Source organism: Leucoraja erinacea, chromosome 11 (genome assembly GCF_028641065.1).
Source record: "Leucoraja erinacea ecotype New England chromosome 11, Leri_hhj_1, whole genome shotgun sequence".
Lineage (NCBI taxonomy): Eukaryota > Metazoa > Chordata > Chondrichthyes > Rajiformes > Rajidae > Leucoraja > Leucoraja erinaceus.
In genome coordinates this window covers 35,445,496-35,733,853 of record NC_073387.1, presented here as the reverse complement: position 1 = coordinate 35,733,853, position 288,358 = coordinate 35,445,496, and the positions used below count along the sequence as shown (strand labels likewise).

The 288,358-nt window shown below is 41.6% G+C and overlaps 2 protein-coding genes across 5 annotated transcripts; both read left to right on the top strand.

Moving 5' to 3' along the window:
* The first annotated feature begins 15,146 nt into the window (after positions 1 to 15,146).
* slc26a2 (solute carrier family 26 member 2) lies at positions 15,147 to 45,283 on the top strand. 2 transcript variants are annotated; one of them, XM_055643019.1, is made up of 4 exons: positions 15,147 to 15,389; positions 16,790 to 16,933; positions 32,423 to 33,040; positions 37,926 to 45,283. In XM_055643019.1, the coding sequence occupies exons 3-4, from the start codon at positions 32,435 to 32,437 to the stop codon at positions 39,459 to 39,461; spliced, it is 2,142 nt and encodes a 713-aa protein (XP_055498994.1). In that variant the 5' UTR covers positions 15,147 to 15,389; positions 16,790 to 16,933; positions 32,423 to 32,434; the 3' UTR covers positions 39,462 to 45,283. The 2 variants fall into 2 exon arrangements, with proteins under 2 accessions (XP_055498994.1, XP_055498995.1); XM_055643020.1 differs by lacking the exon at positions 16,790 to 16,933 and having other exon boundaries at positions 15,148 to 15,389.
* Positions 45,284 to 124,271: 78,988 nt separating this feature from the next.
* htr4 (5-hydroxytryptamine receptor 4) lies at positions 124,272 to 267,028 on the top strand. 3 transcript variants are annotated; one of them, XM_055643018.1, is made up of 8 exons: positions 124,272 to 126,297; positions 158,721 to 158,802; positions 167,562 to 167,711; positions 171,301 to 171,501; positions 177,153 to 177,306; positions 178,712 to 179,274; positions 220,594 to 220,670; positions 265,987 to 267,028. In XM_055643018.1, exons 2-7 carry the CDS (start codon positions 158,777 to 158,779, stop codon positions 220,652 to 220,654), a joined length of 1,155 nt encoding a protein of 384 aa, XP_055498993.1. In that variant the 5' UTR covers positions 124,272 to 126,297; positions 158,721 to 158,776; the 3' UTR covers positions 220,655 to 220,670; positions 265,987 to 267,028. The 3 variants fall into 3 exon arrangements, with proteins under 3 accessions (XP_055498993.1, XP_055498992.1, XP_055498991.1); XM_055643017.1 differs by lacking the exon at positions 220,594 to 220,670 and having other exon boundaries at positions 265,987 to 267,027; XM_055643016.1 differs by lacking the exons at positions 220,594 to 220,670; positions 265,987 to 267,028 and adding an exon at positions 250,758 to 252,439.
* Positions 267,029 to 288,358: the final 21,330 nt, after the last annotated feature.

The window sequence follows — 288,358 nt, the reverse complement described above, 5'->3', positions numbered from 1 at the left end:
CTCCCTGTCCCTGGGATAGCAGGGGGGCGATCAAACAGCACAATACCCCCCTCCCCCTCCAACTCCAGATGAATTATCTCCCCGATGGGCCGCTACGGTGACAAGTGGCAGTTTGCCCACAGCCCGAGCTGCGCCACCCCAAGAACAAGACGTACCTTGCACAGCTTCTGCCGCTACGTGTTCCCCTGGAGTTGGAGCGGGGCTGGGCTGGAGTTGCTGCTGGCTGTGGGTCTCTGGGATCTCCGTGCTTGCAGTGGGCCTGGGGGGTCGCTGTCCCGTTGGTCCTGACGTCTCCGGCCACCCCCCTGGACTTGAGCTGAGACTGGGAACTGTACCGCCCTTGCCCCCTCCCTCTGCAACTGCAAACAACCCCACTCTCCTGCAAGGGCGGTACAGTTCCCGGAGGATAGCAGGTGGCCGGAGACGTCAGGACCAACAGGAACCCGCTCCCCGAGCTGCGCCCCGTCATCCGCAACCCAGGTTCCTCTGTAGTTGGAGCGGGGCTGGGCTGGGCTGCTGTTGGCTGTGGGTCTCTGGGTTCTCCGTGCTTGCGGTGGGCCTGGTGGTCGACGTCCAATTGGTCCTGACGTCTCTGGTGACTGCACTGCCCTGCAGCCATCGCCGACGTGAAGACAGTGCAAAGCCCCCGCGCCGGTGCAATGGGCGGGGAGCTGGAGAGGGGAGGGAAGGGGTCACACACATGGCCGGGAAGCAGAGGGGTGTAGGTGGGTTGAAACTGAAGGGAGCGACAATCTGCTGCTGCCTGCACGCTGAGTTAAAAAGTTCCCACGCAAGACTCACGATACACTGTGTATCGTGAGTCTACCGTGGGAACTTTTTAACTCAGCGGGAAGGTAGCAGCATATTGTCAATTATTAACCCTCCCGCGCAATATACCCTCACCTTCTCTTTTATGAATGGGGATTTAGTTCCCCTTTCTTCGAGGACCGACCCGAGGTTCCGCTGTCACCTCTGTGGGCCGCCCTCGGTGAACATTTTCAAGGACCTTTCTTCAAGTACCGAAAAAATGGCTGCTATTCGGAGGTTTTCGTTATTTGGATCTTCGGATAAAAGGTTGTGCACCTGTACTATATATTCAGTATAAAATGGGAACTGGTAATTGCTAAAGGACTGATTTCCAAAGGCTACTCCATGGCTAGCATCGACCTAAAAGATGCTTACTATTCAGTGCCTACACGGACTGATCACAAAACGTTATTTAAAAAAATTCAACTGGATGGGGCAGCTCTGGCAGTATAGAGCTCTACCAAATACATAATCATATGATCATACTAATTGTGGGCATAACTTTGGAGTTGGCCTAACTAGCTGTAACAGCCACCATACAATTGGGTGAAAACTGGGGTTATCATCCATCCAGTTAAATCTAAACTAACGCCTACCAACATAATGGATTATTTGGGGTTCACTATTGACAGCTCACATGTCGGTGACTTTACCAAAGGACAAGGCTACAGTCTTAACTGAGGCCTGCAAGAACCCTACTGACATCAGTGAACCGGCTATCAGATTGGTAGCAAGTATAATAGTAAGATTAAACGAGAACTTACCAGTTTGAAGTTTGATCTGTATTTTATGAGGAGTTACGATGAGGGATTACGTGAAGAAGCCCGTCCCAGGACGCGTTGCGGCATAACTTCAAAGCAGCGGTGTGGAATCACAGACAGACACGTATTTGAAGTAACATAGTAAAGAACAAAGAGACATCAATTATCAGTTTGATCCATGTAATGAGGGTGGGAGCGGAGGGCACGTAATCCCTCATCGTAACTCCTCATAAAATACAGATCAAACTTCAAACTGGTAAGTTCTCGTTTAATCTTACTATTTTACTTCGGAGTCACGTGAGTGATTCCGTGAAGATTTCAAAGCTCTGTGATTTCAAACCGTGTAACAGTTTATATCACTCGCTGCCGAAGCCTTTGAGGGAGGAAGCGTGTTATCATAATCAACCAATGATTCTGTTTATAGAAAAACCCATGGTATTTTACAATAACACTGAAGAATTTTAAAAAATGCTCCCCTTGGCTAATTTGAATATTTGCAGATTGGAATCTTCCTGCAAATAAAAACAGGTTTTGTCAACAGTTTATAATTTATTTCTCTCTGAACGTTTACCCCCACTATTCTGCTGCAGCCAGGATGTGGTTTACAGGCACGTCCATTCTTTTGCCGTTGACGTGGAAGCTTCTCCTGTGGGATGACAACTTTATACATGTTAGTTTTATTCCCAGGAGCTTTAACCTGCTTGAGCCATTTTAAAAAAGGCTTGTTACCCGACCACAAGGTGTTTTGTGACCAACCCACAAGGCTTTTCATCTCCCTCGCATAATTAGGTTGTGTCTATATAAGGTAATAGGGTCTTGGCACATACCGTGTTTTCTGGCGGGTAGCCCGGTTTTATGACTGGATAAGGTGTTCCTGGTCTGGTTTGACCATACCCTAAACAAATGATTGAGATCTGGTCTGAAGCTGTGAGCATGGTGTCCAGTTGAAATAGGAGTAGTGACTGGACCCTATGTGCTGCTCAGTGTGCCTTTAACATATGTTTTTAGTGCATAGAAGGTTCAGGTTTTGGACTCTGGCTGGTGGGATCCCCTGAAGTGTGGTTTACCACTGTGACATCCCATATATAGGTGTACCTTATCTAGGGGTTTAGAGTTTTAATACCCTTCAAATTACCACCAGCCAGTGACCCCATGGCCTGTTGTTCTGTAGCTGTTTTGAAAAAGAACAGGCAGGGCAATCCTAGCTGTGTTGATGGCACTGTAGCCGAATCCTTCATCATGATGAAGGTTCTCCAGGAATTCCAGTTCGTAGTACCTGTATCGGATGAGTAGGTTTTCCCCTTTATCCTTGCAGTACTTCTCTTGATGCTGGACAAGTGTTGTAGTCCAGTGGATGTTCAAAAGGATGCTGACATGGTGTCGATTATTCAGTATAACAATCCCAGTCCCAGAAGTTTGCGCAGAATCTGCAGCTCAGGAGCTTATTTCTCATGGCACAGTTGATTTGTGCCCGGCTCCGATATTAATAATTCTGGGTACTGGCAAAACACCATCCAAGTTCCAACAACCATGTCATGGCGTGAAGTGAAACAAGGCCTGCGTAAGTCCGTCAGGTAGTATCAAATACCTGAAGCAGAATCCTTTTGTACTGTGCGTTGTTCTCGATTGGTGAGGCAGAAGGGAAAATACATAAATTAATTCCCCAATGCAGCGTGAACGCATTTGTCTATCAATATAATAAATACATTCTTGAATGACAACATGACCTACAGGCCAAAAGTTAATATATATAGCTGACGATCTTTCTCCTGGAACTATCTGTCCCAGAGAAAATTTTTTAAAATGAGGATTCCACTGGCCCAGGGTCTGGTTTCTCCCCGCGACATAGATAGGACATCCCCAAACACCTGGTGATATAGCGTTAATGCAAATAATCGATATCAGTTTCACATTCCATTTTAATTGTCATTATCAGTGTACAGTACAGCGACAATGAAAAAATGCCTTAATATCTGTTGCATCATATAGCCTGATAGTTTTGTTAAACTTTATATGAAAACATCTAATTGATGTTGTCCTTAATGTTATGTGACCTGTGTCTGTCACTTTATTTTTCTCACCAGGCAGGTAAGTTGTTGATAGTCCAATACCTCTATGGATATACCATTGCCAAATTATTTTGACCAACTTGTCATATGATACCGACTTTATGCTGCCATATGGTTAATATAGGCCACCTCCATAGTGTAGTCTTATTTATACCCATACATGCAAGTGCTTAAACTCATAAATTTCACCCGAGCATTTTTTAGATACTTAATGCCCAGTATAAGAGGTAACCCCACCACTGTCTTTCTAATATTATTTCAGTGGGTAACTTCATGAGATGCTCAATGACAACCTATATGTTGATTTTGATACTAACATCTGAATCATGTAGACAGAAAAATGGTACCTTTTTACCCCCCAATTACTCTGTTATTTGTCGAGTAGTTGGTAGTTTGACCATTAATTTGTCGCTTGTTTGAGGCAATTCAACTATGTTGTCTCTTGGCAACATTGAAGTTACGTGGACTGAATTAATATGAAAGCCAAGATAGTCCAAGAAAACGCTCTATTTGCTGGTAGAAACCAGACCCACCTACCTCCATGGTTATTGGCGGGGTTGTGTTTTTTCTTTTTGAGTGTTCTTCCCTGTCGACGTGCTGGCGATGTTGGGGGGAGGCGCATTTTCCAGGGGGTCCGCTGCAGGCCCTGACCTAAAAAGGTTTCTGGGGATAGTGCGGCCCCAAGCTTTGACCAGTCGCATATTCGGGACGCCGACTGGTAGATACAGTGGTGTGCTGCCGCCTGGGTGGAAATGAAGAGCTTTGGTATGTTCGTTGCCGGAGGTGCCCTCATGAGGCTAAAGGTCTTAGACGCCTCTTCCATCTCTTTGAGCTGTTTGTTCAAGTCCTCCCCAAATAAAAAATGAGTCGTTCTCTACTGATGGAGTTTTGCATAATCCTGCAAATTTAGGATTGAGGGCCGGCCTGATGTTGTCTCTTCTCAGGATATTCAGCTCATATTGTGTCGTGCACATGAGTGCCAGGACATCCTGTTGGTGAGATGTCATCTACGGTCTCGACACCCCGCGCATAGGCTGTTATAGCCGCCGTGAGGAGGCGAAGTATGCGCTGGAGTTCGACCTCCTGTGTCCGAATCGGTCCCCCCACGTTGCCCCATATTTGAGGATTGAGGCTCTTGACCTTGAGAGCCTCACAATTATCCTGGGCTGTCTGCTCCTCAAGCACTTGGGCGAGCACCTTCTCCCGCAGTGGTTTGTTGGAGAGATGGTTTATGCTGTCAGCCATCCTTGGCTCCAGTGGTGCTCCAACCCGTGGGGTAGCGACGAATCGGCTTACGACCCCCAGCAGCTCTTCCTGCACACCCTGCTCTCTTTCGCTCCTTCCGCCTGCCCCATACTCAGACCAGCCTGCCCCTGGTCACCGATGCTAACCTCCCATTCCTGGTCCGAGGTCGCAAAGGGAGGTGCCGGACTCAGCACCATGGAGGGGGCGCCTGTCCTGTCTGTCCGAGAGCGCTGCTGCTCTCGGTAGACCATCCCCTCCAATAGCTGCTGGATGCAGCTTAGGCGGCTGTCTCTCCCCCGCTTTGGGGTGGACATTTCCCCCCCACCTCCGACAAGTCGGAGACGACCGGCCATTTTGCTTCCTGTCCGCTTTCCCAGTCCGCCGTGTAGGCTATGGCGAGACTGGCTTGGCTCGGTCTCAGGGATAGCGAAAAAACGCTCTACGAGCGACGCTGCCGCCGGTTGCTGCCCTGCTGGTAGAGTTGGAGCGGGGCAGTTCCTCTTTGCGAGTTCTGCGTTGTGTTCCTGAACTCTGTAATAAAACACAACTGCAAACTCACCTTTCCAATGCCCAAGAGTCGTTCCTGCAGCTCAGGCAGCTGTCTCTCCCCCTCCTGGGTGGAGAGACTTCCCAGTCCAATGTCGTTCCACTGCCGGGTTTTCCACACATCCAGCCCGCTCCCTTTTGCCGTTGACGTGGTCAGGTGCTAGCGGGCTGGCTCGGTCCCGGTGTCGGGTTTGTGGACCGCCCCACTAAGCGGTCCTACCGCCTGTTGCTGCCCAAAGACGTCGTTTCGTCGGGCAGGTGCAACATTTCCCTCCCAGCCCGCAGCTGATGCTGACGGGCTTGGTACAGAGTCGGGAGCGGGGCGCTGATTAGCGGTCCTCCCCCTCTCTATCTCTCTGTTCTCGGGCTGCTGTACTCGGGCTGCAGCGCACTCCACGCCAGCACTGCTCCGTGGGTCCCGTTAACGGCTCCGCAAAAGTCGGAAGCCTCCTCCCGCCCGCCTGCCTGCCTCACCTGGACAGTCTTTGAGGGCGAGCGAGGACTGAGGGGAACCCCCAGCGCAGTGCTAGCCCGCGCCGCTGTCCTGTGGACAGTTACCGGCAGCCGCACCATGGTCCGCCGGTGAGTCCTTGTTGCGTCTTCCTCCCCTTCCGACAACGGAAAAAACTCCTCCCGGAGTCCAAGGGGCCGCTTGCATGCCCTGCAGGGAAACAAGCAGACGCAAAGGCTGTAAAGTAAAGGTAAGTACTTACCTAAACTTTAGCTTTTCTCGTTTCTGCGGGAGCCCTGTCTCCCGCGCTGCCGCTTGGCCTGCTGAAACGTAATGCCGCAACGCGTCCTGGGACGGGCTTCTTCACGGAATCACTCACGTGACTCCGAAGTAAAATTGGCATATAGTGTCTGCCTTTCCAGCCACACAATTTGGACCTTTGTATTACCAAAAATCTACAAAGGGCAAAAATACAAACACTCAAAGTTAATACTGGTAATTTCGACAGACCAATAAGCCACCAATCAAAGCTTATGGAATTAAAATGGTGGAGGGATAACATTCGGCATTGTTCCAACCCTATCGTTATCAGCAAACCCTTAGTGGTGCTACAAACTGATGCCAGTGCGCTTGGTTGGGGTACTACCAATTTCCATCTCCATCTGTGGAGGTAGATGAAAGGCACAAGAGGCATCATTATCACAGACACTGGGCATAAACTACCTGGAAATGTGGGGTGTGTTCTATGGCCTAAAGTCATACTGCTCTGGGATAAATCACCAGCATGTTAGACTACAGAGTGACAATCTGACTGATACAATTTGGTAATGGTGTATCCAGAGAAATATTGGAATATCAGCTACTTACCTACCAGGAAATCCAAAATTCAGTGACAGACATCAGGTCACGCAAATTCAATAAAATAAGACTTAAATCACCAGTTATCAGACTGTGTTTCTTGGGAACCAGACCCTGGGACAGCAAGGACAGATGCCTTTCACTGCATTGAGGGGGCAATTGTTATTCTATGCATTCTCTCCTTTTCTGCATCATCAGTCGGGTATTACGAAAAATACAAGACTCAGCGTCTGTTAATTGGTAGTGCCGATTGGCCTACTTAACCATGGTTCCCTGTGATACTCAACATGGGTTTTAACCATGCATAACCATCCTGAAACAACCAGATTATTTGTTCATCCCGTAACAGGGGAACCCATCCATGTCAAAAACAACAAACCTATCAATTTGTAGAGTCTAAAGAAACCTCTACTGCAACTGGGACTGTCGGACCGAACATTGAACATTATCTCAGCGGGCCACAGACAGTCCATCAAAAACTATATCTGGTATACATCAGGAAATGGGAGATATATTGTCACAGAAACAATATCACCTACAGTTTGATGAACATAATGTCTGTTCTCGAATTCCTGGCAGGCCTCCATTATGATGAGGGGCTCAGTTACAGTGCCATTAACTGCGCCAGAAGTGCCCTTTCAACATATCTATGGTGAGGATCAGAGCGTCATTCTGTTGGGACTCACCCATGGTAACCAAACTTATGAGGGGAATTTTTAATATCAATCCCCCAAGAACCAGGTACTCACTAAATGGGATATGAATATTGCCCTAACGTTGCTAAGGAATTGGTCTCCAGCAACAGCCCTGTCCCTGCAAAGACTGACGCACAAAACAGTCATGCCGATGGCTTTGGTCACGGCACTAAGGGCACAGTCGTACATAAGTTAAGGCTAGACTATATGACTTCTTCAACAGGAATATAACGTTTCATATTACAAATTAGTCAAACAGAACAGACCGGGATCATCAGGCCTCAAAATAGAATTTACGGATTACCCTACAGATATCGTCTCTGTATAATAAGACAATTATTGTTCTATATGGAGAACACCAAAAACATCTGAGGCTATGAGATTGCACTACTAATCAGCCACAAACAACCAACAAAAAAGTGTCGGTTCAAACTATTTCCAGATGGCTGAAACAGGTTTTAACAACAACTGGGGTGGATACTAACATATTCAAATCTTATTCCACCAGGGCTGCAACTACATCGGCAGCTATGGAGTTGGATGTACCAATGAACCAAATCCTCGGGACAGCAGGATGGATCAGGGGAAAATGTTCCAACTATTCTACCACAAACCAGTAGTTAAACTGGAACTTTGCAGAGCCAATTTTAAGTTCTGTAATATAATTTCACCCCATAAATAGGGGCTATAATTTGTTGTTAACAATTTATCATGGATTTCAATGTTGGATTCATGTCTAAAAATGTTAACACAATTCCTCCCACAGTCAATTAAGGCAGATGTGATGCATCAGGTCACGCAAATTCAATAAAATAAGACTTAAATCACCAGTTATCAGACTGTGTTTCTTGGGAACCAGACCCTGGGACAGCAAGGACAGATGCCTTTCACTGCATTGAGGGGGCAATTGTTTATCTATGCATTCTCTCCTTTTCTGCATCATCAGTCGGGTATTACGAAAAATACAAGACTCAACGTCTGTTAATTGGGACCCGTTTCCACGGCATGAAATCACAGAGCTTTGAAATCTTCACGTAGTCACTCACGTTACTCCGAAGTAAAATAGTAAGATTAAACGAGAACTTACCAGTTCGAAGTTTGATCGTTATTTTATGAGGAGTACATTGAGGGAATACGTGCCCTCCACTCCCACCCTTGATCATATACTCCTGATATTTTCTTCTCTAATCTTACTATGTTCAGTCATTACAGTTATCTGTGATTTCACACTGCTGCTTTGAAGAATGACACGCATGCGTCCTGGCGGGGTTCTTCCCGTATTCCCTCAACGTACTCCGCATAAAATAACGACCAAACTTCGAACTGGTAAGTTCTTATTTAATCTTACTATTAAAATGTATTATGCATTATAAAATACAATGGAAACGAGCTGACAAATCCTGTTAGGTTTGGCGAATGTTTGCAACAGCTATAGCACACATCCTGGAGAAGCACAGTAACTTGGATATCAGGTTCCTGGCTAATGCACTTGGCTGCACAAGTATGCTCACTGGAAGTGATTATTTAAGCAGAAAACATTGGAGACACTCAACAATCGTTCAGCATCTGTGGGGAGAGATGACTCAACGTATCAGGTCAATGGCCTGTTATCAGAGACAGAAAGGTGAGAAAGCAAATGTACTCCAAAATTTAAAGATTTTACTCTGGAGCTTGTCAGGAAGACTTGCTCCACACATGATATGATATGATACGATAGAACTTTATTTATCCCAAGAGGGAAATTGATCTGCCAACAGTCTCAGTCTACCCCATGACAGAATGGGGAGGAGTTGTAAAGTTTGATAGCCCCAGGGATCTCCTGTCCTGCACCTTGGTGGACCCCGACTGTTGCTGAACTTACTCCTCAGGGTGACCAGTATGTCATGCAGGGGGTGCGCTGCATTGTCCAGGATCCTCCGCAGTTTGAGGAGCATCCTCCACTCCAAGACCACCTCCCATGAATCCAACTCTGCCCCCAGGACGGAGCCAGCCTTCCTGATGCATTTGTTGATCCTATTGGCAACCGCAGCCTTCGCTCTGCTGCCCCAGCACACGGCAGCAAAGAAGATGGCACTGGCCACTGATTTATGGAACATCTGCAGCATCTTTCTGCAGACATTGAAGGAGCGGAGCCTTCTCAAAAAGTACAGCCAACTCTGTCCCTTCTTGTACAGAGCCACAACCTTCCTGGGCCAGTCCCATTTACTGTCCATGTACACTCCAAGGTATTTGTACTCCCCGGTAAACTGCACATCCACACCATTGATGGAGACGGGGACAGGGGTGTTCCTCTTTTCATAAAGTTCACCACCATCTCCTTAGTCTTGTCGGTGTTGAACTGCAGGTGATTTAGCCCATATCATTCAACAAAGTCGTTGACTACACCTCTGTATTCAGTTTCCCTCCCCTCACTGATGCTCCCTCAACTGCAGATTCATCTGAAAACATCTGCAGGTGGAAGGAGATGGAGTTATATCTGAAGTCCAAGGTGTAGATGGTAATCAGGAAGGGTGAGAGGACCGTCCCCTGTGGATCTCCTGAGTTACTCACCACCATATCCGAGACATAGTTCTGTAGCCTGATATATTATGGTCGTCCAATCAGGTACTTGCTGATCCAGGACACCAACAGAGCATCCACCCCCGTCTTCATCATAGTTCTGGGTGTAACCTTTTATTGACATTATCGAAACAACCTGTTCTCCCAGTGGCACTTTTGTCCCGTGCTTACCATTAATTAACTTTGATCACCTACATGAAATGCATAAACATCCTCCACCTCACCATCTCCTGATGCTGTAACAAACACATTGATCCCTCTATCTCCTGGGGACCAGGGCCAAGATTCCCGTATTTAGTATCTATCCTGTAATCCACTGAAGCACCAGAAGAAGGCCTCATTTAATTTAGAGATGCAATGCGAAAACAGGTCCTTCGGCCCACCGAGTCTACTCCGACCAGCGATCCCCGCACATTAACACTATCCTACGTACATTTTAGGGACAATTTACACTTATACCAAGCCAATTAACCTAAACCTGTACGTCTTTGGAGTGTGGGACGAAACCGAAGATCTCGGAGGAAACCCACACGGGGTCAAGGGGAGAATGTACAAATTCAATACAGACAGCATCCATAGTCGGGATCAAACACAGGTCTCTGGCTCTGCAAACGGTGTAAGGCAGCAACTTTACTGTTCCACCACCGTGCCGCACAGTCTTCAACAGATCCACTCATTCTGCCATTTGTCCGCGTTGATGTATTCAAGAGAGTGTTAGATATAGCTCTTAGGGCTAACGGAATCAAGGTATATGGGGAGAAAGCAGGAACTGGGTACTGATTTTGGATGATCAGCCATGACCATATTGAATGGTGGTGCTGACTCGATGGGCCAAATAGCCTACCCCTGTACCTATTTTTTATGTTTCTGTGCTTCCCACCACATCAAAAGACTCTGTTGCCTTTTCCCCACAATCAGTGATGGCACAAGGCTCCAATAACTTAATTGCTATCCCAGCACACAAGTACCCAACTATTCCTCACGCATGATTGCATTTATAACTGCTTACCATCCTGATCCCTGAACCCAGCCTGGGGACCAACTACCGTGTGAAATGTTATTCTGAAAATGAGCAACACCTGTTCAGTTTCCAAGACGATGGATCCAAATATTCAGTACAAGAGCACAAACATGCCATTTTGTGGGTTATTGCTGGAATAAACATGAACAAAGGAATAATACGGTCAATCATCACTTACATGAACAAATGAAGTCAGCTGAAGCAGGTTTTGTTTGACATAGAATAGGTCACCTCCAATTTTTAGTGTCAACAGAGGAAATACTACACTCCCCCCATACAACCTTTAATTATATCAAAAAGTAAATGAATTGATAGCAGAAGTATTTTGATTACATTACTGTGAAATGCAAGACAGCTGACTGCCAATTTGTCAGACTTGACAAAGGAAATCAATTCTCATGCATTGAATGTTAAAAATTCAATGCCGATTGGAGTCCGATGTAATAGAATATTAATCTTTAGAACTTTAGTATGAAACTAACACCACAAAACTTCCTTACTTTCTCATTAAAAATGTTCCAATGGGAGGTCATTGACTTGAAAAAAAAATTCCCCCACAGATGCTGCCTGACGTGCTGAGTATTTCCAACATATATGTCAGGTTTCCAGCATCTGCTGAGGCTTCATATTTTGTTATTTGCTCAGTTAAAAAGTCTTAAGATAGAATTTCTCCACCTGATTCTTGTATAATGTTCAATACATACCTACACTGTGTGATTTGTGTCCTTGGACATTCAATTTGGAAGTTGTATTTAATATCCATCTTGCTCCATGTTCCAATTGTCCACTGAGAATGCAGTGATAATCTGCTTCATTTTAAAACAGAGCCTATGTACCTCACCACATTTAATAAATTAAATACAAAATATTGCTTCAGATGTAATGCATTAGCTTGCCTTCATCAGGTGAAAAGCCTATTCCAATTGTTTCTTTAAGACAGAACAACGGTTCAATTCTACTTTACTGTCACGTACCTAAGTAGAGCAAAATTCATTTTCTTTTGCATAGTTCAGTGCCAACCCTGTTATACATTAGGCATAATCACACTAAGTACAAAAGTGTAAATCAGTAAACTGCACAGAGCCAGTACACAAGAGTCGCAATGTTTCAGACACCATCTTGTACGTTCAAGTATGAAATGGTTAAAACATGTTAGAATCTTAACTTAGCCTCCAGGGCCCGTTGTCCAGATGGTGGCAGTGGGTCGGAGTTGCAGGGATCGTCCTAGCCAGGAGCTGTCTCGATGTCCTCCACCACCGCTCCACATCAGCACAGGTCACGTCCATTCCACATGCTCAGCCACTTGGGGCGGCGCCTAATCTCACAGAGCTCCATGCTTCAGGGTCTCCAGAGACCCACTCCGCCGACATGTTGTTTGGTAAGAAAGAACTGGAATGTATAACACCAAATGTGATTAAAGATAATGAAATTCTTCATGAAGTGCAGTCACTGTTGTAATATAGAGACACACAGCAGTCAATTTGTATGCAAGCACAATGAGGAATGAACACTCTACAAAATGCTACCTATTCCTTTTCTCCAGAGATGCTGACTGACCCGCTGAGTTACTCTAGCATTTTGTGTCTATCTGAGGAATGAACACTGACTGGAACGTTTCTTCTGTTCTTCAACAAAGACAATGCAAACATTACACACAGCTGAAAGGACAGGTGATGTCGCATCCGCATGCAAAATTTAACAGCTCCAATCGTAAAGCGATGCTGGACACTGAGAGAAGAATAGCATTGGAATGGCACAACAGCCTTGGTAGGTGATCAAAAATCTGTTAGATATAAACTTAATTAGGAGAAAGAGTAGGTCACTCAAACACTTAAGACTGCTCTTCGTTTTATTAAAATAGCAGCTTATCTTTTCATTCAGAGAGAAGCCAACTCGTGGCCAACTCGTACTAACACTTTATTTAAATATATGTGGCTCTGAATTCCATGTGCTTAAGAAAGACAGATTGATTTCTAAACACTAGGGATGTGGGGAGAGTTTGGGAATATGGTATTGAAATAGAGGATGCTCATTGATCACATTGTACAAGCCTGAATTCTCAAATAGCCCATAACTGCGTCTATTTTTCTATGTTTCTATCCTCCTCCTAGGGGCTATCTCTGTACATTTTTAGATCATGAGGATTTGAATGAATTCACTCCACTGTTTCTGTGCGATCGTTACAAAATGACCTTATTTCCACTGTGATAAGGACAGGACTGTTAAAACAAACAGGAGATGATTCAAATTTGCATTGTATTGTATACTCTCATTCTACTTGTTATCTAATGTTAAAACTGAGAATACACTCAGCAAATAATCTTGTTAGTCATTTTATGTAGAATTAATAAAATCACTGTGGAGAATTTGAGAAACAAATTAATTTTATCTCGGTTACAATGATTAGGTCTTTTTTCAGTTCAAAAAGTCCCCTGTTTCCTTTAACACTGTGGCATAAACAGGAAGTAAAGCAGAACATACTCAAAAACACTCAGCTGACGTGACAAAGGCAGGGCAAATTTAAATTTGTAGACTCCTACCTCCAAACCAGAAAACAAAATAAAAGAATGACAATTAATATCCATGGGACATCAGCAGGATACACACGTAGAGAAATCAAGTTGGGCGCATCCACATACTTTAATAATTTGATGCTCAACACTCATTTCCTTGACGATGAAAAACATCTCCTCTCTCTGATGTGAGTTCCGTGAGACCCTCTCTTACTGTGCTACCTGCTACTCTCCTCCTCTTCAACCATATTCTGAGTCAATCCACCTATCACTTGCCAGGACTTGCCCGACCCCAATCTCTCTTTTCTAGCATTCTCTCCTCCTACTCCATCAGTCTGAAGATGGGTCCCAACCCGAAACATCGTCTATTCCTTCTCTCGACAGATGCTGCCTGATCCATTGAGCACCTCCAGCACTTTGATTTTTGCCCAAGATTGCAACATCTTCAGTTTCTTGTGCCTCCGTGATTTCTTTCTTTAGTTTGAACTAAGGTGACTCCTTTGAAGTCATAGTAATCATGATCGTAAACTAGCTTCTGGTCAGGCTCATTTCCCATGAGGATAGTATCTAGCTGGAATTCTTACCACCATGAAGGAATTTGATGCAGCTGCAATGCAAGAGAAAATGTGGTAGTTCAATGATCTAATGGAATTCTAAAAAAGGAAATAGGATTCTAAGTTAAAATCATTCTAAGTTAAACTCATTTCAAAAGTTACTGAGTCGAAAACAACTCTAATCTACGTCGAAGGTAGACAAAAATGCTGAAGAAACTCAGCTGGTGAGGCAGCATCTATGGAGCGAAGGAATAGGTGACGTTTCAGGTCGTGACCCTTCTTCAGACTCGACCCGAAACGATACCTATTCCTTCGCTCCATAGATGCTGCCCTACCCGCTGAGTTTCTCCAGCATTTTTGTCTACCTTAGATTTTTCCAGCATCTGTAGTTCTTTCTTAAACACTAATCTACATCAAGACCATTTTTGTTTCTGAAAAATCAGTTGCGCGTTCATAAAAATCTAGATTTGTTATTTAACGTTTTTGCATAATAAATGATTTTGAATCCATGTGATGTTAAAACTTGGACATCTAACGTCGTCTATTCCTTCTCTCCATAGATGCTGCTTTGCCCGCTGAGTTTCTCCAGCATTTTGTGTCTAGCCAGTAAACGTGATGACTCGTAGTTAATGTTTCTGGCCAATGGCCTGTCGGCAGAAATAGGCACTGATCAAAAATGAGTGTGTTTTGAAACATCCACTACTCTTGCCTGTCTAGACACCACCAATATATGCAAAGTGAATTTCACTGTGCAGTTGCATATGTGACAAAGCAACATTGAGCCACTGAGCTGCTCCAGGTTTGGAGGGATATGGGCCAAATGCAGGCAGGTTGGATTAATGTAGCTGGGATATGATGACAAGGGCCTGTTTCCACATTGTATCACTCTTTTGACTATCATTCTAAGCAGTGCTGTCTTCACACAGTTCCACACTGTATCACTCTTTGATTATCATTCTAAGCAGCGCTGTCTTCCCACAGGTCCGCATGGAACGGTGGGAGTTGGCAACATATAATACTGACCAATCGGGGCCTTTCCCTTCTGGTGACGTTTCCTTCGCATCACGTGGCGGGGAGTTGACTCCGTCATCACGTGACCAATCACGGGCGCTGGGCAACGAGGCGGGCCACTGACGTTTGCAGCGACGTCCGGCGTTTCTGGCTCCGGCAGGCTACGTGGCCAATGGCAGACTGCTGCACTGGGAGAAATATTGCTACAATCTATCTGTATGTTTCACTTCACAGCTTCTATCCATCAGACTGCCGTTTTACTTACATTGTAGTCATTTCTCACAGGAATCCATCTGCAGGTGAGTGTTCTGCAGCTGAGATCAGTTCAATTAGGGGAAGTCAGGATGCCTCGGAGATTGTTTAATGGTTCAATGTTTCCACCTTATTAAAAGTTTTAATTGTTCTGACCTCTTTTAACCAACTATATTTTATGGGCTTTCTAACCTACAACTTCTGCAAAATAGATGGTGATTGCAGATAGACACAAAATGCTGGAGTAACTCAACGGGTCATTTACACATTGGTGATTGTAGGTATTGTCCCTCTGAAAGGAGAGGATCATTATTACGTGTAGGAAAGAACTGCAGATGTCGGTTTAAATCGAAGGTAGCCACAACATGCTGGAATAACTGCGGGTCAGGAGGCAGCATCTCTGGAGAGAAGGAATGGGTCGAGACCCTTCTTCAGACTGATGTCAGGTTGATGCTCTGACGAAATGACATTTAGCAATGTTAACATTAATCTTATCATTCATGGTGTCAGGTATGGTTAAATATTTTGGAAACGTTTGTCAAACATTAACGTTTCCTTCGGGAATCTGAACATGTTTTTGTAGTTGAATTTAAAGTTGCAACGGGACAAGCAGCGTCTGTGGAGAGCGGAACAGTTGACATGTTTTTTAGTGGATGAGTTTTCGAGTTGAGCGGTGGACGCATCCTTTCCGATTAGTTAAAACCAGTATTACCAGTTACGATTAATAACAACAGATTGTTGTATACACATACCATACATACTATTCATTAATTAATTGTTGAATTTAGAGCAGTATGGTCGCCCCAGACATAGAAATAAAAATGCTTTATATTCTTTATTTGATCCAATATATATGTTTGATGCAGTTGTGTTAACTATTTTTTTCAACAATGTAAACTGTTACAAGAGAAACACAGAAAGAAATCGTGTCCCTATTGTGAAAAAAATTCAGCTTCCAATTCCCTATCCTGCAAATTATTTTTTTTAGACTCACTTGCATTAACAGTACATTCCAGACCTCAAACAACTCGCTTAAAAAAAACGATTCCAGTCTATCGCCTAGTTCCAGATTGCCAATGTTTTCTCTTAAGTGGTAACACTCCTTCCTCATCGCTACAATTATCTCCTATAAGGTCTCTTTGTAAGATAATCTAGTTTTGTGTGAATACTTGTAAGTAATGGGGAATAATGGTCTACTGTTGTGCTACCCGTTTAAGTAATGTTAGTTACAGTTGTGGAGTATTGCTGCAAGCTGGGAGCAAGATTACATTTGCAAAAGGAATGGGCTTTCTATCCTTTACTTGATGGTAATATAAATGTTTTAAGCAATTGCGTTTTTTCAAAACAATGTAAACTGTTACAAGAGAAAAACAGTGGCCACAGCACAGAAAAAAAGGCATCAGGCACATCGTGTTTTTACTGTCCCTGTTATAAATGTGTTTGTTAGGCTTTTGTGTGTCGAAGGATATTGTTCCATATAATGGCTCAGATGTTGCTGCCAACATCAAAACGATGACACCCACTTGCACCAAAGAAAGATGTCCATAATGAAGTAACATTACGTACCTTCTGATGAGAACTTAATTCTGAGGTAAGTTCCATGAAATCTTTGTGGTCAGTAATAGTGACGACATTATGCACTCTGAGAATCCAATCACACGAAGACGTCTCATGCACTGGAATCCTGGAACTCTTTGAAAACAATTGCCTTTTGAGTGAGATTTTCATGATATTGCAGAAATCAAGCTAACATTTGGGATATTTGAGAATTCAGGATATAAACTAAATTGCCATCTTATTTTAAATTATACAACTTTGAAATAATTTATTCAGGGGAAATTATACTATCAGCTAATGGCTCTAGAGTGGTATTCTACGCATTAGGTTAGTGTTTTGTTTAAAGACTGTAATGGATCACTTGCAAAGGCTAGCATTTAGAAAATATGAGATGTGCAACCAAGAAATCCATGGAGCCACAGAAAGCCCAACAGGAAAATTGGTCTGGCCAAGGTTGGCAGGATAAATTAAAGTTAATTTAAAATCAAAGGGAGGTATTGTAAAGTTGCCAGAAAGATCTGAAGATTGGCACATTTCAGAGCTTAATGAAGGAAGTCAAAACATTTAATAAAGAAAAGGATATAAGTGCTGGAGTAACTCAGCAGGTCCGGCAGCATTCATGGAGAACATTGATTGGTGACTTTTCAGGTGATGACCCCTCTTCTGAATCCATGTTCTTCAAGGATGCTGCCTGACCCATTAAGTTACACCAGCACGTTGTTTTTTTTTGCATAAATTAGCATCTGCAGTCCCATATTTCTACATAAAATAAGGATGATGGACTATGAGAGTGGAGTAGCAACAAATATAACAACTGTAAGATCTAGAGATCTGTAAAAAGACAAAGAACAGTTGGAAAAAATGTGGGTCTGATATCAGACTTGAAATATTGTGTATTATGGGATAGTGGAAGGAAATGCAGAGAGGTTAAACAAATACTTGGTGTCTTAGAACATTCAGATCAGCACTAGGCCACCTGGAATCTACTCCGCCAGTCATGAAGATTATGGCTGTACTATCTTGGTTCTATTTCATTGCACCATTTGTCATATTTTTTGATTCTCAAAATGTCCTAGAATCTATGACTCACTTTTAAAAATACCCATGTCTTGGTTTCTTGGTTTCCTGGTCCTCCAAAATATTCCAAATGGAATTTAAACTGGATGTTTAATGTCTGAGCCGCTACAGTTCTTAAAATAGAGAATTCCAAAGATTCAACACCCTCTGAGTCTAGAAATGTACCCTCATCCCAGTCTTAGATAGCCTACAGTTATTCTGAATCTCTGGCCTTGTTCCTACATCCCTCCACCAGGACATCCTCCCTGCATTTAATCTGTCGGATCGTTTTAAGAATTTTGTAAATTTAAATGAGAGGCACCCTCTCCTAATGCTAAACTATTGAATTTAATGCCAGTCTACTCAATTTCCCCTTCGATTGCAAGTGTGTTGTCCATGGACTTGGGCTGGTGACTGTTTGCTGCCCTCGTAAGGTAAGTGCATTATATCTTGGATAAAGAGGCCAATAGTGTACTTCAATACTCCTGCACTGGTTCCCCACAGTCCCATACAATTGTTGTAGGACTTCCTTGCTTTTGTTTTTAAATCCTTTTGTGATAAACTGAATTTGTAGAAGAAAACACAAAACCCTACCAAAAATACTAGAGAATCTAATGTCTAGTGAGAAAGAAGCATTGAAAAAATATATATTAGTAGACGGGAAATAAAGTACTGTCAGAGTCGCTGAGACTAAAGGGCAATGGTTTGCCTGCTAGAATTTTGAAAATGTTGATGGATGTATTAGTTTTGTCTATCAAAATACCATGCATCCTGGAATGGTAAAGGAGATGGGAGATAGCTAACATGACCATACCATGTGAGAAAGGAGGAGAGAGTAAATGGGGAGCTATTAATCAGTTGGCCTGACATAAGTAGTTGGGAAAGTGCTGGAATTAGTTATTTGAACACCTCTCTGGCAGAAGGGATATGGAGTAACCAGTGGATGGATTGTAATTACATTTTGCGAAGGCTTTGATAAGGTCCTGCTCAGGAAGTTGTACAACAAAGTTTGTATGTGGAATGTGAGGTCATCGGCAGAACTAAATTGAACAATATTTTGTAGGCTGACGAGTTGGATACTGCAGGGATTGATGTTTTGGGTCCCTGTTCATAATCTGCTTCAGTATGGCTGAGGGGACCAAATATCAGCATTGGCATTTCTAATGATGCTAAATTAGATGCTAAACTCCCTACTTGCTATAGAAGGAGCTCAATGAAGCCAACTTGGTTCACCATTAGGGATGTTTGCTGTATGAGGAAGTTGTTAGTGGATTAGGGTTGTATTTGTGGAGTTTAGAAGATTGCTACAGGGTTTAACAGATTTGGTACAGGAAGAATGTTTTCCTTGGCGCAGATTTCTAGAAACAGGAGTCCCGCTAAGTTGAGTGTAAATCTTTAATATCAGAATGTGGTTGATTTTCGGAATTCTCCATCTTGGCACACTGCAGAGGCTCAATGGTTCACACTGGAGATCAATTAGACCTCTGTATGTTAAAGGAATGTTAAAGTATGGGAATTGTGCAGAAAAAAAAGGATCATGATCTCAATGAATCGCAGAGAAGGCTCAATGGATCAAATGGCCGATTCCAGTTGTTAATGTTAATGTTCAACACTTTTTTCAAGGAATTTTACGGTGTATAGATTAGAAGTTCTTGTCCATTTGGTATTTTCAAAAACATTTCCACCTGAAGTCTACAGATAGAAATATTTTTTTAAATAAATTGAAGCCTTCAATAACATACCACTTGGATGAGTGGTATACTATTGCAAGTAAATTCTAGATCAACCATTAACAACCTGTTCAAACACCACATTCTGACATTATATTTTTGCTATCATAACAAATGCAAGTTCCTGGCCCTAATGTTTAATGCATATCTTTAAGAAGTTACCATGTATACGCATTCACTCGTGTCATATCATTAGGCTATGGTGATGCCCAATTACCATTTCAATTATATGTGTGGTACCGAAAATCATAAACCTGTCAAACTAAGTGAGTGCAGTGCTTCCAATTATGGTTCAAAGCGGCTTTTGAAGTATCTAATTTATTTACCTAATTTAGGAAAAACTGAATTCTCAGCAGTTCGAGCAGAATCTATAGAGAGAGAGAAGCAATGTTAAAATTTCAGAGCTGATCACGTTTTATCAGATTTATGAACAGAATATATTGGTTCTGTGATCTCTTTGGTACCAACGGTGCATTCTAACCTAATGAGTGCTGTCTTTGCTTCAATTGCACATGTTAGGGAGATATTATCTGACTATATCATAACCTGGTTCAAATCTTGTAACATTTGCCTTTTCATGCTCTTTGCTATTGTTTTAAATTTGCTTGCATATCACCATTAATCACGCAAGCAATGATTGTTTTATTGCATCCATGGCAAGACATTTTCTAATATATTTTGATGAGATTTTTTACAATCTGAGCAATAATGTAAGTTATTGCCATGTTGTGGACCTGAATTGCAGTAGGTGGCAGTAACCTGTTTGGGTGCATTTTTCAGCTGCCCAATTGTACACTGGGAGGGTGATTCAGATTCAATTTTAATTGTCATTGTCAGTGTACAGTACAGAGACAATGAAATGCATTTAGCATCTCCCTGGAAGAGCGATGTGTGTGACTCTGAAGATGTGGGACCCATTTGAAACTGAATCTGCTATCTGTTTTTCTGGAAGTATCAGCATCATATCAGCATATTGATGAGGATACTGTTTGCTGATGGAAGGCATCGCCAGTAATACATTTCCCAGCTGCTGTCCCATCCAAAAGTTCCTAAAGCAGAAAGTAGTCAAAATTATTTTTCCGATACCGAGCAAATCTAGCTGCTTGTACTTGCATTAAAGGTGAAGTCGCATAGCCAGCACAGGCAACAGAGGCTGTTATGGATGCTGCAAAGTTTATTTCTGCAATGTGGGTAAATTATTATTTAATTACCAATGTAACCTTCCACAGAGGCAAACGGTTGGAACCGAGTAGCTGTGATCAATCATAGTTTATCCAATAATCGGGGTTTTAAGCAGTCCTTTTTATGTTAAAAGACGTTTGGTAAGTTGCTGTGTCAATACAACTGTCATAGCTTTGCTTTCAGTAAGTTACCTGATTAGTAATTCTATTGCTTGTGATCTAGAACTTTGATAGACAACTTGTGCCCATCAAAGTTCCTCGTCTTGCTGTCTAGAAAATGTGAGTTATCCGCGCATAGATTTCTGCCTTGGGGCTGGGTGAGGGACTGGCAGCTTGGCTTAGCTGGGAGAGAATTTGGTTTGAATCAGAAGATTGTGATCTCAAGATGGAGACATTGAATCTATATGTATTGAGGCTCTATTATACTGTCAAGTTCCATGACCTGAGCATCTGAAATGGCTGCTTGGATGGTTTAGGTACATTAGACCTTGTGACAGAGAACCCATTTGTTTGCCCCTTAACGTAAAATAACAAAAATTAATTAATTGTGCATCTAAAGAGTCGAGAATGTTTCATTTTCATATGCACAGAGAACGGAGCAATGAAATCCATGCTTGTCGCAGCTTCACGGGCACGTTAAAAAAACAACACAACAATAAATAAGTAAACAATAATACAATACATGATCAATTATACCAGATAACCAGACCATAACAGTGGAAGCCATAGTGCATAGTGCAACCCTGAAACAAAGTCCATAATAGTCCAGTGCTGAGGTAAGGTTGTGGTTAGGATTGTGCAGTGTGATTCAAATGCCTGATGGTTGATTTTGGAGGGCGGGGGTGGGCAATAAGAGCTGCTGCCTCACAGCGCTAGAGACCAGAGTTCGATCCCGACGCTGTCTGTGCAGAGTTTGTACGCTCTCCCATTGAATTACTCCAGCACTTTGTGTTCTACACAAGATTCCAGCATCTGCAGTTCCTCATGTCTGCATTGTGTTTCACACTTAACTAGCTTTGCAAACAATTCAACTGTATCATAACCAATGAGTTAAAACAGATGGGTGAGCTGACATGGATATTGTCATTGACATAGACACTAATATCTGACATGGCAAAGTTTTTTTTCCCCTCCCCTGTCCAGTTAACCTTCCAAATTCTCATAGATACATGGAGATTGGTGTCTAAATTGGGGGAAGTGGCCCATAGGCAAAACCAGTCTATCAGATTGTTGCTCAACATCAGAAACATACCTTTCAGGGAAAATCATACAGTCATAAGGGATAGGGGTTCAATTAGGCCATTCAGCCCATCAAGTCTACTCCTCCATTCAATTATGGCTGATCTAGCTCTCTCTCCTAACTCCATTCTCTTGCCTTCTCCCCATCACCTCTGACACCTGTACTAATCAAATATGCCAGCCCATTGCAATCATTGAGCGCATTCCGTCCCATTGGCTGGACTGATCCTTCAAAGATAGAAGTAGCCCACGGAGAGTTCAGTGATGATGCCAAATAGCCCTGGGAGAGTTCAGTGATGATGCCACGCCACGTGAAGTCTTGTGGCATTAGGTTAACTATGCACCTCCTGCCCTTCCTCAGCCAATTGATCACCTGCACAAAACACTTCCATACTTCCAAGTTATCAAAAATAGCCCAGAAGCAACACCATTGTTTGACCTGGTCAAGTCTTGAAGGACATGTTGCCACCATGTCAAGGCTCGCATTCAAAGACAAAAGTTGTAAACGTTCTGGCTCCCTTTGCTAGGCATTTGCATGGTTTGCATTGCATCACTTTTCCACCACTGGGTAAACTGCTCACTGACATTGCATCAAAAGTAGACCTGATACAGGAACAATATCAACTACATGACAAAATTTAGCAACATAATTCTTAATAGAGACAAGGACATCTGGATATGTAAGTTTGAATTTCACCAGTACAGCTGGTACTTAGTAATATACTTAGTAATTCAATATATAAAACGAACATCTAGAATCAATAAAGCGGACTTAAAACTACCAGATTATAATTGAAAACCTGTTTCATTAATGTCTTGAAGATTATAAAATCAGCTATCCTTGTGTGGTCTAGTCTTCAGGTGACCTTCAGACATTTGTTAAGAAACAGTTGGACAGGTGCATGGAATGGGGAGGTTTGGAGGGATATGGACCTGGCGCAGGCAGGTGGGACTAGTGTAGTTGACACACGTTGGCCGGTTTGGGCAAGTTAGGCCGAAGGCCTGTTTCCCCACTGTATCACTCTATGACTATTGCACTCCAGTGAAGTGCCAGAAACTATGTCAAGGGTGGTAGACAAGAATGAGGAAGAAAGAATCATTAAAAAAGGGAATCGTCAATTTACTGTGGGACTCACTCTGGCCATGGATGAGGCCCAGGACAGCAAGGTCGGATTCGGAATGGGAGGGGGGGTTGAAGTGCTGGGGATCAGGTTGGTTAGTGCGAACCGAGCGGAGGTATTGGGCGAAGTGATCGCAAGCCTATGTTTGGTCTCACCGATGTAGAGCAGCTGACGCCTAGAACAACGGATGCAATAGGTGAAGTTGGAGGAGGTGCAGGTGAACCTCTGTCTCACCAGGAAAGACTGCTTGGGTCCTTGGATGGTCAAGTGGGGAAGGTAAAGCGACACGTGTAGCATTTCCTGCAGTTGCAAGGGAAAGTACCAGGGGAGGGGGTTTGGGTAGGAAGGGACTAATTGACCAGGGAGTTTCGGAGGGAGCGGTCTCTGAGGATCGTCGAAAGGGGAGGAGATGGGAAGATGTGGCCAGTGGTGGGATCCCGTTGGAGGTGGCGAAAATGTTGGAGGATTAGCTGTTGTATGTGATGGCTGGTAGGGTGGAAGATGAGGACAAGGGGGACTCTGTCCTCGTTAGGAGTGGGAGGGATGGGGTTGAGAGTGGAGCTGCGGGATATAGAGGAGACCTTGGTGAAAGCCTCTTCTATAGTCGAAGAGGGGAACCCCTGTTCCCTAAAGAATGAGGACATCTCCGATGCCCTGGTTTGGACACCTCACCCTGGGCGCAGATGTGGCGTAGACGGAGGAATTGGGAGTAGGGGATAGATTCAGATTCAGATTCAGATTCAATTTAATTGTCATTGTCAGTGTACAGTACAGAGACAACGAAATGCATTTAGCATCTCCCTTGAAGAGCGACATAGCAAACGATTTGAATAAATAATAATAAGTGTCCGGGGGGGCGGGTGGTGATTGGCAGTCACCGAGGTACGTTGTTGAGTAGAGTGACAGCCGCCGGAAAGAAGCTGTTCCTCGACCTGCTGGTTCGGCAACGGAGAGACCTGTAGCGCCTCCCGGATGGTAGGAGGGTAAACAGTCCATGGTTGGGGTGAGAGCAGTCCTTGGCGATGCTGAGCGCCCTCCGCAGACAGCGCTTGCTTTGGACAGACTCAATGGAGGGGTGCGAGGAACCGGTGATGCGTTGGGCAATTTTCACCACCCTCTGCAATGCCTTCCGGTCGGAGACAGAGCAGTTGCCATACCATACTGTGATGCAGTTGGTAAGGATGCTCTCGATAGTGCAGCGGTAGAAGTTCACCAGGATCTGAGGAGACAGATGGACCTTCTTCAGTCTCCTCAGGAAGAAGAGACGCTGATGAGCCTTCTTGATCAGAGTAGAGGTATTGTGGGTCCAAGAGAGGTCATCGGAGATGTTGACTCCCAGGAACCTGAAGCTAGAAACACGTTCCACCTCCGTCCCGTTAATGTGGATGGGGGTGTGCGTGCCGCCTCTGGACTTCCTGAAGTCTACAATGAGCTCCTTGGTCTTCTTGGAGTTAAGGGCCAGGTTGTTGTCAGCGCACCATGCTGCTAAGTGCTGGACCTCCTCCCTGTAGGCCAGCTCATCGTTGTTGCTGATGAAGCCAATCACCGTTGTATCATCTGCATACTTGATGATGGTGTTAGTACCATGTACAGGTGTGCAGTCATAGGTGAAGAGGGAGTAGAGGAGGGGGCTCAGCACACAGCCCTGAGGAACGCTGGTGTTCAGGGTGAGGGTTGAAGAGGTGTGCTTGTCTAACCTCACAGACTGGGGTCTGTTGGTTAGAAAGTCCAGTATCCAGTTGCAGAGGGAGGGGTCGATGCCCAGGTTACCGAGTTTGGTGATCAGTTTTGATGGAATAATGGTGGTGAATGCTGAGCTGTAATCGATGAACAGCATTCTTACGTAAGTGTCTCTGTTGTCGAGGTGGGAGAGGGCGGAGTGAAGTGCCGTTGAGATGGCATCCTCCGTACTCCTGTTCTTGCGGTAGGCAAACTGATAGGGATCCAGTGTGGGGGGTAGGCAGCTTTTGAGGTGTGCCAGGACCAGCCTCTCGAAGCACTTGGTGATGATGGGGGTAAGTGCAACTGGGCGGAAGTCGTTGAGGCTTGCCGCAGTGGAGTGTTTTGGCACTGGCACGATGGAGGTGGCTTTAAGGCAAGTGGGGACAACTGCTTGGGCAAGTGACAGGTTGAAGATGTCAGTCCAGACGTCTGTCAGCTGCGCAGCACAGGCCCTGAGCACGCGCCCGGGGATGCCGTCAGGGCCAGCAGCCTTACGTGCATTAGTCCTACTCAGTGCCACGTACACGTCGTAGGGGGTGAGTGTGAGGGGTTGGTGATCGGCAGGTAGCACAGCCTTGATGGCTGTCTCTAGATTGTCCCTGTCGAAGCGGCCATAGAAGTGATTAAGCTCCTCAAGGAAGGAGGCGTCGCTGGATGTGGGGGTGATGTTGGAGGGTCTGTAGTCCGTGATGGCCTGGATGCCTTGCCACATGCGTCGGGGGTCGGAGTTGTTGTTGAAGTGCTCCTCAATCCTGAGCTTATGGCAGTGCTTGGCCTTCCTGATGCCCCTCTTCAGGTTAGCCCTGGATGAACTGTAGGCTCGAGCATCGCCTGACCTGAAAGCGGGTGTCCCGTGCTTTCAGCAGTAGCCTGACCTCGCTGTTCATCCATGGCTTCTGATTCGGGTATATGGTCACCTGTTTGAGGGAGGTGACACTATTGATGGTGGAGTTTATAAAGTCCAGAACAGAGGATGTGTAGGAATCAATGTCCGTGTGAGAGTCAAGGGTGGCCTGGGCTGCAAACGCCTTCCAGTCAGTGTTTCCAAAACACTGCTGAAGTGTGAAGTCCGCTTCCTCTGACCAGACTTTAACTGCCCTCACAGTTGGTTTAACCCGTCTGATGAGTGGGGAGTACTTAGGGAGCAGGAACAATGAGACGTGATCAGACTGACCAAGGTGGGGGAGGGGGATGGCTTTGTAAGCTTCAGCCATGTTGGTGTAGACTTTGTCCAGTGTCTTGTCTACTCTAGTGGGGAAGGATACATGTTGGTGGAATTTGGGGAGTACAGTCTTCAGGTTGGAGTGATTGAAGTCACCCGCAACAATGAAGGCTGCCTCGGGGTTGTGCGTCTGTTGTTTGCTAATGGCAGTATGCAGCTCTTTCATTGCAAGCTTGGCATTAGCATCAGGAGGGATATAGGCTGCAGTCACAACAGTAGAGGTGAACTCTCTGGGCAGATAGAACGGTCTGCATCTAACCAAGAGGAACTCAAGGTTAGCTGAGCAGTGACTCTCGATGATGGTGGAGTCCGTGCACCATGCTTTGTTTACATAAATGCACAGACCCCCCCCCCCCCTCTGGTCTTACCAGAGTCTGATGTCCTGTCCGCTCGGAGTAAATGACGCCCCGATAGCTGGATGGCGCTGTCAGGAACGTCAGTGTTGAGCCAAGTTTCAGTGAAGATCAAGATGTTGCAGTCCTTGATCCGGTTGTGGGAGGTGATCCTTAGCCGGAGTTCATCCATTTTGTTTGCCAGTGAGCGCACATTGGCGAGGAAAAGGCTAGGAATAGCTGCCCTGTGTGGGGCTAGCTCTAATCTGGCCTTTAACCCACCTCTGCGTCCCCGGCGGTGTTTTCGTACCCGTCGCCGTCTATTGGTGCTTCTGGTGGGCCGAGCTGGCTTGGTGCGCGCTGGTGTTCTGCCGCTCCGTTGCTCCACGTCTGCGTTACTCCGCAGGCGGTCTTCAGCCCCGCGGCTCTGCTGATGGTCTCCAGCCCCGGGGCTTACCTGGCGTTCTCCAGCTCCACGGGTCGGGTGGCGTTCTCCAGCTCCGGGGTGTTCTCCAGCTCCACGGGTCGGGTGGCGTTCTCCAGCTCCACGGGTCGGGTGGCGTTCTCCAGCTCCATGGGTCGGGTGGCGTTCTCCAGCTCCGGGGTGTTCTCCAGCTCCACGTGTCGGGTGGCGTTCTCCAGCTCCACGGGTCGGGTGGCGTTCTCCAGCTCTGGGACTCACCTGGCGTTCTCCAGCTCCGCGGGACGGTTGGGCTCCGGGGGTCGGGTGAGGACTGGGAGTCGGGCGAGGACCGGGGATCGGGCGAGGGCCGGGGGTCGGGTGAGGGCCGGGGGTCGGGCGAGGGCCGGGGGTCGGGCGAGGGCCGGGAGTCGGGCGAGGGCCGGGAGTCGGGCGAGGGCCGGGAGTCGGGCGAGGGCCGGGAGTCGGGCGAGGGCCGGGGATCCGGTGAGGACCGGGAGTCCGAGGACCGGGGATCCGGTGAGGACCGAGGGTCGGTTGCGCTCCGCGGGTCGGATGGCGGTCTCCAACCCCGCGACTCACCTGGCGGTCTCCAGTCGGGTGCTCTGTTGCTCTGATGAGCTCAGACGGAAGAGGGAGATCGTCCAAAAAGTTGTTGCAGCCGCAGGAACCGAAGTCCAGAAGTTCCTGTCGGCTGTACGAGATGAATACAAGACTGCTCCGAGTGAGCAGCCTTGAAGCAGGTAAGGGGATCGTCGCTATTTTTCCCATTCTAGGGAGACACAGGGCGTCGCGGTGTGCCCGCGCCGCCGCCATTTTGCTCCAATAGAGTCCTTGCAGGAAGCAGGTTGGGAAGAAGTGTAGTCCAGATAGCCATGGGAGTCAGTGGGTTTCTTCCACTTGGCTCCACTGTTCTACCTGAGGATTTTTTCAAATATTAATTTTAATTTTGTGAGGAAATATGCTTCCTGGCACCTGTCCAGAAGTCGCATTTTTTAACTGTCATCTTCTGGTTCCAGCCATTGCCCCCTCCCACCCAAGTCTGACGGCTTATACATGGCACGGTGGTGCGGTGGTAGAGTTGTTGCGTAATAGTGCCCGAGATCTGGGTTCTTTCCTGATTATGGGTGCTGTCTGTACGGAGTGTGCATGTTCCCTCTGTGCCCATGTGGGTTTTCCCTGGGTGCTCCGGTTTCCTTCCACACTCCAAAGACATAGAGGTATGTAGGCTAATTGGCTTTGGTAAAGGTTGTAAATTGTTTAGGATAGTGCTAATGAGCGAGAATCGCTGGCTGGCGTGGACTCAGTGGGATGAATGACCTGCTTCTAAACTAAACTACACATGCAGGGCTAGTGGATTTACTTCAGAATCACACTGGCACTTTTCAGCAAGATGGAACAGGCAAGGGTAAATTTATATTTTAACTCAGCGGCAAGTGCAGATTGCTGATCGCTAGCGGAAAGTCTGATCCATTATATTTTGTATATACACACTATTGTCACTTAAAGTGCCCCCTCATAATTTGGAATGATATATGTCTGTAATTAATAGTAATTTCCATATTACTTTTATTGCTTATGCTCCTTAATTACTCTGCCTGTTTGATGAATCGTAAAATCTGCATGGAAATCGGGCATGCTAATTAGGTCGAAAGCATTATGCAAAGAAAGTGTTAGCGCTGGGTATAAAAGTTACAACTGCTCTGCAGTGTCTGACTGGGAATTTGGCATGCCGTTTTGTATGGATGGGCATTACTCAAGAAAATCACTGTTTCTTTAAATCAGTGATAATTGTACAACAATCAGGATGTAATAACAATGTAATGGGTTGCTATAAGTCCAACATTCAGTGAACGGTACTAAATGTTCTTGGCTCAAAGCATTACAAAGTATTATTGGACTGTATTGACATTTTATCTGCAACCACAAGCACTTGGTAATGTGGGTACATGTCAGTCTTTCTGGCCAATATTTTGGCCAATGTTTCTGGCAATGTTTTACATCCTTATTTGTTTTCTTTTGGAGATTTAACAAGAGCACAAGAAACACAAGCAAATGGGAGCTAGAGTAGGTTATCACTGCCATCAAGCCTGCCCCACTTCTAAAATATGGTCATGGCTCATCTATGCTGGCCTGAATTCATCTTCTGTGCCATATCGCCATAGGATCTTAACCTTGACCTATTAAATATTTATCCAACTGCACTTTAAATACTTCTAATGACTCAACTTCATTAGCTGCTGTGGCAGAGAATTCCAGACACACATTACCCTCTGTGAGAAGAAATTCTGTGCCTCAGTTTTACATGACATAACCCTGATTTGTAGCTACATTGATGATAGACACAAAATGTTGGAGTAAGTCAGCAGGTCGAGCAGCGTCGCTGGAGAACAGGAATAGGTGACGTTTCAGGTCAGAACTTTTCTTCAAAGTGATCTGAAGAAGGGTTCTGACCTGAAACGTCGCCCATTCCGTCTCTCCAGGTATGCTGTGTTACCCGCTGAGTTACTCCAGCATTTTGTGTCTGTCTTCGGTATAAAGAAGCATCTGCAGTTCCTTCCTACACACCTGTAGTTATGATTCCTTGACTGAGACTCTCCCAATATGTAAAACAAAGATCCCACCATTTATACTGTCAAGCTCCTTTGTAATCTTATACATGTGTACCTGAGCAAATCTCATTTGGCTGATATCCCCCTAAACCTTTTTATTTCCATATGCTTGTCCATATGTCTTTTAAATATTGTAATTGATCCTGAGTCTACAACATCCTTTGGCTGCTAATTTCATATACTCATTCTTGGCAATGGCCTAGAAAGCACACCAATGCGTCTCCTTCTTTAGAAGGCTTAGGAAGTTTGGCATGTCCCCAACAACACTCACCAACTTCTACAGATGCGCCGTAGAATGCATTTTATCGGCATGGTTTGGAAACGACTCCAAGAACACAATTAATTGCAAAGTTGTGGACATAGCCCAGACCATCACTTAATCCAATCTCCTTTCTATTGACTCCGTCTGCTCTTCACACTGCCTCGGCAAGGCCACTAGCATAATCAAGAACCAGTCTCAGCTTGGTTACCCCTCTTATCTCCTCTCAAGCCAGAGAGTACAGAAGTGTGAAAACGACTACCTTCATACCTCATGGGCAGCACAGTGGCATAGCGGTAGAGTTGCTACCTTACAGCGCCAGAGACCTAGGTTTGATCCTGGCTACAGATGCTGACAGAGTTTGCACATTATCCCTCTGACCATGTGGCTCTGGTTTCCTCCACATTGCGGGTTTATAAGTTAATTGGCTTCTGTAAATTGTCCCTAGTGTGTAGGATAGAACTAGGGTATGGGTTGGTCGGCGCAGATTTGTTGGGCCAAAGGGCCTGTTTCCACGCCGTATCTCTAAAACTAAAAAATGAAAGATTCTGGGACATTCTTCTCAGCTGATACCAGGCAACTCTCACCAGCTGAAGTGGTCCTGACCTCTTATCTACCTCAATGGAAACCTTTGAACTATCTTTAATTGGACTTTATTCGACTACATCTTGCATCTGTACACTGTGGATGACTTGATTGTAATCATGTGTAATCTTTTCGCTGACTGGATAGCAAGCAACAAAAGACTTTTCACTGTACCTCTCTACATGTAACAATAAACTAAACTACCCTTTGCATGGAAAACCTTGCCCCACAGCGCCCCTTTAAATATTTCCCCCTCACCTTAAACTTGGTTTCTAGGTTTCTAGGTGCGGACTCCCCCCTCCTTGGACAAACATTTTGACCATCCATCTTCTCAATGCCCCTTCTTGATTACACCTCAGCCTTCTTCATTCCAGGGAAAACACTCCAATCTTACCAAGTTGCTCTTTCTAACTTGAGCCCTCCAGTCCAGGCAATGTCCTTGTGAATGTTTTCTGCACCCTCTGGAGGCTAATTACATAATTTCTACCAAAGCTGCATACTCTACCCCAAGTACAGTCCAACCAATGTCACGTACAACTGCAACATGATATTCCAACTCTTGTACTCGATGCTCAATTGATGAAGGGTAATTTTGCCGCAGTTTTTCTTCAGCACCTTTTCTGCCTGTGTCGCCACTTTCACTTATGTTCATATCATTGGCAAAGTTGGAAACCTTGCATAATGTTTTCCTCCAGATAAAGAATGTAAATAGTGTGTTAATTTAAAATCTTGCCTTGATGGTAACTCGTCTCTCTCCGAGAATGAAAACTATCCATTTTGTGTACTAAACACGCACCTTGATATTTTTAATTTAAATTATTTCTTCCTGTTCATAAGCTCACATGAAAATCTTATTTTGAAGACCTGGTCTGTCTAGACCATTGCCAATTCAAGGCCAATGTGAAGATTATTTTTATTTCAATACTTCCAAACATGGTTGTCTCCTTTGGCCTTTCAGATAGCCAGCCTCCAATGCTTAGCATCCGAGGAACTCGACTGAAATTTCTGTTTTGTAATGATACAGTATTGCAAAAGAAACATCATCTCCAGGAATGGAGAAATGCAATATTTGAAGAAACCCTTAACCAGTCAATGCCAGGAAAGTGGGATTGCATTTTTATGGTGAAATGTCGTCAAATTAAATAACCATTATGCACAATGTATATCACAAATGTCACAAACTGGAAACTATTGCTTTTCTGTTGAAAATGTGAGACGTTTGGATAGCTTCCGAGCTAATAAGGGAGAGTGAATTGTATTAATTTACCTGATACTGGCAAATGCCAGATATTTAATTATTCTGAAATGACTTCATGAATTTTATGATTATTTCAGCCACTTGAGAGTAGAGGTATGATAAGGTGATTAATTAAGTCAAGGATTGTTAACTGTGGAAGTGGTAATGACCAAAGGATTTTAAGACATTTCAGATAAGTGGTTATATACTTTGTACCTGATGAACCTTGGGTAAAGGAAAAGAAATGCCAGCTTGTTATAAAACCAGTAATTTTATGTGACATGATTTATTGTTGTTCAAAGCGATTATTCATATTTTTGTATGATATGTTTAATATTTCTGTGAACGATATTTTTTCAATGATAAATTACTAAATAGTTTTATAAGAATTCACAGCAGAAATTGTATCTTCACTGATTATTTTAAAGGTGCAAGCTTTACCTTTAATTATTAAAAATAATAATAATACAAGTTTTAATATATTTTGCAAAATAGAGAATGATAATTGATTCTGACGCAAATTATAAATTTAATATGTATCATGATCATGCATATGTTTGCAGTTTTTTTTTGGGTTACAAGAATAAACAAACTAAATTAAGTAAATTATTTCCATAGACCAATTCTGCCTAAAAATAAAACTAAGGATGAATCTTCAGGTTGGAAATAATTCAAGACTCCAAGATGCTGAGTTACAGTATTGCTTATGATGCCACTCTGATTGTTATTCAACAGGTCTCAACATTTTGACAAACTACCATATGCTAAGATGAAACCAAAACTAACTCGTTTTCTTTCTTCTCCAGGCAACCTGCAAGATGACCTCAGCAGATGTGAATAACGCTGAAAGCATGTTAGTGCTCAATAACGTGGTCTTGTGTGACATGAAAAGCGATAAATATTCTCCAATTATTTTAGAAAGGCAAGAAAAGGAACCACTAGATGTGAAGGCGTGTGCAGTAAAAAAGCTGAAGAAGCATTTATCATGTACGCCAGCAAAAGCAAAAGACTTACTTGTTGACTTATTTCCTATAATACGATGGTTTCCAAAGTATAAATGGAAGAAATGGATTTTGGGGGATATTATGTCTGGGCTAGTTGTAGGTATCTTGATAGTTCCCCAATCAATAGCCTACTCATTGCTTGCTGGGCAGGATCCAGTATATGGGCTTTATACTTCATTCTTTGCCTGCATCATCTACTCTCTGATGGGAACATCAAAGCACATCTCCGTTGGCATCTTTGGTGTGCTTTGCTTAATGATTGGCCAGGTAGTGGAACGAGAGCTGCAGTTTGCTGGGTTTGACATTTCTGATGATATTAATACCACTGCTCTGCCCAACCAGGCCGCAAACGTTTGTGGAAGAAGCTGTTTTGCCATTCGTATTGGCTCAACTTTGACATTCATGGCTGGCATATACCAGGTAAGCTAACTCGCTCTTTGAGGACATGAACAAAAGGGCATGCAAGTGATATCCTGGATTTGAAGTTCTTCCCACACAACCAGGAAATTGAACCCAAATGTATTTATTCATTTCATCGTCATAAAAAAGGGCTGCAGATTAGGCTTAGAAATAAATGGTGAATAGGGAGGAGAAACATTTAGAAACATTTAGAGAGGGTGTGGTGAAAATAGGCAATAGCAAGAATAACAATAGCCAATGTTTCTCAGGAAAGAAATGAACGTGAACACCAAAGCATCAATTTGTGGTCTAAACAAGGAAAATAATGTAAAGTGGATGTTTAATTTGTGTTTATTGTATGTTTTGTGTTTATTGGTTCTGTGTATGACTGCAGGCAACATAATTTTGTTTAGACCAAAAGGTCTAAATGACAATAAAGGAATCTAATCTAATCTAATCAAACATTAGAAATCGCAAAGTTTAAATCAAACATTAGAAATCGCAAAGTTTAAAGCTAAGATTATTTCTGGTGTTATATTCTTAAATTTTCTTGCACGTATCATTAGGATAAGTTTGAATGTAATCCAGCCAATCATTGCCAGGGAATGTGTGGAATTCATCCTGTAAGCAAATCAAGAATACTAAAATTCAAATGTCTATTCGTTCAACCAACATTCCAAGACATCATTCAGGAAGCTAAGGGTTTAATACCCTAATGAGGCTACTTGTAGTCCAGTAACCTATCCCTTTGTTAAGCAGCAGTAACAAACTCAGAAATCAATGTCTTTATTATATCTTATTATATCTTGTATGCATAATATTACTTTATATGCCCTGGTTTGGCATTTCCCGTCCTTGAGTCAAGTAAAATTCTGGGTACTTCTTGGAGAATACATCTCTGGAGTGCAAATCATAGAATTATGTAATTTTTGGCTAAATCTTGGCATCGTGCCTGAGATTGCCGCTCACTGCCGCCCCACAACAGTAGCCATAACTAGTCGCAGAGTCTATCTTCATGACCTAAAGTATCTTGAGTTCTTGCATTGGGGTCTCTGGTTGTGTAAAGAAGCCCCTTTCCCCCTGTTTTGTCAGCTGTCCAAATCACAAAGATAAACTATTCAAATCAGAGAAATTTGAACCATTTCCGCTTTTAGAATACTTAAAAACATCCATTTAATGCTTGCAGGGCAATGTAATTTAAAAATGAGCTGTAGTACCTTTTCCTCCTAATCCGTGATCCTATTCACGGCCCAGCGGCGCAGCTGTAGAGTTGCAGCGCCAGAGACCCGGGTTTAATTCCAACTACGGGCGCTGCTGTCGGAGTTTGTTTGTTCTCCCCGTGACCGAATGGATTTCATCTGAGATCTTTGGTTTCTTCCCAAACTCCAAAGACGTCCAGGATTGTAGGTTAATTGGCTTGGGTTTGTATACGTGGTATAAGTGTAAATTGTCCCTAGTGGGTGTAGGAGTGTGTTAATGTGCGGGGGTCGCTGGTTGGTGCGGACTCGGTGGGCCAAAGGCCTGTTTCTGTGCTGTATCTCTAAACTAAACGCCATTAAAGTCAGTGAGTCTGCCCTGCCACAAGATCAAAGAGGTATTTTTGCAGCATAGTGCTGGGGATCTTAGCAGCTGAGATACATGGCTGTACTTCACATGGAGTGTTGAGGTAGAATGATCTGACAAATTCAATACTCCAGGATGTCGGTGATTGATCATGCATGGAACTTCCATACAGATTGCTCTCTGGCTACAACTAGCACTTAAGGCTAATGAGATCTAACCCGATTTATTCAAATTGGCTTTTATCCCCTTCTTGAGCCTAAATCAGAGAAGAAATTGAGCTGATTTGTTTGTGTAGTTCTAGTTTAGTTCTCCAGCTTTCATGGGTGAACTAAGATCATCTAAAGAGTTGTATCTGTTTTATAAGACAGAATAGCAAACTACCATATGTAAAGGATGTTATTTAAGGTGTTATATAGTTCAGAAGATGTGCATCCCCTCTGTACCCATACCTAAATTCTTCTTAAAATCATTCAGTCATGTGTTTGCTTACCTTGTTCTAGTTGTCTAACAATTTCAGGTCAGAAATAGATCAAATAATTAAATGAACTGTGCATTTTACTTTCACGTTATGATAAATGCTCCAAAACGTTAATGCTGATGGACATTTATTAAACACATTTTCTAGGAAGTTGTCTATTTTGAGTCAGCAGATGTACTATTTTACAACAGTTAGGGTGGTTATGCCAAGTAGGCAATTACATCAGAGTCTTTGTTTTATAAGGGCTCAATGCAAACTTTCAATGCATGACATTCCATAAATATATAGAGGTCTGTGAAATTACTATTTGCAAACTGTAAATGAACTGTTTTTAAAATCCTTTCCCTTTTGTATTTGAAACATATTCCTTGAGTATGTTAAGTATAAAACTTTATAAGATGAGCTGTTGGGTGTTTATGCATTACTAAATGCAGGGGGAGGGGGGGAAATTGCATTAAAGCTTGGATTTTACTTTTGATAACACTAAGAAATGACCCAGACTGAGATCATGTGGGTTCAGCCGATTTAAAGTGTCCACCGCCCAAAACTTCACACACACACGCACGCACACACACTGGACCATCCTCGGCTCATTTCCAACGTGATGACACTTCCATAATGATCTTCCTTTTTCTTTCAGCATTGTAAAGGGATAGTACCTTCCAGAACAGTTGGTGCAATGTCCTATCTCCAACAATACTCATTCTCCTTACAATGGTGGCTTCCTATATATCACCAGTATTTTACCACCTCTCCCCATCATCCAAGGACCATAACTTTTTTGCCCCAAAGCTATGATTTACCTATATCTCTTCCAATGTGGTCAATTGTGTTTTCTCCTCATGCTTGGTGTCCTCCACATTGCATTGGGTGGCTGCACTGCAGATGATTTCCATTCAGTTTGCAAATGCGCCTCATAATTTCCAGAGACCTGACACATTAATGCTTTGCCTCACTCCCAACATCATTTAATTGAACTTGGCACCCCATACTATTCCAACAATAAGCTTAAGGGACTGTAACTCTGTTTTTAAAACTGCCTCTTTATCGACTGTATCTTTTGCATTTTTCCTCTAGATCTCCATAATTCTTTTAGTTTTCGTTTAGTTTAGAGATACAGCGTGGAAACGGGCCTTTCAGCCCACCGAATCCGCACCGACCAGCAATCCCCGCACATTAACGCTATCCTACTCACTAGGGACAATTTACATGTATACCAAGTTAATTAGCCTATAAACCTGTACGTCTTTGTAGTGAGGGAGGAAACCGAAGATCTCAGTGAAAATCCATGCAGGTCCCAGGGAGCACATATATACTCCATACAGACAGGGTCCGTAGTCAGCATTGAACCTGGTCTCTGGCGCTGTAAGGCAGCGACTCTACTGCTGTGCCACCATGCTCCCCTCACTTCAGTAACTTCAGATCATTGCTCTGCATTTGCATCTGCTGCCATGAATAGAATAGAATAGTTTCTTTATTGTCATTATAACATGAACCATGTACAACAAAATTAAAAAATGTCAGCCAGTCAGTGCACCATTCAAACATTTCTAAAAGCTAACGATACATACAAGGTAAAATATTTAAAAACATAAACAACTAAAATAAATATCATGAAAATAGCACGCATAAACACCCAGCCCTACATCCTTCTGTCGATTTCACAGTGTACCACAGTCCCTTAGTATGTATCGCCCCTGCGTTCCTTGGCGGCTACATTTAGTGCCTTTATAGCAGTGGGGTAAAAACTGTTTTAAGTCTGTTTGTCCTTGTCCTCGTAGATCTGTACCGTCTGCCTGACGGCAACAGTTCAAACAGGGAGTGTCCGGGGTGGGAAATGTCCTTTATAATACTCTGGGATTTTTTGATGCAGCGGGAACTGTGTAGGTCCTCCAAGGTAAGGAGAGGGCAGCCGACAATCCTCTGGGTGTTGTCAATGGCCCTCTGGTGCGCTTTCCTCTGAGCCGCTGTGCAGCTGGTGTACCATACGCATACACAGTATGTTGGGATGCTCTCAATGGAGCACCGATAAAAGGACAGCAGCAGTCTCTGAGTGATGTTATTCTTCCTGAGCACCCTCAGGAAGTGCAGTCTCTGCTGGACCTTTTTCAGCAGCGCAGTGGTGTTCACGCTCCTTGACACCCCTTACCTTTTAATTTCCCCTGCATGGCCCAGTGGCCCTTTCGTCGACTTTATCTTTTGTTTTTTCGTCCTCTTCCCCACTTTCTCTGCATTTTGAAACCCGTCTATTTATGTATCCAGTTTTTAGACAAAAGGTCATTGATTAAATTTGTTTCTCACTCAACAGGAGCTGCCTGATTTCCAGCATTTTTCTTTTACATTTTCAGCGTCCAAATATTTAGCATTGATGTTATTTACAGAATCGGTGTTTATATATTTACTACTTCACTGCTGGACAAAATTAAGTGTTGCTTAGAATAGAAAGAGTGAAGCAATTGGATAAAAGTTTAATGAATGGTCTAATTACTTCCATGCTGCTTCAAAGGTTGAATATGTATGCAACTTTTATTAAGTAATACCCTTTGGCCACTATTAACAAACCAACGCACCATTAATTTTCTAATGAAAAGTATTTTCTTGAAATTTAAGGAAGTTCACTGCATGGTAACTTTGTCTTTGTTTCATTTGCCATATCTTTTTTTTGTTAGCCCATTATCTGAAAAACAAGTAAATGGGTTTTTAACAAATGATTGTATTTAATTATTTAATGCTTTGAAGCTTAGACTTGGAGCAGGCAATGTGTGCACAGTAAAGGATTTAAACATTATGCAAACATAGAAACCCGCACCTTTTCCTATTTCTGACTTTTGTGTTATTTACATTATTTTTTTAAACCATTTCCAGGTGGCCATGGGCATCTTCCAAGTCGGTTTTATATCGGTGTATCTGTCCGATTCTTTGCTAAGTGGATTTGCCACTGGAGCCTCGTTCACCATAATCACCTCACAAATTAAGTACATCCTTGGGATCCGTATTCCACGTGTCAATACTCCTGGTTCACTTGTGAAAACTTGGGTGCACATTTTTAAAAACATCCATGAGACTAATATCTGTGATCTTGTAACCAGCATATTGAGCCTTCTGTTTTTGGTACCGATAAAGGAAATAAATGAATGCTATAAACAAAAGTTGAAAATGCCAATTCCTGGTGAACTTCTGGTAGTAATTATTGCTACCTTAATCTCGCATTTTGGACAATTGAATGCAAAGTTTAATTCTACTATTGCTGGAGACATACCCACTGGATTCATAGCTCCCACCTCTCCAGACTGGAGCTTGATACCTCGAATTGCTATAGATGCCATTCCAATTGCCATCATTGGCTTTGCAATCACAGTTACTCTGTCGGAAATGTTTGCCAAAAAGCACGGATACACAGTGAAAGCAAATCAAGAAATGTTTGCTATTGGGGCTTGTAATGTGATCCCAGCATTTTTCCATTGCTTTACATCCAGTGCAGCCCTAGCAAAATCTCTTGTTAAAGAGTCCACAAGCTGCAAGACACAGTTATCTAGTTTGGTCACTGCATTGGTGCTTCTCCTTGTGCTGCTTGTGATTGCTCCTCTTTTCTATTCCCTTCAAAAATGTGTCTTGGCTGTCATAATAATTGTAAATCTCAGGGGAGCTCTAAGAAAATTTCTTGAGTTACCTAAAATGTGGAACACGAGCAAGGTGGATACTGTTGTGTGGTTTATTACAATGTTAGCGACAGCGCTCGTCAGCACAGAGTTGGGTCTGTTGATAGGGGTGTGTTTCTCTGTGATCTGTGTGATTGTACGGACACAAGTGCCAAGAACCACTGTACTTGGCCATTTGAAGGGGACAGAAATTTATGAAGACCTGAGGAAGTATAGAAATCTGCAAAGTTTACCCGGGATTAAAATTTTTAGATTTGAGGCTCCGTTATACTATGCAAACAAGGAATTGTTCAAGGAGGCTCTGTATAAACAGACAGGAATTAATCCCACTCTGGTAGTATTAGCAAGGAAAAAAGCAGAAAAGAAAAACATCCGAGAACTGAAGCAAAAACAGACAGCACATTCTCAAGCTGGGGTGAAACCTGAAGTTACACTGCAGTTGTCCTATGGATATCAAGAGTTTGATATCCATACAATTATCATTGATTGCTCAGTAATTCAATTCCTGGATACCGCAGGCATAGCTACAATGAAGGAAGCCTTCAAAGATTACAAGGAAATTGGAATTTTGGTTCTTCTCTCGAACTGCAATGCCTCTGTCATTGATAGTCTTCGCAATGGGAACTATTTTGATAATGGTTACATCAGTGGCTTGTTATTTTATAGTGTTCATGATGCTGTCAAGTTTGCTTCAAATGTACACCAAAAAAATGGTGACTGTGAAGCAAACACTCCATGTTAATGTTTACTTGTGATCCTTTAATTAAAATATTTTTAAAAACGCACATCATCATTTGAGCTTGAGAATTGAGTCGTTTGAAATGAATCTGGAATCATTTATATTGTATCAAATAGTTTTACATGCAATCATGGAATGTTTTTATGTGTACATTTGTAATCTTGGATATCTTTTTTAAAAGTTGAATTAAAATCATGAGGACATATCAGCATTATTGTTAGAACTGTGCTTAAATTAATCTAATTTTCTGTTGAATGATGAGCAATATTTTGAATACAGGTACTTTTAATTTTAGAAGTTTAATATTTTTAAATGTTTTCACACTAGGATGTTAAATAGAAGAACAGATTTTATGTAAGATGTTTAATCAGAAAATGCTTCACAGTAGATTTTACTGAACTGTCTTATTGGCGAAGTATAGTTAGAAACGTAATGATCTATTTTTCTTTTTAACTCAATGTCTTATTATATTGAGAAAGTTTTATTTGAGAGTGGGATCATTGGTTTAATGATATTCAGTCTTTCTGAAAATCAGTAAATTCTGAATTACAAAACTACAGCGCAGTGGTAGAGTTGCTCCTTACAGTGCCAGAGACCCGGGTTCGATCCTGACTATGGGTGCAGAGTTTGTACGGAGTTTGTATGTTCTCCCCATGACCACATGGGGTTTCTCCGGGATCTCCAGTTTCCTCCCACATTCCAAAGATGTACGGTTTTGTAGGTTAATTGACTCCGGTAAATTGTCCCTAGTGTGTAGGATAGTGTTGGCTTACAGGGATCACTCTTTGGCACAGATTAGGTGGGCCAAATGGTCTGTTTCCACACTGTATCTCTAAACTAAATTAAACTAAATGAGGAATTTTACTAATTCCAAAATAGTAACACCGAGAAAAATCTTTGAAAGTATAGATAATCTGTTTTAGCAGAAGTAACAAACCACCTTTAAAATAATGATTTTTTTTGAGTAAATAACTATAAATGTTTTGAAAATTAAAAATAAGCTAGAACACTTAACACAGTTAATTAAAAAAAAAAAGCCAGATTTTATTAGCAAATCGTCTTCCTCCTTCATTTTGCTAATGTGATCTTGGCTTACCTTCATTCCACCAATGAAAGACAAAACAGTATTTTTCCCCATAATTATATATTGTCTCTTGAAAGGAAGAGTCCAGCAGGGAACCGCAGTCAGTGAATGGGTGACTGAGTGTACCATGTAAATTTGGTACTGTTGTGTTTGGTAAGCCTCCCCCAAAGAGAGGGGCGGTTAAGTGGCGCAGCGGTAGAGTTGCTGCCTTACAGCACCAGCGACCGGGATTTGATCTTGACTATGAGTGCTTTCTGTGCGGAGTTTGTACGTACTCCCTGCAACTGTGTGGGTTTTCTCTGGGCGATCCGGTCTCCTCTCACATTCCAAACACCAACAGGTTTCTAGGTTAATTGTCTTTTGTAAGTTGTCCCTCGTATGTAGGATAGAACGACTGTACGGGTGATTGTTGGTCTGCATGGACTCAGTGGACCAAAGTGCCTGTTTCCAAGCGGAATCTCTAAACTAAAATTATCCCAAGGAATATGTTAATTATTGTATGAAAATCCTGACCTATATCATAGCATTAACAGCATATTTATAATTAGCCTTTAATAAAATCCTTCATTGTCCTCATTGCTTAAATTGGGAAATATGTCAATTTACAGTTAAATCAGTTGGTTGTTTACAGTATGTAGATGTACATTCCAGTGATAGTTGATGTGTATTGTCATCCAACAATTTAGAAAATTGCAGATTTATCACTACATGATTGCCTTGTTACTTTTCCTGCCATATTTTGAGGAGATTACAACATCCCAGCAGTATTACAGAAGACCAACATTCCAGAATTTTGTAGCTCTGATGAAGCTGTGCTGGGACAGTTACAATTATAGTTACACTCAACCTAACAATGTGAAACAAATACCCTGGGAAGATCTGCTCCTGAGTAGCAGGATGAATCCAATCTAAACTATTACATTGATCTCTACATTCTTGATTTAGTTTTTCCTGTTATTTATATTGGTGTCGTTTTTGTTTTTTTTTAATGCACTCTAAGTTGTTGTATTTTTCCCCCAAAAAAAGTCTGTAGCTCTACTGAACAATGAGAAATTGTAGTTCAGTTCTCAATTGCAGATGATTTTGAACAACGCAACTTGAATAATATGAAAGAATATTAAATTACTTGTATAACTATTTTAATATATTTTATTGAACAGCTGATTTGTCTGATTAGACGGGTGATTTAAATTTGAATATAGTTATGATAGCAGAAGTATTTATTTAGATCCATTGTTCTGATAATTCAATGAAGTGGATCCAAAATGATGGCACAAATTAATGAAATGTACATAGATATTTAAAAATCTTGATGATACTGCTGATTCTGAAAATAAAGATCAACTGTTTAATTTATTTTGGACAGAGAAATAAGTCGTATAAGCCTATAAGATTCTCTAAGTGGTTGAAATTAATTATTTCATAATGGAAATATTCTTATTAGACGTTCTATATATGTGTAAATGCATTTTTAAAATGACTAATTTCACCTTATGCCTTTCAACAAATTTGATTTTCTAAAAGGAATGGACATTTAACATTTATGTAATTGCAATTAAATGTAAAGCCTTGATTTTAAGATATTGACAAATTGGAAGTATTAATATGTGCTTTCAAAAAATGCTTATCCACTTTATAGAAGACAACTTCAAAAATAGACAAAGGAAAGTTGTAATATTTTCTACTTTTTTTAACATGTTATTTTGTTAACCTTTTATTGAAGGACCAAAACAATGACATTGTCTACCTTATTGATGGCATTTTAGTCATGTAACATGGCCTTTTTGTGGTATGTGGAAATAATATTTCATATTGACATACATTTTGATATAATTACAAAAGTGTTGAGCAACCTTTAACAATTATACTTTTCATCCCCAGAATTAAAATTCTGGTTGCAAAGTCTTGAGTTACAAAGTACTGGACCTAGTGAAAATTTGCAGTTTCAAATTTATGATATCATGCAAAATGTGGCTGCACATTTTAGGTACACAGAAAATGATATATTTCACAAAAGACCATTTAGCCAATCATGTCTGTGCAGAAGGTGGAGAAGAAATACCCATCTTAATTCCTATCAGTGCTATATCTTGTAGCCCAGAAATATATGGCTCTTCATGTACACTTCCATGTACTTAGATATTTTCGCCATACCACCCTTCTGTTCTTGGGTAGCGAGTTCCCAATCCCTATCACCTTCTGGGTGAAAAATAGTTTTCTTCATCTTTACTCCTACCAATTGTATTAAATCGTTATCATTAATGTTTTGAACCTTCTGCAGAGGTAATCTCATAATTTGGTACTCTTCAACTACTCTCCCTAGTTTTCAGTTCCAAAGAAAATGGCACTAACCCAAGTACCTTTCCTACCAGAATAAATCACCTGAGCACCTTCTCCTATGAAACATTTTTCCTATAGTATTCCTATCGTTCTTTGTCACAGCAGTAATTGTTGCTTTAACCAATTTTGTCTTTCCTTTCTTTATCTCACTTTCTGATCTGAGAAAGTTGTCCTAAAGAATATTAAACTGCCTTTCCTGTCCCTCTTTAAATCAAAATTCATGGCTAGAATATCACACTTGTATGTGTCATTGTCAGTTGGGCCTTTAATCCTCTTGCCAAGTTAATTTAAACCCGCCCCAGAAGCACTAGCCTGTAAGGATATTGGTCCTGATCCATCAGATCCCACCTTCCCCAGAATTGGCCGATCCTTTATCTCCTGAGCAAAAAAACAAAACTCTGAAGTCTATGGGTCTGATGAAGGATTCCGTCCCAAAACGTCGATTCTCCATTTCCTCCAGAGATGCTGCCAGACCTGCTGAGTTCCTCGTGCTTTTTTTTTTTTTGCTCAGGATTCCAGCACCTTCAGTTTCTTATCTCCATCCTCTATTTTGATCTCAGTAATATGGCACAGGGAGTAATCAAGACATTGCTACCTTTTCAATCCTTAAATTAACCTGAAGTACCTGCACCTTTTCTCCATTGATGCTGCTGCTACTGATAAAGATCATACATTCTGCTTGTTCATTTCTCCCATATTATGTGGCTTCTCAGTAATATTCTTGGTACCAAGGAGGCAACTATCAGTCCTGTTTTCCCACTGAATCCTTGTAAACTTGAGCCACTAATGATTTTACTGATGTTGAATTTCATGTGGTTAATTATATTTTCAAGTTTATCAACTGAATAATTAAACTTGGTAATGTTTTTGTCCGTTCCAAAGTTTTATACATTCAAATTTTTAAATATTTGCTTAATACATCTGGGTCTACAAAGTGTATTGTTACTCTTCAACTGTTAGTATGTATGTATCCTTCGAAGATTTTCTAATACAGCCATATTTTTAAATTTTGCTTAGTTGTTAACCTCTGAAATAACGTGATGTTCTTGTTTTCTTTTTATTCTTGCTATTAAACAATGTTTCCAGTGTATTTGATCTAAAAATAATGTATGTCCCATTGTCGGCTAAAGATTGCTGCATAACTGCACATCAGTTAGTTTAATGTTAATGTACCATAGGTTCAGAGAGCAAGGTTCATTCTCGACCTTATGCTCTGTGACGAGAATGCACTTTAATCCATGACGATATGAGTTTCTACTTGGTTCCTTTGTGTCATCCCACATCCCAAATACACGCTGTTTAGTTAATTGGCCCCTTGGTATAGTTAATGGTAAATTAGACATCAAAATGGACTTGATGGGCATGTATGGCCGAGAATATATTGCAGGATACAGAGAAATAAAAAGAGGGGAAGTGGGGCTGAAGGGATTGCTCTCCTGGGAGCTACTATGGACAAAATTGTGTTGATATAAAAATAATATTATTTTGCCCAATGCTATTTAGTTTGCCTTATGCTTAGTGCCCTTTGTTAGATTATGCAGGTGTCCTTGAGACTCTTGAAAGGCGCCCATAAATAAAATTAATTATTATTATTAAACTTATTCTGGCAGTTTCCAAGTTCAGTGAGAGCATTGTTTCTTTTATTTCTAGTAAACTGCTATAAAAATAAGCCTTATTGTACAACCGTATTAGTTCATCTGAAGATATAAGTACATAAGAAGCAAGAATAGGCTAGTCACACCCATACCCAAAAGCCCTGTCTGCTTTTTTTCATTAAAACATGCTTAATCCAGTCCTGAGCTAAACGTCCCTTCTTGCTCACTCCTCGTACCCCTTGACTCCATTGTAGTTTATATGGCTGTCATTTTCCACTTTGAATATATCCAATGATTCCATCTTCACAAACTCTCTGGGTTGGCGAGTTTTACAGATTTATATAACTCCTTTTCATCTCCATTGGAAATGGGCGAACCCGTATTATAAAATGTCGTGGCCTAGTTATTGATATCTCCACCACTTATTACTTCTTGCCAGTTGTCATGTAATAGCCTATGTGGTATAATAATGTTTGGAAAGCTGCCAAAATGTAAATCGAGATATCTACCAGTTTGAAAAGTTTATTTGAATGCTACTCAATTTAAACTGCCCTTGTGAAGCAGGATTTGTATAATTAAGGCATTCTGTCAATACTTTGTTTTGTATAATTTCTTGTAAAATCATACTGTTCTATGTGAGCCTTAACTTTTACATATACATTTTTAAAATAAGCTTAATTCTGTTACTTTGTCAAATTGTGCCATGTTTAGTGTACATAATAGTTCTATTATTGATGGTTGCTAAAACAAATTAAAAATAACTTGTTTGGAAACAGTTTTAATTTGTGTTATTGTTTTAAACACCTGAAATAAATTCTTAATTCTCAATTTTGATTATTACGTTACCTTGGGGTTTTGTTTCTCAAAGATTTATGGAACATTCAGTTAAAGGTGAAGCATTTTCATTCACTGGCATCCAACAAACTTTTGCAAGCCATCATCAGTTCAGGTACAAAGTACTAATTGCCTCATATCTTGGCTTAAAATCCTAATGGCTCTCTGTCAAATAATGTTTTGAACTTTAGCATTCAGCACGATACAATCTTAACTTGTCATTCAGCGCTTACACAAGGTTTAAAATCTACCGGTAAATCTTCTGTGGCATTGTTCAAAGGCGGAATAAACTTAATTGGGAACTCTCTTGCCCACTTTCTGCTTTTAGTTACAGATTTGATAATTATTAACAACATGATTATTAACCTGGATCAAACAGGCGTGGGGGTGGTGAGGAATGTTCTACAATGCTCCATGTTTGCTTGTTTTGACTGGACAGATAGGACTCGAACCAGTCAAATACAAACTCTCTTAGCTGAATGAAGGGGGAGAAGCATTTGAAGAGGGTGGTGCGGTCAACTGTTGTATCAAAGATTAAGGACAGGTTAAGAAGAACAAGGAGGGATAGATTATCTTTGCCACAATCACCATTGTGACAGTGGTCAGAGCTATTTCCTTAGTGGGCAGGTGTGAAAACCAGATCTGAGGGATTCAAACAGATTCTGGGAAAGATGAGCACAAATTTGAGAGCCAGTGGACACTGCGGGCTCTATTTCCAAGGATAACTTGGAATGGACATATCCTTGGAAGCCAATTTGTGAACGGTAGACTGGTCTGCAAATGAGGCAAGAGTTGGCTGATGGTCTTGAGCAGGGGGTGAGTCGGGTAGGGTGTGTATCTTCCACCACTATATTCTATGTTCTGCATTCGGTTTCCCGATGGATGGTCTTGACGATTCTCAGCACCATACTTAATGTACATCCAGACTTTCAACAATAATGGGCTAAGGATTCCCAGGAATTTCTCCAAGAAAGCCTTGGGCACATCCTTGAATCCTTTTCGCTCCTGTGACAGTTCCTAGGTTGGGGTGTGTGTCTATTTTGCAATATTGGTGTTGGGTGTGTAAAATACCTGGCCTGAACAACACTTAATTAAAAGTAACTAGAGCCTTGTTACGATGGGATGTTGCTCCGACAGAGGAATACTGACAATAAGCTGTTTTTCATTCAAGTACATCGGAACAATTTTGTTGAGGCAACAATGGCATCTTTGTTAATCTATCTCTATTCATACACACCCAGCTGCCTAGAAGCACCTGTGAAAAAATTCTTCAAACATCTTCAGGTCTTCGAAAAATCTAACTTGGGGAGAGTAACAAAACAGTAACAGACCCTTCAACCCACTAAGTCCATGTTAGAAATTTTCCAACAAAGACTATTACAAAAACAGAGGTAGAAACTGAACAAACTTTATTGTGAGAGAGAGAGAGTCACACAGAGCCCAAGTGTCTGTGGGAGTCCTCTCTGAGCTAATGCTGAAAACCATCTCTTTTATACATTGATTTAGACAAAAAGCATCCAGACAAATGGTAATGAACAAGGACACTCAGAATTCAAAGGTAATAACATTTAGCTATTGAAAGTTACACCGGAGCAAGATTAGCCGTTCTGCAAGTTCTGTGATAGACTCTTAATCTCTTGACTGAGACCTGTCAATTACTTGTGCCCTAGGCAGTTTTGGTAAACAATCTTGTGCAGACACAGATAGAATACACAAGGAAATAGTTACATAAATGTTTCCATCATTTTCCTCCTCTTTATACAAATTTACTGAATTATAATCTAAAACAAATTTATGTCCTTCGAGTTGAAGTCCCCAAGTTTCTTCACAGAACCACATGTTCTCTCGACTTTCTGTAGTTCGATCATTCGTGAGGGTTCAATCAGTCAGGAATGTTTCTCTCGTCAATTTCATAGCATTGTCTCTCTTCTGCTTTGGTTGGTATTAGTTCGTATAACATAGTCATTTTCTTAGTGAGGGCTGTTTCAATCAGTCGCTGGGCGAGTCCTCTCACACGGGATGATGCAGCAGCCCAGGCAGACCAGTACCCCTGCAATGACTGTGAAAGCGGTTAGTGCAGAAATAACAACATTTTTCCATTTCCCGAACCCTGTCCAGGAGGTGACGACTCCTGAATTCTCAGCCAATTCCTCTGCCAGTGAAGTGAGTCCAGCCAGGGCCCTGGAGACCGACCCATCAGGTGCAGTATTATTGGGAATAAAGGTACAACAAGATGATCCGAACATTACACATATTCCTCCCTTGTCTGCTAGTAGCATGTCCAAGGCCATTCTATTCTGCCAGGCCATTAGACTGGTCCGATCTAGTTGTTCGGCTAACCCTTTCACAGCATCTCTTGTATAATTGATAAGTCGCTGCTGATTATGATATAAGTAATTTATCCAATCTACATTTTTATTAATGGTTGACCACCAGAAGATTACAGACTCAAATCCTGCAGCTATCTGATTGCGTGCCTTAAATTAATCTGGAACCCCTCTGGGCACTCCAATTTCATCTATGTAAATGCGTGCATCAAAAGAACCGTTAGCAAGTTCCCTTTTCACTCTATTCCCTGTCTCGGATTTCTGCTTCACATCTTTCAGTGTTATGAGAGTAAACTGCATCATCAGCTGTAACTTCAGTGCCTGCTGGTTCGACTACTCTCACTTCCAACTGGCTACAGGGACCCTTCCAACTAACTTCGACACGCACGTAATTCTTCTTTCTTCTTTTCATCTTTCTTCTGGATGTTTCTCACGGTTATATACGTTTTCCAAGTAGGCTGTGTATTTCCCCATCTTTCCCAGTTACTCCAGCCAGGGTTCGTATGGGTGTAGGACTTGATTTTTAACAACCATTGGTCCTTTCTACTAACCCTGCAGACTGTGGGTGGTAAGAGCAGTGATGTTTTAATCGTATTTTTAGAGTCACCGTGAGCTTCTCTATTACCTCATTAACAAAATGGCTCCCATTGTCACTATATATTTTCTCTGGTATCCTGAACCTTGGTATGATGTCCCTGAGGAGAGCTTGTGCCACTGTCAATGCATCCGCATTGGCAGAGGGAAAAACTTCAACCCATCGGGAAAATACATCGATAATCACTAAACAATATTTCTTCCCTTGCGAGGGGGTTAATTTAATAAAGTCCATATTTAAATTTTGAAATGGGTACCTTGGTTGTGGGTACTTCCCTTGTTGTTTCTTTATGTTTCCTTGTGGATTGTACCTGGCACATACCTCGCACGTTTCGCAGTACTTCTTTGTATAACTCGTGAACCCATAGGTTTGGAACACCTTCTCAACTAGTTGCACCATTCCTCCTGTTGAGACATGGGTTACCCCATGGCTCATAACACAGGCAAATCTCCACAGTCCATCCTCCTGTTTTTCCGCTTCATCCATTTTCCATTAGGGTTTGCCTCAAAGTTCTTGCTAACAGTACTCTGACGTTTGGCACAGGATCGGATGCTAGCTGTAGCAAATGTGGCATCAAATGCTCAGAAAATTGTTCTATTGGGATATAATCATCTTCTATCACTGCCTGGCAGACCAAGACAAAGGCTTGACGACCTGATCACTTCACACTGTGGCAAAACTTATCAATAAGTTCACTGATCAAGTCCACCGCTAAAGCAGGAGTTGAAGCTGCATAACATTTTCTGATCATCTCACTCACCAGTCTGTAGGCAATCCATCGGATTGAAGATGCCTTATCCGCACAGAGGCTGAGAGATAAGGGGCGCAGATAGTTATACACATCTTTGGGGTTGTACAGTTCCAGCAGCAAAATAAGTTATTCGGAAAGATCAGCTCTGAAGCGCCAATTCCTGCTGTTATCTGTTACCATTGTAGAAAAGGGTGGTGCAATGTGTGATTGGTCGATGTGCACTGTATCATTAACACAGTCTTCCTCAACGGTGGCTGAAATGTCAGCAGTTAAAGACACATTGCTTTGCTAAACCCTTCTTGGATCAACTACAGCAGATTCCGTTTGCAACTGTGTTTGATTAAACAGTGACTCTACAGATTTTTCTTCCTCAAAGTCAAGATCCAAAGCTTGCAGTGCAGCAGTTAAAATATCCACTTGTGCTTTGACATCTGGGTCATCTATGTGTGGTGGATATTATACCAATCCACAATCCCATCATAATATCTCGGCCTAGCAAATTTACTGAACAAGTCGCTGAGACCAATACCTGTTCCTCGCAACACACATTAGATATTTGTCTTGGAACTTAAGTGGTTTTGTCAAGAACTCCATGTTAGTATGCTCGGTGGCGGACTTTACTGTTAATGAATTCTTGGAGTATAGTGTTCCCGGGGGCTCTTCGTCTTTTATTATGACAGTTTTACATGTTGTGCTATCGCATAAGAATGTCATCCTTTCCCCATTCACTATTAAACTTATCATAGGCTTTAGGTAAGGCGTAGAAGATTTCTTCTAGATCCAATATTTGCAGAGGCTCTTTGTCGGCTGGGGGAGTGGGAGTATCTCTGGTTGATTTGTCCCTCCCTTCAGCATCGGTCAGTCAGGATCGGTCATAGCTTCGGGACCTTGAACCCTCCTCGCCTTCTCTTAGTGTAATATGCTTAGCCTGGGGACAATCTCGAACCCAATGGTCGAGTTTTCCGCAGACAAAACATCCCTCCCCCCTTGGGGACCTACTCCCTCTACCTCTGCCTCTACCTCTTCCTCTGCCTCTCTGGCCTCCCCGCCCCTGATCTCCTTTTTACCCGGTAGAATACAGGGATGGTATTTTCGCTTATTTCCTCAACATCGGCCAGATAAGCGTTCTTTACAATCTTTTTCTGTTTGGTGTTTTCCTCCGCATGTACTGCCCAATCTTTTACATCATTGAGTGCCTTTGTTTTCCATCCCACCATGTGCATTTTTATATATAAACTAATCTCGGGTTTTAATCCGTTTAATAGTTCGATTTTAAACTGTTGGGCAAACGGTCCATCATCCACCCACGGGATCGGTACTTCTTGTCCACTATTTTCCTCAAAGACAACCCTAAGTCTGGAGAAATATTGTAGCACAGGCTCGTCTTTATTTTTTATATATTCCCCAATTTTATTGTAATCGACTCCTCTCTGGAAGTGTGCTCTTATTCGATTTTCAATAGCTATTCGTCTGTTATGATAATCATTCTGACCTGGTGCCCACTGAAGGGGTACTCCATTTACAATAGCATTCCAGTCTCCTTCAATTAAACACCAATCACACCCGATAAGACTTCGCAACACTTGTTCATATTCTACTGTATTTAAACGATAACTTACAACCAGGTTTCCAAAGTCCCTCTGCCGCTTTGCGAAATTATCTCGAGGATGTGGAATGCCCTCCAGTGCCTTTTTAATATCCTCCATATTCCATGGCCTGTACACGTACATTGGCCCCACTGCGCCGGCATCTGGATTAGGCATTGCAATCATAGGATACATTCCAGCCCTGCTTGGCCTTATTGACCGTGGAGATTTAGGCTCAAATATAGAACCTGCATGAAGATTATAAACGGTACCTGAGCGAGTGGTTTTCGGACTTTGCAAACCTGGGTGCAGCTGGCCGCTTTCCTTAATGGTTGGTTTTTGTTCCAGTACAGGGTTTGGAGCTCTTATTGAGTCCGAACCGACGGTTACTTCCACCGGTGGCAAGGCCACCCCCTTTTTCTCCGGTGTGTACAGAGGGGGGGGGGGGGGGGGGGGGCACTCGCCATACCCGGTGATCGGTGGGAGACCTCGATGTCCCCCTTCTGGAGGAAAGCGTTTGTCGATGGTTCGCTTTTGGTAAGTTGTTCCTTCTCTTTTTCCTTTCCGTCTCTGCGCGATCTGGCTTCCTGAAGCCACAGACGTGCTTCATGATAGCCCAACTTGTCTTTATCCTTCCTTCTTTTTGTTGCATCTTTGGCAATAGCAGTCATTAATTTACAACAATCATCAACAAGTAACTTACCACTAAAATCATACCTTTCTTTCCACTTGTTTAAGTACTTACAATTACGCTTACTTTGTATAAACATACATTTCTCATCACTTTCATAACCTTTTGAGTTTGTCGAGCCCATTCTGATTCCCTCCTCGAGAATTACGACTATACTTTTTCCCCGTCAAGTCCAACTTGACTGAAGTCCCAAATTTCTTACCTTGGACGACCCCGTTTGTCGCCCGAGTAGTCCAACCACTCTTCTCAATTGTCCCCGACAATTCTTTGGTAACCCCATTGCCCGAGTAGTCCAACTACTCTTCTCCTGTCAAGTCCAACTTGACTTCTGAAGTCCCAGACTTCTTTGGTGACCCAGTCGCCGGAGTGGTCCAACTACTCTCTTCAATTGTCCCCGACAATTCTGTATGCCGTCCCGGGTCTCTGAGGAAGGTAACAAAATACAACTCGGCAAAGTCAAAATTACTTAGCTGGGGCCCCACTATCTACGGAATGTTGAGCCCCGTCACTCTGCCCCGGTGTCCGTAAAGAACCTTAAAATGAGCGCAGGAAATAGGCAACGTTTCGGGCCGAAACCCTTCTTCAGACTGATCGGGGGCGGGGGTGGGTGGGGACAAGAAAGGGAAAAGGAGGAGTAGCCCGAAGGCTGGGGGATGGGAGGAGACAGCAGGGGGGCTGAGGAAGGGGAGGAGACAGCAAGGACGATCGCCCAACCTCCGCTTGGTCTCACCGATATAGATCTGCTGACATCTAGAGCAGCGGACGCAATAGATGAGGTTGGAAGAGATGCAGGTAAACCTCTGTCGCACCAAGCGGAGGTTGGGCGATCGTTTCGCCGAACACCTCCGCTCGGTCCGCAATAACCAAGCTGACCTCCCGGTGGCTCAGCACTTCAACTCCCCCTCCCACTCCGTCTCCGACCTCTCTGTCCTGGGTCTCCTCCACGGCCACAGCGAGCAGCACCGGAAATTGGAGGAACAGCACCTCATATTCCGTTTGGGGAGTCTGCACCCCGGGGGCATGAACATCGAATTCTGTTAGTCCTTGCTGTCTCCTCCCCTTCCTCAGCCACCCTGCTGTCTCCTCCCATCCCCCAGCCTTCGGGCTCCTCCTCCTTTTCCCTTTCTTGTCCCCACCCACCCCCGCCCCCGATCAGTCTGAAGAAGGGTTTCGGCCCGAAACGTTGCCTATTTCCTTCGCTCCATAGATGCTGCTGCACCCGCTGAGTTTCTCCAGCTTTTTTGTGTAACCTTCGATTCTCCAGCATCTGCAGTTCCCTCTTAAACACTTAAAATGAGCGCTCTTGGTTCCCCTGAAAACCGGCAACAGAGGTATTGGGGCCCCACGTTGGGCACCAATTATGTTAGAAATTTTCCAACAAAGACTATTACAAAAATGGAGGTAGAAACTGAACGAACTTTATTGTGAGAGAGAGAGTCACACAGAGCCCAAGTGGCTGTGGGAGTCCTCTCTGAGCTAATGCTGAAAACCATCTCTTTTATACATTGATTTAGACAAAAAGCATCCAGACAAATGGTAATGAACAAGGACACTCAGAATTCAAAGGAAATAACATTTAGCTATGGAAAGTTACACCGGAGCAAGATTAGCCCTTCTGCAAGTTCTGTGATAGACTCTTAATCTCTTGACAGACCTGTCAATTACTTGTGCCCTAGGCAGTTTCGGTAAACAATCTTGTGCAGACACAGATAGAATACACAAGCAAATAGTTACATACATTTTTCCATCAGTCCATACTGAGCATCAACCACCAATTTACACCAGTACTACATTAATCCCGCATTTTTTAAAATATTTGCCCCCACATTCTCACCAACTACCCCAAATCCTATCACACCTACGCACTAGGGCTAATTTACAAAGAACAAATAATCTACCCATTTGCACATCTTTGGAATCTGGGAGGAAACTGGCGTACCCAGAGGAACCTAACACAAACACAGGGAGAATATGCAAACATGACACGGGTAGGATTTAACCCAGATCTTGCTCACTAGCTGTACAACTCTGCATCTTACCCCTTTCACAATTAACACACCCTCTTTAAATAACACTTTATTATTGTCAAACACAACCTTCCTCAGCCTTGGGCTGAAAATAAACTTTACTTTGAAAAAACATTGGGCCCTTGTCCAAACTACTTGTATAACTGAGTGGAAACCTGACATTTAACAAAGGTTGAAATTAAAGTTCAAATAAAGCTTGTTACAGTTTCGCTATCCACTCATCAATGGCTTTGGATTGTCAATACTTCAGCCCTTGGAACTGTTGTGTTAAATTTATCTGCACAACAATGTAAGATCCTTATCAAATCAAATTAGGCTCTCTGTCAAATGTAACATTTTTAAATGTTCTATATTCAGCCTGCACTCAGTAAAGCTAACAATGTAGAGAAAACATTATCAATGCAAGCAAAGACTGGATGTGTCATCTTTAAAGCATGAATCAGTGAAGTGGGTGCTAAGTGGGATTCACCAGTAAAGAAGACCTCCAGGAAATTCATCCACAGTCCCTATCATGTTGAATGATTCATCCATACGCCATAGCCCCATCCAGTGGCCAAGCTCTGACTGCAGCCAAGCAGAAACTTTCTCACTCTGCATATTGTATGAGAGGGGCATATTTTCAGGGGCTTAAGCATTTCCTTTATTGGCAATTGGACATGTGCTCATTTGCCCGTCTTCTCCTGGTGCCTTCCTGTTGAATAAACAGAAGATTACGTAATGCCATTGAGCACTCCTTCTAGAATCTTCCAGCCCTTCCATCAGCATTAGGACCCAGTCAGTAATCCTGGTGATCCAGGCAGTGCTAATCTGAACTGGAGCACCTTGACTGTTGAAACCTCGATTTTATGAAGTTTGTTGACAATTTCACACAAGACCACATTTAATGGAGAAGATTTCTTAGGATATGGTCTATATTGTGCATCAGTCAGCTAATGCTCAGCCTTGAGGTGAAGCTTACGATATGGTCATGATTAACCAATGAAGCCAAGCTGTTGGAGCTCCTTTAAAATGACTTTGCTTTGTTGATGATCCTAGCAGCCTAGTAAAAAGTGCTTCCATGGAAGAGCAAAATGAAAACAAAGATAAACCAACCACTTTTTGCAAATAACAGCCAAATATAAAATACAAGAAGCCAGCGATACATGGCTGTGAAACATTAACATTACCGGTTGGGTATCCTTGGTTCTGAAAACTACTGTTAACCTTTTTTTTCCCAATGAACCAATGAAATTCATCGGTCCCCACCGGCGACAACCTATGTCAACCTATAACAACCTACGACCACCTGGCAACCCACTACCACTGCACTCACATCACGAGAATTTGCGCTACACTCCATGGTGTCAAAAACATTTTGAAAAATTAACGCCGACCAAAATGAATCCGCAACTAGTTACGAGAATGCGGGAACCACTCACCACCATGCAGGCGACACCCTGGCAACCTCCGGCAAACATGTGGTGACCTTGTGACGACCTCTTGGCTCCTGCAGTCACCTAAAAAGTCGTGTAAGTGGGACAGGCTCATTAGTCTCCAGCATTCCTGAGAATAAACACAGACCATCCAATCTCCCTTATAAATAAAGTCCTCCATTTCAGACAACGTCTCAATTAATCTCTTCAGCAATATTGCTACTGCTTTCTTCCTGTATTTCCTTAAAATCACTTTTACAGTATGTTCCTGATTTGATTTAATAGAAATACAAACCATCTGTTTGGAGCAGTACTTGTTCTACAAGAGGCCCCCATCCCAGTAAGATTCTGGTATTGAACCACTGGATGCTAGCTGCTTCTACCTCAGTAGCTGGGGATTTCCATTCATTGAGCTTCTGTGGGCTGTTTGCATAACTTCCTTGAAGAATGGGCTGTATCTTAAGAGAAAGAACAATATACCTGGCCATGGGGAGTTCTCTAGTCCTGAAGTTTAAGCATTTTAGTTTCTGTAGATGAAAGCCCAGTCGTCATTTAAAAATTTTAATCACTATAAATGCTTGCATAAATTAGGAAATATAAATGATTTTTGTAAGAATTTGTGTTCCCCATTCACCAACCACATCTTCTGTTTATATCTCACAGTTAACATAGCAAAATATAACAAAGCATTTCCCAAGAACATAATATAATCAAAGACTGTTTCAGCATTGAATCCCATAAAGAGACATTTGGACAGAAAACCAAAAATTCAGTCAAAGAAGTATATTTTAAGGTCTATTTTAAAAGAGAATAGGGAAGTGCATACCAGACCAAAGAGACCAGGCAGAGGAGGTGTTGGTTTAATATTGTTATGTGTACCGAGGTACAGTGAAACGCTTTGTTTTGTATGTTATCCAATCAAATCAGATATACTGTACATGAGTTCAATCAAGCCACACTCAAATACAATACATAGAGCAAACAGAAAGATACAGAGTGCAGAATATAGTTCTCAGTACTGGTTCCAGAGGCAAAGATCAATGTTCGCAATGGGGTAGAGGTGAATCAGGACTGTGCCCTGACTTATGGAAGAATCGTCCTGAAGCCTGATAACAGAGGGGAATAAGCTATTCCTGAGTCTGGTGCTGCATGATTTTAACCTTTTGTATCTTCTCCCTGACGGGGGAGAGGAAAAGAAGGAACGACTGGGATGACAAGGCCTTCAGCAATCCATTGCACAAAATTTCAAGATTCCAGAAATGGAGGAGTACAGATATCTCTTGTGGAAATAGGTCAAACATTATACAGACAGTGAGAAACAATTAGTGTGTGATAGAGGAGAGATAAGGTGGCACTATGCACAACGATATAGTTGCTGCCCTACAGCACAAGAAACTAGGTTTTGATCCTGACTACGAGTGCTGTCTGTACAGAGTTTCTGTGTTCTCCATGTGACCGCATGGGTTTTCTCCAGCTGTTCTGGTTCCGTTCCACGTTCCAAAGCTGTAAAGGTTTGAAGGTTATTTGGCCACTGTAAATTGCCCCTAGTGTGCAGGTTAGCAGTAGTGTATAGGTGATCAGCACGGACTCGATGGGCTGATGGGCCTGTTGCCTAATTTCTTGCAGACTTGGGCTGAGCTATTTCCAAACCAAGCTGTGATGCAACCCAACCATATGCTTTCTATGGTGCATCTGTTGAAGCTTGTAAAGTCAATTAAGTTGCTGACTCCTCAATCTCCTCAGGAATAGAGGCGTTGGTGTGTTTTCTTGGTTATCGCATCAATGTGGTTTGTCCATGATGGATCATTGGCAATATTAACGCTAATGGGCCTGTCCCACTTAGGTGACTTTTTAGGAGACTATGCAATCGTGACATGGTCGCCAATTGTTTGCGGGTGGTTGCGGGGGAGTCACCTTCATGGTCATGAGGAGTTCCTGCATGCCGGGAACTAGTCGCAGCCTCATTATGGTCGCTGTGAATTTTTCAACAATGAAACCACCATGGAGAGTAACGAGAATTCTCAAGCCGTAGGTGGGTCGCCAGGAGGTCCTAGTGGGTCGCCAGGAGGTCAAAGGTTCTCGAAGGTTCTTGTAGGTTGCAGCTGGTGCTGACCGGTGAATTTCATTGGGAGATTGGGGAAAAAAATGGTAAGCAGTAGTTTACAGAACCAAGGATAACCGACCGGTAATGTAAAATGTCCGCCGAGCTTCTCAGCCGTGTAACTCGGGTTTCTTAAAAGTTGTCTACATTCCTTCACCCCCCCTCTTTTAAAGGACTAACCGTACACTGTGCTTTACAGCTATCTTTTTACAGTGCCAACCTTCCTGTTCATTGCGGTGTGTATCTGTTTCACCTTGGCTTTGCACTGTGTGAATTTTTTAGACAGCACTCCCCCCGCTTGCCCTGTCCCCCGCCTGCATAACGGATTGGTGAAGGAAGCGATGTGTTTGTGTGTGTGTGTTCCACTCTGGCAGTCGACGTTCCAGTTGCCGGTTTTTCAGTCGGCTGAAAAATCGCCTAAGTGGGACAGGACCATCAGACACTTGAAGATCTCAACCTTTCCACCTTTGCACCATTGATACTAATTGAGTCATGCACTTCACCCTGCTACTCACCATTATATTTTGTGAATAATTCACTGGTTTTCAACTCTCTATGGAAAGTTGCACTCTTCCTTAAGGTAGAGAACAATTTGCAGAAACACTTAAAAACTGTCAGTCACACACCATGAAAGTTTTAAAGAAGTGTTTAAGCTCAATTATTTGTACTTCCTTGCTAAGGAGCCAAAAAAGCAGCAGGCCAGAAATTGAACCAGTGAAATTTTATATATATAGAAGACCAAGTGCAGACCCGCTGGGTCTGCTCCCCTAACGCACCGGTTCCCTACACATAGCCCCCACGGGAGGTGTGCTCCTCCAACTCAAGCTGTTCCTGAACGTAAGTTTCCAGCAGTCCCCTTGCCTCCCTCAGCAGTGCTCTCCAAATTCCAATTGCACTTGCCCTGCGTTTGCAATAGCAATTCGCCCTCCTCCTGCTAGTCAAGCCATTGTGCCATCGTCAGTTGAATCTGGTAGTTTTGAAAATCAAGGTATTTTGATTTTTTTAAACTTTAATAAATAAGTCAAGAAATAAAGCATAAAATGTTCAGTGAAAGTGTTCTCTGCCTAGTGGGGAAAAATGTGAATCAGAATATGTAAAGATCTTGTGAAAGTTGGCATTTTTAAAGCTTTAATCGGGAATAACGTGTTAAATATAGGATGAAATATTCATAGGCTGATCACTGCTGGCTGAGCCATTGTGACATCATCAATTTAAGCTGGACTTTTTAATTTCAAAGTCTTTTGACTTTTTTAGACTTTTAATCAGTAACAAGTCGTGAATAAGTCGAGAAATAAAATATAAAATGTTCAGATAAGGTGATCCGGCCTCGACGAGAAAAATGTCAATCGGAATATGTAACAATGTAATCGTTACCGCGTAGTGTTTTTGATAATATGTTAAGACAACCACACACACACACACACACACACACTCACTAACAAGATCAGACTTTTAATAAGTATATGATGAAACAAAATGAGCACAAAATACATTTCACTTTTTCAGATTTGTATAAATCACCAGTTAAATCTGCCAGGACATTGCACATGATGTGTTCTCACCAATGGCTTCTTTCAGGTATTTCTAGAGAAGTAACCAAAGGGATAATAAACTGGACCCAAGCACTTGAATATCAAAGTGACGATGGAATATCAAAGTGAATACATCAGAACAAGGTTACATGGGGGTAGCTGGGGCAATGGTCTAGGTTCAGTGGTATGGGGAGGAAAGGAGAGAGAAAACATAACTGGCCAGAGGGAGATATGGAAGGTGGACATAATTGAAGGATTTGTAGCCAGAGGAAGCAGCTATAGTGTTACAATGGGAAAAGCACACTGCATTAACGAGCCTGGTGAATTGTGGAGTTAATAGATGATAGGCAGGGAATGAAAATAACGGGAGGGCAACCAGGAGCAATTAGGAAACAATTATGGCTGAGGTTGAGGAGGGAGCAAGAATGGCGTTTACCAGAAGAGTTAGAGAAAGAGTTTTGTGTAAAGATGCAGGGTTATAAGGCAGGATAAGAAGATTAGAGTGTTGATTAAAGATCGAGAAGGATCAGATATATTTAGGCCTGAAATTCATTAGGATCAGGAGGAAACATCAATTCAAATGGTTTGTAGAGTGGGTTCAGGGGCATGAAGTCAGCAATGTTGTGAGAACCAATAAAAAAAGAACCAGATGCTGACCACAAAAAGAAGGAAACAGGCCAAGAGGTGGCATAAAAACAGCCTGTGGTTAACAGGGAACCACCGTTAGCAATACCGTTACCCATGGGAAGAAGAGGAAGGCTTGCATTTGGACAGGGCGATTTGCCAACAGCCAAAGAGTGTTGGGAGACCAGAGTGAGAACAGGTGACTGGGGGAAGTGCGACAGTGAATTTATTTTGAAAACTGCTCTTTTCAAAATTACATTTCTAAATGACCTAGAAGTGAATTTGGAAACCTAACGATGGAAAACTAAGCAAGTGATCGGCAGAACCATTTGAACATGCAATAGGTTCCAAATGAAAGTGATTAGAGGCACAAGACACCAATATCTCGGGTCATTGCTCAAGGTTAGTGGCGAGGGAGACAAAGTGCGATATTCTCACAAGATGAATCTAAGTCCAACCGCCAGCTGGGATCCCTCAACCTGCAATCTGCCAACATCAGGCATATGGGTGAAGATTCTCCCCAGGTTTTCTGAGAGAGGTCTGGGGGTCTCTGGGGGTTTCAGGCAACCCCGCAGCTAAAGGGTTTATTGGTAGTCGGGGAATAGACGAGTGCGGGCAGTCAAATGCGGGGCCTCGCCCTTGGAGAAAGCAAGCAGCTAGGAGCTAAATAATTATTAAAAACTGAGTGAGGGTTGGGTCCGTTTTCAGAACTGGGAAGGAGAGCAAGTGAGTGAATATTAAATTACAGGGAAGGTGGACAAGGGATGAATTATACAAAGGGAATATCTCTAGTAAAGTGAGTTCAGATTTGCAGTGGGATTAGCTGGAAATGAGGTAATCTGGTTGTGAGTTATGGAGAGAGAACACGGTCCTTTGCTTATAAAATCTATGAAGTGCGGGCAGTTAGAGGTTTTGAACACTGACAAAGAAATGTGAAAGCATCATCCCAATTTTTGTAAAAAATATTACATTTATATGTGCATTTCAAAATGAGTCATGCATATCTTTCAAAGAAAGAAACTGAAGTATCTTCCTAAAAAAAAGATAGTTAAAATATTTCCAATAGAAATATCAGTGCATGAATTTACTCTCTCACACTTCTGCCACTAGGTGGTGTTCATAGCACTTGCAGTTGAACCAGCAAAAATGAAACTCAGGAAAAATTACTCAACACAAAATGCTGGAATAACTCAGCGGGACAGGCAGCATTTCTGGAGAGAAGGAATGGGTGACATTTCGGGTCGAGACTGAAGAAGGGTCTTCTCTCCAGAGATGCTGCCTGTCCCACTGAGTTACTCCAGCTTTTTGTGTCTACCTTCATATTCCATCACATGGCTGATTTATAGTATACCTTGTAGAAGGTGCAAAGGTTTTGAGGCACTCACTAGAGGATACTCGGCCTCTGAACTGAGCTTACAACCATGGTATTTATGTGGCTGGTTTTGGTTCAGTATCTGGATGTGGTGACCTCCAAGACAGTAATAGCGGGGTCTCATCATTGTGGTGCTGTTAAATGTCAAGGCTAGGAGATCCTGATTAACTGAAAATAATGATAATTTATAACTCTCCACACTGAAATCAAGGATTGAACAAAGTCTGTATTTTCTGTTTTGAGCACCAATAGAAAGATTAAACGAGAACTTACCGTTTGAAGTTTGATCTTTATTTTATGAGAAGTTGAAGTGAGGGAATACATGAAGAGCCCACTGGTCCGCATGCGCGTCAATCCTTAGAGCGGCTGTATGAAACCTCAGAATAGTTGCTGACCTAAGCTATAGAAAGATTAACGACCTTAGAACTACCGAATGATCTTTATAAGAAATAGGATTGGGAGTGCAGGGCACGTATTCCCTCACTTCAACTTCTGATGAAAGTTGGTGACCTCCTAGACATTAATAGTGGGGTCTCATCATTGTGGTGTTGTTAAATGTCAAGGCTAGGAGATCAAACTTCAAATGGTAAGTTCTCGTTTCATCTTTCTATTTTATTTCAGTCGCGTGAGTGACTACGTGAAGACTTCAAAGCTCTGTGGTTTCATGCAGTAACCCAATCTGTGTGTGAAACACTTAAACAGATAAACCATTAGTGGTAGAAAAACATGGGTTATTAATACCATGATGCTAACTTGCATACATGGTCATTGTTCTTAACCGGACCATAGTCCCAATTGACTTTGAGTTAGACAATAACTCATTCATGCAACACTGCAGAATTCTATCTGCAAATATCCAGACATATTCAACCAAATTTTATAATTTATTAACACACACTATGTAAGCCTCTTGCTGTATGATGAAAGGGAAATATCTATTCTATTGGCTATATCTATTCTATTGACTATATCAGATAAAGAGGGAAGGTATACTATAGTCTCGGGTGAAATTTATGCAACCCCACTAACTTTGATAAATATTTATGCTCCGAATTTTGATAACCCCCAATTTTTTGATAAAATTATTGATATAATATCAGAGTTTAATTACCAAAATGTGATAATAGGGGGGGACTTTAACTGTGTTTTAGATTCATATCTAGATAAGTCATCAAAACAAAAGAAGAGTAATTTAAAATCTAAAACTAGCGAACTTCTAAATACATATGTAAAAAATACTAATATAATAGATGTATGGAGATCTGCTAATCCAGTTGGAAGGGAATACTCGTTTTACTCTCCGGTGCATAAAACTTATTCAAGAATTGATTATTTTTTAGTGGACATGAAATTAATGCCTTATACAAACAACCCAACATACCACATTAGTAGTATCTCAGATCATTCTCCGTTGACATTCTCAGTAAAATTTGAGGGAATGCCGGGGTAAAAAATTTTTTTGGAGGTTTAATACACATATTTTAAATGACGTGCAAGGATATCAATATTTAAAACAACAAATGAAACTTTTTTTCGATACAAATGATATACCAGGTACTTCGCCTTCTTTATTATGGGAAACTTTTAAGGCATTTATGAGAGGAATTATAATTTCATACCAAAGTTTTCAAAATAAAAAGAATAAGACAGAACAATTGTTGTTAGAACAAGAAATCAGACAGTTAGAGTTGGATAATGCCAAAGATTCCACGACAGATAAACACAATAAGATAGTATTACTGAAATTTAAACTTAATCGAATTTTATCGGCAAGAGTAATAAGACTATTCCCAATTACAAAACAGGAACATTTTGAGTTTGGTGACAAGCCACATAAACTTTTAGCTCGCCAATTGAAAAAACAAGAAAGGGAAAATACTATAACCAAAATTAAATCAGAGAAAGGCGAATTACTAATATTACCTAAAGATATTAATAATAGATTTGCCCAATTTTACCAAAACTTATATACATCTAAAATTAAAATAGAAGATAGTAAAATAAAAACATTTCTAGATAACTGTAATTTTCCAATACTGGACCCTTTGGAACAAGAGGAACTAGGAGCTCAAATTACAATCAAAGAAATAAGTGAAACAATAAAATCGCTGAAAAATGGTAAGACACCGGGACCAGATGGTTTTAATAATGAATTTTATAAAAAATTTCAGGAGATAACGGCCCCTTATTTATTTAATTTATACTCCCATGCTTTTAAAGAAAACAAACTACCTGAAACACTAACAGAATCAACTATTACGCTTATTCCAAAAAAAGATAAAGATTTAGAAGATCCGGGCTCGTACAGAGCTATATCACTTTTAAATACAGATCAGAAAATTTTAGCAAAGATTTTAGCAAGTAGATTAAGCAAATATATTAGTAAACTGATAAACCCTGATCAAACGGGGTTTATACCTAAAAGATACTCATTTAATAATCTGAGACGTCTGTTTAATATAATGTACTCGCATAAAGTAGAGGAAGAAGATATATCAATTATTTCTTTGGATGCAGAGAAAGCATTTGATCAGGTAGAGTGGCAATATTTTTATAAAGTACTACAAAAATTTAACATGGGAGAGAATTTTATAACATGGGTAAAATTATTATATGATAAACCGATGGCAAGAATTTTAACTAATAACATGTTATCTCAAAAATTTCAACTATCAAGGGGTAATAGGCAGGGATGTGCACTATCACCCCTGCTATTTGCCCTTATGATAGAACCTCTGGCTGAAAGTATAAGAATTCATCCGAATATTCAGGGCTATAATACCAGGGACTCAAAGAATAAAATCTCATTATATGCAGACGATATACTTTTATATATTACAAAGTCACAAACGAGCATACCAAATTTATTAAACTTAATAGAGGAATTTGGGTCTTTTTCTGGATATAGAATAAACTGGAACAAAAGCGAAATCATGACATTAAAACCTCAAGAACCTACACACTTACTGAAGTTCCCCTTTAAAATCGCAACAGAAAAATTTAAATATTTGGGTATTCAGATTACTAGAAAATATAAAGCATTATTCAATGCTAATTTCATACCTTTATTAAATAAACTTAATACACAGATTAAATTTTGGAAAACACTTCCATTATCATTATTAGGTAGAATAAATGCAATAAAAATGATCTTCCTACCACAATTACTATACCTATTTCAGTCTATACCGGTATATATACCAAAATATTTTTTTAAAAAATTAGACTCTAACATTACAAATTATATTTGGGACTATAAATCACATAGAATCACAAAAAAACACTTATGTAAACCAAAAGAGGTCGGGGGACTTTCACTTCCGAATTTTATGTATTATTACTGGGCAGTGCATATTAAGAATATGATTTATTGGTTGGATAGTTCTACACAACAGACAGAATGGATAAAAATGGAGAAGGAGGATTGTCATCCTTGTAATATAGGAACGATCCTCTTTTCCCCCAAAAAACTGAATAACACAATATATAAGAAGAACCCAATTATATATGGTACAATAAGAATTTGGAAACAAATAAAATTATCTTTAAAATTAAGAAATCTATCACTGTTAATGCCAATTGCGAATAACCCTTTATTTAAACCATCTCTTATTGATAAGACATATAACCAATGGGAAAGTCTCGGAATTAGAAGGATCAGGGATATGTACGAAACAGGAAACCTACTATCATTCCAACAACTACAATTAAAATTTAAATTGAAAAACAATCAATATTTTAAATATCTTCAGATTTGCGACTTTGTGAAAAAATATATACAAGGATATCAAAAAGTAACTCCTGACTTATTGGAAGAAGCAATGAATATTGAAGCTGACTCACAAAAATTAATATCCTATTTATATAATAGTATTCTAAATATAGACCTACCATTGACAGAGGTACTTAGAGAAGAGTGGGAACGGGAATTAATTATAAAAATTACGAAGGTTAAATGGGAAAAATACCTGATATATATTCACAAATGTTCAATTAATGTAAGACATAATCTAATACAATTTAAAATTGTACATAGATTATATTATTCAAAAACAAGATTGAACAAATTTTATCCAAATATATCCGCCACTTGTGATAAATGTCTAGCCCAAAAGGCAACTATAACACACTCCTTAGTTTCCTGCATAAAACTTTATAGATTTTGGAATGATATTTTTGAAATACTTACAAAATTATTCAAGACAAGAATGGAACCTAATACTGAAATGATTATATTTGGTGTAATGGAAGATGGGAATAAATTGAACACATCTCAAAATCTATTCCTTAATTATGGTTTAATAATAGCAAAAAAATTAATACTTAAATTTTGGAAGGGTACATCAATACCAACGCTTAAAATGTGGATTGCAAGTATGTTGGACACTGCTCATCTTGAGGAAATGCGATTCCTCCTAATGGATAAATCAGACCAATTCATAACGAGTTGGTCTCCATTCGTCGTTTTTTTGGAATCATATGGTGTAACACAATTGTAAAAAATAACTGTTTCAGGACTGGACGAGGGTTGGTCAAGACTATAAATAATGATCTCCTTTTCTTTTCACTATTTTCTCTCTCAACTTTCTTCATTTACTCGTTTTCTTTCTTCACACACTATATATTTCACATTTTTCTATCCTTTACTATCTAACCTCTTTTTCTTATTCTCATCTTTTTTCAATGTAACAAAAAAAAAAAAAAGAAGTTGTACATAAAATGTATTATGAAAATATATATTAGGCACTTTGGTGCCATATGACTGTGCTTACTTCTAATAAAAAAAAATATAAAAAAAAAAAAAAAAAATTAATACCATGATGCTAACTTGCATACATGGTCATTGTTCTTAACCGGACCATAGTCCCAATTGACTTTGAGTTAGACAATAACTCATTCATGCAACACTGCAGAATTCTATCTGCAAATATCCAGACATATTCAACCAAATTTTATAATTTATTAACACACACTATGTAAGCCTCTTGCTGTATGATGAAAGGGAAATATCTATTCTATTGGCTATTAATGAGCCATCAGCATTATCTTGAGACTATTGAATAACAATAAAGAAACTATAATTTATCTCAAAGGAACTAGCTCAGTGCACTTGTACACCTAATGATAATCCTAATCTCTGCTCTGGTGGGTATGCTGTCAACTTCAAATGTACGCAATCATGCCCATTTTGTTTATGAGATCATTCCCATAACAAGCTACCCTAATGTCAGTTATGACCCAGAGACCGGGCCAGAGATTGAGTAAAGACTGTGTTCTTTGTGCTGAGATCAGTTGCTGAAAGCATGATCATCTTAAAAATACGGCTCCCATTAGGAATACAGTAGAAGAATATTTGCATCATAATTTACTGATATACATCGCGCAGTACAATGAGTGTAGGCTTTTAGAGTGGTCATATAAAAGACACCCTGCATAACGTTAGTGAACAGCACGTGAATAACCAATCATTTATTGTCCCACTTATGGTACTATAGAGAATGACAAAGCAGCACAAGCTGTGTCAATTGTGCTATCACATAAATGCTTCTCGAGGCTCAAACTGAAAGCCACACAAACCTCTGTTACTTCAGTTTAAAAGTAACTCAGATATTTTGTTCACAAGCTTGCCATACAATCGTGCAGATCTAGCTGCCCGAGAGGACAGGCTGCCCCAGCCATCACTCGTGACCGAGTAAATAGTTGCTTCAGTCGCCTTACCATGGCCTGAAAGAATAGGCAAAATTGGCACTATTCAATTTCATGTTGCCTCATTCTTAATGTCGCAAGAGGTATTTACTGATAACCCCCTATGTTTTATCAGCTGCAAATTTTGCATATTATCTAAAACTTGATGACACAATGCCGCTGAGTAGGGCTGAATTAGCTTCCACCACTGGCATTGTTATCAAAACACCAGATAATCTGTGCATCTTGTGTATAGATATGGCAAAGTATGCATCTTCAAGATCGATTCTCTGAATCAGTTAAATTGCTGAAAGCCAATCATCCGTCTTAAACTGGGTAACTAAACACATGATCAGATTAGCCAAATGCTAACCTGATTCGGCATGCTCCATGTTTCTGTAATCTTGAGAAGTATCAGAAATATACCCCTTTTGTCCTTGGCCTGATCACTCATCCTCCGATGAAATGTCACTGATTCCACTCCGAACCCCCGTTCCTCTATTGACCATATGGATGGAAAATATTTTGCTTCTCTAGCCGCGGAAGATGCATTATCTAGTTATTCATATATTTCATTGATAACATATAATCAAAACCTTCTGACTAGAGCTGAATACACAGTCTCCCTTTGATGTGGGAATACGAGTTCCCTGTCAACTCTTGACTATAAAAGTCACCACGAATACTCAACGTTCTTCCTCAGAGTGGAATTTAGCATAATGCAAGCCTGAATCAGGAATTGCGTCGCAGTCCTGTGACTGAAGCCACTTGTCTGAGTCGCCAGAGTGCACAACAAAATCCCTTCGACCCACCACTCAATCAGGACTTCTGGTATTGAGAGCCTACGGATTATTATAAATACATTGTTGATTCACAACATTAACATGCAGGTCAGATAAAAAATATGATATGCCAGAGCAGCTTCCTGCTGGTAGCTACCTATCCCAGAGAGGGTGGCAATGATGAATTCCTACTTGGAACTCACAGAGGTTACTATGCAAGGCACCCTTCCAATGTCTCTGCATCAACCTGATCTATCCCAGAGACAGTGAAAAAATACTAGACAGCCCATGCTGCCAGTAAACCCAAACCTGGGCCGAAAGACTGCTCCATTTTGGAGTTTTACGGAGGTTAATAAAGAGACCTTTCCTGCCAGCGTCTCTGAACCCGGGTCAATTTGCTTGTTGGAGCTTCAGCGAAGTTCCATTTGCAGACCCTGTCTGTCATGCTTGTCATTTCTTCAGCTGGTGTGATGTTAGGTAGCTGATGCCGCTGGTCAACACCTCTTGTAGTGGCTTGCCCGTCCCCGAGGGATCAGCAAATTTAGAGGGAAAAGCAGGCAGCTCTTCCTTATGCAACTCTCGTACATCATGCCTTAAAGCATGGGATTCAGGCACATAGTCATGTTTGGCGTCATGTTCAGTGTCAGCTCCATACTGATCTCTGACACTCCCTTAGAGTGGGAGAAAATAGTGTACCCCGAACCAGGCATTGCCACATGCGTATGACTCGAACTGCCTGTGCATGCCTCCGTAACACGGAGCATATCCGATAGTATTCCGAGTGGGAAGAATATAGTAACCCTGAACCAGGAGTTGCTACAGGCATATGACTTGAACTGCCTGTTCATGCCTCCTTAACACGGAGAATATTATCTGGCACCATCTCCAACACTCCTTTCATCCGAGTAGGAGGAATATTGCAACCCTGAACCAGGAGCTGCCTCAGGCGTATGACTCGAACTGCCTGTGCATGCCTCCGTTAACACGGAGCATTTCTCGTGCCACCATCTGATTCACCAGATGTTCCAATTGTTCCAATCACATCTGCCATAGATGTGGGGACAGAATCCCCTTGACCCAAATCGTCCGACAGGACTTGTCCCACAGACTTGGCTTTGACTTTGCCCCGACTCGGGGTTGTCAAGCTGCTCCCTCTTGGAGCTGAATCGGGACTAGCTGTGCAGATCGGTGCTCTGTCGGTATAAATCATCATTATTTATTATACTTATCAGACAGGTTGCACCTGCTAGTGACTCCGAGTCCTTGCTCCCTTCTGGAGCCTCAACAGAGTATTTCAGGGAGGAAGTAGAGCGCAACCCTGTACCAGGTGTTGTTTTCACAGGCCTCTGGCCCCCATATGACTTGGATGAGCCGGCATTATAATCAAAGTCACCTCTTCCCGATAGTCCGCTAAACAGAGTGGGAGAAAATACTACAACCCTGCCAGGTGTTGTCACAGGCAAATTACTGGAGCCATCTGTAATGCCTCCGGTATGCGGAACACAGTTCATATGATTTAAACAGAAGCATAGCCCCATTGGATCAAAGATTCAACTGCTTTGTCAATATCCACATGGTTGGGGGTCTCTTATAAAAGATCTCCAACAGTTCCCTCTAATGAGCTGAGCTACCTAGCGTTTGCTGCCCTGGCCGCGGCTAACACCGGCTGCTGTTATCCTAGCAGCGATCGAAAACTAGCCGCGCCGGCAGCCCCAACTCCTAATGGAGTTTCCACGGTGGCCTAAAATCCGGCAGCCGCCATAGAAGCTCCATTAGGAGCTAGATTCAATTTGCGGCTGCCGCCGTTGGAGCTCCGAACGGGAGCAGGCGGCCGAATTGGAGGCTGCCGTGGAAGCTCCATAGGAGCTCGGTTTCATTATTGCCTGCCGGCTTTGGAGCCGGGTTTTAGGCCACTGTGGAAACTCCATTAGGAGTTGGGGCTGCCGGCCCCGTGGTTTTGAAATATTGGACAGCAAAGTCAATAATTTTCAAAAACTAACAAGCCAGATAAGCTTATGTCATTTCAAATTCACTAGTCAGGCCTATGCAAATGTGTACTAATTATGTTTGAAGCTATTGTTAAATGTGAAAACACTGATGTAGTTCACCATTTTCTTTCATTGATATTAATAAGCTGAGTGATTGTAGAAATACCACCTCATTTATCTTGTTAACATGTTTCCTGCTAACTTGTTTTAAAGCTGGATTTAGTTTCTCCATGTGTGAGATGGTGAGTTTATTTTGAAGATTCAGAATGCCTCTGATTACTTTTCTTTGAAGTCAATGAGGGATGATAAACATTGTCATAATTATGCTTCAAAAGCCAGTATTCTGGACACAACATGCTGGGGTAAGTCAGCGGATCAGGCAACATCCCTGGAGATCATGGATAGCTGACATTTCGGGTCACGACCGTTCATCAGACTGATTGTAACGTGGGGGAAGGGGGAAGAAAGCTGGGAGATGCAGGAGAAAGAGAAAGCATTGCAGGTGGACACAGGTGATTGTTGTTTTGACAGGCATATTGTTAGGCCAAGGGCCAGGATTAAAGCAAAAGGTATGAAACTGAAGGATTAAGGAGTTGCAAATTGTGAAGCCAGAGAAAAGAATATAGGTGGGGGAGGAGGGAGAAATAGGTGCAAGTCCTGGTCGGCATAGAGAAGGGGGGGGGGGGGGGGGGGGGGGGGGGGGATGGGGAGAAAGGGGAAGTGGGTGGAGAAGAAAGGACAGGGGAAATTTGGGGTTGATAGAGGTTACCTAATTTAGAATTGCTCACTGGGTGACCTGAGCACCTTAAATGGATCAGCATCGAGTGGGATAAGATTTCAAAATTAATCTTGAACCATTTTTGATCAGGTCTCAACTGCTGACTTTTCTTCACCTTGGTGGCTCCTTTGCTTTTTTTAAAAATTGAGATGAGCAATGAATAATCAGACATACAAGTATAATAATTCTAAGTAGAACATTAGCATTAATATAAATGAAAAAAAAATCCAACTGCTGAAAATGCAAAACACAGCATATGCCACTGCTTTGATGGACAAATATAGATCAATAACACTCAAGAAACTCAACACCATCCCTGATAAAGCAGCTCACTTGATTTATACCAGATCCACTGCCCTAACTATGCCGTCCTTCCTTCCTTCATCATCTAATCTGTGCTTACAAAAGACAGTGCTCATGGGAACCATGCCAGCTAGTTTTCATCCTGGTTGTACTGACCTGGAAAATATATATTATTACTCATTATAGACACAAAATACTGGTGTAGCTCAGCGGGACAGGCAGCATCTATGGAGAGAAGGAATGGGTGACGTTTCGGGTCGAGACCCTTCTTCGAACTATCATTGCTTATTCATTTTATGTATCTAAATTCTGCAACACCACTGTGAAAGTGCCTTCACCAGAAAGTCCACGGAGGTTCAACATCATCATTTAGGAATGGACAATTGTTGTCACTGGTCAACTGGACTCTGACAACTTGCATTCATTTTCCAGAGACACTTTATTAACTTGTGCACAAGGAGTGCAGCACAGTCCCAGTTACCGCACAATTCTGAAACTCCACGCAGAACTCTCAGGTTTTATACCGATTTTGACCCTTGAAATCGTCCCCAATAACACTAATATTTAATAAACCTACATTCTATTCAATCCTTTATTTGCATCTAATTTTAGTATAGTTGACTATCAAGAACTTTGTACTCTGGATTTTAGGTAGCTGTACATCAAATACCTTGTGCTGTATGTCAAAGGATGTCCAAGGTCCTTGTGCTCTTTTGCTGTATAGCTATCTTAACCCTTGTCATTCTGCAGTTTGCACACAAAGGACACTAGCCTTGTCACTGTTAACTGCATCCTAAAAAATTAAATATTTACTGCAATTCCGCTTGATATAGCTCATGCTAATTTTTTTTCAACCTAATCAGGAATACCTTTATTATCTCCAACATGGTATTAGACATTATTTACATGGAATTGAAGGAGTTCCTCAAATGTCCTGTTCTTTTTTATCCTTCTCCTGACTTGCTCCTTTCAATGATTTTGCTTTTGTCATCATTTTCAGACATCAGTTATGAACTTTGTTAATTGTTAAAATTATAGTTTTAATAGGTTTATTTCTGTTTTCAATATGTTCTTTTTATGAACAGCCTCATGAATACTCTTTACCAGTCCATAGTTTCTGATTCCAATGGGCACTGTTACAATGAATAACAGTTTTATATGTTTTTTAAAAGCAGTTATGGATATGGACAACAGCATGGATAACCATCCACTCCATAGAATATGTACAATTGTAGTAAAGATGATATGCTGGGGAATGTGAAATAATTTTTACAGAATAAATTCAGCATGCCAAAACAATAATTTTGACAAAAGATTAAGTTTCTGAATATCATCCAACCTTCCTGAACAAGTTGTGAAACTGTTTTTCGCCTTGTATTTGGAGGAAATGGGAGGAGTCAAACGTGAAGTTATTGAAGGTAAGGACCAGCTCCGCTAGGCGGAGGAGAGTGTCAGTGGCCGGGTATAGGTTGCTTCGGGTCCGCAATAACCAACCTGACCTCCCGGTGGTTCAGCTCTTCAACTCCCCCTCCCATTCCCCATCCGGCCTCTCTGTCCTGGGTCTCCTTCATGGCCAGAGCGAGCAACACCGGAAATTGGAGGAAAAGCACCTCATATTCCGCTTGGGGAGTTTGCATCCTGCGGGCATGAATATTGAATTCTCCCAATTTTGTAACCCTTGCGGTCTCCTCCCCTTCCTCAGCCCTCGGGCTCCTCCTCCTCCTTTTTCCTTTCTTCTCCCCGCCACCCCCCATCAGTCTGAAGAAGGGTTTCGGCCTGAAATATTGCCTATTTCCTTCGCTCCATAGATGCTGCTGCACCCGCTGAGATTCTCCAGCATTTTGTGTACCTTCCTGAAGAAGTATATTGCTCATAACTTTATAGGTTATGAATTATCTGGGAAGCAGCAATGGTACAATACCCACTGCAAATATCTATATTACTCAAAGTCTGATCTTGACCACTTCCTGTTCTGTATATTGATTTTAGAAAAAGCACTGCCACTTACGGCTGTGATTTTTGGACATCTTACTCAGAGTACCCCTCTGCTGCGCAAGAGAAGATAATTTTTCCCTTCGATGAAAAATTAAAGAATTATTAGTGTTTAAAAAATGCTGAGTTGTGAATAACACTGAACACATGTCTACTAAGCTGTGAGTGGTTTTGCTGACCTGTCAGTGCACAATGTGGTTTGAAAATATAGTTTGACAATGCTAAAGCTGTGTTGCCTTTGGTTTGGAAATGCTAAAGCTGTGTTGCCTTGCCTAATTAAAGTTCCCTTGCCTAATTAAAGTTGCCTTGCCTAATTAAAGTTGCCTTGTCTTCTCGATAATTAAAAGTCGAATCTTGACCACTTCCTATTTGCGTTTTATATTGATTTTAGAGATAATGCTACCACGTACGGCTGTGAATTTTGGCCATCTTACTCCAAATCCCCCTCTGCTCATCAGGTGCCAAGGATTTTTCCCATTGATGACGAATAAAAGAGTTATTAGTGTTTAAAAAATGTTGAGATTCTCTCTCCTGTCAATCACGCCATGAAGGCCACGCCCCTTCTGGTGGGAGAGGGAGGGACTATAAAACCCAGAAGTATGGGCGTGACTCAGTCTCTGCAAGATGGAGGCTGGGGAGGAAACGACTCGCTGTCTTTAGTGTCCTTGCACCCTGCTTGAAATGGTATGAAACTGAACTTGAATTTGGTGGCCTTGCACCCTGCACCCTGCTGCCAGCACAACAGGCTTGTGTGACTGAGCAGCTTGCTCAATAATCCATTCGGCCCACAATGTCCATACTAGCCTCTGGAAACCAGTCCCCCCCCCCCCCCCCCCCACAGGGGCCACCAATATTGGAATTGGTGGAGAGGTGGAATATTGCATTGGGGGACCAGCCCTCCCATGTGATGCAGGGACCCAATGGGTCCCAATTAGTCTAGTGTTATTTATAAACCTTAACTAGATTCTAGAATACCTGGGTAAGTCTTGATTTTTTTTTGTTTTAACTTCAATATGTAAATTGTACATCTGATAACTATGAATAGAGGTATAGATATATTATTGTCTAATTTTGTTTCCATTATATCTATGTGTTTATTTATCATGTTTGACAAATCTGTATTCAATAATATGAAACTTTCAGTGCACAAAGCAAAACATGTTGATAATGCCAAATAAGGCAACTACAGGCAATTTCTTGTAATATTTGATGATCTTATTAAATTCTGTACATCTGTTCAAAATATCAGTGAGCTAGGAATATATCGTTCCCATTAAATCAGCCAAGATCTTATTGTCTCCTTCAATATCATACTTAATCCTTTTAGGCAGTGGAAGAATAGAAAGCGTCTGTCCAAGGGCATTTTGTTTTGTATCATTGATTGTTTTATATTTTATTGTTTTCGCTGAAAATGTTCTCTGAAAATGAACTTAGAAAAAACGAAACTTTAGGATTTTAGGAACCTTTACAAATACAGGAGCATTTCAACATGCCTAAGATTTAAAAAAATCAGGCAATTGTTTGTTACACAAAGCATGGTAGGTGCCTGGAACACGCTGCCAGGGAAGGCAGGAAAGCAGACATGACATCAATGTTTAATAGGCACTGAGACAGGCCGGGAATAGATGGAAGATAGACACAAAAAGTTGGAGTAATTCAATGAGTCAGACAACATCTCTGGAGAAAAGGAATAGGTAACGTTTCGGGTCGAGCCCCTTCTTCAGGCTGAGAGTCAGGGGAAAAGGAAACGAGTGACATAGACGGTGATATAGAGAGATATGGAACGTGAATGAAAGATATGCAAAATAGTAATGATGATAAAGCCAACAGGCCATTGTTAGCTGTGGTCTGGGTGAAAACTAGTTACAGACAATGAGACTCAACAAGATTACTTTGAAGCTCGTACAATTAATTGGGTGGGGGATATGAGCCACGTGCACGCAGATGGAATTGGCTATATTGGCATCATGGCTGGTGCAGATAGAGAGGTGTGAAGGGTCTGTTTCTGTTCTGTACTGCTTGATGGTCTATGCTCCCCAAGTCCTAAAAAGAGATGATTTCCAGGAATAGTTAACTTTGTTAGCCAAAAAAATGAATAAACATCTGTCACACCAAACAACCACAATGTCAAACTTACAAGAACAGAAACAACTGTCAGAGTTCACCAGTGGGCTACTGTTTATCATTTGTGTTGATTTTTTTAATTTAGTCCCTGGTGACCAATTATTGTCAATTGTCAATGACATTATTGGATCGCTTTTGGAGAAATTGTCACTTTTACATCTACCATCTCTACCATCACACAACTGGATTATACTGTATCTCTGAGATTATCCTTATGGATTTTAGGTTAGTAGTTTCAAGTGTCTGGCTGTTGTTGAGGTGCTAGGCCAAAATTATACTGATGATAATTAAAAGATAACCTGGTGAACATTATTCATTCTATGGTTTTGTTTTGACTATGCAACCCAATCTTTAATCACAAAGTTAAAATGCTTACAACAGTTTGTAGCTTATTCTTTCAGACATGCACGGTAAACTTTCCGAAGGCGACCTTAGATGAGGTTATATTGGACATTAAGGTGGCAGACTTTCTTCCCTAAAGGATAATAGTAAACTGCATAGTACTCAGGATTATCTCATCATTTCCCGGTTACAATGATAGCTTTTAATACCTATTTTAAATTAATTGAACAAAACTTTAACTGAATTTCAATTTCCCAGCTGTGTTGATGGTCCATGTGATCATGTTTGTGAATCATTTGTATGAATCTCTGGGTTATTGATCCATAAATTATAGTTACAGCCCCGGAGAAAGTAATTCCGCCTTAAGTGTAAGTCCAGCCCAACACCAGAGGATCCCATTAGTCCCAAACTTCAGCCCCTTCTCTATGACCTTGCAAATGTTTACTCACTACCTAATTTTCCCACTTCATTCCTCCTGTAACTATTGTTTATCTTTCCTTTTATAGTCTTGGCCTCCCAGGTCTTGACCTTTCCATCAACAGGAATAGCCTTCCATGATCTATTCTGTCCAGACATCTCATCAGTAACTAATATGCTATTGTCCCTGCCAAAGGTTATTTTTGGAAGTAGAAAACTTTTGCACTATGGGGAAGCGCAGAAGAGTGATGTAATTGGTTGAAAGGTCTCTCTTTCTGTGATTTAATCTTTGATTCTCTGATTTCTCCTCTCACGTGACATAGCAAATAGAGCAAATAAAAAGCAAAGCAAAATTTCTAATGATACGGCTCAGGATATCCTTAAGTCTTTCACATTCAGCGACAAACTTCTGAAATATAGTCACGATTGTAATGATGCGAGGCATCAGCAATAAAAGCAGAAGATGCTGGAAACACTCAGCAGGTTTGGCACCGTCTGCGGAGAGAGAAATGGAAGTTAATGTTTCAGGTTGATTACCGTAATGGTAACACTTGGTCAATCAAGCCGAATCTCCATTTTATTTTGTAGAGAAAAGGCACAAGGTATGCTGTGATATATTTTTTCGTTACATTTTAAGTAATATTACACAAAGAAACACAATATTTTTATTATTACTGTATATTCAATCAATACTAAAAGATAAATCAGGAGGCTAAAAATACCATTTGGAAAGGGAAGAGCTAACAACTAGAAAAAAAAACTTCAATATAGTATGCAAATTATTCATAATGGGTTATGAATGGTTTGAATGCTTATAAAAATCATTTCATAGTTTTGCTGAAACACCAAACAGATGGATTTGATATAAACACAGAGGCTTTGCAACTGACATTTAAAATGTATTGCTGGTGGTTCAGCTCAAGTAGTTTTACAGCATCAAAATCATTGCTTCATTTTCAACAGTCTTGTGAAACAACTCTTAATTTCGAAGTGGCAGAGAAAATTATCTAGAAGAGAATAAAATCGACAGTGCAAAAAATTAACAAATCTGAGATTTGGAGATGCGGCATGGAAACAGGCCCTTCAGCCCACTGAGTCAACACTGGCCATTGATCACCTGTTCACACTAGTTTGATGTTATCCCCTTTTCTCACCCACTCCCTGCACACTAGGGGCAATTTACAGAGGCCAATTAACCTACAAACTCACGCGTCTTTGTGATGTGGAAGGAAACCTGAGCACTCAGAGGAGACATACGTGGTCACAGGAAGAACATGAAAACTCAACACAGACAGCACCCGAGGTCAGGATCAAACCTTAGGTGCTGTGAGGCTGCGGCTCTACCAACTGTGCTACTGTGCCACTCGTAAAACAACTCATACATTGTTTTCTATAATGCAAGTAAGAATGAATCAATTAAATACTTTAAAGAAAGTGATTAAATATTTGAAATGGGATTAAATGACAAGACTTTTGACAAATGACATAAGACATAAAACTATTGTATAAAATTCTGGTCGCCCCATTACACAAGACATAAAACTATTGTATAGAATTCTGGTCGCCCCATTACACAAAGGATGTGCAGACTTTGGAGAGGGTACAGAAGACTTTTGCCTGGATTAGAGAGTATTACCTACAGGGAGAGCTTGTTTTCTTTGGAACGTCAGAGGTTGACGGGAGTACTGATTTTTAAAAAGTGTATAAAATGATGATAGGCTATTGATGGGGTAGACATTTCCTCAGGCAGGAAAAGTCAAACACAAGAGGACATAATTTTAAGGTGAGAGGGGTTTAAAGGAGATGTGCAGGATTTTTTTTACGCAGTGGTGGATGCCTGGAACACGCTGTCAGTGGTGATGGTAAAGACAGGGACAATACTGGCATTTAAAAGGCTTTATATAGGCACATGGATATGCAGGGAATGCAGAGATATGGATCATGTGTAGACATTAATATACCTTGGCATCATGTTCAGCATTGACATTGTGGGACATAGGCCCTGTTCCTGTGCCTCATTACTCTATATTTGATGTTCTAAGACTTGGACTTGTTTGGTGCATCTCATTACAGTGGGGTGGCTGAAAGGGCTTTAGAGTGAAGTATGTACTATTCTGAAGTTCCCATCTGAAGAAGAGTTCTGACCCAAAACTTCGCCTTTCCGTTCTCCTGAGATGCTACCTGGTCCTCTGAGCTACTCCTGCACTCTGTTTTCTTTTGTAAACCAGCATTTGCAGTTCCTTGTTTCTACTAAGTATTGTTTAAGTGTAGTTGCTATTGTAGTATAGGCAATGAGGCAAAACTAAATAGTAATGTATGAACTAGATGCCGATATTTTAAAATGGTCAATTCGAGGATAAAGATTGGATCACTCCAATACATCTTCAAAATAGTACCATGATATCCTCTACCTTACAAAATCAACTGAGTCTTGGCTAATATAAAAAAAATAGACAACACATCTGACATTGCAGTCCTCCCTAGATGATGGACTAAATTGCCGTGTGGATTTGTGCAGTCAAAACTTGAGCATTCTGACACAGAGACAAGAATGTTACCAAATGCATCACCATTGACAACCGGTTTTAAGGAATCTATCAATGAGATAATAAATAATAAAGCAACAGGAAAACAGCATCTATTGAAGTCTGAAAAAAGAAACCCTGAGTAAGAAAATAAATGCTTTTATATAATTCCTTAGTGTTTGAACCAAAAATGTTTATAAATAAAGCTACGGGACATTTCAAATAGTTTGTGCAAATGTACAAATGTGCATGTACTTGTAATTATGGAAGAAAATGTATTACGATTCATGATTTAAAAAAATTAGAAATAATATGTGATAAGCAGGTAATTTCTAATCATGATCCAAATGGACACAAGCCATGATCAGTCCCAAATTCTTCTTGCATCTGATATCAACATCATAGCAATTTCAGACATTTATATCCAACATTTTCCACCATTTGCCGCTAATAATTTGTATGCATTTTGCTTTGAAGCTAAATTTATATGTGGCAAGTTGAAGCTTTAGAAATAAACATGGTCGTAGTGGTACACATACTGTAGTTGCTTCGATGACTAAAGATTAATTGAGGATAATACTTTACAATTGGCATCCTTAACAGTTGAAAATAAGCTTTCCTGTTCTTTCCAAGTGCTGGGTTTGATTAAAGGCCACCGAGATGAAAGGCGATTTTTAGGGTAGCTTGCTGTCTAATACATTACCATCGGCCTATCAATCAATTTTTGATATATTACGAAAAAAAGTTCAAAGTACTTTCCATTAGCATGAACACAAACTGGAGCAGACCATTCATTCCTTGTTGGCTGTGGCTGTGTTTGGATCAAAAGACTGGGTTCAAGTATCACTTAAGGGTGCTGAGGATAAAGGCCTGAGTTAACATTCTGCTTCAGCACTGAGGAATTGATACATTTTCAAAAGTCTCTTATTTTGTAGGCCTCTCTGCTTTCTTAAAGTCCTGTCCCATGGTACGAGTTCATTCCAAGAGCTCTCCCGAGTTTAAAAAAAATCAAACTCGTGGTAAGCACGGAGAATGAATGTAGCGGGTACTTCGGAGCTCGGGGACGTCACTTAGCGGCTCGTAACGCAAACGGCAGGTACTCGGGAAGACTCGCTAACGGCAGGTAAGCACGGGAAGATTTGTGAAGATTTTTCAACATGTTGAAAAATGTCCACGAAAGCCCCCAGTACCGACAAGTGGTCATTACCGTAAATCTCCGAGTTCGAATCAGAGCAAACTCGGGAGAACTCTTGGAATGGCTCGTACCGTGGGACAGGGCTATTAAATGGGTGTAAAAGATTCTGCAGTACCCACAGCCAGATTATACCTGGTCTGCTCAAACGGCACTAAAACAAGTTTGTTATTTATTATCATGTGGTTGCTTGTAGAAGCCTGCAATGTACAAAACTACATCTGCTTTCCCTGCAGTAAAATAATGATTTACTTCAAGAAATATTTAAATAGATAAAATTGAATACCCTGCTATTATAAAAAATGTAGAAACCAACTTTTATTTCCTTCCCATGAATTTGTTCCAGATTATGCTCTGAGCTGCCTCGGTTCAGGATTCTCCAACTGGACTCTGCACTCTGTTTCACCACTGGACCAGACTTGAACTCATTGTTAACATCTCACCCACAAATTGTCTCTAACATCTTGGCAGAACTGCCAGCCAGATGACCTAATGTTCCTCTCGTGACAACATTAACTCGTTTTCATTTCCTCTCCACAGATGCTGTGTGACTTTTTCAAGCATCTTCAGCCTTTATTTCAGATTTCTTGCGCTTCTTTCGAACATAGAACAATCAAGCACAATCAAGTTTCAAATTCCTGGGCGTGCATATTTCCAAAGATCACTCCTGGTCCGAGAACACTGATGCAATTATAAAAAAAGCACATAAGTGCCTATACTTCCTGAGAAGATTACGGAGATTACGGAGAGTCGGACTCTCTTGAATTTCTACAGGTGCACAGTAGAGAGCATGCTGACCGGTTGCATTGTGGCTTGTTTTGGAAACTTGTGTGCCCAGGAGCGGAAAAGACTGCAAAAAGTTGTAAACACTGCCCAGTCCATCATCGGCTCTGACCTCCCTACCATCGAGGGGATCTACAACAGTCGCTGCCTCAAAAAGGCTGGCAGCATCATCAAGGACCCACACCATCCTGGCCACATACTCATCTCTCCGCTGCCTTCAGGTAGAAGGTACAGGAGCCTGAAATCTGCAACATCCAGGTTCGGGAACAGCTTCTTCCCTACAGCCATCAGACTATTAAACTTAACTTAAACAAAAATCTGAACTTTAATAGCCGATTGCACTTTATATGCTTATTTATGTGTGTATATATTTATTCAATGGTATGTGGACACACTGATCTTTTCTGTATGTATTTATGCCTACAATATTCTGTTGTGCTGAAGCAAAGCAAAAATTTCATTGTCCTATCTGGGACACATGACAAGAAACTCTCTTGAATCGTGAATCTTGAATCTTGAGGCCCTTTGTCCCATGATGTCTGAACTAAACATGATGCCAAGACCAGTTCTTATCTGCCGGCACATGATCCATATCCCTCCATTCCCTGCATATCCATATACATATACAAAAGTCTCCTAAATGCCTCTATCATATCTGCCTAACACTACTAACAAAGCATTCCAGGCACTCGCCACCATCTGTGCAAAACAAATTACCCTGTGTAACGGCAGATTTTCAAATCTTTTAGGTAATTAGCACCCTAGCCGCTATTTGGATGAGAATGGTTGAAGGGGGTGTCTTCTAAATGCACGCGAGCTCACTCACAGAGACCTTCAGAGCTTCTTCTCATATGACTTAAAAACAGTCTTTTGATGATTAAATGCTTTATTGTTGATAGAAAACAGTAAGAAACATCCAAACTTCTTCCGACTCGTTACTACAATCTTCTTTGAACTCCAGCTTATTACTTTAGATATTAGTAAACTCCTCGTGTCTCCGTAACACTGGCAAGATCTGCATGATCCCGCATGATCTCACATGGTAGAAAGGTTAACCTTCCCCATGGTCTCTCCAAACTAATCTAAAAACTAAACCTCTGCGCAAGCATCTAAGCTCCAAACACGCCCAAAAACACGTCATAAATTCCACCCACAATATAATGGGCAGTCAAAAATTTAAAGGCACATGCCATCCTCAATGACCTGCAAATCAGGCCAAATGGCCACTACACCCTGGACATCTTTAAACTTTACCCTTCTCACCTTAAAGCTATTCCCTCTGCTATTTGATTAATCCATCCCGGGAAGATGGTTGAGATTGTCTACCCTATCTATTCCTCTCATAAGTTCATTTGTTTCTCTCGGGACCCCCTCCGGTGTCCCAGAGCAAAACACTCAAAGCTAACCTCACCTTGTAGCTAATAACCCCCTAATCTAGGCATCATTCTGGTAAACATTCTCTCCACCCTTTCCACAGCCTCCACTTCCTTCTTGTAATGGGGCAACCAAAACAGCACACAATACTCTAAATACGACCTAACCAAAGTTCTCTTAAGCTGCATCATAACTTCCTGATGCTTATACTCAGTGGCCCGACCTATAAAAACATGCCTTCTTTACCATTTACATATGTGCCACTTTCAGAGAGTAATGGATTTGGACCCCAAGTTTTCTTTTTACCTCAATGCTGTTAAGGGTCTTGCCATTAATTATATATTTTCCCCTTACATTCAACCTCCAAAAATGCAACACATCACACTTGCTTGGATTAAACTTTATCTGCCACATCTCCACCCATTTCTGTAGTTGATCTATATCCTGCTGTGTACTGTGACAGTCTTCCTCACAGCCCATGATCCCAGTCAACCGCAAACTTACTAACCAACCTGTCTATGCTTATATCCATTTATTTATGGAAATACTGAGAAAATATCAGCTCATCCATCACAGCTTTTTTTTGTGGATTCACATTCGTGCCTCATGCAGCAAAAGTGATTCCTGACATTTGTAATGAAATAGCCAAGCTCTCATTTTAATATGTTCAGTTCATTTGAATTATCTCCCAAACAATTATGGCCGTTTATGGAAAGTTATTTAACATTCAAAGCCATCTCATATATGCATTAGTAAATAATTCTAATAATGAGTCAGTGAGGTTTATGGCAGGAATACCAAAGCTTGGGCACTGGCTGTTTACAACATTACTGTAAATTGGTGAGCAATTAAAATCAGGTCCCCTCAACAGATTTGATGTGAAGAATTAGATGTTTCTTGGGGGCTGACAAAGATTGTATGGTTGGCCTGGGGCAGTGAAGGGGAGATGAGGCTGTAGAGGGATTTAAAAAAACAACAGGGTTGTTAATCTTAACAGAGCATTTGTTTTCATTTCTAGCTATGTTGTTCATTCTTTCATTAAAGATCTGGATTAAATAACCAAGATTATTTACACAATAATGTACACAACTCAAATTTAAGCAACATTTCTTCATAATTTATCCATTTTGTTTTGTGTATTATTTGATGAGACAATATGGTGTCCTTGAGATTTCCTTTTCACCAACTACCATAGATATATCTACGCAAATAACCGTGCTTATAAACAGTTCTAATCTCATTAAGTAATTATTCTGTTTCATCGTTCTTGGATTTGAATACTTGAACTCACTCCAACCTACTTTTAATTCTTTCTGCAATGAAAACAGTGTTCTGTTTATTTCAAATTTCCAGCCTCTTGTGATGTTTTTTTTTGTGTTATTATGCTATCAAAACATTCTTCTTGCTTTAAATGTATTTTGCACAATGAATTATTTTATTACAATAATTTAAATATTTTATTAATTTTGCAGTTGCCATTTTCTAATTCCTAAGCCTTTGGTGTGTCTACCACTGATTTTTTCATGTATATTAAGAACCATCTGTATTAAATTAGGACCATGAAGATACTAGCATTCATTTTGCAGAGAATGCACAGGAATTTTTTATTCATCATTGCAAAGGGCACTAATAAATATGTAGCAGCACTTCTTTTAAAATCAATGGCTTCTGTGCTAATATATTCTTTTTAATTTTTTCAGTAAGAAATATCCTTTGCATTTTTGAAAATGTGTTCATCTGTCTTGATCCATATTATAATCGGAATATTTGATCTCCTGCAGTTTGTTCAACTATTTTGTAAATAACACAACCTCAAAATATTTCTTAATTAATTTGAATCAATTGGTAAACAGAAACAGCATGTTAGTTTAAAAATGTGAATCATGTGACAGTTTTGCAATACAACGCGCACATAATTTTAAATACCTTCATGTATTCTCTCCATGATGGTAGACTTCATTGCATGCATGATAATCAACAAAAGTGTTAAGATTTCACTGTAAATGTAATTTACTTGAATTTATCATATCAAAATTTCGGGATTTACATTAGAAAATTATGGTTGTTAACTTGGCCTAACTGACCTTTTTGCATTCAAAGCACAATTTTAGTATTAGTGCAAAGTGATTTGCCATGAATTTGATACCTGACCTGACTCTGGAATGTTGGAGCAAGATTCCTTTTGAGAGTAGGGCATGTACCACTCCAATTTGCAGATTATAAATCATTGCATTGTCTAATCAGGATGAAACAAAAGTCTATTTTTAAGGCCACTTCCCATTAATGTAAATGTTTATATCATACTGACTACATTGCCTAAATATTTAAAAGGCAATTGCACAGGAATTCCTCCCATACATGAAAATGCATCCACAGAGCAGTACCCTTAGGAACAAAGTGAGTTTCACGAGGTAGCCCGTACAAAGTGGTACATAGTTGAAATTATTAACCTCAGCTGAAGAATTTTCTTTTATGTGTGCAAAACCAGTGGTTCTCAATTTTTTTTTGCTGAACACCATCTAAGAGTTGTTCCTTTAGGCCACACACACTTCCTTGCCCTAGTTATTCATTTCAACCAGCATCTGCTTCTAATGTGCTTGCGCACCTTCCAGTTCCGCCACTCCAAACCATTTGAAATTGTGTAAAAGATAAATATAGAATATAAAATGTGATCACCAAAAGCATAATAGTTTAGTTTCTTCAAATAACAAATGGCAGGTGAAAATTGGTCACAAATTATCACCCTAATTGTTTCCTTATTATGTTAATCAATTAGTGTTATATATGAACCTATGTCATCATTGAACGGATCTCACGGAAAATATAATTGAAAATATTCTCTTTGATGGTAAATAAAATGAAAGTATTTTCAGGGTGTAAACCATTTAATTTTGACTGAGATAGAATAGAAAGATTCAATGAGAACTTACCGTTTGAAGTTTGATCTTTATTTTATGAGGTTGAAGTGAGGGAATACGTGAAGAGCCCGCCAGCCGCATGCGCATCAATCTTCAAAGCAGCTGTATGAAACCACAGACTAGTTCCTGAACTTAAGCTATAGAAAGATTAATGACTTTAGAACTACCGAATGGTCTTTATAAGAAGTAGGGTTGGGAGTGGAGGGCACGTATTCCCTCACTTCAACTTCTCATAAAATAAAGATCAAACTTCAAACGGTAAGTTCTTGTTTAATCTTTCTATTTTATTTTGAAGTCATGTGACTGACTATGTGAAGACTTCAAAGCTCTGTGGTTTCATGCAGTAACCCAATCTGTGTGTGAAACACTTAAACTGACAAACCATTAATGGTAGAAAAACATGGGTTATTAATACCATGGGGCTAACTTGCATACAGGGCCATTGTTTTTAACTGGACCATAGTCCCAATTGACTTTGAGTTAGACAATAACTCCTGCAACACTGTGCAGAATTCTATATGCAAATATCCAGACATATTCAACCTAATTTTATAATTAATTTACACACACTATGTAAGCCTCTTGCTGTATGATGAAAAGGAACTATCCATTCTATTGGCTGCTAATGAGCCATCAGCAATATCTTGAGATTATTCAATAACAATAAAGAAACTATCTTTCATCTCATAACAAGCTCAGTGCGCTTGTATACCTAATGACACCCCCAATCTCTGCTCTGGTGGGTATGCTGTCAACTTCAAATGTACGCAATCATGCCCATTTTGTTTATGAGATCATTCCCATAACAAGCTACCCTGATGTCAGTTATGACCCAGAGACCGAGCCAGAGATTGAGTAAAAACTGTGTTCTTTGTGCTGAGATCAGTTGCTGAAAGCATGATCATCTTAAAAATACTGCTCCCATTAGGAATAAAGTAGAAGAATATTTGCATAATAATTTACTGATATACATCGCACACTACAATGAGTGTAGGCTATTAGAGTGGTCATATAAAAGACACCCTGCATAACGTTAGTGAACAGCGGGTAAATAACCAATCATTTATTGTCCCACTTATGGTACTATAGAGAATGACAAAGCAGCACAAGCAGTGTCAATTGTGCTTTCACAAAAACGCTTCTCTAGGCTCAAACTGAAAACCACACAAACCTGTTACTTCCGTTTAAAAGTAACTCACATATTTTGTTCACAAACTTCCCATAGAATCGTGCAGAGCTAGCTGCCCGAGAAGACAGGCTGCCCCCCCCACCATCACTTGTGACTGAGTAAATAGGAGTTGCTTCATTCGCCTTACCATGGCCTGAATGAATAGGCAAAATTGGCACTATTCAATTTCATGTTGCCACATTCTTAATATTGCAAGAGGTATCTACTGATAACCCCTAAGTTTTATCAGCTGCAAATGTTGCATATTATCTAAAACTTGATGACACAATGCCCTTTGATCTGAGTAGGGCAGAGTTGGCTTCCACCACTGGCATTGTTATCAAAAAAACAGATAATCGATGCCTCATGTGTATAGATATGGCAAAGTATGCATCTTCACGATCGATTCTCTGAATCAGTTAAATTGCTGAAAGCCAATCATCCATCTTAAACTGGGTAACTAAACACATGATCAGATTAGCCAAATCCTAACCTGATTCGGCATGCTCCATGTTTCTGTACTCTTGAGAAGTATCAGAAATATACCCGACAAAGGCAAAACCGTTATAATGGGTGACTTCAATCTACATATAGATTGGGTGAATCAAATTGGCAGGGGTGCTGAGGAAGAGGATTTCTTGGAATGTATGCGGGATAGTTATCTAAATCAACATGTAGAGGAACCAACGAGAGAGCAGGCTATTTTAGACTGGGTATTGAGTAATGAGGAAGGGTTAGTTAGCAATCTTGTTGTACGTGCCCCCTTGGGCAAGAGTGAGCATAATATGGTTGAGTTCTTCATTAGGATGGAGAGTGACATTGTTAATTCAGAAACAATGGATCTGAACTTAAAGAAAGGTAACTTTGAGGGTATGAGACGTGAATTGGCCAAGATTGACTGGCAATTAATTCTAAAAGGGTTGATGGTGGATATGCAATGGAAGACATTTAAAGGCTGCATGGATGAACTACAAAAATTGTTCATACCAGTTTGGCAAAAGAATAAATCAGGGAAGATAGTACATCCATGGATAACAAGGGAAATCATGGATAGTATCAAAGCGAAGGATGATGCGTACAAATTAGCCAGAAAAAGCAGCATACCGGAGGACTGGGAGAAATTCAAAGACCAGCAGAGGAGGACAAAGGGCTTAATTAGGAAAGGGAAAATAGATTATGAAAGAAAACTGGCAGGGAACATAAAAACTGACTGCAAAAGTTTTTATAGATATGTGAAAAGAAAGAGATTAGTTAAAACAAATGTAGGTCCCTTGCAGTCAGAAACAGGTGAGTTGATCATGGGGAACAAGGATATGGCGGACCAATTGAATAACTACTTTGGTTCCGTCTTCACTAAGGAAGACATAAATAATTTGCCGGAAATAGCAGGGGACCGCAGGTCAAAGGAGTTGGGGGAATTGAGTGAAATCCAGGTTAGCCGGGAAGTGGTGTTGGGTAAATTGAATGGATTAAAGGCCGATAAATCCCCAGGGCTAAATAGGCTGCATCCCAGAGTACTTAAGGAAGTAGCTCCAGAAATAGTGGATGCATTAGTAATAATCTTTCAAAACTCTTTAGATTCTGGAGTAGTTCCTGAAGATTGGCGGGTAGCAAACATAACCCCACTTTTTGAGAAGGGAGGGAGAGAAAAAATGGGGAATTACAGACCAGTTAGTCTAACATCGGTAGTGGGGAAACTGCTAGAGTCAGTTATTAAAGATGGGATAGCAGCACATTTGGAAAGTGGTGAAATCATTGGACAAAGTCAGCATGGATTTACGAAAGGTAAATCATGTCTGACGAATCTTATAGAATTTTTCGAGGATGTAACTAGTAGCGTGGATAGGGGGAGAGAACCAGTGGATGTGGTGTATCTGGACTTCCAGAAGGCTTTCGACAAGGTCCCACATAAGAGATTAGTATACAAACTTAAAGCACAAGGCATTGGGGGTTCAGTATTGATGTGGATAGAGAACTGGCTGGCAAACAGGAAACAAAGAGTAGGAGTAAACGGGTCCTTTTCACAATGGCAGGCAGTGACTAGTGGGGTACCGCAAGGCTCAGTGCTGAGACCCCAGCTATTTACAATATATATTAATGATCTGGATGAGGGAATTGAAGGCAATATCTCCAAGTTTGCGGATGACACTAAGCTGGGGGGCAGTGTTAGCTGTGAGGAGGATGCTAGGAGACTGCAAGGTGACTTGGATAGGCTGGGTGAGTGGGCAAATGTTTGGCAGATGCAGTATAATGTGGATAAATGTGAGGTTATCCATTTTGGTGGCAAAAACGGGAAAGCAGACTATTATCTAAATGGTGGCCGATTGGGAAAGGGGGAGATGCAGCGAGACCTGGGTGTCATGGTACACCAGTCATTGAAGGTAGGCATGCAGGTGCAGCAGGCAGTAAAGAAAGCGAATGGTATGTTAGCTTTCATTGCAAAAGGATTTGAGTATAGGAGCAGGGAGGTTCTACTGCAGTTGTACAGGGTCTTGGTGAGACCACACCTGGAGTATTGCGTACAGTTTTTGGTCTCCAAATCTGAGGAAGGACATTATTGCCATAGACGGAGTGCAGAGACGGATCACCAGACTGATTCCTGGGATGTCAGGACTGTCTTATGAAGAAAGACTGGATAGACTTGGTTTATACTCTCTAGAATTTAGGAGATTGAGAGGGGATCTTATAGAAACTTACAAAATTCTTAAGGGGTTGGACAGGCTAGATGCAGGAAGATTGTTCCCGATGTTAGGGAAGTCCAGGACAAGGGGGTCACAGCTTAAGGATAAGGGGGGGAAATCCTTTAAAACCGAGATGAGAAGAACTTTTTTCACACAGAGAGTGGTGAATCTCTGGAACTCTCTGCCACAGAGGGTAGTTGAGGCCAGTTCATTGGCTATATTTAAGAGGGAGTTAGATGTGGCCCTTGTGGCTAAGGGGATCAGGGGGTATGGAGAGAAGGCAGGTACGGGATACTGAGTTGGATGATCAGCCATGATCATATTGAATGGCGGTGTAGGCTCGAAGGGCCGAATGGCCTACTTCTGCACCTAATTTCTATGTTTCTACCCCTCTTGTTCTTGGGAAGACCACTCATCCTCCGTGAGATGTCACTGATTCCACTTGGAACCACCGTTCCTCTATTGAACATACGGACGGAAAATATTTGGCTTCTCTTGCCGCAGAAGATGCATAATCTAGTTATTCATACATTTCGCTCATAACCTGTAATCCCGCCGGCAGCCGCAATATCAAATCCTAGCTCCTTAAGGAGCCCCACGGCGGCCTCCAAATCTGGCCGCCTGCTCCCGTTCGGAGTTCCAACGGCGGCAGCCGGAATATTGTATCTAGCTCCTTATGAAGCCTCCACGGCGGCCCAAAACCGGCCGCCTCCGTCAGCTACTCCGGGCCCGCTGTACCGCAGCGGCCCGCTGAAAACATAATTAACTTACCTGCCAGAGCAGTTTCGAACTGCTCCAACCCACGCGCCATGAGTCGACCTATTGACGCACATGCGGCTGGCGGGCTCTTCATGTAGTCACTCACGTGACTTCGAAATAAAATTGATTTATCATTAACATTGTGAGCTGGTGATATTGATTAACTAATATTGGACTGATCGAGGTCATTTTAAAGTTGACTTTGGCTTTGAATTGCCATTTATTTTTATATTGTTGCCTTGTGATGCCATTTTTTTTTTTGCTGAGCTTAGCCATGGTAGGACTCTGCATATTTGGTTTCATCCGCTTGTGTACTATTAGGTTTTTTGGATGGTATTTTGACCCATGTGGTCTTACTCATGAACCACCTTTACCCCCCGTCCCCACAGCTCCCAGAGTCTTCCCACCCATTCCCCACACAACCTCAAGAGTCCCATACTCTCGGCCTTGGTAAAGATTTAGTTTAGTTTAGTTTAGTTTAGTTTAGTTGAGAGATACAGCGCAGAAACAGGCTATTCAACCCACTGAGTCCGCACTGACCAGCGATCCCTGCACATGAACACGATCCTACACACACTAGGGACAAGTTATATTTATGCCAAGCCAATTTACCTATAAACCTGTAGGAAGGAACTGCAGATGATGGTTTAAACCGAGGATAGACACAAAATGCTGGAGTGACTCAGTGGGACAGGCAACATCACCCATTCCTTCTATCCAGAAATGCTGGCTGTCCCGCTGAGTTACTCCAGCATTTTGTGTCAAACTACATATCTGCAAGCCTTTGGAGTGTGGGAGGAAACCAAAGATCTTGGAGAAAACCCACACAGGTCTCGATGAGAACATACAAACTTCATACAGTTAACACCCTTAGTCAGGATCGAACCCGGGCCTCTGGTGCTGTAAGACAGAAACTACCGCTGTATCACCATGCTGCCCCTGCTGGGGTTTCACTTAGAGCTTTGTCAGCTCAGCAATCTGGTTTGAGCTGAGACACCTCATCAGAGCTGGATCCCTAAAAGGGTGGGTGAAGAGGAAGTGGGCAGGCAAGGCCAGGACATTCCACCTCCCAGTGTGTGATGAGGAGTAGCGTGAGGCCAGTCAGTCAATGGAAACTCTGTTGCATTGTTTTGTATCAGACTGCTTGTGTCAGACAAACAAGTCATACCTTCCTGCAAATGAATATCCGTAAACACATTAATTGGAATATGACAAAATAGCTGAAGTCATTGCCGTGCATTTGTAGAGTCAGTAACTATGCAACAACCAAACATGTCAATCCATCATATTAGATGCCACAAACACTGATCTACTTCCATAGTAATCACAGAGCAAATAACTAGGGATGCTGGAAATCTGCAATAAAAACTGAGAAATTGGAATATGTGATAAATTAATTACTTTTAGCCCTCTTCCTCATCTTCATTTTGTCACCTTGCTTCCTCCCACTCTAATGTTAATTGCTGCTTTTTTACCCTACTCTCCCTTTCGTATGGTTTTGATGCTTCCCTTCTCCTCCTTGACTTTATCTCTCCATTTCAGAGAATAGGTTGGTGACCGAAGGCGCTCTTGTGCACGGCAATATATTGCAACCATGGGGCCCAACTTCCAACTGCAAATGGAGACTTTTATTCCTAACGCTGATTGCCTTACTGCCTCAGAATGCTCTCCAGACGCAACCCATGTTCCAAAGTGTACACCTGTATTCTGCTGTAAAAAGAGACAGTCGCATAGTCTATGTGCCTCTGATGCTGCTAAAAGCAATATTTTTCATTGTACCTGTACCTCACTGTACTCGTGCCTATGACAATAAACTCAATTTGAGATTGGGTTAAGACACCATTCCATTTGATCAGTTTTCCTGGCTCTGCTCTTGTGATGATACGTTCCACGCCAGGTACTACTGAGATGTCATACTTTTCGTCCACCATGGTTGACAGGGCTCTCAACCACATTTGTTCCATTTCCTGCATGCTCTGCACTCGCCCAGAGCGAAAATAAGATTCCTGCTCCTCGCCCTTCTGTCCACCAGTCTCCACTTTCAACTAACCATCTGTGATTTCTGTCACTTTTACCAAGATGCCTCCACCAGTTTCCCCCCAAACATTATCCTAAAGAATCATTTTTCAGACGATGACCAAGTCAGCCACGGAATAGAACCTGAAATCCTGCAGGAAGTCCAGGTCTAGGCTGGGAAACAGAGCACAGTTAAATCATTTTGAATATATGTTTTAATTAACCTATTTTAATATTTATTAACATTTGTTAATTTTAATTATACATTTTAATAACTCTACAGATATATCTCTGAATGCCAGAGGCATTTAAAATGTACTACATGTAATTGCAATTTGCTCTGGTGGCATAGCTCCACCTGCCCACCACCCTTCTGTCACTTTTCCCCCTATCTCTCCCACTTAATCAGCTTTCCCCTCTATACTTGCCCAGCTGCCCAGGTAAATGTAGGCATACCAGGTCTGTGGGGACGGTTGCATGCAATTGAGGCAACCCAGTCTCATCTGGGCCGACGCAGCAGCTATTTTGCCATCTAAGACTGCCTTTTAACATTATGCCTGGAAATTTAATGTTCAACATTTAATTAAATGGTCAAAATATTGACTGTTCTGCAATGACTAATGAAAGGTCAAATAAAACAACTACCAAATGGGTGGGAGGAGGTAAAGTGAAATACTTTGTAAGAACATTGAAACAACGGACTGCAGATGCTGGTTAATACACAAAAGGACAGAAGGTGCTGGAGTAACTCAGCAGGTTAGGCAACATCTCTGGAGAACATGGATAGGTGACTCTTCGGGTCAAGACCGTTTCTTCAGAATGAGGAAGGGTCTCGACCCGAAACCTCACCTATCCATTTTCTCCAAACTGGCTGCCTGATCTGCTGAGTTTATTTTAGTTTAGTTTAGAAATACAGCATGGAAACAGGCCCTTCAGTCCATCCAGTCCGTGCGACCAGCGATCCCCGTACACTAGCACTATCCTACACGCTAGGAACAATTTACAATTTTACCAAAGCCAACTAGCCAATTAACCTACAAACCTATATGTCTTTTGAATGTGGTAGGAAAGCGGAGCACCGAGGGAAAACCCATGCGGTCACGAGGAGAATGTTCAAGCTCCACACAGACAGGGCAGATATTCAGGATTGAACCTGGGTCTCTGGCATTGTAAGATAGCAGCTCTACCACTGAGCCACCAGTTACTCCAGCACTTTCAGTCCTTTTTTATGCTTTAACGTAAAATCAATGGAAATATTAACATTTGATATAGAACTTGTATATCAAATATACAACAGCATTTAATTCCAACATCATATATGGCATAAAAAATGAAAATGCATTCATCGATGTTGACCTTCTTTATGTAAACATTTCAGTAACTTATTGTGCATGTGTTATAACAGATATAATAAAACTACTACAATTAAGAAGCCAGTTTCTGGATCCATACTAAATAGTTAAATTATAAATAAGTATACTACCTTTTTTTAACAGAAGGCCATGTGTGTGCATTTGTGAAAACAAATTAAATTATTTTTAAGCTGATTTCCTTCTGGCTTCATTTCAAGCAATTATCATTACATGCTTGATCAATGAGATATTTCAGTACCATGTCAGATTACATTCTAATTTTCATCAGTTTTTATGGGAAATGAATGGTCTAGGAATTAAATTGCAGGGCATCTGTTTTACAGGCCAGATTTACAGGTGTAAAACCAGGCCTGTAACTTCAATTTGCAACCGGAATACACAAATTCTCTCCACAATAATTGGTACCCTGTTGTGTGTTGGTTGGGCTCCTCTGTCAACATTCAGGGCACATTAAAAGTGCATTGCAATATTAAGATAAGATCTTCTTTTATCATGTTTTTGAGCGCATTTATAAACATTGAAACACTCCACATCTAACTACTCACGTGGACTCTTCAATAGTGCTGTTTCAGACCTCATCTCTTTCACACAGATTGGTTGTAGGTTTGTTATTTTAAGTTGTTCTTTGGTTTCTGGTTGTTTTGCCGACACATCTTCTTTCTTCGACTAACTTCTGACCTTTAGTTGGAAGTTTTGCTGAGGATGGTAGCATGGACAGCAAACCTCGGGTGGCACAGTAATGCAGCTGGTAGAGCTGCAGCCTCGCTTTGCCAGAGACTTTCAGATTCAATCCTGACCTCGGGTGCTAGCTGTGCGGAGTTTGCATGTTTTCTCTGTGGCCGCTTGGGTTTCTTCTGGGTGCTCTGGTTTCCACCCACGTCTGTAGACTTGCGGATTTGTAAGTTAATTGGTCTCTGTAAATTGCCCCTAGGTGTAAGAAGTGGATGGGACAGTAAGATAACATAGAACTATTGTGAATGGGTGAACAATGATTGATGTGGACTTAGTTGGCCAAAATGCCTGTTTTCACGCTGTATCTCTAAACTAAATTAAACAATAATGAATTGGCAGCAGCAACTTAACAATGTGTCTCTGTCCTTATAAAGAACCATGAGAATTTCATGTCTGAGATCCTATATGTGCTTCTGCTGCATTTGACCTCAAAAATTAAGTTGTTGTACCTACATGTGGTCTTCTATGCTGCCAGCATTAGCTGACAAACTACATCTGTTTGGCATTGGTTTATTACTGTCACATGTAGCGAGATACAGTGCAAAGCTTTTTTTGTTTGCTTGCTAAAATAATAGTCACTTTAGGAGGCACTTTATACGATTGCAGAATCCCACAGGCCCACATCAAAAAGTGTTGAAAAAATTATATGTTCTGAGCAAGTAAATAACTGGATGTGCACAGTTAAATTTTACTCCATCATTTCTTTGAATAAAAGTTCTGGATTTGGTCTAGCTGATAAAGGAATATGTGCTCACCCCTTGGAATCTAATTGTGAGCAATTGAATGTACACAATGATACCCTAATGGGACTCAGAATTCCACTTCTATCATGGAATGAAAATGGTTATGAAATGAAATGATTCAATTTATTGTCATTGTCAGTGTACAGTACAGAGACAACGAAATGCATTTTTAGCATCTCCCTTGAAAGGGAGACACAGGGCGTCGCGGTGTGCCCGCGCCTGCCGCCGTAACATTCCATTACAGGCAAAGGTGGGTGAAGTGTCTTGCCCAAGGACACAACGACAGTATGCACTCCAAGCGGGATTTGAACCGGCTACCCTCCGGTCGCCAGCCGAACTCTTAGCCCATTGTGCTATCTGTCGTCCATCTATGACACAGAAGGTGATCATTTGCAATAGTTGTGTGAGCAAATTGAGTATGAGAGATGGTGAGGTAAATCATAATTCTGTTCTAATCTTTTTGAGACCAATGTAGACATTAGGAAAGAGGTATACATCACCTGCTAGTTTTAAAAATTATCTTTAAATTCATGTGTTAATTGCTAGTGCATGATCTTTTTCTTTTCCTATGTGAAGAAAATATAGATCATGTAATTCCTAAACCTCTGTTTGAACTTTCTTTATTTTGGGTTGAAGTCATCAATAACCCAGGTACCACGGTAGATAAGCGAAATGTATCTAGGACATATGAAGTCATACTTTGTTTATATCTATTTACAATGTTATAAAGGATTCAGTACTATCAGCAATGTTGTTGGAGGTGCAGCACCTCAGTTCCCTAGGATACCATTCTATGGTGAATAATGAAATCTGGTTGAGAAATGAAAGCCTGTAAGAGATCAACATCAAACAACAAGCTTTTGTTATTTTAAATGCCTTTTTTGTTTGCTTTGGAGCTCGAGTAAATAGGAAGGAAAGTCAAAGGATAATTATAAAACACTTCCTATTGTTTGTTATAATCTCATATTTCTCAGTTATTGACGTAAAGATTTCAGTGCCAGCATTATTAGACTTTTTCAGAAGAAGTGACGTACATCGTCTTTTGCAGAAATTGCTCCAAATGATGATTAATTAATTTGGAAATTGACAGTCATTAGATTTTTTAACTTGAATATTATAATTCCTCGCTTAGTTAGCGATAAACTTTGTTTATAATTTTGCAGTTTAGAAATAAATAATACCAATCAGATTATTCCTTTCTATTTATTTTCATTTCCTTTAAATTGGAAGTCTGCAGGATAGGATTTTAAAGTATACTAGACCAAGTGCAGACCCGTTGTGTCTGCTCCCCCAATGGTGTGATCTCCCAACCCAATATTCCACCATGCACCCGTCTCCTCCAATGGAACTGAAGCCGTTCCCAAATGTAAGATTCCAGCACTCCCCTGCCTCCCTCAGCAGTGGATTTAAAAAAAAATTCCAATTGCACCTCCCCTGCCTGCTGCAGCAGTGAAAAGTTCAAAGTGTTCCTGTCTTGCAACTTTGTTTTGAAGTGTGTTGGAAGCTGATAGGAAGGAGCAGCCGTCAACGAATCAAAAGGCAGAAGGCAGCCGGACGGCAGGCGGCAGCCACACAGTTTTAATATATAATAGAAGATTGCTAAAACCTGTGATTTACGTGTGACTTGAACTTGAGGATAAACATCAAGGTCAGGGTCCAAATGCCAAATTGGTTTCAATATGATAATCAAAATATATTTGTAGGTTTGTGCTGTGAGTGAAATTGGTGAGGCAGGGTGCAACAAATGTTCATCAGAAATAAATGGAATACGTCAAGTATGGTGATGTTATTCAGCAAATAACTGTGCCTTGCTGCCAGCAATCTCAAATCAGAGTTCAACAGTCCAGCTGATAACCCCTCTTCATCTATCACAGCAACTTCTTACACTTCATCCCTTCCAACAACTTCTGATAGGTTAGTCACCAAGTGTTGTTATTTCGAAGTCACGTGAGCGACTGCGTGAAGAACCCGCCAGTCCGTATGTGCGTCAATACGCAAGACGCAATGCAGCGAGTCGGAGAAGTTCGCAACTGCTCTGGCAGGTAAGTAATTTTTACTCTCAGCGGGCCACTGCGATAGCGGTCCCGGAGTAGCTGATGGAGGCGGCCGCTCTTGGTGACTGCCACCATTGGAGCTCCGAACAGGAGCAGGCGGTCGATTTCGGAGGCCACCATGGAAGTTCCATAGGAGCTCGGTTTTGGTATTGCCTGCCGGCTTTGGGCTCTATACAGGAGAAGGTGGCCGGATTTAAGCCACCGTGGAAACTCCATTAGGAGTTGGGGCTGCCGGCGTGGCTTGTGAGCTTGCTGCTAAAATTAGCAACAGACGGTGTTTAAATATAGCTAGGTTTCGAATCGCTGCTAAAAGTTAACATAACAGAAACATAGAAAACAGGTGCAGGCCATTCGGCCCTTCGAGCCTGCACCGCCATTCAATATGATCATGGCTGAACATGATCATGGCCGCAGCCAGGGCAGCGAACGTTAGGTAACCTCAGCTGCCGTAGCGCCTATAAATTTTTAAACATAGGAATGCTGCTGAGGCAGCATACGCTGGTACGAGCATATAGCGTGTGCTCTATTCGTAGGGCATTTCGATATATTACACATAGTTCTTTAATTTAAGTCAAAATCTGAAGAACTGATTAAGGTAGTTAAAAATAGAGCTGGCAGTTTTTAATAGCGGTTGCTGTTCGGTCACGTTTGTGACTATCGCAGCAGATAGGACATTTATTATAATACGCCTTATGGTGTAGAAAATTTTGACTTGCCATTACGGCACAGATTGGGTCTCCACTGGAGCGGGTGGTTGTTCAGAGGAACTCCATTGAAGCTCCAGAAAAGAGCTCCTGGCTTGGGAAGCCTTTTTTTCAGCTGTCTATTAGACACCTGTGGAACTATACCTAGTGTAGGGGTGCGTCATGATAATTTCCGCTCAGTTGAGGGGACTGTTGGAGATCCTTCATAAAAGACCCCAACCATGGGGATGAACAAAGAAGTCGAATCTTTGATCCAATAGGGCTATGGTTCTGCTTAAATCATATGAGCTGCGACAATGCCTGGCAGGGTTGCGGTATTTCTCCCACTCTGTCTAGTACAGGGTTGCGCTCTATTTCCTCCCTGAAATACTCCATTGAGGCTCCAGAAGAGAGTAAGGACTCGGAGTCACTAGCAGGTGCAACCTGTCTGGTAAGTATAATGATGATACTGACAGAGCATCGATCTACACAGCTAGTCCCGGTTCAGCTCCTAGAGGGAGCAGCTTGACAACCCCGAGTTGGGGCGTAGTCAAAGTCAAGTTTGTGGGACAAGTCCTGTCGGACAATTTGGGTCAAGGGGATGCTGTCCCCATATCTATGCCAGATATGATTGGCCGTTTGTCTCAATTGGAACATCTGATGAATCAGATGATGGCACGAGGAATGCTCCGTGTTAACGGAGGCATGTACAGGTAGTTTGAATCATACACCTGAGGCAGCTCCTATTTCAGGGTTGCAATATTCCTCCCACTCAGATGAAAGTAGTGGTGGAGATGGTGCTAAATAATATGCTCCGTATTACGGAAGCATGCACAGGCAGTTCAAGTCATATGCCTGTAGGTACTCCTGGTTCAGGGTTGGAATATTCCTCCCACTCGAAAGACTATCAAAGATGGTGTCACAAAATATGCTCCGTGTTACGGAAGCATGCACAGGCAGTCCAAGGAATACGCATGTGGCAATGCCTGGTTCGGGGTGCACTGTTTCTCCCACTCTAAGAGAGTGTCAGAGATCAGTATGGAACTGACTCTGAACATGACTCCAAACATGAATGTGTGCCTGAATCCCATGCTTTAATGCATGATGTACGAGAGTCGCATAAGGAAGAGCTGCCTGCTCTTGCCTCTAAATTTGCTTTTCCCTCGCGGACGGACAAGCCACTACAAGAGAAGTTGGCCAGCGACATCAGCTATCTAACATCTCACCAGTTGAAGAAATTACAAGCATGATTGACAGGGTCTGCAAATGGAACCTCGCTGAAGCTCCAACAAGCAAATCGACCCGGGTTCAGAGACGCTGGTAGGTAAGGTCTCTTTATTGTCCTCCGTAAAACTCAAAATGGAGCAGTCTGTTGGCCCAGGTTTAGGTTTACTGGCAGCATGGGCTGTCTAGTGTTTTTTCACTGTCTCTGGGATAGATCCGGTTGATGTTGAGACATTGGCAGGGTGCCTTGCATAGTAACCTCTGCAAGTTCCAAGTAGGAACAGTTTGGTTACCCTGGTTCAGGATAGACCATCATGGAACTGGCTGGCCATATGGGTCATATTGACCAGGGAAGCACTGCCATCATCATCATCTGTGATTGAGGTTATCAGACTGCTCAGTAGAATAAAGTAGTTGAAGTCTTCCTCAACACATGGTTTATTTTCTCCTCAGTTAGTAGAGTTGCCGGTTCATTGGAATCATCATTGCCACTGTATCTGGGATAGGTAGTTACCAGCAGGAAGCTGGTCTGGCATATAATATATATTTTTTGTCTGACCTGCAGGTTCATGTTGTGAATCATTTGGGTTCTAATTTGAGATTACAGTTGTAATTCTAGGTGGTGATACATTCAGGTGAAGATATCCTTACTTACAAGCCTACACTTCATGTTTCCTTGGCCAGATGTATGAATAGGATGTGTTTAGAAGGACATTGCCCTACTCAGACCTAAGGGCATTGTGGCATCAAGTTTAGATAACTATGCAAAATTTTGCAGCTGATAAAACTTGAGGGTTATCAGTAGATACCTCTTGCGATATTAAGTATGAGGCAACAATGAAATTTAATAGAGCCAATTTTGCTTATTCATTCAGGCCATGGTAAGGCGGCTGAAGCAACTCCTATTTACTCGCTCACGAGTAATGGCTGGGGTAGCCTGTCTTCTCGGGCAGCTAGCTCTGCACGATTGTATGGGAAATTTGTGAACAAAATATGTGAGGTTTCTTTTAAACGAAAGTAACAGAGGTTTGTGTGGTTTTCAGTTTGAGTCGAGAGAAGCGTTTATGTGATAGCACAATTGACACTGTTTGTGCTGCTTTGTCATTCTCTATAGTGCCATGTGGGACAATAAATGATTGGTTATTTACCCGCTAGGGTAGCTTGTTATGGAAATGATCTCAGAAGCAAAATGGGCATGATTGCGTACATTTGAAGTTGACAGCATACCCACCAGAGCAGAGATTGGGGGTGTCATTAGGTATACAAGTGCACTGAGCTTACTAGTATCTATGAGATGATAGTTTCTTTATTGTTATTGAATAATCTCAAGATATTGCTGATGGCTCATTAGCAGCCAATAGAATGGATATTTTCCCTTTCATCATACAGCAAGAGGCTTGCATAGTGTGTGTTAATAAATTATAATATTTGGTTGAATATGTCTGGATATTTGCAGATAGAATTCTTCTCAGTGTTGCATGAGTTACTGTCTAACTCAAAAGTCTATTGGGGCTATGGTCAGGTTAAGATCAATGGCCATGTATGCAAGTTAGCATCATGGTATTAATAATCCATGTTTTTTCTACCATTAATGTTTTATCTGTTTAAGAGTTTCACACACAGATTGGGTTACTGCATGAAACCACAGAGCTTTGAAGTCTTCACGTAGTCACTCACATGACTTCGAAATATAATAGAAAGATTAAACGAGAACTTATCGTTTGAAGTTTGATCTTTATTTTATGAGAAGTTGAAGTGAGGGAATACGTGCCCTCCACTCCCAACCCTACTTCTCATAAAGACCATTCGGTAGTTCTAAGCTTGTTAATCTTTCTATAGATTAGGTCAGCAACTATTCTGTGGTTTCATACAGCTGCTCTAAAGTTTGACGAGCATGTGGACTGGCGGGCTCTTCACATATTCCCTCACTTCAACCTCATAAAATAAAGATCAAACTCAAACGGTAAGTTCTCGTTTAATACTTCTATTTCTACTGACTTTTGTTATGATTCTACAAATGTTTGCTGCTGTCAAGATTTCTTTAAAATTGTTAAGATCTATGGGGAGTAATGAGTTAAAAGACTTCAAAGCTTCCATATAAATAAGTTGTCCACAATAATGTTCCCAATATAATAGAGCGTGATTAGGAGATGGGGTTGGTGGGCTACTGAACAGGGCAAGCTGCCAGAGGAGTGAGGAAGAGAAGAACTTTCAGAAAGAGAGCAATCTATCTACGGATACAGTCATATAGCATGGAAGTGTGTCTTTGTCCATGCCAATTAAATTGGCTTTGGGGGCTAGTCCTATTTGCCTGAATTTGGCAACTCGGTTGACATGGATGAGTTGGACCGAATGATTTGTTTCCATGCTGTATAGCTCTATGACTCTATGATACAAAGTATGGTTAATCTCATGTTTTGAGCTCAGTATCTGCTCAATGATAACAACATTCGAGAATATTTCCTCTCATTGCTGTTTCCTTGAGATGTGTTGAAGGTAGTTGTCACCTCATTTTTTACCTCAAGCTCGTTATTAATCAGACTACAGATTGTGGCGGTAATGGCAGTGATGATTGAGTGTGTGGCAGGAGGGCATCACACATTGCTGCCATCACTCCCTCTGGAGTCTATACATCTTCAAGAAGCCTTACACAGTCTGGTGAAGGGTCAACGTATACAATGTGCAGATGGAAGAGCTTTTGATTTCAATTTTTACAAGTATTTTTCTTTCAAGAATCATGTTAAAATTAAGCGATTAATTTGCATTTATACCAATCACATTTGTCGGCAGCTTTGACAGCTTTAATGAAAACATCAACTAATATGCATGTGCACTCCCTTCCAGCTAGACCTATAGAAAGCCCTGTCTACACCATGGTTTGGAACGGACTGAAGATAGTTATACAGGAAGACTTCTGGTAGCTCCTGGGCTGTTTCTTTCTCATCACCTTAGCATGAATAGCACTGAATGGAACAATCCAATTGACCAGGAATGGAGAACATCTTACATCCCATGGAGGCTGAATACATCCAGCCAACTTCTGTTTTCATTTAACAACAGTAGTGATTTCGATAGGCAGGCTGATGGGCCACAATAAAGGGAAAGGTTGTGTGATGGAATCATAGGTGCTGCCATTCTGATTGCTGTTTTGCAATGTTGTGCCCTAGCCAAATGAACATTTATATGCGCATAAAAAACTGCTATGCCTCTGAAAATGTGCTAGAAATAGACTAACAAACTGCTATGATACACTGCTATCTCCTTCCCCATTGGTATCTGCAACTTTGACAGTAGAAAACTGATAGAATGTTGACCTTGCAAGATGGCAGTCTACAAACTAGCACGGCAGCACGTTGAGCTTGTATAACACTCATTTCATGTTTCCTACAAGCAATGGGTGGTTCTGCTGGTGCTACATAGAATCATAACTCTATACAGTATGGAAACAGATCCTTCGGCCCACCTTCATAACTTATGCTGTGGATGCATAAGTGCTGACGGTAGAAACAAGGTCTTCCTGATTGGAATCCATTCCAAAATGGCTTCCCATGCTTTCTACACCACGTTTCACCTCTCCTTCAAGAGGTGCAAGCTTGCTAAAGATTCTGCCGACCTGGTCAAGAATTACCCCTTAGTTGCGATGTTAAGCTGGTTAACACCAATTAGTGCTGGCTGCATGCAGCGCTCAACTAAAACTTTAAGCTTAACATGTTGGCAAGCCTCCTGTATTGAAACCAATTGCTGCATAACCATACACAATGAGCACATTTTCATCTGTGTATGGTGCATTGTTTACCAGGGAGATGTGTAAACAGACTTGATCAAAAAATGATGCAGCACCAAGCTTGGGAAATATGAAATGCTGAAAATAAGTAATTTATACAAAGGCCGAGGAAAGGAATTGTGAGCAATCATTCAAATGCAAACATCAAAGCTGGTTAAAGGAGAGATCTGCTCATTATTTAAGGCCATTAAAATAATGTAGTGGATAGCAACATTCTACCAGGGCTCCTGAGGGGCAATAAACTGTTTTCTACGTGGTTGCGGATATTTTGCATTAAATGTTGAAAAATAGCAATACCAAATGAAATCTAAAATTATCATCTGGCTGATTGGGAGCTGTGTGGGTGCACACACAAATATATTCTAAAGAACATCACAGAAAGGTAATTAAGAATAAAAGTGACAACTTTCTCATTGGAGATGCTGCCTGATGAACATTTATATACACATATAAAATTGCATTTGATAGTTTGCCCTCTCTTGACACGTTAGGACCATGGAGATAAGGTAAACCAAAGATCTCCAACTATGTGAGGGAAGATCACTTCAAAGCCCTGGTGTATAAAATGATGAGAGGACTAAATCGGGTAGATGCACAGAATCTCTTGCCCAGAGTAGGGGAATCGAAGACCAGAGGACATAGGTTCAAGGTGAAGGGGAAAAGGTTTAATAGGAATCTGAGGGGTAACTTTTTCACACAATAGGTGGTGGTGGATGGAACAGGCTGCCAAAGGAGGTCGTTGAGGCTGGGAGTATCCCAACATTTAAGAAAAAGTTAGACAGGTACATGGATAGGACAGGTTTGGAGGGATATGGACCAAACACAGGCAGGTGGGACCAGTGAAGTAGCTGGGACATGTTGACCGGTGTGGACAAGTTGGGCTGGCCTGTTTCCACACTGTATCTGACTCTGACTTTATGATACCTGTATGGCCCAAAACTGGTGTGAGATGAATGTGATAATGCCTCATGAAGGATGAATGGCGGACATGGTGTTTACTTGACAACAACACAACGAGAAAGGGTGAAAGTGGGACAATCCGGCAGTATATGAATTTGTCAAGCCATTGGCGAGATCCATAAATAAATTAATCTGATTATATACCAATAGTGCACCAATTAGAACGATGTGGTATACACTAAAGTTAATGTTGAATTTGGATGTAGAGTTGAGTAGAAAGAGAATCAATTATAATTATCTATCAGATGAATAAAATAAAAAATGGAGTTCTGGCAAAATTTATGTGCTCAATAGAGAATGTATGTAAAACTGCAACATTCTGTATGTTGCAGTGTTGTTGTCTACTTTGATATAATATCTTATGTCATCCTTTGGAAGATGTATTTGCTCTCGCTGGATCAATGTGACGTTGGGTAATCAATTGTAAGATTAGATCTTTGACATCAAATTCTGGTCTCACCAAGATAAAAGATCAAGTGTAGTTTCATTAAAACTGGGTTTCTGAGCAACTGGAGCTTGGCAGTCGAGTTATTGATGGGAGTTTTACCAGGTGGAAAAAGTGCATAATTAGTCATGGAGTGTATACTCTCTTCTTGGATTAGTTAATAAAAAATATATCTAGTTCAATTACCTATTCATCAGTTATTTGGAATAGCAAAAAGTCTGAAACAACTGTAGGTCATAGACGCATTAAGCCATGTACAATGTATGTGACAAAATTAAGGTGCATTCAACAATGGGTTGGGCAGTGGCACATCTAGTAGAATAGAGTGTCAGAGATCCAGATTCATTCCTGCTGTATGGTGCTATCTCTATGGTTTATATACTCCTCCTGAGACCATGTGGATTTCTCCTTGGTACTCCTGTGGTGTGCCACATCTGAAAACATGCAGGCTAGTAGGTTAATTGTCCACTGTAAATTGTCCCTAGTGTCTAGATGAGGGATAGAATCTATTAGGGGATGATGAAAATGTAGGGTGACTACGCTACATGAAAAAAATAATATTGAATTGCAATTGCTCATAGGCGGCGTTGTGGCGCAACGGTAGAGATGCTGCATTGCCGAGTATTGACAGAATATCAAGAGGATTGAAATACAAAAACAGAGATGTAATGCTGAGGCTCTATAAGGCACTGGTCAGGCCGTATTTGGAGTACTGTGAGCAAATGTGGGCCCCATATCTGAGGAAGGATGTGCTACCTCTGGAGAGGGTCCAGAGGAGATTTACAAGAATGATTCCAGGAATGAGTGGGTTAGCATATGATGAGCGTGTGACAGCATTGGGCCTATACGTGCTGGAGTTTAGAAGGTTGAGGGGGGACCGCATTGAAACATACAGAATAATGAAAGGCATAGATGGAGTGGATGTGGAAAGAATGTTTCCACTGGTGGGAGAGTCTAGGACCTGAGGTCATAGCCCCAGAAATAAAGGGCGCTCTTTTGGAAAGGAGGTGAGGAGGAGCATCTTTAGTCAGAGGGTAGTTAATCTGTGGAACTCATTGCCACAGAGGGTTGTGGAGCCCAATTCAGTGGATATTTGTAAGGCAGAGATGGACAAGTTCTTGATTAGAATGTGTGTCGAGGGTTATGGGGAGAAGGCAGGAAAATAGGATTAGGTGGCAGAGATCAGCCATGATTGAATGGCGGAAAAGACTTAATGGGCTGAATGGCCAAATTCTATTCCTATACCTTGTGAATTGTGATACAGGTGCACAACCTTTTATCCGAAGATCCAAATAACGAAAACCTCCGAATAGCGGACATTTTTTAAGTCCTTGAAGAAAGGTCCTTGAAAACATTCACCGAGGGCGGCCCGCAGAGGTGGCAGCGGAACCTCCGGTCGGTCCTCGAAGAAAGGGGAACTAAATCCCCATTCATAAAAGAGAAGGTGAGGGTATATTGCGTGGGAGGGTTAATAATTGACAATATGCTGCTACCTGCCCGCTGAGTTAAAAAGTTCCCACGGTAGACTCACGATACACAGTCTTGGGTGGGAACATTTTTTTTTATTTTTTATTTTATTTTTATTAGCAGTACAGTAAATCACATTAATACATCGCATATATCTTATTACATTATGTTGTACCACTTCATTTTTTGAGCTTTAAAAAAGATAGAAATAAAAGAAGTAAGGAAAGTAAGCAAGAATCGTGAAGGTGCAGGAAAGTGTTGGGAGAAGGAATTAGAGAAGGAAGCAAAGAAAATAAATAAGACCCTAGAAAGAGAAGAAAAAAAAGAAGAAAGGAAAATCAATCGCTCTATTGTAACACAAAACTCCGCAAAAAAGGATATACCACCGTGTTTTTATTAAAAAATTATTTTATACCCCCCATTACCAGGTCCTGGTAGCCTTTATGTTTTAACTTATTATTGCACCTTATGCTTGTAAGTTCCATAAATGCAGACCATGTCTTTTGGAAGTGATCTGCTTTGCCTGCTAGGAGGAGTCCCATCTCTTCCAAGTGTAGTGTTTCGAACATGTTTGCAATCCACATTTTTGTTGTTGGTATTGGAGCATTTTTCCAAAATTTAAGTATAAGCTTTTTTCCGATTACGGGTGGGAACTTTTTAACTCAGCGGGCAGGGAGCAGCAGATTGTCGCTCCCTTCAGTTTCACCCCACCTACACCCCTCTGCTTCCCGGCCATGTGTGTGACCCCTTCCCTCCCATCTCCAGCTCCCCGCCCATTGCACTGGCGCGGAGGCTTTGCACTGTCTTCATGTTGGCAATGCCAGCATACAATGCCAGTCACCGGAGACGTCAGGACCAACGGGACACCGACCCCCAGGCCCACTGCAAGCACGGAGATCCCAGAGACCCACAGCCAGCAGCAGCCCAGCCCCGCTCCAACTCCAGAGGAACACGGTCTCCGTAGGGGCAGAAGCTGATGGTGTGCAAGGTACGTCTTGTTCTTGGGGTCGCGCAGCTCGGGCTGTGGGCGAACTGCCACTTGTCGCCGTAGCGGCCCATCGGGGAGCGGATTCCTCTGGAGTTGGAGGGGGAGGGGGGTATTGTGCTGTTTGATCGCCCCCTGCTATCCCAGGGACAGGGAGACAGGACGTTCACCGAGGGCGGCCCACAGAGGTGACAGCGGAACCTCCGGTCGGTCCTGGAAGAAAGGGGAACTAAATCCCCTTCATAAAAGAGAAGTGGAGGGTATATTGCCTGGGAGGGTATATCGCCTACCTGGAAGAAACCGGACATTTTTTCCAGGATGTCGTCTGCACACCAAAGCTCACGTTTGGCGCCAAACGCACGTCGCCTCTGCTGCACACAGATATAAGAGTGTGAAAATGTCGCCTTAGGCCGCCTAAGGGCATGTAGCCCCGCTAGGGTGACATGAGTGCGAGAGGTGATTCAATGCTGTGGTCACATTTACAAATTCAGGAATTCATTCAACACACTGCATTTCATACAGACATGTATTCTGCAAGAAAAAACTACATTGAAGACTAAAACTCGCCACCGACCGAGGAACTGCCGGGATCAAGGCGCAAACTCGCGACCTTGCAGATATGAGCCGAGCACTCTACCACCGAGCCAGCCATTAAAATCTACGCTAAAAAATTTCCATTCCGAAGGCCGACAAATTCCGAATTACGAAAAGTGTCTGGTCCCAAGGCTGTCGGATAAAAGGTTGTGCACCTGTATTGACTATGGGTGCTGGCTTTACAGAGTTTATACATTCACCCCATGACCACGTGGGTTCTCCCCGGGTGCTCTGGTTTCCTCCTGCACTCCAAAGACCTACTGGTATGTAGGTTAAATGACTTCAGTAAAGATTGTAAATTGTCTCTAATGTGTAGGACAGTGCTGGTGTACGGGGATCGCTGGTCGGCGCAGACTCGGTCGGCTGAAGGGCCTGTTTCTCTCTAAACTAAATTCTAAACTCTAGAAACTAGCATAGACTTGATAGGCCAACATGACCTACTATGTCAAGAGTCAGAATGTTTAATTGTCGTATGTACTGGCAAAGGAATGATGTAATTCATACCTGTGCAGCATCACAGGTTTATTAACACAAGAACACATAAATAAATATACAATAAACCAATAAAGCAATAAATTAATAATCAGTAATACTAGGTAACCAGACCATAATGGCACAACCAAAGTGCAACCAAAACAAAGTCCATAGTAAACATTGTTGCTGAGGTAGGGTTGTGGTTAGTATTGTGCAGTGTTGAAGAGTCAGATTGGTGCAAGGAAGAAGCAGTTCTCGAACCCGAGGGGATCACAGTTCTCAGGCTCCTGCACCTTTTTCCGTTTGCTGCCTTTTTGAGGGAGCGCCCCCTATAGACCCCTTTGGTGGAAGGGAGGTCAGTACATAATGGACCGGACAATGTCTACCACTTTCTGTCGGCTGCTTTGTTCCTGGGCGTTCGAGCTACCGAACCAGGTCATGATGCAGCCAGTGCTCTATAGTACACCTGTAAAAGTTTGATGGAGTATTCAGCTACATACCAAATCTGCGCAATCTTCTAAGGAAGTAGAAGCATTGATGAGCTTTCTTTGTGACTGCATCAATGTGCTGGGCCCAGGACACATCTTCAGAGATATGTATGCCCTCTTCACTGCTGCCATGATGTTCGTGGATCCTCAGCTTTCATTTCCTAAAGTCAGCAGTCAGCTCCTTTGTTTTGCTAATGTTGAGAGCAAGATTGTTGTTTTAGCACTATTCCATCAGATAATCACTGTCCAATCAGATTATCAATTTCTCTCCTAAACTCTCACTCATCTTTACCTATTATTCATCAACCATGGTAGTGTCATCAGTGAATTTAGTTTAGTTTAGTTTATTGTCATGTGTACCGAGGTACAATGAAAAGCTTTTGTTGCAAGCTAACCAGTCAGCAGAAAGTACATGATTTTATGATACATATTTACATGATGCATATTTAAATATGGCTTTGAAACTATATCTGTCTACACTGACATTGGCACCGGGAGAGTTGAGGAAATATGGAAATGATACTACTTGTTTGCATTTGAGATACCTATGGGCTTTTCAATGACCCGAATGGCTGGAAGGTTACATGATAATTTGACCTGGCATTTTGTTATGGATGTGGGAGTAAAACTAGTAAATTCGAAGGTAGACAAAAGTGCTGGAGAAACTCAGCGAAACTCCAGCACTTTTGTCTACCTTTGATTTTTCAGCATCTGCAGTTCCTTCTTAAACACTACTAAACTCAAAACTGTTGCAATTGGGCCTTTGAATGCGGTATTCTATAATTGTCACTATTTTTTGGCACCATATTTAGTATATTTATTGCTATTTATCATGTTCCTGTTACTATATTTGTACAAGTAACACATGTTTCACTCACAGATAAAGATTGAAGCATTGGATTTTACTCTGACTGTATCATTATCTTGTAATATTTGAGTTAGAGCCAAATACATAGGAATTTTTCTGCATATCTTTACAAATAAATCAGTGCAATGAAAATGTAGTGGTCTCAATAGTCTGCAACTTCTTCTTCTTATCGAGTCCACACACAAGATTAGAAGTTGTTCAGCCAGAGCTGAACACACTTTTTGGCATCTGCATACAATGGTGTCTGTATTGCGCTTCTTGTGCTTCCTGTGCGTGGTGGTGAAAATATTGGTGAAAACAGGGCCGTGACGTGAACGCTCTTTCCTTGACCCCAATCTGCAACTGGTCTAGAATGACAGCTTTGCACCTGGAAATGCAGCTGTTAATCCGTACACTTGGTTAGTTTAGTCTAGAGAAACAGTGTGGAAACAGGCCCACCAATTCCACGCCGACCAACGATCACCCGTACATCAGTTCTATCCTACACCATATAGACAATTTACAGAACCCAATTGACCTACAAACCTTCACATCTTTGGAATGAGGGAGGAAACCAGAGCACCTGGAGAAAACCAATGCTGTCTCAGGTAGAAGAGACAAACTCTGACAGCACCCATAGTTAGGATTGAACCCTGGCGCAGTAAGGCAACAACTCTACCGCTGCACCACCATTCCTAAGGCAGCGTTCACTATGTTGATTATTCCTGTGGGCCCAGAGGCAGACTCAATGAAAAAGATTTAGCTGTATTAAAGGACTCATTGCTATCTTTATTGTAAGCATACAATGGAAATAATGGATAGACACAAAAAGCTAGAGTAACTCAGCAGGACAGGCAGCATCTCTGGAGAGAAGTAATGGGAGACATTTCAGGTTGAGACACTTTTTCAGACCCATCTGAAGGAATGGAATATGGTTAAGAGGTATTACTGGAACGTAAATAATGGAATACTAAACTAAACTATATGGACAACTGGAAAAAAGTTAATTCTGCAGCTTCTTTTCCACTTTTAAACAAACAATAACAACATGTCATTGTGAATATGTTTTGATTTAAGCAACGTGGGGTTTATTTTAATGAATATATTCCAAATTCCCTGCTCTCTCAAAGTTTCAATACAGAGGAGTTTACATTGTCCATTCCACTCTTAAATCACTGCATGATAAATAGACAATAGACAGTTACTTGAAGGTTTGACAGCAAGAGGCATATTTAGAGGTAATGTCACTGGAAATAATGAATTCACAACATCAGAAAAAAGCTCTAAAGATGTATTATTTTACATTCTTGAAAATGTATTCTATTTATGCAAAAATATCCCATTGAATTAAAAATATGTTGATTATCACTAAAAGTCTGATCTTGACCACTTCCTGTTGTGCTGTATATTGATTTTAGAAAAAACGCTGCCACTTACCGCTGTGATTTTGGCCATCTTACTCAGAGCCCCCCCTTCCCCCTCCCTCCCCCTTCCTCTCCGCTGCGCAGAACAAAATTATTTTTCCCATTGATTAAAAACTTGTCAGTGCCCTTAATGTGGTTTTAAAATATAACATGGAAATTCTAACGCTGTGTTGCCTTTGGTTTGGAAATGCTAAGGCTGTGTTGCCTTTGGTTTGGAAATGCTAAAGCTGTGTTGTCTTTGGTTTGGAAATTCTAAAGCTGTGTTGCCTTTGGTTTTAAAATGCTAAAGCTGTGTTGCCTAATTAAAGCTGCGTTGCCTAATTAAAGTTGCCTTGCCTAATTAAAGTTGCCTTGTCTAATTAAAGTTGCCTTGCCTTCTATATAATTAAAAGTCTAATCTTGACCACTTCCTGTTTGTGCTTTATATTGATTTTAGAAAAAAAAAAACGCTACCATGTACAGCTATGATTTTTGGCTATCTTACTCAGAGTCCCCCTCCGCTCATCAGGTGTCGAGGAGTTTTCCCATCGATGAAAAATAAAAGAGTTATTAGTGTTTAAAAATGTTGAGATTCTCTCTCTTGTCAATCACGCCATGAAGGCCACACCCCTTCTGGTGGGTGGGGGGAAGGACTATAAAACCTAGAAGTGTGGGCGTGGCTCAGTCTCTGCAAGATGGAGGAGGGAGAGGTTACAACTCGCTGTCTTCAGTGGCCTTGCACCCTGTTTGAAATGGTATGAAACTGTACTTGAATTTGGTGGCCTTGCACCCTGCTTGATGTCCATACTAGCCCTTTGGAAACCAGATCCTTCAGATAACAACACCCAAACTAACACTCCAGAAAGCCCCCCCCCCCCCCCCCCCCCCCACTGGCCACCAATATTGGAATTGGTGGAGAGGTGGAATATTGCATTGGGGGACTAGCCCTCCCATGTGATGCATGGGACCCAACGGGTCCCACTTAGTCTAGTATAGAATATACACTCACGACTGCAGCCAAATTCAGTTCTATCTACAATTTTGCGGATGATTCCATTGTGGTAGGATGGATAATGAGATGGAGCATAGGAAGGACATAGAGAGATTAGTAACATGGTGTCAGGACAATAACCTCTTCTTCAATGTCAGCAATATGCAGGAGCTAATTATTGACTTCAGATTATTCTAGATGTGATCTCACTAATATTTTGTACAAACGGCAACATGACCTCCCATCTTCTATACTCAATACTCTGACTGATGAACGCCAATGCGGCAAACGTCTCTTTTTGACCACCTTATCTGCCTCGTTACTGTGACCACATGATAGAAAGTTATATTACTGCAGGTGGGGGTGTTGCACTACCAACTGAGAGACCATAAGTAATATTGGACTTTTTGTAAAGTGATACTGTGGCTTTAAAGTAAAATTATTATACAGTATACCCTCTTTATAACAGATCAAAGTGGGGGGAATGGTGTCCGTTATTGCTGATTGGCTGCTATAACCGAGTGAGGGATTACCATTGTATATGCAGTAGAAATAAACAACCGCAGCATTTCTGGAAAACACGGATAGGTGTTGATTCGGGTCGAGTCCCTTCTTCATACTCACAGTCTGGAGCTTGGCCTGGGATCCAGGTGAGTTGACGGCCCTGGCCTGCTGGCAACCGGCGGAGAGGCAAGGATCAGCAGAGTCATTGGTCGTGGCACGCGGATGCCAGAAGTGCAGGTGAGGATGAGTGGTGGTGGCGGCAGTGGAGGTCAGGAAGCAGCAGAGGGTGCTGTGTGGGGTGGCGGTGGCGGTAGTAGGTCCAGCCTGGAAGTGGCTGGGGTGGTGGTGCAGACCGGGGCTGGTGTTGGCAGCTCGGCCTGGCGGTGAAAGTCAGTAGGTCCATCCACTATAGCCAAAATCCATTATAAATTGGTCCATAAAGAAAAAAGCTTGGGAGTAAATGGACATAAATGTTCTCTCTTGTGGCTAAAATTTACAAATAGCCTAAGAGCCTGCTCCTCTCTTGTTCCCCTGTACTCTCTCTTAAAGCACATTCATGCCTCCTAGCATAATTCAGTTGTTTAGTTGTACCCTTGCTTCCTCAGAATATTACCGATGGATTTGGCTCCCACTTTCCCTTAAAGTGCAGCATTCCCAATCCTTGCAGCCTTCTGAGAGGAATACAATTTCTCTTTATTTCACCTAGATTGTTTACAATTATTTTGAATATCTGATCCCTTGTGATCGCCCATCACCAAAAGGACTTTTTCCCCCTAACTGTCCTATCAAAATCACTCTATAATATTTATGAACCTTTTGGTAATAGGAATAGGGGAATTCTAACTTTTCCACCTATCCATCACAATTTGAGACATCCTGTTAATATCCTTGTAAACTAATTCTGTGGCTATTACAACTTGGCTGAAATGTGATATCAGATCAAACTGAGGTCTAAGCAGTGAAATAAAGTTTTAACAGAATTTATGTTTTTTATAATATATTTTTCTATGGTATGTTTTATTTAAAAAGCTAAGAAATCCATAATATTTTATATTCATATCATCACTTCTTCACATAGATGCAATCACAAAGAAAGTATTTCAATGTCTCTGCTTCCTTAGAAGATGGTATGTTGACTAATAGTCTATCGAACTTCCACAGGCTTAGAGTTGAGAGCATACTGACTGGTTGCATCATGGCCTAATTCGGCAACTCGAATGCCCAGGAATAAAGAATACAACGGAGAACAGTAGACACTGCCCGGTCCATCATACATACCGACCTCCCCATCTGAGGGATCTATAGGAGGCGCTGTCTCAAAAAGGCAGCTAATATCACTAAAAACTCATGTCACACTAGTCGAGCTCTCATTTTGCTACTACAATCAGGGAGAAGGTACAGGGGCCTGAAAACTGTGACCATCAGGTTCAAGGACAGCTTCATCCCAGTAACAATCATGCTCTTAAACACAACACAACACTAACTTCAGCAATTATTACTTTTTATTGATTATGCCTTTGGTTGCATTCCAGACATTGTTTTTTATGTACCAGAATGGTTACCTAGCATTACAATTATCAATTCATTTTATTTCTGATTATTATATATTATCTCTCTGTTTAAGGGCCTGTTAAACCACAGTAAGAATTTCATTGGTCTGGTGTTGGTACATATATGACAATTAAACACTCTTAATTCCTCTTTTAATAAGCAAATGTATTTATGGGCCCAAAGTTTTCTCTACTAATCTATATTAATCTATTCTAATCTAATCTAAACTAATCTAATGGCATTTAAAACAAATTTGTGGCCCTCTCAAAATGTATCACCTCACACTTCTTTTTATTGAATTTTGCTAACAATGTTTCTGCTGATATGTGATACTGAAGGCATATTTTTAGAGCTTTCCATCATGTTGCCAGATTTTACCTTTTGCATTTTACATTTACCTGCTTCCATCACCTGTAGCCACAGCATTGATAGAGGTTTCAAGAGATAATTGATTCGTAACTGAGGAAATCAAGCATTGTCACAAACCATCTCTCGGTTTGGAAAACATCCTTTATAGAACAATTATTTAGCATTGTTTTGCTCACAGTCACAGAGTCATACAGTCACAGTCACAGAGTGTGTAAATGGGCTCTTTGGCCCAACTGCTCACACCGCCCAACATGTCCCATCTACACTAGTCCTACCTGCCTGCTTTTGGCTAATGTCCCTCTAAACCTGTCCTATTCATGTACCTTGATAATAAAATATCAAGTGTAATGCATAAGTAATTCAAGGTTTTAATATTCAGTTGAAGGCCTAGTATATCACACTGTATTGAAATGATTAAAGAAAACAGTTAATTGCTTGGGAAATATTGTCATTTAACATGTATCTTCAATTTTAGGAATATGAATTTAATCCACAAAAAGTGCTAAAGTGGAAGATATGGGTATAATATGTATAGACTTGTCAAGTTTGATTTTTAAATACAGAGAGAAGAACTTCAAGCTTTTAAGCTATTACCAGTCTGAGAACTTAAAATTGCTTTCCAGCCTTGGGGAATATCTTATTAACAAGTTCAATGATTCCTGAAGAATAAATTATTCTACTGCTCTAAAGTAACTATCTATGTAGTGTGGCAAAAGGATAAATCAGTCTAAGAAACGATTAAAAAAAACTATTAAGATAGATAAGGAATGGAAAATTGTGCCAAAATGTGAAATGAATGTGACCAATCAGACTACTATTTCCACTTTTGCTGAACTTAGCAAGTTCATTCTATTTGGGGAAGGAAACTTAACATTCATCAAAGTGAATTATTTCAGTATAACTTCTCTGTTATTATCCAGCAGAAACATATCACCACCCCACCCATTCCCATTTATTATGTTTAGGAACACCTTTTCTTTGTGCAACCTGTTGCAAATTAATTATCTTGGACAGCAAGAACCTTGTTACTCAACTTTGAGCAGGTAATAACAAGGGTGCTGCATAGTCCTACACTTGCATTTTATCCACCAGACACCACTTTTCCAAATTATAGTAAAGGAGGATCTTGAACCGAAACGTCATCCATTCCATCTCTCCAGAGTTACTCCAGCATTTTTGTCTATCTTCTGATGGTGATACATATGTATGCTTATTTCCCTGCACCACACGCTCACTTCCCAACTACCACATTTGCCTGGGTCCAAACACTGTCCACCCTTCCAATTTTCCCAATGATCCTTCCATTCTTTGAGACCGCCACTGAAGATGTAGATCTCTACCATTTCCACCCGATGCCTGGTTGAACCATTCTAATCACTGATTCTGATCACAGGCCTTCCCATCCACACCGAACATCACCCAAAGGGGTCTACAACTCTCTCTCCCCACTCCCTAACCACTGCACTGCTCCCGCACTCTCCCTCGCCCACATCGCCACCAACACTGCTGCTGCACCACCACACTCCCAGTCTCAAGCCTGGCCTTGAACCAAGCAGCACATTTTCATTCACAAAAATATACAATGTCTATTTGCAAACGGTGCAGCTGCATACACCCAAGCCAAACGCACATTCGGAATGTGTAACAGCAGTCCATGACCAAAACATGTCATACAATTATGTTGTAGTGTTCCCCAGGGCAATGTAGACTTTCTGATCATTAATATTTTGGTCCTGGCTCCTGCTTTTCAATTAAAATTTTTCTTTGTTCCTTGATAAGCCCAAATCTTTTCTTAGTAAGATGCTTTCATTTAATAAAATGGCTTTAAGTTTACTTTAATGTTGCCTGCTGGTCCTTGCCCATCACCTTTCCTTGCCTGCTATTAAGGACATTTGAATTTCCCTCCTGTATCTCCAGATCATTCAGTAAGTACTGAACCAGCCATGCTGTCATATAAAGCTACCACAGTGACATCCGTTTGGCAATTGGCCAAACATATCTGGTCCTTAAAAAACAGAATTATTTCATTTCATTTAGGTTATTGTCACGTGTACCGAGGTACAGTGAAAAGCCTTCGATGCGCGCTAACCAGTCAGCAGAAAGACAATGCATGATTAAAATTGAGCCGATTACAATTACAATAGTGTAATTCAGTTAATTATTGAATCATCATTCTGTGTTGAATGTAACAAAGGGATGGACGATTTAGCTGTTAATGCTTTAAAATAGAACTTACTCGCCAATAACCTTCTCATTTGACCAAGTCCTCGTAGATTGGTATCTCATTAAAACTTATTTCAACATAGATAGACAACTGTATTCTAGAGGCAAAGATGGAACATGGCTGCCTTTGACGTCAGGGCAAAGTTTGACTAAATGTAGTTTTAAGCATCCCAAATAAAACTCCACTCAATGACACTGAAGAGGTAACCTTCCACTAGCTAGAAACATACCTAACAGAGGGGGAGATGAGTGTGGTAAAGGAGGTAATACGATAGTATACGATAGAACTTTATTTATCCCAGGAGAAAATTGATCTGCCAACAGTCATAAAACACAAGATACATGAAACAAGATACATGTAGCAGTTACTCTGAGCCATATGGATAGCCCAGCCATCTTCAGCTGCTTCATCAATGACTTTCTCCCTATTGTAAGGTCAGAGTTGGAGATATTTGTTATTGATTCTTTAATGTTCATTTTCATTCATGACTGCAGATAATGAAGGAGATGATGTTCACTCATCACATGATCTGGAGTGCAATCAGCGGTGGACTAATGTGGTAAGTGTTAATCATGCTGCACTATTTGATAAAGTTGTGGAGTCATAAAACCTGGAAATAGGCCCTTTAGCCAAACTTGCATACGCCAACCAACATGCCCCATCTTCACTGGTCCCATCTGCCTCCTTTTTTGCCCATATCCCACTAAACCTACTCTATCCATGTACCTTTCTAAATGTTTCTTGTACGTTGCGATTCTACCTGCCTCAACTATCTCCTCCGGCAGCTTGTTCCATACACCCACCATCCTTTGTGTGCAAAAGTCACCCCTCATCTTTGCATTAAATCTTCAACAATGCACTACGTCAACAGTGAAGTTATTCGCCAAAAACCTAACCTCAACATGCAACTTCATCACTAAAACTCCCATCATGAATAGCCTTGGATCACTATTGACCTGATATTTAATTGGACTGGTCAGGCAAATACCTAGCTAGAATTGTAGGTCAAAGGCTGAGTATTCTGCAGTATGTGATTCACTAATCCAGATCCACATATGCTTTCCATTATCTACTCGGTATAAGTCAATACTTAGAAGGAGTACGCTTCACTTGTCCAGTGCAGATCCAACAAAATTCCAGAAGCTCCAAACCAAAGCCATCCAGTTGCCTGGCCCACCATCTACTCTACTAAATACTTATTTTCTCTACCACAGCTCCATTGTGACTGCAATGTGTGTCATCCATTACAGCATTGGATTTATTCCACCACAATTTCATTGTCAACACCATCCACCTAAAAAGCATCTTTAATCGGACTTTACTGGACTTTATCTTGCGCTAAAGATTATCCCCTTTATCCTGTATCTCTACACTGTGGATGGGTTGATTGTAATCAACCCATCCACAGTCTTGAATACAGTCTTTATGCTGGCTGGATGGCACCCTACAATAAGCTTTTCACTGTGCAAGTTACTCTACATGTGACAATAGTAGGCCCCCCTCGGTAATGACTGACCATGGGTGATGAAACTAGTTGTTGGCTGCTTGCACCAAATCTTGGCTAGAGCAGCGTCACTTGTGGCTGAAGAAACCAATGCGGGAATTACAGTCTCTGTCACAAAGGTCATATTTGTGTGTGGTCTCTGGTCTGTTGAAGTTGCTGCGCTCCTTTCTGCGTGCCCGCTTGTCTGCCACTGCTTTCATCCGTTTCTCTTCCCCCATTTTGAGATGTTGGTTCAGGGTACCTCTCCGCCTCTGGCGGTCAGCTGCAAGGCTCTCCCAGGACTCCACATCGATATCGAGTGCCTTCATATCTCTCTTGCAGACATCCTTGTAACGTAGCTGGCGGCGGCCGATGGTTCTCCTCCCAGAAGTCAGTTTTCCATAGAGGATGTCTTTTGGAATATGACCATCCTCCTTGTGGTGGACATGGCCCAGCCACTGCAGTCTGCTCTGCCTGAGTAGAGTACATACACCATTGTATATGTGATGTACATACAATGTGACAATAATGAGCTAAATTAAACTAAGGCTCCAATAATATGCAATAATTCTGCTTCCAAGTTCCTTTCCAAGTGACATTTGCCCTGACTTGAATGAACATGCCCATTCTTTCATTGTCACTGGCTCAGGCCACTGGAACTTAAGTCCCAAAGGTACTTTGTAAATCTCTTTAACATAATGATTACAGCACTTCAGAAAGGCTGCTGCCTTCTCCTGGTAATTAGAGGTGGACAAATCATTTTGGCTTTACTGGCATGCTCCATTCCCATGGGAGAATTTAAAAAAGTTTCAAACTAATAATGAACCCAATTAAGGAAGTAATTTTCACTTCAACATGAAAATTCAAGGTATCCACCATGGTAAATATGGTGCATTTCCTGTGCAGCACATATAATGCTTTCAATCCGTGACAATCAAATGTAATGCTGCATTGTAAAGGACAATGCAGAATGAAATACTGACATCGTGGAGATTTGAACTATGCACGACAATGACTAATGAGTAACTGCATAATTGTCTTGTAAATGGCAGAAGGAATAAAACCTGTAGTTAACTGAGGAACTTTGTTGAAGGTACATTTGGAGAGTAAAACTGAGAGTGCAAATAAAAATAAACAAAATGAAATAAATGTCATTATATATTTTTGATTGCGAGATGACATAGATTGCTACCTGGATTTTGAAGAGCCATGAAGACAGATAAATTAGGCTCAAGAAAGCAGAGCGTGGAATCAGTTTGGATAGAGATAAAAAATAATAAAGGCAAAATGTCATTTGTGAGAGTGGTGTATAAGACACCTAACAGTATCCATATTGTAGGAAAGATTTTAAAGAAATAAATTAATGAGACTTTGTCAGAAAGATATGGCCGTAATCCTGGAGGAATATTATTGGTATGTAAACTGCAAGAATTGGATAGGCAAAGGAAGCCTCTGAGGAATTTGTAGCATATTTTCAGAGCCGTTTCATGGAACAGAATATTCTGGAGCTATCAGAGACCAGGCGATAACAGACCTGGTATTGTGCAATGAAATGGGATGAATTAATTATCTCATATTTAATATGCCTCCAGGTAGCAGTGATCATATGACCATATTTTTGCATTGAGTTCAATAGAGAGGAGATCGGCTTCAAAACTAGAGTATTAAACTAAACATAAGGATAATAATATGCACAGGAATGCAGAGCAATTATCAAATTATGTTAAGGGATGAGTCAATTAAGCTGCAGCAGCAGCCTTTTAAAGAGATCTATCGCATTCCAGCAAGAAAGATAAATTCCAAATGTGGGGCAACTATCTGTTAATGAAAATATTTAATGATAACATCAAACATAAAGAAAAAAAGCATGCAAAGCATGCAATTACACAAATACTTATGGACTGGTCAGAAATGTAACGAATAGATAAAATAAAGAAAAAGCTTAAAAAAGAGAAAAAGCTTTAAAAAAAAAAGGCATTTTCCTCCAGTAAGTACATCTGGTAAGCAGGGGATGAGATAAGAATTAAACGTCTTTTTGCTTCAGTTTTCAATCTGGAAAAGACAAGTAGCATAAAAGGACGTAAGTGCTGGAGCAACTCAGCATGTCAGGCAGAATCTCTGGAGAACATGGATAGGCAACTTCTCCAGCCAAAACCATACCACAGCAGTGGATGTAATTTTAGGAATTGGAAGGATGGGAGGAATTACAATTACCAAGGAAGTGGCACTGAGAGAATTGATGGAGCCATGGAAATGTGCTTCTGGGTCCTGATGGAATTCATCCCAGAGTTTTACAAGAGGCTGGTTAAATCGTTGATACATTGACTTAAATAGTCAAAAATTCCTTGAGTTCTTGAAGGGTTCCTTCAGATCAGATGCAACAAATGCAACTCCTTTTATTCAAAAAGGGATTTTGAATAAACAGCGGAAAAAAAAGCAGAAAATAAACAATAAGCTTAACATCTGCTGTAGAGGAAATATTAAAAGTAAAATGTTAAAATGTATTAAAGATGTTTTTTTTTGTTCTGATGTACCACATGGATCAGTGCTGGGACCTCTTACAAATTTTCTCAATGACTTAGTTGAAGGTATGGTTTGTTCATGTTTCTAATAATACATAGACACGTAAGGTGCAAAGAGGATATAAAGAGGTTGCAAATGGTTAAAGATAGATTCTGCCAAATGATGTGGAAAAATATGAATTTGGCCATTTGGGAGGAGAAAATTTAAAAAGAAGTGTGAAGTATGAAGTAGTGGGAATCAGATACAAGATGATTGGCATGTCTGATTCATGATGAGCAAAAGGCTCATATGTACAAGAAGCAAGTAATTAGAAAAGCCACTAGAATATTATCATCTCTTATGAAATGGTTTGAATGCAAATGTAGGGAGATTATGGCTCAGTTATATAAGGCACTGGTGAGACCACATCTAGAATGTTTTGTACTGCGTTGATCTCCTTATTTAAGAAAGGATTTTAAAACATTATAAGCAATAAAAAAGGGATTTTAAACTAATGCTTGGAATGGGCAGGTAGAATAGGTAGTTTGTATTTACTGCAGTTTCGGAGTAAAAGGGGGCTTGATAGAATGGATATGAAGAGGATGAATCAGCGTGGGGGAATGTAGAACTGAGGGGTCTTCATTCCAGCCTGTAACTTGCAGGTACATTGGAAAATGATTTGAATGCAAAGGCTGGTCTGCTATTCCTTAAAAGAACCTTACAAATTATCTTGTCCTAAAGCTGTACATTGTTACCATGGGAATTGCCCTCATCATGAGTTTAGCTGAAATTCATCTCTGCAAAGCCTGAGAGATTCAAAATGCAGCTCATTGTGTGTGAGACAAGTGTCTAAGGATTTTATTATTTTGTTTTCAAGCAGGGCTCACTACTTGGAGAGCTATTGTGGATGCCCAGACATGAAAATAAACATCCTAATGACAGACTGAGATAAAGATTAGTATGGGTTCTGGTCTGGATAATTGACACATTCTTCCCTATACATAAAAAGAATGGTTGTGAAACAAAAGTGATGTATTTCTTAAGCTGCCATTAGTATTTTGCCATGGCAAATGGTGAAGGATGCTGATGATTATCCCTGTCAAATATAGCCAATGAACTGGCCTCAACTACCATCTGTGGCAGAGTTCCAGAGATTCACTACTCTCTGTGTGAAAAAAGTTTTACTCATCTTGGTTTTAAAGGACTTCCCCCTTATCCTTAAGCTGTGACCCCTTGTCCTGGACTTCCCCAACATTGGGAATAATCTTCCTGCATCTAGCCAGCCCAACCCCTTAAGAATTTTGTAAGTTTCTATAAGATCCCCTCTCAATCTCCTAAATTCTAGAGAGTATAAACCAAGTCTATCCAGTCTTTCTTCATAAGACAGTCCTGACATCCCAGGAATCAGTCTGGTGAACCTTCTCTGCACTCCCTCTATGGCAATAATGTCCTTCCTCAGATTTGGAGACTTAAACGTCTTTTTGCTTCAGTTTTCAATCTGGAAAAGACAAGTAGCATAAAAGGACGCAATTGCTGGAGCAACTCAGCATGTCAGGCAGAATCTCTGGAGAACATGGATAGGCAACCACTCCAGCCAAAACCAAACCACAGCAGTGGATGTAATTTTAGGAATTGGAAGGATGGGAGGAATTACAATTACCAAGGAAGTGGCACTGAGAGAATTGATGGAGCCATGGAAATGTGCTTCTGGGTCCTGATGGAATTCATCCCAGAGTTTTACAAGAGGCTGGTTAAATCGTTGATACATTGACTTAAATAGTCAAAAATTTCTTGAGTTCTTGAAGGGTTCCTTCAGATCAGATGCAACAAATGCAACTCCTTTTATTCAAAAAGGGATTTTGAATAAAGAGCGGAAAAAAAAGCAGAAAATAAACAATAAGCTTAACATCTCCTGTAGAGGAAATATTATCCAGTCTTTCTTCATAAGACAGTCCTGACATCCCAGGAATCAGTCTGGTGAACCTTCTCTGCCCTCCCTCTATGGCAATAATGTCCTTCCTCAGATTTGGAGACCAAAACTGTACGCAATACTCCAGGTGTGGTCTCACCAAGACCCTGTACAACTGCAGTACAAACTCCCTGCTCCTATACTCAAATCCTTTTGCTATGAAAGCTAACATACCATTTGCTTTCTTCACGGCCTGCTGCACCTGCATGCCTACTTTCAATGACTGGTGTACCATGACACCCAGGTCTCGCTGCATCTCCCCCTTTCCCAATCGGCCACCATTTAGATAATAGTCTGATTTCCTGTTTTTGTCACCAAAATGGATAACCTTGCATTTATCCACATTATACTGCATCTGCCATGCATTTGCCTACTCACCCAGCCTATCCATGCCTCCTTTCATCCTCCTCACAGCTAACACTGCCCCCCAGCTTTGTGTCATCCGCAAACTTGGAGATATTGCCTTCAATTCCCTCATCCAGATCATTAATATATATTGTAAATAGCTGGGGTCCCAGCACTGAGCCTTGCGGTACCCCACTAGTCACTGCCTGCCATTGTGAAAAGGACCCGTTTACTCCTACACTTTGCTTCCTGTTTGCCAGGCAGTTCTCTATCCACATCAATACTGAACCCCCAATGCCGTGTGCTTTAAGTTTGTATAATCTCTTATGTGGGACCTTTGCGAAAGCCTTCTGGAAGTCCAGATACACCACATCCACTGGTTCTCCCCTATCCACTCTATTAGTTACATCCTCGAAAAATTCTATAAGATTCGTCAGACATGATTTACCTTTCGTAAATCCAAGCTGACTTTGTCCAATGATTTCACCACTTTCCAAATGTGCTGCTATCCCATCTTTAATAACTGACTCTAGCAGTTTCCCCACTACCGATGTTAGACTAACTGGTCTGAAATTCCCCGTTTTCTCTCTCCCTCCCTTCTTAAAAAGTGGGGTTATGTTTGCTACCCGCCAATCGTCAGGAACTACTCCAGAATCTAAAGAGTTTTGAAAGATTATTACTAATGCATCCACTATTTCTGGAGCTAATTCCTTAAGTACTCTGGGATGCAGCCTATCTGGCCCTGGGGATTTATCGGCCTTTAATCCATTCAATTTACCCAACACCACTTCCCGACTAACCTGGATTTCACTCAATTCCTCCAACTCCTTTGACCCGCGGTCCCCTGCTATTTCCGGCAGATTATTTATGTCTTCCTTAGTGAAGACGGAACCAAAGTAGTTATTCAATTGGTCCGCCATATCCTTGTTCCCCATGATCAACTCACCTGTTTCTGACTGCAAGGGACCTACATTTGTTTTAACTAATATCTTTCTTTTCACATATCTATGAAAACTTTTGCAGTCAGTTTTTATGTTCCCTGCCAGTTTTCTTTCATAATCTATTTTTCCTTTCCTAATTAAGCCCTTTGTCCTCCTCTGCTGGTCTCTGAATTTCTCCCAGTCCTCTGGTATGCTGCTTTTTCTGGCTAATTTGTACGCATCATCCTTCGCTTTGATACTATCCCTGATTTCCCTTGTTATCCACGGATGCACCACCTTCCCTGATTTATTCTTTTGCCAAACTGGGATGAACAATTTTTGTAGTTCATCCATGCAGTCTTTAAATGTCTTCCATTGCATATCCACCGTCAACCCTTGTAGAATTAATTGCCAGTCAATCTTGGCCAATTCACGTCTCATACCCTCAAAGTTACCTTTCTTTAAGTTCAGAACCATTGTTTCTGAATTAACAATGTCACTCTCCATCCTAATGAAGAACTCAACCATATTATGGTCACTCTTGCTCAAGGGGGCACGTACATCAAGACTGCTAACTCACCCTTCCTCATTACTCAATACCCAGTCTAAAATAGCCGGCTCTCTCGTTGGTTCCTCTACATATTGATTTAGATAATTATCCCGCATACATTCCAAGAAATCCGCTTCCTCAGCACCCTGCCAATTTGATTCACCCAATCTATATGTAGATTGAAGTCACCCATTATAACTGTTTTGCCTTTGTCGCACGCATTTCTAATTTCCTGTTTGATACCATCTCCAACTTCACTACTACTGTTAGGTGGCCTGTACACAACACCCACCAGCGTTTTCTGCCCCTTAGTGTTTTGCAGCTCTACCCATACCGATTCCACATCCTCCAAACTAATGTCCTTCCTTTCCATTGCGTTAATCTCCTCTCTAACCAGCAACGCTACCCCACCTCCTTTTCCTTTCTCTCTATCCCTCCTGAATATTGAATATCCCTGGATGTTCAGCTCCCAGCCTTGGTCAACCTGGAGCCATGTCTCCGTGATCCCAACTATATCATAATCATTAATGGCTATCTGCACGTTCAGCTCATCCACCTTATTACGAATACCCCTTGCATTGAGACACAAAGCCTTCAGGCTTGTTTTTACAACGCTCTTACCCCTTATACAATTATGTGGCCCTTTTTGATTTTTGCCCTGGTTTTGTCTGCCTGCCACTTTTATTTTTCACCTTGCTACCTATTGCATCTGCAATATCCCCCTATTTCTACTCTGACTGGCGTGTGGTACTGGTAGTAATCCAGAGATTATTACCTTTGAGGTCCTACTTTTAAGTTTATCTCCTAGCTCCCTGAATTCATCTTGTAGGACCTCATCCCTTTTTCTACCTATATCGTTGGTGCCAATATGCACCACGACAACTGGCTGTTCACCCTCCCCCTCCAGAATGTTCTGCAACTGTTCAGTGACATCCCTGACCATTGCACCAGGGAGGCAACATAGAGGCAACATACCATCCTGGAGTCTCGTTTGCGGCCGCAGAAACGCCTATCTATTCCCCTGACAATTGAATCCCCAATTACTATTGCCCCTTCCCCCCCCCCCCCCCCCCCCCCCCCCCCCCCCCCCTCATGTGCCGCAGAGCCACCCATGGTGCCATGAACCTGGCTGCTGCTGTATTCCCCTGATGAGCCATCTCCCTCAACAGTATCCAAAATGGAATACCTGTTTAGGAGGGAGATGACCGCAGGGGACTCCTGCACTACCTGCCTACTGCTTTGCTGGCTATTGGCCACCCATTCCCTTTCTGTCCTCTTACCTCAAGAGAGTCAAGAGTCAATTTAATTGTCATTTGGACCCCTGGAGGTCCAAACGAAATGCCGTTTCTGCAGCCATACATTACACACAAATAGACCCCAGACACAACATAATTACATTTAACATAAACATCCATCACATAACTGTGATGGAGGCCAAAAAAAACTTATCTCTCCACTGCACTCTCCCCCCCCCCCGATGTCAGAGTCAAAGTCGAAGCCCCCGGCTGGCGATGGCGATTGTCCCGCGGCCATTGAAGCCACGCTGGGTGGTGCGAGGTCGCACACCGGGTCTTGGTGTTGGAACCCCCGGTGTGCGCTCGCAAAGTCCCGCAGCCGTTCCAGCCGCGCGGGGCAATGGTGTTAGGCCCCGCTCCAGGAGCTCTTCGACCCCGCAACTCGGGCGGGAGAAGTCGCCGTTGCAGGAGCCCCGAAAAGCGGTCTCTCTCCAGGGAGCCGCGGGCTCCCGGTTCCCGCCGTCCGCAGACCCGCAGCAGCAGCCTCCGACTCAGCAGCAGCAGCGGCATCGGCAGCAGCAGCAGCAGCAGCAGCAGCAGCGCTCCTCCACCGCTCCACCCGCTCCGGTCTCGGCCAGCTCCGCGACGGCAACGGTGAGTCGGCACCAGAGTCCCCGGCTTCTTCCTGTTGGAGGCCGCTCCTCGTTGCGGCCTCAACGACATCTGAGACCCGACGACGAGAAAAGGTCGGGTCTCCAGTGCAGGGAGAGATTTAAAAGTTTCCCCCCCCCCCTCCCACCCCACCCCCATCCCCCCCCCCCCCCCCCCCCACACACACACACCCCAACATAAAATAACAAAAACTACATAAAAACACAGACAAAAAATAATAAAAACGCGGACAGGCTGCAGAGGCCGCTGCTGGCCAGAGCCGCGCCGCCTACCGGAATACCTTTTACCTGCGGTGTGACCAACTCACTGTACGTGCTATCCACGACTTTCTCAGCATCGTGGATGCTCCGGTATGAATCCAGCCGCAGTTCCAATCGTTCAATGCGGTCTGCCAGGAGCTGCAGCTGTACACACTTCCTGCAAACGTAATCACCAGGGACACCGACCATATCCCTGATCTCCCACATATTGCAGGCTGAGCAAACCACGGGGCCAATCTCCACTGACATCTTACTCCCAAATTAACTATATCAAATATTAAAAAACACAAAACTTTATCCTTTAAACTTTACTAATAAATACTGTACACTTAACTCCCAGAATCCTTAACCTGAAGGCAGAAATGTAAAAATGTAAACCCGGTCCGCTTCCACCAATCAGAGGCTTCCACCAGACTCCTTCTCTGGAAGTTTGCTGATTTTTGTGTCAGGTCCCTGGGCCTCTGTGAAAGCAAGTCCCGCGATGTATTTTATACTTACAGCACAGGTACTCCTCCCCTCGCACCAACGGCTCCCTGGGCCTCTGTGAAAGCAAGCCCCGCGATGTAAATAGGGGGGAAATGATTTATATTTGTCAGTAAAACAGACCAAAATCACCATCTAAAGGGGTTTGAAGATTTTTGTCTGAAAACAGTCGTTTGACAGGATCTCAAACAAATTACCAGATACTGATGGAAGTGGAATCCACATAGGCTTTAAAAAGGATGTGAATAAACATTTGAGAAACACTTAAAGTGCAGAGAAATTGTTCCACATGGATGTTGGATGGGCCTTCCGTGCAATGATTCTTTAAGGGTTCATTTTAGAAGACGAACTTAAGTGCAACTCAACAGGGAACATTGTAAGTCCATTTTGGCCCTTTGAAAGATTTCGACACATGGTTCATTCATTGGTGTCTCGGGATCAATGTCTTTTCTAATCGCCCCCCCATTAGATGTAATGTTGTTTATTCCGTCGGTTATGTGTAAGCCCCGGTAAAGTCCCAAAACCAGAACTGTTTTGCATGGTGGAAAATAAAATGAACTAAAATACTTGTTAAAGCAGGAAAGCGAGGTGGATAAATCTAATGGCGCTTCTTCCAAAATTGAGAGCTTTGAGAGCAATGAGAGAAAATTGACTTTTCTATCGTTCAAGTGGGCACCATGCAGAGAGGAAAGTGTTGGACCTTGCAAATAAACTGTCTTCGCATAACTGAAGGGTGGAACGTTCTGTTTCTATGTTGAAGCATTCCAATGAAAAGTAATGATTAACTTTTATTTCATTGAACGTCACGTGATGGCTTCAATTCAGATTTTCTGTGTGGCCATACATTCCCTTGTAATGTTTGTTGACGGAGAGGCTGATGCAAAAATAAGGCTCGTGATGTCTTAACCCCTCCAACACCACGACCTTATTTATCTGCAAGATTATGCCTGAAGTTCACCACTCACAGTTGCCACTACTCCGCCCTGTTGCTGGTCACTGAAGGAGCATGGTGTTCAGATTCTCAAGAACACTTCAGACGGCTGCGGAACCCTGAACACAAACACAAAGGAACTCTAGTGTCAGGTCAAGCACCGTTTGTGGAGGGAGACGGACAGACAACGTTTTGGGTCAAGGATGGTTCTCCAGACTCCTGTTTTTAACACGTCCTTTCCCTGTTGACGGTTTGGTCCGTGAACTGATTTTTAAAAATTCTGCTTGCATCAGCTGGAGACTTCTTTCCGAGTAAGTGAACGGCTGGGGCTGAGACAGTGCAAAGCTGCTGTTGTTATCTTCTGAGAGATACCCCTCTCTGCTCCTTCCATTTCGTGGTATATCTCTCGCTATTCAAAAGCCAAGAGACGTTTATTATCAGCCATCCCTTCCTTCCTCACTGATCCACAGTTACAGCCAGACAGCATCATACAGCTGGAGTACGCAGGGAAGCTCAGCTCTTTCTGTGTTTGCTGTTTGGATTGTCATGTTCCACGGGATGTTTCCGATCCAGCAACAAGCCCAGCTGCAAACTGACATTGCATTTATAAAATGCACACTCTCTAATTGAAAAGGGATCCTAGTGCCTTGAAAGACAACCCGGTTGACGTCCTCGGCAGAACGAGGTTGACTGACATTATTCCTACTACATGATCCAAGCAACTCCGCTCTTTAGAAATCAGTTATTTTGGGAAGCAGGCGGCTCCACAAATGAAAGATTTTTCAATTGTAAAGCTTTCTCCCGATTCTACCAATCGTTCTGAGAACTACGGACGGTTGTCATGAAGACATCGAGCATCTTGCAACCATAGTATGTCACTTCGCCAGACTGAAATGGTAAGTACTTACTCAATTTGTTGTGTAAAAGAACGAAATTGTACCGATGAAAGTGAGATGATGTTTACAGGGATAGTCGCAAACGGGAAGTGAAGAATGCAATTCACCGTTTCCTACTTTGCACTGCATCTGATTAAACCAATTAGATTAAGATCATCGACACTCCTCGCTGGCTTGTAACTGAGCGCATATACTCTTGATTTAGGCTTTATGGCTATATCTACAATAGAAATATACACTGCAAATTGAATGCAATTTAATTCCATCTGGGATTTTTGGAAAGTAGTTTGTACGTATGAATGTATCGTGATCGGATCTCTCTACACGTGTGACTCCGATTGAATGGAAGGGGGAGAATGAATAGTTGTGGATAGTTGTTTCAGCAGTTCAGATCATTCAGCTTCAGTGCATTTGGTCCCATCTCGAAGACGCCGCTAGATTCAATGCACCGCGCAGCTGTCTGGAATGCCGGGCATTGAAACATCGGTGAACTGTGCTTTACAGATTACAAAAAAGCACTGCATACTGTCACACGTTGAACGCAGCAACATTTAAACCCTGTGGGAAATGACAAGGGAAATGTGTCCACTAAACTCACTTAATGATGTTTCTACCCCGACCCAAGTGGCTTAATAGTTATTTGTGAAATGACCATATGAGCAGTGGAAAGCTATCTTTCAAACGGTGAACCACGATGTTCAACGATTTGGTGTATTTTTTGATAACATCGGAATGGAGGGGGTTTAGTGAATTGCGTTGGAGAACAGGACATATCCATGAGATGTGGCCAACGTTTCTTTACAATTCCTTACTCGTTCACCGGCCCATTTAGATCAATCAATATATAATTTCAAAGGATTAAAAATGATTTCCTAGCAGATAATTAGTGCGATTGGACACAATTCGCCCCCAAGGAGACCTTACCACAATGTGAAGTACTGTACCCCATGCTGTAATCGTAGCCAACTGACTGGTCTCTGGACCGCTTTTATTTGATAACCCTTTGTATATCTGACACCCGGGGCATGACACGCATTTCCAAACCTTGAGCTCATGTGCGCTTTGTCATTGTGCACTGCGTTCAAATTACTTTATTTTTGCATTTAGCCTTGGAGAAAATCCAATCTTTTTTAAAGGCATCATCTTTAAAGAGCTAATGTGAAATGGACATTTGAGAGGAGGCCCATTCCATATTAGTTTGTGCAATTACCAGATTAAACCCATTTCGAACAAGCCAATTAGACTTTGAGGGATGTATCTCTGCATTACAAACTTACCCTGAAATGTTGGCGGCGTGTGCTCTCTACCAGTATATTCAAAAGTGCTGTATTTCCCAAACCCACCGTCCTCACCAGCTGAAAGGCGCTGAAATCGAGCGCAAATCCGTGCACAATCCGCTGTATCCTGACTTGGAAAAGTATCCAGCTTCTGCAGCGCGCCTATCCAGCAGAAACTCTCGAAACTCCACGTTGTATCTGGAAGGCGATGGAGCGATAAACACCGCCGACACTGCCGCAAGAAGTCTGCCACACAACATCGCCTTCTCAGTCAGGCTCGAACGTGCGAAGAAAAAAAAAAACCCACAATAAACAGTCATTAAATGCAAGGGCACCAACTTGTGTTCCCTCAGCAGAAATACCAAGCTCTCGAATTCACATCTTCATGCTTAAAGGGAGGCAAAACAAATTCATGAAAGAGCGCATGGATGCTGCCTCCGGGTTCATTCTATTGACTACGGTATGGGTATAGCAACTAACATCTTGGCCAACTTCTCTTACCCCACACCTTCCCCTTGCCTGTTTCCACCAGCTATCTCTCTACTCCAATCTTGAAGGATCCCGCCCGAAACGTCGTCTCTCCATTTACCTCCACAGATGCTGCCCGACCATCTGTGTTCCTCCAGCAAACTGTTTTGTTTTGCAGATACCAGTGTCTCTATTTCAAGATTACTGGGCTGCTTATATTTTTCGCTTGCTGTTAGTGAGTGTGGAGAGGGGCGGGGTGCAGAAAACATCTGCTCATCTCCTACTTTAAAACTTGCAACACCAAGTTAACACGATAGTCTAAGGTAACGACACGAGCAATAACGAAAGGTGGAACTCAGCGGGTCAGGCGTCATCTCTGGAAAAAATGAATAGGTGACGTTTCGGGTCCAGACCCTTTTCAGACAATGACTATTGATTGTTGAAAACTTCGGCACATTGGGCGAATGATCTTGATATTTCCACACCTCACTGATGTGTTCTGGTTTAGTAATTTATGTAATGTTATTGAAGCCACAGGCGATGACTTGTCGGGATACAATCTGCGGTATGAAATATGCCACAAGAGTTGGCATTAAGGTACTGAGTTGCCCACAGGTATATAGGATAGGAATGGAAGAGAATTATGGATGGTAATGTGCGGGCAAAGTAGTGTCAAAGTTATTAATGGATCATTATGCCTTTTAAATTGTGCAGTGTGTTTACCGAGATAGCGAATTGCTAAAGTGTAACCCATTCAAGGAACCTGGGGCATTATTAATTGCTTAATTTAAAACCATTGGACCAATAGGTTTATGTACTGGATTATAAAATTCCTCAAATCGTGTTAGGTTAAAACTATGAGCAAACCAATAAAGGTATAAGTATTTCATACTTTATGCCCAATGAACTGCCAATCCAAATTACCTTGCATAACATGTGAGGAGTCCATTCAGCCCATCAAGCCTATGCTGGCTCTCAGAGCATTCCCATTGGACCTATTCCCTCAAGGCATGGGGGGGGGGGGGGGGGGGAGAACAAAGGAGGACGAGGCATGGGATACTTTGTAACTTTGTCAGTGCCCTTTATGTGGCGACTCTTTGTATACCTTGGGTACGCAAAATAAAGAATTTCACTGTGACTTGTCACATGTGGCAATGAAGTATTCGTTCACTTTCCCTCCTGCATGTCCATCAACTCCACCCTGATTTTTCCTGCTACTTACATACACTAGATATAATTTGCAGGTGCTATTTAATTCACCAACCAACATGTCTTTAAATGTTGAAGGAATCCAAAGCACATGTGAGGCAGGGGAGAACTTACATGGTTTTGGGGGAGATTAGGTCACTAGAGATATTTGAGGAGGGAGTAGATCATTATTTGAAAGATTGGGGAACTAAGGGCTATGCAGAACTCGCACTGAAGAGGAGTTGAAGCCCATAGCAGACGAGCCATAGTATCTTGAATGGTAGGGACAGGTTTAAAAGGATGAATGGTCAACTCTAGCTTCTACTCTTTTGAGTCCGTCCTTGTGTGCTGAAATCAAATGTAAGGTAGGCAACATCTTTTATCGTTTTATTTGTGTTTGCAGTAATGGAAATAATGGCTAATATTTGTGTTGTTGTTTGATTTTCTGCCTCATGAAACTTCCCTCGATCTTGAATAATTCATGGCCAGCTCCACATCAGTGCCTTATGCATTTATAACCTTTGTCTTTCTATGAGGTTTATGCTAATGCCATTTTCTGTCGCATTCACAATTAGACGGTTGGCAAAATAGGGAGGGCCTGAAGGTTGTGATCTATATATAGCAATCATTTTATGATTCCCTTTAACAATGCATCTAGAAAAGGCATTTAAGGAGGAAGAGTAGCTTTTCACATTTGATGTGTTAGCCATTCAGTAACTTGAAGTTAGTTCTTTTCAGCAGCTGTCACAAAATAATATATGAAGTAACAAGGTGAAATGGAAATCAATATATTCCATCGCATGCCAGATATGTGCCCTTTTGTACAGCCGCGAATGAACCCAATCAGATCAGTACCCGGTGACTTAAAAAAGATCCATTACTTCAATTTTTCACTTGTGTGTAACTATAAATCCAAGTTAATAGAAGCAGCTTGCCAGAATGTGGACTGGTGTTGAAACTTTGAATTAACACGAGGGTAGGTTTCTTGTGAAGAATTTAATTGTGAGATTTAGATGGATTGGCAGTCCATTTGAAAGTTTCCATTGAAGTGCGTATATTAATTTAATCACAGCACAAACAAGAACATCTGCTGACATAATAATGACAGTTTCTACAAAAAAAAAGCAAAATAATTTTTCACAGATGGTAATTTATTTCCTTGTCTTTTTGGAGCTCATGTTGAAAGCAAGAGCACAGCACATGAATTACACCCTCATATAAATCAGATTGCGTCCAGGTCAAGCTGTACTTCAGATGTATCCCGATATGGGCATGGAGGTGTTTGTGTAAATGTCATCCTTTGGCATTATGGTGTTGGATGGGATTTGCTCAGTAAACAACAGTTAAAAGTTTTGTCCGTGAAAACTTTGCAGTTTTGAGATTTGTGAAATGTATGAAATGAACAGGCTTTAAATAGTCTGGCATTGCTTTTAAAAGCAGCTCTTCTGTTTTACCAAAGGCAATAAAAATTACAGAAACCAGATGACACACTGAAACATGAAGTGAAATGAAAGCAATTACAAAATCTGCAAGTTTATCCTGGCACTTGCACTTGTTCTCGTTAATATTTCAGTGGGAAATATCAATTTCAATTGATGAGCATACCTGCAGGTAAATAAAATCACCTTCAAAATGATCTTGGGTCTGTAGAGTTGCAACAAAGTTTTATTAACTCAGTGACATTTACCTCATGAATTCCTATTCCATCCTTGTCAACTGCACTTAGATAGATAAGGAAAAAAAATATCTGGAGAATGTAGATGTAAATTTTAATAAAAGAAAAAAATCCACACCAGTTCCAACTATATTTTGCAGTATATAAAACATTATAGTCTATATTTTTGCAGTCTATAAAAACATATAAAGTAATTGGTCTGAATTTTGCAGTTCTAATGACAGCAGAACAATAATTGCTTGCAATCGTTACTCCCAGAAACGGGTAAGGCTTTGGAATTTCTGTACATGTTCAGTTAAATGACGAAATCCAGAAGCTGTCACCCGTGTAACGTGCTCTTTCACAGGGTATAGTGTGTTTTAGGCTTTCCAGTATATTCACCAGAAACCTGTAAATTTATTAGCAATTAAAATAATTATGAAATATTTCCACTGCAACAATATTACATGTTTGAATGAGGGAATTTGTAATCCTAAGATATTACAATTCCTCATCAGCAAACTCATATAAAACATAACTTTATGTGAGTGGGTTGTCATAGAGGGATATGTCACAGAAACAGGATCTTCAGCCCACCAAGTAATTGTACATGATAGATATTTCAAAATACTGAGTTTTACAATGCCAATTACTTTTTTTAAAATTTGCTTTTAAAATTCCAGCTTTGACAATTAACATATGTGTATCCCCCTATCCTCATTGTGTGGTCTGTACAGTGCTTAAAAATACATTAAAATATTGTGCATTTTGCTTGATTGTGAAAATGATAGAAAGCTTTGCCAGCTTGATGGAATCTTGCTAATGATAGGGATCGTCAGAAAAGATCTTCAAGGATCCAACATTGGTACTAAATCGTTGTTGAAGATCAGTGGCAAATACCATCACTTTTCTGATAACTGCAAAATGCAGGAACCAGAAATCATTTAATATAGCCGTTTGCAAAACATTCTTAATTATTTCAAAAATAGTCCAGGAATTATATAAGTATATTGTACTTTAAATTCTCAGTTGCTAACTAGACTTTCAAACCAGGGAAGGACTTGCACAGTGAATGGCAGGGCTCTGGAGAGTGTTGTAAAGATTAGAGACCTACAGTAACCAGTACCCAGTTTCCTGAAACTGGTGACACAGGTAAATAGGGTGGTAAAGAAGCTGTTTGGCATCTTGCCTTCATCAGTGGAGGTATTGAGTACAGGATTGGATAAGTCATGCTGCAGCAGTCCATGATGTTGGTGAGTCCACATTTGGAGTATTCTGAATGCCCTGCTATAGGAAGGACAACATTAAGGTGTAGATAGAAGCATAGCACCATAAAAACATAGGAATTAGGTGCCAGGAGTAGGCCATTCGGCCCTGCGAGCCAGCACCGCCATTCAATATGATCATGGCTGATCATCAAAAAACAGTACCCCAATCCTGCTTTCTCCCCATATCCCTTGATTCCATTAGCCCTAACAGCTATATCTAACTCATTAGATAGTGCAAGAAAAAATCACCAGGATATTACACACTCTCAAGAGCTTGAGTTATAAGGAGAGACTGAATTGGCTGTGACTTTTTTCCTGGAGAACAGGAGGCCGAGTGTTAACTTTATAGCAGTTTATAAAATTATGAGGGACACAAATGGGATGACTGGTCACAGATTAAAGAAGTCCAGAACTGGAGGGCAGAGGTTTAAGTGAGAGAATAAAGATTTAAAAGTGACACGAGTGACAATTTCTTCATGCAGAAGGTGGTGCAGAGGCGTGTACAATGATGACATTTAAAAGACATTTAGACAGGTAAATGGAAAGGAAAAGTTTAGAACGAAACACGGGCAAATGGGATGAAATCAGTTATAAAATCTGGACGGCAGAGACAAGTTGACCAGTGGGAATAAAGCAAGGAGAAAGTGAACTGAAAGGTTATGGATGAATAGTGGTATTCAGGGATTGAATTTGATATATTTGGAGATGATTTCTTTAGAGATCTAGTGTGACAAATTTGAACGGGGACTTTCTTTTTCAATTTTACTCTGTGAAATATACTAAGAAAATATTTCCCTTTTTTAAAACACACAGAGTATCTTTGAATTACGTTCACTCAGTTCCAATTCACTAAATGCACGTGCCAACACAAAACCAGGAAACAAACCCTATATTTTCAGTGTTAGCATGCTTCATAAATTCACCAGTGTTTAAGCTAATTATATTAGTGCTGCGGTTGCAAAGTTTTTTAAAATCTCTTGTATATAAGCTATCAATGGATTTTTATATCATGGAAAAATAGGTGACTGAATGAGTGAAGGAAAGGTTGAAATTGTCTCTCTCTGTTGCTAAGTCTATTGATTTGCTGCTGATACAATGCAATGGTCTGATGGAAAGAGAAGCTTGATGCTCTGCAGATAAACCAAAGAATGTGGTGAGGTAGTAGGATTTGTGGCTTCTGTAACATTACATTCTTAATTTCATTTGAAGTATTGGGAATAGCCTGACAATAAATTATAATGTGAAGAAAATATCACTTCATTCCTTATGTCCAACTCAAAGTCATTCCATAACTGTAAACCCTATTCAATTAATATAAACTGCTTCCTCTGCAAAACTCATTCGGGAAAGGGATTTAGATAGATAGATAGATAATAGATAGATAGATAGCCTTTATTTAAGTTGTTTCCCTTCCTTTCCTTGCCAAGTAGAGTTGGTAAGAATAAGATATTAAGAAAAATGGGTTGTGGAGGGGTTCTATGAAATGCAAGGGGTGAGTCAGAAAACATAGATGCTTGCCAGAATAGATAAATAAAACTTGCAGACCAAATAATCATATTCTTTAAACCACTGGAAATCGGTGACAGCATGCAGCTTAACAATTTATAAATCATATATTGGAGCATCTGTGGTATAAGCAGTGTGAGTCATAGAAAATTGCTCCTTAACTGAGTCAACGTGACGTATGGCCCATGCAAGAAATTCACCTTTATGATCTTTGAAATGAAAAAGAAGAGATTCGCACGATGAGATGCAGGTAATATTTGATCTAGATAGCTTTTATTTATTGCTTTTGGATCAAATGATTCAGAGTGTTCCATGCAAATAAATAAAATACATTTATCAGTGAACACGGTCATTACATAGGCACTCCACCACAGGGGATGTGATTCCCAGGTGAGGGTGTGAGCCAGGTTTGGCTATGCACAGTGGTTGTGAGGAGATGAATTAACATGTTATGTATTGAGCTTTGACAGACATGCCTTCTCTTTTGGTAAAACAATTGCAGGAAATGTTCACATCGTAGATCAGAATCTGTTCATTTTGTAAGCCCCACGGTTCTTTACAAAACTAGCAGATTATTTCACAAAACCAAGGGATAATTGGCTATTCCATTGGCAACACTGTCTCAGAGACTGGAGGAAAACCAGTGAGAATTTATAATGGGGAATAAGAAAATGGAAGAGGAATTCAACAATTACTTTTCATCTCTCTTCACAAAAGGATTCACACATCGTAGATTTCGTTTTGGGGTTAGGGTTAGGGTTATCACTGGCATGTACCAAGGTACAGTGAAAAGCTTTGTTTTTCATGATATTAATTCAAATCAAGTCAAACTCAAATACAATAGTAGAGCAAAGGGGAAGATACAGTGTGCAGAATATAGTTTTCAGCATTGTAGCACTGAAGCTCCTACAAGATATGTCAGAGCATCTAGGGTTGAGTGCGAATGAGAAACTAAATATTGGTCGACAATAGTACTGGAGAAGTTAGACCTTAAATACAGATAAATCCAAAGCACCAATAATTTTCCAGAATATTTAAAGGGATGGATTTAGAGATAGTCAGGTTATTGTCTTCAAATGTTCTGTAAATTCTGAAATTACTCCTGTTGTGCTGCTGCAAGTAAGAATTTCATTGTTCTATCTGGGACATATGACAATAAAATATTCTTTACTCTTGACTTGATCAAAATGTGGTAAATATGGCCTCACTATTTAAGAAAGAAAGTCGAGAGAAAAATGGGAGCTGCTGATCAAGTGAAGGAAAGTATATTATCATATGCACAAGTATGGTGAGGTGCTGGTACAAGAAAATTCTTGTAATCTGTCAGTGGGAGGGAATTTTATGGAATCTATAATGGAATGCAATGATACAACACCTTCAAAAGAATAACAGGACTGTGAGAGCAGCCAAGGATTTATCAAAAGAAAATCATATTTGGTACAAATGCTAAAGTTCACTGAGGATGTGACTAATAGATCTTCGGAATATGTTCAATATGGTCCTGCACAGGTGGTTGATCAGCAAGGTTGGAGCACATGGTATTGTGGAGAATAGACTGGCATGGATTGTAATTTGGTTATTGGACAAAGAGCAAAGAGATTGGACTCAGTTAGTGTTCCTTGGCTATTGGAGAACTACAGGAAGTGGTGCCTGCGTCATAAATTCATTACCACCTCTTCCTACTAGTTTGACTGTTTGCAACCTTGTATCCCATCATTATCACCTCTTCCCCAATCAACAATGGCCCATTACAGGCTCCAACATGGTCATCTGTTGCCGGCCCTGATTTGTTCTGGCGATTTCCTACCACTAGTTCCACTCCATCCTACTTTTAGTCTGAAGAAGGGATCCAACCCAAAATGTCACCCATCCTTTTTCCTCAGAGATGCTGTCCGACCCACTGAGCTACTCCAGCACTTTGTGCCTATCTTTGCTATATACCAGCATCTTACAAAATTCTTAAGGGGTTGGTCAGGCTAGATGCAGGGAAGATTGTTCCCGATGTTGGGGAAGTCCAGAACAAGGGGTCACAGTTTAAGGATAAAGGGGAAATCTTTTAGGACCGAGATGAGGAAAACATTTTTCACACAGAGAGTGGTGAATCTCTGGAATTCTCTCCCGCAGAAGGTAGTTGAGGCCAGTTCATTGGCTATATTTGCGAGGGAGTTAGATGTGGCCCTTGTGGCTAAAGGGATCAGGGGGTATGGAGAGAAGGCAGGTACAGGATACTGAGTTGGATGATCAGCCATAATCATATTGAATGGCGGTGCAGGATCTAAGTGCCGAATGGCCTACTCCTGCACCTATTTTCTATGTTTCTATGTTTCTATCTGCAGTTCCTTCCAACACATCAGTGTCTATCAACAATTTAGCTGATGGAAACAAATGTCAAATTTCTAAGTTTGCTGATACTGTACTAGGGGGTTGTGAGTTTGCAGCAAGATGGTAACAGGAACTAAGGGGATATGACAGGTCTAGTGAGTGGACAAAAACATGGCAGGTAAATAAAATGTGGAAAAGGGTGAAGGTTTCAACTTTGAAGCGGATGGCGGAAAAACAGAGTTTAGTTAAGTAGAGATGCATTCTGAGGCTTTGTGTTAATGATGGCATTGACGTTTTGATGAGACCAAAGTGTGTTTATATGCAAGTCACTGAAGACCAAAATATAAATGTTGCAGGCAAATAGGATATTAGCCTTTATTGCAAGTGGATTTGAATTTAATCTTAATGTAATTCTCTACAGCCATGATAAGACCACACCAGGAGCATTATGTGCAATGTTATTATCTTTATCTAAGAAAGGGTGTTTGCCTCAGAGGGAATGCAGCAAAGATTTACTGGTTTCAGGGATAATGGGTTTGGCATATGAAAAGAGATTGTGCACATTATGCTTGCAATTTTCTATCTAAAGCAACAAAATATATTAAAAACTGTAGAATTATGTTGAAACTGTAGCTTTATAGTCTAAATGGAGAAATTATGCTTTCCCGGGCTGAGGAATTCGGAGCCAGAGAGTACAATTTACGAATAATGGGTAGGCTGTTTATCATAAGAAGAGGAGAAACTTTATAAGGAATTCATTACCGCAAAAGGTTGTGAAGACACAATCATTGTGTTCAGTCGAAACAGACATTGAAAGCTTTCTGATTATTGGGGTAATCCAAGGATATGTGAATGGTAGATTCAGTGGTGACCTTTCTTCTTCCCAAATCGAAACATCACGCATTCTCTTTCTCTCTCTCTTTCTCTCTAGAGATGCCGCATGACCCGCTGAGTTACTCCAGCACTTTCTGTCTCTCTTTGGTGTAAACCAGCATATGTGGTTCTTTGTTGGTACAATATTGGGAAGGTGATGTAAAATGGCAGAGGAAGATGGTCAACCATGCTCACAATGAAAGTGGAGCAGGCCCTAGTGGCCCGATGGCCTACCTCTGTCCTTGTGCCTTATTGTTCTCATCAGTTCAACTAATAGCATGCTATATTGAGAACATGTAGAAATGGACAGAGGACATTTCATTCCTGTATACCGCTCACAGCCAACAAACCGAGATATATCCTCTTCAACACTAACATTATATACACATACCAGCTGGTCTAGCACATTCTAAAAGCAGTACATCCAATGTTACAGTAGCTACATAATTTTTATCTTTTATTCAATGATTAAAAAAGGAAAAAATGGGAATAATTATTTACTAATTTGTTGCCTTGGTCCTGGATCATGACGCTGAGGTAGTTGCTTTAAAAACAATTCTATAGGGTTAACATATCTAGAACATATAAAAGTTCAGCACAGGAACAGGGCCCTTTAACGCATTATATCTGCAACTAACATCTTGCCAAGATAAACTAATCTCATCTGCTTGCACATGATCTGTATCCCTCCATTCCCTGCATACCCATTTGCCTACCAACAAGCCTCTTAAACACCATTATTATATTTGCCCAATTGACAGTGGAGGGAAATATAATAACCAATAAAGTGCCTGCACACCTCCTTTAAATGTTACCTCTTTTCACCATAAAACTATGACCTCCAGTTTTTGATATTTCCACCCTAGATAAAAAGTTCTGACTGAATACTGTATTTATGCCCCTCATATTTGTATATACTTCTAATTATGCCTATTTAGTTATCCTGATGCCAACTTCCATCAAGCAGATCTCTTCATTGCTCTTCCTGAGACTATATCTGCTCCACTGACATGAAATATTCTTCCCTTTTATAACCTCCATGATCTTGGGTGTGTTGTATGTTGAGTCACCATCGCTTTGTGTTGCATCTGCTCTTGTTCCAATTAGGCTGCATCTTCACTGAGTCTCCAATTCCAAGCAGGGCAGGTCTTTAGTTCTTTTTTGATCCTTAAAAGCTTTCCTTGCGTCTGCTCTTCAGAGCTCTCAACTTCTGGTTATGATCTATCCTGCTTCTTTAATTGTTTCTCCTTCTCCAAAGACCACTGTTATCTGCTGTGATCCTTACCACACTGAGTTATTAAAGTGCAGCATCTAACCTTCACTGAAAATCCTTGCCAATGGTATATACGAGGATGTAATTAGGAGCGTGGATAGGGGAGAACCAGTGGATGTGGTGTATCTGGACTTCCAGAAGGCTTTTGACAAGGTCCCACATAAGAGATTATTATACAAACTTAAAGCACACGGCATTGGGGGTTCTGACTTGGATAGGCTGGTTGAGTGGGCAAATGTTTGGCAGATGCAGTATTGATGTGGATAGAGAACTGGCTGGCAAACAGGAAGCAAAGAGTAGGAGTAAACGGGTCCTTTTCACAATGGCAGGCAGTGACTAGTGGGGTACCGCAAGGCTCAGTGCTGGGACTCCAGCTATTTACAATATATATTAATGATCTGGATGAGGGAATTGAAGGCAATATCTCCAAGTTTGCGGATGACTCTAAGCTGGGGGGCAGTGTTAGCTGTGAGGAGGATGCTAGGAGACTGCAGGGTGACTTGGATAGGCTGGGTGAGTGGGCAAATGTTTGGCAGATGCAGTATAATGTGGATAAATGTGAGGTTATCCATTTTGGTGGTAAAAACAGGAAAGCAGACTATTATCTAAATGGTGGCCGACTAGGAAAAGGGGAGATGCAGCGAGACCTGGGTGTCATGGTACACCAGTCATTGAAAGTAGGCATGCAGGTGCAGCATGCAGTGAAGAAAGCGAATGGTATGTTAGCTTTCATAGCAAAAGGATTTGAGTAAAGGAGCAGGGAGGTTCTACTGAGGTTGTACAGGGTCTTGGTGAGACCACACCTGGAGTATTGCGTACAGTTTTGGTCTCCAAATCTGAGGAAGGACATTATTGCCATAGAGGGAGTGCAGAGAAGGTTCACCACACTGATTCCTGGGATGTCAGGACTGTCTTATGAAGAAAGACTGGATAGACTTGGTTTATACTCTCTAGAATTTAGGAGATTGAGAGGGGATCTTATAGAAACTTACAAAATTCTTAAGGGGTTGGACAGGCCAAATGCAGGAAGATTGCTCCCGATGTTGGGGAAGTCCAGGACAAGGGGTCACAGCTTAAGGATAAGGGGGAAATCCTTTAAAACCGAGATGAGAAGAACTTTTTTTCACACAGAAAGTGGTGAATCTCTGGAACTCTCTGCCACAGAGGGTAGTCGAGGCCAGTTCATTGGCTATATTTAAGAGGGAGTTAGATGTGGCCCTTGTGGCTAAGGGGATCAGAGGGTATGGAGAGAAGGCAGGTACGGGATACTGAGTTGGATGATCAGCCATGATCATATTGAATGGTGGTGCAGGCTCGAAGGGCCGAATGGCCTACTCCTGCACCTAATTTCTATGTTTCTATACCAAATGGTGCACAGAAGTGGGCTAAATACAGGCATTTTGAATGACCTCTACATTTTGTCCTACTCTTGTCTGACAAAACACCTTTTATCATCTTTATTAGGTTGTTGCTCCTCTACACGGTTTAATTGATGTCTTGAGGCCCAAGGTAAACTCTCAGCTCGCTGCTTGACTTATTACCACATACCAGGCTGTATACCCAGGGGTTGGCAAGACTACTTTCTCTGTCACAGTCTCCAATTAGCCGTTGAGTTTTCTCCGTGATACCTGCTTCCCTCTTATTTGTGACCAGTTGATATTTACTCTCAGTTGATCCTCCATGAATACATCTGCATATACATGCGAGTTACGTGACTGAAATGATTGTCAGCATCAAACAAGCTTTAGCATCGTAACATGGTTCATCTTTATCACCCCCATCTGTGGCACTGTGCTACTTCCATGTATGGATGCAATCTCTTAAGAAAATATCAAAGGATTTTCCCTTGATTGTGAGAAAAGAAGCAGGAACGGGTGTGACTGTCAATACTTGGCAGTGTGCTGGCAATGCGTCTAGTGCAGTCTCGGGGGGTTCATTTGAGAGGTTTACGTTGTGTCACTATTTTATGCTCTTGTGAAAAATGAGACGTAAAAACATTTTTACTTATGTCATTTCTGGTTTATCTAGCAAGCCAGCTCAATATATGGTGTAAATTTTTCTCCTCATTGTCACATTCTTGTCTTGAAATTCAGCAGTTCTGGAATCTGACTAAAAACACACAGCTCCTTGTGTAGGTGCCTGGTGCTCACAATTTAGATATGGTATCTAACATTCACTGTTTTGCCATCAGCTTTTTCTGAACTATGTATCAGGTCAGATCCTCCCAGGTTATGAATGCCCAACTTATGTACAGCCGGTACATATAGGAGACCACCAAGCAGGAATTGTTGGCTGCCGTGGGGTGAAAGGCATCTTCTGCTGTGTGGGAAATCAATGCATGGAAATATCTTTATAAAACATTCTGGTCTGACTACATGTTGCCCTTGGTTGGCCTATGAAATGTATTCCTGGAAGTTAGCATTTCTGACGTACAAACTATTTGTGTTGCAAACGGTACTCAGGAATGAAACTCTATCAGAGCCTGGGGAGTGCAAGTGTAATTTGCTAAGTTATGAGAGGACAGTCCTGAGTTAAACCAACAAAGGAAAGAGAGAGAGGAGAGAGAGAGAGAAGAGAGAGAAAAGAGAGAGGGAGAGAGAATATTTTAATGTGTCTGCTCCTGGACAGCAAACCAAATCTATCTAGTTCAACGCTTTCAATGTAACAATTTATCTACAACAGCATTGTTTGCAAGGATAATATTAGCCACATATGTAACATCACTTGTTGAATAATGGAAAGCAAAATAGAAAAACAACATTCAATAGGACTGCCTGGTCTTTCCGTATTTACTTTGACAAAAGCCACCCATATGATAGAGTTGCATTTTGCCACCTTGCTACAAGCAATATACAATGGAGGAGATTGCATCTCCAGCAGAAATACATGCAATCGATCTTATTAAGTATTCAAGAGAGATATAGCTCCTAGGGCTAACGGAATCAAGGGATAGCGGGAGAAAGCAGGAAAGGGGTACTGATTTTGGATGATCAGCAGTGATTATATTGAATGATGGTGCTGGCTCGATGGGCCGAATGGCCTACTACTGCACCTAATTTCTAGGTTTCTACAATCTCTCTGGCAACATATTCCAAGTAATGGCAAGGGAAAGGATTTCAAAGTAGCCTCAGTCCCAAAACATACCCACAGGTTGACTTAATCTCAGCCAAGAAAATCTGTTGTTCATTCCTCCAATTTCCAGGATGATTCTGCCCTATTTATGCACCATCTGCTTCTACTTTTGCTGTAGTGGTTGCCCACAACAGCAGTAGGAACACCACTCTGCTTAATAGTAGACACAATAATAAATGATAGTTATCCTACTGTCAGCCTGCCTGCCTACACACCAAGTTATCCTTGACCTAGGAATAGTAGTAAGGTTATAATGGGGGGGGGGGGGGGGGGGGGGGGGGGGGGGGGGGTGGTTAGGGGTTAGGATTGGCGGTGACTGTCAGAACAGTCGAAATCTAATGCTACTGGTGGTTGGAGTGTCCATGCCCAAGTCTTTGGTGTAAATATATATATATATATATATATATATTAGATTAGATCCTTTATTTGTCATTCAGACCTTACGGTCTGAACGAAATGTCGTTACCTGCAGCCATACATACAATAATAAACAACAGAACAGACAGTAAACACAAATTAACATCCACCACAGTGAGTCCACCAAGCACCTCCTCATTGTGATGGAGGCAAAAATCTTAGGGCTGCTGTCTCTTCCCTCCTCTTCTCCCTCTGCGTTGAGGCGATACCCCACCGGGCGATGGTAAGTCAGTCCCGCGGCTCACCGAGCTCCGCGAACGGGCCGGTTCAAACTCCGCGGCCCGGTTGCGCGGTTGGAGCTGCCGCCCTCCAGTCCAGCGGACGCAGCTGTCGATGATGTCGTCCAATGGCCCTCGGCCGAACCCCTCACGGGAGAGCCGTTACCCTCGAGCTGGGCCGCCCTCACGGGAGCGCCATTACCCTCGAGCCGGGCCGCCCTCACGGGAGAGTCTCAGCCCCTCACAGGAGCGCCGTTCCAGCCCCGAGCCGAGCCGCCCTCACGGGAGCGAGCCCAGGGCGAGTCCTGACAGGCTCTGCCTCCGGAGCCTCAAGGTCGCCAGCTCCGCCATTAGGCCTCAGCGCAGACGGAGGCAGAGAAGGGGGATACAACAAGAAAGTCGCATTCCCCCAAAGGGAGAAACAGAAAGCCCTGTTTCCCCCCCCCCCCCACACACATAAGACAAACCTAAAAACCAAAAACTTAACTAAACCAGACGGAATAAAAACACAAAAAAGTAAAACCAAACAGACTGCAGGTGAGCCGTTCACCAGCGTCGCCACTTCCGGAAGCATAAACACATAATAGCAACAGTTTGTTTATCAATTACATTCATACAAAGCTTCTCTTCTTTTTATAGAATTTTTTGAAAGATGGAACTAGCAATGTTACAAAATTTTGAGATTTTAAAAATCAAGTCTGCAATTTATCCCATCAGATAAAGCATAAAAATAAGTTTAATTTGACACCCAATTCACTTTCATATCTTCAGTATTAAAGAGGTTATGGCCATTTTCATACTCAGAAATTAGCATCTTGTTCCCCATTGACTTAATACAAAAGCTGTGATCGAGGACAGTCAAAAGTCCATAACTTTCTTAAAAATTAAGAGAATTGAATGAAATTTTCAGTTATTATAGATTGAAGCATTCTGAAACAAATATGAAACAATCTTACTTGGATGACCTGAAATTAAAGCATATAATTAGTTAGTTACCTAACTGTAGCTAATTACAGAATTCAATTACTAGATCTAAACATCTATCCAATTCTTAAGAAAATTTTAACATTTTTAAATAGCCTAAGTGTCCAAATAACATTCACCCAAGAATTCACAATATAACATGATTTTTAAATCTCATTGTCATGAATTTATAGGCCAAATGGAAGGAATTTAATGTAAATTAATGGGCATTTAAATAATCTTGCGAGTGGGTGTTTCTGGAACGCGATGGATTGGAACGTTGCGGTTGTGGTGAATTTGAACCCCATATCGGCAGGAAAAACTCTGCCGGTTCGTATGCGGCCATAATCACATTTTTGCCAAGGAAATTTGGATTAAAGTCATCCTAAGAAGCAAGTTTATATGTAAAATATACGGCTTACCCCGTGTTTTGTCCCCTACGTGAGATCTGTCCCGTTGTAGGCATTGAGGGCGTTAGAAGTAGCTTTTTTATTTTACTCCAATGATTAAATTGTCCTGCAATTTTTTTTTTTTAAACTTCCGAGAACGGATGTCGGAACGAGTTTTCAGCATCAGCTGGGAGGCCGAGGAAACCCATCTCGGACAGGCAGGAGAAAACGGCATTTTAATTCCCCCCCCCCCCCCCCCCCACAGGCGCCAAAGTCACGCACACGGCCAGTGGCAGAACTGAACTGAATAACGTTCAGCAGCAATTTCAATGCTATTGTATCATAAGCTTGAACTTATCTGAAGAAATTTAGGGGCTAATGGTTGGACTCTTCAAGAATGAAGAGATGCATAGATCATTTGAGGTAATGACTACAAATACTGTATAAGGTGTGGAATTTGAATGCCCGTGCGGATTGTACAAGGAGCTCTGCACTGTTAAATCTGGTTATCACAAAACACACAGAAATGTTGACATTATGCCCCATTGGTGAACAGTAAAAATAGGTAAATTTCCTTTCCAAAATTCTTTCATTAGCTTGTGAGCTGCTGCTTCCATAGAAAGTAAAAAAGGGTGAGATGGATACGATTAGTCTGGAGAACATTATTGCTCATACTTTGACAGAGGTTATTTGGGTTTAGAATAAACACACGTTTTCAGACACTTTGCTTTTATCAACTGTCATAACTTTTTGCACTTGAGAAGGAAGCAGCATGCATTAATTAGGCAGAGATCAAAACCTTAATGCATGCATTACTTAATCAAGCTGAACAACCCACACTCATCTTAACGTAATGGAGCAGGGCCTTGATCTTAGATTGGTTCCTCCTTTTCAAAGCTACGTTCCTTCTTTCCAAATTTGCTTGTTTCCTTTATAATTTATTTATTTACAGTGCATAAAACATAAACATTCTTCAAGCACACATCTTTCCTGGAAGAGTTATTTTCTACCTCTCTGGATAGCCTCACTGCTAATAATTGATACCAAAGAGAAAGGCTCATTTTAGGAAAGGAGTCGTTAACATTCAAATTTTAAAAAAAGAGAATATTAATTAGGATATGTACACTTGAATGATTTCTAATAAGTATTGTTGGAATGAGGAGTTAGTTTGTGCCAAAAGGAAGGCAAGCATTCATTTTGAGAATTATTACATTTCTGTTTATAAGTTTTCCAAATGTTATTGCAGGAAGGATTATTTGGAAGCCGAGAATAGCCAATATCGTTCTGGCTATTTTTTTCATGCAACCTAACGTGAAACAGAGTTCTATGTAGAGTAATAAAGCTTTAACCTCACTTAGAATAAATGTGATGGAATTTCAAGTGGAGAACAGATCCTAGAAATATTTTTGTTTCACACCTTTTGTGGGATCAGCCAGAAAATTATGTCAATCGTTCTGTAAATGACCCAGTCATTCGCACAACATGGTACAACATAGTTTTATTAAAGATCACTTACAGTCCACTTCAGCATGTTGTTATAGCATGTGTAGCAAGTATTCGACCACCAGCATGAGCTAAGTTCTGATAATATAAACCGTATAGTAGGCAGAGCTTCTACTAATAAAGCACTACAATGGGTTAGTGTGGAGTAACCAATCTACATTTTTCCTCGAAGAAATGAAATGAAACACAACTAAGTTCAAGCCAATAAGCAGAAAAACACTAATATGTGATGGCTAAATAATACAGTGATGGTTAAATAATACGAAATGCTAATAACGCATACAGGGACGTATAGATGGTTACACAAAATCAACATATCTAAGGGGTGGCCTACAGCGCATCTCCTTCCTTCACCGGGGACATAACCGGGGATGGTGCCGGAGACCCGCAAGGTGGAGGCGGCGAAGCCGGTGAGCGGGACGCCGAACGTTGTGGTGAGGCTGTAGGGGGCACGGTCAGTGGTTGCTCTGCAGCAGCAGTGCACGAGGGAGGAGACAGTCCGACAGCAGGAGGGTACATCAGACGAGTGACCTCTGGATCTGAAACTGCAGCACATGGTTCCTTCACAGGAAGGAGATGTTGACGGTTGCGTCCGTAAAGGCCTCAGTCGGCACTTACCAGGAAGGAGCGCGGTTCCATGGCAGGGCTGTGAATGTGACCCAAACGGCCATTGCCCTTGTCAGTCTGAAGGTGAACAACTTGCCCACTAGCGAGAAGTTAGCTGAACTTGTCGAACTTGTGGCTGCAGCAGCTGCTGGGGCACGGGTTTGACGAGACATCAGGTGTTGGGCTGGAGAACCCAGTATTGGGTCACAGGGTGTTGTTCCTTAAGTTGAGCAGGTCCAAGTATACGTCAGATTTAGCAAGGTATGAGCGCTCCATTAATTGTTTGGCGCTATGGACCTCCCATTCTGCGAGTCCATTGGACTGTGGAAATTCAGGGTTGCTGGTGACATGGCAAAAATCCAATCGTTGAGCAAAGATTTTGAAACACTGACTGCCGTTATCAGATAGGAGACGTGCAGGGGCGCCGTGTACGGAAAAGTGTCGTAACAACTTTTGGATGACTGCATCAGATGTAATGGTTTGGAGTAGGTCAATTTCGAACAAGCCTGAATACGAGTCAATGAGAACCAGATAGTGTTTTCCACGCCATTCGAATGTGTCGGTAGCGACCGTTGACCGCGGCAGAGGAGGAACAGGGTGTGAGACCAAGGGTTGTTTCTGTTGGTGTGGCATTAGGCTGTTGCGGACAGCGCAGACTTCGACTTTTTTGCATATATACTTGGTCATACCAGGCCAGTAAAACATGCTCTATGCTCATTGTAAGGTCGCTTCCACACTGAGGTGGCCCCTATGGACGGCATCAAAGTGCTTGTCCTGAAGAACAACTGGGATGACTGCTTTGTGACCCTTGATTATGACTCTGTCCTGTAGTACCAATTCGTTGCGAATTAGGTAGTATGGGCGAATAGCGATTGCGGTACTGTGTTGTTTATCTGGCCAGCCACGCCGGATGACTGAGGACAGTAATTGTAGAGTTTCATCGGCAGCCGTGAGCTCTGCCAGGCTGCTTGGGTATTCAGTAGGAACGTATGACACCATCATTACCGTGAACTGGTCTTGTTCTGAGGGCTGTTGTTCGCAGGTTTTGCGTGGGGCTCTTGATAGTGTGTCAGCTATGTGCATGTCCTTGCCCTTTTTGTAGACTATAGTAAAGTTGAAATGCTGTAGCTGCATCATCATACGTTTCAGGTGAGCCGGAGTGGCGTGAATGGGTTTGTTCAGAATGGTGACCAGCGGCTGGTGGTCTGTTTCCACAATCACAGATTTGCCAAAAATATAGTCTTTGAATTTTGTGCAGGTAAAAACCACGGCAAGCAGTTCTTTTTCGATCTGGGCATAATGTTGTTCAGTTTCTGTCAGGGTATGGGAGGCATAAGCAACAGGTCTGCAGTCACCTTCGGTGGAAGTCTGTAGGCAAGCAGCACCAAGTCCATATTGGGATACGTCACACGTGAGTGACACTGGCAACTTTAAAACAAAGAAGGCGAGGGTTCGAGCACTGGCCAGTTGCAACTCGGGGATTTTGAAAGCTCTTTGGTGCTGTGGATACCAGGACCAGGCAGTGTCCTTGTGTGTCAGTTCCCGCAGGGGGGCAGATACATCGCTGAGGTTGGGAATGAATTTCCCCAGGTAGTTGACCATTCCCAGGAATCTCTGTAAACTCGTAACGTCAGTGGGAACTGGCATCTCGTTGATGGCAGTGGTCTTGGATGGGTCCGGTCTGAGACCATCACTGGTAAATCGTGTCCGACATAGTTGACTTCTGTGACATGAAATCTGCATTTTAGAGGGTTGAGCTTGAGATGGATGTCTTTTGCATGGTCTACTACTTTTGTTAGATTGGCATCATGTTTAGACATGTTGCATCCGGCAACGAGAATATCATCGACAATGATGGTGCACGGGTACCCCGCAAATAATTGTTCCATTGTGCGCTGGAAAACCTCGCTAGCATAGTTGATGCCGAAAGGCAGTCTCAGAAATTTGTAGCGGCCAAATGGGGTGCCGAACGTGGTGAGATTGGACGAGTCAGGGTCCAGCAAGATCTGCCAAAACAAATTTTTGGCATCCAGAACAGAGAACACATTTGCTGCTTATCTGAGCAGCAACTTCCTCTACTGTTTGTGTCGGGTAGTGTGGGCATTTGATTGTTGTGTTTAGGTCTCTGGGGTTGATGCAGATTCAAATTTCTTCCTTGTTTTTCTTTGGTGCAACCACCATGGTGGAAATCCAGTCGGACGGGTTAGTAACTGTAGCACTGGAGCTCATTGTATACTCTGTCATGCATAGCATGCGGGGTACGGAGTGGTGCTTAACCACAGGTGGAACATTTCGATCAGTGGCGATATTGTACTTGATGGGCAGTTTTCCAAGCTTGTCGTCAAATAGTTATTGTATTCTGAAAGTATCTGCTGAGTGGAGTCCTCAGTGGGAGTGATTTGATGGACAGCAGGCCCAAAGGCAACCAGGCCTAGATCCTGGCATGCGTTGATGCCTAATCGGCCACCATTCAGATAATAGTCTACTTTCCTGTTCTTGCCACCAAAGTGGATAACCTCACATATATTAACATTATACTGCATCTGCCATGCATTTGCCCACACCCAACCTATCCAAGTCATCTTGCACCCTCCTAGCATCCTCCTCACAGCTAACACCACCCCCCAGCTTCGTGTCATCCGCAAACATGGAGATGTTGCATTCAATTCCCTCAACCAAATCATTAATATATATTGTAAATAGCTGGGGTCCCAGCACTGAGCCTTGCGATACCCCACTAGTCACTGCCTTCCATTCTGAACAGGACCTGTTTACATCTACTCTTTGCTTCCTATCTGCCAGCCAGTTCTCTATCCACATCAATACTGAACCCCCAATACCGTGTGCTTACAAAATTCTTAAGGGGTTGGACAGGCTAGATGCAGGAAGATTGTTCCCGATGTTAGGGAAGTCCAGGACAAGGGGTCACAGCTTAAGGATAAGGGGGAAATCCTTTGAAACCGAGATGAGAAGAACATTTTTCACACAGAGTGGTGGATCTGTGGCATTCTCTGCCACAGAAAGTAGTTGAGGCCAGTTCTTTGGCTATATTTAAGAGGGAGTTAGATGTGTTCCTTGTGGCTAAAGGGATCAGGGGGTATGGAGAGAAGGCATACTGAGGATACTGAGTTGGATGATCAGCCATGATCATATTGAATGGTGGTGCAGGCTCGAAGGGCCGAATGGCCTACTCCTGCACTTATTTTCTATGTTTCTATGTTTGCAATACATTCGGTATTACGACTTTGTTTAAATTCAGATAAAGTCATGACATTATATTTAGCACCATGTCAATCTTTGCAAGTGCAATGTTGGGGTTAACGAGGATAGAGACTTCAGGGTCAAGTTGCTTGTTAGTGGAAGCAAACAGGGAGTGGATGGCTGGACTGTTATCTCGGTTCACAGGGAGGAGAGCAGGGGATGGCGCTTCCAGCTCTTGGAATTCGATATCAGTAGGTTCATTTTTTAACATGTGTACATTTTATCTTGTGAACGAATGGGCCATGAACGAGAACGACAACATTTCATGAAGTGGTCACATTTCTTACAGTAGTGGCAAATTTTACCGTAAGCAGCACAGAATTTTTCGTGACCTGGAGCGTTGGGGCTGTCACAGTTAGAGCACCGTTCGATAGATCTCTGAGGCTGCCAGGGTGGGGTGGGAAGTGAACGCCAGTTACGATAGGAGGTGTCATTAGCAATGACAGTGAATGGGGATCGTGGCCCAGATCCCAATGCCATAAGTTCAGCGATTCTGCAAGCATGTTCAGCTTGGTCCAAGGTCAATTCAGTATCGCGAAGCAATTCGTCTCGTACTTGTTGCTGAGTAAACCTCCGATCAGATTGTCACGGATGAGATCTTCACACAAATCTCTGAAACGGCAGCATGCATCCATGTGTTTTAAATCACTGAGGACATTTTCAATAGGTTCTCCTTACAGTTGGAAGCGAGCAAAAAACTTGCTACATTCAATTATGGAGTTGGCTCGAAGGTCGCATAGCTGTCTGAAGTTAGTGAGCAGGACTGCAGGGTCATCCATAGTTTCAGCAGGCACCATAACCTGGTTGTTGTGATCCATAACAGCAGGCGCGTAGTTAAAACGCTCTGCGTGCTTCATTGCTTCAGGGTCAACAGCATTAAGTAGTAAAGAGACACGCACGTCAGGTGCAGCATTGCGATGAGCAGCACGGATGTAATAGTTGTAGTCGCGCTCAAAGATGCGCCAACGTTCAGCGATGTCAGTGTCAAAGATCAGAGGATCTGGATGACGAAGCGAGCTAGCCATGGTAGCGATAGCGAGTATACAAAACAAATTAAGTGGACAAAATAAAAACCGATATACTTAAACACGGAGTGGGTAGGCAACCACTTCTTGACACCATGTGTAAATGACCAAGTCATTCACACAACATGGTACAACATAGTTTTATTAAATATCACTTATAGTACACTTCAGCATGTTGTTATAGCTTGTATGGCAACTATTCGACCGCCAGCATGAACTGAGTTCTGATAATATAAACCGTATAGTAGGCGGAGCTTCTACTAATAAAGCACTACAATAGGTTAGTATGGAGTAACCAATTTACACGTTCATCCTGACTTTGAAACTGTGTCACTTCAACCAGACCATTTGAAGACTAATTTCATACAATCGATTATTCAGGATATAATAACAGGGAACTTGAAAAATCACAATGTTTTTTTCTAATTTTCATTCAAGGAGTGAGGTGTGAATATCTAGCCATTGAGTATGTTTTAAATTGAGAATTATAGCTAAATGGATGCAAGGGGAATTAGGGAATAGACTATAAAATCAAAGGAGCTGAATTAGGCCATTCATTATTTTGAGTACAATCATGGCTGATCTTTTTTTCCCTCTCAAACTCATTCTCCTGTCTTCTCACTGTAACCTTTAACTCCCTTCCTATTCAGGAACATATCAATCTCTGCTTTAAAAATACATAATGTCTTGGCCTCCACAGCCCTATGCAGCAATGAATCCCATAGGTTCACCACCCTCTGGCTAAAGAAACTCCTCCTTATTTCCATTCTATAGGTACGTCCTTTTATTTTGAGGCTGAGCCCTCTGGTTCTAGACTCTCCCATTACTGGAAACATCCGTTCACTTCCATTCTACCTAGGCCTATTTAGGAATATGGGGTTAGTGTGGGGTGATGGGGTTTCTAGTTGTAAATATCACTAACAATTGGTTCCAGTAGAAATACGTTGACACAATGTCAAGGAAGCACACCAATGTATAATGGTCTCCCCTTCATCAGAAGGCCAAGGAAATTCAGCATGTCCCCAACGACTCTTAACAATTTATACTGATGCACCAGAGAAAGCATCCTACTAGGATGCTTCACAGCTTGATATGGCAACAGCTCTTCCCAAGAACATCAGAATTTGCAGAAAGTTGTGAATGTAGCTCAGTCCATCATGCAAACCAGACTCCCACTGTATCTCAGCAGATGTGTCAATAATAAACCAGTGCCAATGCCGTGATGTTGAATTTTGGCCACAATGTTGTTTAATTGTGAAACTGAGTCATGCAATAGAGATGCTTACTCAATCTACTTTCTTGCTTTCTTAAGTTAGAATGCATCCTTAGATTAGATATATTAGGAGGACCTCTTTTTATACAACAATTCTTCTGGATCAGATACTTGGGAATACTAGAGAGCACATAAATAAAAACACTTCACAAAATAATGGAGAAAAAACCGCAAAGAATACAACTTGTCAGGTGTTACCTAAAAAAAAGTTCACGTTATATGTAAACGGGATCCTTTGTGATAAAAGCTTCAAAGAGTGAGGACAATTCTCTATCTGAGGCCAAACCGTAGCGATAGATTTTGAACAATGACCTCCAACAGTGAGCTGAACCTGTACCTGATCAATATTGCTGCTACAGTTCCCAATTTCCGTTTCCCAATACATTGGAGAGTCTATTACAAAACTGTCACTGATCTTCTGGTTAAGATAATTTTATATGGCTAATACATTTCCGGACCTGTATTGTTCTCTGTTGTATTAAGTGAAATGTTTACCATTGAATCACAGGTTCAGAGAATACTAGTCACATAAGTAGTCATGTGAAATTCTTAAATAAACTACCTTTCAAACAATATATATATATATATTTTAATTATTATTGTCACATGTACCAAGGTACAGTGAAAAATGTTTTGTTGCGAGCTATCCAGTGATGAATAGATGATACGTGATTATAATCAAGCTGTCTAAGTAACCTTTACACCTCCCCCCCTATCCCACTCAAGTCGTATCAGTTTCAAAGTCATCTTTTTGAGTCTCATTGTCTATACTCAATTTCACCTAGACCACAGCTAAGAATGGCCTGTTTCCTTTATCATTGTTAATTTCTTGAATATCTTTCATTCATTTGTTCTATATTTCTCTACATCACCATCTATATCTCTCATTTCCTTTTCCCCTACTCTCAGTCCGAAGAAGGGCCTCGGCCCGAAACATCACCTATTCTTTTCTCCAGAGATGCTGTCTGACCTGCTGAGTTACTCCAAATTTTTGTGTCTATCTTCACAATGTACAGATACAGGATAAAGGGTAAAACATTTAATGCAAGATAAAGTCCGATAAAATCCGATTACAGATTGTTCAATGGTCTCCAATGAGGTAGATGGTAGGTCAGGATAACTCCCTGACTTGTGAGATGTCGGATGGTTGGCAAATTGATTTGGATTGGTATTAGGCTACACAGTCATGAGCGTACAAAGATTATAGAAGAGGGCTGATAACGCATCCTTGTGGGGCACCAGTGTTGAGGATTAATGTGGAGGATTATCAAGAGATACAAATACTTGACAAGTTATTCAAACTTTAAGAATTTAAGATTAGCAACAAATCTGGCATATTGATAAAATGTTGATTAACACAAAAGGAGGATAAATCTGTAGCTTGGATTTTTGAATTCAATCAAGCATTTATATCACGTTCAAAATAAGTTAAATGGTTCAATGGTCCTTTATTGTCACGTGTACTGAGTTAACAAATCTGTTCTGCATCAGGAGACTATCATGTTCACTGCAACATTAAGAGAGCCACATTTAAAACAACACAATGACAATTGAGTATATTGTATGTGACTGTAGAGCAACAACATTTTACATGGTTATAAAGCAAGAAGAAGCATTGCTCCTCTCCCCCTTATACTTTTGGGTAAGTTAAGAAAAAATATCAAATCCTGCTGATTTATTAGGAATTCCATAATCATTCTGTTCTGCAATTTTGGGGCCTGAAAACACGTATGGATTTGGTAGTTCCAAGTAGTTTCAGGGGCCATTCCAAACTGTGAGCTTGTAAGGATGTTGAAATGAAGCTTTCTTCTACAATATGGTAATCTGACTGTGGGCCAAAGCTGCAAAACTATCAGCCTGCTAGACTCAGATGCTATGGTATCTTAGTTATTTTATGTTCAAACTCCAATCTATTTATTCTAGTTTAGTTTAGTTTAGTTTCTGATTGTCACACGTACAAAGGTACAGTGCGAAGCTTATGTTTGTGTGCCATCCAATCAAAAGAAAAGACAGTAAAGGAATACAATCAAGCCGTCCACAGTGCACAGATAAAGATTGAAGGGTACAATGTTTAATGCATGATATAACATTGAAGTCCGATAAAGTCTGTTTAAACATAGTTAAAATGTCTCCACTAAGATAGATGGGAGGTCAGGACCATACTCTAGCTGATGAGATCGTTCAGTTGCCAGAACTCTTCCTGAATCTAGAGGTATGTATTTTCAAAATGTTGTACCTATTGCCTGATGGGAGAGGGGAGAAGAGTGAGTGACCAGAGTGAGACTGGTCCTTGGTTATAGTGGTCGCCCTGCCGAGGCAGCATGGCATGTATATGGAGTCAATGTAATGGAGTCAACATCACCCATTCCCTCTCTCCAGAGATGCTGCCTGTCCTGCTGAGTTACTCCAGCTTTTTGTGTTTATCAAAGGGAGGCAGACTGCTCGTGTGATGGTCTGGGGTCCATCCACAACTCTGCAATGTTTTGCCATCTTGGATGGGGCTGTTCCAAAACCAGGTTGTGGTGCATCCTGATAAGATGCTTTCTACAGCACATCTGTAGAATTTGGTAAGAGTGTTTTAGAGTCAAGAGTGTTTTATTGTCATATGTCCTGGACGGGACAATGAAATTCTTACTTGCTGCAGCACAGCAGAATATGTGAATATGTAAACATTGTACATAACGGGGGAAAAAAAGAAAAAGTTCAATAAAATCAAATATAGTGCAAATAACAAATAATAATAACACAATACACGATAGAGTTTAACATGAACATCCACCACATCGGAATCAATGTTTCCCACTGTGAGGGAAGGCAATGAAGTTCAGTCATATTCCTCTTTGTTCACCTGTGGTCGGGGCCTCTGAACCCTCAGCAGTCACCGTTACGGACGGCCCGATGTTCAGGCCCTCTTGTTGGGATGATTGGAACTCTGATGTCAGAATGGAATGGATCGGAACACACTCACGGCATGGAGTTTCTGAATCGGCCGCTTCCTACCGGAGACTACTGCTTCCGAAGGCCACAGGCCGAGATGGACGGAGATCCAACACTGACGACCCCCGGCAAGGGGTCTCAGACCTCCGCGGTGTTAAAGACAGCAGCGCCCATGGCTAGAATCTACGCAGACCACAGCTCCATGGTGATAATCAGCAGACCCAACACTCCGAAGCTCCAACACTTCGCAAGGCATCGTCCCACTTGCACAACTGTAATTCAGTGCTACACCGCCTCTGAAGCACTGGCCGGTCTCCGGAAGGAAAGGCCGTGCCAATCCAGTGGGGGGGGGGGGAGCGAAGATGCGACTCGGAGAAAAGACGCATCTCTGTCCAGGTAAGTGACTGGGAAACGGTTTCCCCCTACTCCCCACCCCAACACATAAAAAAGACTAAGGAACCTTTAAAACATTATTTTAGACACACTAAAAATAACAAAAATTGTGAAAGGATGGACAGCTGCTGGCGAGGCTGCCACACACGATGGCGCCACCCGATGGAATGTGTAATGTAGCATGTTTCTATATTTTACTCTAAAGTAATATTATTAGACATATTGCAAAGTCTCAATGCCAATATCCTAAAGCATCCAGAATTAACTCACTATTAGTTGCTGTTGCCAATTGTAAAAATATGTGCTTAGAATATTATATTCGATGGATTGATGCCTGTGTTACTTTGTCATTTTCACAACATCTGCACTTACAATATGGATTAAAAATAGTTCATTTCTTTCAATGTTACATTATTTTCTAATGTAATCTGATTCAATTAAATGGAAATATGTCTGGTTTTGTTTTCTTACCCTGATTAATTTTGGTCTCCATAGATTTGTTCTCCATATTTATTTGATATTCTCCGTATGGATTTTCGTTGATTTAAATGCTAAATATCTTGTCTTCCTACCTTTCCTTGTCTGCCTCTGGTGACTACGCCATTATTTAGTTAAGATTCTATTTGGATATACATGTTATATCATCACCAAATATCCGGGGAAAGGTGATTTTCAATCCACCTCCTCCTCCATGACCACAACCACTAAGTATGCACAACAAACTCAGTTTGGCTGAGTTTAAATTACTACTGTCTGATTGTGTGATCCAGTTTAGGAACTTCAATTCTTAACAATGAATGTTGGATATTAACATGATTATACTGTATAGACGCTGAAATACAGAAAATAAGCGCATTTGATCCTTTGAACCTTATCCACTGTCTAATATGACTGATTTTCTATTTCAATACCACAATCCCACTTTCTCCCTTGTCATAGCCCTTGATAATTTTTGTACCTAGGTATCTTTCTGCTATTTTCTTAAATAACGACAATGACTTGACCTGCACCATTGCAGAGAATTCTGTAACTATAACCCTTATTCTAGATGCCCCCCCCCAGCAAGGGGAAACAACCTCTTCATATCCAGTTCTGTCCTGTCTTGTCAGAATTTAGTAGGTTTCAAAGAGGGCGGCACTGTGACACAGGGGAGCACAGTGGTACAACTCATTGTTGCAGACACTCAGGTTTAATCCTGACCCTGGGTGCTGTCTGTGTGGAGTTTGCATGTTCTCCCTGTGACCGCGTAGGTTTCCTCTGGGTGCTCTTCTTTCCTCCAGCATCCTAAAGTTGTGAAGGTTTGCAGGTTAATTGGCCTCTGTAAAAGTTGCCCCTAATTTGTAAGGACCGAATGGAAATCTGGGTGGGATAACATAGTTCTAATGTGAATGGGTGATCGATGGTTGCCATGGAATCATTGGGCTGAAAGACCTGTTTTCATGCTGTCCTCAAATAATATCCCCTCTCATTCTTCTAAATTCCAAATTCATCCAGTCTCTCCCCATATGATAGTGGTGCAAATCCAGGAATCAGTTTGGGGAACTTTAGCTAAATGGAGTGATCTGTCCAGATATGGTGGGGGTTTCACCAGTGCTCAAGAAATTGCAGTAAGATGTCCTTGCTCCAGTACTGAAATCTCTTGCAATGAAGGTCAACGTACCAGTTTCCTTCTTCAATGCTTTTGTAATTGGGGTGACATACTGGCAAGTTGGTAGAGTTGCTGTCTTACAGCACCAGAGACCCGGGTTTGATCCTGACTATGGATGCTGTCTGTATGGACTTTCTACATTCTCCCAGCGACCTTGTGGTTTTTTTCCAGGTGCTCCAGTTTCCTCTCACATTTCAAAGATGCGCAAATTTGTAGATCAATTGGCTTCTGTTAATTGCCCCTAGTGTGTTGGATGTGAAACTGGGATAACATATAATTGGTGTGTGGGTGATGGTTGATTAGCACAGACTCGGTGGGCCGAAGGGCCGGTTTCCATGCTGTATCTCGAAACCAAACTGCTTGCTGCATTTGCATGTTTGCTTTCAAAGACAGCCAGATGCTTTTGGACATCGGAAATTCCCAGTCAATCGCTATTTATTTATACTTTGCCTTTCTGGTATTCCCACCAAGTGGATATTCCCACATTCAATCCACATATAAACTTCTGTGAAGCCCATTTCTGTCCTAGTAGCAAACAATCCCCTCCAGTTTTGAGTCATTGGCAAACTTACAAATGTCACATTTTGTTCCCTCATTTAGATAATTTAAGTACACTCTGAACAGGTAGGGTCCAAACTATGATTCCTCTGAAACCCCACAAGTCATCACATGCCAACAAGGGAAAGTCCAATAGATTTCTATTCTGTTTCCTGTCTGTTAATTAATTTTCAATCCATGTAAGTATTGAATATAACATTGACGACTTCCATCTGATTCTAGGTCTTTAATACTGCAAACGTCCATACACTTTCACAACGAAGAGGTTTGCAATGCTATTATAATTCAAACAAAATAAATCTTCCTCCAATATAACAGGCCTTCTCTAGATAATGATGTTTGAAACAATCAAACAATTAGATTATAGAATAAATCTTAAATATGTACGATGTTAACATAAGCAATTAAGTACAGTTAAATATTGTATTATTGTATGAGCGGAGAGTGATGTATTTTGCTATTAGTTATGTCATAGGACTTGGAAATAAATAAAATGAAAAATATTGGCAGCACTTTCCATAGCAGATCTGATTTGCGAGGCTAGTAGAAGAAAGGCAACAAGCTTCAAGCAGTTGGTAATGGAGACGTGCGGTTCTCTGTGGGTTCCAGTATTGACCTGTAAAATAACTTTTCAACATTGCCAGGGTTGCAATATGTTTTACCTGTAAGGCTAATAAAAGATATACACGTCACAAATCCTTCAGTAGAGCCTTGTTTGCTATGCAAACATTTTAAGGGATAATATAAAGATGGCAAGACCCGTGGCAATAATTGGCAATCATTCCTGTCAGTCTTATTGTTTGATTTAAACCATTATAATTACATCACCATTTGTACAACAGGGAAAGTTCTTTTTGTTCACTGTTGTCCTGTTGGCACTAAAAATTAGGTGGTAGCAGGATCCAAATTCCTCAACTAATAAATTATTAATTTCGGCATAGCTGTGAAATTATGTGATTTATTTTCTGGACATTTTAGGCATAGAAATTCAGTAAAAACAATAAAGGCACTTGGAATTATCCCCTCCCGCCCAAAATAAAATTATGAAAAAATGCACTCACCATCGCCTTATACAACTGCAACATGGCCTCACAGCTTCTATACTCATACTTCAATGCTGCAGCTTTATATTCTCCTTTATCCACCTTGTTCATTACATCTTCAAATAATTTATTATTTACCAATCACAACTTCCCTTTCACAAATGGAGATGCATGAGACTGCAGTTGCCGGATTATTGAGCAAAAAACAGCTGGTGGTGGAATTCAGTGAGTCAGGGAAACTATTTGAGATTTTGTCTCTGCATTTGCCACTACAGATGTTGCCTGAAGTATTGAGTTCCTCCTGCAGTTTGTTTATTGCTTTCCATTCAGAAAACCATATTGTCTCTACTGGGTTGGCATAAGGTCATAAGTGATAGGAGTAGAATTATGCCATTCGGCCCATCAAGTCTACGCCATTCAATCATGGCTGATCTATCTCTCTCCCCTAACCCCATGTAATAATCAAGAATCTATATATCTCTGCCTTAAAAATATCCACTGACTTGGCCTTGTATTATGATTTTCCAAGTGTTCTGCTATTATTTCCTTATAATAAATTCAATTATCTTTCCGATGACAAATGTTAGGCGAACTGACATATAGTTTCTTGCTTTTTCGCCTTCCACCTTTCATGAAGCATGACATACCACTTGATTTTCCAGTCAGCTGGGAACTTTACATAACGTGTACAATTTTGGATTCTTTATCTCCGCCACTCTTTATTTAGGACCCTTGGAATCAGACCATAGGGTTCAGGAGAGATAGCGGCCTTGATTCCTATTGGCTTGCCTAATATCTATTCTCTTGTGAGAGTGATGTCTAGACCCTCTCAATATCCAATGAAAAATGATTCAAATGGCATTTCAGTGTTCAAAGAATGTCTTACGCTCCACTTTACTGTGATCCATGGATGCAAGATTTTGTATGCTTTGTATATATTTCAAGTGGTTCCGTTATATCATAATTACTCTGATGTAATTGATTTCAATTGAGTAACATCACCTCTATTTTGAGAGAACGGGAAAACATACCTAAAAAGGAAGTTTATGCACGTCAGAGTAATTTACTATCCATGAAGCTCTTCAGATGTTGCTAAGAAATGACAAAAAACAATTTAAAGCAGATATTTTAACTGAATTAAGATTTAATTTTAGCAGGGATAAAAAATGTAAAGAAGAAATATGTTTGAAATCTGGAAAATAATTAACTGCCTTTCTGTTGTTTGTAGGGCAAGTTATCTTTTATGGGCACTAACATTGGATATTTACGTGTTCACTCTCTGTGATGGATGGAGCTGATGCAAATGAGAGGTATGAAAGTAATATTGTGGAAAAATCTCAACGTATTTGTTTTAGTCTCCTAGAATTTATTGTGAAGTTAAATCTTTAAGAGGTGCATTGATTTCAGATAAACTAATGGATATCAACCTATTTGTAGCCTTATTCATACATCAAACCTTCATGAATGATAATAATTAACTAATCTGCTGTTTGATAAAATACTTAAACTAGCAAATTAAACTTTGTTATACAGTAGGTATATCAATATTCCTTATTCCAAAAGTTTCACTCTTTATTTTTCATTTTCTGCATTGATATTATTTTGTTATATTAAAAAAATAGTGTGCACAACTATATACAGTAATAGTATGCACAGGTGCATAACACTAGGCCAATGATAATACTAAAGCTCTGCTGGATATCTGCCAAGCTGCTGAAATGAATGATTACTGTGACTGAACTGCATCAATCCTTCAGTCTGCGTACTACTTATGATCCAAACATTTTTTGAGCAAGTTAGATGGAGAACAGATAGCAATTCTAACAATTTTAAGGCAGGAATGATGAAGCTTCCTGGGAAGGCTAACCCAGTATGGAACTAAGCAGGACCTAAAAAAGAAAACCTAATGGGCCATGTTGGCTGTTGCAGTGAGGTAGACTGCATTAATATGTGTGACAACGCAAAGACAATGGTAGACACAAAAAGCTGGAGTAACTCAGCGGGACATCCAGCATCTTTGGAGAGAAGGAATGGGTGATGTTTCCGCTCGAGTCCCTTCTTCAGACTGAAAGTCACACAAAAGAGAAACGAGAGATATAGACGGTGATGTAGAGAGATACCGACGATGATGTAGAGAGATATGCAAAATGGTAATGATGATAAAGGAAGCAGTCCATTGTTAGCTGTTTGTTGGATAAGAATGAGAAGCTGGTGCAACTTGGGTGGGGGAGGGATGGAGAGAGTGTGAATGCAGAGTTTATGTGGTTAGATAAATAAATATTCACACCTCTGGGTTGTAAGCTGCCCAAGCAAAATATGAGATGCTGTTCCTCCAATTTGTATTTAGCCTCACTCTGACAATGGAGGAGGCCTAGGACAGAAAGGTCAGTGTGGGAATGTGAAGGAGAATTAAAGTATTTAGCAACCAGGAGATCTGATAGGAAGGTGTTCAGGGAAACGATCGCCCAGTATACGTTTGGTCTTACCGATGTATAAGAATCCACATCTTGAACAACGGATACTGTAGATGAGGTTGGAGGAGGTGCAAGTGAATCTCTGCCTAACCTAAAAAAACTGTCGAGGACCCTGGACAGAGTCGAGGGAGAAGGTATGGGACAGGTGTTGCATCTCCTGGTGTTACAGGCGAGGGTACCTGAGGAGGGAGTAGTTTGGGTAGGAAGGGGTGAGTTAACTAGAGTATAATTTCAGCAAAAATTACATTTAGATTTTTTAGAAATGCATATTCCTTTAAGATTTTAATCTAAGGAAATGCTTATAAAATTGCAAAAAAAGTTTGAGTTGTACAAAGGATGACAAAGAAAGTCATGAAGAAATGTAAAACATTGAATCATTAAATAGAATATGGGAGAAAACTAGTAGGAAACAAAATTAGACTGTTAAAGTTTACACAGATATGCAAAAAAAGAGATAACAAGTAGGGCCCTGCGTGGGTCATTACAGAGATGGAAGGATTTGTACGGAAATGGCAGGGTAATTAAACAAATAATTTATGTCTTTATAAAGAAAACATGCAAACACTTCCAGAAATGCTGGAGAACCAAAGATTTGAATGCAAATAAAAGAAATTACAAATGAAAAATATTGCCACTGAAGTTAATGAGCCTGCATACTGATAAATGCCAAAGACATGGTGTACATTCCAGTGTTTCGAACGAGGTGGCTTTGAAGATAGTTGATCTACTGGTTATCATTATAGATTTTGTGATGCTTTCTGCAGATTTCAAGGTAAAAAATATCCATCCACTTAAGAAAGGATGAAGTCAGGAAGCGGATGATGATGGATCTGTTAGCCTGATATCAGTAGTTTGTGAAAATGCTGGAATCTAAAATAAAGGTTGTAATAACAAGTTATTTAGAACATAATGATATGTTTGAAAGGACTCAAATTGGATTTATAGACTTGTATTTGACTATTAAATTTGAGTTATTTAAGGATACACCTAATAGATTAGATGTGAGGGGTTGAAGTTGATGAACAAGAACTTATGGACTTGGGAGTCATATACCAGCATGGATTGAGAATTGGGTAATAGAGAGAAAAGAATGACCAAAAATAAACAAATCGTTTTCGGATTGGCATGCTGTACCCAGTGGTGTATGTCAGGGATCGGTGCGTGGGTCCCAAGGATTTACCATGTCGTTAATGGCTGAGGGGGCCAAATACTGGTTTTCCAGAATTGCTGATAAGGCAAAATCAAGTAGCAACCTGTGAAATTGGGATGCAAAGGGACTACTAGTCAATATTCGTGGTAATATACTAATTAGGATGAAAAGTCAGTTAGCGGATAGAAAACCAGAGCAGTTCAGGGGCAGAATCATTGAGAGAAAATAATTCAAAACTGAGATCAATACATTTCTGGATAATAATGAAACGGGAGAAATGGGGAAAATTCCACCGGGTGGCGTTTCGATGGCAGCCTCGCCTACAGTCTGTCTGTCCTTTTCGTTTTTTTTTGTTATTTTTGGTATGTTTTAAAAGTATGTGTTAATGTTTGTTTTAAGTGGGGGGGTGGGGGGGGGGGGTGGGGGGGGGGGGGGGGGGGGGGGGTGGGGGGGGGTGGTGGAAAGTGGGCAGGGATGTTGAGGGAAACTTTTTTCAATCTCTTACCTTGCCGAAGATGCGATTGTTTTCTGGATCGTAACTCCGGTCGCTCTGCGGCCTAACATCATGGAGCTGGATGCCTTGCTCGGGACAGGCTTTGAGCCCCACCGCGGGGTGTGGACTTTAACATCAAGTGAATGCAGATTCCTTGCCTGGGATTGACGTTCCAACCATGGCCTGCAGACTTTAACATCAAGGAGCTCGCAATCTCAGATTGAGACCGCGTCGGGAAGCTCCAAAAGCCGCACGACGTCCTACTAGCTCCGACCCGGGGTAGATTGCCCGGTGCGGGGAACTAACATCCACCCCCCCGATGCAGGAGCTTGAGTCGACTCGGAGAGGAGGCTTGCCGCCGGCTATCGGAGTAAGATCGTCCCATCAACGGAAGGTTAGAGGCCCCCAACTGCTGGAGGACAAAGAAGGGAGAGATTGAACTTTTTTTCGCCTTCCATCACAGTGAGGCATATGGAGGAGTTGCTGTGGTGGATGTTTATGTTAAAATGTATTTTGTGTGTTCCGTTGATTTTTATTTGTTTGATTGTGTGGTAAATTAAATTCCTCATATGTTGCAAAACATACTTGGCTAATAAAGTATGATTCTGATTCTGATCATGGTGCTGAGGTAGAAGATCAGCCATGAGCTTTTGAACGGTAGAGCAAGTTTGAGGGGCTAAATGGCTTGTGCTTGCTCTCATGTTGTGTCCTCATATAACTGTTCCTCTTGCATTTGTACAAGGGAAGACTTACCTGTCATTGGAAATAGGTATGGATCAATGAGTGAGATAGGCTTCTTCATTCTTCAGGGAACGGGGGTTCTCCTCCCCTACTATAGATGAGGCTCGTATCAGGGTGATTGGCAATCACCGAGGTACAGTGTTGAGTAATGTAACAGCCGCAGGGAAGAAGCTGTTCCTGGACCTGCTGGTCCGGCAACGGAGAGACCTGTAGCTCCTCTTGGATGGTAGGAGAGTAAACAGTCTGTGGTTGGGGTGAGACCTTGGCGATGCTGAGTGCCCTTCGCAGACAACGCTTGCTTTGGACAGACTCAATGGAGGGGAGTGAGGAACCAGTGATGCGTTGGGCAATTTTCACCACCCTCTGCAGTGCTTTCCGGTCGGAGACAGAGCAGTTGCCATACCATAATGTGATACAGTTGGTAAGGATGGTGCAGCGGTAGAAGTTCACCAGAATCTGAGGAGACAGATGGACCTTCTTTAGTCTCCTCAGGAAGAAGAGACGCTGGACAGCCTTCTTGACCATTTTTGTCTACCTTCGATTTTCCAGCATCTGCAGTTCCTTCTTAAACAGAGTGAAATAAGATTCCCATTTCTATCTCACTTTCACATTTAGCTCCCTCACGGCTGAAGCACACTGTTTCCATTGTGCTGGAGAATATGTAGATACAGTTCGCTGAGATAATAAACCAATTGAAGGCAGCAGATAGATCGGCAGTAATGTGCATGGCCATGGTTAATGTATCAATGGAATAATCTGATCACCACATTTGATCACACTCCACAGCATTGCCCACATTGTCAACACAGAAAGACAACGTTGCAACAGCCTGCAGCTTTATCTCATGCATGCATGAGCTCCATTTTCTCTGTAATATAGATTAGTGTGTTTGGAACTCCTCAAGGTACATTACACAATCTTACTGCTCACAGCAATTCTCTTTGTTGTTGATGATCATCACTGAACAGTGCCTGCAGGCCCATAGCTAATGTGGCAGTTCCTTGGTAATCTTGTGCACACCAGCACAAACACCCACCTGGGCACGTTGGCAGCCCTTAGGGTTTGTATGAGTTCAATGATATTTACAAGCCTGGAGCACTGCTTGTGTGTGGAGTTGATTACATCCTGCACTGGTGGGAATTCAGCCAAATGCTGAAACCTATATGCCTGCTCATTCCAGTGGGCTTAAATGGAAGCTGAGCTCACATACTTGTGGTCCTAGCAAACACCTTTGGCATCACCTGCCTCATGGGTCTTGTGGACGGCATCTCGGAGTGCCACCTGCAGGTCACACTTTGCTATTGCTTCTCTCTCTGCTCCACCCTCACTTCCTACTTTCATGTCCCTCAACAGCAGCATCCTGCTGGTGGCCACCTTTCCAATGTCCAGCCAGGGGTGTTAACAAAGGCTGCTGCTAACAGTGTGATGTACTTCTCATACAGGATCCTGTTTAGCAAACCTCCAAAGTAATGGTAACAAATCCTCGGAAAAAATATTGTGAAGGAATTGTTCTCCACTAATAAATAAGGAAGTAGCTTGAAATTTTGGCCTTCAAACCTTTCTGAGAATTTGTATTGTATCCGTATAACCTCTTAGTTTTGCATCAGGCCCTCAGTTGTTGCAATGTCACAGAGCTTTCAAAGGTAAGTGTGAGATATCACTTGAATTGAGTGATTATCTCATCTTAATAGGTAATCTTCCTTTCCCCAGAGGAGTTGTATGCAACCAACATGATGCACAGAGGTTATATATGGAAACCAAAATGATGGAGCCTAATACATTTGCTTTATCACTAGATGGAAGATATCCCTTCCCTACACCTCACCTACACCTTAGCATATTATGAGCGCTTGACAGCCCTGGGCCTCTGCTCGCTGGAGTTTCGAAGGTTGAGGGTGGACCTCATTGAAACTTACATAACAATGAAAGGTATAGATAGAGTGGATGTGGAAAGGATGTTTCCACTGGTGGGAAAGTCTTGGACCAGAGGTCATAACCTCAGAATTAAAAGACACTCTTTTAGAAACGAGGTGAGGAGGAACTTCTTTACTCTGAGGGTAAATAATCTGTAGAATTTACTGCCACAGAGGGTTGTGGAGGCCAGTCAGTGGATATTTTTTAAGGCAGAAACAGACAAATTCCTGATTAGAACGAGTGTCAAGGGTCATGGAGAGAAGGCAGGAAAATGGGATTTGGAGGCAGAGATCAACCATGATTGAATTGTGGAGTAGACACGATGTGCCACATGGCCTAATTCTACTCATAACATAAACTTGTGCACACATGTTCATGCACTTCCAGGTTGAGATTCCCCATAATAAGTCTATATTTGGAGCTGCAACATGGAAAAAGGTGCTCTGGCCCACTGAGTGCACACCAACTATCGATTTCCTGTTCATGCTAGTTCTATTATCCCCACTTTCTCATCCATTCCCTACACACGAGGGGCAATTTCCAAATGCAAATTAACCTACATGTGTTTGGGATGTGGGAGGAAAGAGGAGCTCCTGGAGGAAACCCATGCAGTCACATGGAGAACGTGCAAACTCCACATAGACAGCACCTGAGAGCAGAATTGAACCCAATTCTCTGATGCTGTGAGGCAAAAACCCTATCAGCTGTGCCACTATGCTGCACTAACTGCCCAATTCCATGCAAAAATAAGCATCAGCAAATGAATTGGTATTCTAATTCATGCCTTATTTCAGGATTCCTACACTACATATTCACACCGAGTGATCACTATGGACAAGGTTTCTATGTTTGTGGATGAATTATAAATATGAACATAATGTATATCCTTTGTAAAAGCTTTTTTCTATAGTCACAGAGTCTTTATTTTATGCTATGAACATCAAAAACAGTATATGGTGCAAATTCCCCTCAGTAATCTAGGATGTAAACATTCACAATGAGAAACAGTGGAACATTTGGTCAAAATTATAACACAGCATGATAGAAAACGTTCTCAACAGTTTTATGCTCCAGTTGATTTTATTCACTTTATCGTTCAGAAAAGTAATGAGAGAAGTTGTGCAGAGGGACAGAAAAATAGCAGTAAAGTTATCGACCAAATCACTTTTTTCACAGATATTAAAATGCCTATTTCAAAAGATGAAGGTCAGACACAGGTATTGATTTAAAGAGTAATGGGGACAAAAATGGAAATGTGTTTCCATTGGTTGATAAAAACAAACAAAATTCAAAAATACAATTTGTTTTGAAGGTTGTACAACAATGCAATGAGTGAACGACACAATGTCATTTTGTGGAAAGCATGTGCTGGAAATTTGACCATAGGGCATATGATGGTGCCACAAGCTCAAAGCAAGTGGCAGATGGCATTCACTCCATGTGGATGGGTGTCGATTATTACCTTAGCTATTCCACATCGCTATGCCAGCACTTTCTGAATGGAAAGGTAAATCCATTCACTGAATGTGCAGTTTATCCAAAGACTATTGGTGGCAAGCATCATGCAGCTCTATGCCCAGTCACTTGCAGCTGCACTGATCCATTCTTCCTTTGCCAGTCCTCTGTGTCACTTTGATACTACTATGCAGTCAAGTCACAAGCTGGTCGTTGATTAACAAGAGATGGCTAAATGAGCACTCTCAGAATAATCTAGGCTGGGTCCACCATGATGAGGTGCACTCTCAGTGCTTATACAGGTATCAGTCATATTTTGATGATGGAATTCCCTCTGCGAATGTGAATATAGCATTGCCATATGAACAATTTATCCAGAGAAATTGGACGAGGATCATAAATTCCAGCAGACACAAAGTGCTGGAATAACTCAGTGGGCCAGGCAGCAGCTCTGGAGAACGTGGATAGGTGACAATAGGCACAATGCTGGAATAAATCGGTGGGTCAGGCAGCATCTCTGGAGAAAAGGAATAGGTGACATTTCGGGTCGATACCTTTCTTCAGACAGAGAGTCAGGGGAGGGGGAAACTAGAGGTATGAAAAGGTACAAATAACAAATAAAAGAAAGGTAACCGAAGAATAAATCAAGCCTGCACGATGATCAAAAAAGGTGGAGCCCACAATGGTCTATTGTTAGCTGTGGAGAAGGTGATGACAAGGGGATACAAACAGTGAAACTAAGTAGAACAACAGTGAAACTAGTAGGATGACTAGAGTAGGGGGAGGGACAGAGAGAGAGAGGGAATGGAAGGGTTACTTGAAATTAGAGAAATCAATATTCATACTGCTGGGTTGTAGGCTGCCCGTCGAAATATGAGGTCGGAACCTGAAACGCCACCTATTCATGTCCTCCATAGTTGCTGCCTGATTCAATGAGTTACTCCAGCACTTTGCATCTCTTTTTTGTAAACCAGCACCTGCAGTTCTTAGTATCTGTAAATTCTTGTGTGCTGTGAGGGATTTGTCACATCCAAAAAACTGGCAAGTCCAGTTTGCATAGACACAACAGTGTCAGTTGCTTATTTCCTGTCTTGTGTAATTCGTTACTGAAACCTGGCAGGTTTTTTTTTCAGGATAGACCGATTACCTTTCAATTTGAGCAATCGCTCTTTAAACATGTCATCTACACTGGATATCTGTTCCACATGTGGTGTTGGTCCCTGCATCTCGACCACAAAAGAAACAAAAAGCAAAAGCTTGCGGATGTAGGAAATCCGAAATGGAAAAAGAACGTTCCAGAAACACTCATCAAATACATTCTTGCTGAACAAGGAGAGGATCTGATTTTGCAACATCTGGCAAACTAGCCGTTCTAAGCACTGCATGTAAACTGTTATGCTGCTGCCACGGTGAGTTTCTCCACGAATGCGTGGGTATTGTTGTAGAGAGATAAGGGCGGAGCACGAGGTCATTCCCGGACGATGTCAAAACTCTGGTTTTACCTCCGTTGCTGATTCACTCATGTCTCACCATGAAAAGGGGGTTTACGGATATCACTTGCCTGTAAACTGCAATGCTCTCAGACTAGGTTAGAAGTTAGAATGGAAAATCTACCTTATGTTTTCAGAGATTAACTATTTATCCCTTTTGAAAAAAAATGTTCATCGCATTGTAACTAATTGCTAATTTCACATCACTAGTCTCTCTCCCTCCATCTTCTTATTTTCCTATGGGTTATCATTTGCTATCTAACTGATTTGATTAGCCTTGATATTGATGATATTTTCCGATCAAAGTTTTGTACATGAAGTTAACTAATTCTGATTTCTGATTTGCTTTCAGTGCACGAAGTGACGGTAAGCCACATGAAATTCCTGGTTTTTCTATGGTTCAGAAGACAATCCTCATCACATTTCTTTCCTCTATTATAATAATGACTATTTTGGGAAATCTGCTGGTTATGGTAGCTGTTTGCAAGGATAGGCAGCTGCGGTAAGTGATTACATTGTAAAGCTATGGCAATCAAAGCTCAAGAGTGTTGTTGCAATTTCCTCAGTATTCAGAGTGACAGGTTTCTTTAAAGCAACGTTGTAATTTTGCAGAAGTTTTTATATGGGTGGGGTAAAATATACCAAGAAATATGAAATAATCTGGCTCCAGGTTACATAAAGTGATATCAAAGCTAATGTCCAGTGTATTGGTCAAAATGATAAATTTTAATGAGTGCCTTCATAACAAGAGGAGTTGAGTATAGGAGCAAAGAGGTCCATCTGCAGTTTTACAGGGCCCTAGTAAGACCACACCTGGAGTATTGTGTGCAGTTTCGGTCTCCAAATTTGAGGAAGGACATTCTTGCTATTGAGGAAGTGCAGCGTAGGTTCACAAGGTTAAATCCCGGGATGGCAGGACTGCCATGGGCTGAGAGAATGGAGCGGCTGGGCTTGTACACTGGAATTTAGAAGGATGAGAGGGAGATCTTATTGAAATATGTAAGATTATTAATGGTTTGGACACCCTAGAGGCAGTAAACATGTTCCTGATGTTGGGGGAGTCCAGAACCAGGGGCCACAGTATAAGAATAAGGGGTAAGCCATTTAGAATGGAGATGAGGAAACACTTTTTCACACAGAGAGTTGTGAGTCTGAAATTCTCTGTCCCAGAGGAGGCCGGTTCTCTGGATATCCTCAAGAGAGAGCTAGATAGGGCTCTAAAAGATAGTGTAGTCAGGGGATATGGGGAGAAGGCTGGAACGGGGTACTGATTGTGGATGATCAGCCATGATCACATTGAATGGCGGCACTGGCTCGAAGGGCCGAAGGGCCGAATGGCCTACTCCAGCACCTATTGTCTATTGTTATAAAATAGGAGATGGAGCTAAAGAGACACAGAAGATTTAGTGAGAATTTCAGAGATTAGTTATGAGGTAAAGCAAAGAGATTTCACGGTTGCAAAGCAATATTTGCAAGTGCTTGAAGTGTTATTTGGCAGTAAATGCTGCATTCATTCTGTTGAAAATGACCTGTTGTATGGACAAACTCTGACAAGTTTAGTGAGTATTTCTCAGATAAGGTCAATTGCAATCAGCCATTGCAGTTGTCTGGGCTCTTGTCAAGTTACTAATGAAGTGTAACCTCTATCAGATTATCTCGGACTTCTCGGACAGCAACTTTTCCTTATTTGGCTAAGATTACAAGAAATTGCTGCGAGATTTAGACTTCAATAATCATGAATACAGATAAACCCACTGTTATTTTTTACATCGACATTCAGAACGATCAACAGAAAAAACGTTTTTTAATGTAAATAGCAAAACACAAGGAAAGTTGGACTTCCTGGTATCTAAAAGGAGAAAGGCACAAGGCAGGGCTGTGTGAGGAGAGGAGAGGACAATTTGAGAGATGCGCACTTTCACAATTAGGTTTGTAGTCAGAAGAGATTATGGGAATACCTATAGAATGGAATGAAAGGAATTAGGTGCGAACCTCCTGCCATAATCTCCCTACAGTTAATAGTCTCAGACTTGACATTGGGCATGGACATTGTAATGGCCACCCTAATAAATAGTTTGATGTTTCTGGTCTGATTGGGGTTAGAAATTCACTCGTTTCTTTTATCTCTGGTACTGATTTGCGCCATCATCTCCTGCAATATTGACAGATATGTATTATTCATTGCCTTGATATGGGTTTTTGTGATTGTACTATTATGTTTGAATTGCTTATGCAAATTGTGAGGTGCGAGTGTGAAACATGAAGCAGTGCTGTGTCATAAGGTCATAAGAGATAGGAGTAGAATTAGGCAATTTGGCCTACCAAGTCTTCTCCACCATTCAATCATGGCTGATCTATCTGTCCCTCCTCATCACATTATTCTCCTGCCTTCTCCCCATAACCCCTGGCACCCGTACTAATCAAGAATCTATCTATCTCTGCCTTAAAAATATCCATTGTTTTGGCCTCCTCAGCCTTCTGTGGCAAAGAATTCCACTGATTCACCACTACAGAAATTTCTCCTCATCTGCTTCCTAAAGGAAAGTCCTTTAATTCTGAGGCAATGACCTCTAGTCCTAGACTCTCCACTAGTAAAAACATCCTCCACACATCCACTCTATCCAAGCCTTTCACAATTCGGTATGTTTCAATGAGGTCCCCCCTCATTCTTCTAAACTCCAGTGAGTACAGGCCCAGTGCCGTCAAACGCTCATCGTATGTTGCCCCCCTCATTCCTGGGATCATTGTGCCTGAGGATGCAATAGAGCATGGAAATCCCAGTTCAGATTCAGATGGATGTCAGTGAATTTTGAGGGGGGTGAAGGATTGAGCTTCATTTGTTGCTTCATTTGCAACCTGTGTTGCATTTGTTGGGAAACTGTGTTTGAATCTGTGTCACTGACCTTAAAGATGCACATGTGAAGGTCATTGCTGTTCTTGCAGAATTGCAGTTGTGCTCTTGGATATTTCCATTATTGATGGCATTGTCTCTGTCCTCCCACACAGTGTATGTCTGAATGAATCACAGGTCCCCTGTGATTAGTAAACCTCCCCTCTTCTTTATCTCATCCACCAACGTTTCCAGAAATCAGAAATCATGTGTGCAAGCTCTTATGACAATGGAATAGCTACCACTCCATTCCAGGTTCCATCCACAAATCAATTTCCAGGTAGAGCTGCTGCCTTACAGTGCTAGAGACCCGGGTTTGATCCTGACTATAGGTACTGTTGGTATGGAGTTTGAACCTTCTCCCAATGACCATGTGGGTTTTCTCCAGGCATTCCGGTTTCATCCCACACTCCAAAGGCATACAGGTGTGAAGGTTAATTGGCTTCGGTAAAATTGTAAATTGTCCCTAGTGTGTAGGATAGTAGGTGTTGTTCTTTGGTGAAGCATGGTGCGAGTTGGTTATTGAAATCATAATGATCAGCAGGAAGCATAAATTATGTGGACAAATCAGTGGCCATTGCTGATATATATATTGCTGCTAGCTAATGCTGGCCAATTTAGCTCCTATTGTTTCTTCAATTTTCCTAAGCAGCTATTGAAGTGCTTCATGAAAATAAGTAGCATTAAGTGCAATTGTGTGCAAGAAAGCAAGATAAAACCCGAGTTCAGATTAGACCTATAACATATGCATTATTCCACAATCAGAAAATGCATAAACATTCTTGGAAGAGGAGAAAAGTACCCAATGATATATTCATGCAAACTGAACTGCATAAGTAAAATAATCAAACTAACTTGAGGAGTATAACTACATAATATAAGACATTGAAAATAATTGGACGGGAAAAAAAAGTGGTTGTTCATGGTATGTAGAAAAAAGTAGATTGCAACCTTATGCATGTAAATGTTATTCAAGAAGCAGCTTTGCAAAAGCTCTTCTGGATAAGATTTAGCAACTAAGGATCTAGGCAAGACTGGATTTATGTAAAACATTGCATGTTTTATGAGGAGAAAATCAAAAGGACTATGATTTCTTTATTTGGGACACTTTTTATCATTGTGTTGGGATTAAAAAAATTATGTAATCAATTATACGAAGATCATTGTGTTGAGATTTTTTAAATTATGTGATCAATTATAGGAAGATCAAGACCAATTACTTTATCGTCTCTTTGGCCTTTGCTGACCTGCTTGTTTCAGTCATGGTGATGCCATTCGGAGCTATTGAATTAATCCAACAGAACTGGATATATGGAGATACGTTTTGCCTTGTCCGCACTTCTTTGGATGTCTTGCTAACCACAGCATCTATACTTCATCTCTGCTGCATTGCTTTAGATAGGTAGGTTAAACCACGTACAATTTGATGCTCAAACTACTAAAATAAATTCCTTAGATGTAATATTCATGGTTTTGTGATATGATAACGTTTTCTTTGGGATAACCTCACCAATTTGGTGATTGGTCAGGCACAATATTGTTTATTGACTACATACTTATGCATTTTACATAATACATGAGAATTTTAAGGCATGGCAAAATCATTGCGAGTTTATGTCAAAAATTCAATGAATGTCTTAATAAGAAATAGTTTACAAGCCTCAAAATCTATAGGATTAACAACAGTAATCTCAATTTCTCATTGTTTTATTTTTGGTTTATTTAGGTATTGATATGTCCAGTTGTTGTAGTTATGTATTAGTTCACAATAATACTTATTGTGAAGAATATGTTTTGCATTAAGGTTTTTACTCCTTTTAATAATTCTGCCATGTGACAAACTGCACTCTGTTCTGTAACAATGTGTATTTAACGTTGTCCAGGCAGTTTGTGAAGATCTCGAGTAAACTACTCACTGCAATGAACTAAAGGTTAAGAACTCATTGAATATACTTACTTTGCAGTTGTGATCTAGAAAGCACAGTGAAAAGGTGAGGCTATCAGATTCAATAGTAATAGATGAAATCAGTATGGTAGAGTTAAAAAGGGTGTTAAATTTGTACTTGAGAAATAAAAATCTGCAGGTCTCTGCGGAAGGAGCAGCAGAATGTGACCGTATGTTGTTCCTTCAGAGTGTAAATTACTTGTTCTAAACTTCCCCAGTCTATTTTCAGTCAAAAATCACTGAATCAAGTACTTGAACAACTAATCTTTATTTTGACAAAACACAATTAAAGTTCAACTACTGTACCTATCCAACCGCGGGGTTGATCCTCCTATCGGCCTGATCAAGCCCTCTAGGCCTCGCTCAAACAGAGACACTCCAGAAGGTCACACAGTCCCAAGCACTCTCCCAGAAGATCTCATGGCAGCAGACCTCATGGCAGCGGACATTTATAGGTCCTGGGACCTCGAGGGGCCGAACCACATGGAGGTAGTCTCTGAACAATTCAATTACAGATATCGATTAACCCCATACATAACAGATATTTCCCTAACCCATTAATACAGCAGCTTAATAAATTGTGTTCAAACCGGACTTCTCAAGGAAGCCAACTTAAAAACATTAATCTGCAAGAAACCCAGACCAGGCACAATACCTCATCCAATCAACACTCGGCAAAGTAGAACTCTGCAACATTATTTACAATTATTTACAAGGTGTATATCTGGTTTGCAGCCGTCCAATTCTATGCATTTTGCACCTATTTGACAGGGTCTGCAGATGCTCTTATTCTTTTTTTTGCAACTTGTATCTAGGCTCCAGACACACTGGCACCACTCTACAGCTTGTCCCAGTTCAGCAGAGAGCAATTCCAAATTGCCGAAATCTCCCAGCAGCCCTGAAATTTTTACCCCATTTCAAAGTCCTAGCCTCTCCAATTTGGCCAGGAGTAACAAGAGTACAGGCATAGAAATAAGGTGCCTGATCATTTTCTTCTGCATCCTATAATTCCAGGAATTATTTCAACTAAATTACATTAGCAATTTGTCAGGAACTTGCTTTTATCTTTTTCTCTCAGCAGCTGATCACCTCTGAAAAGGTCAGAAGCATGCCTCTAACGGATGGCTTTGGACCTTGTGCTTAAATCACTTCAGTTTCTGTGGGAGCTCTCTTTTTCAAAGATGGATTCTGGAGATCAAAAAATATTTGATTTTGCTTTGGTTGTTGAGGTTCTGAATTGTCTAGCAAAGCTGATGTGGGATGTACAGACATTGCATTTGCCCCATTGCCCTCTAAACCTTTTCTATCAAAGTATCTGTTCAAATGTCTTTTAAAAGTCATTTTAGCGTGGCGCGGTGTCCTAGAGCAACAGAGACCCGGGTTCGACCCTGTGTATGGTCACTGGCTGTACAGAGTTTGTACATTCTCCCTGTGACCGCATGGGTTTTCTCAGGTGCTCTGGTTTCCTCCCATACTCTAAAGATGTACAGTTTTGCAGGCTAATTGTCTTTGATAAAATTGTAAATTGTGCCTAGAGTGTAGGGATGATCACTAGTTGATGCGGACATGGTGGGCCAAGGGGCCTGTCGCCACGCAGTGTCTTTAAAGTCTAAAGTTATAACTCTATATTGATGGATATCCTGCATTGTGGCCATTATTCTCAATCAGTATGAGCAATAAATAGAAATTAAAGGAACTAAAAATCATTTTTGCCCATTTTCTATGTGTGAGCAGTGCAACTTTTCAGTGCGTCTTGGTGTTTGTGTCCATTTCTTGTTGAAGGTCATGCATTTCAGAAGATTGGACTAGTGATTTCCTGTTGCAATTCACCCTATTGCTGATATAATTTACATGCTATATATAGTTCACGTGTTCTATTATCAATGTGCAAGATGCTCAATAATATCCTCAACATTGGGAAGTGACTCAAAATGTTTCCACTAATGGCCTTTGTAGTAAATACATAGTTCACCAATGAAATGTCACAGTGTATATTTCAGTGTACCCCGGAATATTGGTTTTATGTTGTGAATTATTTGTACGAAAGTTTCTTGCCAGAGAGTACACAAAATGCTGGAGTTATTCAGAGGGTCAGGCAGCATCCCTGGTGGGTACAGATCATACGGTCATAAGGAGTAGATTTAGGCCATTTGGCCCATCAAGTCTACGCCATTAAATCAAGGCTGATCTATCTCTCCCTCCTAACCTTCTCAGCATTCTCCTACCTTCTCCCCTGCCTCTGACACCTGTACTAATGAAGATAGTGTTATTTCTTGTCAGGACCTTTCTTTATGACTCAAGTTCCTTGCAACCGAGTTTGGTATGAATTGAACTTCTGTTGTTCACAATTTATCCTTGGTCAGAATCCTGATTCTCCTGGTGATCATGGAGGTTGGGACCACTCACAGCCACAGGGCATGATCACTGTCCTCCTCCAAAGACCCATTGTCATTATACCTACCTTCTCCACCAGTCTTCCTCATTCTCCCCTTCACCCCACATCCCCCAAAGTTTATTTGCCTTCACTTCAACCTAGATAGCAGTTAGATACTCAGTCTAATCCTTAAAGAATAACAAATCTTAAAACAACAATTACTCTTAATATGTGATGTTATGTATACGTCAAAATATTAATGAACATTTCATTTCATAAGGCAATGACAAATTGAGTATACAATGAGTTGGTTCCAAGTATTCTGCAGCCTATGTATCAAGGGAATTTAATGCAAACGTATGACGATTAGGCTTCTATTTATAAGGCAGATCATATCAGATCAGATAAGATCGGGTCCAGGGTACTACAGTGTATATTCTCTTGGTTTCTTCACTTGAAGGGGTTGTTAATGTGTGAAAACAGTTTAGAAAACATTTTCTAGACCACTAGCTGGAATTGGTGGGTTGCATTATGAGAGAAGGTTGGGTAGCCAGGCATGCAGCCACTGGAGCTTAGAGGACTGACAAGGGAATTGATTGAAAGGCATGTTGACCAGGTGGATCTTGAGAGATGTTCTTGTGGAAAATGTAGTCAGGGATCTCTATTTTGAAATAAGGCTCGCCCATTTAAGATTGAGATGAAGCAATATTTTTTGACATTGTAATGCCGCTGTCCGACTTTGGAAACCTGAACGGAAACCTCTGGAGACCTTGCACCCCACCCAAGGTATCCGTGAGGTTCCCGGAGGTTTTGGTCATTCTCCCAAATGGTGGAAAGTGGTTTCCACGTTGTCGAGGCTTCTTCTATGTTCCTGCAAATACTTAAAAAAACCAAAACCGGCCTCGACTAAAAATAGGTTGCCGTTTGGTCGAAGCCAGTGGAGTGGGCTTGCTATTTACTTACAGGCAGTCGAAGGCGATCTCCTTCGCTGACCGGCCATTTTGATTGGCTCATTGGAGTTTTCATCAAAAAGATCCTGTAGGATCTTTGGTTTTCAGGACCTAGAAGATCTGCCGGAAGGTAAAATGCCCGCTAACTTTATTCAACTTCTTAAAACTGCCTCCACTCCTCCCCCCTCCCCTTCTCTCTCCCCTTCTCTCTCCCCTTCTCTCTCCCCTTCTCTCTCCCCTTCTCTCTCCCCTTCTCTCTCCCCTTCTCTCTCCCCTCTTTCCCCTTCTCTCCCTCCCTCCTGCATTCTCTAAAGGACTTACCGTGCTCTATATGCAAACAGTGCTCCTCCGCTGTCCCTGGCCCCCACATTGCGATGTGTTTGTGTGTGTGTGTGTGCGGTTGCGATGTGTTTGTGTGTGTGTGTGTGTGCGGTCGGTAGCAAAGATCCTGTAGGATCTTTGGTCAGTAGATGCAGCTCACGCTTCGGTGGAGGCTTTCCAGGCAAGTGACCAAAACCTCTGGCGACTCATGGAAACCTTGGGTGGGGCACAAGGTCACCAGAGGTTTCCGTTCAGGTTTCCTATGTGGGACAGGGGCATTAGCCTTTGAACTCTCTTCCTCAAAAGGTGGTGGAAGCAGAGTCTTTGAATGTTTTTGAGGTCAAGGTATATTGATGGATAACGTGAGGGAATGAACAATTATAGCAGGTAAGCAGGTCGATGGGAATGGCCTGCTATAACTGATTTAGTTCAGTTTAGCGATACAGCGTGGAAACCGGTCCTTCAGCCGACTGAGTCCACGTCAACCAGCAATTCCCACATACTAACACTATCCTACACAAACTATGGGCAAATTTACAATTTTACCAAGTCTATTAGCCTACAAATCACTACGCCCATGGAGTGTGGGAGGAAAAACCGGAACTCCCAGAAAAAACCCATGCAGGTCACGGGGATAACGTACAAACACCATACAGACAGAACATTTAGTTAGGATCGAACCTGGGTCTATGGCGCTGTAAGGCAGCAAATCTACCGCTGCGCCACCTTGCCATCCAGGGTTACAATGAGCTTAGCCATAATCTCATTAAATGGCAGTGTGGTTAATTGCTGATCCAAATTTGTACGTGTGTATAACTCAATATTTCCTATTATGAGTTAAGTTTAAAAGCAGCAGCCTCAGTGCAAGACATGATTCCGGTTTTCATGCAATTTAAAGGAAGAAAGTTATCTAAATAACTACTTAAAGCTAAAACATAGCAGTTGCAATGTATTTGGTGGCTTCTGGCTTGGCAGAGGTGCTCTAAATATGAGGGTGAACCAATTTTCAGAAAATTGACTGGAGGCAGTAAAGGCATGATTACAGCTCTGGTACCTGCATGGGGTTGATGTTTTGTTGTTTAAAAATGTACTGATAGTAAACAATTGCTATTGTATTGACTCAGGGTGGAATATAAAATGAAGTCTGTAAAATGTTTCCTTTCCACCTGCATTCCTTTGTCTTGATTACAAAGCCCCTTATAGTGTTAGAATTTGTAACGAATGCTGCAATCCTAACTGGCCTAATCCCGTTCGACATAACTTCACATTTTATCAATTTAGAAGAAAAACATGAAATTGACAGTTAATAATATACATCCATGACATAAAGAAGGATCTGAAGTGACTGATGAGATAAACATAGGAATGATGGATTGGCGGGGGAAAAGATTGCTGTATGAAGAATGCGCATAATTATTGGAAGATGTAATTAATGAACATGCATTTTCTGCTTTGTTTAACAGGTACTACGCCATTTGTTGCCAACCTCTGGTTTACAGGAACAAGATGACACGCTCACGTGTTATTATAATGCTCGGAGGCTGTTGGATCATTCCTTCATTTATTTCATTCCTTCCTATCATGCAAGGCTGGAACAGTATTGGGATTCAGGAACTGGTAAGAAATGTACAGCCTCATAAAAATGTATAGCCTTGAGATAAGAAATCTGATGCATTTCATGGTATTTTGGAAAATAGTAAGTATGAAAGTTCTTTGGAGATGTCAGGCCCCAAAGCTACACCCAGCCTTCTCACAACTATCTGCTTAAGCACCATCAATATGGTTCTGTCTTGTTAGAATGCCGAAAGGACCCATACTCAAAATCACAACTTATATCCGGGTGAACTGAACCTTGGGAAACTATCCCGTCCCAATCTGTTTTCAAACCATTGGCATAAATGGTTTGAACTATCCACCTCACACTCTCTCTATATCATTCAAATGAATGGGGGAACTTTCATCTGAGAGATCATTATCTATCCAGACTTGGGCAACGATCACCTCCAATGGCCTTTTGCACTCCTGCACAAGAAACATCGGAATCTTCCAAAAAATTGTCTTTAGCTAACAATAAATTTTATTTTACATGTTTCCTGTCACCAATATCGCCTGAAGCATATCCAGTTCCCACATGTATGCAAATAACATTAATTATACCGCAGCCCACCTCTTTTAACCCCTCTGACTGGTCACATGCCTTGTTTGGTATCCAGTGATGAATGGGCAGAAACTTCCTCAGATTGAATACAATTGAATACAATGTATTTGGGCTCCATATCCCCATTGTCTTCTCACTGTCTGCATCTTCCCTCCTTGTCCTTCAGGGTCACCAATTATTTGTTCATAGCATGTATATTTTTAATTAATAAAAATCAATTGCAGATGCTGGTTGATACCAAAGATAGACACAAAATATAAAATATAAAAATAAAAAATGTGAAAGACAGAAGCATACATAGATATGTTTTATTTAAGGTCTGTAGTGTCTAATTATGTTGATGCAGGATCCACAGGTGGGGAGGTGGGGGTGGAGGCGGGATTGGTCTTATTAAATTATTGCATAGCACCTATTGTTTTCATTTACCCCCCACCCCCACCCCCCCACCCCTCCTATATATTGCTTCAGGAGAGATACCAAGTGCTTAGAGACTTTGCAGGCATTTCTCCATCAATTTGAATTGCCTTGATGCTACATCTTTTCAAGGCTTTGCATGCATACTTGAAGCATTATCTCACTCCTCCTGGAAACCTCTTGAAATGAATTACTCTACAGAGTGCTTACATTGAGAGTCCTGTATAATGCATACAAACAATGTTGTCCACTGGGTGCTTGAGTACCAGTAAAGATCAGACCACATTTTAATGTTACTTTGGCAAGAACTCTTTGAAATACGCACAGTTATTTTTTTTTAATTTTCATTTAGATTTGTGAGAAGTACTTATTTTTCCAGAGGTGTTTGGATTTTGATTGAATTGTTTCCTTCGATTACATAACAAGCTTTTGACTTTCATTCCTGTGCAGGTAGAGATAAGAAAATTCCAAAATGACACAAACACAACATACTGTGTCTTTATGGTGAACAAACCTTATGCCATTACGTGCTCAGTCGTAGCATTTTACATACCTCTTATTTTAATGGTACTGGCATACCAAAGGATATACGTGACTGCCAGAGCACATGCCCGGCAGATTGAAATGTTGAAACGTGCAGGTACCTCAAACGAGTCTGGACAACATGCTGACCATCACAGCAATCACAGAATGAAGACTGAAACCAAAGCAGCCAAAACTCTGTGCATCATTATGGGATGCTTTTGCCTCTGTTGGGCACCATTTTTCATCACAAATATTGTGGACCCATTTATAAAGTACTCTGTCCCAGACAAGATTTGGACGGCGTTCCTCTGGCTTGGGTACATTAATTCAGGGTTGAATCCATTCCTGTACGCTTATTTGAACAAGTCCTTCAGGCGTGCCTTCCTAACAATTCTGTGCTGTGGTGAGAGGTACCGGCGATCTTCTTTACTGGGACAGACAATACCCTGTTCTACAGCGACAATCAATGGATCAACACATGTATTGAGGTAAGTGTTGTACTTACCTTAAATATCCACTTTTATACAATGCAAGTAAAGGCAAAGGCGCACTTTCAATATTAATTGAAACTATACCTTTAGTATTTTGGCAAATATAATTTTTTTTCTTGCAGTCGCAGTTAGTAATTCATTATTCACGGGGGTAAGATTTAAGGCATCATAACACCAACTTTCAGCGTACGTTTATGGGTAGTGTCTGGGAAATGTATTGGAGATCCTTTACTACAGAGTGGATGATGGATTTATGGTACCTGGTATTTTTCATCACTGACATCTTATACATGCAATGCAGTGGGATTACCATTTACTCGTTGGATTCAATGTTAGTAAGCACAGGAGGATTTACAGGTGAACAAACTGATCACTGAGCACTTTTGGAAAATGGGTCAATGGATAAATGTTAGGTTCAGCTTGTTTTGGACTGGTATTTTCGAATGATTTTTCCCTTCCCTTATAACCTAGTAGAATTGAAACCAGAAACCTACCAGGATTATCATAGTTATACCATCACTAGAATATCTACCATAGACAGGCTGAAAAAGTTTCTCTATACCATGAAATTCAAGTCAGGTAGAGTTTGAAAAGTGCAAAAACATTGCAGACTAAATGGTTAATATTTAGTAGGTTCGAGGTAAATAAATATTTGCATAAGATCGGATACAGAATCCAAATATTCTTAGATAAAAATTGTAAAAGGTGGATTTGCATAGGCAAATGTATTTTGAAGATAACTGTTTATAAAGCTGAGTAAAATTAAATATATCTTATTCTTGCAACATCAAATTTCATTAAAATGCATAGATTTTTCACTATACTGCTGGAAATGTTGGTGCCAAAATTTCCATGATGGAATAACATGGCATGGAACTTAGATGGATTGTCTTTGAAAGTGGGGTCAGAACTCTGATCAACTCTCACAGCTAATGTTAACAAGGTTGGTGCTCGCCCATAAAATGCCTGCTTCCAATTTTATGACTGTACGTAAAGTGTGTACGATTTTCCAACTTGTACTTAATTTATCACGACTAGGACAACTTGCTCATGACTGTAGCAAAATACAATGCGCAGGAATATTGGTTAATAGCACAACACATTTACTAGGTACATTGCAGCCAGCAAAAAGAAGCAAAGTTTAACAAATGAAGCAGTCACTGTCTGTTCCTCAAAACCTCAGAGGCTCACCCTCTATGTGATTGCAAGAGAGTTTCTTTGTCTTTTGCCTACAGTTTCCCTTCTTTATTGCTGTTTGTTTTCTCCACCTCACATTTTATTTGCTCTTCCTTTAACTTTCAAATACCAGAACTACCTTACAAAAATGCATTTTACACAAGAACATAAATTTAGGAGGAAAGAACTGCAGATGTTGGTTGAACTCTCATCGGAGAGAGGAGGAGAACTCATTCAAAGTAGACATACCTTAAGTATACCTTAAGTCTACCTTAGATATGCCCAGACAGTCTGAAGAGGGTCTTGACCCAAATCGTCAACCATTCCTTCCCTCCAGAGATGCTGCCTGTCCCGCAGAGTTTCTTCAGCATTTTGTGTTGACCTTCAACATAAATTTAGAAGCAGGACGTAGACTCTCAGCCTCTCAATCCTGCTCCACTATTCCATTTGATAATGGCTGATCTATGCTGGCTTCAACTGCACTGCTGCTCCAGTTTCCTCATAGCCTTCCATCCCTCAATCTTTCTAATGCTTATTTTTTCCCTCCTTAAATATATCTAATGATCTGATGTCCTCCACACGGAGTGGGGGGTGGGGGTTGGGTGGGGGTTAGGGGCGAGATTTTCAGAGATTCACTAACCTCTGAAAAAAAAAATTGCCTCGCACCTCAGCTTTAAATGAATGACTTCTCATTTTGTAGCTATGTCCTGTTTGTGAACCTCCCACTAATGAAAACATCTCAACATTTATTCTAAAATTCTCTTGGGATCATGTATTTGAATAACGTCACCTGGCCTTCTTCCGAACTCTTCAACTGTCCCAAATATGACTTGGTTTGTTAACAAACAGCTGCAAGTTTCAACCCATCTTTTACTTTCTCTCACTCAATTTTCAGGCCTTACTTGCTTCAAATACACTCCTTTTGTTAGGATAATCCTGGTAGATGTAGATGTGCAACATGACAGCCTAAAGTAATGCTGTGGCTTTCATATCTTACAAGTTTTAATATAACGTTTCAGCACATTCCTCGTGGTCAGCATTATTTTACTTAATTGACGAAGATGCTTTGTTGTCTTTCTTACACTATATTAATAGATAATCTATTTTTTTGTCATCCTTCCAACAACATTCCATTTTTACCATGATATTAGAAAATTAAGATACCTTTGGAGCATTTTAAAATTAGTTTAGTTTATTGTCATGTGTATCGAGGTACAGTAAAAAGCTTTTGTTGCATGCTTTCCCATCAGCAGAACGATTTCAGTAAAGTCTGATTAACGATAGTCCGAGGGTCTCAAATGAGGTAAAAAGTGGCTCAGGACCGCTCTCTAGTTGGTGATAGGATGGTTACGTTGCCTGGGAAGAAACTGTCCCTAAATCTGTAGGTGTGCGTTTTCACACATTTGTTCCTCGTGCCTGATGGGGGGGGGGGGGGGGGGGGGGGGGGGGGGGGGGGGGGGGGGAGGGAGGGAGGGAGGGAGAGAGGGAGGGAGTGTCCAGAGTGAGACTCGTCCCTGATCATGCTGGTGTCCTAGCTGTGGCAGCATGAAGTATAGATGGAGTCAGTGGAAGGGTGGATAGTTTGCGTGTTGGTCTGGGCTGCGTTCACAATTTCCTGCAATTTCTTGTGGTCTTGGATGGAGCTGTTCCAAAACCATGCTGTCGTGCACCCCAATAAAAAGCTTTACATTTGCTTAAGGTACCTCGTGCAAGAGTCAAGAGTGTTCTCAGTTTAACCTGAGGGGTTTGCTCAACAATCCTAGGCAATTCCAAATGGTCAAACGTTAACAGTAGGAGACCAAAAGAGAGTATTAGGAATCCATATACATAAAACATTAAGATGTCATGGGCATATCCAGAAAATAATCAAATACCCATACATTTCAGACCTTTATATCTAGAGGACAAGAATGAGATGGCAAATATCATCCCACTGCTATACAAATCTCTTCTTAAACCCATTGGTGACGTATTGAGTGGGCATCCAGACACCACACCATAGAAAATAAATATGTGTTGGCCTTGGAAAAAGTGCAGAGAAAATGTAACAAGATGCTATCCAAACCCAAAAGTTTAATTTAGAGGATAAATCAAGGTTTGATATGATTGAAGTTTTCAAAATGTTAAGGAGAACTGGATGAGCAAATGGCAACCATACATCTTGGTTGGAGATGCTAGCGATAGGGATAAATGCAATAATTAGAACATCAACACATGCTGAGGATGATGGATCTCTGGATGATTCTTCTGCAAATAGCAGCTAATGTCAGGTCAGTAGGCAATTCTAAATCTTTTAACCAAAGGATTAAGAGGAAAAGGCAAGTACACAGAAATAGGTGATATGTTTAAGAAAGAACTGCAGATGCTGGAAAAAATCGAAGGTAGACAAAAATGCTGGAGAAATTTTGAAGCCAAATTTTAGTTAAAAATATAAGAAGATATTAAATTGGCTTCTGGGCTAGTTTACAGCTTATATTTAGTCTCAAATTAGGCTTGTCTCAGGTTGCGGTGTGTGAGATAATAATTACTATAACATTGTCTCCCAAGTGACAAGCAGAGAAGGAGCTAGAGTCATCTCTTTGAAGTAAGATGTCGTAAACCAAGTGTCCTATGTTTATGAGGGAGGAGGTGACGAGAGAGGAGAAGCTAGACTGATCTAAGGGATTGTGACAAAATGCCTTTGATGTGATGCCTTTTCCTGTACCTCTGACCATGACTAATGTCTGTGGAATGTGCTAAGGTGACAAAAAAAACACTATATAATGCGATGTAATTCTGTTGTTCAGAGAAGTGTTCATGAGGACGGTGAAGTGTCTGTAATTGCTCACTTGACTTAGAGTTCTTCCTCCCTTCCATCAGCCGATAATAAGGAACATTTTGAACTGGTCTACCTAACAGTTTGTGTGTTATCTGTTTATTAAGAAGCGACCTGTTAAGTTGTTATAAAAGTAACTTTTTCAGGTGAGACGGCATCTATGAAGCGAAGGAATAGGTGACTTTTCGGGGTCGAGACCCTTCTTCAGACTGATGTGGGGGTGGGGGGGAGGAGACAGTAGTCTGTGGGACAGCTGGGAAGGGGAGGGGAAGGAGGTAGAAAGCAAGGACTACCTGAAATTTGAGAGGTCAATGTTCATACCGCTGGAGTGTAAACTACCCAAGCAAAATATGAGGTGCTGCTCCTCCAATTTGCGATGGGACTCACTCTGGCCATGGAGATAGTTTAGTTATGCCCTTGTCCCACTTAGGAAACCTGAACGGAAACCTCTGGAGACTTTGCGCCCCACCCAAGGTTTCCGTGCGGTTCCTGGAGGTTTTTGTCAGTCTCCCCACATGCTTCCACTACCTGCAACCTCCGGCAACCACATGCAACCTCCGGGAACCGCACGGAAACCTTGGGTGGGGCACAAAGTCTCCAGTGGTTTCCGTTCAGGTTTCCTAAGTGGGACAGAGGCATCCTCTGACACGGCATGTCAGAGCTGGATTGAGTTGATTAGAAAGCCTCCTCCTATTCCTGTTTCTATAGAAAGCCTCCTCCTATTCCTGTTTCTATAAAGGCACCTTTGTTGAAAGCATGGTGGGTTTAGTACTGGTCTCAGGAATTATAGGAACAAAAAGGAACAAAACGTTTTTTTATTTCACTTGTACAGGTACAGTGAAAAGCTTTGTTTTGCATGCTATCCAATCATATCAGATAATACTATGCATACATAGAATGAAGCCAATCTCAAGTACAATAGGTAGAGCAACGAGTATAGACTTCTTAACATTGCAGCACTTTAGTTCCTTAGACAAAGTCGAATGTCTTCAATTAGGTAGAGGTGAATCGAACAGTATCCTAGTTTACAGAAGGATGGTTCAGAAGTCTGATGACGGAGGTAAGAAGCAATCCCTGAGTCTGGCGGTGCGCGCGTTCAAGCTTCTGTACCTTCTGCCGGACAGGAGCAGGAAGATGAAGGATGGACCGGGGTTCTTTGTTGGCTGCTTTTCCGAAGCAGCAGAAGTGCAGATGAAGTCAATGGTGGGAAGTCTATATGATGGACTGGGATATATATATACACCTTTTTGCAATTTCTGACAGTCTTGAGCAGAGCTATTCCCAAATCATAGTTTAAGAATAAGGGGCAGGCCATTTAGGACTGAGATGAGGAAAAACCTCTTCACCCAGAGAGATGTGAATCTGTGGAATACTCTGCCACAGAAGGCAGTGGAGGCCAATTCACTGGATGTTTTCAAGAGTTAGATTTAACTTTTAGGGCTAAAGGAATCAAAGGATATCGGGGAAAAAGTAGGAACGGGGTACTGATTTTAGATGTGTAAGAAGGAACTGCAGATTCAGGTTTAAGCAGAAGATAGACACAAAAAGTTGGAGTAACTCAGCGGGACAGGCAGCATCTCTGGAGAGAAGGAATGGGTGAAGTTTCAGGTCGAGACCCTTCTTCAGACGTGTCTCGACCCAAAACATCACCCATTCCTTCTCTCCAGAGATGCTGCCTGTCCCGCTGAGTTATTCCAGCTTTTTGTGTCAATCTTACTGATTTTAGATGATTAGCCATGGTCCCATTGAATGGCGGTGCTGGCTCGAAGGGCCAAATGGCCTACTACTGCACCTATGTTTCTATGTTTCAAACTGTAATGGAAACCGACAGTACCCTTTTCATGGTGTAACTGTAGAGGTTTGTCCTGTTCTTCTTAAAAACAAATTCTGTACTTAGTTTTAATTTTACTGCTGAATAAAATGCATGTGACTACTTTTAAATGACAATTACTTGGCATAAGATATGGAACATAGTTTGGAATCTAGTTATGTAAATAAAATAATAAGTGTTTTTCTGGTTATTTTTGTAGATTGATCATGAAATTCTGTTGTATGTTTAGCAATTCTGAGAACAAGAGAGCAGTCTATAAATCAGGCTGCTTTGCCATGAGAAACAATTTTCTCAAACAAGAAACAATTCTCTAAATACTGCTATCAGTATTTAATTTCCATGTGTCTTAAGCCCCTGTCCCATTAAGGAGACCTAAACAGCAACCTCTGGTGACCTTGCCCGCCACCCATGGTTTCCATGAGGTCACCGGAGGTTTTGGTCACTCTCCCTAATGGTCAAAAGTGGTTTTGCGCGTGGTCGAGGCTTCATCTAGGTTGCTGCTATTTTTTCATCATGTTTAAAACCGGCCTCGACTAAAAATAGATTGCCGTTTTAAAAATCGATAATTTTTTAGTCGCAGGTCTAGTCGAAGCCGGTTTTCTTCATAGTCGACGAAGGTTTTCAACATATGCGTGGGAGATGGTAGGAGGTTGCATGTCACCTTGACGATTTTTTTTTGGGTGGCAGGCAAGGTCACCAGAGATTGCTGTTTAGGTCTCCTAAGTGGGACAGGGGCTTTAGCTTACATAGTATGACAATTATATTAAAGTTGATAATTGACATGAGTGATGAGACAACAGAGATAATTGTTGAATGTAGTGGCAAAAGCTACCTTCTGAATCCTCAAGGATAGAATGATAATTTCCATTTACTCAGTTAAACAGGTAAAACTTTAAAACCTTAAATTAATTGAACGCCATTTTAAAAGGTATCAAAAGATCAATACACCAACCATCAATCACTTTGAGTGACTGTTATAAATGAGTTTATTTTCTCTCCACTACTGTCATCTTGCTCTGATCCAGGCTGGTATTAATAGAAACATAGAAACATAGAAAAATAGGTGCAGGAGTAGGTCAATCGGCCCTTCGAGCCAATCTGATCATGGCTGATCATCTAAAATCAGTACCCTGTTCCTGCTTCTTCCCCATATCCCTTGATTTATTTAGCCCTAAGAGCTAAATCTAACTCTCACTTGAAAACATCCAGTTAATTGGCCTCCACTGCCTTCTGTGGTAGAGAATTCCACAGATTCACAACTCTCTGGGTGAAGAAGTTTTTCCACATCTCAGTCCTAAATGGCCTACCCCTTATTCTTAAACTGTGACCCATGGTTCTGGACTCCTCCAACATTGGGAACATTTTTCCTGCATCTAGCCTGTTCAATCCTTTAAGAATTTTAAATGTTTCTATAAGAAACCCTCTCATCCGTCTAAATCCCAGTGAATACAAGCCCAGTCGACCCATTCTTTCATCATGTGTCAGTCCCGCCATCCCTGGAAATAACCTGGTTAACCTACGCTGCACTTCTTCCACAGCACGAATGTTCTTCCTCAATTTAGGAAACCAAAATTGCACACAATACTCCAGGTGCAGTCACACCAGGGCCCTGTACAACTACAGTAGGACATCCTTGCTCCTAAACTCAAATCTTCTCACAATGAAGGCCAATTGTCTTTCTTCACTGCCTGCTGTACCTGCATGCTTACTTTGAGTGACTGACGTACAAGCACACCCAGGTCTCGTTGCACCTCCTCTTTTCCTAATCTGCCTTCTTGTTCTTGCCACCAAAGTGGATAACCTCACATTTATCCACATTATATTGCATCTGCCATGCATCTGCCCACTCACCCAACCTATCCAAGTCACCCTGCAACCTCATAGCATCCTCATCGCAGCTCACACTGCCACCCAGCTTTGTGTCATCCGCAAATTCTGAGATGTCACATCTATTTCCCTCATCTAAATTGTTAATATATATTGTTAATATATATTCTGAAAAGGACTACTCCTACTCTTTTCTTCCTGTCTGCCAACCAGTTCTCTATCCATGTCAATACCCTACCCTCAATACCATGTGCTCTAATTTTGCACACAAATCCCTTGTGTGAGACCTTGTCAAAGGCTTTTTGAAAGTCCAGATACACCACATCCATTGGCTCTCCCTTATCCATTCTACTTGTTACATCCTTGAAAAATTCCAGAAGATTAGTCAAGCATGATTTCCCCTTTATAAATCCATGCTGGTTGACTGATCCTGTCATTGCTTTCCTAATGCGCTGCTATAACATCTTTAATAATCGACTCAAGCATCTTCCTCGCTCCCGACATAAGGCTAAATGGTCCATAATTCCCCGCTTTCTATCTCCCTGCTTTCTTAAAAAGTGGAGTTACATTGGCTATCCTCCAGTCCACAGGAACTGATCTAGAGTCGAAAGAACATTGGAAAATGATCACCAATGCAGCCACGATTTCCAGGGCCACCTCCTTGAGTACTCTGGGATGTAGACCATCAGGCCCTGGGAATTTATCTGCCTTCAGTCCCAACAGTTTTTATATTCCCCACAAGCTTTCTTTCATGTTCTCTACCCCCCCCCCCCCCCCCCCCCCCCCCCCCTCCTAATTAACCTCTTTGTTGAGTTCTAAATTTCTCCCAGTCCTCTGGTTTGCTGCTTCCTCGGGCCAATTTATATGCATTTTCCTTGGATTTAACACTATCCTTGATTTCCCTCGTTAGCCACGGTTGAGCCGCCTTCCCCATTTTATTTTTTTGCCAGACAGGGATGAACAATTTTTGGAGTTCATCCATGCGCTCTTTAAATCTTTGCTATTGCATCTCCACCATCAACCCTTTAAGTATAATTTGCCAGTCTGTCCTAACCAATTCCCGCCATACCTTCAAAGTCTTTCTTTAAGTTCAGGACCCTAGTCTCTAAATTAACTGTGTCACTCTCCATCCTAATGCAAAATTCCACCATATTGTGGTCACTGTTGACCAAGTAGCTTTGCACAACAAGAACTAATCCTTCCTCATCACACAATCGAGGATGGCCCGTCTCTAGTCAGTTCTTCTACATATTGGTTTAAAAAAACATCCCGCTTACATTCCAGGAGATCCTCCTCCTCAGCACCGCTATCAATTTGGTTGGCCCAATCTACAGTATGTCACCCATGAAAACTGCTGTACCTTTGCTACATGCATCCCTAATTTCATGCTTGATGCTATCCCCAACCTCCCTAGTGCTGTTTGGTGGTCTGTACACAACTCCAACAAGCCCTTTCTGCCCTTGGTTATTTCGCAGTTCTACCTATACCAATTCTACAACATCCAAGCTAATGTCTCTCCTTGCTATTGCATTAATCTCCTCTTTAACCAGCAATGCCACCCCATCTCCTCTTTCTTTCTGTCTATCCTTCCTGAATATCATATATCCCTGCATATTTAGCTCCCAGCTTTGGTCACCCTGGAGCCATGTCTCCGTAATTCCAGTTATATCATATTCCTTGCACATTCAATTCATACACCTTATTATGAATGCCCCCTTGCAATAAGGCACAAGGCTTTCAGGTTTATTTTTCTTATCTCCCTTCTACCTTTTGCTTCTGACCTTTTATGTCCCTCTGTCTCCTTGCATTGGTTCCCATCTCTCTGCCCTGTCAATTTAAACGTGACCTTTCCCCCCACATTGTTCAGTTTAAACCCACCCGTGCATCATTAGTAAACCTGCCAGCCAGAATGTTGGTCCCCCTCCAATTAAGGTGCAAACCGTTACTTTTGTGCAGATCACCCCTGCCCCAGAAGAGATCCTAGTGATCTAGAAATCTAGATCCCTACCCCCTGCACCAACTCCTCAGCCACACATTCAGGTCCCCTATCTCCCTGTTCCGATCCTCACTAGCACAAGAACATACCTGAACTTTGATTTCAACAAGTCACCATGCAATGACTCGTATTACTTGACCGACCCAGCTGGATCTTTATTCGAGAATATAAAATCCCTGCAGAACAATCAAAAACCTGGAGCACAGAACTGCTCGAGAACGCCTCAAATTCTCTCACTATTCCAAAATAATTTACACAGCAGATCTCCAGTGTCCACAAGTTCCAGATTAGGTTTTGATGGCATTATTTTAATAAGGTATTCACGTTTTGAAATGTCCAATTGTGAGATATTATCATGAAGCCATGAAATAATGTGGTTAGGAAATTAGTGAATTATCTCCCTCTGCTCTCCACCCCATCACTACACCACCTCCTCTCTTTCCCGCCATCTAGGAGGGTGGATGGGAGAACCTTGAGATCTTTGTGAGGGGAAGGAACTGCTCTCATTTGTGGGAGCTGTGTGCAGGTTGTAAACGTGTGCAGGTAGTGATGATCTACTATTTAAGCTTCCACCTAACAGAAACCTAGTAATTCCCCATTGACCTACCTCAGGAAAATATCTCAGCCCACAGTGTGAAAGGCACAAGAGTTAGTGTGATGGCATTCCAACATTTCTTCTGATTGCTTTGAACGCTGAAAATAAACAAGTAACTTTTAACTATGCGCATGATGTAACCAAATTAGGTAACGTTAAAATTAGAAGATAACATCCCTGAAACCACTCTGAAAACCCTTCACCTCAGTGGGGACACATTCTGTGTGTGCATAATATCATACAGCATGATTCTCACATTTACGTTTTTAGCAACATTAATGCAAAAAAAAGTATGTTTGGTCCTGGTATGCAAGGTTGTTATGGCAATCGAGACATTTACATTTTTAAAAAAAGCTAATCTTCGTATTGATGGCTCTGTGATAGTTGACCATAGACAAATACTGGCCGAGAACCAAACTGGTTTCTCACACACACTCAGCTTATTCTTTGCCACAAGTTTCTTTGGGCAAGGATTAATGTACCATGCTGGGTTTCCTCAGACAGATGTCTCAATTGTGCCTTTATTGGCATTCAGTGGTTCCAAATATATCTGGCTCAACGGGAAAAGTGAATTAGTCAAGAGTTCAGCTAATGACCAGGCTTTCCTTCATGCTCTGTTCTATTTTTATTTAAGATTTCCTGAAAGTTAAGATTTCCTGAGAAAATTCAGCCACTTAGAGGACATTTTATCATTAATGTCACATCTTCCTTGTTGCACTTCCAGATGGTGGCCCAGATCTTGCTAAGTATTAGAAATGAAATCAAGTCCGCCCCCAATGGAAATCCCAAATTTGTAGATCCTGTTATTTAACTGTGCTCCCGACCCATTGTAGAGTCCAGCAGTGAAGGTAAACCTTGCAAAATCTCCAGGATTAACAGTGGAGAAAATCAACTTTTGGATTCGAGCACAAGATCTACATGCCAGTTTATAGCACTCATGCTGGAACATTTTAGGCATCAGCTCATCGGCTGCAGATATTCCCGGCCAGTAATCTGACTAGAAATTAGTCCGTGTGTGCATCCTTCGTGGTTGACTAAGTGAGCATGCATATTGTTTGTTTCAAGAACCACTTTTGCATCTATCACAAATCTTGTAAATAAATAACAAGTTTCTCAAGTTGCAGCTGTTTCTGCCTCCCTCTCATACACTACCCAGAATGAGCCAAACACACATTCATTCCCAGGCTTTCAAACAGCCAAAAGCCCTCCAACACTGACCCTTCGTGGACTGCCTGTTTATTGTCTCCACCAATCATGCCACTCCATACACCCTTTCTCAGATCCTCCTTATCCCCTCTGAATGATGAGTCCATCCATTTAATGACTCAACACCAAAGAAAAAAAAAATATCCTTGTAAAGTGTGCAACAACTTGGATAACTCATTTTACTTTCAGAAAAACACCACATTCCATTTGATTCTGTGACACAGGAAAAGCGTCATCCAGCGTGGAAACAGGCCCTTCAGCCCAACTCGTCCATGCCGACCAAGTTGCCCATCGATGCTAGTCCTATTTACCTGCATTTCACCTGCAGTATCACCCTTTAAACAAAGAATATATAACAGTGCAGCACAGGAACATGCTAGTCCTATCCCCCAATCCCCTGCAAATACATGTGCCTATCTAAAAGTCTCTTAAATATTATTATCATACTGTATCTGCTTCCACCCCTGGTAGTGTGATCCAACTACCCACCACAAGGTAATTTTGTCCAGATTAAAGGAGGTGCCAGACCACCAGTTGCCGGAAAATTGGTGGTGGATGTACCCATTCCCAATCTATTCACTCCACCTCACCCCTTCGCTACCAGACACTCCCAACCTAATTCCCCCTTCATTCCCCAACACTACCACCACTCCAACTACTGCTCAACAACCCTGTTCACCACTTACATGTTTTTCTACCATATAAGTATAGCCAGCAAAAGGGAAGAGGCATTCTTTGAGAAGTGGATTCTTATAATTGTGCGGCTTGTTTTGCAGGAAATGGAGACCAATGTTCTAGGCCATGGAGTCTGACAATGGGAACCCAGCTTAGTGGAGTTAAAAACGACTGATATTTATGTTAAATTATTACCTATCTTGGCAGTTTTCCCTTGCCCAGCCAGACATGAATTGGTGCAAGGTGCACCCATCACTTAAATAAGAATTGGCTGTTGGTTATTAATGACTACCAAAACTCACCTAAACTCACTTCTTAATAATTCATCCAGTGAGGAGTTCCGAGAATCCTTCTCATTGAGGCAGTGGTGACCTCTCAAATAAACAGTGAAGACCTGCTAAGCCACATGCATTGACATCAGAAAAAGTTAAATACTTCTGATGGCAGTAAGACCACTTTACATCCATGATTCTATAAACTATATTTTAATGTTTTCTTATTGCATCATTAAAATGAACTTTCTTACTAAAAATGAAAAAATTAAGCTATATCGTATGGTTTATGCTGAAGCCCAACAAGAAGACTGAGGGGTATACACAGTAGCCATGTGCTGAGAAATGCAAAGCTGTGACCAACCCCATGCATGTCTTACTCATAAAGGGGCTGAACCACTGTGGCGACCTAATCTGCGAGTTTAGAAGAGTTTGCCCCAGACTCAAACTGGCAGCATGGTCGACACAAGGTCCTAGGAGGTCCTATGAGGTCACTGGAACTCTCCTTCATGCTCGAGGGAAGTTTCTGCATAATCGCGGTCTCAGCTAGGTCGCGGAAAATATGACATCATGTTGAAAAATTTTCCGCGAGTATGGTTCTTTTTAACTTGTAGTGCAGTGGAGTGCGATCGCTATTTAGTTACAGGCAGTCGAGGGCAGCCGAAGGCAATCTCCTTCGCTGACCTGGCATTTTGATTGGCTCATTTGAGGTTTCAGGACCAGGGAAAACCGACCGGTAAGTAAAATGCCCACTAAACTTTATTATACTTCTTAAAAGTGTCTCCACTTCCTTCTCCCCTCCTTCTCCCCCCTCCCCTTCTCTCCCCTTCTCTCCCCTTCTCTCTCCCTCTCTCCCCCTTCTCCACTTCTCCCGCCCCGTACTCTCCAAAAGACCTAGCAGCCGTCTTTTACCTCCCTCTTCATCGCAGGTGTGAATTTCAGACAGCGCTCCCCCACTTTGCCTGGCCCCCGCCTTTGCGATGTGTTTGTGTGTGGATGTGATCGGTCGATGCAGCTCGCGGTTTCAATGTGGACGGTCGATCCAGCTCAAGGTTTTCAAGGGCGAGTGCCCTCGAGCATGAAGGTCGAAGACATTCTTCTTAACTCGCGGATTAGTTCGCCACAGTGGGACAGCCCTTAAGGTCATGTGATAGGAGTATAATTAAGCCATTTGGCCCACCGTCTACTCCGCCATTCAATCATGGCTGATCTATATCTCCCTCCTATACCCATTCTACTGCCTTTTCCCCATAACCTCTGACACCTGTACTAATCAAGAATATATCTATCTCTGCCTTAAAAATATCCACTGACTTGGCCTCTACTGCATTCTAATGACTCAGGTTCCATCCCTGGTTCAAAAGCCTCCAGTTTCCAGCACTAACCCACTACTTATTTCTTGACCTGCTGCCCGATCCCATCCTATCCTTAATCTGATGTCTAAACTCAACAATCACAATACCCCCCCCCCCCCCCCACCACCATTAGTCAATTATCCTCTCCTCTCATTGAACCCTATTCCCGTCAAGTATCGGTCATCCAGTCAGCCCAGCAGCCACCTCTAAGGACTCCCCCAACTTTGCACTTGAACTTACTGTTGAGGCCCAAACCTACTGACTGATGCATTTCATCCTAAAGTTATTATTTTGGAGATTTTCTGGTGCCCAGATCAATATTTTAATGTCTGAAGAAGGATCCCAGTCCGAATCATTACCTATCCATGATCTCCAGTGATGCTGCCTGACCTGCTGAGTTACTCCAGCACTTTCTGCCTATTTCAATTCTTGACCAATTTGAATAAAACAAACATTTTGCTTTTGTCAAATTATTCACTACATTCCAACACTACAAAGAACACCACTGACTGCAGAGCACTTTGAGGTACCCTGTAGGTTGTGATTGTCTATAAAATGCAAGTCGCTCTTCCCTCTCACAATTAAATTTAAAGTGTGAATTCAGTAACCTGAGAAACCTGGACCAAACTTTATAGTGCGATTATTGATCCATGAGGAAAATTGACCCAGTAGAAGATAAACGCTTCATCTTTTTTTGATTTTGATCTAAAAAGTAAATCAAAATACATGGCTTCCACAGATTTAGACCTCAGGAGACTTTCACAGCTCAAGCTCTCACAGCCTTGCAGGGGCTCCTTCTGAACCACAGTAATACAGTGACAGAATGAATACTTAATACAGGCTCCTCTGTGACTGGAGTAAAAGGATCAGCCATGCATCTCAGCAGGATTCTACACCCTCCTACTCTTTGTCTTGATGGCCTATTGTACCACACACTCTCACATTTCTTTCCTGCTTTCCATACCATCAGCTTAATGGACTGTAAAGCCAACTAACAATAAAAGCTGCAAATTCAATGTCCTGAATTAGAATCATGCAAACTCTCCAGAGAGAAGCCTCTTGATGGTAATTTGTTGGGATATTTACTTGTTTAAAAAAAATAGTTTTAGCTTACTTGCAAATGAAAGTGATTTAATACATTTCAAGAAGCACACAAACACATTATCTAATTTATTAAATTAACAATAAACCATGATGCCAATATTTGTATGCACTTATTTAAAACGTTTTTTTTAAAATTAAATTCCTATAATAGTTACTTAGTAATTAAATCTGGTGTCAACTCTGATAGCATAAAAGTTGGTACAAAAGCAAGTCATCCTCTCAATTTGCATTTTAAAAAGAAAAAAGTTGGAAAAAAGTGTCAATTTATTGTCAATTGGGAATTAATTAAAAAAATTCCAGAAGTGGAGAAAGACTACCTCAGGTCGATTAAAGAGGCTATAACCAAATAAATATATTTTGAAGTGTACTGTTTCATCTATTGTGGCATTGCAAAATTAACATAAGTAACTGAGACAGGGGCAGGGAAAGTTATGGCACTAACTAATTCCCATAATATCTGCATATGTAGCATAACTTTCAAATCATTGGATTCAAACTGAACCCAATAGAGTCACGTAAACTATGTCATCACACCAACCCTCTCAATCTTTCTTGCTGCAATATTGCAAGCCCCTCCGATAAGTGAGCAGAATTGCTCTACAGTTGTTCTATGGGCATCTGTTGAATTTGTTGAACCTCCATGGCATCCTCTCCAGATCCAGGATCGGCCCACCCCAACCTCAGTAGTCGAGCTGTTGAATGCATTCATCACGCCATTTTCCATTCTTAGACTGAAGAACACCAGTAAATTGGAGGTTACACTAAACGCTTATAAAAAGGAATTGTCTTCTACTAATCTGCTGTTCACCACACAATAATCCCCTGCCACTCCCCTGGTACTCCCCTGCGATCCCCGCACACTTACACTAAGCTACACACACTAGCGACAATTTACAATTATACCAAGCCAATTAGCCTACAAACTTCTACGTCTTTGGCGTGTGGGAAGAAACCAGAGATCCCGGACAAAACCCCAGAAGCAGGTCACGGGGAGAATGTACAAACTCAGCACAGACAAGTACCCGTAGTCAAGATTGAACCCGGGACTTTGCCGCTGAAGGGCAGCAACTGGTTTGCTCATTTTAATAGCAAAGCAAGACATCACTATTTTAAAATCAAGTCTTTGACATTAATGCACCTGGAGAAAATATATTTTTTAAAGCTGCATGATGTATATGCTTTCAAAGTTTCCCCTAAAAGATACCGAAATCATAATATACAGAGTAAAAACAATTAAATTACACCTTTCTCTACATTCAGTTTCCTATCACTTGAATACAGTGCCAATCCTATTCATATGTCTTTCATCAGTGAAGTGTTTGGGAATATTTTTTCTCAGGGATTCGTCCCTCAATGTCCAGTCTTGGCAGCAAAAAACAGTCACCATTGCAGTTTCCTGAGATATAATTGCTAATTTATGATCTTATGCAAAGCCAAAGTTGTGATCTGTCAAGTGGCATCTTGACATTTCCATTAAATGACCAAGTACCTTCAACAGACTGGTGGGGAAAGGATTTCAAATGAGCTCATGATGTATTGTTAAATCAGTATCAGGCCATTTCATGCAACTCGTTTAATATCTCTAAGTAATTTTCCCGATCCTTTGGAGATTTTAAAGTAAAACTTATTCATTTGTAAATGTGTTGACATTTGTAGACAAAAGACAATTAGTTGAACACTGCATGTTCAACTAATGGGCAGGCAATTATTTTCCTGCCATCATTGAAAGGGGTAAAGTTGGTTAGGTTGCTGAAACTGTTAATCCTGGCCAAATTGAAGAGACTGGGACTTTGAAATGGGGTAAAAGATTCAGGGCTGCTGGGAGATTTGGCCAATTTGGAATTGCTCTCTGCAGAACTGGGACAAGCAGTGGAGTGGTGCCATTGTGTCTAGAACCTAGATACAAGTTGCAAGAAAAGAATAATGACATCTGCAGACCCTGTCAATTAGGTGCCTAGGGGGAGCCCCGCTTTAATTTTCCACATTTCATACGGAAATACAAATTCGCTTTGTATAATAAAGATTTTTTTTTAACTTTTGCCATATGGATTTTTTTACAAAACGGACATGGATAACAACCACTGCAAGGCCATCAGACACAAACGATTTGTTAACTACTACTGTTAGCACTTGTTAACAGCCAGTCATCAATGCATCGATCCACATTCTTCAGTAAATGTAATTGTGTTTTGAACAAGTATTAATGACGCTGCGTTCCTTTGAATACAATTCAAGCGGCGTCATTAATACTTGATCAAAACATAATTGCATTTACTGAGGAAAGTAGATCGATGCATTGATGACACATTGAGAATTTCTTAAAACTCACCATCATGATTGAGGGCTTCTTCATGGCGAGCTTCTTCAGGTTAGTCATTCAATTTACCTACCAACCCACATTGTGTCTCTCTGTCTTTCCCTCTCTCCCTCCCTCTCTCTCTCTCTCTTTCACGCGTTCTCTCTCCCGCTACCAATCCCGTCTCTCTCGAGCTCTCACTCCTTCTCTCTCACCCTGTTGCCCTGGCATTCCTAGAACCATTGACTTTTTGAGGTAGTCAAAAATGCTGGAGAAACTCAGCGGGTGAGACAGCATCTATGGAGCGAAGGAATAGGCAACGTTTCAGGTCAAAACCCTTCTTCAGACCCGGCCCAAAACATTAGCTATTTCCTTTGCTCTATAGATGCTGCCTCACCCGCTGAGTTTCTCTAGCATTTTTGTCTACCTTCGTTTTTCCAGCATCTGCAGTTTCTTTTTAGACGTTTTGCAGTGACGGCTGCATATGCAGTTCCTTTCTGTTGGGGGGGGGGGGGGGGGGGGGGGAGGAGAGTCCTGGCCCGTGGAGGCTCCTGATAAGTGATATGTTTCCTCCGCGGGTGCTACCTTGCCCGCTGAGTTCCTCCAGCACTCTGTGTTTTTTTGATTGGCTATGAAGATGAAGGTGGACCCCCCTGTGTCTACCTTCAACTCCCTGTCTGTGATGGCTCAGGGGGACGGGCAGGGGCTCTGGGGAGAGGGTTGCGTTTCTGGTCAAGACCCTTCTTCAGACAATCACAAGTACTCTCACCGACGAGAGTTCAGTTTAGTCTGAAAAAGGATCTTCTCTCCAGAGTTGCAGTGCTGCCTGTCCTGCTGAGTTACTCCAGCTTTTGTCTATCCTCAATTTTGGGATTAAATAGACATTCTCATGGGGGGCTTATTGTGTCTACCCCCCACCCCCCACCCCCTTCCTGCCCAACCTCAGCCTCACGGACCTTAGCATACCCCTAGTTCCTAAAACCCATTTCCATCACTGATTGCAATATATCTGTAACACCATATTGCAGGTTCTACAGAGATTTTGATTATATTGAGTGGATGTTTCTAGGGAAAGGGAATTAAACATTAAATTCCCTCCATCTGGCATATAAATTCCTGACTGTGGGATTTAAAAATCATGTTATATTGTGAATTCATGTGTGAATGGATTAATTTGTTATTTGGGTACTTAGGCTATTTTAAAAAATGTTCCTTTTCTTAAGAAATGGAATCTACAGGACATTCTTAATGGGAAAGTAGTGGGCAGAAAGGCATGTCATGCGTGGTTTGAAGAGTAAAAACTTGTAGTCTCCAATGCCAAAATTGAAGAGTTGAGGTGCACAGAGTTGTTTATTGGTTACAATCTGAGGGGTATGATGATGCTACTGATTATGGTATGCCAATGTACGAGCTAGCAACTGATCGTCTCCATAAAGACCTGTCTATTGCTAGAAATTGTAAATTATTTACATATCTGTTACGGACTTACAGCATATAATGCAATAATATTAAAGTTCTGATCGTGAGAATACCACATTTTTGAATTTTCAAGGCAGTCTGGGTATTTATTACTATTTCCGTCACAACGGTCAATTTTGTAATTAGCTACAATTAGGTAATTAACTAATTATATGCTTTCAGGTCATCCAAGTAAGATGTTTTATATTTGTTTCAGAATGCTTCAATCTATAATAACTGAAAATTTCATTCAGTTCTCTTAATTTTTAAGAAAGTTATGGGCTTTTGACTGTCCTCGATCACAGCTTTTGTGTTAAGTCAATGGAAAAGCAATAGGAAACAAGATGCTAATTTCCGAGTATGAAAATGGCAATAACTTTTTTAATACTGAAGATATGAAAGTGAATTAGGTGTCAAATTAAACTTCTTTATATGCTTTATCTGATGGGATAAATTGCAGACTTGATTTTATAAACCTCAAAATTTTGTAACATTGCTAGAAAATGTACCTGCATCTTGGAGGCCGAAGGTGAGGTTGTTAGCCAAGAAAGATAGACGTCGTTATCCCTCAACATCAAGAACGATGTTGTTGTACTGAGGGATAGCCAAGTCTATCCCTCATTGCTAGCAATTGATGGGAAGCGGCTGTAAAGTGGGAAGCGGCTGTAAAAGGACAGCGCTGCGGGGGTGGTGGAGAGTTCCTTTCACAGCATGTGGGTAGTCTGGCCAGCGGTAAAGTTGTGGGGAGGGCAGGAGCATTGAGAAGGAGAGGGTCGGGGATCATGCCAGCATCCAGCTCGAGCGGGTCAGCGGGCGATGGATAACAGGACAGCGGGTGGTGGAGCTTACTCCATATGTCAGTGCGAGTAACCTCAATTGATCCCTTGTTCGCACTGACACAGGAGTAAGCTCCACCTCCCGCTGTGATGTTATCCATCACCCAATGACCCACTCCGCTCTATGATCTTTGCTCTTGAGCTGGTCTCCTCACTGTTCAGACAGAGGGCACTGCCAGAGGTGAGCGGGCTGGCAGAAGGCACTGAGATGGCAGTCGGTTCCGGAGTCCGGTGATGGAGGCCCCTCGTAGCCACGCAAGCTGCTTCCCTCCCCGGCCACAATGCGGTGGCTCCGCGCCCGGAGCACCGCGGCAGCGTTGAGTGAGTGGGTTACTGGCCTGAACCTCGACCCCCTCCTTCTCAACACTCCTGCCCTTCCCGCAACTTTACCCCTGGCTAGACTCCCCACATGCTGTGAAAGGAACTCTCCCCCCAATTGGTCCCTTGATCTAGTATAGTCATTCAATAAGAAGACAACTGATTCAACTTGGCCCGGTGTGCTCCCGTTTTTCCCATCATCTTTCCACCTGCCGTCACCTCCTCAGGCCGGCCCTGTGCTGGTCTATGGAAGCTGGCTAGCTTTGGAACAATTTCCTGATGAAAACCAGTGCTAAATGTCTGCCATATCTTGATTCATATTCTTCACATTGTGCTGAAACAAGATCAGCTCCGGAATTATAGTGGAATGTTTCATTTACTGGTGTAATGTCCAGAGCCTGGGATAGATGATTCAGATACTAGACTTTGAATATTAGAAGTAAATTTAAAATAAAGCTGAAATTAACAGTGTTGGTAACAGTGACAATGAAACCATCATAAATACAGGTCTTATGGAGAGATCCATTTTCAGGATTTGGATAAAAGAAGTCTGCTTTGTACTCCCAATACCTTGAACAGGTGGTGAACAAGATGCGGTCAAAACTGAAATGGACCCACCTATGGTGGCTCTTTGCATTTGTTACATTGTGGTAATTCAGCCAAAATATAACAAATCTACCTGTATCAATTTAAAAGCTATTGCTAATGAAGCAGAAGATTGGGGAGTGCCAAAGAATCAAAATTACAGAAATACAAAATATGAGGGTTGTAAAACTGACGTCCTGAGACAGAGGCAACTCCACTGAAGGACTTGAACACAAGAATCTTAATCTGAGAACTTTAAATTGCATAATTTGAGGTGAAAAAGGCAAACCATTTCCATTAGAGAATTCTAAAATAACAATTTCTTAAAACTGCAATTAAATCTTTTTTTTTAATGTTGCAGTTTTTTTTAAATTGTACAAGTATTCATAAGGATAGCAGGGGGAGATACAATAAACGGCAGGTTTGTCCATTCTCCCCACTGATGCAGCCTGATATGCTGAGTATCTCCAAGCACTTTGTTGTGTGCTCAAGGGTAGCAGGCTGCACCTCATAGCTCTGGGACCCCAGTTTGATTCTAACCTCAGGTGCTATCTGAGAAGATATTGCATGTTCTCCCTGCGAGTGTACAATTTCTACCAGGGACTCCATCTGTCTCCCATCCCCAGATATGCTGCTAGGTTATTTGGCTACTGCAGCAATTAATGGTGATAACAAGAATCAAAGTGAAATTGATGATTATGTGAGAGGGATTAAGTGCAAGGATGCGGGGAAATGAGGATGAGGGGGAATAGGGTTAATAGGAATGCTTCCATGGCATGGATTTAATGGACGAAAAGACCTCTTTCTATTTCACCGCTAGGCCATCTGGATTTGGGATAATTATCAAATGTGTCTCATATTTTTCAATGTAACTATTTTTAAAGTTTCAAGACGATGCTTGATTGCATTAATTTTGGGACAAAATCAAGTATGTGATTATGCAAATTAGTTTAACAATAACACAGATTTATTAAATGTGCAATTTTAATGTGATTTTGAGCTCACTTACCAATTGAAGAAACTGAAGCCCTTTGTTATTTCAGATGATGCCGGTTAAGTATTTGGTTTTTCTAGTCATCTGATTGCATTGACAGGGGTAGTCTATTATTCTAATGGATCTGAGAGGGTAGCTGTATGATACATTATTTCATATCCAATTCAACAGCGAAGTTCAGTTACAGAAACGTTAGCTTTTCTCTTCTGTCATAAGGCTGAATGTGAAAAAGTATATTTGTCTCATTTTTTATTATTTCCCCAGAAAGTTGAAGAAACAATTTGTTGAAATATGAATCCAGTACTTCAAAAATAAGATCAGTTTCCTGTTCGTCGCGGTGTGTGTCCGTATCACCTTGGCTTTGCACCGTGGGAATTTTTTAGACGGCGCTCACCCGCTTGCCCTGGCCCCCGCCTTTGCGTTGTGTGTGTGTGTGTGTGTGTGTGTGTGTGTGTGTGTGTGTGTGTGTGTGTGTGTGTGTGTGTGTGTGTGTGTGTGTGTGTGTGTGTGTGTGTGTGTGTGTGTGTGTGTGTGTGTGTGTGTGTGTGTGTGTGTGTGTGTGTTCCACTGACAGTCGCCGTCCCAGTTCTCGGTTCTTCAGGCGACTGCCGGCAACTTGACAGTCCGCTGAAAAATTGCCTAAGTGGGACAGACCATTAAGGTGCCAGAGACCTGGGTTATATCCTGACTACGGGTGCTGTATTGAGTTTGAACACTCCCCGTGACCTGCATGGATTTTCTACAGGTGCTTCAGTTTTTCCCCCAAAAATGTACAGATTTCTAGGCTAAGTGACTTGGTAAAACTGTAAATTGTCCCTAGTGTGTATAGGATAGTGTTAGTGTGTGGGGATTGCTGGTTGGCGTGGACTCAGTGGGCTGAAGGGCCTGTTTCCACGCTTATCTCTAAACTAAACTAAATTAAACTAACAGCAAGATAACATGAAAGTGGCACAAAAGGGATTCAACATTCAACGAACATCTCTGCACACCACCATCCTGCATGGATATTTCACCTGAAGAGTTGGAAAATACCAGGAACATAGTTCATGCAAACTGTTGCTTTCTGTCCCTCTCCACCAACTTTCCTTGCGTTATTTTGAGGAACATCTTGGGCACCACACTTTGCCATGGCTGAGTTTCCTGGTGCATTTTTACCTCAATGGAATGAAAAATATGAGTGGAGATGATACCACACAACTCACAAGGTCAGAACGAAAAGATTAGGTGAAAATCATTGATAGTCAGGGGAAACAAAGTAAAAATATAAACTGCAGGAGATAAACCCAAATAAGCCTTCCAGGAACTTCCCCTGATGATTGTATTTAAACATCTTCCTGTGGAAAAATGTTTCAAATTCAATGGAATTTAGTTTCAGTTTTAGAGATATTCAATTCAATTCAATGAACTTTATTTTTCCATTAGGAACTTTGGTTTCTGCAGCCATATAACAAGAAGAAACAATTTTACAAAACACCCAACCAACTCAATTACAAACACAGACATCCATCACAGTGAATCTCCTCCTCACTGTGATGGAAGGCAGTCATGTTTCTCACCTGCTCTCCATCCTCTCCCGATATACTGTAGGATGGAAACAGGCCCTTCAGCCCACCAAGCCCATGCCGAGCAGCGATCACCACACACTAGTTTTACCCTACACACTATGGACAATTTATGATTTAACCAAGCCAATTAGCCTACAACTCTGCATGTCTTTGGAATGAGGGAGGAACACCACGGGAAGAACGTTCAAACTCCATACAAACAGCATCCGTTGTCAGGATTGAACCTGGGTCTCTGGTGCTGTAAGGCAGCAACTCTGTGTCACTACAAAATTTGTATTGATTTTACTCAAAGGTAGCCTAATTTGTTTTTAAACCTGAGGCAGCATTACTGATATAGAACTGTTGGCAAGCATATGTTCATGCACAATGCAATACACATAAAATGCCAGCAATATTATTTCAAATCCAGACAGCTGATAAAAAACAACTGGAACCATAATTCTCCAAAGCTGTCAAAGTGATGATGGTGCTAATAGTGCAGACTGGCATTTAGTCGTAAACTGTTGAAGAATGTCAAGTGAAGGCTTGGACAGTTCACACCAAAAATCCAGTTACTATCTGAGTTTAGCTGCTGCAGAGCTAGTTTTGCAAATATTTTACATGTAGGAAGAAACCGCAGATGCTGGTTTACACTGAAGATGGACAGAAAAAGCTGGAGTAACACAGAGGGTCACCTATTCCATTTTTCCAGAGACGCTGTCTGACCTGCTGAGGTATTGCAGCTTTTTGCAAATATTTTATGTCATTGTCTTACTTACTGTTGAAATGCAACAAATATGATGTTATTGCATGATAGGCCGAATTAAACTCACCGCCAAAAATGGTATCTTGTTCAAGTTAGTCAAGTTCAAGTACACCAAAATAATTGGTGTAATTAATAGACAATAGACAGGAGTAGGACATTCGGCCCTTCGAGCCAGCACCGCCATTCAATGGGATCATGGCTGATCATCCCCAATCAGTACCCCGTTCCCGCATTTTCCCCATATCCCCTGACTCTGCTATCTTTAAGAGCCCTATCTAGCTCTCTCTTGAAAGCATCCAGAGAACCTCCCTCCACCGCCCTCTGAGGCAGAGAATTCCACAGACTCACCACCACTCTCTGTGAGAAAAAGTGTTTCCTCGTCTCCGTTCTAAATGGCTTACTCTTTATTCTTAAACTGTGGCCCCTGGTTCTGGACGCCACCAACATCGGGAACATGTTTCCTGCCTCTAGCATGTCCAAACCCTTAACAATCTTATATGTTTCAATGAGATCCCCTCTCAAGTGATAGGTTTTTCAGTCAAGTCTAAGTAAACTGAATACTCACTAATTCAGCGTTCAGCGTGAAGAAGGGTTTTGATCCGAAACGTTGCCTATTTCCTTCGCTTCATAGATGCTGCCTCACCCGCTGAGTTTCTCCAGCATTTTTGTCTACCTTCGATTTTCCAGCATCTGCAGTTCCTTCTTAAACAGCGTTAATTACTGCTAGTCAACCATTCCGTGATCAAAAAAATAATTACTAAACACCTGTGAAGTAATATTATTTCATTAAGTAGTTTATTCAGTAGAAAGTAACATTGTAAAATTATAAAACCTGTCAAAGACATTTATTTCTTTTTTTTCTTTGTTTCCAATTTTCTTTCTCAAGCTTTCATTCACTTTCTGCACCTGTTTTTGGCATTAATTCACACGTTGTAATTATTGTCATCATTTTAAACATCTTAATGAGATCACAGTTACTTTTTTTCAAAATGATTTCTACTTGGTTAATTTCACAATCCTTCAGCATGATTCAATGAGAGCTTCACAGAAGCGTTTCCTTAAGTCCTAAATGCCACCTTCTTCAGACACATCTATAGCTTGCCCTTTCAGTAATTTGCCACAAAACCACTTTTTTAAACATCTTAAAGCTGCACAGATTTAAGTATTGCCCTACTGTAACAATAATTACATATTATTTCAGTAACCGAGATATTTAACACTTGCAAATAAATATGACAAAGCTATTTTTAGAAAAGTAAAATGCATTTAATGGACAATGTAATGAATTAACAATTGAAAATTTGAATAATTGAGATGAATAGATATTGCAATTATTAATTCACTCCTTTCTGCAATGAAGATTTTTTTTAAATTGTTATTTAATCTTAACACTTAAATCAGAACCATATCAATAATAATGCATTGTCTAAATATTTCATATCATATTGTTAAATCGTTGGCAAAAGTCTAAAATATGCTAGTAACCTATCAAGAGAAACAAAACTACATTAATAGTACTGTAGAAAACCCCTGTACTGCAGCACTGGTGTTTCCTACTGAAGAATTAATCAAAAGTAACTATTGACTTTATTTTCGTTGAATGCATGCATACTTAATCAATAAATCAAATCAATAATATTTCATTGTGGTAATCGAGAAATATTTAGGAATTAAAATGTTACTGTGGCTCAGGATACAGCATAACAAGCTCTTGAATAAAAATCATCCTTTATATTTTTACTTTGTTTCCCCACAATGTTGACAGAGCACTCTATTTTCAAATACACTAAGAGTTGTGATCACTAAAGAGACACATTATTAAAATATAAGGTTGGAGCACCCAACCATAAAATTTCCCAGTACTGCATTGCTACCAATCTCCTCACCTCTCGCAATCTCCCCACAGCCTCCAACCTTATAATTCCCCAGCCCCTCACTGCTTATACCAACTCCTGCCCAAGATTGGCCTGGCAGACTCATTGTTTCTGCCTGCTCATGCCGTACAGAGCTCATCTCCAAAAACCCCTCATTGAATCCCTTCCAAACTACATCCGAGACACCTCTCATGCCCTTCAACACTTCAAGTTCTAGACCGTCATTGCCTCATCTTTACCATGGATATCCAGTTCCTCCACACCTTCACCCCCACTAAAAAGGTCTCAAGGTCCTCTAGCTCTTCCTTGAATAGAGACCCTATCCGATTCCCTCTACTAACATTCTCCTCTGCCTGGCGGACCTTGTCCTCATCCTCAACAACTTTTCTTTTGACTACTCTCATTATCTTCAAGTTAAAGGTGTAGCCGTGGACACTCACATGAGCCACAGCTATGCCTGCTTTTTTGGGAGTTATGTTGAACAGTCCTTGTTCCAAACACACATTGGAACCTCCCCGTAAATCGGGTCTTCAAGACATCAGATTAACATTGGGCACACCAGGAAGGGAGGAGCTTGGGTTTATGTTACTTAATACCTTCTCCCAAACTCTCTGCTCCATTGCCTAGTTTCCAGCAAAAGTGAAGGGTCAGATAAAATCAAGGATTTTGTAGAAAGGATTTTGCCAGTACAAATACAGCCTATTACCGTCAATATTTTGAATATCCTAATCAGGTCACCCAGTTACATATTTCTAATTAAGTTGCCCATTACAAGGTATATAATATACAGAAATTATGATTGCAAATTTATTTATTATAATTCAATTAAGATATAGCTTAAAATACAACCTTAAAATGTTATACTTGAATGAAACTGTAACTAACATTGATAGAAATACAATTTTTTCAGATAATTCAAAGCAATACAAGGGCCATAATGGAACTGCCTGAAAATCCCTTTGCTGTGTAATGACTTTATAAATCATATGGCTGAGTATCTGATAGAAATTGATTTCCATTCATAACACTTTGCAAACTCATAGATGTGTAGCCGTTTGAGTGTGAATGATAATATTTTGGTATCATAAACACCCCCTGATCTTAAAGATGAGTGATATTTATCCAACTCTTAATCAACTGACAAGTATCAATAATATATTACCTTACATGCAGGAAAAACATTGTAAGTGCCTTCTCAGGAATAATTCTCAAAACAGAAATTATCAACTGCAAGTGCAGTTGGCTGATAGCTTGGTCAAGAGACAGGCTTTAAGGAGAGTCTTAAAACCAAAGAGTTGGAAAGGTTTAAGCAGGAAATATTTATAGTCTTGAGATTTTAGAGCAAGAAATAGGTTGGCACCAGTGGAGAAAATAACATTCAGAAATAACCAAAAGCAACACTTAAGGATAACAAGTAACTTGAACTGGATGAGACAAGAGAGGAAAGGGGGATCAAAGATATGAAAAATCTGAAAACTTCAAAGAAGAATATTCCCCTTTAGGATGCCAAATAAATTGCTCTTGTGGGACTAGATCCTAGCGATATGCCTGAAATAAATGGCAAGGTGCCATAGCTTTCCCTATGTCTGTCTGTGATTGCATATTTTAGCCGGACACCAACAAACATCAACTCGAATTAAAGGTAGGCACAAAATGCTGGAGTAACTCAGCAGGACAGGCAGCACCTCTGGAGAGAAGGAATGGGTGACGTTTCAGGTGGAGACCCTTCTTCATACTCGACCCGGAACATCACCTATTTCCTCTCTCCAGAGATGCAGCCTGTCTCGTTGAGTAACTCCAGCATTTTGTGCCTACCTTTGATTCAAACCAGTATTTGCAGTTATTTCCTCCACATTAATTGCATATACATGGCTATATCAGTGAACGTAGGATTGGCGATCGCTTCGCCGAATACCTCTGTTCGGTTATCTCCCGGTGGCTCAGCACTTCAACTCCCCCTCCCATTCCATATCCGACCTTTCTGTCCTGGGCCTCCTCCATGGTCAGAGTGAGGACCACTGGAAATTGGAGGAGCAGCACCTCATATTTCGCTTGGGCAGTTTGTACCCCAGCGGTATGAATATTGACCTCTAATTTCAGGTAGTCCTTACTGTCTCCTCCCCTTCTCAGCTCTCCCTCTAGCCCACTGGCTCCTCCTCTTCCTTTCTTCTTCCTGCTCCCCCACCCTCACATCAGTCTGAAGAAGGGTTTCGGCCCGAAACGTTGCCTATTTCCTTCGCTCCATACATGCTGCCTCACCCGCTGTATTTCTCCAGCATTTTTGTCTACCGTGTCTCTGAGGATACCTGTTTGCCATTGCATTGGAGTTGTCCTGTATGTAGATCTTGTTGACAACAAATTTAGGTATGTCCTGGAAGGTTTGAAGGGTGCTATAGCAGCCCTGGGGACAGCAGCAATATAGTGGAAACAGTAGGAGTTCTATTTTCAGCAACGTTATAGGGACTGTAAGCAATTTGTAAACAGCCAAAACTGAGCTCATACTCTCTGGAGCTTGTTAGCCTGAGTCTTGATTAGCTTGGTTCATGGGATTAAAAAACACTTGCATACAAGACTGGTGAGCACGCAGAAGATAACTAATCTCCTTCAGGGGCAGATGTAACATGCAGATTACCAGACCCTGTAATTAGTTCTCTGAATACCGATTTTATAATCAGAAATTGGGTATAATACGTACATAATGAATTTCCACCTCATGCATTGTGGATGTGAAATAAAATGGGCTATTTTATGATTTTAAATTAATAAGGTTATAAATTAGATCGTTGACTAAAGACCTAATTTTAGCATGAGATATGGCAAAGATCCAAGGCTATTGCCAAGGCATTAAGTTCAAATTAATAAGCCAAACTCCTCACATAATGATAGTGTGGACTACTCAGAATATAAGATACATTAAAATAAAATCATTTCACAGAGAACTCAGCTACTCTCATTAATTTCACTTGCCTATCAGCATTAATCTGTTTATTAGAGAACAAAACAATGTAATGCACATCTGCTAAGAGTTTAAATATTGACAGGGCTGACAGTACAGATTGGAGCAAAATAGTAAGATTAAATGAGAACTTACCAGTTCGAAGTTTGATCTGTATTTTCTGAGGAGTTACGATGAGGGATTACGTGAAGAACCCGTCCAGCACGCATGCGCGACATACTTCAAAGCAGCGGTGTGGAATCACAGGAAACACAATAATTGAAATAAGTATAGTAAAGATAAGGAGAACTAAGACACCAGTTGATCTCTATAATTGAGGGTGGGAGCGGAGGGCACGTAATTCCTCATCGTAACTCCTCATAAATTACAGATCAAACTTCGAACTGGTAAGTTCTCGTTTAATCTTACTATTTTACTTCGGAGTCACGTGAGTGACTACGTGAAGATTTTAAAGCTCTGTGATTTCAAACCGTGTAACAGTTCATACTTCACTCGCTGCCGAAGTCATTCAAGGGAGGAAGTATGTTATCGTAATCAACCATGAATCTGTTTGTAAAACAATAATGGTATTTATTAAACAATAACAAAAAGAAAAAATGCTCCCCCCGGGCTTAAATTATATATTTGCAGATTCTAAAACTCTTTCTGCAAATAATACAGGTTCTGCCAGCGATTTATTGTAGAACGTTTGGAACGTTTTCTCTATGGACCACCCCGCTGTAGCCAGGATGTGGTCCAGTGGCACGTCCATCCTTTTAGCCGCCAATGTGGATGCTGCCCTGTTGGAGTGAGATGTATATACGTGAGTGTATACTCCAGCAGCTCCCAGTACCTGCTTGAGCCATCTTGAGATAGTTTGGCTCGACACCCGACCATGAGGTTTCTTGTGGCTGACCCATAAACCTTTCTCTCTCCCTCGGGAATCTCTTGTTGTGTTGATGTAAGTGAGTAAGTGAGTCATGACACATAACCGTGGGTCAGGTGGATATGCCCGGAAATCCATAACTAGGCCTGAAGTTCCTGGCCTGCTCTGCTTTACCTGCTCCTGAATGGTGAATGAGACACAGTCTGGTGTTATAACCATGTTGTCCAGTCGCAGTAAGTGGAGGGACGGAACTCTTTGTGCTGAGACTAGTGCCATCAGCATGACCGTTTTCAGGGTTAGCTGTTCCAGGGTGAGAGCCCTGGCTGGTGACCATCCCCTTAGGTATGTCAGGACCACACTGACATCCCAGATTTGGGTGTACCTAGGTCTAGGGGGGTTGGAGTTGAATATACTTCTCATAAGTTTGATCACCAGCGGGTGAGACCCTATGGCCTGTTGTCCTGGTGCCTGTTTTAAGTAGGCTGACAGAGCACTTCTGGCAGTATTAATGGCGCTGTAGCTCAGTCCTTCATTATGGTGAAGGCCAGCCAGGAACTCCAGTACATTGGTTATGGTTGTAGATGAGTATGTAGTCCCAGTATTCGAGCAGTATCTTTCCCACTTCCTGATGCTCGATAGATATTGTTTCCTGGTGGACATACGGTGAGACGCTGTCATCGTGTTGATGGTCCTGTCAGACAATCCCAGGCCCAGCAGTGGTCTTTTCATAATCTGCAACCCAGTAGTTTAATTTTGTCATGGCATGGATGACTTAATAGGTCTGGGATACTGGGAAAGGTCATTGGAGTTTCGATTACCATGTCGAGGACCACTGGGAACCAGTCGGGTACTATCAAAATACCTGAAGCAGAGTCCATCTGTATTTTGTGTCGTCCCCGACTGATGAGGCAGAAGTGGGGAAAGGCATAAAATAAATAGTTTCCCCCAGTCCAGCGCGAATGCATCTATCGCTGCTGCCTCAGGGTCTGGTTCCCAAGCGACATACATTGGTACCTGGTGATTTAGTCTGGATGCAAAGAGATCGATATCTGGTGTGCCATATTGCTTTGTAATTTTAGCAAATGCTTTAGGATTTAACATCCATTCGGTGTTATCATTGAATTTGCGTGACCTGGTGTCTGCCACTGTATTTAGCTTACCTGGTAGGTAAGTTGCTGATAGCCAAATATGTCTATCGACACACCATTGCCAGATTATGTTGACCAAATTGTCACATGATATCGATTTTATTCCGCCCATATGGTTAATATAGGCCACCACCGTGGTATTATCAATCTGTAAACGAACATGCAAGTGGTGCATATTCATAGAATATGCTTTTAAACCATAAAACGCACCCAACATTTCCAAATAATTTATGCCCAGTGTCTGTAATAAAGATGATTCTAGGTTAGTCCATCTACCACCTGTGCTGGATATGGTATTAGTTGCTCCCCAGCCTTGAGCACTGGCATCTATTTGTATAGTTAACGTTGGGTTATTGATGATGATAGGGCTGGAACTATGCCAAATGTTCTCTATCCACCATTGTAACTCTGATATTGCTTCAATGGGTAATTTCATGGTTCGGTCAAAGTGACCTGCATGTCGTTTTACTGCCTGCACTTTTGGATGGTTGGTCGATCGCTAACCATTAAATTGTTACACGTCTGTGCCAATTCTGCTGTTTTATCTTTTGGCAATGTTACAGACATGTGGACTGAGTTAATTGTGAATCCCAGATAGTCCATAGTTGTGGATGGCGTCAACTTAGATTTATCTGGATGTAAGACAAATCCCAGGGTTTCAAACAATTGTTTGGTAGCTAATACAGCTGATTTAGCCAATTCCATGGTTTTGCCTACTATTAGAATATCATCAAGATATGCTATGACAATATGTCTCTGTTTTCTAAATGTTGCCAAGGCTGTTTTTAATATCTTGGTAAATAGTCTCGGGGCTGATGATGTTAATCCATTGCCCCATCCAGGTAAATTTCAGGTATCTGCGATGATCCTTTTGAATGGGTACTGAATAGAAGGCATTTTTTTAAATCGATGCTTGCCATAAAGTATCCTTTGGAAATCAGTTATTTGGCAGTTACAAATGTTTCCATTTTGAAATGTATACACTTAACAAAGGTATTTAGTGAGGTTAAGTCAATGATGATGCGACATCCACCATCTTTTTTGTTTTTGGTAAATATATTTGAGACAAATTCCAAAGGTTCATGTTTGGATTTCTCAATGATACCCTTTGTAAGTAACCTCACCAGTTCGGCTTGACCCTCTAGTTTTTCTTTGACTGAGAGCGTAAAGACCCTTTGGGGTGCATGCTGAACTGGTGGCATATTTTTGTGAATGAATTCTATTTTGTATCCACGAATACTGTTAAGTATATAACTATCATTCGTGATAGGCTTCCATGCTTCCATGAACAGGTGTAATCTCCCCCCTGTTAGTACAGTTCCCCCACTTTTTATATGCTGGTAGGAACCACACCCACCCACCTCCATAGTTATGGGAGTGTTCCTTTCTTCGGTTTCTTCATCCATTGTTGTACTGCTGAATGTGCTGCTGGTTAGGGGTGGCGCATTTTCCATGGGATTTCGGGGATGGTATGTGGACCCCGAGCTTTCACCAGTCCCATGAGTTTGACGTCGACTGGTGGACGCGGTGGGGTACTGCCGTCTGGGTTGTGTGGGTCTGCTCGTTCCGGGGCCTGCCCTCATGAGGCCGAATGCTTTGGACTCTTCCTCTAGGTCTTTACTTGTTTTGACAAGTCCTTAACAAACAGCAGGATCTGTGGCTCTGTGGCTGGTGTTAGTTTTCCATTTTGATTTGCCTCCAGTCCGCTGCTGTTGGTCAGGCTGCGCTAGCGAGACTGGGCTCGGCTCAGTATCAATGATTGTGGACCACAGCGTGTGCAGTCCATGTGCCGCCTCTCGCCCCCCACTGATGGAACTGTTGGAGTCGAACCGGGGGCGGTATTTTTTCCTTGTCGTGCTTTGCTCATTTTCCAGCTTTTCTCGATCTGGAGTACACAAAGCAGAGCAAAGTTTTCCAATTACGACCTCAGAGTAAGTACTTACCTGACGGTCCGCCTTTTTAAGCTTGTAGCGGGAACGCCTGTACTCCCGTTCATCGCTGTTGCACTGCGTGAACGCTCATGTCGCGCATGCGTGCTGGATGGGTTCTTCACATAGTCACTCACGTGACTCCGAAGTAAAATGTAGCACTTACCCCATTGAATCATGACTTTTTACAGGGCCAGTGCCAGTTCTAGCAGCTAACTTAAAGAAAGAAATCACACATTATATAATTTTTAGAAAGAGTGTATCACAGAATGAGATGGATAGGTGTAGTATATTTTTTTGAGTTTTAGTTAAGTTTAATGATACAGCGCGGTTCGATTATATTTGCTCCCACAAAACTGCACAAAAAAAACTATAAGGAAAACCCTATAATACATAGTGAAATACGAATTTGGAAACAATTAAAAAAAGCTTTAAAATTGAATAATATACCACTATGTCTTCCCATTGTAAATAATCCTTTATTCAAGCCATTCATATTGGATAAAGGTTTCACACAATGGAAAAATTATGGAATTAAAAAGATTGGACATCTTTATAGGAAAGGCATCTTTCTTTCATTTCAAGAGTTACAACAGAATCATAGACTGCACTCAAATAATTTCTTCAGATATCTACAAATTAGAGATTATGTTAAATCTAATACACAAGTTTATAGGACTAGGGAACCAGAAATTCTTGATGAATGTTTCAATAAGCATCTTAACACTGAAAAATTAATAGCTTATATACATAACACCCTCTTAAACAACGATGTACCACCGATGGAACTATATAGATACACATGGGACAATGAATTAGGTCATCCTATAATGAAAGATATTTGGGACGAAAGTTTACAACATATACATCAATGCTCATTAAATGCCAGACATGCTTTAATACAATTTAAAGTCTTACACAGATTACATTACTCCAAAATAAACCTAAATAGAATCTTCCCACATATTTCTCCTATTTGTGATAAATGTCTGCATCTAGAGGCCAATTTAACACATACTTTTGCAAATTGTACAAAAATTAAAAATTTCTGATATTTTTGAAATAATTTCTGAAGTTGTTAATACTAAATTGGATCCAGACTCAAAATTAATAATACTTGGGATATTAGAACAAAGTTTAACACTCACAACAAGCCAAAGAAACTTCCTCGACTACAGTATAATAACTGAGAAAAAATTAATATTAAAATTTTGGAAAGGCCCTATAACCCCCACAATTAAAATGTGGATTGTGGAAATGTCAGAGACCCTACATCTAGAAAGAATTAGACTTGTCTTAATGGACAAACAATAACTTTTTGTTAAAATATTGGCTCATTAACTATTTGAAGGGATAGATTGGCCCAGCACGAAAACCCAACTGAAGCTTGAACTCAGGATTAGATGAAAAGTTATACTTTATAATCTACGAACCTATCTCCAATGACGTATTATAAGTAATTCATTCCGCCTTTTCTCTTTTTTGATATTTGTAATTCTTTTTTCTCTCTTTCTCTCTATATAAAAAACCCCACTAGAAGCAGAATTAATCGACAATTGAAAATTTTAATAATGTATGATTGATGTATAAGAAAAGTTTTTTTTACTATAATATATAACTATACTTTATAATATGTTTGATTCTAATAAAAATATATATTTTTAAATAAAATAAAGATACAGCGCGGAAACAGGGCCTTTGACCCACCAAGTCCGTGCTGACCAGCGATCCCCGCACACTAACACTATCCCACACACACTAGGAACAATTTACAATTATACCAAGCCAATTAGCCTGTATGTCTTTGGGGTGTGGGAGGAAACCGGAGATCCCAGAGAAAACATGTCACAGGGAGAACATACAAACTCCGTACAGCCAAGCACCCGCAGTCAGGATTGAACCCGGGTGTCTGTCCTTGTAAGGCAGCAAATATACCGCTGCACCACTGTGCCGCAGCATGTTTGCACATTGCATGTGAAGCCTCATGTTTCCTGCTTTTCTGCCCCAGTTATCTGATCGTTAAAATAGTTGAACGGAAAATAGTCGAGGACATCTCCAATAAGATGCGGCTCTATGCTTTCTTTCTGACAGAGCCTTAAATAAAATTAAGAATCATATAATCCACAGCGCCAGCCAGTGTATTGATTGGCGATTGAAGTAAAATTCAGCCAACATCTTAATAAAGTGGAAAATCTCTAAGGTAGGAATGAAAAAAAGATAAACCAGGTTAACCAGAGCTGAACAATTTCCTGTAATCGAGTTGAAAAATGATACCAATTAAGAATCTAGCAAAGGACTAAAAGGATCGAAGAGAAAACATAAACAGTGAGGGAAAACTAGCGAGAAATATTAAAGCAGACAATAATAGACTTACCAAGGTACCAAGGTTACCAAGGTTCATTTATTGTCATTCGATAAAAACATGCCTCCACATGAATCATGAACAAAATGTGTACTCAGGTCCGAGCAGCGTAATAGTGCAGTAAGACATAAATAAAGTGCAGTAAAGACATCAATAAATTCCAACTTGTATAAAAACCTTCCACAATAAATTCTAAATAATAATGAGCCTATGAATAAATAGTAAAAAGTAAAAAAGCAGCATGGTTGAAAGACAGCAGCATAATAATGTCCATAGCAGCAGCAGACAGTTCACTGAGGTATTGAGGGTTCAGTCAGTGAGGTAGGGAGTTTAAAAGTCTCACGGGCTCGGGAAAGAAGCTGGCTTTAAGCCTTATTGGCCTGGCCTTTATGCTGCGCAGCCTTCTCCCTGAGGGGAGGGGAGCAAAGTCCATTTGCCGGGTGGGTGGGGTCCTTCATGATGTTTGAGGCACTGCTCTTGTACCTGCTGATGTAAATGTCCTCAATGGCAGGGAGGCAGTTATTTGTGATTTTTTGGGGGCAGATTTGACCACCCTCTACAACGCCTTCCTGTCAGCAGCAGAGCAGTTTCCATACCACACTGTGATCCACGATGTGAGGATGCTCTCCACCACACACCTGTAAAATGATGTCAGGACTGGGGTGCTGAGGCCAGCACGCTTCAGCTTCCTCAAGAAGTAAAGGCGTTGGTGGGCTTTTTTAATGATGCTAGCCATGTTGCAGGTCCAGGTGAGGTCGTTGGAAATGTGCACCCCCAGATATTTAAAACTGGACACCATCTCCACAGCTTCTCCTCCGAAGTAGAGGGGAGAGGGGGTGTAGCCTCCTTCTCTGAAGTCCACAATCACCTCCTTTGTCATCCCTATGTTGATGTAGAGGCTGCATCAAACATCAGTATGAAGGAGGGTTTCGGCCCGAAACGTCACCTATTTCCTTCGCTCCATAGATACTGCTGCACCCGCTGAGTTTCTCCAGCATTTTTGTGTACCTTTGATGTAGAGGCTGTTTGCTTTACACCAGACTTCAAGTTCTCCCACCTCCTGTCTGTAGCCCGACTCGTCATTGTGGGAGATTAATCCCACCACGGCCGTGTCATCTGCAAATTTCACAATATTACTTTTCAGGTGTTTGGCCGAACAGTCATAAGTGAGAAGAGTGTACAGCAGTGGGCTCAGACTTATTAAGAATATAAAAAAGAGAATGGTCCACATAAATAGGTGCACTGTGTGGCACAGTGGCGCAGCTAGTAGATCCGATGCCTCACCCCGCTAGAGACCCGGATTTAATCCTGACCTTGAAAACTCTGTGTGGATATGGCAGGCTCTCCATGTGACCACAAGTGTTTCCTTCAAGTGGTCCTGTTTCCTCCCACATCGCAAAGACATGTGGGTTAGTAGGCTAATTGACTATTATAAATTCCCTTTGGTATGTAGGAGAGAGGTAATATCTGGGGGAGTTGATGAAAATGTGTGGAGTATTTTAAAAACATTGAGTTTGTACTGGATTAGTGTACATGGGCAGTTAATGGTCATTGTCAATGAGCTGAAGGGCCTGTTTCCATGCCATTTCTCTCAAGGATTCTAGAAAGAGGTTGGTGATTTTTTTTAATGGGGTGCAAGGAGGACATTCTGCTAATGCATTTGCAGTCGGAAGTGTTTCAAACATCTCATTAATGCTGAATGACTCTGGAGGGAAACTAAATACCATCACCATCCATTTATTTCCCTAATTTTGTTCCTCGTGATGGTGATAGTATTTAGTTATATATGGCACTAATGATATTGGAATCTTAAGAAAAAAACGAATTGCTGGAGGAACTCAAGTGCTCAGACAGTGCCTGTGGAAGGAAATGGACATGATATTTTGGACTGGGATCTTTTGTCAGACTGATGGAGTTGAGGGGGAGATCGCTGGTAGAAAGAGATGAGGGGCAGATGTAGGGCAACAGTTCGTAAGTGATTGATGAATTCAGTTGAGGAGGGGTTAAGCGACTGAAGAGTTGAGGTGGGAGAGAGAATAATGCAGATTTAGTTTTGTTTATTTCACTATTGTCATGTGTACCGAGGTACAGTGGGAAACTTTTCTGTTTCCAGTCAATGGAAAGACTAAACATGATTTCAATCAAGCCATCCACATGTACAGATACAGGATAAAGAGAATATATTGGATGATGGGAATGTATAGGATAAAGGGATAGTAACCAAGGCAAGAGGTGAAGAAGGCAGGGGTGCAATTTTTTTTTTGCCTGACCTCAGATTGCACTACAAACTTTGCACTATTCTTTTACTTTGCATTCATTGATGTATTTAGTGTTGTAATTATAAATTTCATGCCTAACGTTTACTCTGAGCTTCATACAAGCAAGGAATTTCATTGCACGCTGGTATATATGACAATAAACTAATCCAAAATTGAGTGTAAAAGCCATAGAGCTGGTGCAAGAAAGGTGAATGTTTACAGAGTTGAGGGATTACACTTATATGGACTTGGAAGTAACTGGCTTGGCCTTTGAAAGAGTTAATGCAGACACAAAGGGATAGATGGCCTCCTTCTGTGATGATCTGGGCTGACTTTCAACTACTCTATTAATCTACCCAATCCAGACGTTGAGTAATGAAGCAGATCTGTTCATCTTCAGTTCACATGCCGAGCACTTGAGACTCTCGCTTCATAGGCGTTGTGTAATTTGTGCATTACAAAAGTTCCTACAAACCCTGAAAGCTATTGAAACAAAAAAAAACACAAGTGTTGTAGTCAGGCAGTATATCTTCATCAGTTTAAGTTACTCCAGCACGTTGTGTCTTATTTTTTAGTGTAAATCAGCATATGTAGTTTCTTATATCAGCCATTGAAATATATTTACTTGAAGAATATCTGTAAATAACATTTTCCCACATGATATGTATATTGTATGAAAGGTTTAAGTGCAAAATTAAAAGAGTCGAGCTGCAATTTTTAAGGCTTTGATTAGATCACAATTTTGGTGTTAAGGATAAAGTTGGCTTGATATTGAAGCAGGGCAAATTAGGAATATTGCCTCCTCTGAATGAAGGCTATGTCCGGCGGGAAGTGATTGAGTACGATTGACTTATATACCTTCGAGATTAGAAACTTGTGATGTTATCTTATTGAGACATACAAGATTCCAGGGTAGAAGCCAAGAAGCATGAATTTCTTATAGCTGATGAAAAAAATACATTTTAAGGTAAAAGGCAGTAGTCATGAGCAGACCAAGTCCCTTATAGATGAATAATGATGATATTGTAAATGAAAAATTGCAGACCTGCTTAATAATTACTGTAAATATTTATATTAAGAAAATAAAGATAACATTATGAATATCCAGAGGAAACTATTAATTTAGGGGCAGTGACTTGTCAAAACTAAGGTGGGTAAATATTGGTAAAGAAAACAAGTGATGAATCCCCAGGACCAGATGGTTTCCATTGCATAGTTTTTTTTAATTGTGAATTCAGAAGTTGTTCCTTTAAAAACAAAATCAGAAATAGACACAACAAGGATTTGTAAAGATTACAGTCTTTCTGATCCATCCAATTGATTTTATATTTAAAGAGATAACTAATGTAGCACAACAATGGATATTATTTATATGGACTTCAGAACATTTGATGAGGTTTGTTAAAAAAAACACTGTGGCAAAGTTGAACTACATGTTGCTGAAGGCAGTTTAATGACCGGGAAAGGAATTTGGCTGCACAACAGAAAGTAATGATGATGGGAAACCACTTGTATTAGTAGAATGAAAGGATCTGAATTGGCACCATCCATAACCATTCAAGCGGTTTATTCGATAGAGTAAAATGCCACATCTACATGTAAGATAGCTAAAGAGGAAATTATACAATTTCTACTGAGTGACAATAATAAAAATGTACAGGTTTTAAGAGACAATTATCGGGTCATTGCTATGCCATGCACTGGTGCAGAAATATGGGCCTTTATATCAGGAGCAGTGAAATGTTAGAGCTTTATAAAATGCTTTGTAAGATACATCTGGAGCATTTCAATTGAGGGAGTTCAGCAGAGGTTTACCAGAATTATACTTGCTAGCTTGCAAGGAGAGATTAAAAGCATCTAGATAACCAGGGTCTGATTAGGAACAGTCAACATGGATTTGTGCCTGGAAGGTCATGTTTGACTAATATTCTTGAATTTTTTGAAGAGGTTACTAGGGAAATTGACGAGGGTAAAGCAGTGGATGTTGTCTATATGGACTTTAGTAAGGCCTTTGACAAGGTTCCTCATGGAAGGTTGGTTAAGAAGGTTCAACTGTGGGTATAAATGCAGGAATAGCAAGATGGATTCAACAGTGGCTGAATGGGAGAAGCCAGAGGGTAATGGTGGATGGCTGTGTATCGGGTTGGAGGCAGGTGACTAGTGGGGTGTCTCAGGGATCTGTCTTGGGTCCTTTGTTGTTTGTCATGTACATCAATGATCTGGATGAAGGTGTGGTAAATTGGATTAGTAAGTATGCAGATGATACCAAGATAGGGGGTGTTGTGGATAATGAAGAGGATTTCCAAAGTCTACAGAGTGATTTAGGCCATTTGGAAAAATGGGCTGAAAGATGGCAGATGGAATTTAATGCTGATAAATGTGAGGTGCTACACCTTGGCAGGACAAATCAAAATAGGACGTACATGGTAAATGGTAGGGAATTGAAGAATACAGTTGAACAGAGGGATCTGGGTATAACCGTGCATAGTTCCTTGAAGGTGGAATCTTATATAGATAGGGTGGTAAAGAAAGCTTTTGGTATGCCAGCCTTTATAAATCAGAGCATTGAGTATAGAAGCTGGGATGTAATGTTAAAATTGTACAAGGCATTGGTGAGACCAAATCTGGAGGATGGTGTACAATTTTGGTCGCCCAATTATAGGAAGGATGTCAACAAAATAGAGAGAGTACAGAGGAGATTTACTAGAATGTTGCCTGGGTTTCAACAACTAAGTTACAGAGATAGGTTGAATAAGTTAGGTCTTTATTCTCTGGAGCGCAGAAGGTTAAGTGGGGACTTGATAGAGGTCTTTAAAATGATGAGAGGGATAGACAGAGTTGATGTGGACAAGCTTTTCCCTTTGAGAATAGGGAAGATTCAAACAAGAGGACATGACTTCAGAATTAAGGGACAGAAGTTTAGGGGTAATATGAGGGGGAACTTCTTTACTCAGAGAGTGGTAGCGGTGTGGAATGAGCTTCCAGTGGAAGTGGTGGAGGCGGGTTCATTGGTATCATTTAAAAATAAGTTGGATAGGCATATGGATGAGAAGGGAATGGAGGGTTATGGTATGAGTGCAGGCAGGTGGGACTAAGGGGAAAAAAAATTTGTTAGGCACGGACTTGTAGGGCCGAGATGGCCTGTTTCCGTGCTGTAATTGTTATATGGTTATATGGTTATATAGTTAATAGCTTTTTATGTCCTCTAATTCCAAAGTAATGTTTTGATTTAATTGAAGATCCAGCAATATTAAAGGGAACTAGTAAATTTAATAGAGACATTATTTCTACAGTTTCAGGAAACCAGGACTGGCATTAAAATTATAGCCAGGCTTTTCAAGAGTGAAGTTGAGAAACACTTTTACCTGCAAAATATGCTGCAATATTTGTTTTCTCCTCCAAAAACACAATTAATCTGTGAAAATGGTTACTCCAAAAATATGGAGTAGAAGTAAAAAATTAAAAAGTAACAAGATGGTTACTTCTAAGGTGATGGTAAAACAATACACTGTATTTAAACAAATTAGAGGATACATCTTCTTCCTCAAGTCTTCATCTTATTTGCTAAATTTGCAAATTTAATGGCTTAACAACATTGAACATACAGTGGATGTGCACACATTAACAAACTAATTATGATAAATAATTGCAGGTATCTCTTTAATTAATCCATTGGCATTTTCTGTGTCAGTTGAATGTTGTCCGTTTCTTTTGCTAAATCTATGCCTCAGAGGAAAGAAGTGCGAGTAAAAGATTTACCAAAATGCTTTTATTCTTCATTTTGTAAAGTGGCAGTTCATATCAATCATGGCAAAGAGTTTCTTCAAAGAGTCATAAAGCCATTGGAGTAAAAAATATCCCAACTTGAATCCTCATCTTCACCAAGTTAGCTGATTGCTGGTGGAAAATTGTGAAAGATGTGGATAGGATCTGGTGGACCTTAACATTTACAACAGCCAAACAGATGATTGTAGTAACTGTTGGAACAAGGAATTATACCCAGGAAGTACAGTCTTAATCAATGGCAATGAGAAAAGATAAAATAATGTTTGCAATAAAATCAAGTGCTAATACTCAGATTTTATATATAAAAACATTGGTTTGTGTCTGCTTTCGATTTGAAGCATATCAAATCAAAGAATACATTTCTTATATATGTGTGTTAATTACTTTCATTGTAGTTTTTCACGTTGATATTCTTTGCATATTAACCCTCTTTTCCTTTCTCTCTCTTTATCTATGTTCCTCTTCAACCTTTTCTGCTTGAACTTTAAAGTGGTTGCTCAGCTGTCTCCAAACTGCTGCTATTTTTCTGTAATAGCCCTCAACCCGTATAGATCTAGAAAAATGACCGTAAGTGATGCCGGCTTTTTATCTCTTTCATTAATTGATAGTTTCATCCAGGTGTAAACAGTCTGAAATGAAATATTCACCTGTGTACGTGCAGCTTGCTCTCTCACTGAAATCTTGTATTAAAACCAATTTGACCGACAGAAATATCAGTTGAAAGGGATATTCCCCACCTAGCATTTACATTTTATTTTCAAAGTAATTTAAACAGAAAATGGGATTACTGTAATCATTGTTATATATTTAGTTTAACATATAAACAAATTAGAACTGATTATTTAATCCTAGAATTTGGGGGTGAAGTTTTATTCATTGGTGGCATGCCAGATGGATGTTAATTTTGTACTCTGTGATTTACTGTTCATTTATACCACATTCTCAAAGTAGCCGCAGTATGTCATCAACAACTCATTGTCAGTGGTGAGCCAGGAAATTCTTTTCAGCACAGCAATTAAATTCTGCAGTTTTGTTGTTAACTGACCTGCTGCGTTCTTTCAGAAGAAAAATAGCTGCTGAGTACTACCGAGCATTTCCGCCTACTAAAGATGTTTGCTTGGAGGTGCATCCACTAGAAGCACATTAGAAGGCAGCGTTCTTGGAATAGTGTAAATTCTACGTGACCTGAGGGTTAGAGAGAGAGAGAGAGAGCATGCTGCATCTGGCAGGCAAATGATGATGGAGCAAGTGATCTAAAGAAATATCTAAAGAAATCATCGAGTGTTTTATGAAAGTCACCAGTTGAACAAATTCTAGTGGGATACAAGTTTCACTCACCTCATTAATCTCTGATAGAGTTCTGATACCAAGTGCATAGAATACATTTTGTATTGCTAATTTCATGTATGCACACACTGCAGATGTTATCTTAATATTATATCCATTCAAATGGGTCTGTTATTGCATTGTCACATGGAAATGCAAGCACAGAAACAAAAGTCTCCACATGTGTCTACATGACAAATGCTTATCTAATCTCACAGAAATTGGTCCATCAGCCAAGTTTCGCTGCACACATGTTTGTCAGTTTTGGACCACTCACTTTCCAAATTGTCTCAAACACTGTTGAGTCAGGGGTACATGGCTCATGGAGTCACTAAGCTACTTTTCACATTCATGAATGGGCACTCTGAGCTGAGGAGAACATTATACCAAACTTTACCCAATGCATTTTAGTTGAGTTTATTGTCGCGTGTACTTAGGTACAGTGAAAAGCTTTTGTTGCGTGCTATCCAGTCAGCAGAAAGACGATACAGTTTATCATTGGGTCATTTACAGTGGATATATACATGATAAGGTAATAATGTTTAGTGCAAGATAGTTCAACACTGCTCTCGGGTTGTGGTAGGATGGTTGCCTGATAACAGCTGGGAAGAAACTCCATGGAACTGAAGGTGTGTGTTTTCACATTTCTGTACCCTTTGCCTGATGGTAGAGGGGAGATGAGGGACTGGCAAGTGTGCGACTCTTCCTTGATTATGCTGCTAGCCTTGCCGAGAAAATGTGAGGTATAAATCGAGTCAATAGAAGGGAGGTTGGTTTGTGTGATGGTCTAGATTGCATCCACAATTCGCTGCAATTCCTTGCAGTCTTGGATGGAGCTGTTCCCAAACAAAGCCGTGATGCATCCTAAAGAAATGCTTTCTATGGTGCATCTGTAGAAGTTGGCGAGAGTTGTAGAGGCCATGCCGAATTTCCTAAGCCTTCTAAGGATGTAGGTTAAGGAAGCCTGAGGCTGAGGAAGTTTTCACACATTTTCAAAAGTACATTACATTTTTTTTACAAATGCATCCCTTGTGTAAAATGAGGATTACCTGCATTAGTAATAGCCGAACATCCCAGCTGTGAAGATGGTACCTCTGTGCTGTGAAGATGGTACTTTCTAAGTTAGCACAGGCAATGAGGTAATTGTAAGATACAACATATAAGCAGGTCCTTCAGACCACAGAGTTTATGCTGATCAATCAACCACTTATTTACATTAATCATATAGATCCTGTTTCTTTTTGCCCCATAGTCTCAATGCCCCCCTCCCCTGATTCTACCACTCACATGCACACTGGGGGCAATTTTATAATAACTAACTAGCCAACAAATCATGTATTTTTAATACAAATGAAAACTGGAATACTCAGAGGAAATCCTTGCTGTCAAAGAGAGGACATGCAAACTCCATACAGACAGCATCCAAGTTCCAGAATCAATCTAGGTGGCACGGTGGCATAGCGATAGAGTTGCTGCCTTACAGTGCCAGAGACCTGGGTTCGATCCTGACCACAGATGCTTGTCTGTACATAATTTGTACGTTTTCCCCATGACAATGCATGGGTTTTCTCCAGGATCTCCGGTTTCCTCCCACACTCCAAAGACGTACAGGTTTGTAGGTTAATTGGCTTGATATAATTGTAAATTGTCCCTGGTGTGTGTAGGTTAGCATTAGTCCACAAGGATGGCCAGTCGGCATGGACTTGGTGGGCCGAATGGCCCGTTTCTGCACTGTATCTCTAAACTAAACTAAACTCTTGCGCTACAAGGCAGTAACTGTATTAGCTGTGTCACTGTGCCACCCAAAGTCCGATGGTAGTAAAAAGGTTGTAATTTTAGATCTTTGAGGCTGTTCAAATGAAATATGTTGAGGCCAGAGGACCTGGTGGGACAATGAATGGTAATCCTGTTTACAAGTGTAATATGAGAAATAATTTGTGTTGCACTTTATTTCAACTGTCATTAGAAAATATGCCTCTCGTAATACAGAATGTGATATATTTGTACTTTGAGGGGAAAAAACCAAGACACAATTAAAGTATTTAAAAAGGAACTGCAGATGCTGGAGAATCGAAGGTACACAAAAAAGCTGGAGAAGCTCAGCGGGTGCAGCAGCATCTATGGAGCGAAGGAAGAAGAAGGGTTTCGGCCTGAAACGTTGCCTATTTCCTTCGCTCCATAGATGCTGCTGCACCCGCTGAGTTTCTCCAGCTTTTTTGTGTACACAATTAAAGTAGGTCTGCAAAGTTAAAAAATAAGTTAAATCAAGTTAAAAACAATTTTAACAAGAGATTGCAGATATTGGAATCTTGAACAAAAGAACAAACTGCTGGAGGGCATAAAGTGCTGGAATAACTCAGCAGGTCAGGCAGCATCTCTGGAGGACATGGATAGGTGACGTTTCGAGTCGGGACCATTCTTCATGGAATGATCCCGAACATCACTTATCCATGTTCTATAAAGATGTTACTGACCCACTGAGTTATTCCAGCTCTTTGTATCCTTTTTGTGTAAACCAGCATCTGCAGCTCATTGTTTCTCCAAACTGCTGGAGGAACTCCACAGGTCAGGCAGCATCAATACACAGTTTTTACACCGTTCTATTTGCGTTTGTGTGAGTTGTTAACATTATACACACATTTGTGGGTGCACCTTATCGAAGTGACATCAGCAATTGAGCAATGCCCAGAATATATCATCAATAAGATGACGGACTGTTTTGAAACGAGAGACTGCAGAAGATTGAACTGGAGCAAAATAAAAACAAACTGCAGGAGGGGCGCCGTAGGTTGAGCAGCACTCCTGGGGAAACTCCTGGTCAAATGTCTCAATTATTTTCTCACCTCACAGGTGCTGCTCGGTCTGCTGAATTCCTCCACCAGTTTATTTTTCAATTCAACAGCATTGTTCTGAAAAACAACAGTCCCAAATCTCTCACTGCAAGCTGGCTTTTCCTATTGCTCAGAAGCAACACTAAAAGGAGGAATCACAAGTAATCTGCAAGAATAGTCCAATTACGGCTCAGGATGGGTGCAGGCTAATGGGTTACCCTGCCCACAGAAGACCGATTTATTTTTCTAACATTCCAAACTATTTTGCTGGAGGAAGTACTGGCTTACAATGGGCATTTGGCTGGAGCTGCTGTCATGGACAGACGACTCTTAGACACTACAGTCAGCCACAGTGTTTACCCTGCATGTACTAATAACTAACTCCTCACTGAAACCCTTGCAGGGTTTTACAGGGTCTTTGCTCTCATCTGGGCTTCTTGCAGGAGCAATGCCTATGCAGGCAGCCATTCCTCAAAAACCTCCAAACTGAAATTATTGACCTATAAGCCACATAAGCAAGCTCACACACATACATAGACTGCCTTTATAGTGGAATTCTTCACTTGCACTCTTAAATTCTTTGCCTCCGGATTTTTTAGTTGCTGATAAATACACTCTTCCCAGATCACTGTTCCCCAGTTGAGAAGCCAGGTCAATGAAATATTGTACTCCAGAAAAGTTCACCATTTATTTTTCCTTTGGCTCATAAGAGCAGGCAGAATAGCTTGCTGCTGTTGCAGGGTTTCCCCAAGTGTAGGCATTTATAGACTGCACTCTTGTCATGTGGTTCCTGAAAAGTATCTCATAAGCCTCACAACATTATATCTTCTAGTGTGCACTTTTCCAAATCACTCCTGCAGTTCCAGGGTCATTTAAGCCATAAAACTGTCTTACAATATTCACCAGTCAATAAGATGTTATTTGTGACTGCTATCTTACTGCAACTGCAAAATCTCCAGAAAACTATTTAGTTGAATTGAATGCAAACTTTTACAATAGCTGGTTAAACTCCCAATTCATATCTTACTTTTCAGCCAAACAATGCAACTACTGACACAAATTGTTCATTCATGATCAATGTGCATCCTTGCACAAAATGTGAATGTTATTGTTCACTATCTTCAAATTTCAAGCCTGCTGCGTCTTAAATTAATTTCAGCGTCAATACGTTCATGGCAAGCAACTCTTCCCATTCCGAGGTACTCTTCATATGAGCCATTTAAGAACACTTTGAAGTCAAGTACAATAATTGATATTTAGGAGCAGAACAAGACTGAGAGGGAAACTAGAGGTATGAAAAGGTACAAAGAACAAACAAATGAAAGGTTTGAAAAGAACAAATCAAAGCCAGCAATGATGATCAAGGAAAAATGGAGCCCACAATGGTCCATTGTTGGCTGTGGAAAAGCTTATACAAACATGAAACTAAGCAGGACAACAGTGAAACCAGCAGGTTGTAGGGTGGGGGAGGGACGGAGAGAGTGGGAATGGAAGGGTTACTTGAAATTAGACAAATTAATATTGATCTGCCCAAGCAAAATATGAGATGCTGTTCTTCTAATTTGTGTTTGGTCTGACAGTGGAGGAGGCCCGGGACAGAAAGGTCAGTGTGGGAATGGAAAGGGGAGTAAAAGTGTTTGCCAACCGAGAGATCTCAGAGGCCAAAGCGATCTTTAACTCACGGTGGGCAGCCCAGTGGCACAGCATTAGAGTTGTTGCCTTACAATGCCAGAGAGCTGGGTTCAATCTGGACTACGGATGCTGTCTGCATGGAGTTTGTACATTCTACCCGTGACTACGTGGGTTTCGCCCGAATGCTCTGGTTTCCTCCCACGCTCAAAGATGTACAGGTTTGTAGGTTAATTAGCTTCTGTAAAAATTGTAAATTGTCCCTAGTGTGTAGGATAGTGTTAGTGTACAGGGTGATCACTGGTCAGCATGGACTCGGTGGGCAGAAGGGCCTGCTTCTGTGCCATATCTCTAAACTCTAAACTAAGTCCCTCAAGAGAGTGTAAAATGTGCTCCTCCACAATCTTACTTATCTCATGGAACTGCTCTGATAAGCTAGATACTGTCCTAATTATTTAAAAATGCCTACCAAAGAGCTAGCTTCTAAATGCTTCCTTGTGGTGTTTGCCCAAGTCAGTATGATCGACTGGTCTCAACATCCATGAAGCTGAGATAGTAATTTTTCCTCCCCTCCTGCTTACCTCCTGTCCCAGTACAGTTCTTTTCTGCTAATAACCATCAACTACAGCAGGGCTCACACTGACCAGTTCACAGGGTCATCCTGCAGCGTAATCAGTAAAAAGTATGGGCTGCATGATCTCCTGTGGTAGTTCTTCTATGTACTTTGCTTTAAGAAATGGGAAATGGAGTTGAATAATCAATTATACTTCAACATGACTCGTCAAGAAAGTGGTTCCCAATTGACTAGTCAGATCTTCATTTCTAATTAAAATCTCAATTAGAACTTAAATGTCAAAATATTAAAGTTTTGTTGACACATTTTAGGTCACAGGAATAATTTCAACTTAAGCTTTCAACTTTATTGCAGAATTTTAATGATGACCATAAGTATTTCCATTTAATTAGTATTTACCGTAAAGGAGCCAGTCAGAAAGCTGTACATGCAATCTATCAGAAATCAAAAATAGCAATTAAAGGATTACAGCAGACTAATTTAATCTCCCAAAAGAGTTGGACAGCCGACTGATAGAAAATTATGCAGTAAAAATGCAATATCTAATATCTTACTAGACCAAGTGCAGACCCGTTGGGTCTGTTCCCCCAACGTGCGGTTGTGTGGGGGGGAGGCGGCACGCAGCGTTACACACACTAAATATCCCCCCTCCCCCCCCGCACTCACGCTAATTGCCCCCTTGATATTATATTAATATTATTAATTTGCTCCTTTTACCCCATAACCACCTATCTACTGCCACATAGCCCCCAACTTGCAGTCACCGTTAGAGAGGTGAGGTTACAAAGGTGGGGGAGGAGGGGAGGAGGAGAGAGGAGGGTGAGAATAGGGGGTGCTGAGAGGGGGGTGAGGTTACCCCAGGGAGGGGGAGGGGGGGGGCCACAGAGCCCCAAGTGTGCAGGAGGGGGTTTAGGAGAGGGGAGGGGCGGGGATGGGAGGGAGTGAGGGCAGGAGAGAGGAGGGGGGATGGAGACAGAGAGAGAGGCAGAGGGGAGAGAGAGAGGAGCAAGAGGGAGGAGGGGGGGGGGGAGGGGGGGAGGAGGGAGGGGGGGGGGGGGGGGGGGAAAGGGGGGAAGGAGGGGGGAGGGGGGGAGAGAGGGGGGGAGAGGGGGGTGAGGGGAGAGGGGGGAGGGAGGGTGAGAGAGGGGGGGAGGGGAGGGGGAGAGGGGAGGGGGAGGGGTGGGGAGGAGGGGAGGGAGAGGGAGGGGGGGGGAGGGGGGAGGGGAGGGGGGGAGGGGAGGGAGGGAGAGGGAGAGGGAGGGGAGGGGTAGAGGGGGAGAGGAGGCGGGGGGTTTAGGGGAGGGAGAGGGAGGGGAGGGAGAGGGGAGATGGGGGGAGAGGAGGGGGGGAGATGGGGGGGAGGGGAGAGAGAGGGGAGGGGATGGAGAGGAGGAGAGGGGAGAGGAGGGGGGGAGTGGGGGGGAGAGGGGAGGAGGGAGAGGGGGGAGAGGAGAGAGGGGGGGAGAGAAGGGGGGAGAGGGAGGGGAGGAGGGAAGAGGGGACGAGAGGGGGGGAGAGAGGGGGGGGAGGGAGGGAGAAGGTGGGGAAGAGGGGCATGGGGAGAGGGGGAGGAGGGTGAGGAGGAGGGAGGAGAGGGGGGAGAGGGGACGAGGGGAGTAAGGGGAGAGGGGGGAGAGGAGGGGAGAGGTGCAAGGGTGGGAGGGGAGGGGGGGAAGACGGGGGGGGAGGGGGAGGGAGGGGGGGGGGGGGAGGGAGAGGGGAGAGGAGAGAGAGAGGGAGGAGTGGGGGGGGGGGGGGGGAGGTGGGGGGGAGAGGGGGAGGGGGGGGGGGAGGGGGTGGGGAGGGGGAGGGAGGGGGAGAGGGAGGGGGGGGGGGGGGGGGGGGGGGGGGGGGGGGGGGGGGGGGGGGGGGGGGGGGGGGGGGGGGGGGGGGGGGGAGGAGAGGGGGGGAGGGGAGGGGGGGGGGGGGGGGGGGGGGGGGGGGGGGGGGGAGGGGGGAGGGGAGAGGGGGGAGAGGAGAGGGGGGGGGGAGAGGGAAAAGGAAGGGGGAGGGGGGAGAGGAAAGGGGGGGGGAGAACCCTAAAAAACATTTAGAACCAAAAAAAGACACATTCTGCAAGCATTGTAGAACCAAAAAAAGACACATTCTGCAAGCATTGTAGAACCAAAAGAGACACTTTTTGAAAACATTTTAGAACCAATAAACACTTTTTGCAAATGTTTTAGAACCACCAAGAACACTTACATTTGAGTAGACATGTGTTCAGTGTTATTCACAGCTCAGAGAAACGTGACCCTCTGCCTTCCTCCAGCTTGCAGACACTGATTGAGGCACACCACTTCCTGGTTTTATAGTCCCTCCCACCTGCCGCCAGCGGGGGCAGCAGAGAGAATGGGGAATTTTGTAAAATCATTAATATATCTGTCATTTTTCATCGACGGGAAAAAATCCTCGGCACACATACAGCGGAGGGGGCCTCTGAGAAAAGTGGCCAAAAATGACTGCCGTAGGTGGCGGCGTTCTCTCGGAAATCGCAGCACAGATGGCCAAAACAGGTCAAGAACAGACTTTTAGTAATATAGATTTGTAACATAGTCCAACAAATCGAGTCCAAATGGTACCAAACTTTGTTCATGTTGGGAGATTTCTCAAAATAGAGCCATCATAAATCTGCTCAGATAACTATTTCCATATCCAATTGCAAATGCTAACATTTTTAATATTTAGAAGTAGTAATAATTTACAAAGAAAACACATTAACTATGTTTATATTTGACTGCATTGTTTCTCCTCTTTTAGAGTCATAGAGCCATACATCATGGAAACTGGCCCTTAGGCCCAACTTGCCTATGCCAACCAAGATGCCCCATCACCAGTCTTATTTTTCACATTTGAAAATATGTGAAAGTATTTGGCTCATATCCCTCTAAACCTTTCCTATCCACATATCTGTCCAAATGTATTTTAAATGTAGTTATGGTGCAAACCTCAACTACCTCCTTTGGCAGCTCGTTCTGTTTACCCACCACCCTCTTTGTGAAAATGCTGCCCCTCGGGTTCCAATTAAATCTTTCCCCAATTTTGCTAAGATTGTTAAAATTACAATACAGTGAAGCAAAGGTTTGATGGAATGCAGCAAGTTGGTTTTTACAGCTCTAAAGAAACTAAATATCAACTCTCGCATAAAAACATAGATCAAGTTAATTTAAACCTGACAAACGCTATTAACATCATGGCAACATATTGTCTTTCATTGTGTTACTTTAGAGAATATAACAACCTAGATATTCTCTAAAGTGGAGCTTAGCCAGATGGCTAAGAAGGTTTTTGATGAGTGCTTCCAATGTTAGTTTTCTCCCCCACTGCCCATGATGATGTTAAATGCTGAAGATGGAGCACAGCTTTCATCATCTGAGGATCAACTCTCATTACTGCAATAATATTGCACAGGGGAAATAAAAAGTTTTTCCACATGCATGATCAGGCAATTGAGCATCGTGAGAAATGAAGAAATGAGAAAAGCAACACTAATTCAAATTTGGCAAAATATAGAGTCATAGAGTTGTACAGCAAAAATCAAGTCTGTGCCACCTGTTGTTCCAATCTACACTAATCCCATTATCTGTTAGGTCCATAGTCTTCATGCCTTTATGATTCAAGTACTTGTTTAGATACTTCTTAAATGTCGCGAAAGTCTCTGCCTGCACCGCCTTTTCATTCCAGACTGCAAGCAACCACTGTGTAAAAATAAATTGCTTCTCATATCCCCTCTAAACCTTCTACCTCTCATCTTAAGGGCAGCAGTGGTAGAGTTGTTGCCTTACAGCGCCAGAGATCTGGGCTCGATCTTGACTACGGGTACTAGTCTGTACGGAGTTTATACATTCTCCCTGTGCCCACATGGGTTTCCTCCGGGTACTCCGGTTTCTTCCCACATTCCAAAGACGCGCAGATTTATAGATTAATTGGCTGTTGTAAATTGTCCATGTTGTGTAAGATAGAACTAGTATGGACAGGGTGAACGATGGGCTGATGGGCCTGTTTCCACACTGTATCTCTAAACTAAATGTTTTAAACTTAAACCCATGCCCTCCAAGTCACTCCCGCCATGGTAAAAAGATTATTACTTTCTACCTAATCTATGCCCTTCATAATTCTGTTAATCTCATCAGGTCCCCACTCAACTCCTCCACGCCAGAGCAAACCAACCCAGCCTATCTAGTCTTGCTCTGTGATGATACTCTCCAATCCAGGAGACATCCTGGTAAATATCATCTGCACCCTCTCAAAGTTATGCCAGTGAATTGACTCCCCACTGGATGGTCTTCTGAATTTTGTGACATTGATGGAAAGGAATATTTTTGTTATGTTGCTCACAAGCTTCCATCAAGACAGCAAGAAATTGCAGAGAAATGTGGACGCAGCACAGACCATCACACAACTGACCTCCCTTCCATTGACTCCATTTACACCTCAAACTGCCCCGGCAAGGCCACTAGCATAATCAAGGATCAATCGCACCCCCGCTTCCACGTCTCCCCTCTCCCGTCAGGCAAGAGATACAGAAATGTGAAAATGCACACCTCCAGAGAAACCTCAGGGACAGTTTCTTCCCAGTGAACTGAACCATGCAACCATGCCCAGTGATCAGGCAACTGAACTATGCAATCAACAACTAGATAGCAATCCGGAGCTACTATCTACCTCATTGAAGACCCTTGGATTATCTTTAATCGGACTTTATCTTGCTCTATACGTTATTCATATTCTTCCATTTATCATGTATCTGTACACTGCGGATGGCTCGATTGTAATTATGTATACTCTTTCTGATGATGTTTAGCATGCAACAAAAGCTTTTTACCGTACCTCAGTACACATGACAATAAACTAAACTAAACTAAAGCTCAGGGAATTGTCGTTGCCTTTGTTAAACAAAGGGCTGATTCTTCACTTAGATGCTTCAACTGCTCAGATCCAGTGTGAGAGCAGAAGCCAAAAGAGAAGGCTTGAAATGTGCCAAAGGATCAATTTCTTCAGTATGTGAAGTTCTGCCCAGCTGTGTCTTGTGTGCAGATTTCATGCCAGCTACTCTATCTGGCTTGAAAATGTACTTGAAATGAGTGGTGCAATTTCTCTATTGCTGCTTGATTATATTTCTTCCCTAAAATGTCCCTTGGAATAAATATAAAGAAAGATTTATATGAAGTAAATTCCAAGGGTAAACACAAGCTTCCGAGAACATTGTTTGCAATGTTTACCAGCTTTTTACAATTGTAATTGTCATTGCATTTAATTTTACTTATAATTCAAAATAATAATGATGAATGGAGATATTCTTGCGTCTTTGGAAAACAGCTCTAATGAATAAGTAGACTACGTCAAATAATCGACTTGGCTAAGTTATCAATGTTTGTTTGTTAAACATCAATGTTTATTCTCAACTTTTCTGGCAGGTTTTATATTGATAGACCCAAGTAGTTGCATGAAAACAAAAAGATGCATATGATATAAACAGCAATTAATAGAGCCAGGATGTTTAGGCACTAAAAAACTCTGAAATAGGCAGGTCATTGCCTTTATTGTAATTTTATTATGCCTTTTTGCCTGCTGATTTCAGAGTTTTTCAGTGCCTAAACATCCTGGCTCTACTAATTACACACTGCCAGCTCGGTTGGATAAAAACAATTTTTTCGCATGACCAGCAGCAAACCTCTGAAACAGGTGTTCTATTGCAAATTCAGGCACCATTTTATTCAAGAGAGAGTTAGATATAGCTCTTCGGACTAATGGAATCAAGTTATATGGAGAGAAAGCAGGTACGGGGTACTGATTTTAGATGATCAGCCATGATCATATTCAAAGGTTCAAAGGGCCGAACGGCCTACTGCATTTATGTTCTATGTTTCCATGTAACATGGAATAGAATGTCTATCATTTTACTTGGCACACCAATACAGGAAATCAGTATAGAACAATTTCAAGAGTCAAGTGCTTAATTATCATATGTATAGTGAACAGAGCAATGAAATTCTTACATGCAGCTTGCCAAGCTTGTAAATACAATACAGACGGATAATATATAATAAACAAAAAATCAATAAATGTATTACCCTTATACAGTGCAACAAAATGCCCAAAGTCCTTAGTGCAACAAAAGACATAGTTGAGGTGAATGCTGCTCAGTGTTCAAGAGATTGATAGTTTTATGGAAGAAGCTGTTCTTGAACCTGGTGGTCATGGTTTTCAGACTCCTATACCTTCTTACCTATGGTAAGAGTGGAATGAGAGCATGGCAGGGTGGTATTGTTTTTCACTGATGCTCTCTGCCTTTTAGAAGCATCGCCTATACATCCCTTTGATGGTTTGGAGGTCAGTCCTGTGATGGACTGGGCGGTATCCACCACTTTTTGTTATCTCCTTTAGTTCTTTGCATTTGAGTTGCTGAACCAATCCATGACACAACCAGTCAAGTTCGTTCAAGTTCACATTTATTGTCACTTAACCAATTAAGGTACAGTGAAATATGCTTTCTACCCCAATCCTGTAGAAATTTGAGAATATTCGGTGACAGACTGAATCTCCTCAATCTTCTAAGCAAGTAGAGGTGGCACGGGGCTTTCTTTATGATTGCATCAATTGGCTTAGCACAGGATAGATCTTGAAACCAAAAACTTGAAGTTGTTGACTCTCTCACTGCCAATACTTTGATGAAGACGGTAGTGGATCCTTGATATTCCCATTTAAAATTCAATAATCAACACTTTGGTCTTCCGGATGTTGAGAGCAAAGTTGTTGTTCTGGCACCATTCAATCAATTTTTCATTCTCTCTCCTATAATGGATGGATAAAATGTCTATAATGGTGGCAGAACCAGCAACTTGACAGCTCTCCAACAGTTCTGTAAGGACTATTTCACCCCAGACCAGTTCATTTTCCCCATTAGCCAGCTCAATCTATGATCCCTATCAGGAAATGGCCATTGTACAGTTATTAATCCTACTTGAGCATACTAAAAGACACCATATATGATAATGCTTATGACATATCAGAGATGAGATCAATATTTTTTTTAATTATTCTTCAGTAAATAACTGCAATGATCTGCTCACTCTCAGGACGATTATTGTTCTTTAATTTTCTAATCCTCTGCAGTAAAATATTCAATTGACATAGTCATAATAAGTCTCTGGAAATTGCTTTTTTCAAACAGGATCAATTATTTGCACCCTGTTAACTAAAATCACAGTTGAATACTATGTCTTACATGCACGCCATTGGCTAAACATAGCTTTATTGAGAAAATGCTGCTGTAAGATTCCATAGGTTTTACGCAAAGATGATTTGTAAAAGTGCTTGGCAAAGCAATGGTTCTCAACATAGTCTCAGTGAATGTCCCATCTTAGTCTCAATTAGACCCAACGATTGGGCAGGCGGCATTATGGCGCAGCGGTAGAGTTACGCCAGAGACCTGGGTTCAATCCTGACTACGGGTGCTGTCTGCACTGAGTTTGTATATTCTCCCCGTGACCTGCATGGGTTTCCCTGGGAATTCCTGTTTCCTCCCACACTCCAAAGATGTACAGGTTTGTAGGTTAATTGGCTTGTTAAAATTGGAAATTGTCCTTAGTGTGTGTAGATTAGTGTGCTGGTTGGTGCAGATTTGGTGGGCCGAAGGGCCTGTCTCCACACTGTATCTCTAAAATGATTACTGAAAATACCTTATGCAATTATTCAAGATCATTCAAGTTTTCCTCGAAGCTTCCTGGTATTGTTATCACATTCAGAGCATGAACAGACACTTTAGTGTATGCCCATTTAAAATCCTTCAGATATTATCTTGCATTATCTTGCATTGTCTTGTATTGTCATGTGTTGTCTTTTAGCGGACTGGTTTCCATGCAACACTGTATCTTGGTGCACGTGACTATACACTAAACTCATTCATACCTGCGTGAAATCAAAATTTGAAAGTGACGTAGACTACGGTGCATTTAGTGCTAGAGATTGGGTTTATGCAGTCTGCTACTGAATCTCTTTATCTTTAATACCACCACAAACGTGAAAAGAATAATAACTGATTTCAAATAAATTCAATTTCATGATGATTAATAGCCCATTTTGCATTGCTTATAAATTTTTAGTCACTTTGTTAATTGCCATATGGTTCCACTTAATAGTTCTATCGAAAGGTCTGTGAGTTTATCATCCAATGTAAATTTGGCAGCTGACCCCCCTGTGACACAGGGTATCAGTTTGATCAAATGATTTGAATTCAGGCTCACACTAATACATGCAAAGCATATCTCTTTAAATTTATTTTTGCATTGTGGAACACCTACAAAAAGTAGCAAAGAATACAGAGGAGACAAAAATATATTTGCTGTATTTTTAAATTCATAATTTACTTCAAAAGCAAAATACTGCGCATTATGGACATTTGAAATAGCAGAAAATGCTGTGTAAAGCAACTTAAGGTAGATGTTCTGGAGAGTGAAACTTTCAGTTCAATAGACTCAAATCAGAAATGATGATTATCATATTTATTAACCATATATAGGTTTTCCAGGAATTGTTATTAGCATTCAATAGGACCATTTTCATTTTAAACGATTTCCAGTCAATGTCATTTTCTTTAGTGTCTAATCAAGCTGACAGTTATTATTTTACTTGGATCATAGATCATATAGAAAATTGTATCACTATTGATCACAGGATAGCTTACCTTTTTTTTTTACAGTAATGCATACCTTAAATAACCATCTCTGATTAGATTTCGTACATCACAGTCAGGCTTAGCCATCAGTATATGCTTCACTACATTTTCCTTCTTCTTTCCTATTCTATGTTCCTCGTATTTCTTTGAAATCATTTTCTTTAAATGTGTTGTTGCCTTTTGCCATTATTATCAAGTATCTCTTACTTTGTTCTGGATGCCATTAGAAGTCATGAGGTTTCCATATAGCTCTATTCAAATTTTCACACTTGCATTTCTTCCGTCACACCGGCTGGGTAATTCTTCCATCTGTGGTATCATTAGCTGCAATTTGTAGCGTTGCTAAAATGCTTTGGTTTTCAGTGCTATTTGCAAAGAAATTTGTACTTCAGTTTCCTTTTAATATATTTCACTGAATATGCTGCAGTTGAAAATAAATGTTTCATTAGTCAACAGATTGGAACATTTGATAACAACTATTATGTAGAGTGTGGTTTCCCATCACTTGATAGAACTATATCTGGGAATGCGAAGGGAAATTCCCCACAGCACATGAAAGTTACAGAGCAAATCATTTCTCCAGTAACAGAGCAGGCACTAATGTAGATGACATTTAAAACAGACCTATGTCTATTGGGAAGCTATTAGCTATAAAGTTAGTGCATGGTAAATGATCGAAGAACTCAGTTAACATACTAATTTGTTTCTAATGCATCGATTTGACGGAGTATGTTTAGGTACTAAAACACTGCTTTCAAGTCATCTAATGAAAAGTATTGAGATGTCAAACACAAAACGAAGAATGGGTGTTGGGGGAGGTGATGAAGGAGAGTGGATTTTAATGTCTTGCCCAACAGTGGAAACTGGATAATACAGGAGATGAAACGTATGGGCTTGGGATTTCACTTCACCCGGCTTGTGACCTCCCTTTTCCCTTCCCCTATCATCGCTCCAGACCCTAAAGGGCCTGTCCCATCAGCATGCGATTGCATGTGTCTATCGCGACCAAACGTGGTGGCTTGAGGCATACGGCCTCGCGGGGCCGGTCCCACTTCCAACCGCGGAGCCATCTGGAGTTGTGCGGGACTGGTCCCGACATCGTACTCACCAATCAGCTGGGCAGGAGGCGGGCCGACTGAATTTGGGCGTTGCACAGAGTCGGCCGTTTACGTCATCATGCAACGGCATGCCGGGCGGTGACGTCATCACACAACGCCACGCGCTAGGCGTACGCCGTCAAGACCCTGCATACGGCGTCAATAATCTGATCCCCACAAGCCTCCTTGTTAATGTCCACTCTCGCTTAAAGTGGGAGATCGCAGAGAAAAGACCCTCAAGGATGATTGCATGGCAGGATCATACAACCTCAACGTGCACTAAAATTTACAACCTTGCCTATCTGGTTGGAATCCTTTGTGCAGCACCTCATTAACGGAATGCACAGATGGAAGAATTTCTAACCTATTGTTGGTTTAATTGACCCATAGTCACTTTCTTTCATTGGTTTAACAGGTCACTGAACTAGCCTACCTAACTCTACAGTATTTCCACATTTCATTGTGACAGAGAAAGGAAGCATTTTGGCCCATCAAGTCCAGGCCAATTCACCGAACAATATCAGTCCACCACTACTTTTACTTACAACTTATTCTCTGCCGATGCCGACAACTGCCGATGTCTTTAATAGGTCGAATAAATGCTATAAAAATGATCTTTTTACCACAAATCCTATATTTATTTCAATCAATTCCAATATATCTTCCAAAAATTTTTTTCAAAAAATTAGGCTCAGACATCACAAACTTCATATGGGATTATAAATCCCACAGAATACAAAGAGCACACCTTAGTAAACCAAAAGAGATGGGTGGTCTAGCGCTCCCTAACTTTATGTACTATAATTGGGCGGTAAATATTAAAAATATGATTGACCTGCTGGACAATTCTGCCCAGCAGGTGGATTGGATTATAATGGAGCGAGAGGACTGCGCTCCTGGTAATACAGGAGCGACTCTCCTCTCACCAACGAATTTGAATATCAAAAATTATAATAAAAATCCAATGATACATAGTACAATTAGAACTTGGAAACAAATAAAACAGAACTTAAAATTAAGAAATCTATCTCTGCTAATGCCAATAGCCAATAACCCTTTGTTTAAACCCTCAATTATAGATAAATCATTTACACAATGGGAAAGAACGGGAATCAAAACGCTCGGAGACCTGTATGAATTAGGGAAATTATTACCATTTCAACAATTACAACTGAAATATAACTTGAAAGATAATCAATATTTTAAATATCTTCAAATCCGTGATTATCTGAAAAAATATACAAAAGACTATTATAACATGCCCCCAGACTTATTAGATGAAGCCATGAAGATAAAGGCTGAATCAGCAAATCTAATATCATACTTATATAATATTATATTGAATATAGAAATACCTACAACAGATAATATTAGAAGAGACTGGGAACAAGAACTAGCTATAAAAATCTCAAAAGAGAGCTGGGATAAACACTTATTATATGTGCATAAATGCTCGATCAACGTACGACATACTCTAATCCAATATAAAACATTACATAGACTATATTATTCAAAAACTAAAATAAATAAACTTTTCCCCAATGTCTCACACATTTGTGATAAATGTCAGTCACAAGAAGCTAACATAGCGCACTCTTTTGTTTTCTGTATAAAAATTCAAAAATTCTGGAATGAAATATTTGAAATCTTTACAAAATTATTTAAAACAAAACTACTACCCAAAGTAAAATTGAATAATTTTTGGAATATTGGAAGGTAACCCAGAATTAAATATGTTTCAAAAGAACTTACTTAATTATGGGCTAATAATGAGAAAAAAGCTTATACTTAAATTTTGGAAAAATGCTCCAATACCAACAACAAAAATGTGGATTTCAAATATGTTCGAAACACTACACTTGGAAGAGATGAGACTCCTCCTAGCAGGCAAAGTAGATCACTTCCAAAAGACGTGGTCTGCGTTTATGGAACTATTACAAGCATAAGGTGCAATAATGTTAAAACATAAAGGTTGCCAGGACCTGGTAATGGGGGGTATAAAATAAATTTTTAATAATAACACGGTTGGTATATCCTTTTTTGCGGAGTTTTGTGTTACAATAGAGCGATTGATTTTCCTTTCTTCTTTTTTTTCTTTTCTTTCTAGGGTCTTATTTCTTTTCTTTACTTCCTTCTCTAATTGCTTCCTTAAGGGGTTCTCTTCTCCCAACACTTTCCTGCACCTTATTCTCCGTATATTTCTATCAGTTCCAACATCCATATTAAATTAGAGGCCAATTAATCAAGCTGCACAATTTAAAATGGTAGTGGAAAAGGAAACAAAAAGAATTGGAGCATCAAGTTATAGAGAGAACATTTAAGCTCTGCTCACGTAGACCCAGAATGAGATTGAAAATTGGTTGCCAGAGTTGCAAGCCAGCAGTACTAGCAGCTATGCTACTATGTTGCCCCAACTCTAGTGGGAACTTTCTAAACCAATTAAACTCAGGACCGGTCTTCACAGATAACATCATCAAATCATTTGAATGGACAACTGGCAGCTCATCTTCCAACACTCTCTGCAATCGATTATCTGTACAAAGCCAAGGAACTGATGCATTCAAAGGTGGTTGAAAGATTGCTTTAGTTTGGCCAAAAGATACTGTAGATGAAGCAAGGTTTCTTCATAATTGGTTTTAGTGCACTGGGGAGTTACAGTATGTATACACTTGGCAATGCTGCACAAAGTAGAATATGGGATCGCCCCCCCCCCCCCCCCCCCCCCCCTCTTTCCCCCCCCCCCCCCCTTCCCTTTCCCCCCCCCCCCCCTTCCCCCCCCCCCCCCCCCCCCCCCCCCCCCCCCCCCTCTTCCCTCCCCCCCCCCCTTCCCCCCCCTTCCCTCCCCCCCTCTCCTCCCCCCTTCCCCTCTCTCTTCCCCCCCCCCTCCCCCCTTCCTCTTCCCCCCACCCCCCCCCCCTCTCCCTCCCCACCCCCTCCCCCCCCCCCCGCCCCCCCCCCCCCCCCCCCCCCCCCCCCCCCCCCCCCCCCCCCCCCCCCCCCCCCCCCTCTTCCCCCCCTCCTTCCCCCCCCCCCCCCCCCCTCTCCCCCCCCCCCCCCCCCCCCCCCTTTCTCCTCCCCCCCCTCTTTCCCCCCCCCCCCCCCCCCCCTCCCCTCCCCCCCCCTCTTCTTTCCCCCCCCCCCCTATCCTCCCCTCTTCCCCCCCCCCCCCCCCCTCCTCTCCCCCCCCCCCCTCTTCCCCCCCCCCTCTCCCCCCCCCCCCCCCCCCTCTCCCTCCCCCCCCCCTCTCTCCCCCCCCCCCCCCCTCCCCTAAACATTCCCCCGTCTCTCTCCCCCCCCCCGCGGGGAACCCCCCCCCCCCCCCCTCTTCCCCCCCCCCTCTTCCCCCCCCCCCCTCTCTTCCCCCCCCCCCCCAGCCCCTTCCCCCCTCCCCCCCCTCCCCCCCCCTCCCCCCCCCCTCTTCCCCCCCCCCCCCTCCGCCCCCCCCCCCCCCCCCCCCTCCCTCTCTTCCCCCCCCCCTCTCTCTGGGGAAGAGGGGGAGGTGAGGGTGAGTTGATTGGAAGAGGGATGGACAAAAATTTAAATACAAAACCATTGTTTTAAATTAAAAAAGTAAATAAGTAATCTAGTTAATGATTTTGAATTTACAATGGTCAATGATTTTGAATTTACAATGGACATTGATTTTGATTCTGTGTACTTGTCAAAATGAATAAAGATTGTGTCTTATTTTAAACTTTCATGGGAATCACGTGTTTAATATAGCAATCACAAAATAATTTGCAGCCAACGAGTTTGTTTCAAAGTGCAATCATACTTATATTCTAGGGAATGCTACAAACCAATTTGTCCATGAGGTGGAAGATTGCAACCTTCACGTGTTCCGCCCTGTTTCGACTAATGCAATCAACTAGACGTGCACAAACGGAAGATCAAATAGAACAAGTTGTCCAACAACTTTAGGCTGAGCACGCCACACGAAAGAAGAAGAATTTGTCCATAGGTAGGATCTAAAAATCAAATGAGATAAAAAAACATGTTGATAGCACATCACTGTTTAATTTGCTTTACCCAAGGTCCCACAATCAGGCACCTGGGACGTTAGATGAATAAAATTGATTACATATTATTAGAAATAACTAAATAACAACACGTTCTTATGAGATTGCTGCTTATCTCTACAGTTAAAGTAATCTTCTTCTTGCATATGGCTTGCACCGCCTAAAGTTGTAGGTCAACTTGTTCTATTTGGGGAATATTCGGGGAGACTGAGCGGAGGTTGGGCGATCGTTTCGCCGAACACCTCCGCTCGGTCCGCAATAACCTACCTGAACTCCTGGTGGCTCAGCACTTCAACTCCCCTTCCCATTCCCAATCCGACCTCTCTGTCCTGGGTCTCCTCCATTGCCAGAGTGAACAACACCGGAAATTGGAGGAACAGCACCTCATATTCCGCCTGGGTTGCTTGCGTCCGGATGGCATGAACGTTGAATTCCCCCAGTTTTGCGAGCCCTTGCTGTCTCCTCCCCTTCCTTAACCCTCGAGCTGTCTCCTCCCATCCCCCCGCCCTCGGGCTCCTCCCTTTGTTTTTCCTTCCTTCTCCCCCCCACCCCCCATTAGTCTGAGAAGAAGGGTTTCGGCCCGAAACATCGCCTATTTCCTTCGCTCCATAGATGCTGCTGCACCCGTTGAGTTTCTCCAGCATTTTTGTGTACCTTCGATCTTCCAGCATCTGCAGTTCCTTCTTGAACACTGTTCTATTTGAACTACTTGTTTGTGCACGTCGGGTTGATTGCATTAGTCGAAACAGGGTAGGTTGCAATCTCCCACCCCAGTTAAAGTAATAGAAGTGTTGAGGCAAAGGGCCGGTCAACACCACCAACCGACACAAAGATAAAATAGAAAGATTAAACGAGTACTTACCGTTTGAAGTTTGATCTTTATTTTATGAGAAGTTGAAGTGAGGGAATACGTGAAGAGCCCGCCAGCCGCATGCACATCAATCTTCAGAGCAGCTGTATGAAACCACAGACTAGTTGCTGAACTTAAGCTATAGAAAGATTAACAACCTTTCTGAGTTGGATGATCAGCCATGATCATATTGAATGGCGGTGCAGGCTCGAAGGGCCGAATGGCCTAGTCCTGCACCCATTTTCTATGTTTCTATGTTTCTATGACCTTAGAACTACCAAATGATCGTTATGAGAAGTAGGGTTGGGAGTGGAGGGCACGTATTCCCTCACTTCAACTTCTCATAAAATAAAGATCAAACTACAAACGGTAAGTTCTCGTTTAATCTTTCTATTTTATATCGAAGTCACATGAGTGACTACGTGAAGATTTCAAAGCTCTGTGGTTTCATGCAGTAACCCAATCTGTGTGTGAAACACTTAAACAGATAAACCATTAATGGTAGAAAAACATGGGTTATTAATACGATGATGCTAACTTGCATACATGGTCATTACTTTTAACCGGACCATAATCCCAATTGACTTTGAGTTAGACAACAACTCATGCTACACTGTGCAGAAATCTATCTAAAGTAAGGTAAAATATCCTTTATTGTCATTCAGACCTTCCAGTCTGAACGTAATTTAGTGCCTTGCAGTCATACATATAATAAAATAACAAAACCACACAATAAACATAAATTTAACATCCACCACCAGGCACCTCCTCACTATGATGGAAGGCAAAAGTCTTAAAGTCTTTGTCTCTTCCCTCCTTGTTCTCCCTCTGCGCTGAGGCGATCCAGGCTTCCGATGTTGTGACCCCGTGGGGTGATGTTAACTAAGTCAGTCCCGCGGCTGAATCCAAGCTCCGCGAATGGACCGGTTCAAACTCCGCGGCCCGGGGTGGTCAAAGCTGCCGCCCTCCAGACCAGCGGACGAAGCTGTTGTTGCGGGAGCTTCGGAAAAACAAGTCACCAACCTGTGACCTGCGAGCTCCCGACGATGTCGTCCACTGGCCCGCGGCTGAGCCTCCGAGGCTCCGAAGTCGGGTCGCCACCACCGGAACGCCACCACAAACCCGAAGTCTTGCCGCCGCCGGAACGCCACCCCAGCCCCGAAGTCGGGCTGCCACCGGAACGATGCCCCAGCCTCATCCGCAGGCCGCAGCCACCGGAATGCCGCCTCAGCCCCGAAATCGGCTGCCGCCACCGGAACGCCGCCACAGCCCCGAATTCTGGCCGCCGCCGAAACGCCTCTCTGCACCGAAGATGGGCCACCATCGGAACGCTGACCCAGCCCCGAAGTCGGGCTGCAGCCGCCAGAATGCTGCCTCAGTCCCGAAATCGAGCTGCCGCTGCCGGAACGCCGCCACAGTCCCGAAGTCCGGCCGCCGCCGCCGGAACAGCGCCACATCCCCGAAATCGAGCTGCCGCCGCCGGAACGCCGCCACGACCCCTGAAGTCGGGTCGCCACCACCGGAACGCCACCCAGTCCCGAAGTTGGACCGCCGCCGGAACGCTGCCCCAGCCCCAAAGTCGGGCCGCCGCCGCCGCCGGAATGCCACCTCAGCCCCAAAGATGGGCCACCATCGGAACGCCGACCCAGCCCCGAAGTCGGGCTGCCGCCGCCAGAATGCCGCCCCAGCCCCAAAGTCGGGCTGCCCCCGCCAGAATGCCGCCTCAGCCCCGAAATCGAGCTGCCGCCGCCGGAACGCCGCCACAGTCCTGAAGTCCGGCCGCCACAGCCCCGATATCAAGCTGCCACCACTGGAACGCCACCACAGCCCCTGAAGTCGGCCAGCCTCACGCTGGTAAGTCCTGGCTGGCTCTGCCTCTGGAGCCTTGAGCTCAGTCCCAGTTGGAGGCCACCAGCTCCGCCATTAATCCTCAACGCAGACGGAGATGGAGACGGGGGATACGACAAGAATAAGTTGCATCGCCCCGAAGGAAGAGACTAAAACAAGTTTCTCCCCACCCCCCACACACACACTGACACACACACACACACACACGCACACACACCCATACACAACCTAATAACTAAAATTATCTAACTAAAACAGGGCAAGATAACAACAAAAAGAGCAAAAAACAGACGGACTGCAGGCGAGCCGCAGCTGCTAAGGCAGCACCGCCACTTCAGTATCCAGACATATTCAACCAAATGTTATATTTTCTTAACACGCACTACGCAAGCCTCATGCTCTATGGTGAAAGGGAACTTATCCATTCTATTGGCTGCTAATGAGCCATCAGCAATATCTTGAGACTATTAAATAACAATAAAGAAACTATCTTTCATCTCATAGGTACTAGCAAGCTAAGTGTACTTGTATACCTAATGACACCCCCAATCTCCCCTCTGGTGGGTACACTGTCACTCCAAATGTACGCAATCATGCCCATTTTGCCTATGAGATCTTTCCCATAATAAGCTATCCTAATGTCAGTTATGACCCAGAGACGTAGCCAGAGATTGAGTACAGACTGTCTTCTTTGTGTTGAAAACAGTTGCTGAATGCATAATCAACTTAAAAATACTGCTCCCATTAGGAATACAGTAGAAGAATATTTGCATAATAATTTACTGATATACATCACACACTACAATGAGTGTAGGCTTTTAGAGTGGTCATATAAAAGACCCCCTGCATAACGTTAGTGAACAGCGGGTGAATAACCAACCATTTATTGTCCCACTTATGGTACTATAGAGAATGACAAAGCAGCACAAGCAGTGTCAATTGTGCTATCACATAAACGCTTCTCTAAGCCCAAACTGAAAACCACACAAACCTCTGTTACTTCCATTTAAAAGTAACTCACATATTTTGTTCACAAACTTCCCATACAATGTTGCAGAGCTAGCTGCCCGAGAAGACAGGCTGCCCCAGCCATCACTCGTGACCGAGTAAATAGTTGCTTTAGCCGCCTTACCATGGCCTGAATGAATAAGCAAAGTTGGCACTATTAAATTTCGTGTTGCCTCATTCTTAATATCCCAAGAGGCATCTACTGATAAACCCCTAAGTTTGTCAGCTGCAAATTCTGCATATAACCTAAAACTCAATGCCACAATGCCCTTTGATCTGAGTAGGGCAGCATTGGCTTCCACCACTGGCTTTGTTATCAAAACACCAGATAATCTATTCCTCATGTGTATAGATATGGCAAAGTATGCATCTTCAAGATCGATTCTCTGAATAAATTGCTGAAAGCCAATCATCTATCTTAAACAGGGTAACTAAACACATGATCAGATTAGCCAAATGCTAACCTGATTCGGCATGCTCCATGTTTCTGTAATCTTGAGAAGTATCAAATATTCTTGTTCTTGGCCAGACCACACACCCTCCGTGAGATGTTGCTGATTCCATTCGGAGCCACCGTTACTCTATACGGATGGAAAAAGTTTGGCTTCTCTTGCCGCGGAAGATGCATTATCTAGTATTCATACATTTCGCTGATAACATATAATCAGAACCTTATGGCTAGAGCTGAAAACAAAGTCTCCCCTTGATGTGTCAATCCCTGTCACTTCACCAAGATTCTTCCTTAGAGTGGAATTTAGCATAATGCAAGCCTGAATCAGGAATTGCTTCGCAGTCCTCTGACTGAAACCACTTGTCTGAGTCACCAGTGCACAACACAATCACTTTGACCCGCCACTGAATCAGGAATAATAGTATTGAGTCGACGGATTATTATAAATACATTGTTGATTCACAACATGAACCTGCAGGTCAGATAAAAATATTATATGCCAGACCAGCTTCCTGCTGGTAGCTACCTATCCCAGAGAGGATGGCAATGATGTTTCCAATGAACTGGCAACTCTACTAACTGAGCAGAAATTTAAACGTGTGTTGAGGGAGACTTCAACTACTTCATTTTACTGAGCAGCCTGATGATCAACCACAGATGATGAGGCAGTGCTTCCCTGATCAATATGACCCATATGGCCAGCCAGTTCCATGATGGTCTACCCTGAACCAAGGTAACCAAGCTGTTCCTACTTGGAACTTACAGAGGTTCTATGCAAGGCACCCTGCCAATGTCTCTGCATCAACCTGATTTTTCCCAGAGACAGTGAAAAGATACTAGACAGCCCATGCTGCTAGTAAACCCAAACCTGGGCCGACCGACTGCTCCATTTGGAGTTTTACAAAGGTTAATAAAGAGACCTTACCTGCCAGCGTTTCTGAACACGGGTTAATTTGCTTGCTGGAGCTTCAGCGAAGTTCCATTTGCAGACCCTGTCTGCCATGCTTGCCATTCCTTCAGCTGGTGTGATGTTGGGTAGCTGATGCCACTGGCCAACTCCTCTTGTAGTGGCTTGCCCATTCCCGAGGGATCAGCAAACATGGAGCATATTTCGTGCCACCATCTGATTCATCAGATGTTCCAATTGAGACAAACGGCCAATCACATCTGCCATAGATGTGAGGACAGAATCCCCTTGACCCGAATCGTCCAACAGGACTTGTCTCCCAGACTTGGCTTTGACTTTGCCCCGACTTGGGGTTGCCAAGCTACTCCCTCTAGGAGCTGAATCGGGACTAGCTGTGCAGATCGACGCTGCCAGCGACTCTGAAGATCTGTGGACGTTGGCTTTCCGCACTGTGCTGTCGGTATAAATCATCATTACTTATTATACTTACCAGACAGGTTGCACCTGCTAGTGACTCCGAGTCCTTGCTCCCATCTGGAGCCTCAACGGAATATTTCAGGGAGGAAATAGAGCGCAACCCTGCACCAGGTGTTGCTTCTGCAGGCCTCTGGCCCCCATATAACTTGGTTGAGCCGGCATTATAATCTGAGTCACCTCTTTCCGATACTCCCCTAGACAGAGTGGAAGAAATACTGCAACCAGCCAGGTGTTGTCACAGGCAAATTGCTGGAGCCGTCTGTAATGCCTCCGGTACACAGAACATAATTTGTTCATATGATTAAACAGAAGCATACCCCCATTAGATCAAGGATTCGACTGCTATATCGACATCCACATGGTTGGGGTCTCTTATGAAAGAATCTCCAACAGTCCCCTCTACTGAGCAGAAATTATCATGACGCAACCCTGAACCAGGTATTGCTCCACAGGTGTCTAATAGACACAGCTGAAAAATGGATTCCCAAGGCAGGAGCTCCTTTCTGGAGCATCAATGGAGGAAATAGAACGGAACCCTGAACCAGGCGTTGCCTCCTCAGGCCTTTGGCTGACCCTTTCGGAACATTACTCCGAACAACCGCCCGCTCCAGTGGAGCCCCATTCTGTGCCGCAATGGCAAGTAAAAATTTATTACACCATTTGGTGTATGATAATAAATGTCCCTTGTATCCTATCTGCTGCGATAGTCACAAACGTGACTGAACAGGAACCGCTATTAAAAACTGCCAGCTCTATTTATAACTGCCCTATAAATAGATCACACACTATATGCTGGTCTACAGTGTATGCTGCCTCAGCCGGCAGCATCTATGTTTAAAATTGGTAGGCGCTATGGCAGCTGAGCTTACCTAGCGTTCGCTGCCCTGGCCCCGGCTACTTTTCAAAAGCACCGGCTGCTGCTATCTTTAGCAGCGATCGCTAACCTAGCCATGGCTAAATTTAAACTACCACCTGCTGCTATCGCTAGCCTAGCCGCGCCGGCAGCCCCAACTTCTAATGGAGCTTCCACGGTGGCCTCAAATCCGGCCGCCTGCTCCCGTTCGGAGCTCCAATGCCGGCAGCCGCAATATCGAATCCGAGCTCCTATGGAGCCTCCACGGTGGCCTCCAAATTCGGCCGCCTGCTCCCGTTCGGAGTCCAACAGCGGCTGCCGCACAGGCTGTGCCCGTCAGCTACTCCGCGCCCGCTGCACCTGCTCCCGTTCGGAGCCCCCAGCAACCCGCTGAAAACAAAATTAACTTACCTGCCGGAGCAGCTCCGAACTGCTCCGACTCGCACACCATGCGTCGACGTATTGACGCGCATGCGGCTGGCGGGCTCTTCACGTAGTCACACGTGACTTCGATATAAAATAGGCTATGATTACAGATTTTGATTAATTTCTTCTGATCTTTTGCTGGTAGGAATGTCAGATCCAGATGGTTTATTCTCACATACATCATGCAATGCCTTGTTCGCATGAAACTCGAGTGTACGCAATGTACATGACAATGATGAGATGTGACAAAAAAATACAATGAATACAATATGGTAGAATAGTGCAAAGACCATCGAGTAGGCTGAAGTAGCAGGAAAATATATTAAAGTACTTTAGTGGAATAAATGAATGAGGTAGAGCTAAGAATAGATGGCTACTGCTCCAGGAAGGCTTTAAGAAAGACATGATTGATTCAGGAGTCTGTTATCAGTTGGGGAATTCTGATACCATTGGGGTTACTACTTGGCCTTCACATACAGGACAGGATTATGCTTCTTATGCTAGAAATATGGCAGAGAGGGGCTGGCGGGACCCCTGTTGTTTCAGCTGCACTTGGAGCCCCTCATCTTTAATGCCACACATCCTTGGTTTGTTTGTACTCACATTTGTGCCAGTAACACTGGGTCTAATAATCACCAATAGTCTGAGAGCTGCTTTGATTTAATCACAATTGCCAGGGGACTCGCAATGCTGGAACTAATGACTTTCTCAGTGATGGAATGGATAGATAATAAGGAAAAGCGATCGTGGAAGGCTGTTTTAACTGTTTTAATAGAAGCTTCATGTAAAATATTGTCACTCTGCATATCATGTTAGAGGTCTTAGCCGGTTAAGTTATTTACTATCTCACTATTTGAAAAAAAGATTTAGCCAGTTAAAGTTTTAAAGTATTACAAGAATAAATGTCAACATTTCTGTAATTTGTTTCATGTGCTCCAAGTCATATCTGACTATTAAGGGGGGGGAAATGGAAGTGGTTTTGTCAGACTGTTTCTGAGTCTATTGAAGATGCAGGCAGGGCGCAGATAGCCTGAACATAGAAGCAGATCCCAGTAATTTGAGATACATAGAAATGTAATGCATGCTTAAGGGCCTGTCCACTTTCACGATTTAATTCCAAACCTCTGCTGAGTTTGTTCTTGACTCATACTCGCAGCATGGTCGTCACAAGGTTGTAGGAGGTCGTAGGTAGGGCGTAGCAGGTCGCGATGCTAGTCATAGGTACTCGTGGCATCAAGTAGGTCGGGGCGTTTTTCTAACATGATGAAAAACGTCCACGAGTAAAAAAGGTCGTGAATAAGGTCGTGAAAGTGGGACAGGCCCTTTAGAAGGAGAATTTAGAAAAAGAAAATTAAATGCAGATGATGGCAGTACAAGATAAAATTTGAAATTAATGGAAACACTCAACAACTCAGGCAACATCGATGGAAAAATGGAAACATGGAAAATTGGAGCAAGAGCTGGCTATTTACCCCTTTGGGATTGCTCCACCCATCAACATGGTCATAAGTAATCATCCATCTCAGTATACCATTCCTTCCTTCTCCATAGAAACACTAATTCCTCTTGAACATACCTAACCTGGCTTGGCCTTCTGTGGTAGGGAATTCCATAAGTTCACCGGCCTTATGGTGAACGCATTTCTCCTGATCTTGATCCTTATTCCAAGTCTGTGCCCTCCTTCGATCGAGTCCTGTCAGAATTTTATATTTTTCTGTGAGAGCCCCTCTCAATCTTCAACATTCTGGAAATAGAAACATAGAAACATAGAAATTAGGTGCAGGAGTAGGCCATTCGGCCCTTCGAGCCTGCACCGCCATTTAATATGATCATGGCTGATCATCCAACTCAGTATCCCGTACCTGCCTTTTCTCCATACCCTCTGATCCCCTTGGCCACAAGGGCCACATCTAACTCCCTCTTAAATATAGCCAATGAACTGGCCTCAACTACCCTCTGTGGCAGAGAGTTCCAGAGATTCACCACTCTCTGTGTGAAAAAAGTTCTCCTCATCTCGGTTTTAAAGGATTTCCCCCTTATCCTTAAGCTGTGACCCCTTGTCCTGGACTTCCCCAACATCGGAAACAATCTTCCTGCATCTAGCCTGTCCAACCCCTTAAGAATTTTGGAAATATAGGCCTGTGGCATCCATTTGCTTACTTACCCACATCCAACTCACCAGGAAGCCTCATCTGCAATCTCCTCATCACTCTCAATTCCCTCCTGCAGCTGTAAATGTGAAGTTGTTATATTTATTTCCAAATCTTTGTGATATATTGTGCATAACTAAGATCCAGGCACTGATTCCTGCCAACCCTCACCCCAACAAATTAACTAATTACTGACTGCTACTTGCAAAAAGCTCATCTATTCTTGCTTTATCTCTTGTCCATTTTGCAACCCATAATGTAGGGTCTTTGACAAATCTTTAGCATGGTTTCTCTTTGAGGGTGTTTCCAGCAATTTTTTGTTTTTTGTTTATGAGGAGACATGGTATCTGTACCAATTCATGAGGGAACATAAAAGCAGTTTGGAAGTTTTAAGAAGTGAATACTTTGGACCACTTGATAATTCAGCAAAAATTATGAGAAACAATAAAGATTGCCAGCGACGGACTGTGATAATGTAGGAAGAAACAATGCCCATGGATCACAGGAATAGGAAAGTTACATTTGCAACTGTTGAAAGTAATAAAGAATAATTCTTGTAGGGCTGATACAGAAGGTCAAGGAGGAGAGAGGCAATTAAAAAATGGAAAGCGAATAAATGCATCAGATCATAATAATCATAATCATACTTTATTAGCCAAGTATGTTTTGCAACATACAAGGAATTTGATTTGTCATAGTCATACCAATAAAAAGCAACAAAACACACAAAATACATTTTGACATAAACATCCACCACAGTGACTCCTCCACATTCCTCACTGCGATGGAAGGTGAAATGAAAATTCAATCTCTTCCCTTCTTTGTCGAGGGCCTCGAGCCTTCCATTGACCAGATGTTCTTGGCTCCCATGGCCGGCAGTCGGGCCATCCGCGTCAGGGTGATCAAGCTCCCGCATCAGGGGGGGTCTCAGCTCCCCCACGCCGGATGATCAGACCACGGGTCGGGGCTGGTTGTACCTCTTGTGACTTCGGAGCTTCCCAACATCAGTCTCTACCCAAGACTGCGAGCTCCTCGATGTTGAAATCCGCAGGCCGCAGTTGGAGCGTCGATCCCAGGCAAGGGATTGCAGGCTCTGATGGTAAGTCCACAGCCCCACGGTGAGGCTCAGTCAGTCTTGAGCAAGGCCGCCAGCTCCATGATGTTAGGCCATAGAGTGACCGGTGATACCATCCGGAAAACAATCACATCTCTGGAAAGGTGGTTCCAGATGGTTCCTTTTGTAAATAATGCAAATGATAATTAACTGCAGCTGACCCACTTCCTTGTTTTGAACAAAAAATGTTGTATATATGAAGCTGGAAAAGAATACAGACAATCCACGTCACATATTTTAGATTTAAACATAAATCGATAATATGTGGTTTGCATAAGGTGATTTAAAGTTTCATGTAACTCTAAACGTTCATAAACTCGGGAGTACAGAAAAACATTAATGAGGGGTGTAATTCCACACTTTGAAGTTTCGAACTTGAGCTCCAAAGGAATGTCCTTTTGCTTATTATATGTGCAGTGACTCATGGAATATCAAGCTGGAAGACGTCAAAGATAATGAAGAATGGGAGCACATGCCAGAAGATGCCGTGCTGGGAGGACCAGATGATTGGAAGGGGTTTCCAAAGAAGCAGACATAAAAGCCAGGCTGAAGCTGAAATCAAAAGATCTTCCAGCAAAGAGAAAAAGATAAGAGTAGGCAGTTTTGTAGCTCATGGGCAAATGCAGAAAATTTGAGGAATGTGCTATAGTGGAGGTAAAGTCACTTGTTGAGTGCTGTTTTTAATGGTTGTATCTGAAGTTAATTTTCTAAATATGATTTAAAAAAAAACCCATTTTAATCCAGACCAATCTGGATGCCCATGGAATAGATGAATTTTAAACATTGCATTGAAACTTCATGCAGAATTCCTGCCCTGGACCATTTCAATTTAGTAAAAAAAAAAAAAATTCTTAAAAAGTCGATCTTTTTTGGAGAGACCGGAATCAGAGTTGTTACCCTACACTGAACCACAATTTTAGTGAAAAGATTGACAAATTCATAAGTCAAACCCAATGGAAAGCACTACTGTGGCCTGAAGATGACAAGATGAATTTCTATCATCACCATGGGAATCTCCAGTGCACTTGGAAAAGCAGGAGCTATCTTCTAATTTCCGCAATGAATCCTGATGTTTCCAATGCACTAGCCTTCCTTTTCAATACTAGATTTGTTTGGAAAGTCCATTCTAGCCAGAATTAGTGTCATCATGGATCATCCCCTCTTTGTGTTAGAATCTGTATTTCAAAAGTGTTTAAATAGGATTAAATAAAAACAATTCAAATTGAGTTAGGTTTATTGTCATGTGTATCGAGGTACAGTGAAAATATTTTGGTGCATGCTAACCAGTCATCATACAATACTTGAGTACAATCGAGCCATCCACAGTGTACAAACATATGATAAAGGGAATAACGTGAATAACGTTCAGTGCAACATGCCAAATTGTGCCAGGAAATTAAGTTAGTTCTGATAAACTCCCATCTCACCATCCCCAAAGCTACTCAGGTTAAAATCAGAACTAAAATGAGTTGGCTATAAATTACGTGTGCAGCATCAAAAGTGAATGAGTTTTGTTTGTGAATGCATACTCTACCCTGCTTCTGAAATGCAGTTCCATTCACTTCAATAGACACAAAACTGAATGTTCAGCTATTGCTAGCAGTTATGACAAGGCTTACAACTCCCAACCAGGTATGAATGTATACAGAAAAGTTTTTATTACAGTTTCAAACTAACATTGGTCACTGATTCTTAGAACCAAAGAAGGAAATAAAACCCCAAGAACACCTCCTCAAATGAACTTGGGGATTTTATTCAATCCAATGGATAGATGCAACTGAGTCAAAACCAGTAATTAATTTAATTATGATACAGTGCAAGATAAAAGTTAGACATCTTGCTTTAATGACGTAAGAACTGTCGAGTGATCCTTTTACTTTTAAAGTCTGCAATAAGGAAACAATTTTGGTGTGTCATGCAGCATTGAGACCTGTAACCAATTCATTCACCGCAATAACGTCAAAGAGTAAACTGCACTATAAGCACAATTTAATCTCTGGAATTGTTGTTTGAAACCTTATTAACGCAGTTACTTTTAATGATTTCATACTGTTGCCACCATAATGCAAATTGACCCATTTATTTTTCCAAGAATGTTAAAAAACGTTGTCTAAAAGTAATTTGAGTATTATATTATTTTACTTAAATCACCAAGATTAATAGCTATTAAAATTATATTATATATATCATTATCAAAATTATCTTTCCTATAATATGGAAGTATTTATGATATTTGCAGGGTGTTTTAATGTTTAAATTAATTGAAAGTTACCAGTCCATGCACTAGAAGATTTTCTGCTCTTAAGTACATGAGTAAATGTGGCATCTCTCCTAATCCTGCTGGAGTGAGATTTTATATTGCACTCTTCACACAACAGCAACCACACTTAAAATGCATAGCACAATGATTTCTCTGTTGGTGAAAGTTATGTGCTTGCTGTCTAATAACACCCCGCACCGGTGTAGCTGATACTGCCTCAAATTAATGATCAGATCTCTCTCTCTTAAAGAGGGTCTGACCACACAAGAATACTACTACTGAAGGTAGTACATTGCAAAATGTTCAACGCAGCTATAAATGTACAGGGTGCCACTAAGGGAGTGAGCTCTCAGATTTTTAGATAGTGATGTAAATATTCTCATTGATGAGGTGTTGAGGTGATTTACTCCTGTGATGCCAAAACACATTCCCCATCACCAGCCACCCCATATCTCAAGCAGATTTGCGATGACATTGGAAGGTATTAAGAGACTTAAGTGTCCAGAATGAGTTACTGCTGAATCAGAAACGTAATTTATCTACTCATGGTTAATGCTGTAACCATATCTTCCATCTGACACAACACAAACAAACACACATCTGCCACATTCTACAATGGTAATTTTTTTTTGCCAATCTAGGGATAAAACACATTCTGCTGCAATGATGAGTAAATTGGCAATGGATCCTTATCTGACAGCAGAACCTGATTCTCAGCCTGTCGAGAGCATATTCTGAGCAATAGCTCAATGTCTACAACATTTCTATCCATCCATCAATGTCTGTCCCACTCCTTGGTTTTATCAGCCTAAATCAGACATTAGCCATAATTCCCCTTTCACAACTGCAGCTTTGCTTAGGCAGGAGCAAAGATAGCATTAACTGTTAAAGCATTGCACGGGCATAGAGTTTTCACACACAACAGAACTTCCTCCTTGAAAGCTTCATTATTTAGTCCTGTTTGTGTTATCCCATGAACCTAGATGATGAGTTGTCAATTTAATGTTTTTAATAGTATACGTCTTTAATTGTGACTGTTCTCAATTTTCTACAGGACATTGACTTCATTCTAGCATTAAGGTGCTTAGAGAAAATGTGATGTAAATGGTTGACTGCAATGACCCAGCCAAATTCAAAAGGGTAGCTGGTGGGACTGTGGTAGTCCACCATAATGAAAATAGTTGCTTCCTGGAGTGAGCAGAAAACCAAGTACGCTGATGCTGATCTTCTTGCAGATCCTATCCTTGAAACCTTTGTGGTGAAAGCAATGCTTCTATAGTCTGGTCCATTTGGTCTGCTTCTATTTGCTGACAGGACTTGTACTCTACAGTTATCCTCAGTGATGGAGGTGGTGAATTTGCAGTTAATATTTTCAAATCAACAAGACATTGGCCATCACTCCCTTGTCACATTATCTTGTTGATTATGCCATGTACCCCCTTGATGCGGAAATGGATTGCGGAACAGTGATGTGGATTGTAATGTTACTTGCACAACCATGGAGAATTGCAAATGTAGCCATTGAAACTAGATGTCCATGCCTGTTAGATGCTACATCATAGGGTATTCATCCAAAGTACTTTCGAAATGGATAATCAAATGGAGGCGATATCCACTGTATTTGATAGAAATGCTCTCAAGTAGATACTGGAGTGTCACCATGGACCTGAAAATCCCAAAAGCAAAGTAGTAGCTTTGCCATTATTGCCTCGCTGCCTGTCTGGAGAATAGCCATTGTCAATTCCTGAGATACACCCTAACAACTGTAGCACAGTGGTACAGTTAGTAGAGCTGGTGCCTCACAGCGCCAGAGACCCTGATTTGATCCTATCTTGGGCACTGTCTGTGTTGAGTTTTCACATTCTCCCTGTGACCACATATGTTTCCTCCAGGTGCTCTGGTTTCTACCCACATCCCAAAGACATGTGAATTTGTAGATTAACTAGCCTCTGTAAATTGCCACTAGCATGCAGGGAGTGGATGAGCAAGTGGGATAACATAGAACTAGAGTGAATGGGTGATCGATGTTCGGCGTGGACTCGGTAGGTCATGAGACTTGTTTCTATGCTGATCTAAAGTCAATCAAACACATCCAGAGAAACCTTACCTCGTCACAATCTTCTGACTTGGCTTTTATGCACGGCTACAGCTTAAAAATAAAGTCATACAAGCTCCACAAAACATGGGATTAACCAGGGGAAATTTCATCTCATTGTGGCACACAGTTGGATGTTCAGGAAGCAATATACCTTGCATTTTATGCTGATTTCCAGGATTACATGTACTTTTGGGAGGCCTGCAGATCTCACAAATCGGCATCCTTGATAGAGTTTCCTCAAGGAAAAGGGCAAGTCGTGGAAGAGTTTCCATGACTTCAATAATAAATTGAAATGTAAAAGATAGCATGGATCACTCAAGGTCCGAAATGATCCAGAGGATAAGAAATTCAGGCAAAGCAGTCGAGGCGTGGGTTAATGGCTGGAGCTCTATCTGAATATGGCGATAGATATTGCTCCTTGAAGCACCAGAGGTAGAAGCATATAGTCTGCATTTTCTTGTCTGGGGTAATGACGTTTTCAATGCCTTTTCCTTCAGGGTCCTCTGGCATGTGCAAATTCATCTCCTCACCAAGTTGAATGCAGTCGATTACCCTTAAAATATCTAAAAAAAACACATTAAATTCTCAGAGCATATTCCCTGGTACTGCATACATTTGAAGTGCACATGAGCATATGCATCACCGTTATTCATTGATTAAACATGACAAGTCATTAGAAATGTATGTTTTAGTCTATTGTTCTTTTAGTGTCGTAAGACTGACCTTTGGACAAGTCCTCAGAAAACAAAAACTTGACGGTACTACCAATGATGCCAGAACTAAAAACATCGTCCTGCACGCTTACTTCAATATTCAACGTGCATATCTGACTGTTGGCCTCTAATCAACTTTCCTGTTTAGCACCTAGTAACCTGTTATTCATTTAACCATCAAAATTCCATCAAACGGTTTAAAAATCCATCCAACTGAGCCTGTTATATGTTATGACTCAACATTTATTGGTCATACAATAGCATTTTGTAAAATGATACATCACAGGAGAAATCCACTCAGAAATGTATGCCCGTTTTCAGGCTCCTTGAAAGAATTATCGTATTAGATAGATTCCCGAGTTCTTCCCGAAAGTTTTATAAAATCTATCGCTGCAGGTATTTGGTTTCCAGTTGAAATTTAGTATTGAATCTGTTTCTACAATCATTTCAGAATAAAAAGGGAACAGGCATTTGCTGTGTAAATATTTCTCTTCATGGTGTTTAGTTAAGGTAATTGGAATAAAATAAAGCACAAAGTTCTGTGTTACATAAACCACATAAAACATTATACTAGCATTGGAAACAATTAATTTCCTAAAATCAAATCTTGTCAACTTTTAACTTCTCTACTCAAAGCACAACAACCTCAGATTCTTGCATATCTTCAAGTAGCAATAGTTTTTTTTTATCCCTGTGGGTAACACTTCAACATCTTTTTAAATATAAGGTCTGGAGTTGAACATAGTTTTCCAGTTGGAACCAGAATATTATTTCATAGAGATAACAGTGATTTTGTAATCTATGCCTTGCTTTCAAAGCAGAGAATCATGAAAGCCATTCATCAGTCCCAACTTGTCTTGCAACCTTCAAAGACTTGTGTATTTAAATGCTATGTCCTGTTCACCATGGATATGCCCCCATTTTAAAATTGTACTGTTTAGTTTCTATTGTTTTTCCTTACTTGTTCTTGCTGCAAAATGAATCATCTTTTATCATCAAATCTCATCTTCCACTTGTCTAGCTGTCCATATCCTCCTTTAGACTGTTACAAAGCACCTTGCTGTTCAATTTCCATTCTTTGAAGTTTTATCCTCAGTACGTGCACATGTCCAGGACAGTAACAAAAGCTATGATTCCAACAACATTTTCTTGGACACAGCTCTGCACACTTTCCTCCAATTTATAAAATGGCCATTCACCAAAAGACTCTGCTTTCTGTACCTTAACCAATTTCATATGATTCATTCTTTATTCCTAATGCCTTCAGTTTGCTAATTATTAAGGTACTTAACCAAATTTTTTAGAGTCTAAATTTGAAACTGCAGTTTCAAAAATCCATTCCGTTACTTCATAGAACTCCATCAAATTAATTGTGTACAATTTTCCTTTATTAAATGCACACTTACTTTCTTTTATTGCCTTCCATTTTTTGCTATGTGCCACTTAAAAGTTGCCCCACACTGATGCTGCATTCTCTAGACCATCATTGTAAGATATTTCATTCCCCATATTACAAAAAAACAGAAATGTAATGTTATCATTCCTCCAATCCTCAGGCACAATCCCAATGTTTATGGAACAATAAAAGATTTTGGCCAAGGATTCCAATATTTCTTCCCTTACTTCCCTCAGCAATCAAGATTGTTGCATCTGGACTGGTTGACTGAATTTAATCATTATCAATGTTTTTAGTATTTATTTGTCATTTTTATCCTTCTTTGGTTCACGAATTCAACCTTTTTAAAAATATAAAAATATATATTTGCACAAAGCACCATGTGACTCCAGTTTCTGATAATTCCATGCTGTGTTGTTGAAACCCTGCTGTAGCATTCACATACTTTGCTTGTCCATCAGACGCAGTTACTTGTCCGAATGGAAATAAATGCCAAAACTTCATTTTTAGCCTGAAAGATATGTTGCAGTTTGGATTTGGACAAGGCTTTAATAATTCAAACATGCCAATTCCCCATGCCTTGTACTGCCAGTATTTCCTTGGCCCTGTCAGGATATCAATGGGAGTCCAACAACATCAGCAACCAAAGGCACATTTGAAAAGAAGTTGTCTCAAATAGCTCCGATTTTTCCCCCTGCTCTTTTATAAAGCTCCTTGTCCAAAGTACTGAGTCCTATAAATACGTAGAAGATATTGATGTTTTGTATATATATACAGGTGCACAACCTTTTATCCGGAGTTCCGGAAACCGAAAAACTCCGAAAACCGGCCATTTTTTCCAGGATGTCGTCTGCGCACCATAGCTCGCGTTTGGCGCCAAACTTGACCTGAAACGACCCACGGTCAACTCAGGTCTGTACTACTGTAGCGGCTGCCTCCTCCCCGGAGACCGGGGAGACGCTTAAACATCTGTAAATCATTGCTTAAATGTTAGTCAGTTAGTTTGGAGGGCTTTGGTGTAAAGAGGGGGTGAAGGGGTAAACTTTAATTCTTAGTCCCCTACCTGGTCGGAGCGGCGGGGAGCGGTCAATGCCTTACTGGGTCGCCGTGCAGTAAGCTCCGCAGCGCTGTGGCCGGTGGGGCTGCGGGCGGCGCCGGTTGTAGCTCCGACCCCGGCAACTCTACCCCAGGCTGCGAGGCGCTCCAAATCCAGCGCGGCCCGCGGCCGGACGCCCGCAGCCCCAGCTCCGCGAATGTTGGGAGTCGGCGGCGTCGCAGCGCTGGGATACCAGCGGGGAGCGGGCAATGCCTTACCGGGTCGCTGTGCGGAAAGCTCCGGAGCTTTGTGGCCTCCGACTCCCAACATTCGCGGAGCTGGGGCTGCGGGCGTCCGGCCGCGGGCGGCACTGGATTTGGAGCCGCGCAGCCAGGGGTAGAGTTGCCGGGGTCGGAGCTCCAACCGGCGCCGCCCGCGGCCAGACGGAGCCCCCAGCTCCGCGAGGTTGGGAGTCGCCGACCAGGTAGGGGACTAAGAATTAAAGTTTCCCCCTTCACCCCCACTCCACCACCACCACATAAAATCCCTACAAACTAACTGACTAACATTTATGCAATGATTTACAATGATTCTCCCGGTCACCGGGGAGGAGGCAGCTGCTCCAGACTTTTCTAGCCGCCCGCGCTACCTACCTAATCTACGCTAAAAATCTTCCATTCGGAAATCCGAAAATGTCCGAAATCCGACAAGTGTCTGGTCCCAAGGCTTTCAGATAAAAGGTTGTGCACCTGTATATAGATTATATATATATATATATATATATATGTATTTATTTATATATATAGACATTGTGGATATATATATATGGACATTGTAGCCGAATGGATTCTTGGGATGGCGACTCAGTCACTCAAGCCTGTTGTGCTGGCAGCTCACTCACTCACGGCTGGTGCGCTGGCAGTTGACTCACGGCTATTCCTTGAAATTCCTTTCAAGCAGGGTGCAAGGCCACCAAATTCAAATGCAGTTTCATACCATTTCAAGCAAGGTGCAAGGCCACTAAAGACAGCGAGTCGTGACCTCTCCCTCCTCCATCTTGCAGAGACTGAGCTATTCCCACACTTCTGGGGTTTATAGTCCCTCCACCCCTCCCTCCAGAAGGGGCATGGCCTTCATGGCGTGATTGACAGGAGAGAGAATCTCAACATTTTTTAAACACTAATAACTCTTTTATTTTTCATTGATGTGAAAAATCCTCAGCACCTGATGAGCGGAGGGGAACTCTGAGTAAGATGGCCAAAAAGCACAGCCGTACGTGGTAGCATTTTGTCTAAAATCAATATAAAGCGCAAACAGGAAGTGGTCAAGATTAGACTATTAATTATATAGAAGGCAAGCTAACTTTAATTAGGCAAGGCAACTTTAATTAAGCATGGCAACTGTAATTAGGCAAGGCAACTTTAATTAGGCATCTTTAATTAGGCAACACAGCTTTAGCATTTCCAAACCAAAGGCATCACAGCTTTAGCATTTCCAAACCAAAGGCATCACAGCTTTAGCATTTCCAAGCCAAAGGCAACACAGCTTTAGCATTTCAAAACCAAAGACAACACAGCTTTAGCATTTCAAAACTATATTTTCAAACCACATTAAGGGCACTGACAGGTCAGTAAAACCACTCACAGTTTAGTACACATGTGTTCAGTGTTATTCGCAGCTCAGATTGAGAGATGTGACCATCTCGCTCCCCCATCTTGCAGAGACTGACTGAGGCACTCAACACATTTATAGTCCCTCCAGAAGAGGCGTGGCCTTCAGGAGAGAGAATCTCAATATTTTTTAACACTAATAACTCTTTTTCATCGTTGGGAAAAATCCTCTTGTCCTGCGCAGCGGAGGGGGATCCTGAGTAAGATGGCCAAAATTTACAGCCGTAAGTGGCAGCGTTTTTTCTAAAATCAATATACAGAACAACACGAAGTGGTCAAGATCAGACTTTTAGTAATATAGATGCTGAAGCAGTAAACAAATAAGATGAAGGTTGATGCTCACATGAGTCTCAAGCTGGCTGAGTAGCTGAAAGGGAAATGTTTCATATCTGGGAGAAAAAATCAAATTCCCAGGAAGTTTAGATATCTCTTCAAGTCACACATTATCTGCCTTGGAAATCTGTGCCAATCCATCATCATTGCTGAGTGCAAATCCTAGAATTCCACAACTATCATTATGGGATTATGTACACCAATAATGATTTGCAAAATTTGTGAAGTTTGCTCGTTGTACCCTTTTCAAGGGCAATTAGAGACGGGCAATAATCACCAATCCTACCAGCGACCCACTCCCTGAAAAAAAGCAGGATGAATTCATCTTGTACAAATAGTTGATAACAAATCGGCAACTTATCTTACAAACCATATTTTTGTTTTTCACAATCATTTTTCTCTCGGTATGTACACATTTCCCTTAACTCCATGTAGGTATGTTGCAAAGTGTACCTGAAGCGTCGCTGAAAATCTGCCCCAGCCCGTGTGCTCGATTTTGGCGCCGTTTAGAGCGGGGCGGGTTTAAAACGCGATTTTCTCTAGGCTGTTCAAATCGAGTTTGTTCAGCCTAGTTAATTATTAACGAAAATTCGCTGGTAGGTTCCCTCACATGAGCTATTATTAGTTTTACGAGTTTTTCCTAAGTGCTATAGTAGTTTAAAAATTAACCTCTAAAACACCGACGGCTCGCAACCAGCTGGGTCTATAGAGCAGAAATCTGAAGGGTAGCAGTATATTTTTACATTAAAAAGGGCTTCTTAAGATCACTTTATACAAAGTTTAATATTGCAAGTAGCTAATTTTGGGCCCATTATATCCCGAAGTATTTTTCTGGGCATTTGAGGGCACAAATCTACCACAATGTGAACGTTCTAAACCAGCGCGTTCACAGGAACCCACTAGAAAGCTGATTTAAAATGGACTTTAATTTACAGCAATTGAACACTAAATTCCTTCCATTTGGCCTATAATTTTAATGTAAATGAGATTTAAAAATCATGTTTTATTGTGAATTATTTGTGAATATTATTTGGACACTTAGGCTATTTAAAATGTTAATCATTTATTAAGAAATGGATAGATGTTTAGATCTAGTAATTGAAGTTTGAAATTAGCTACAAGTGGGTAACTAACTAATTATATGCTTTAATTTCAGGTCATCCGAGTAAGATTATTTTATATTTGTTTCAGAATGGTTCAATCTATGATAACTGAAAATTTCATTCAGTTCTCTTAATTTTTAAGAAGGTTATGGGCTTTTGACTGCACACGATCTCAGCTTTTTTGTTATGTCCATAGAAAATCAATAGGGAACAAGATGCTAATTTCCGAGTATGAAAATGGCCATAACCTTTTAAATACTTGAGATATGAAAGTGAATTAGGTGTCAAATTAAACTTCTTTTTATGCTTTATCTGATGGGATAAATTACAGACTTGATTTTTTAAATCTCAAAATATTGTAACATTGCTACTCCATGTGCAATTTTTTGTAACAAATGACTGATCAAATGTTTTCCATGAAAAATTTTGCATTTACATTAGCTCTGTCATTTCTCCGACTAGTCTCTGCAAGATTAGACAATTATCTTTTGCCTTTTAGAAATATTGCTGCCAGAAACTATAAATTTTATGCTGTGAGTGGTGAAAATGTTTATCACTCTACCACACCAATTTTAGGCAATGATAAAATAGATGAGCAAATATCTGGCATATATATCAATTCTTGTAGACTTATTCATAGATACAAACCACAGAGTCAAGCCTGGAGCACTCGAAGTTCCTTGCAAAAGTAAGTGAAGACTTTATTAATATGTTGGAAAGGAGCTTGGAGGGGCTTGGTAACTGTCAATAAACAGGACCTATGGGTCTAGTATGGTAAATATGTTTACTTTTTTAGTTCAGTTTAGAGATACAGCACAGAAACAGGCTCTTTGGCCCACCGAGTCCCCACCAACCCACACACTCACACCATCCTACGCACACTAGGGACAATTTACACATAAACCAAGCCAATTAACCTACAAACCTATACGTATTTGGAGTGTGGGAGGAAACTGAAGATCTCAGAGAAAAACCAAGCAGTCATGGGGAGAACGTACAAACTCCGTACAGACAGCACACATAGTTGGGATCAAACCCGGGTCTCCGGTACTGCAAGCGCTGTAAGGCAGCAACTCTACCTTTGCACCACCGTGTACTTACTGGAGTGTGTAGTTGTTTATTTTTCTCCAGGCTCTGTTTATTTATTCCAGAGTGTGGGTCTAGAAGGATACTTCAATTTTTTTGTTCTGAGGAAAGAGGAAGTAGCGATAGGATACACAACAGTTCAAATTGACTACGAAGTGTTCAGGATTCTTCCACCTAAACACTAATATCTGCAGCGATGTGACAGACTTCACTGTTGATGGTCTCTTCCCATTGAAAGACATCTAGTGGCATTGCACATGATGTGAATGCTTAATTTTTAATGCCAGATGCTCCCCAGAAAACTCATCCAAACCTCTGTCAACCAGTTTATACCATGAATAAAATACCATATGTTATGTTATTGTGTGAAAGAAGTTTTAGTTTAGTTTAGAGATACAGCACGGAAACAGGCCTTTTGGCCCACTGAGTCCTCACTGACCAGCAATCCCCACACACTTACGCTATCCTACACACACTGGAGATAATTTTCAATTATACCAAGACAATTAGCCTACAAACCTGTATCTCATTGTTTCGAGTAGTCAGAAACCAATGCAGCCTATTTAGCCATAAATAATAAAATGACACGTTATTTCACTGTGCTTGCAATTTTACTGAGATTGACAAAAATAACTTACCTTCTCAGAGTCCAGTTTAATTCTAGCACCTGCTCTAACTACACATGCAGCTACTATGCAACTTAGTTCTTGCATGGTAATTTGCAACTAGCTTTATGTTGTAAGTGCATACAATTAGTTATACCAAGAATTTTTCCAACAGCCACATTGCAAAGGGCACTAACCATCTATCCAATTAGACATATGCAGATTAAGTAGAAGTACAAATTAACATGAAATGCTGATATGATGCCAATGTGCCTTTTTAGAGCTCAATGTTGTGGCTAACAATATGGGTCACAACTTGTTGCGACTGCAGCAACTGTCAAAATAATGCAATTGCTTTTTCCTGATCTGGTATGAACGTCCTCTGCAAAGCCATCCAGATCTGATATGAATTAGCAAGATTATCAAGGACAAGGACTGCTTCTGCATGTTTAACACATTCAAAAACCATTAGCAATCAGTGAAATAACTAAAAACATTCCAAAAAATAAAATAATTTAAAAGCAATGTTAAACAATTCACAACTTTGAAGTATACCAAGTTACTTGGTCCCATTCCTACCAACTAAATTGAATGGTTCCAGATTAGGTTTACCTCGACACAGATTCAGTGAGCAGTTAAATCAGCATTAGTACTAGATAAGTGAGGCACGTTTCTGCCTTACTGTATGATTACATGACGAGCCCACTGGGAGAATGCACTTGCAAAAGCTTACAGGAGTGTTCAGAAAGTTTGGAAGCACTCAACGGAACCTTAATAAATGGAATGCCAAAGTATGGGCCTTGAGTTTTAAGGCCACGGTCATGAATTGAAAGGAAGATAATTAAGCCATGATAAAAAAAAGTAGGGATTAGAAAAGAGGTTATGATGTAATTAAATTAGAGGTCGGGTTCAGTGGTGGCAGTAGATGGCAGCAGTGGTGGGTTGTAGATGGATTGGACCAGGCCTTTGGTGGAAGATAGACACAAAAGCTGGAGTAACTCAGTGGGACAGGCAGCATCTCTGGATACAAGGAATGGATGACTTTTAGGGTCGAGACTGCAGACCCGAAACATCACCCATTCCTTCTCTCCAGAGATGCTGCCCGTCCCGCTGAGTTACTCCAACTCTTTGTTTCTATCTTTGGTTTAAACCAGCATCTTCAGTTCCTTCTTACACCTTTGGTGGAAGAGTTGGCCGAGGTGACAGGTAGAGTGTTGGACTAAAAGGTTGATCGCTAGGTTGCAGCAGAAGGTTAATGAGGGGACAGGGTAGAGGTCGGTTGAAGGATGGGTAATGGGTCCGCTTCTGGGGAGCATAATAAATATAAAAGTTGTTCAAATTGAGTCACACCAGACTAATGACATTCATATACAGGAACTGACAATCAATTTCAATGCTCTATGAATATTTTAATTGGAGTAATAAAAGATTACTTAAATCAAAATACATTTTGTTTTAGAAAGGGGGTAGGTTTTGCAAGGTTTATACATAAATTAGCATAGATCATGTAAGAAATAATACATTATTAATTAACTCATCATGCGGGTTATAAGTGGAAAGGGTTATTTCTGAACCTGCTTCAAGAAGAACTATAATTTTATGTGTAGGGAGGAACTGCAGATGCTGGTTTAAACCGAAGACAGACGCAAAAAGCTGGGGTAACTCAGCGGGACAGAAGGAGAGAAGGAATGGGTGTTGTTTCAAGTCTGAAGAAGGGTCTCGACCTGGAACGTCACATAGAATATATTTAATGGGGCAGCCATGATTCTATTGTTTAGTTTAGTTTAGTTTAGAGATACAGCGTGGAAACAGGCCCTTCGGCCCACTGAGTCCGCAACAACCAGCGATCCCCACATATGAACACGATCCTAATACACGAGGAACAATTTACACTTATACCAAGCCAATTAACCTACAAACCTGTACGTCTGGAAGTGTGGGTGGAAACCGAAGATCACAGAGAAAACCCACGCTGTCACGGGGAGAATGTAAAATTTTGTTCAGACAGCAACCTTAGTCGGTATCAAACCCAGTTCTCCAGCGCTGTAAGGCAGCAACTCTACCGCTGCGCCACCATGCCGCCTATTGTTGTGAAAGCAGCTAATGCAGAGTGGCGTGAATTTGAACCCCATTGCAGTTTTGAGCAAGTAGGTTGTCAGATAAGATGTTAAAATGTGGCACTGCCTCGCATTGCTGTTGCAGATACTGTGGCATGTTTTAAATCAGCAAGGAAATTCTCCACAGAGTTGCAACACAGCTGTCCCTTCCCTCAATATTTTTTTCCAAACCCAACAGCACTAATATAAATTGGCTTAGTCATAATCTCATTGTTGTTTGTGGCCAAACATAAGCCAAAACTTAAATTGTTTGTGTAATATTTGTAATGAATTGATAACCCATTCATGTGTTTACTTTTTACTGCCGAAGAAGCATTGATTTCATAAAACAAACAAGTTTAATTTGATCTGCATTCATACTATCTTAGTTATTATTTTTAATTACTTACTTTCTGAAAATTAAATCATGTTGAATTAACCAAATGAAACAGGAGATCCTTTGTAAAGTATCTAAGAAAGTTAGCCTGTGGTGGTGCCTGGCTGTGACCCAACTTCGGAGGTTCGGAGGCTGCAGGCCCTGTGGACGGTAACATCGGGAGCTCGCGGGTCCCTGGCGGGAGACCGCTTTTTGGAGCTCCCGCAACGGCAACTTCTCCCGCCCGAATCGAGGGGTTTAAATCGACCCGGAGCAGGGCCTTACATCGCCTGGCGCGGCTTAAACGGCTGCAGGACTTACCATCACCCGTTGGGGGCTTTAACATCAAAAGCCTCGATCAGCTCAATGCAGCAGTTTGACTGCTTGACTGCAGGAGAAGAATAAAGAACAGAGAACAGGGAAGAGATAAGACTTTTGCCTTCCATCTCAGTGATGAGGTGTTTGGAGATTCACTGTGATGGATGTTTGTGTGGAATTGTGTTAATTGGGTGTTTTGGTTTTTTGCTGTAATGACTGCAGGAACGTAATTTTGTTTGAACATTATGTTTAAATGACAATAAACGGCATTCTATTCTAACTAGAGTTTTGGGATATCAATTTGCAAATTACTGAGCTGTTGTTAAATTGAGACCAACACCAACAAAGTTAAATATCAAGCTGTTTTTGCAATATCAGGTTTACACTCAAGCAACATCTTCAAAATCTAACCATTCTTTGACCACTAATTTGAACAAATAATTTACATATTGAAGCAGAATATAAGATTCTAATAACACGCTGCAAGGAAATTTACGTTCAAGGTGACAAAGGATAATTATGCTCTTTAAAAAAAAATTCTCTTGTTTATTTATAGGTACACAGTTTTACGTAATGGCCATCTTCAGGAACATGAACATCTGTCCCTCCGAACTGGTATAGAAATCATGATCTAAACACGTTGAAGACGCAACGTTTGGCCTTATCCCAAAACTGGAATTAGCACTTCTGCTCACATAGAACATGGCCCCTACCAATAAAATCCAAATGTTTACAGCACCATTATGCGCAAATGAAATATTGCCCTTCATGGTTGGAGCAGGCAATTTGTAAATATTTGTTTTTTGTGAATAAGGTGTGCTACTAAAAGAAATGCGTGTGAATTAGTCTCAAAGTTGAAGAGTTTGTGTTGTAGTTTCTTATTACAAGTGGCAACTGTTTGGAACCAAATGTGTGGAACAAAGCTGTAGAGAAAAGAACAAAAATGTATATTTATGTGTTATAACTCAAAGATCACGTAATTACTTGATGTGCCAGGTTTCTGCTTGATAAATGGGATGTATTAATTGTAAGCTTTAAAGCCAAGTCAGATAAATGTGTCTTAAATGTCTTTAAAACACAAATGCTGTCTGCTGCCTTGAAAATGTTTCACATTGTGAAGGGAATTTAGGAGGCTAATCTCCCAGTAAATTATAATCTGTATTGGTTTTATTGACAGGAGAGATTACTGACTAGCAGCAACTGAGTCATAAGTTTTTACTTAATTCCAACACTCTCGGTTTTTGGAAAATAAATCAGTGTTTAATAGTTAACTGGGTCGTCTTTCATTTATAGATATTACCTAAAACAAGTTTATGTAAATTGAATATAAATACAATTATAATATTTGTAGAAATACTCAAAATAATTGGCTATTTATGTTGATTGAATGTAAATTCTTATAACTATACATGTATACACTATATTATATATGTACATCATGAAATAGGAATAGTTTCAGAGAAACAAAAATGCTTATTTGTTCCATCACATTAAGGAATCGTTTCTTTGTGTAACAGCTTTAATAATGTAAGCTATATCTTTTTTTCAAATGTCGCTGAATCCGCTGGGAGAGAAATAAATATTTAAAATTATAAAATACATTTATCTGTATGTTTCTTTTTAAAAGTCTTAATGTCTGAACAGCTTACATTATTTTGAACTCTTGATGCAAGGCCGTTTGCTCTTGGACAGATATGGAATATTGTTCAAATATGAAATTGAACATTCAAGTCATAATATTCCTCAGCAGGTTTAGTATCTGAAAAATAAACAACTTGCACAAGTGGTTGAAAGGGGCTGGATGGGTTGGAGTTTGTAAAATGTGTGCAGGATAGTTTTTTGCAGCAATACATAGAAGTACCTACTAGAGAAGGGGCGGTGCTGGACCTCCTGTTAGGAAATGAGACGGGTCAGGTGGCAGAGGTATGCGTTGGGGAACAGTTCGGGACCAGTGATCACAATACCATTAGTTTCAATATAATTATGGAGAGGGTCAGAACAGGACCTAGGCTTGAGATTTTTGATTGGAGAAAGGCTAACTTTGAGGAGATGCAAAAGGATTTAAAAGGAGTAAATTGGGACAGTTTGTTTTATGGGAAAGATGTGGAAGAGAAATGGAGGACATTTAAAAGGGAAATTTTAAGAGTACAGAATCTTTATGTCCCTGTTCGGTTGAAAGGAAATAGTAAAAATTGGAAAGAGCCATGGTTTTCAAGGGAAATTGGACACTTGGTTCGGAAAAAGAGAGAGATCTACAATAATTATAGAAACATAGAAACATAGAAAATAGGTACAGGAGTAGGCCATTCGGCCCTTCGAGCCTGCACCGCCATTCAATATGATCATGGCTGATCATCCAACTTAGTATCCTGTACCTGCCTTCTCTCCATACCCCCTGATCCCTTTAGCCACAAGGGCCACATCTAACTCCCTCTTAAATATAGCCAATGAACTAGCCTCAACTACCTTCTGCGGGAGAGAATTCCACAGATTTACCACTCTCTGTGTGAAAAAAGTTTTCCTCATCTTGGTCCTAAAATATTTCCCCTTAAAATGTTATCATTACAAAATTACCAATGTGGAAATATTTAAACAAATAACATTTTTTTTTAAGTAACAATATAAGCAAATCAACTCACCAGTTATTCATTGATATTCTTACTCAGTTAATTTTCAGCATCTCTTGTGTGATTTAACCAAATCTTCAATTGAGAGGCAGTAACTCCAGAGTAACAATCCTGCTCCCCAAGTTTACAGTGCAGCCACTGCCACTGCAACTGCTCAGGATAATCCGAGGAACTACCTTGAGATCACTCCACTGGTTTTGCAACAGTGAAGACTCTGGCAGTGAAGATTATAGGCAGTATGGAGTAAATGAGGTGCTTGAGGAGTATAAAGAATGTAAAAAGAATCTTCAGAAAGAAATTAGAAAAGCTAAAAGAAGATATGAGGTTGCTTTGGCAAGTAAGGTGAAAGTAAATCCAAAGGGTTTCTACAGCTATATTAATAGCAAAGGGATAACGAGGGATAAAATTGGTCCATTAGAGAGTCAGAGTGGACAGCTATCTGCAGAGCCAAAAGAGATGGGGGAGATATTGAACAATTTATTTTCTTCGGTATTCACCAAGGAGAAGGATATTGAATTATGTGAGGTAAGGGAAACAAGTAGAGTAGCTATGGAAACTATGAGATTCAAAGAAGAGGAGGTACAGACACTTTTGAGAAATATAAAAGTGAATAAGTCTCCAGGTCCGGACAGGATATTCCCTAGGACATTGAGGGAAGTCAGTGTAGAAATAGCAGGGGCTATGAAAGAAATATTTCAAATGTCATTATAAACGGGAATAGTGCCGGAGGATTGGCGTACTGCGCATGTTGTTCCATTGTTTAACAGGGGGGTCTAAGAGTAAACCTAGCAATTATAGACCTGTTAGTTTGACGTCAGTGGTGGGAAAATTAATGGAAAGGATACTTAGAGATAATATATATAAGCATCTGGATAAACAGGGTCTGATTAGGAACAGTCAACATGGATTTGTGCCTGGAAGGTCATGTTTGACTAATCTTCTTGAATTTTTTGAAGAGGTTACTGGGGAAATTGATGAGGGTAAAGCAGTGGATGTTGTATATATGGACTTCAGTAAGGCCTTTGACAAGGTTCCTCATGGAAGGTTGGTTAAGAAGGTTCAATGGTTGGGTATTAATGGTGGAGTAGCAAGATGGATTCAACAGTGGCTGAATGGGAGATGCCAGAGAGTAATGGTGGATGATTGTTTGTCAGGTTGGAGGCCAGTGACTAGTGGGGTGCCACAGGGATCGGTGTTGGATCCACTGTTGTTTGTCATGTACATCAATGATCTGGATGATGGTGTGGTAAATTGGATTAGTAAGTATGCAGATGATACTAAGATAGGTGGGGTTGCGGGTAATGAAGTAGAGTTTCAAAGACTACAGAGAGATTTATGCCAGTTGGAAGAGTGGGCTGAAAGATGGCAGATGGAGTTTAATGCTGATATCATCTACATGCTACATCTTGGCAGGACAAATCAAAATAGGACGTACGTGGTAAATGGTAGGGAATTGAAGAATGCAGGTGAACAGAGGGATCCGGGAATAACTGTGCACAGTTCCCTGAATGTGGAATCTCATGTAGATAGGGTGGTAAAGAAAGCTTTTGGTGTGCTGGCCTTTATAAATCAGAGCATTGAGTATAGAAGTTGGGATGTAATGTTAAAATTGTACAAGGCATTGGTGAGGCCAATTTTGGAGTATGGTGTACAATTTTGGTCGCCTAATTATAGGAAAGATGTCAACAAAATAGAGAGAGTACAGAGGAGATTTACTAGAATGTTGCCTGGGTTTCAGCAACTAAGTTACAGAGAAAGGTTGAACAAGTTAGGGCTTTATTCTTTGGAGCGCAGAAGGTTAAGGGGGGACTTGATAGAGGTTTTTAAAATGATGAGAGGGATAGACAGAGTTGACGTGGTTAAGCTTTTCCCACTGAGAGTAGGGAAGATTCAAACAAGGGGACATGACTTGAGAATTAAGGGACAGAAGTTTAGGGGTAACATGAGGGGGAACTTCTTTACTCAGAGAGTGGTGGCTGTGTGGTATGAGCTTCCAGTGAAGGTGGTGGAGGCAGGTTCGTTTTTATAATTTAAAAATAAATTGGATAGTTATATGGACGGGAAAGGAATGGAGGGTTATGGTCTGAGCGCAGGCAGATGGGACTAGGGGGAATACGTGTTCGGCACGGACTAGAAGGGTCAAGATGGCCTGTTTCCGTGCTGTAATTGTCATATGGTTATATGTTATATGGTTATATCTGCAAGCATTGAAATAATGCTCACATTTAATAGGACATGAGGCTGGCAGATTGGAGTATTGGAGTAATTAAGCATGAAGATAAAGAGAAGCTTTCTTATGGTATAGGCAGAGTGTGATGGGAACTGACATGGGCATTAATGAACTACATCTACATCTTACTATTATTTTAGATGTTGGGGGGAAAACTGAGTTCAGAAGACTAAGGCTAGGCACTGCTCGCCTTAATATGACTGAGGGAAGTGTGAATTCAGTAGCCAAGTTGCATAACTTCTAATACCATTCTAACAATGCAGTGTAGTCATGCTGAGGTAGTCATCTCTGAGTTGATAGAAGCTAACTCCAAATAATGCACCCAATCAAGAGTTCAGGGGTAATGCTGTAACGAAAACCAGGACAGTTCAGGGACCTTCTGCTAAACCACAGACATCCTGGCCAATCACACTTTCCATTTAATAATCTGTAACCTTGTGAATTATGGTGCCTCAAGAGTTTAAACCAGGGCTTTTTAAAATGAAGAGGGTTTCTGATCCTATTTTCCTGTCAGGCAGTGATTTCCAGATCCCCACCATTCTTTGGGGAAAAATATCCTCATCGTCATGTGGGATGGAGAGATGTGGTGGAATGGTCTATAAACCATACCCAGCAGGAAGACTGTTCATGTTTAGTTCATTAGATTAGTTTAGAGACACAACATGGAAACAGGCCCTTTGGCCCGCCGAGTCCGCACCGACCAGCGACCCCTTCAATTTAACACTATCCTACACACACTAGGGATAATTTACACATATACCAAGCCAATTAACCTACAAACCTGTACGTCTTTGGAGTGTAGGAGGAAACAGAAGATCTCGTAGAAAACCCACACTGTCACGGGGAGAACGTACTCCGTACAGATCGCACCCGTAGATCGGATTGAACCCGGGTCTCCAGTGTTACACCGTGGCCGCCCTACAGTTGAACCGCGTAGCCAAACCATCTTGAATATAATCCCATCCCAGAGTGGTAATTCTTTCTATAACCTCTACTTCACCTCCCTCCATTACATCCCATTCCAACCACCTCTCTTCTCATCAGTCTTGTCCACTGGACTGTTCATACAGAATGATCTACTGTGAAGCTCTGAATCATCAGCACCTATTTTCTCATCTTCCTCCCACTACTCCAAACTTTCTCACTAATTCCCTGCCTTCCATTTCTGACTGTATCCAAAGCCATGTTCAGGATCCCACTCCTGGTTATCAATTCATGCCTTATTTAAAATTTCACAAATGCCAATGCAAATTACACCAGAGTGGCCATTCCCATACCTAAGTTATCCTGAGCACTAGGAAGCACTGGAGGAGAAAGCATTGGAATGGGTGGGGAGGGGGGTGGGGAAGTGGAGGGAGAGGTGGAGTAGTGGGAGCGGGGGGGGGGATTTGGGTGTTGAAGAGAGACAGGGAGGAGGAGGTGCTGGGAGGAAGTGTATGTGGAGAGGTGGGGATTAGGGACATAGGGGAATGAGGGATAGGAGAAGAAGCATGAATAGAGAGGAAAGTTGTCACCTTAATTAGACCATTATGTGCAGCTATGTGAACATGAACAGTTTTTCTGTATATGGCCAGTTTTGGTCGAAGCCTGTACATTGTGAACAAATTACCATGTCAGTGCTGGCGAAGAGAATGCCATTACGTGATGGGAATCTGACACTGAATTCACATCAGACGTATAATTGCAAACCCGTCAGACATCCAATATGACACACAAATGAATAGTTTTGTATTTCATTCAAGGGAAAAAAACTTGAAATAATCGTATTGTTAAGCTATCATGTTTAGGTAACCTGTGCAATTAATGTTGCATCTGGTACTGTTTCAGAAGAAGGCACCTCAGTCACTTACTGAGTCCACTGTGAACCAAATGTGCAGGAGATAAGGGGAACAATGAGATGAGAAGGCTTCAGCCTTGAGGGGAAAGAGCCTGCTTTGGTATGTGGTCCCCTGTAATTAGAACATTGAGCGTGAATATAGATTGGAATCATAGAATTATTTCAGCATAAATGAGTCTTTGGCCTTTCGAGTCCAGGCTATGTTGTTATAAAGCAATCTATTCAGTCCTATAGCTGTGCAATTTCCCCAAATCCAATAAATTATTTCCCTTCAATTGTCCATCCAATAGCTTTTGAAAGTGCTGGATAATTATGGGAAGCTCTGTCACATAAAATGTTTTTCTGGATATGTCCAGCTTAGGTTGAAGCCAGGACATTATGAAGACATTTCCATGTCAGTGCTGCCGAATAGAATACCATTACATGATGGGAATCTGACACTGATTTCACATCAGATGTGTAATTGCAAACCCATCAATGTGACACACAAATGAACAGCTTTGCATTTCACTCAAGGAAAAAAATGGAAATAATCACATTTCAAAGCTACCATGATTGATTCAAAGAAATAATCTGTTCAACACATCACTCTTCCATCTTTTGCCTTTAATTTTAAATGTGCATCTGGTGATCCTTGACTCACATGTGAATGGAAACATCTTCCCTCTGCTTACCCGACATAAACTAACATAGTAAGATTAAACGAGTACTTACCAGTACGAAGTTTGATCTGTATTTTATGAGGAGTTACGATGAGGGATTACGTGAAGAACCCACCCAGCGCGCAGGCGCGGCATACTTCCAAGCAGCGGTGTGGAATCACAGATAGACACTAGTTGAAGTAAAGATAGTAAAGACCAACGAGACATTAGTCCGAATTTGATCCATATAATTAGGGTGGGAGCGGAGGGCACGTAATCCCTCATCGTAACTCCTCATAAAATACAGATCAAACTTCGTACTGGTAAGTACTCGTTTAATCTTACTATTTTACTTCGGAGTCACGTGAGTGACTACGTGAAGACTTCAAAGGTCTGTGATTTCAAACCGTGTAACAGTTATATCACTCACTGCCGAAAGATTATCGAGGGAGGAAGTGGTAGCTAAAGACCAACAAGTTTGTTTAGTTATAAAAGAAATGTTTATTAACTATAACAAAAAATAGCTCCCATGGGCTTTAAATCATAACTTTGCGGTTTTTAAAATGGTATCCGCAAAGACGTCCTGTTCCATCAGCGGTTTCCTGTAAAATCGTTGGAATGTCGATTCCCTTGACCATCCCGCTGCTCTGAGGATGTGGTCTAGGGGAACCTGCATCCTATCCGCCGCTGAGGTGGACGCTGCCCTGGTTGAATGGGATTTAAAAACATTTGTGTTAATCCCTGCCATGCTGAGGACCTGTTTCAACCATCTGGATAATGTTTGGCTGGTTACCCGTCCAAAAGGCTTTCTGTGGCTAACCCATAAGGCTTTTCTCTCTCCCTCTAAGCGTTTGGGGTTGTGTCTAGATAATGATGAAGGTGGGTCACCACACACACAGCCTAGGTTCTGGAGGGTAAGCCCGGAAGATCAACGGGGAGTTTGATGTACCTGGTCTACTTTGTTTTACCAACCCCGGCATGGTGAAAGTAATGGTATCTGGGGTGGTCACCATGTAGTTCAGATTTAGCTGATGGAGCGACTGAACCCTTTGAGCTGAGACAAGCGCCATGAGCATGAGGGTTTTATAAGTGGCCTGTTCCAGGCTCAGGGATCCCACCGGAGGCCAACCTCGAAGGTGTGTCAGAACTACACTCACATCCCACATGTGAGTGTATCTAGGTGTAGGGGGTTTGGTATTAAAGATCCCCTTAAGGAGTCTGATGACCAGAGGGTGGGATCCCACACTATGCTGTTCTATCGGCATGAGGTATGCGGACAGTGCGCTCCGAGCCGTATTGATGGCACTGTAGCTCATCTTGAGATCATGGTGCAGGTGGGCCAGGAACTCCAGCACATCCGAAATCGAAGCCGTCTTGTAGGATGTCCCTGCGTCCAGACAGTACTGTTCCCATTTCCTGATGAAGGTCAGGTACTGTTTCTTGGTGGAAACTCGCAGGGATGCCGACATGGTGGTGATTGTTCTGTCTGATAACCCCAATCCCCGGTAAGGCCTGTTCAAAATCTGGAAACCAGGAGTTTCAATTTTTGGTGGCATGGATGGCTAATGCCAGTTACCGGGTGAGTCAATAATTGGGGGTGGTGTTGAAGGACCATTGGTGTCTCTACCACCATGTCGTGGAACATTGGGAACCATGGTTGGGTAGGCCAGTCGGGCACGACCAGAATGCCAGAGGCTGAGTCTGCCTGAATTTTCTGGAGTACCCGACTGATGAGGCAGAAGGGAGGGAAAGCATAGAAAAAGAAATTTCCCCGTGGAACATTGGGAACCATGGTTGGGTAGGCCAGTCGGGCACGACCAGAATGCCAGAGGCTGAGTCTGCCTGAATTTTCTGGAGTACCCGACTGATGAGGCAGAAGGGAGGGAAAGCATAGAAAAAGAAATTTCCCCAATCCAGCGTGAAGGCATCTACCGCTGCTGCCTCTGGGTCTGGTTCCCAAGCCACATACATGGGTAGTTGGTGATTTAACCTAGACGCAAACAAATCTATATCTGGCGTACCATATTGCTTGACAATTTTAGCAAATAATTTTGGGTCCAACATCCATTCGATGTTGTCGTTGAATTTTCGTGACCTGGTGTCCGCCACTAAATTTAGCTTGCCTGGTAAATAGGCAGCTGATAGCCAAATATGTCTCTCGACACACCATTGCCAGATTATAGCAGTTAATTTGTCGCATGATACTGATTTAATGCCACCCATGTGCTGGATATAAGATACTGCCGTAGTGTTGTCGATCATAATTCTAACATGCACGTGCCGCATATCAGATGCATATGCTATTAGCCCATAAAAGGCGGCGAGCATTTCCAAAAAGTTAATGCCCAGTGATTGTAGTAGCGATGCCTCTGAGTTAGTCCATCTGCCACCTGTGCTGTCTATGGAGTTAGTAGCTCCCCAGCCTAAAGCACTGGCATCCGTTGCAATGGTTATGTTAGGATTGGTTACGGCGATAGGACTGTGACTGTGCCAAATATTGTCAACCCACCACTGAAGTTCTGATTTGGCTTCAGCGGGTAAATCCATTTTGCGATCATAATGCCCCCTATGAAGGCGTAATGCATGAGTCCTTGCTCTTTGTAGATTTTGATAATGCAAGGGCCCATGTTGGGCAGCCGGGAAATGCTGCTACTATAGAGCCAATAACTCTGGCTACATGCCGTATTCTAGGTTGCGGTGTGGCAATTAAATGGCTACAAGCTTCAATGAGTGAAACTGTTTTGTTTCTGGGCAGAGTGACAGTCATGTGAATCGTGTCAATAGTGAAGCCTAAGTAATCCATGTTAGTAGTAGGCTCCAATATTGATTTATCTGGGTGAAGGATAAAACCCAAAGTTTCAAGGAGTTGTTTAGTGGCTAACACTCCTGCGACAGCTTGTTCCCGTGTTCTTCCTAATATGAGAACATCGTCCAGATAGGCCACAACTAAATGTTTTAGTTCTCTCAATTTCTTCATGGCCACTTTAAGAATTTTCGTAAATAGTCTGGGAGCTGTCGTTAAACCATTGGGCAAAGCTCGGTACTGCCATAGCTGGCCCCTCCAGATAAATTTCAGATATTTAAAGTAATCTTTATGAATGGGTACCAAATAGTAAGCATCTTTGATATCTATGCTTGCCATGTAGTATCCCTTGGAGATCAGTTGTCTGGCAGTGACAAATGTCTCCATTTTGAAATGTTGATACTCAACAGACTGATTGAGTGACGTCAGATCAATAATAATGCGACATCCACCATCTTTTTTGGTTTTGAGCAAAATATTTGATACAAATTCTTGCGGCTCGTGTGTGGTCATTTCTATGATGCCTTTAGCCACGAGCCGATCAAGTTCAGCTTGTCCTTCTACCTTCTCAACTGCCGAGGGAAGGAACACCCTTTGGGGCATGTGCTGAACTGGCGGTTCTACGCCTGGTTTGAACTCAATTTTGTATCCACTAATACTGTTGAGTATAAACTTATTGTTAGTAAGGGAGCACCAAACATGCTTGAAGAACCTCAAACGTCCCCCTGTTAATACTACACCCTTTGTCTGTGTATGTTGACAGGAACCAGACCCACCTACCTCCATGTTCACTTGTGGGGTCGTTTTCGGTGGGTCTGGCCCAAGGTTGTCCGTGTTGGTGCTGCGGTGGGGCGGCGCATCTTCCCACGGCTCCGCCCTGGGCCCCGCTCTAAAAAAGAGCACTGGGGGTAGTGGGAGGCGGTCACCAGGCTTTCACCAGCTCGGTATCTGCTGGTGGCTGCCGAGGCGTGCGGCCAACTGGGTGTCTTCACCCTGCTCGGTCCTGGCCCTGCCCTCATGAGGCCTACTGGTTTGCCGCCTCTTCCAACTCCTTGAGCCTTTTGGCCAGATCCGCACCAAATAGCAGCGCCTGTCGTTCGGGCGCTGGAGCTTTACAGAGGCCGGCATATGTTGGGTTGAGGGCAGGCCTGATGTTGTCCCGCCGTAGGTTATTTAGCTCATACGTGGTGCTGCACATCAGTGCGAGGGCATCCTGCTGGGGTATGGTCAGGTCTTCATCCCCAACGGACCGAGCAAAGGCGGTGACGGCTGCTGAGTGGAGCTTCAGGACTCGCTGCATTTTGACTTCCTGAGCCCTGATTTGCTGCCCCAGCTGGTTCCAGATCTGCCCATTGACCGTCTTGACCCTCAGCGCCTCGCAATTTTCTGGCGCGATGTAGTTGTCAAGGGCCTGCTGGACAGCCTTGTCCTGCAGCGGGTTGTTGGACAGCCTGTTTATAGTGGCCGCCATTCTGGGTGGCAACACCATCCCAGTTGTTGGTGGTGCCGCATATCGGCCCACTACACCCAGTAGCTCTTCTTCCGGCACGCCCGGCATGCTGACGATATCCTCCGCCTGCCCTTGGGATAGGCCAGCCCAGTCCTGGCCTCCCTTACTGCCCTCGAACATAGAGGGTACAGAAGGGTGTGGAGAGGAGGAGGCCAAAGCCCGTCCTCCTGGGAGATGCCGCATCTCCTCGTTTATCATGCGCTCGAGGAGCTGCCTCATGCAGCTGATCCGAGCGTCTCCCCTTTTCGGTGGGGGAGAGTGTTCCCGTTCCTCCGATTCATCGGAGGACACCGGCCGGTCGGTTTTATGTGTCGCCTTCCTCCCTGTGCGGGGCGTTGAAATCTGCAGCACTGGGGGCGGCTCGGTGTCGGGTGAGCGGGAGCGTTGAAAAAGCTCCTCCGCTGCGAGAGGCTGCCGTCCCGCTATGGACCCCTCCTCGGGTGGAGTTGGGCAGGCAGTCCTCCTGGCTGGTCGCTTGCGAGAGGCCATTATTCTCTCTAGCGCGACTCTGTAACAAAAAAGGCACTTACCTGAGGTCTCGTCTTTATGCTGCAGCTGGAGAGCCTGGCTCCAGCTGCTGCCGCTGTTGCACTGCTGACGTAATGCCGCGCCTGCGCGCTGGGTGGGTTCTTCACGTAGTCACTCACGTGACTCCGAAGTAAAATAATCTTGTGGACCTGTCAAACCTTCCCAGCCCTTTTTGTTGCTGTCCTAGCCTACCCAGTCCAACTTCACAGCTAAAACCGCTATTTATTGGAACAATTCCAGTAAATGTCTCCTTTTACCCTCACTAATACATTCCTATCATTCCCCAAAATGTGAAGTAACTGGTTAAATTAAAGTAAGTACTTGAATGGATAGAGAGGGGGAGAGATGGGGACAGAAGGAAAACAGAGAAATGGAAAAAGTGGGAGAGAATGGAAGAAAAAATAAAATGATTAAGATGAAAGGATTAAAGTATTCACGTCATAAACACTGAAGGTGTCTGAAGTCCACAAGTGACTGTTGAGATTGGACCAGTAAAATGACTATGCCTACAATCTATTTCTGCTGGCATTCTGCGATTTTGCTGCAATATTGCTGACTGTATTGAAAGAATTGCGAGTTAAATATTTACACGATTGGTACTGTCAGTCAAGTCATAAATTATGCTTAAATCTCACACTTCTCAGTAGTACACGTGCCAGGAGTATTTCAGAAAGTAGCACCTTTAGATCTTACTCTTTAATTTCTTTCCCACAGGAACAACGTGTCGCTTTACCTCCCCCCTTGACTACATTCAAGGACCCAAGCAGTCGTTCCAGGTGCGACAGAGGTTCACCTGCACCTCCTCCAACCTCATCTATTGCATCTGCTGCTCTAGATGTCAGCTGCTCTACATCAGTGAGACCAAGCCTAGGCTTGGCGATCGCTTCGCCGAACACCTCCGCTCGGTTCGCAATAACCAACCTGATCTCCCGGTGGCTCCCCTCACATTCCGAATCCAACCTTTCTGTCCTGGGCCTCCTCCATGTCCAGAGTGAGCATCACCGTAAATTGGAGGAGGAGCACCTCATATTTTGTTTGGGCAGTTTGCACCCCAGAGGTATGAACATTGACTTCTCTAATTTTAGGTAGTCCTTACTTTCTCCTCCCCTTCTCAGCTCTCCCTCAGCCCACTGGCTCCACCTCTTCCTATCTTCTCCCCCACCCTCACATCAGTCTGAAGAAGGGCTTTGGCCCAAAACGTTGCCTATTTACTTCGCTCCATGGATGCTGCCTCACCCGCTGAGTTTCTCCAGTATTTTTGTCTAACTTCATTCCTGTGTCTAGGTTTAATTGTTATTGTAGATATGGACCACGAGCCCTGGCTACTCATCCACTCTGCCCTAGAATATCCTTGAACCTGCCTTAGGAGAAACAATACAACAATACAACATACTGTAGTGAAAAATAGCTCCAGTGCGTCCCTTTATTATTCAATCCCAGTAAAACATTGATCATTTGATTGTTTGAAAATCTTAATCACCCAGTATTGGTTTTGGTCATTGGTACAGATTGCAACTGGGGGCCCGAATGGTGTGGTTGGAATCAGAGTTTGGCTTCAAAAGACCAGGAGTCAGGACGTTGGTAAGGTTGCAACCAGAGCCAGTAACGAGTGTGATTCTGTATTTGCTCTTCCTTTTAAACTGATCAGGATAACTGGAAAATGTATTATCATGCTCAGTGTTCGGAAAGAGTTAAATCACAGACCTTGAGTGATCATGACATGATTGAGTTGTTATTTTACTTGGTGAGGGGGGATGCAGGAAGAGCGGCCATGCATTTGTCCAGGGGAAGCAGACAGCCTAGGACTTTTGATCCTGACTGGGACAAGCAGAGCTTGAGGAGATTAGATAAGGCGCATACCATGAAGAATCAGCCAACAGGGAAACAAACAGGGGAGATTGATGAAAGAATGTATTCCTGGGCGGTAAAGTAGCCTTGGGGACTTTCTGCAGTTGAAACTTCACCTTTGGACAGTTCATGACTAGTGTCAGGGAAAACTGCAAGTCAAACAGTGCATGCAGCTGCCTGCTCTTGAAGGGATTGCACCAGGCATTGTTAAGTATAAACCTTTCAACTGTAATAAAGCTTGCTTTAATTGAGTGGCCTGTCTGTATGGATTCTGCTTTCTAAACCAAATAGTCACAGTCAAAAGTTACTGAGTATTGAGTAACGTAATATATTGTTAAAAAATATGATATGAAGGGCATTAATGGGCACTAATACAACCCAGAGCTTCTAGGCCATAATCCACATTTATTTTTTTAATGGGTAATACAAGTGTGGGCATTAATGGACAGTAATATGTCAGAGCTTGTAGTCCATACTCCACATTTATTTCAAAAATATGAAATAAAATTTTGGACATTAACATTCAATAGTCCAGAAACTCTTCCGGCCTGCACTATCAAAGTCCCATGAATGCTAGACTATCAGGGTTTTACTGTATTCCTGCTTTCCTGATATTTATTTCCCTCAACTGTAATAGTGCCTTCATATGCACTCTTATCCTTTATGATATTCAGAGCAGAATACTGCTTGTTTCAAACTGCACACCCCTTCAACTGCCCATGGTCCTCCCTGGCTGTATAGCAGTAATATATCCTCTCACTGGCCACACACGTTCAAGCTGTGAGCTGCCCACCTCTTGAAACACTTACCCCTCTGCCTTGTGGATCGAACAACAAGAACTATGCTGAAATTCCAAAACCCGGCAGGAGCTGGCAACACTTTGTACACTTGTGGTTATTCTAAGACACGAGAAGTGTTCTGAAATTCTCACCCGGCACAGAAGGTGATTTTGTGGGGCTGACATGCCTCCATTTATGAAGCTACTAAATTAACTTACAGTCTGATGTACATAGTTTCTTCCCACTGTACTATCAGAATGCTTGTTTTAATTTAATACATTAAATCTGTTTACAAAAGTATTTTTTGGATTAGTTAATTAAATAAGTATCAACCATTATATTTCCCAATCTTACTTTTTTTTTTAACATCTTCATTTTAATTCAGGATCTGGATATTGTGCGCAAGATGAATATCTAATGCCCATCCTTAAATGACTCTTGAGAAGGTGGTGATGAGTCAATGTTTTTTACTAGACTATTTCAGAGTGAGCGGTTCCAAAATTATACATAGGCCAGACCAGTAAGGATAGTAGATCATCACTCCTGAAGGGCATCAGTGAACTACATTCTATTTTATGACTACTCTGCTGTTTTTATGGGCATCATTACTGCAAGCAGTTGTTGCCAATCATCTAGATTTCAGTTACTGTGGGGGGATTCCAATTTGTCATTGTTGGATTGTGGTTCCAGCCTCTGGATTATCTGTCTGGTAATTTGGTTATTTACTTTAATTTATGAGTTTATAATTGTCATGTGTAAAGTGGTACAATGAAAAGCTCTTTTTGTTGTGTGCTATCCAGTCAGTGAAAAGGCTATGCCTGATTATAGGTATGTTACAAAACCTACCTGAGCGTTGTTTGAGAATCTGTCCCAGCCCCGTGTGTGTGATTTTGGCGCTGTTTAGAGGGGGCGGGTGTAAAACGCGATTTTTACTAGGCTGTTGCAATCGAAAATGTTCAGCCTAGTAAATCATTAACGGAAAATCGCTGAAAGACCCCGTCGCAAAAGGCATTATTAGTTTTTATGGCCTTGTATAATAGTTATAGTAGTTTAAAAATCACTCTCTCAACCCGCAACCTCTCGCAGCCCCAGGGTTTTATAAAGCAAACAATTAAAGGTATGTATCTTATTTTTACATTAAAAGGGGCTTCTTAAGAACCCTGTATATAAAATTTTCTATAGCGAGTAGTTCATTTTGGGCTCTTTATATCCCGCAGTATTTTTCTGGGTATTTGAGGGCACAAATCCACTGCAATGTGAACGTTCTAAACCAGCGCGTTCCACAGGAACCCACTAGAAAGCCGATTAAAATGGACTTTAATTTACAGCAATTGGACACTAAATTCCTTCCATTTGGCCTATAAATTGATGTAAATGAGATTTAAAAATCATGTTTTATTGTGAATTATTTGTGAATATTATTTGGACACTTAGGCTATTTAAAAATGTTAATCATTTATTAAGAAATGGATAGATGTTTAGATCTAGTAATTGAAGTTTGAAATTAGCTACAAGTGGGTAACTAACTAATTATATGCTTTAATTTCAGGTCATCCGAGTAAGATTATTTTATATTTGTTTCAGAATGCTTCAATCTGGAGATTTTAGGAGATTGAGAGGGGATCTTATAGAAACTTACAAAATTCTTAAGGGGTTGGACAGGCTAGATGCAGGAAGATTGTTCCCGATGTTGGGGAAGTCCAGGACAAGGGGTCACAGCTTAAGGATAATGGGGAAATCCTTTAGAACCGAGATGAGGAGAACTTTTTTCACACACAGAGAGTGGTGAATCTCTGGAACTCTCTGCCACAGAGGGTAGTTGAGGCCAGTTCATTGGCTATATTTAAGAGGGAGTTAGATGTGGCCCTTGTGGCCAAGGGGATCAGAGGGTATGGAGAAAAGGCAGGTACGGGATACTGAGTTGGATGATCAGCCATGATCATATTAAATGGCGGTGCAGGCTCGAAGGGCCGAATGGCCTACTCCTGCACCTAATTTCTATGTTTCTAATCTATGATAACTGAAAATTTCATTCAGTTCTCTTAATTTTTAAGAAGGTTATGGGCTTTTGACTGCACACGATCTCAGCTTTTTTGTTATGTCCATAGAAAATCAATAGGGAACAAGATGCTAATTTCCGAGTATGAAAATGGCCATAACCTTTTAAATACTTGAGATATGAAAGTGAATTAGGTGTCAAATTAAACTTCTTTTTATGCTTTATCTGATGGGATAAATTACAGACTTGATTTTTTAAATCTCAAAATATTGTAACATTGCTACTCCATGTGCAATTATTTGTAACAAATGACTGATCAAATGTTTTCCATGAAAAATTTTGCATTTACATTAGCTCTATCATTTCTCCGACTAGTCTCTGCAAGATTAGACAATTATCTTTTGCCTTTTAGAAATATTGCTGCCAGAAACTATAAATTTTATGCTGTGAGTGGTGAAAATGTTTATCACTCTACCACACCAATTTTAGGCAATGATAAAATAGATGAGCAAATATCTGGCATATATATCAATTCTTGTAGACTTATTCATAGATACAAACCACAGAGTCAAGCCTGGAGCACTCGAAGTTCCTTGCAAAAGTAAGTGAAGACTTTATTAATATGTTGGAAAGGAGCTTGGAGGGGCTTGGTAACTGTCAATAAACAGGACCTATGGGTCTGGTATGGTAAATATGTTTACTTTTTTAGTTCAGTTTAGAGATACAGCACAGAAACAGGCTCTTTGGCCCACCGAGTCCCCACCAACCCACACACTCACACCATCCTACGCACACTAGGGACAATTTACACATAAACCAAGCCAATTAACCTACAAACCTATACGTCTTTGGAGTGTGGGAGGAAACTGAAGATCTCAGAGAAAAACCAAGCAGTCATGGGGAGAACGTACAAACTCCGTACAGACAGCACACATAGTTGGGATCAAACCCGGGTCTCCGGTACTGCAAGCGCTGTAAGGCAGAAACTCTACCTTTGCACCACCGTGTACTTACTGGAGTGTGTAGTTGGGTAACTAACTAATTATATGCTTTAATTTCAGGTCATCCAAGTAAGATTATTTTATATTTGTTTCAGAATGGTTCAATCTATGATAACTGAAAATTTCATTCAGTTCTCTTAATTTTTAAGAAGGTTATAGGCTTTTGACTGTCCATGATCACAGCTTTTTTGTTATGTCCATAGAAAATCAATAGGGAACAAGATGCTAATTTCCGAGTATGAAAATGGCCATAACTTTTTTATGACTTGAGATATGAAAGTGAATTAGGTGTCAAATTAAACTTATTGTTATGCTTTATCTGATGGGATAATTGCAGACTTGATTTTTAAAATCTCAAAATTTTGTAACATTGCTACTGATTACAATCAAGCCGTCCACAGCATTCAGGTACAGGATAAAGGGAATAATGTTTAGTGCAAGATAAAGTCCAGTAAATTCCAATTAAAGATAGTCAGGATCACTCTCTAGTTGGTGGTAGAATAGTTCAGTTGCCTACGACTGCTGAGAGGAAGCTGCACCTGCACCATCACATTACCTAAGATCAGAGCCAGTGTCTTATGATGTACTATGCTTCCATTCCCAACTTAAACCAGGCTGTACTCTGATCCCAATCTGCACATTAGTCTTTATATACTTTATTCACTCTGGTCCTCAGTCAGATCTGTTCCTTCGTGATTAGTTATTAAATTAAAATAAACATTCTGAGTATGAATTTAATAGTGTAAATTAAGTTAGTAGATTAATAGATACCTAACTGTGGACCAGAGTGAATAAACTATATTAAGACTGAGGCACATTTAGGAGGCAGAGTTCAGCCTGACTTCAATTGGGAATAGAGGCAGATGTGTATCATTAGGTATTGGCTGGTTTTGGCTATAATCGTATCTCTGCCACGGACTGTATCAGCCTTCAGTTGATTGGAATCTCAGATCAAGGATTTGAGGTTGAAGTGACATATCGGATGATTAATGAAGGTGAACATTTGAAAGACGAAGGGTCAGCAGGTTTCTAATAGTAGTTTAAATTGGCAGCGCTAATCAGGACTGAGCACTGCAGCAAATATTCATGCAAGGAATGATAATTGTATGAAAAATTGAACCTGGAGGTGATTGTGGTTGCAGAAATATATAGAGAGCTGGAGGAGAGACTGGGTAAAGATTGTGTTGGGATGTGAGTCAGTGTGAGAATATGGGACTGCTGGCAATCTGCTGGGGGAGGATATGGATGAGATGTCTTGGGGCAGAATGTCTCAATCTATTGACAGAATCAAATCTGTAAACAGCTTACATTTGCCAATAGATATTAAAGTGGAGGAATTGAGAGAGACAACAAGAAACCTCGATCCTTAGTTCCATTTTCTAACTTATCTCCCCGTCATCTATTATCGCCCACATGTCCATTAACCTTCTGTTGATTCTCTCACCACCCACACTTAATGTAGGGATGAGTTACAGCAGCCAATTAACCTTCAGCCACCATGTAAGTGGCTTATGTGAGGAAACCGGAACCCCCAAGGAAAGCCACTCAGACAAAGAGAAAATATACAAGTACCACATAAATTGCATCAAATCCAGGTCATTGGAGCTGTTAGGCAGCAGCTCTAACAGCTGAAGTAAGGGCATGCATATCTAATCCACATACCAACCAGAGTAGAATGTGTGTCTTCAATAGGAGGCAAGAAGTAATCCTGTGGGAGCAATGGAGAGACCTGGGGCATCAATAAACATTAGAGATTTACGAATCTCCATGGAGTTTATGGATGAGACATCCTTGCATCCTTAAAGTGGCTTAGATAGTATGACATTCATGGACATAATCAGAGGGCAGCTGAAACAAAGGAAATAATATTGAGATTGGGGAGGAAAGGAAGCCTTGTAGTCAGCATCCACTGAGCACAAGGTCAGCTGATGTGGGATCTTCACAGAATGACGCCAGTTTCTTTCAAAGCTTTAACTGTGTGAAGAATGACAGTGTGGAAATAAAGGTAATAATCTGAAAACTCCTGTGGAGAAAATAAAGAAAAGGAAATATGAGGAATTAACTTAATTTGCAGTTTAAACATTGCAGATCTGTGGGCCCAAAGTGACTTATACAATGCTCAATTACAAAATTGTTGATGGATGGTTAATTAACGAAGGACTGGTAGGCTGTTGTCACAAGGATGGTCACCCCTGAGCTATGACTGCATGGTCCATTGTGAGCCCCTGATACAATCTTCCTCAGGGGCCCCAGCCTTCGCACACCCCCATCCTTCTTCTTCTTCTATGTAGTTTTTTTGGCGGTTGGCAAACAACTTTTTAGTGCATTACCGCCACCAACTGGTATGGAGTGTGGATCAAATAACATTATAACTTATATACTAATAACCTATATCTTTCCGAACAAATTGGTTACCCTGAGAAAAAGCAATAGGATTTGATAGCACTTATATGAATTCTTTTGTAAAATATCTATTAAATCAAATTGTACTTTTTCTTTTCTCAATCGTTCACTCATTTGTCTTCTTTCTTCCTCATACCTCTCACAATGTATAATGACATGCTCTATTGTCTCTTCTTGCCCACAGTATTCACATCTGCCTGTATTATGCTTGGCTATTATAAAAAGCGTACTGTTCAGACCAGTGTGTCCAAATCTGATTCTTGAAATTACTGTCTCCTCTTTTCTGTTTTTTCCTGCACATCTCATTTCTCCCACTTTCCTCTGGACTCTGTAGAACCACCGTCCTTTCCGCTCTTCCTCCCATTGCTTTTGCCATCTTTCCTTCAGTCTTTGCTTAATAATGTCTTTGATTTCAGTTTTACCTATGTTAATACTTAAATCAATCTTATTTCTTTTTGTTACCTCTTTTGCCACCTTATCTGCCATTTTGTTCCTCTAATGCCAATGTGTGCTGGTACCCATAAAAATATGACTGTAAGCCCCATCATTTGAATTCTGAATAGTGTTTGTTGTATTTAAATCAAAATGTCTGGTATACTGTCTGAATGGCTGTGCTGTAAACTCTTTATTGCTAAACTTGAATCTGAACAAATAACTGTCCTTAAAGGCCTGGTATCCTCGACCCACTGTACCGCTAACAATATTGCAATCATTTCGCCTGTGTATACTGAGACCTCATTATTGATCCTCTTCCCTACTTTGATGTGAAATTCTGGTACAATAAATGCTACTCCTACTTTATCTACTGAATCTTTTGATGCATCTGTATAAATTTGGACAAAGCTGTAGTATCTGTCAATGTATTCCTGTATGATGAATGAATTATACATACGTTGTTTATCCTTGTTTTTCTGTTCTAATATTGTAAAGTCTACTGTTGCATCTGGAAGTATCCAAGGTGGAATTGAAGGTAATGGAACCATTGGAACCACATTTAATTGTGCTATGCTGATTTGTAATGCTCTCTGGGTCACTGTCCATCCAAAACTTTTTGTTTCCCTTCTCTCCTTTTCCCAGCATGGTTTGACAGTAACTTGTGCTGGATGTTCTTGACTGTGGCCCTGTAGGTTAATCCAGTAATTCAATGAAAGCTGTATCCTTCTCATCTCTAGAGGCATCTCCCCCATTTCAACCTGTAATGCTGCTGTTGGAGTTGTTTTTATTGCACCTGTACATATTCTCAATGCCTGATATTCAATGTTGTCTATTTTCTTAAGAGAAGTACTTGATGCGGACCCATACACCACACAACCATAATCTAACACAAATCTAATTAACCCAGTGTATATACCCTTCAAAGCTGTTCTATCTGCCCCCCAATCACGTCCAACTAAACATCTCATTACATTAAGTATCTTCTTACATTTGTCCACTACTTTCTGAATATGAACCATCCATGTAATCCTCTCATCAAATCATAAACCTAAAAATTTATAGTATTTTACTCTCTCCAATTCCTGGTTATATAATTTTAGTTTTACCTGACTACCAATTTTCTTCCTAGTAAAAAACATTATCTTTGTTTTTTCCACAGTAAATTTGAATCCCCATTTATATGACCACTCTTGTACCTTTATTATAGCCCTCTGCAGTTTCTGCACAATAAACATTTCTCCCCCTTTTCCAGATTGCCCCATCATCCGCAAACAGTGAAACTCCCATTTCATTTACAATTTCTTCATATACATCATTTATCATTACTAAAAATAGTAAAGGACATATTATGCTTCCTTGAGGTGTTCCATTTTCAATATCTAATGTTCCTGAGTATTGATTTCCAACTCGTACTTGTATTGACCTCCCAAATAAAAAATCCTTAATCCATTTAAATATACAACCTTTAATCCCCAATTTACCTAGTTTCACTAATAACCCTTCTCCCCACATCATATCATATGCTTTCTCAATATCAAAAAATTCAGCTACTACACTTTCTCTGTTAATTTGTGCTCTCCTAATTTCATGTTCTAAACATATAGTCAGATCCATGGTGTTTCTCCCCTTCCTAAAACCACTCTGGTAATTGGATAAATATCCTTTATTTTCTACATAATATGTTAACCTTTCATTTACCATTTTTTCCATTACTTTACATATGTTGGATGTTGACGCAATAGGCCTATAATTCCCTGGGTTTGTCAGATCTTTAGCTGGCTTTCCTATTGGGATTACTACTGCCTCCTTCCAGCTTTGCGGTAATTTCCCACCCTCCCACACTTTATTATAAAATTCTAACAAAAAATCCTTGGATGTTTCACTGAGATGGTTTAACATGGTGTAACAAATCTGATCTTTACCTGGTGCTGACATCTTGGTTTTTCTAAGAGCTTGGTTGAATTCTGTCCACCCCCATCCTTGCCCCCCTGACGTTGCATTATAGATGAGGGCAGCAGAGAGCCAGCTCAGCCCAGGCAAGCTGCTGGTTACCCTAAACAGCTTTGACAGCCAGTGATCCTCTGCTGCCCAGATTCAGGGAGCATCAAGTTGTCAAGTGGTCCACTGAATATTCGTGAATGTCTTTGACATCCAATAACACATGGAGCAGTTATCCAAAAAAAAAACAGTATACAGGTGCACAACCTTTTATCCGAAGATCCAAATAACGAAAACCTCCGAATAGCGGACATTTTTTCAGTCCTTGAAGAAAGGTCCTTGAAAACGT

What these genes read in the sequence shown, in the direction of transcription:
- htr4 (XM_055643016.1), top strand. Translation starts at nt 158,777, where the DNA reads ATGGATGGAGCTGATGCAAATGAGAG. An exon ending in TGCAAGGATAGGCAGCTGCG is followed by an intron (nt 167,712 to 171,300) that starts GTAAGTGATTAC and finishes GATCAATTATAG; the next exon opens with GAAGATCAAGACCAATTACT. An exon ending in TGCTGCATTGCTTTAGATAG is followed by an intron (nt 171,502 to 177,152) that starts GTAGGTTAAACC and finishes TTTGTTTAACAG; the next exon opens with GTACTACGCCATTTGTTGCC.
- slc26a2 (XM_055643019.1), top strand. Translation starts at nt 32,435, where the DNA reads ATGACCTCAGCAGATGTGAATAACGCTGAAAGCATGTTAGTGCTCAAT. An exon ending in TCATGGCTGGCATATACCAG is followed by an intron (nt 33,041 to 37,925) that starts GTAAGCTAACTC and finishes AACCATTTCCAG; the next exon opens with GTGGCCATGGGCATCTTCCA.